Raw genomic sequence first — 288,358 nt, forward strand, 5'->3', positions numbered from 1 at the left:
GTTGTGGCTGTGGTTAAGAGTTGCTAGAGATGTCCTATCATGTTGATGATGTAGCCAGAGCCATGGCCATGTCCGGATTGGCAACTTGGGCTGTTGCTAAGAGTTGCTAGAGATGTCCTGTCATGTTGATGATGTAGCCAGAGCCATGGCTATGTCCGGATTGGCAACTGGGGCTGTTTCTAAGAGTTGCTAGAGATGTCCTATCATGTTGATGATGTAGCCAGAGCCATGGCCATGTCCGGATTGGTAACTGGGGCTGTTGCTAAGAGTTGCTAGAGTTGTCCTATCATGTTGATGATGTAGCCAGAGCCATGGCCATGTCCGGATTGGCAACTGGGGCTGTTGCTAAGAGTGGCTAGAGATGTCCTTTTCATGTTGATGATGTAGCCAGAGCCATGGCCATGTCCGGATTGGCAGTTGTAGCTGTTGGTAAGAGTTGCTTAAGATGTCCTTTTCATGTTGATGATGTAGCCAGAGCCATGGCCATGTCCGGATTGGCAACTGGGGCTGTTGCTAAGAGTTGCTAGAGATGTCCTGTCATGTTGATGATGTAGCCAGAGCCATGGCCATGTCCGGATTGGTAACTGGGGCTGTTGCTAAGAGTTGCTAGAGATGTCCTATCATGTTGATGATGTAGCCAGAGCCATTGCCATGTCCGGATTGGCAACTGGGCTGTTGCTAAGAGTTGCTAGAGATGTCCTATCATGTTTATGATGTAGCCAGAGCCATGGCCATGTCCGGATTGGCAACTGGGGCTGTTGCTAAGAGTTGCTAGAGATGTCCTATCATGTTGATGATGTAGCCAGAGCCATGGTCATGTCCGGATTGGCAGTTGTGGCTGTGGTTAAGAGTTGCTAGAGATGTCCTATCATGTTGATGATGTAGCCAGAGCCATGGCCATGTCCGGATTGGCAACTGGGGCTGTTGCTAAGAGTTGCTAGAGATGTCCTATCATGTTGATGATGTAGCCAGAGCCATGGCCATGTCCGGATTGGCAGTTGTGGCTGTGGTTAAGAGTTGCTAGAGATGTCCTATCATGTTGATGATGTAGCCAGAGCCATGGCCATGTCCGGATTGGCAACTGGGGCTGTTGCTAAGAGTTGCTAGAGATGTCCTGTCATGTTGATGATGTAGCCAGAGCCATGGCCATGTCCGGAATGGCAACTGGGGCTGTTTCTAAGAGTTGCTAGAGATGTCCTTTTCATGTTGATGATATAGCCAGAGCCATGGCCATGTCCGGATTGGCAACTGGGGCTGTTGCTAAGAGTTGCTAGAGATGTCCTGTCATGTTGATGATGTAGCCAGAGCCATGGTCTTGTCTGGACTGGCAATTTGGGCTGTTGCTAAGAGTTGCTAGAGTTGTCCTATCATGTTGATGATGTAGCCAGAGCCATGGCCATGTCTGGATTGGCAACTGGTGCTGTTGCTAAGAGTTGCTAGAGTTGTCCTATCATGTTGATGATGTAGCCAGAGCCATGGCCATGTCCGGATTGGCAACTGGGGCTGTTGCTAAGAGTTGCTAGAGATGTCCTGTCATGTTGATGATGTAGCCAGAGCCATGGCCATGTCCGGATTGGCAGTTGTGGCTGTGGTTAAGAGTTGCTAGAGATGTCCTATCATGTTGATGATGTAGCCAGAGCCATGGCCATGTCCGGATTGGCAACTGGGGCTGTTGCTAAGAGTTGCTAGAGATGTCCTGTCATGTTGATGATGTAGCCAGAGCCATGGCCATGTCTGGATTGGCAACTGGGGCTGTTGCTAAGAGTTGCTAGAGTTGTCCTATCATGTTGATGATGTAGCCAGAGCCATGGCCATGTCCGGATTGGCAACTGGGGCTGTTGCTAAGAGTTGCTAGAGATGTCCTTTTCATGTTGATGATGTAGCCAGAGCCATGGCCATGTCCGGATTGGCAGTTGTAGCTGTTGTTAAGAGTTGCTAGAGATGTCCTATCATGTTGATGATGTAGCCAGAGCCATGGCCATGTCCGGATTGGCAACTGGGGCTGTTGCTAAGAGTTGCTAGAGATGTCCTATCATGTTGATGATGCAGCCAGAGCCATGGCCATGTCCGGATTGGCAGTTGTGGCTGTGGTTAAGAGTTGCTAGAGATGTCCTATCATGTTGATGATGTAGCCAGAGCCATGGCCATGTCCGGATTGGCAACTGGGGCTGTTGCTAAGAGTTGCTAGAGATGTCCTGTCATGTTGATGATGTAGCCAGAGCCATGGCCATGTCCGGATTGGCAACTGGGGCTGTTTCTAAGAGTTGCTAGAGATGTCCTTTTCATGTTGATGATGTAGCCAGAGCCATGGCCATGTCCGGATTGGCAACTGGGGCTGTTGCTAAGAGTTGCTAGAGATGTCCTGTCATGTTGATGATATAGCCAGAGCCAAGGCCTTGTCTGGACTGGCAATTTGGGCTGTTGCTAAGAGTTGCTAGAGTTGTCCTATCATGTTGATGATGTAGCCAGAGCCATGGCCATGTCTGGATTGGCAACTGGGGATGTTGCTAAGAGTTGCTAGAGATGTCCTGTCATGTTGATGATGTAGCCAGAGCCATGGCCATGTCTGGATTGGCAACTATGGCTGTTGCTAAGAGTTGCTAGAGTTGTCCTATCATGTTGATGATGTAGCCAGAGCCATGGCCATGTCCGGATTGGCAACTGGGGCTGTTGCTAAGAGTTGCTAGAGTTGTCCTTTTCATGTTGATGATGTAGCCAGAGCCATGGCCATGTCCGGATTGGCAGTTGTAGCTGTTGTTAAGAGTTGCTAGAGATGTCCTATCATGTTTATGATGTAGCCAGAGCCATGGCCATGTCCGGATTGGCAACTACGGCTGTTGCTAAGAGTTGCTAGAGATGTCCTATCATGTTGATGATGTAGCCAGAGCCATGGCCATGTCCGGATTGGCAGTTGTGGCTGTGGTTAAGAGTTGCTAGAGTTGTCCTATCATGTTGATGTTGTGGCCAGAGCCATGGCCATGTCCGGATTGGCAACTGGTGCTGTTGCTAAGAGTTGCTAGAGATGTCCTATCATGTTGATGATGTAGCCAGAGCCATGGCCATGTCCGGATTGGCAACTGGGGCTGTTGCTAAGAGTTGCTAGAGATGTCCTTTTCATGTTCATGATGTAGCCAGAGCCATGGTCATGTCCGGATTGACAGTTGTAGCTGTTGTTAAGAGTTGCTAGAGGTGTCCTATCATGTTGATGATGTAGCCAGAGCCACGGCCATGTCCGGATTGGAGACTAGGGCTGTTGCTAAGAGTTGCTAGAGATGTCCTATCATGTTGATGATGTAGCCAGAGCCATGGCCATGTCTGGATTGGCAACTGGGGCTGTTGCTAAGAGTTGCTAGAGTTGTCCTATCATTTGATGATGTAGCCAGAGCCATGGCCATGTCCGGATTGGCAACTGGGGCTGTTGCTAAGAGTTGCTAGAGATGTCCTTTTCATGTTGATGATGTAGCCAGAGCCATGGCCATGTCCGGATTGGCAGTTGTAGCTGTTGGTAAGAGTTGCTAAAGATGTCCTTTTCATGTTGATGATGTAGCCAGAGCCATGGCCATGTCTGGATTGGCAACTGGGGCTGTTGCTAAGAGTTGCTAGAGATGTCCTATCATGTTGATGATGTAGCCAGAGCCATGGCCATGTCCGGATTGGTAACTGGGGCTGTTGCTAAGAGTTGCTAGAGATGTCCTATCATGTTGATGATGTAGCCAGAGCCATTGCCATGTCCGGATTGGCAACTGGGGCTGTTGCTAAGAGTTGCTAGAGATGTCCTGTCATGTTGATGATGTAGCCAGAGCCATGGCCATGTCTGGATTGGCAACTGGGGATGTTGCTAAGAGTTGCTAGAGATGTCCTGTCATGTTGATGATGTAGCCAGAGCCATGGTCATGTCCGGATTGGCAGTTGTGGCTGTGGTTAAGAGTTGCTAGAGATGTCCTATCATGTTGATGATGTAGCCAGAGCCATGGCCATGTCCGGATTGGCAACTGGGGCTGTTGCTAAGAGTTGCTAGAGATGTCCTGTCATGTTGATGATGTAGCCAGAGCCATGGCCATGTCTGGATTGGCAACTGGGGCTGTTGCTAAGAGTTGCTAGAGTTGTCCTATCATGTTGATGATGTAGCCAGAGCCATGGCCATGTCCGGATTGGCAACTGGGGCTGTTGCTAAGAGTTGCTAGAGATGTCCTTTTCATGTTGATGATGTAGCCAGAGCCATGGCCATGTCCGGATTGGCAGTTGTAGCTGTTGTTAAGAGTTGCTAGAGATGTCCTATCATGTTTATGATGTAGCCAGAGCCATGGCCATGTCCGGATTGGCAACTGGGGCTGTTGCTAAGAGTTGCTAGAGATGTCCTATCATGTTGATGATGTAGCCAGAGCCATGGCCATGTCCGGATTGGCAGTTGTGGCTGTTGTTAAGAGTTGCTAGAGTTGTCCTATCATGTTGATGTTGTGGCCAGAGCCATGGCCATGTCCGGATTGGCAACTGGTGCTGTTGCTAAGAGTTGCTAGAGATGTCCTATCATGTTGATGATGTAGCCAGAGCCATGGCCATGTCCGGATTGGCAACTGGGGCTGTTGCTAAGAGTTGCTAGAGATGTCCTTTTCATGTTCATGATGTAGCCAGAGCCATGGTCATGTCCGGATTGACAGTTGTAGCTGTTGTTAAGAGTTGCTAGAGGTGTCCTATCATGTTGATGATGTAGCCAGAGCCACGGCCATGTCCGGATTGGAGACTAGGGCTGTTGCTAAGAGTTGCTAGAGATGTCCTATCATGTTGATGATGTAGCCAGAGCCATGGCCATGTCTGGATTGGCAACTGGGGCTGTTGCTAAGAGTTGCTAGAGTTGTCCTATCATTTGATGATGTAGCCAGAGCCATGGCCATGTCCGGATTGGCAACTGGGGCTGTTGCTAAGAGTTGCTAGAGATGTCCTTTTCATGTTGATGATGTAGCCAGAGCCATGGCCATGTCCGGATTGGCAGTTGTAGCTGTTGGTAAGAGTTGCTAAAGATGTCCTTTTCATGTGATGATGTAGCCAGAGCCATGGCCAGTCCGGATTGGCAACTGGGGCTGTTGCTAAGAGTTGCTAGAGATGTCCTATCATGTTGATGATGTAGCCAGAGCCATGGCCATGTCCGGATTGGTAACTGGGGCTGTTGCTAAGAGTTGCTAGAGATGTCCTATCATGTTGATGATGTAGCCAGAGCCATTGCCATGTCCGGATTGGCAACTGGGGCTGTTGCTAAGAGTTGCTAGAGATGTCCTGTCATGTTGATGATGTAGCCAGAGCCATGGCCATGTCCGGATTGGCAACTGGGGCTGTTTCTAAGAGTTGCTAGAGATGTCCTTTTCATGTTGATGATGTAGCCAGAGCCATGGCCATGTCCGGATTGGCAACTGGGGCTGTTGCTAAGAGTTGCTAGAGATGTCCTATCATGTTGATGATATAGCCAGAGCCATGGCCATGTCCGGATTGGCAACTGGGGCTGTTGCTAAGAGTTGCTAGAGATGTCCTGTCAGTCTGATGATGTAGCCAGAGCCATGGCCATGTCCGGATCGGCAACTGGGGCTGTTTCTAAGAGTTGCTAGAGATGTCCTTTTCATGTTGATGATGTAGCCAGAGCCATGGCCATGTCCGGATTGGCAACTGGGGCTGTTGCTAAGAGTTGCTAGAGATGTCCTATCATGTTGATGATATAGCCAGAGCCATGGCCATGTCCGGATTGGCAACTGGGGCTGTTGCTAAAAGTTGCTAGAGATGTCCTGTCATGTTAATGATGTAGCCAGAGCCATGGCCTTGTCTGGACTGGCAATTTGGGCTGTTGCTAAGAGTTGCTAGAGTTGTCCTATCATGTTGATGATGTAGCCAGAGCCATGGCCTTGTCTGGACTGGCAATTTGGGCTGTTGCTAAGAGTTGCTAGAGTTGTCCTATCATGTTGATGATGAAGCCAGAGCCATGGCCATGTCCGGATTGGCAACTGGGGATGTTGCTAAGAGTTGCTAAAGATGTCCTTTTCATGTTGATGATGTAGCCAGAGCCATGGCCATGTCCGGATTGGCAACTGGGGCTGTTGCTAAGAGTTGCTAGAGATGTCCTATCATGTTGATGATGTAGCCAGAGCCATGGCCATGTCCGGATTGGTAACTGGGGCTGTTGCTAAGAGTTGCTAGAGATGTCCTATCATGTTGATGATGTAGCCAGAGCCATGGCCATGTCCGGATTGGCAACTGGGGCTGTTGCTAAGAGTTGCTAGAGTTGTCCTATCATTTGATGATGTAGCCAGAGCCATGGCCATGTCCGGATTGGCAACTGGGGCTGTTGCTAAGAGTTGCTAGAGATGTCCTTTTCATGTTGATGATGTAGCCAGAGCCATGGCCATGTCCGGATTGGCAGTTGTAGCTGTTGGTAAGAGTTGCTAAAGATGTCCTTTTCATGTTGATGATGTAGCCAGAGCCATGGCCATGTCTGGATTGGCAACTGGGGCTGTTGCTAAGAGTTGCTAGAGATGTCCTATCATGTTGATGATGTAGCCAGAGCCATGGCCATGTCCGGATTGGTAACTGGGGCTGTTGCTAAGAGTTGCTAGAGATGTCCTATCATGTTGATGATGTAGCCAGAGCCATTGCCATGTCCGGATTGGCAACTGGGGCTGTTGCTAAGAGTTGCTAGAGATGTCCTGTCATGTTGATGATGTAGCCAGAGCCATGGCCATGTCTGGATTGGCAACTGGGGATGTTGCTAAGAGTTGCTAGAGATGTCCTGTCATGTTGATGATGTAGCCAGAGCCATGGCCATGTCCGGATTGGCAGTTGTGGCTGTGGTTAAGAGTTGCTAGAGATGTCCTATCATGTTGATGATGTAGCCAGAGCCATGGCCATGTCCGGATTGGCAACTGGGGCTGTTGCTAAGAGTTGCTAGAGATGTCCTGTCATGTTGATGATGTAGCCAGAGCCATGGCCATGTCTGGATTGGCAACTGGGGCTGTTGCTAAGAGTTGCTAGAGTTGTCCTATCATGTTGATGATGTAGCCAGAGCCATGGCCATGTCCGGATTGGCAACTGGGGCTGTTGCTAATAGTTGCTAGAGATGTCCTTTTCATGTTGATGATGTAGCCAGAGCCATGGCCATGTCCGGATTGGCAGTTGTAGCTGTTGTTAAGAGTTGCTAGAGACGTCCTATCATGTTTATGATGTAGCCAGAGCCATGGCCATGTCCGGATTGGCAACTGGGGCTGTTGCTAAGAGTTGCTAGAGATGTCCTATCATGTTGATGATGTAGCCAGAGCCATGGCCATGTCCGGATTGGCAGTTGTGGCTGTTGTTAAGAGTTGCTAGAGTTGTCCTATCATGTTGATGTTGTGGCCAGAGCCATGGCCATGTCCGGATTGGCAACTGGTGCTGTTGCTAAGAGTTGCTAGAGATGTCCTATCATGTTGATGATGTAGCCAGAGCCATGGCCATGTCCGGATTGGCAACTGGGGCTGTTGCTAAGAGTTGCTAGAGATGTCCTTTTCATGTTCATGATGTAGCCAGAGCCATGGTCATGTCCGGATTGACAGTTGTAGCTGTTGTTAAGAGTTGCTAGAGGTGTCCTATCATGTTGATGATGTAGCCAGAGCCACGGCCATGTCCGGATTGGAGACTAGGGCTGTTGCTAAGAGTTGCTAGAGATGTCCTATCATGTTGATGATGTAGCCAGAGCCATGGCCATGTCTGGATTGGCAACTGGGGCTGTTGCTAAGAGTTGCTAGAGTTGTCCTATCATTTGATGATGTAGCCAGAGCCATGGCCATGTCCGGATTGGCAACTGGGGCTGTTGCTAAGAGTTGCTAGAGATGTCCTTTTCATGTTGATGATGTAGCCAGAGCCATGGCCATGTCCGGATTGGCAGTTGTAGCTGTTGGTAAGAGTTGCTAAAGATGTCCTTTTCATGTTGATGATGTAGCCAGAGCCATGGCCAGTCCGGATTGGCAACTGGGGCTGTTGCTAAGAGTTGCTAGAGATGTCCTATCATGTTGATGATGTAGCCAGAGCCATGGCCATGTCCGGATTGGTAACTGGGGCTGTTGCTAAGAGTTGCTAGAGATGTCCTATCATGTTGATGATGTAGCCAGAGCCATTGCCATGTCCGGATTGGCAACTGGGGCTGTTGCTAAGAGTTGCTAGAGATGTCCTGTCATGTTGATGATGTAGCCAGAGCCATGGCCATGTCCGGATTGGCAACTGGGGCTGTTTCTAAGAGTTGCTAGAGATGTCCTTTTCATGTTGATGATGTAGCCAGAGCCATGGCCATGTCCGGATTGGCAACTGGGGCTGTTGCTAAGAGTTGCTAGAGATGTCCTATCATGTTGATGATATAGCCAGAGCCATGGCCATGTCCGGATTGGCAACTGGGGCTGTTGCTAAGAGTTGCTAGAGATGTCCTGTCATGTTGATGATGTAGCCAGAGCCATGGCCATGTCCGGATCGGCAACTGGGGCTGTTTCTAAGAGTTGCTAGAGATGTCCTTTTCATGTTGATGATGTAGCCAGAGCCATGGCCATGTCCGGATTGGCAACTGGGGCTGTTGCTAAGAGTTGCTAGAGATGTCCTATCATGTTGATGATATAGCCAGAGCCATGGCCATGTCCGGATTGGCAACTGGGGCTGTTGCTAAAAGTTGCTAGAGATGTCCTGTCATGTTAATGATGTAGCCAGAGCCATGGCCTTGTCTGGACTGGCAATTTGGGCTGTTGCTAAGAGTTGCTAGAGTTGTCCTATCATGTTGATGATGTAGCCAGAGCCATGGCCTTGTCTGGACTGGCAATTTGGGCTGTTGCTAAGAGTTGCTAGAGTTGTCCTATCATGTTGATGATGAAGCCAGAGCCATGGCCATGTCCGGATTGGCAACTGGGGATGTTGCTAAGAGTTGCTAAAGATGTCCTTTTCATGTTGATGATGTAGCCAGAGCCATGGCCATGTCCGGATTGGCAACTGGGGCTGTTGCTAAGAGTTGCTAGAGATGTCCTATCATGTTGATGATGTAGCCAGAGCCATGGCCATGTCCGGATTGGTAACTGGGGCTGTTGCTAAGAGTTGCTAGAGATGTCCTATCATGTTGATGATGTAGCCAGAGCCATGGCCATGTCCGGATTGGCAACTGGGGCTGTTGCTAAGAGTTGCTAGAGATGTCCTATCATGTTGATGATATAGCCAGAGCCATGGCCATGTCCGGATTGGCAACTGGGGCTGTTGCTAAGAGTTGCTAGAGATGTCCTGTCATGTTGATGATGTAGCCAGAGCCATGGCCATGTCCGGATCGGCAACTGGGGCTGTTTCTAAGAGTTGCTAGAGATGTCCTTTTCATGTTGATGATGTAGCCAGAGCCATGGCCTTGTCTGGACTGGCAATTTGGGCTGTTGCTAAGAGTTGCTAGAGTTGTCCTATCATGTTGATGATGAAGCCAGAGCCATGGCCATGTCTGGATTGGCAACTGGGGATGTTGCTAAGAGTTGCTAGCGAGGTCCTATCATGTTGATGATGTAGCCAGAGCCATGGCCATGTCCGGATTGGCAACTGGGGCTGTTGCTAAGAGTTGCTAGAGATGTCCTGTCATGTTGATGATATAGCCAGAGCCATGGCCATGTCCGGATTGGCAGTTGTGGCTGTGGTTAAGAGTTGCTAGAGATGTCCTATCATGTTGATGATGTAGCCAGAGCCATGGCCATGTCCGGATTGGCAACTGGGGCTGTTGCTAAGAGTTGCTAGAGATGTCCTGTCATGTTGATGATGTAGCCAGAGCCATGGCCATGTCCGGATTGGCAACTGGGGCTGTTTCTAAGAGTTGCTAGAGATGTCCTTTTCATGTTGATGATGTAGCCAGAGCCATGGCCATGTCCGGATTGGCAACTGGGGCTGTTGCTAAGAGTTGCTAGAGATGTCCTATCATGTTGATGATATAGCCAGAGCCATGGCCATGTCCGGATTGGCAACTGGGGCTGTTGCTAAGAGTTGCTAGAGATGTCCTGTCATGTTGATGATGTAGCCAGAGCCATGGCCTTGTCTGGACTGGCAATTTGGGCTGTTGCTAAGAGTTGCTAGAGTTGTCCTATCATGTTGATGATGTAGCCAGAGCCATGACCATGTCTGGATTGGCAACTGGGGATGTTGCTAAGAGTTGCTAGAGATGTCCTGTCATGTTGATGATGTAGCCAGAGCCATGGCCATGTCCGGATTGGCAGTTGTGGCTGTGGTTAAGAGTTGCTAGAGATGTCCTATCATGTTGATGATGTAGCCAGAGCCATGGCCATGTCCGGATTGGCAACTGGGGCTGTTGCTAAGAGTTGCTAGAGATGTCCTGTCATGTTGATGATGTAGCCAGAGCCATGGCCATGTCTGGATTGGCAACTGGGGCTGTTGCTAAGAGTTGCTAGAGTTGTCCTATCATGTTGATGATGTAGCCAGAGCCATGGCCATGTCCGGATTGGCAACTGGGGCTGTTGCTAAGAGTTGCTAGAGATGTCCTTTTCATGTTGATGATGTAGCCAGAGCCATGGCCATGTCCGGATTGGCAGTTGTAGCTGTTGTTAAGAGTTGCTAGAGATGTCCTATCATGTTTATGATGTAGCCAGAGCCATGGCCATGTCCGGATTGGCAACTGGGGCTGTTGCTAAGAGTTGCTAGAGATGTCCTATCATGTTGATGATGTAGCCAGAGCCATGGCCATGTCCGGATTGGCAGTTGTGGCTGTGGTTAAGAGTTGCTAGAGTTGTCCTATCACGTTGATAATGTGGCCAGAGCCATGGCCTTGTCCAGATTGGCAACTGGTGCTGTTGCTAAGAGTTGCTAGAGATGTCCTATCATGTTGATGATGTAGCCAGAGCCATGGCCATGTCCGGATTGGCAGTTGTGGCTGTTGTTAAGAGTTGCTAGAGTTGTCCTATCATGTTGATGTTGTGGCCAGAGCCATGGCCATGTCCGGATTGGCAACTGGTGCTGTTGCTAAGAGTTGCTAGAGATGTCCTATCATGTTGATGATGTAGCCAGAGCCATGGCCATGTCCGGATTGGCAACTGGGGCTGTTGCTAAGAGTTGCTAGAGATGTCCTATCATGTTGATAATGTAGCCAGAGCCATGGCCATGTCCGGATTGGCAGTTGTGGCTGTGGTTAAGAGTTGCTAGAGATGTCCTATCATGTTGATGATGTAGCCAGAGCCATGGCCATGTCCGGATTGGCAACTGGGGCTGTTGCTAAGAGTTGCTAGAGATGTCCTGTCATGTTGATGATGTAGCCAGAGCCATGGCCATGTCCGGATTGGCAACTGGGGCTGTTTCTAAGAGTTGCTAGAGATGTCCTATCATGTTGATGATGTAGCCAGAGCCATGGCCATGTCCGGATTGGTAACTGGGGCTGTTGCTAAGAGTTGCTAGAGTTGTCCTATCATGTTGATGATGTAGCCAGAGCCATGGCCATGTCCGGATTGGCAACTGGGGCTGTTGCTAAGAGTGGCTAGAGATGTCCTTTTCATGTTGATGATGTAGCCAGAGCCATGGCCATGTCCGGATTGGCAGTTGTAGCTGTTGGTAAGAGTTGCTTAAGATGTCCTTTTCATGTTGATGATGTAGCCAGAGCCATGGCCATGTCCGGATTGGCAACTGGGGCTGTTGCTAAGAGTTGCTAGAGATGTCCTATCATGTTGATGATGTAGCCAGAGCCATGGCCATGTCCGGATTGGTAACTGGGGCTGTTGCTAAGAGTTGCTAGAGATGTCCTATCATGTTGATGATGTAGCCAGAGCCATTGCCATGTCCGGATTGGCAACTGGGCTGTTGCTAAGAGTTGCTAGAGATGTCCTATCATGCTTATGATGTAGCCAGAGCCATGGCCATGTCCGGATTGGCAACTGGGGCTGTTGCTAAGAGTTGCTAGAGATGTCCTATCATGTTGATGATGTAGCCAGAGCCATGGTCATGTCCGGATTGGCAGTTGTGGCTGTGGTTAAGAGTTGCTAGAGATGTCCTATCATGTTGATGATGTAGCCAGAGCCATGGCCATGTCCGGATTGGCAACTGGGGCTGTTGCTAAGAGTTGCTAGAGATGTCCTATCATGTTGATGATGTAGCCAGAGCCATGGCCATGTCCGGATTGGCAGTTGTGGCTGTGGTTAAGAGTTGCTAGAGATGTCCTATCATGTTGATGATGTAGCCAGAGCCATGGCCATGTCCGGATTGGCAACTGGGGCTGTTGCTAAGAGTTGCTAGAGATGTCCTGTCATGTTGATGATGTAGCCAGAGCCATGGCCATGTCCGGAATGGCAACTGGGGCTGTTTCTAAGAGTTGCTAGAGATGTCCTTTTCATGTTGATGATATAGCCAGAGCCATGGCCATGTCCGGATTGGCAACTGGGGCTGTTGCTAAGAGTTGCTAGAGATGTCCTGTCATGTTGATGATGTAGCCAGAGCCATGGCCTTGTCTGGACTGGCAATTTGGGCTGTTGCTAAGAGTTGCTAGAGTTGTCCTATCATGTTGATGATGTAGCCAGAGCCATGGCCATGTCTGGATTGGCAACTGGTGCTGTTGCTAAGAGTTGCTAGAGTTGTCCTATCATGTTGATGATGTAGCCAGAGCCATGGCCATGTCCGGATTGGCAACTGGGGCTGTTGCTAAGAGTTGCTAGAGATGTCCTGTCATGTTGATGATGTAGCCAGAGCCATGGCCATGTCCATGTCCGGATTGGCAGTTGTGGCTGTGGTTAAGAGTTGCTAGAGATGTCCTATCATGTTGATGATGTAGCCAGAGCCATGGCCATGTCCGGATTGGCAACTGGGGCTGTTGCTAAGAGTTGCTAGAGATGTCCTGTCATGTTGATGATGTAGCCAGAGCCATGGCCATGTCTGGATTGGCAACTGGGGCTGTTGCTAAGAGTTGCTAGAGTTGTCCTATCATGTTGATGATGTAGCCAGAGCCATGGCCATGTCCGGATTGGCAACTGGGGCTGTTGCTAAGAGTTGCTAGAGATGTCCTTTTCATGTTGATGATGTAGCCAGAGCCATGGCCATGTCCGGATTGGCAGTTGTAGCTGTTGTTAAGAGTTGCTAGAGATGTCCTATCATGTTGATGATGTAGCCAGAGCCATGGCCATGTCCGGATTGGCAACTGGGGCTGTTGCTAAGAGTTGCTAGAGATGTCCTATCATGTTGATGATGCAGCCAGAGCCATGGCCATGTCCGGATTGGCAGTTGTGGCTGTGGTTAAGAGTTGCTAGAGATGTCCTATCATGTTGATGATGTAGCCAGAGCCATGGCCATGTCCGGATTGGCAACTGGGGCTGTTGCTAAGAGTTGCTAGAGATGTCCTGTCATGTTGATGATGTAGCCAGAGCCATGGCCATGTCTGGATTGGCAACTGGGGCTGTTGCTAAGAGTTGCTAGAGTTGTCCTATCATGTTGATGATGTAGCCAGAGCCATGGCCATGTCCGGATTGGCAACTGGGGCTGTTGCTAAGAGTTGCTAGAGTTGTCCTATCATGTTGATGATGTAACCAGAGCCATGGCCATGTCCGGATTGGCAACTGGGGTAGCCTTGATCAAGGCTGTTGACGTACTGTTCCCCGGCCCGGTTCGCGGCACACGCATGCAGTGCATACACAAATGTACATTACCATACATTGTACAGCGCGAAAACAGTATAGCGTAGTCGTGAGAACAGTCGTGTCTTTGTATTTTCAACCTCATACACGTGGCTCAAACAACAGCCTTGATGGGTTTGTAAAGCTATCGGAATTCCGATAAAAGGGTATTCATGATGTGGGCGTGTCATTCTAAACATTGGCCAATCACAGGCGCGATTGAGAATGACGTATTACTGCGAGCAATCATGCCACGTCCATGTGTGTGTACGCTGTACGCTAGCTGTATATGTACATGTACTGTACTACGTGCTTTTTATAGCAGTGTCGGGAGCGTGGTTTATATTATTAGCTATGATTGTAAGGGGTCTGAATGCGCTGCCGGACGGGTGAGCCGGACATGACTCACCCGGTCGGTAATGGTGTTGAACAACTTCGAACAACTTCCGTTGTCTCGCGTTTCATTATCACACGAGGACTAGCATCATAATTACAACGTAGCTGGTAGATTTGTCCCTGAATTGGAAGCTGCTGTACTATAGGTGTAACGTTGTAGTGGAGTACTAGTAGTATGGCAAGAGTTAGTTTATGAAATTGAACTTTATTTGTAGTTGTTGTTCAGCCACACGCCATCTTCTACCGTCTGTCGACAACACATATTTTCGATCCCAAACTTTGATTTACCGCGAGAAACGTAATGAATAATATATGTCTACATTAAGACAAAATAAACAGCTGGGTTTCTTATCTCATCTGCTGGTCTGTGCTTGTGCTTCAAGGGGATAGCGTGTGTTGTACTGTCATATGCCCAACATCTAAGAATTCTTACCAAGTAGCCATCTTGCCGGAAACCCATGACACCTGGATACTTTTTTAACCTTTCTCAAACACATTTCACATGGTCTAATTTTCTTCCTTCTATTTCTAAACCCATGATTGATGCATTAAACGCGGTTGTTATATTTTGTTGAAAGTTGCTGTAGTTGTGTTGCAAATTATACACCACTGATTTCCAGCGACTTACAGTTTTGTTTTACTAGTAGGGATTTCTCCCTCGCCCGCCGCCATTATTGCAACTATACTACAGCCACTGCTTGTTTACAATACGTCGACAAGCACATGTGTGCGAGTGCTTGCAGAACAACGTTGTGATTGACATCGCAGCGAGAGTTTATAGGTCAACCAACAACCAATGAGAACGGGTTGTTAGTAAACATTAGAATAATGAGTTCCGCCCTAAATTTTGGCAGATACAAAACCATCAAGGCGCTACTTGGGAGGTACCCATGTACCGTAAGTGTACCGTATACAGATGGTACATGTACATGTACAGTAAGTATGTGTACATACGCTGTAGTACACGTATTATATGCACTGTGTTATGTATGGGGGTGCGCTAGGAATTCAGTGATGGAGACTGGGATTTTGCAGATCGCGGCTGGCTGTAGCGCCTTGATCAAGGCTACAACTGGGGCTGTTGCTAAGAGTTGCTAGAGATGTCCTGTCATGTTGATGATGTAGCCAGAGCCATGGCCATGTCTGGATTGGCAACTGGGGCTGTTGCTAAGAGTTGCTAGAGATGTCCTATCATGTTGATGATGTAGCCAGAGCCATGGCCATGTCCGGATTGGTAACTGGGGCTGTTGCTAAGAGTTGCTAGAGATGTCCTATCATGTTGATGATGTAGCCAGAGCCATTGCCATGTCCGGATTGGCAACTGGGGCTGTTGCTAAGAGTTGCTAGAGATGTCCTGTCATGTTGATGATGTAGCCAGAGCCATGGCCATGTCCGGATTGGCAACTGGGGCTGTTTCTAAGAGTTGCTAGAGATGTCCTTTTCATGTTGATGATGTAGCCAGAGCCATGGCCATGTCCGGATTGGCAACTGGGGCTGTTGCTAAGAGTTGCTAGAGATGTCCTATCATGTTGATGATATAGCCAGAGCCATGGCCATGTCCGATTGGCAACTGGGGCTGTTGCTAAGAGTTGCTAGAGATGTCAAGTCATGTTGATGATGTAGCCAGAGCCATGGCCATGTCCGGATCGGCAACTGGGGCTGTTTCTAAGAGTTGCTAGAGATGTCCTTTTCATGTTGATGATGTAGCCAGAGCCATGGCCATGTCCGGATTGGCAACTGGGGCTGTTGCTAAGAGTTGCTAGAGATGTCCTATCATGTTGATGATATAGCCAGAGCCATGGCCATGTCCGGATTGGCAACTGGGGCTGTTGCTAAGAGTTGCTAGAGATGTCCTGTCATGTTGATGATGTAGCCAGAGCCATGGCCTTGTCTGGACTGGCAATTTGGGCTGTTGCTAAGAGTTGCTAGAGTTGTCCTATCATGTTGATGATGTAGCCAGAGCCATGGCCTTGTCTGGACTGGCAATTTGGGCTGTTGCTAAGAGTTGCTAGAGATGTCCTGTCATGTTGATGATGTAGCCAGAGCCATGGCCATGTCTGGATTGGCAACTGGGGCTGTTGCTAAGAGTTGCTAGAGATGTCCTATCATGTTGATGATGTAGCCAGAGCCATGGCCATGTCCGGATTGGTAACTGGGGCTGTTGCTAAGAGTTGCTAGAGATGTCCTATCATGTTGATGATGTAGCCAGAGCCATTGCCATGTCCGGATTGGCAACTGGGGCTGTTGCTAAGAGTTGCTAGAGATGTCCTGTCATGTTGATGATGTAGCCAGAGCCATGGCCATGTCCGGATTGGCAACTGGGGCTGTTTCTAAGAGTTGCTAGAGATGTCCTTTTCATGTTGATGATGTAGCCAGAGCCATGGCCATGTCCGGATTGGCAACTGGGGCTGTTGCTAAGAGTTGCTAGAGATGTCCTATCATGTTGATGATATAGCCAGAGCCATGGCCATGTCCGATTGGCAACTGGGGCTGTTGCTAAGAGTTGCTAGAGATGTCAAGTCATGTTGATGATGTAGCCAGAGCCATGGCCATGTCCGGATCGGCAACTGGGGCTGTTTCTAAGAGTTGCTAGAGATGTCCTTTTCATGTTGATGATGTAGCCAGAGCCATGGCCATGTCCGGATTGGCAACTGGGGCTGTTGCTAAGAGTTGCTAGAGATGTCCTATCATGTTGATGATATAGCCAGAGCCATGGCCATGTCCGGATTGGCAACTGGGGCTGTTGCTAAGAGTTGCTAGAGATGTCCTGTCATGTTGATGATGTAGCCAGAGCCATGGCCTTGTCTGGACTGGCAATTTGGGCTGTTGCTAAGAGTTGCTAGAGTTGTCCTATCATGTTGATGATGTAGCCAGAGCCATGGCCTTGTCTGGACTGGCAATTTGGGCTGTTGCTAAGAGTTGCTAGAGTTGTCCTATCATGTTGATGATGAAGCCAGAGCCATGGCCATGTCTGGATTGGCAACTGGGGATGTTGCTAAGAGTTGCTAGAGAGGTCCTATCATGTTGATGATGTAGCCAGAGCCATGGCCATGTCCGGATTGGCAACTGGGGCTGTTGCTAAGAGTTGCTAGAGATGTCCTGTCATGTTGATGATATAGCCAGAGCCATGGCCATGTCCGGATTGGCAGTTGTGGCTGTGGTTAAGAGTTGCTAGAGATGTCCTATCATGTTGATGATGTAGCCAGAGCCATGGCCATGTCCGGATTGGCAACTGGGGCTGTTGCTAAGAGTTGCTAGAGATGTCCTGTCATGTTGATGATGTAGCCAGAGCCATGGCCATGTCCGGATTGGCAACTGGGGCTGTTTCTAAGAGTTGCTAGAGATGTCCTTTTCATGTTGATGATGTAGCCAGAGCCATGGCCATGTCCGGATTGGCAACTGGGGCTGTTGCTAAGAGTTGCTAGAGATGTCCTATCATGTTGATGATATAGCCAGAGCCATGGCCATGTCCGGATTGGCAACTGGGGCTGTTGCTAAGAGTTGCTAGAGATGTCCTGTCATGTTGATGATGTAGCCAGAGCCATGGCCTTGTCTGGACTGGCAATTTGGGCTGTTGCTAAGAGTTGCTAGAGTTGTCCTATCATGTTGATGATGTAGCCAGAGCCATGGCCATGTCTGGATTGGCAACTGGGGATGTTGCTAAGAGTTGCTAGAGATGTCCTGTCATGTTGATGATGTAGCCAGAGCCATGGCCATGTCCGGATTGGCAGTTGTGGCTGTGGTTAAGAGTTGCTAGAGATGTCCTATCATGTTGATGATGTAGCCAGAGCCATGGCCATGTCCGGATTGGCAACTTGGGCTGTTGCTAAGAGTTGCTAGAGATGTCCTTTTCATGTTGATGATGTAGCCAGAGCCATGGCCATGTCCGGATTGGCAGTTGTAGCTGTTGTTAAGAGTTGCTAGAGATGTCCTATCATGTTTATGATGTAGCCAGAGCCATGGCCATGTCCGGATTGGCAACTGGGACTGTTGCTAAGAGTTGCTAGAGATGTCCTATCATGTTGATGATGTAGCCAGAGCCATGGCCATGTCCGGATTGGCAACTGGGGCTGTTGCTAAGAGTTGCTAGAGATGTCCTATCATGTTGATGAAGTAGCCAGAGCCATGGCCATGTCCGGATTGGCAACTGGTGCTGTTGCTAAGAGTTGCTAGAGATGTCCTATCATGTTGATGATGTAGCCAGAGCCATGGCCATGTCCGGACTGGCAGTTGTGGCTGTTGTTAAGAGTTGCTAGAGTTGTCCTATCATGTTGATGTTGTGGCCAGAGCCATGGCCATGTCCGGATTGGCAACTGGTGCTGTTGCTAAGAGTTGCTAGAGTTGTCCTATCATGTTGATGATGTAGCCAGAGCCATGGCCATGTCCGGATTGGCAACTGGGGCTGTTGCTAAGAGTTGCTAGAGATGTCCTATCATGTTGATGATGTAGCCAGAGCCATGGCCATGTCCGGATTGACAGTTGTAGCTGTTGTTCAGAGTTGCTAGAGATGTCCTATCATGTTGATGATGTAGCCAGAGCCACGGCCATGTCCGGATTGGAGACTAGGGCTGTTGCTAAGAGTTGCTAGATATGTCCTATCATGTTGATGATGTAGCCAGAGCCATGGCCATGTTTGGATTGGCAACTGGGGCTGTTGCTAAGAGTTGCTAGAGTTGTCGTATCATGTTGATGATGTAGCCAGAGCCATGGCCATGTCCGGATTGGCAACTGGGGCTGTTGCTAAGAGTGGCTAGAGATGTCCTTTTCATGTTGATGATGTAGCCAGAGCCATGGCCATGTCCGGATTGGCAGTTGTAGCTGTTGGTAAGAGTTGCTAAAGATGTCCTTTTCATGTTGATGATGTAGCCAGAGCCATGGCCATGTCCGGATTGGCAACTGGGGCTGTTGCTAAGAGTTGCTAGAGATGTCCTATCATGTTGATGATGTAGCCAGAGCCATGGCCATGTCCGGATTGGTAACTGGGGCTGTTGCTAAGAGTTGCTAGAGTTGTCCTATCATGTTGATGATGTAGCCAGAGCCATGGCCATGTCCGGATTGGCAACTGGGGCTGTTGCTAAGAGTGGCTAGAGATGTCCTTTTCATGTTGATGATGTAGCCAGAGCCATGGCCATGTCCGGATTGGCAGTTGTAGCTGTTGGTAAGAGTTGCTAAAGATGTCCTTTTCATGTTGATGATGTAGCCAGAGCCATGGCCATGTCCGGATTGGCAACTGGGGCTGTTGCTAAGAGTTGCTAGAGATGTCCTATCATGTTGATGATGTAGCCAGAGCCATGGCCATGTCCGGATTGGTAACTGGGGCTGTTGCTAAGAGTTGCTAGAGATGTCCTATCATGTTGATGATGTAGCCAGAGCCATTGCCATGTCCGGATTGGCAACTGGGGCTGTTGCTAAGAGTTGCTAGAGATGTCCTATCATGTTTATGATGTAGCCAGAGCCATGGCCATGTCCGGATTGGCAACTGGGGCTGTTGCTAAGAGTTGCTAGAGATGTCCTATCATGTTGATGATGTAGCCAGAGCCATGGTCATGTCCGGATTGGCAGTTGTGGCTGTGGTTAAGAGTTGCTAGAGATGTCCTATCATGTTGATGATGTAGCCAGAGCCATGGCCATGTCCGGATTGGCAACTGGGGCTGTTGCTAAGAGTTGCTAGAGATGTCCTATCATGTTGATGATGTAGCCAGAGCCATGGCCATGTCCGGATTGGCAGTTGTGGCTGTGGTTAAGAGTTGCTAGAGATGTCCTATCATGTTGATGATGTAGCCAGAGCCATGGCCATGTCCGGATTGGCAACTGGGGCTGTTGCTAAGAGTTGCTAGAGATGTCCTGTCATGTTGATGATGTAGCCAGAGCCATGGCCATGTCCGGATTGGCAGTTGTGGCTGTGGTTAAGAGTTGCTAGAGTTGTCCTATCACGTTGATAATGTGGCCAGAGCCATGGCCTTGTCCAGATTGGCAACTGGTGCTGTTGCTAAGAGTTGCTAGAGAAGTCCTATCATGTTGATGATGTAGCCAGAGCCATGGCCATGTCCGGATTGACAGTTGTGGCTGTTGTTAAGAGTTGCTAGAGTTGTCCTATCATGTTGATGTTGTGGCCAGAGCCATGGCCATGTCCGGATTGGCAACTGGTGCTGTTGCTAAGAGTTGCTAGAGATGTCCTATCATGTTGATGATGTAGCCAGAGCCATGGCCACGTCCGGATTGGCAACTGGGGCTGTTGCTAAGAGTTGCTAGAGATGTCCTTTTCATGTTCATGATGTAGCCAGAGCCATGGCCATGTCCGGATTGACAGTTGTAGCTGTTGCTAAGAGTTGCTAGAGATGTCCTATCATGTTGATGATGTAGCCAGAGCCATGGCCATGTCCGGATTGGTAACTGGGGCTGTTGCTAAGAGTTGCTAGAGATGTCCTATCATGTTGATGATGTAGCCAGAGCCATTGCCATGTCCGGATTGGCAACTGGGGCTGTTGCTAAGAGTTGCTAGAGATGTCCTATCATGTTGATGATGTAGCCAGAGCCATGGCCATGTCCGGATTGGCAACTGGGGCTGTTGCTAAGAGTTGCTAGAGATGTCCTATCATGTTGATGATGTAGCCAGAGCCATGGTCATGTCCGGATTGGCAGTTGTGGCTGTGGTTAAGAGTTGCTAGAGATGTCCTATCATGTTGATGATGTAGCTAGAGCCATGGCCATGTCCGGATTGGCAACTGGGGCTGTTGCTAAGAGTTGCTAGAGATGTCCTGTCATGTTGATGATGTAGCCAGAGCCATGGCCATGTCCGGATTGGCAACTGGGGCTGTTTCTAAGAGTTGCTAGAGATGTCCTTTTCATGTTGATGATGTAGCCAGAGCCATGGCCATGTCCGGATTGGCAACTGGGGCTGTTGCTAAGAGTTGCTAGAGATGTCCTGTCATGTTGATGATATAGCCAGAGCCATGGCCTTGTCTGGACTGGCAATTTGGGCTGTTGCTAAGAGTTGCTAGAGTTGTCCTATCATGTTGATGATGTAGCCAGAGCCAAGGCCATGTCTGGATTGGCAACTGGGGATGTTGCTAAGAGTTGCTAGAGATGTCCTGTCATGTTGATGATGTAGCCAGAGCCATGGCCATGTCTGGATTGGCAACTATGGCTGTTGCTAAGAGTTGCTAGAGTTGTCCTATCATGTTGATGATGTAGCCAGAGCCATGGCCATGTCCGGATTGGCAACTGGGGCTGTTGCTAAGAGTTGCTAGAGTTGTCCTTTTCATGTTGATGATGTAGCCAGAGCCATGGCCATGTCCGGATTGGCAGTTGTAGCTGTTGTTAAGAGTTGCTAGAGATGTCCTATCATGTTTATGATGTAGCCAGAGCCATGGCCATGTCCGGATTGGCAACTACGGCTGTTGCTAAGAGTTGCTAGAGATGTCCTATCATGTTGATGATGTAGCCAGAGCCATGGCCATGTCCGGATTGGCAGTTGTGGCTGTGGTTAAGAGTTGCTAGAGTTGTCCTATCACGTTGATAATGTGGCCAGAGCCATGGCCTTGTCCAGATTGGCAACTGGTGCTGTTGCTAAGAGTTGCTAGAGATGTCCTATCATGTTGATGATGTAGCCAGAGCCATGGCCATGTCCGGATTGACAGTTGTGGCTGTTGTTAAGAGTTGCTAGAGTTGTCCTATCATGTTGATGTTGTGGCCAGAGCCATGGCCATGTCCGGATTGGCAACTGGTGCTGTTGCTAAGAGTTGCTAGAGATGTCCTATCATGTTGATGATGTAGCCAGAGCCATGGCCATGTCCGGATTGGCAACTGGGGCTGTTGCTAAGAGTTGCTAGAGATGTCCTTTTCATGTTCATGATGTAGCCAGAGCCATGGTCATGTCCGGATTGACAGTTGTAGCTGTTGTTAAGAGTTGCTAGAGGTGTCCTATCATGTTGATGATGTAGCCAGAGCCACGGCCATGTCCGGATTGGAGACTAGGGCTGTTGCTAAGAGTTGCTAGAGATGTCCTATCATGTTGATGATGTAGCCAGAGCCATGGCCATGTCTGGATTGGCAACTGGGGCTGTTGCTAAGAGTTGCTAGAGTTGTCCTATCATTTGATGATGTAGCCAGAGCCATGGCCATGTCCGGATTGGCAACTGGGGCTGTTGCTAAGAGTTGCTAGAGATGTCCTTTTCATGTTGATGATGTAGCCAGAGCCATGGCCATGTCCGGATTGGCAGTTGTAGCTGTTGGTAAGAGTTGCTAAAGATGTCCTTTTCATGTTGATGATGTAGCCAGAGCCATGGCCATGTCCGGATTGGCAACTGGGGCTGTTGCTAAGAGTTGCTAGAGATGTCCTATCATGTTGATGATGTAGCCAGAGCCATGGCCATGTCCGGATTGGTAACTGGGGCTGTTGCTAAGAGTTGCTAGAGATGTCCTATCATGTTGATGATGTAGCCAGAGCCATTGCCATGTCCGGATTGGCAACTGGGGCTGTTGCTAAGAGTTGCTAGAGATGTCCTGTCATGTTGATGATGTAGCCAGAGCCATGGCCATGTCTGGATTGGCAACTGGGGATGTTGCTAAGAGTTGCTAGAGTTGTCCTGTCATGTTGATGATGTAGCCAGAGCCATGGCCATGTCCGGATTGGCAGTTGTGGCTGTGGTTAAGAGTTGCTAGAGATGTCCTATCATGTTGATGATGTAGCCAGAGCCATGGCCATGTCCGGATTGGCAACTGGGGCTGTTGCTAAGAGTTGCTAGAGATGTCCTGTCATGTTGATGATGTAGCCAGAGCCATGGCCATGTCTGGATTGGCAACTGGGGCTGTTGCTAAGAGTTGCTAGAGTTGTCCTATCATGTTGATGATGTAGCCAGAGCCATGGCCATGTCCGGATTGGCAACTGGGGCTGTTGCTAAGAGTTGCTAGAGATGTCCTTTTCATGTTGATGATGTAGCCAGAGCCATGGCCATGTCCGGATTGGCAGTTGTAGCTGTTGTTAAGAGTTGCTAGAGATGTCCTATCATGTTCATGATGTAGCCAGAGCCATGGCCATGTCCGGATTGGCAACTGGGGCTGTTGCTAAGAGTTGCTAGAGATGTCCTATCATGTTGATGATGTAGCCAGAGCCATGGCCATGTCCGGATTGGCAGTTGTGGCTGTTGTTAAGAGTTGCTAGAGTTGTCCTATCATGTTGATGTTGTGGCCAGAGCCATGGCCATGTCCGGATTGGCAACTGGTGCTGTTGCTAAGAGTTGCTAGAGATGTCCTATCATGTTGATGATGTAGCCAGAGCCATGGCCATGTCCGGATTGGCAACTGGGGCTGTTGCTAAGAGTTGCTAGAGATGTCCTTTTCATGTTCATGATGTAGCCAGAGCCATGGTCATGTCCGGATTGACAGTTGTAGCTGTTGTTAAGAGTTGCTAGAGGTGTCCTATCATGTTGATGATGTAGCCAGAGCCACGGCCATGTCCGGATTGGAGACTAGGGCTGTTGCTAAGAGTTGCTAGAGATGTCCTATCATGTTGATGATGTAGCCAGAGCCATGGCCATGTCTGGATTGGCAACTGGGGCTGTTGCTAAGAGTTGCTAGAGTTGTCCTATCATTTGATGATGTAGCCAGAGCCATGGCCATGTCCGGATTGGCAACTGGGGCTGTTGCTAAGAGTTGCTAGAGATGTCCTTTTCATGTTGATGATGTAGCCAGAGCCATGGCCATGTCCGGATTGGCAGTTGTAGCTGTTGGTAAGAGTTGCTAAAGATGTCCTTTTCATGTTGATGATGTAGCCAGAGCCATGGCCATGTCCGGATTGGCAACTGGGGCTGTTGCTAAGAGTTGCTAGAGATGTCCTATCATGTTGATGATGTAGCCAGAGCCATGGCCATGTCCGGATTGGTAACTGGGGCTGTTGCTAAGAGTTGCTAGAGATGTCCTATCATGTTGATGATGTAGCCAGAGCCATTGCCATGTCCGGATTGGCAACTGGGGCTGTTGCTAAGAGTTGCTAGAGATGTCCTGTCATGTTGATGATGTAGCCAGAGCCATGGCCATGTCCGGATTGGCAACTGGGGCTGTTTCTAAGAGTTGCTAGAGATGTCCTTTTCATGTTGATGATGTAGCCAGAGCCATGGCCATGTCCGGATTGGCAAATGGGGCTGTTGCTAAGAGTTGCTAGAGATGTCCTATCATGTTGATGATATAGCCAGAGCCATGGCCATGTCCGGATTGGCAACTGGGGCTGTTGCTAAGAGTTGCTAGAGATGTCCTGTCATGTTGATGATGTAGCCAGAGCCATGGCCATGTCCGGATCGGCAACTGGGGCTGTTTCTAAGAGTTGCTAGAGATGTCCTTTTCATGTTGATGATGTAGCCAGAGCCATGGCCATGTCCGGATTGGCAACTGGGGCTGTTGCTAAGAGTTGCTAGAGATGTCCTATCATGTTGATGATATAGCCAGAGCCATGGCCATGTCCGGATTGGCAACTGGGGCTGTTGCTAAAAGTTGCTAGAGATGTCCTGTCATGTTAATGATGTAGCCAGAGCCATGGCCTTGTCTGGACTGGCAATTTGGGCTGTTGCTAAGAGTTGCTAGAGTTGTCCTATCATGTTGATGATGTAGCCAGAGCCATGGCCTTGTCTGGACTGGCAATTTGGGCTGTTGCTAAGAGTTGCTAGAGTTGTCCTATCATGTTGATGATGAAGCCAGAGCCATGGCCATGTCTGGATTGGCAACTGGGGATGTTGCTAAGAGTTGCTAGAGAGGTCCTATCATGTTGATGATGTAGCCAGAGCCATGGCCATGTCCGGATTGGCAACTGGGGCTGTTGCTAAGAGTTGCTAGAGATGTCCTTTTCATGTTGATGATGTAGCCAGAGCCATGGCCATGTCCGGATTGGCAGTTGTAGCTGTTGGTAAGAGTTGCTAAAGATGTCCTTTTCATGTTGATGATGTAGCCAGAGCCATGGCCATGTCCGGATTGGCAACTGGGGCTGTTGCTAAGAGTTGCTAGAGATGTCCTATCATGTTGATGATGTAGCCAGAGCCATGGCCATGTCCGGATTGGTAACTGGGGCTGTTGCTAAGAGTTGCTAGAGATGTCCTATCATGTTGATGATGTAGCCAGAGCCATTGCCATGTCCGGATTGGCAACTGGGGCTGTTGCTAAGAGTTGCTAGAGATGTCCTGTCATGTTGATGATGTAGCCAGAGCCATGGCCATGTCCGGATTGGCAACTGGGGCTGTTTCTAAGAGTTGCTAGAGATGTCCTTTTCATGTTGATGATGTAGCCAGAGCCATGGCCATGTCCGGATTGGCAACTGGGGCTGTTGCTAAGAGTTGCTAGAGATGTCCTATCATGTTGATGATATAGCCAGAGCCATGGCCATGTCCGGATTGGCAACTGGGGCTGTTGCTAAGAGTTGCTAGAGATGTCCTGTCATGTTGATGATGTAGCCAGAGCCATGGCCATGTCCGGATCGGCAACTGGGGCTGTTTCTAAGAGTTGCTAGAGATGTCCTATCATGTTGATGATATAGCCAGAGCCATGGCCATGTCCGGATTGGCAACTGGGGATGTTGCTAAGAGTTGCTAGAGAGGTCCTATCATGTTGATGATGTAGCCAGAGCCATGGCCATGTCCGGATTGGCAACTGGGGCTGTTGCTAAGAGTTGCTAGAGATGTCCTTTTCATGTTGATGATGTAGCCAGAGCCATGGCCATGTCCGGATTGGCAGTTGTAGCTGTTGGTAAGAGTTGCTAAAGATGTCCTTTTCATGTTGATGATGTAGCCAGAGCCATGGCCATGTCCGGATTGGCAACTGGGGCTGTTGCTAAGAGTTGCTAGAGATGTCCTATCATGTTGATGATGTAGCCAGAGCCATGGCCATGTCCGGATTGGTAACTGGGGCTGTTGCTAAGAGTTGCTAGAGATGTCCTATCATGTTGATGATGTAGCCAGAGCCATTGCCATGTCCGGATTGGCAACTGGGGCTGTTGCTAAGAGTTGCTAGAGATGTCCTGTCATGTTGATGATGTAGCCAGAGCCATGGCCATGTCCGGATTGGCAACTGGGGCTGTTTCTAAGAGTTGCTAGAGATGTCCTTTTCATGTTGATGATGTAGCCAGAGCCATGGCCATGTCCGGATTGGCAACTGGGGCTGTTGCTAAGAGTTGCTAGAGATGTCCTATCATGTTGATGATATAGCCAGAGCCATGGCCATGTCCGGATTGGCAACTGGGGCTGTTGCTAAGAGTTGCTAGAGATGTCCTGTCATGTTGATGATGTAGCCAGAGCCATGGCCATGTCCGGATCGGCAACTGGGGCTGTTTCTAAGAGTTGCTAGAGATGTCCTATCATGTTGATGATATAGCCAGAGCCATGGCCATGTCCGGATTGGCAACTGGGGCTGTTGCTAAGAGTTGCTAGAGATGTCCTGTCATGTTGATGATGTAGCCAGAGCCATGGCCTTGTCTGGACTGGCAATTTGGGCTGTTGCTAAGAGTTGCTAGAGTTGTCCTATCATGTTGATGATGTAGCCAGAGCCATGGCCTTGTCTGGACTGGCAATTTGGGCTGTTGCTAAGAGTTGCTAGAGTTGTCCTATCATGTTGATGATGAAGCCAGAGCCATGGCCATGTCTGGATTGGCAACTGGGGATGTTGCTAAGAGTTGCTATAGCGAGGTCCTATCATGTTGATGATGTAGCCAGAGCCATGGCCATGTCCGGATTGGCAACTGGGGCTGTTGCTAAGAGTTGCTAGAGATGTCCTGTCATGTTGATGATATAGCCAGAGCCATGGCCATGTCCGGATTGGCAGTTGTGGCTGTGGTTAAGAGTTGCTAGAGATGTCCTGTCATGTTGATGATGTAGCCAGAGCCATGGCCATGTCTGGATTGGCAACTGGGGCTGTTGCTAAGAGTTGCTAGAGTTGTCCTATCATGTTGATGATGTAGCCAGAGCCATGGCCATGTCCGGATTGGCAACTGGGGCTGTTGCTAAGAGTTGCTAGAGATGTCCTATCATGTTGATGATGTAGCCAGAGCCATGGCCATGTCCGGATTGGCAACTGGGGCTGTTGCTAAGAGTTGCTAGAGTTGTCCTATCATGTTGATGATGTAACCAGAGCCATGGCCATGTCCGGATTGGCAACTGGGGTAGCCTTGATCAAGGCTGTTGACGTACTGTTCCCCGGCCCGGTTCGCGGCACACGCATGCAGTGCATACACAAATGTACATTACCATACATTGTACAGCGCGAAAACAGTATAGCGTAGTCGTGAGAACAGTCGTGTCTTTGTATTTTCAACCTCATACACGTGGCTCAAACAACAGCCTTGATGGGTTTGTAAAGCTATCGGAATTCCGATAAAAGGGTATTCATGATGTGGGCGTGTCATTCTAAACATTGGCCAATCACAGGCGCGATTGAGAATGACGTATTACTGCGAGCAATCATGCCACGTCCATGTGTGTGTACGCTGTACGCTAGCTGTATATGTACATGTACTGTACTACGTGCTTTTTATAGCAGTGTCGGGAGCGTGGTTTATATTATTAGCTATGATTGTAAGGGGTCTGAATGCGCTGCCGGACGGGTGAGCCGGACATGACTCACCCGGTCGGTAATGGTGTTGAACAACTTCGAACAACTTCCGTTGTCTCGCGTTTCATTATCACACGAGGACTAGCATCATAATTACAACGTAGCTGGTAGATTTGTCCCTGAATTGGAAGCTGCTGTACTATAGGTGTAACGTTGTAGTGGAGTACTAGTAGTATGGCAAGAGTTAGTTTATGAAATTGAACTTTATTTGTAGTTGTTGTTCAGCCACACGCCATCTTCTACCGTCTGTCGACAACACATATTTTCGATCCCAAACTTTGATTTACCGCGAGAAACGTAATGAATAATATATGTCTACATTAAGACAAAATAAACAGCTGGGTTTCTTATCTCATCTGCTGGTCTGTGCTTGTGCTTCAAGGGGATAGCGTGTGTTGTACTGTCATATGCCCAACATCTAAGAATTCTTACCAAGTAGCCATCTTGCCGGAAACCCATGACACCTGGATACTTTTTTAACCTTTCTCAAACACATTTCACATGGTCTAATTTTCTTCCTTCTATTTCTAAACCCATGATTGATGCATTAAACGCGGTTGTTATATTTTGTTGAAAGTTGCTGTAGTTGTGTTGCAAATTATACACCACTGATTTCCAGCGACTTACAGTTTTGTTTTACTAGTAGGGATTTCTCCCTCGCCCGCCGCCATTATTGCAACTATACTACAGCCACTGCTTGTTTACAATACGTCGACAAGCACATGTGTGCGAGTGCTTGCAGAACAACGTTGTGATTGACATCGCAGCGAGAGTTTATAGGTCAACCAACAACCAATGAGAACGGGTTGTTAGTAAACATTAGAATAATGAGCTCCGCCCTAAATTTTGGCAGATACAAAACCATCAAGGCGCTACTTGGGAGGTACCCATGTACCGTAAGTGTACCGTATACAGATGGTACATGTACATGTACAGTAAGTATGTGTACATACGCTGTAGTACACGTATTATATGCACTGTGTTATGTATGGGGGTGCGCTAGGAATTCAGTGATGGAGACTGGGATTTTGCAGATCGCGGCTGGCTGTAGCGCCTTGATCAAGGCTACAACTGGGGCTGTTGCTAAGAGTTGCTAGAGATGTCCTGTCATGTTGATGATGTAGCCAGAGCCATGGCCATGTCTGGATTGGCAACTGGGGCTGTTGCTAAGAGTTGCTAGAGATGTCCTATCATGTTGATGATGTAGCCAGAGCCATGGCCATGTCCGGATTGGCAGTTGTGGCTGTTGTTAAGAGTTGCTAGAGATGTCCTATCATGTTGATGATGTAGCCAGAGCCATGGCCATGTCCGGATTGGCAACTGGAGCTGTTGCTAAGAGTTGCTAGAGATGTCCTATCATGTTGATGATGTAGCCAGAGCCATGGCCATGTCCGGATTGGCAACTGGGGCTGTTGCTAAGAGTTGCTAGAGATGTCCTTTTCATGTTGATGATGTAGCCAGAGCCATGGCCATGTCCGGATTGGCAATTGAGGCTGTTGCTAAGAGTTGCTAGAGATGTCCTATCATGTTGATGATGTAGCCAGAGCCATGGCCATGTCCGGATTGGCAACTGGGGCTGTTGTTAAGAGTTGCTAGAGATGTCATATCATGTTGATGATGTAGCCAGAGCCATGGCCATGTCCGGATTGGAGACTGGGGCTGTTGCTAAGAGTTGCTAGAGATGTCCTGTCATGTTGATGATGTAGCCAGAGCCATGGCCATGTCCGGATTGGAGACTGGGGCTGTTGCTAAGAGTTGCTAGAGATGTCCTGTCATGATGATGATGTAGCAAGGGCATGGCCATGTCTGGATTGGCAGTTGTGGCTGTTGTTGAGATCTTGGTATTTCCTATCGTTCAATGCATGTTGTGGGGATGTAGCCAGAGCCAATGGCTATGTCCGGATTGCCAGTTGTGGCTGTTGTTCAGAATATTGCTTGAGATGTCCTCTCCTTCAATGCATGTTGTGGGGATGTAGCCAGAGCCAATGGCTATGTGCGGATTGCCAGTTGTGGCTGTTGTTCAGAATATTGCTTGAGATGTCCTCTCCTTCAATGCATGTTGATGTTGGGATGTAGCCAGAGCCAATGGCCATGTCTGGATTGCCAGTTGTGGCTGTTGTATAGAATATTGCTTGAGATGACCTTTCCTTCAATGCATGTTGTAGGGATGTAGCCAGAGCCAATGGCTATGTCCGGATTGCCAGTTGTGGCTGTTGTATAGAATATTGCTTGAGATGACCTCTCCTTCAATGCATGTTGTGGGGATGTAGCCAGAGCCAATGGCTTTGTCCGGATTGCCAGTTGTGGCTGTTGTATAGAACTGCTTGAGATGACCTCTCCTTCAATGCATGTTGTGGGAATGTAGCCAGAGCCAATGGCTATGTCCGGATTGCCAGTTGTGGCTGTTGTATAGAACTGCTTGAGATGACCTCTCCTTCAATGCATGTTGTGGGGATGTAGCCAGAGCCAATGGCTATGTCCGCATTGCCAGTTGTGGCTGTTGTATAGAATATTGCTCGAGATGTCCTCTCCTTCAATGCATGTTGTGGGGATGTAGCCAGAGCCAATGGCTATGTCCGGATTGCCAGTTGTGGCTGTTGTATAGAACTGCTTGAGATGACCTCTCCTTCAATGCATGTTGTGGGGATGTAGCCAGAGCCAATGGCTATGTCCGCATTGCCAGTTGTGGCTGTTGTATAGAATATTGCTTGAGATGTCCTCTCCTTCAATGTATGTTGTGGGGATGAAGCCAGAGCCAATGGCTATGTCCGCATTGCCAGTTGTGGCTGTTGTTCAGAATATTGCTTGAGATGTCCTCTCCTTCAATGCATGTTGTGGGGATGTAGCCAGAGCCAATGGCTATGTGCGGATTGCCAGTTGTGGCTGTTGTTCAGAATATTGCTTGAGATGTCCTCTCCTTCAATGCATGTTGATGTTGGGATGTAGCCAGAGCCAATGGCCATGTCTGGATTGCCAGTTGTGGCTGTTGTATAGAATATTGCTTGAGATGACCTTTCCTTCAATGCATGTTGTGGGGATGTAGCCAGAGCCAATGGCTATGTCCGGATTGCCAGTTGTGGCTGTTGTATAGAACTGCTTGAGATGACCTCTCCTTCAATGCATGTTGTGGGGATGTAGCCAGAGCCAATGGCTATGTCCGCATTGCCAGTTGTGGCTGTTGTATAGAATATTGCTCGAGATGTCCTCTCCTTCAATGCATGTTGTGGGGATGTAGCCAGAGCCAATGGCTATGTCCGGATTGCCAGTTGTGGCTGTTGTATAGAACTGCTTGAGATGACCTCTCCTTCAATGCATGTTGTGGGGATGTAGCCAGAGCCAATGGCTATGTCCGCATTGCCAGTTGTGGCTGTTGTATAGAATATTGCTTGAGATGTCCTCTCCTTCAATGCATGTTGTGGGGATGTAGCCAGAGCCAATGGCTATGTCCGCATTGCCAGTTGTGGCTGTTGTATAGAATATTGCTTGAGATGTCCTCTCCTTCAATGCATGTTGTGGGGATGTAGCCAGAGCCAATGGCTATGTGCGGATTGGTAGTTGGCTGTTGTTAAGAGTATTGTTAGGGATGTCCATGTTGGTGACCCAGCCATAGCCATGTCAAGATTAGCGTTTGCTACGAGTGTTGCTATATTAAGGCCGTCCTATCATTCAATGCTTGTTGTAGCCTTGCTCAAGGCAGTCGCATTATTCGCTCCGAAAAGACGCAGCTGTAAACCCACCCGCCGTTTACCCTGTGCATGGTGTGTGCGATCACACCGAATGACCCACCCGTATACACACTGTCACATCGCACGAATACTGTTCACACAAGCCATCGCACTCGTACACCACTAACCGCATGCGGAGGCCGTCAGGCCGACAGCCTTGTCGGATCTGTACCTTCCCGTTTTAATGTGTTGTATTGAAAAAATTCCAATAGTGGACGAAATTGGGGGGGGGGCTCTAGGATATGCTAGTATACAGCTCATGAATATTTACATCGTTCGTCAGACCTATCAGACAACACAGGATGTGAGGCAAATGAATTATTCATTTTGACGTCCAATCACGCACTTCCCTTATCACGACCTTTGGACCCTATCATGCGTCCGTGGTGGTGGTGTGTGAAGTAAACATGTCTCGTCTTTCGCGGGCATTATGGTAATGAGCTGACCGTGGGAACTCTTCGCTTATTATAGTAGTGAGGTCAGTGGCTTCAACACAGATCCTACAAGGCTGTCGGCCTGACGGCCTCCGCATGCGGATAGTGTACGGGGGCATCGTGTCGTGCGATGTTACGCACAGTGAATACGGGTGGGTTTTACGCACAGTGAATACGGGTGGGTTTTTACACAGCAGCGGTCTTTTTTCGGAGTGAATATATCGACTGCCTTGAGCAAGGCTATGCATGTTGATGGGGCAATCCAGCCAGAGCCATGATGACATCAATTTGGCTTTGCTGATCGTGGGGGACTGGAAGGGATAGGGGTCAACCTGGGTGGTTGTTTGCTGGGGGTGAGGGCTGGCTGGGATAGGGGCGAGGGCTGGTTTGGGTGGAGGCTAGTTGACTAGGGGTGCATGGGGTGAGGGCTGGCTAAGGGGCTATTGCTAGGAGGGGTAGAGGCAGAATGGGGGCTGGCTGGTACATACAAACTTTCAGAAAGATTATGGCAGCGATGGATTCTGAGACCAAATTATTTACCACCTTACAAGGTGCTACGGTGCATACAGCAGCCACAGCCAGGAACAACGGGGCGAACCCCTTCTCTTTTCGATAAGTGCATTGGGTTTTTTTTTATTAGTTACAAAACACATGGGACCAACGGCCTTACGTCCCATCCTAAGGACGAAGCTATGGCTAAGCGTCTTGCTTAAGGACACAAGTGTCACGGCTGGGGATTCGAACCCACACTCTGCTTATCAGAAACACTAGAATTAGAACTCGGTGCTCTTAACCACTCAAACCGCACACTTCCAAAAGTGTTACACAATAGGTTATGTCATAGATAACGTTATCTATAAACAAATAAAACACTAAAACGAACAGAGTCAAAGACAGCCGATGAGTTAAATTTTCATAAGGTCAAGCGAGGCATTTTTTATTATGAAGCTGCAAGGTGTCGTTTTGAACACTTTCTCGTTACTTACAGGTACACAGGCATTGTATATATTACAAAATACCGAGCATAACATAAGGATAGTTTTCCACAGTACCCCTCAAGTGCTGCATAATTTGTTGTAAATATTTGTACAAATTGTGTGGCTACAGAAAAATCTTATTTGATTGTTTTGTCTCCCCAGGGTGGTGTGCTTTTATGATGAGTGTGAATACACATGAATGCCTGTTAAACGTTGGTGGAAAACACCTTTGGTAGTAGTACAGATATTTGGCTTCATTTAAGGAAATATTTACTGATTTCTAATATAACAGGCTTCATGGAATTCTTCGAAAGAATGAAGTTTTCTACATCTCGAAAAAGAAAAGTGTTTTTTATTTTATATTCCCCCTACCAAGTATGAGAGATTTAAAATGGATACAGTAGTTCCTATGTGATTTTGTGCACACATAAATATTTGGGATAGGAGTTCCCGAATTCAACACATCTTGCAGCAGCTTTTAATGTCTTAATATATATTTTAGTATTAATATATTATATAATTATATTTAATGTTGCTTCTATGGGCTGCACAAAAATATTATGAATTACTGAATTCATTCCATTTCATTACAATTTCGCACAAGAATTAAACTTTTGTTTTCTTAAACCAGCAGGCAGGCACAAAGTCCCCTAAAATCATTTCTACAATTCAACATATACTTAAATATCAATTTTTTAATAATATTAAAAGTTGTTCATACACAACTTCTTCTGTTCTTCCACCAATAAAGAGAGAAGTCGTCACTGGAACATAATTTATTTTAACGCCAGAAAATATTATTTTCTGTTTCAGAAAAATACAGCAAAACTGTTTTGACTGTTTGGTCCTACACACAACAGCTATCTACAACTTCCTCAAAAAAGTCTGGTGACAAGACTTCACAAAACACGGAATACCTAGCATCATGGTGGCCGATTCTTATGAGGTTGTATTTAGAGGTAGAACGACTATTGATCATCTTGAAACTTTTATCTTAGTCATGTTTCCCGTATGTAATGGCTAAAATGAATACGGTTTTACATTATGAAAATAAGGAGCCCGACTATTATACAACACTCCCAGCCTCAGTTCGGGGTCAATGGTTTGACTTGGAGAAAAGCAAGATGGCCAACCACCTGAAAGGAGTACATGTATCTATTTTCTTTTTTTAACTGACATTCTGAAAAGTTATACAGACTTTGTTCCCCACCCCTGCGGTTATATCCCACTGCTACCACCAAAAAATGTTCTTTGTTTTTACTTTCACTAAGCCAATAGTCTTGGTTACATTCAAGTACATAACAGCAGAGGTAACTCAGTGTGCTTGATAAATGTGGGCAGTTTTAATATTTGGTTTTAGACTAACCAATAGGAGTTGTCTAAGACCATGTGAACCTTGTTTACAATAAGTGTGACCTTGTACATTCTTTCAGTATTCTTGCAGGCAAGATACTACACTGGTCCTATGGGAAAGTTGACAATTTGTGTCATTATTTCCACATAAAACCAAGAGTTTTGAAAGTAAAGCCGGTCAAGTTTTGATATGTGCCACCTTTCATCATATCAAAAGCTGATCAGAATTAGACAGTGCAGTCTCCATAAAATATAAGTTTTTATGTTTTCTTCCATTGAGCTGTGTACAAATCATGCCTGCAGAAAGTCCAGGCTCTGTGGCTCTTTTGTAAGCATGTGATGTCACAGGTCACACCGTCTATATCTAAAGAGACTATCGTAGACTTTGAAGGGTGTATCTTTCTTTGACATAAGTGATTTTGCTGTTTTCTCTTCCAAATCAAATGCAAGGGCTCAATTGAAATCAGGATTTTGTATCGTCTCTTTACTATGAGCAGACAAAAGGCCAAAGAAAAGGATTTACTGTATTTTTTATATTTACAGTAACTTTTTCTCAGCCAATAGATATAACTGTCATTTTGAGTTTGATACTACATGTAAGTTGCTGGTACAACTCATTCTAAACTTTGAGAGAATTCACAGATGTTCTGGAATCAATCGCAATCTATGACAGTTTCACCATAGGTGTTAACTACACAGGCAGGCCCATCTCAAAAATCAGGAATTCCTTTTCACGCTCCAGATTTCTGTGACTTGTTTTCGTGGACTTTTCCTCACTTAAGTACTTTTCTATAACTTGAGGTCTGGAATTTGTTTGTAAAGAATTGTATGTGGCTCTCTTAATTGAGGGGGGGGGGGAGGCGGTTGAGGCTTGAGGTGGATAGTCGTTAAGTTGAGCTTTAACCCAAAAAACGGAATTCTGTTAAGCAATACATTTAAAGTTTCAATCAATTCAAAATCCAATACAGGATATTCTCTAAAACATTTCACAATATGAATTTAAAACATATATATTTTGTTGTAAATGTTTCAGCAAGTAGATAAAATAAAATTTTAATGAACCTTACAGGAGTTTACATAATAATATCATGTTAAACAAAAACAAAAAAAACGAAAAAGAATTATTTTTAAGAAACAAGAACACAATTGTTAATAATTATAGGAATACTGGAGAGAGATAGAGAAAAAAGCAAGACTGAGAAACTAGGGACATTTTTTGGTCCTATGCTATCTTCCACAAAATTTGAAAGTAAAGCCACCTACACGTTCATCTGTCTATGCTACCAAACTATCAATTAAACGCTGCCACAATATTTTTACTTTAAAAAATTGAAAACTGAAGTGGAAAGAACATGCGGGAATGTTATTATTGTACGCAGAGAAGCTGAAGAGCGAATGAATGAATCAATGAACCCGGCCGATGAGCCCCCATTTATAGTGTTTTTATAACAATCCTGCAAAATCAATGCAGCATAGGTGTTTGCTGAATCTCAAAGCGCATGAAAACCACAAGTGGCTGCCAAATGTGGCCCCAAAAGGAAGCTACCAGAAGTGGCTGCAAAAAGTGGTCCCCAAAGGTAGCTACCAGAATGGCTGCTAAATGTGGCTCCAAAAGGTAGCTACTAAAGGTGGCTATCAAATATGGCCCCCTAAGGTAGCTTCCCAAAATGACTACCAAATGTAGCCCCCAAAGGTAGCTACCGAAAATGGCTGCCAAATGTGGCCCCAAAAGTAGCTACCAGAAATGGCTGCAAAATGTGGCCCCAAAAGGTAGCTACCAAAAATGGCTATCAAATCCGGCCCCCTAAGGTAGCTTTCAAAAATGGCTGCCAAATGTAGCCACCAAAGGTAGCTATCGAAAATGGCTGCCAAATGTGGCCCCCACAGGTAGCTACCAAAAGTGGCTACTACCAGAAGCTAGCCCCCAAAGTTAGCTACCAAACTTTCAATGGATTCTTTGAGGTTCAGCTTGGAGAAGAATCATTTGGGATGACTGTAAAAAAATAGAATAAAAATAAATAAATAATTAAATCCTTTCTCACCCGTACAATTTTGGTTTGCAGTATCCTTTTGAATATTCATTGGAATATTCCATTACAGAATAAGGGGGTGTCTCAATCCCGGTTATATGCCCCAAACTCCGAGTGTGCTTCGCAGTTTCTTCCAAGTTATGGCTCGTTAAAAATTAAAAAATAAATTTTTAGAATAGAATACATACGTTCTAAATGTCACACCACAAAACTGTATGTGTGAAAAACACACCTTCTCTACACATACAACAAAGTACTATATAACATAGATGGAGTAGGGTACAATAATTGTGTCATAGTTTTTAGCTGATCTATTACATAATACACAATGGCAGCTAATTATTCAAGTTCATTAATTAATTAATCAATTTAAGAGCGGGCGCTCTCTCAAAACTACATGTACCTCTGCTTCTTTTTTAAACTTTTTTTTTCCATCAATTTTTTTTTCTTCAATATTATTATTTTTTTTCTTTTGTTACGGTTTTTCTCCTTTTCATTCAAATATAATACTAGCACATACCGATGAAACGTAATACTCTTTTTCAAAAAAATATAATTCCGGATTTGACGTCCGGATTTTTAAGGTAAATATAATTATGTTAAAAGTCGACAATCAACTGTACTCCTGCTACTGTTTTATCAAGTTTTTTTTTAATTTATGTACAATACAGACAATGTTCAATTTGTAGTCGGTTCCTCCCTTCCTCACCTTCTTCATTGTTTAAGCCACTTACCACGGATGCATTATAATTGTGTCATATATATATTTATATATATTTTGTTTTCTTTTGCTTTAGTATGATGAAAGATAACAACCTACCCTTCCCCCCAAAACACCAAAGTAACAACAACGACAACAACAACTTTTTTAAAAATAAATAAAAACAACAAGTTGTAGAAACAAGTTGTTGGATCTATTATAAGTTTGATTTTACGTAACAATCAAATAAGGCCAGTTTAATAGAAGGGCCTAATTTAATAGAGCTGCATCCAAAAGTAGCTAAGCAAAAACAAATTTGCTTAACAGAATAAGGTTACCAGCTAAGCTACCATATCACAAATATGTCATTGACTGGTTTCCCTGTTTAGTTTTGCTTATAGAACAAATTTGTTTAGCAAACATTTCTGCTTCAAGTAAGTTTTATGAGTTTGGGCTCACCTGGCTAACTTTGCTTGGTTCAAGATAAGGAACAATTTCACAAAGCTGCTCAACCGTATTCTGCTAAAGATGTGCAGGAAACCGGTTGCAAACCGTATATATGACATGGTAGTTTGGATGGTAACCTTATTCTGGTAAGCACAGTTGTGTTTTTAAGCACGTAAGAAAAGCAGCTCTAAAAATTGGGCCCTGCTTACGTTTGGGTTAATCACATTTTCATTTGTACACATATTAAAAAAGAAAAATTAAGGACATAACATTTTACCCAAAAATTACTCTCTCAAGTTATACGTTACTTTACTGTTAATTGAAGTATTCATCACCGATGGATTTGTCAAACACAGAGAGATAATAAATAAAAAAGAGTTGTGATTTAATATCACAGCCAGCTGTTAATTCTGCAGTGATCTCCACAATAAATATAATAAAGTTTTATTTTGAGAATATCAAGTCATCCTTCAAGACGCTTCTTGGTTTTCTGCTTGAAAACAAAGAAACTTTTTAACAAATAAATAACAAGTTTCAAATAAAACTGTTGCAGAATAAAGCTTTGTAGGAAAGGTTTCAGACAGTGGTCCTTTCTCAATGGTTTCTGACAGCTACATGTACCGACCCTTTTTGGCACGCAATTCAGAGTTGTTGTTAATTACGTTTAAGCATCACCTCCGCATGGACTTCTTCATTCCTCCCTTTATAAAAACAAAAATCTCAATAGTACAATAAATTAACAATGTAACAAGAATTACTCATAAATCTTTAAACTTGTGACTCTTAATGAAACTGGCAGTGCGTTTACATAACATTTGCGCTAAAGTGATAACTATAATAATCTGACTACGAATCGGGAAACTTAACTCAAACATCATCAAAAAACGATTTTGAATAAATCCTATCCATGAAGCTCCGCCCCTTAAATGTATCAACCAATCACAGGAGTGAGCATAAGCCCCGAAGTACAACAGACGTCCGACACAATACAATTACATTCAAACATGTTTAATAAAGCCATTCAAATTTCTGCATCTTGTCAGGGCCCAAGTTTCATAAAGCCTGCAAGCACAAAAACTTGCCAAGTAGAAAATACTACTGCTTAGCAGAAACGGGTTACCAGCCAACATGGCATTAAGTTTGCATTGCCAAGCTGGTGCCCCACTCAATTTTCCGCTTAGCAAAGAAATTGGAGGAGCAGTGTTTTCTGCTTAACAGCTTTATGAAATTAGTCCCTGCCAGCGCAAGATGCATGTAACATAATGCACTACCCCACCAGGCCAACAGACGGTTGCTTTGGTGGGTGGGTCTGGCCCCAACTTCATACAGTTGCTTAAGCACATAAACAGCTAAGCACGAAACAGATTACCAGAATAAGGTAACCAGCTAAACACACCATGTCATGTGTGGCATCTGTGACTGGTATCCAGCTCATTTGCGCTTAGCAGCAAACTGTTTAGCGATGATTTGTGCTTAAGCAGAGCTACATGTATGAGGCAGCCGTCAATTTCACCAAACTCTTCCTATCTTAGGATTAGTCTCAGGACTTAGGTTGAGTTAAGTTCCGTATCCACGAGTTAACTCGTCCTAACTCGAGATGTGATTAATCCTAGCGTTTTGTGAAATCGGCTGCAGGGCCCCACAATGGATGCATCTATTCGGCTATTTTCGTCTACAGATCTTGAAATAATCCCTTATGGGGGAAGGGCACTTTTTCGTTGTCATTCAGTTATAAGGACACTTCCATTTGGTATACAGCTATTAGGGAAGATTTGGAAAGGGTACAAAGACCAAATACCTCAGTTTTATTTTTTCAAATAAACGATCGTTTCAAAAAGCCATGTTTAGAAACAAGACCTGTGAAGTCAGCAACTAATTGTGCTAAAGTATGTGGACAACATTGGTTATTGTCAAAGACCAGAGACACTTCATGTGAAACAACATCAACATGAAATAACAAACCTGTGAAAAGCCATTAGAGTTGCAAGAAAATAGTGAGGACAAATTTGTTTCTGTTTTCATAACATCAGGTTTTGGACTTGCAAGCTCAAAACTTAATGTTTTGAACTCACAGGATCAAAACTGCTTGTTTTACTCATCCATCAAAAACTATATTTCACGGCAAGGTTAGTTGCGTGCAATTCTTTAAATGTTCATTCTTTCTTACCAATGTTGTACACACCCTTTGACAGTTTACAATCAATCATTACACATTTCAAAATTGATTTAGGATTGAACAAAGAAAAAATTGACTAGAGTGTGACTCAAACCAATCACCTTTGGATTTACAGGCAGGCAGAGCTATCTAGCCCTCTGTTGGCCGTCTCAATGAATTGTCAATATATTTGTTCGGGGGTGCCATTGAAAATTAAAATGAAAAAAAAAAAAAAAAAGATGTGTGAATCATTCTACAGCTACAAAGGAATCTAACAAAATAATAAAAATTAAAAATTTCCCGAAGATAACATTTAAACAAAAACAAAACATTTAATGACCCGATTAAAAAGCCTCCCCCAATGCTGTTGACTGTTTGAAATAAATAAGTATTACTTTTCAGGAGAAATTTTCCCACCATGGCCGTGGTTTTCATCCCTGATGATACGTACAGAGACTTTATTTTTACTACTTCAAGTAATAAAAATTTATTTTCTGTGACTAAAAAATCAAGTGTATCTACTTTCAAATTAAATATAGGGGGAAAATGCCACTAAGGATTGTTGAAAAATTTGTGAATAACATCTCTTCCGTCTGGCGTCTTGACTCACTATGTGGTATCATTCTCATTTTGATTTACATTTCATTCTCATCTTGGTTTGCAACCAGTCTTAGAGTGCAGCAGTTCTCAATTTTTAATAAATAATATTGATTGTTGACTTGCAAGCTTTTCACTAAAGAAGAAGAAGAAAAAAAACATGCAATGACTTGTACTTTAATAAATCCACAGTGAATGACATTTTGTACATGAATATTTCCTCGTATTGTACAGCTTAAAATGAATGACCGCTTCCAAGTAACTCCTACTCGATTCCTGATGCCTTGGGGGGAGAGGGGAACATTCAAGACAGAAAGGACCCCCTCCCCAACCCTGCAAGAAGATTCTGAGTAAGAAAAACTGTAAAGGAAGTTGGGGGTGAGTTCCGTGCATGGATTCAGGGCCAATATTCCCAAACATTTGGGACTCCAAGCCTGCCGTCGATTTCACCAAACTCTTTCTGATTAATCTTAGGATTAATCTTAGGACTGAGGATGAGTTAAGTTCCGTATCCAAAGATGTTAAGATGCATTGAACCCATCCTAAGTTAGGACGAGTTACTTGTACTAACGCTTTGTGAAATTGGCTGCAGGACTCTAAGTTAAAAGTTCCGAACCCAGTGCATGTCTTTCCTAACCTACAAAGAGAAGTAAGAATTGTCTTTCTAGGAAAAACTTTTGGGCCCAATTTCATAAGGCCTGCAAGTACAAAAACTTGCTTTACACAGATAAGTATAATAATAACAGGAACAGGTTACTAGCCAGAATTCCCAAGAATTAATATTGTGGCAATTGGTGCCCCACTCAATGTTTACTTAGCATGGAAATTTGCAGTATTTTCTGCTTAAGCAGCTTCATGGACTGGGTTTCCGGCAAGAGGTTTGATAAAAAATCCCAAATCCATGCACAAACTTCAGCTTGGCCCCCCAGACAGACATTAGAAATCAACAAATCCAAGCCTGGATACGATACGTTTCCCTCTTCAGTGTTCATCAAGCCATGAACCACGCCGACAAGATGGCAAGGAGGAAGAAAGCTACCAGGCAGATGGCGATGAAGGTCTGATCCTCCAGAGACTTGGGTTCAGCCGTGGGTTCATCAGCTTGGGCGTCTTCCTTAATGATGGGTGTCGCGGGGACTAGACTCGCCGTGAGGAAGCTCTCCCATGGACTGTAGGTTCCGACGAGCTCCGGCCCGCCGTCTTCCAGTAGACGAATAGCACAGGTGCGGACTCTGTACTCGGTTCCTGGCATTAGGTCGGGTACGATGACGCTACTGCCGGGCCCTCGGTATACCTGCGACAAAATGGGAAAGATAAAGAATGTCAACACTAGGGTTTAGTCAACACGGGTGGCGGTGTCAGATTAGAGGAGGGGACCAGGGGTCGATTTCACAAAGTCCTTAGGACTAGGACTAGTCCTAATAGATATACAAATTGCATGGATAGTCCTAAGACGAGTCCTTAGGACGAGTAACTGGTCCTAACTCGAGATAAGACTTGTGAAATCCACCCCAGGGGTCTATTTCACAAAGAAAGTCCTAAGTTGGGACTGGTCCTAGGACTCTTGAAAAGTTATTAAATAAACTTAAGGCTAGTCTTAAGTAAGGTCAAGTAACTCATCCCGTCTGGAGATAAGACTAGTCTTAATTCTTTGTGAAATCCAACCCTTAGGTTAAAATCATAGAGCTGCTCAAGCACAAAACAGAACTACATGTCTGGACAACAAAATAATGCTAACCAGTTTTGTTTTTTGCTTCTTCTTTTTTTCTCCGTTTTTATTTTTGCTTTGATTTGGGGGGGGGGGGTTCTTTTTCAAAGCTCTGGGTTAAAATCGTGTCAAAAAGGGTTTCTCACCAGTTTTATTTCACTGTCTCGGACTCTCTGACATTGGCAATGGTAGATGACAACGTCATTCTGAATATTTCCCAGTGCTTGCCACTCTACAACGCAGCAGTCTTCACTGATCAGGCTTACTTTGGGAGCTGTCGAAAAAAAAAGAGAAAAACAAAGTTGTCATCAAATAGTACTTATTTGTAATACACCACGAGGGAAACAGGACTCAACTGGACATCCAAGTTACGAGAGAAATGGCAGAAAAACACCCTTGTTGCACAAACTTGTGTGCTTTCAGATTTCAACAAAAGGCTTTATTCAGGCCTGAAGTCTTTTACTATGCAAGTGATAAATGTACTCTTTTTCAAAGAGTGTTACTTCAGAGGGAGCTGTTTCTCACAATGTTGTACTATAAACAGCTCTCCATTGCTTATTACCAAGTAAGTTTTTATGATAACAATTATCCTGAGTACCAATAGTGTCCAGTGCTTTTAAGACATCAAACAAAGCTATAATGTACAGTGTGGGGGCAAAGAGAGGGATCTATAGCTCACTTTTTAGACATGGAGGTGGGGCTTTGGTCGTTGTAAATGTGTAACTCTCCGAGTACGGGCCATCCCCGGCATCGTTACTGGCAAAGATGCGGAATCGGTACGAGGTCTGTTCGCTCAACTTGGACACCTTGTGCGAGACGTTAGCACCGCAATACGCAACGCAGTACCTGTAGGTTAAGAATTGAAAAAGAATAAGGTTCTAGTAATTTGCATCAGGGATGAAGAATATTGTCTGCATTTTACTGAAAAATGATGTGTGTTACTTTTTGTAGGACAAAAAACACAATGTCCACAGAATTACGCTAAATTACACAGGTTGAAGATAATGATAGTAGAAAGCTTCCCTGAAAATATTACTTGCTGAGGTGCTGCAGTTTTTGAGAAATGAGTAGAACAATGTCATGAAAATAATTTTCGTCTCAGTGATCATGAGACGAAAATTATTTTAACATGTAAAAACGTATTTTTATGACATTGTTTTACTCATTTCTCAAAAACTACAGCACCTCAGCAACTAATATTTTATGGTATGCTTTCTACTATCATTATCTTCAAACGGTGTAAGTTTAATGTAAATCTGTGGACATTTTGTTTTGTGTTACAAAAAGTACCCTTTGGGTAATTACTCAAAAAAATGTTAGCATAAAAAAGTACTTGGTAACAGGCATCACCCTTGTTGCACAAATTTGTGTGCTTTAATAAAAGGCTTCAGGCCCAGAAGTCTTTTAAAATTTGAGTGAGAAATAATCTCTCAAAAACTATGTTACTTCAGAGGGAGCCGTTTCTCGCAATGTTTTATACTATCAACAGCTCTCCATTGCTTGTTTCCAAGTAAGTTTTTATGCTAACAACTATTTTGAGTAATTACCAATAGTGCCCAGTGCCTTTAAAAAAAAAAAATCTGAAATCAGAATAACTAATGAGGAAGAAAATTATATTGTAAGAACCGACCTTCCTTTCCTGTCCTCCATCTCAACGGTGTAATTCTGGATGCGAGCATCGACAGGCGACTTGGCATTGTCGCCCCATTTGAGCTTGAGACTCTGATGACTGTAGAGGGTGCACTCCAGGCGTGGTGGATCGGGAGGAAGCGCTTTGGTGGTGACTTTGAGCGAGGCACTGTACGGCCCCACACCTATACTGTTGACTGCTTGGATGCGTATTCTGAAAAGGGATTAAATAAACATAATTATAGTAATAATAATTATTTTGGTTTTGTGAGAGAGATTGGCTGTTGCCAGCTTGGTGTTTACATCCCCTTGTGGGAGTTTGCCGAGTTCCCTTGATGGGAAGATCATTCAAATAAACAAACAAATCTCACCTGTACTTGGTGTTTGGTTGTAGCATCTCTAGACAGTGCTCCGTGACGTTCCCCTGAACACTGATAATCGGCTTCTCGCCGATGTCGATATTATACGACAGGATCTCCGAGCCGCAGCAGTTGGGCTCCGTCCACCGGATCAGCAGAGACTCCGAGGTGGATGAGAGGAGACGGAGGGAAGCGACGGCTTCCGGGGAGGAGGGAGGCGACTCGTAGGTAGCCACGTCGCTGAAGGGTCCTGGACCGGCTGAGTTGATGGCCTGGACACGGAGATAGTAGAAGGTGGCGGGCTGGAGTGACTTCAGCTCACAGAATGATGAGAAGCCGTTGTAGACCTGGTAGAAGGGGATAAAATTGGGGGGGGGGGGGGGGAAATGAAATAGACTTACATACAATACATACATACATACAACTAAATATTTATAAAGCACCTTCACATCAACATCAAAGCGCAGAAAAGAGCAAAACCAATGGAACTATAAATACAACAAGTTACATCTGATACAAGTGGGTTTGAGAGATTTTTGAACAAAGGCAAAGAGTTTCAATTTTCAATGCGCACTGGGAGGTTGTTCCATATTCGCGGAGCAATAGAGAAGAAAGTCCCGTTGTGAGCAGATGAGAGTGTTCTGATGGTTGGGTGTTCGGTTAGGCATGTGTTATCAGAAGCTGATCGCAATCTTGAGCGTGGCGGTTGGTAGAGAGCAAGGCAAGATGATAAGTAGCCCGGTGCTAGTCCTAGGAGACCTTTAAACACACTCTCTTAAGAGGATTTAACCAAAATGTTGCAAGGTTGGGAATTTCAAGCAAACTGCCGAGTTGCGAGTGGAGTCCTTTGTTTTAGAAACTGCCTCTCCAGAGAAGACTTTAAAGCGATAACTGTATTGCAAATCACCCGTATTGAAAAGTTGTATTGATTTGAAACCTTGCATAGTGGGAGTACAATCAAGGCCCAATTTCATGGCTCTGCTTACGGCCGAATTCTACACTTCTGATCACTATTCTTCGCTTCTGTGCAAGCACTGAATATCTGCGCTAGCTGTCTAAGCAAAGAATGCCTAGTAATATGGAGTAATGATACGCCACGCTAAAATAATCTGCTAACCCATAAATCACGATTGAAGAAAGCATTGAATTTCATGCTTCTGTAAGCGCCAATTCTTTGCTTATGGTGAGCAGAGCAATAAAACTAGGCCCAGGTGAGGTTTGTGGTAGCACCATGTGTAAATCTCTTTTGGGTAGTGTTGGTTCTGAGAAGAACCGGAGATTGATGAGAATACTTACTGTTGAGAAGGAGCCGTTCTCAGATGCTCTTTCCACGCGATACTCGTTCACCTCAGCGCCGTTACAGCATGGCTTCTCCCACGCCACGTACGCCACGCTGGTTGAGCGGCTATTAACAGCGAGGTCTGTGGGTGCGTCTGGTGGGCCGGCTGCCGTGTTGACCTGGAGGGGATCCGAGAAGGGTCCACCCTAGCCATACAAAAGAAAAGAGACAAGTGTAAATCAACTGAAAATGCTAGCAAGACAAAGGCCGAGTTATAGTCGGCCGCACGATGGTCAGGCGATGGAAATCTTGACGTGCGATCATAAAAATACACAGTTTTTAGGCCTCAGCGATGACTATAAACTGTGTCGCGCATCAGATTTCCATCGTGCGACCTTCGAGCAACCGACTATAAACCGGTCTTTAAGAAGTACCCTATCAATGGATTTCAGGCATGATATTTTGGTCCTTGGAATTTGTTTTATTGAGTACAAGGGCTAACTTAAATGTACACGGGCTTTAAAAGACCTTTCAAGCTATTTAATCACAATATTTCTGATTTTTCCAAAGGAAAAACAACAAATTGGAAATCAGACTAAAGTAGGAACATTATCATGCCTGTGGTTTTTACATCTTGTGGTGAAGACATCCACTGTATTATGCAGGGGTCTCGGTGTCCCATTCCTGCCCCCACACTTTCGAATAACACCTCATAAAGGCCTATAAGGTAATTAGATAAATATTTCACAAGGCATTGAAAGTTTCAGACATCAAATATCTTTGAGATTTCTGGACGATGTTTCAATTGTCTTTACTTTTGATGCACATTTATTGCAAAGAACTTCCTGATTTGTTTGTGGGGTGGCACTTAAATTGTCAACAGCTTGTTGACTTCTCAAAATACCTGAATGTTAAAAAAGTTCCAGAAAACATTTCAAATGGTGGGAAAGTTAATAAAATCTCTGACACAATCAGAATAACCTAAGAGTTTGATGTTTTAACTAAATTTTTAAAATAGCAGTTTTTAATATAAAAATGGTTTGATTAGATATACTTGAAGACCCAAAAAAAAAAATTGCTTAAAACAACAACAAAGATTTAACTGTATAGATTTATAATAAAATAAAAAATAAATAAATAAAAATTTAAAAAAATAAGTTATGGCCTTACCCCAATTCTATTGAATGCCCTAAGCCGGAAGCTGTATGGTCTCCCGGGTAGCAAGGCATTAACAGTACACTCTGTGATGCAGGCACCAGCCCGGTGAACTTCTTTGGGTGTGTCGTCAGCTGCTGTCAATTCTACGGCGTACTCCTGCAGGGATGTGCCACCGTGGTACTCTGGTGTGCCTTATAGTGGGGAGGAGGGAGGGATCATTAGTCAAGTTTATTTGAGAGCGAGGTTGAAACATTGATCTTGAATACTGTAACCCATTGGCCAAGTGCGTGCGAGACCTATCGGTGACTACAGTTCGACCAAGGTAGCCTGAATTCTGTATAGTCGACGATGGTTTGACTACACCAGTTGACTCTAAGGAACCAGCCTACCGGCATGGTCGCATCGCTGGTTATTAACAGCCGTTTTCATACATGTAGCACGGTGAAGAGTGGACCAGTTATCAGATAATGATAACATAGGTGAGCCGCCTGGGGGGGGGGGGGGGAGACATACTCAGGGGACATCCTTGAGGATCAAGCAATGTAGGATTATTCTTTGTTTACTATTAACAAATAAAAACAAGACGTTCAACTGAAATTTAATTTTAAACTTACTCCATCTAAGATTGACGGAAGTTGCCCGTGGTTTCCCATGTAACCTCGGAGGTATACACTGCCCTGGACAAACTGGCAACGTTGTCACACTACAAACGTCAGAAAACTGCAGAAAAGAGAAATGTATCGATTCATTAGCCTGGTCGAATAGAAAAGTTAATAAGAATTTTGTGGAGTACAAAGCGGGGAGGGGAGCCAGTCAGAATTTTAACAGTGAGTAAAATATCGGAAACTTTGGGGCCTATTGTGATAGTTAGACAGAAATTATTGTACAGGGGGTTAACAATGCTACAACAATAATATGTCTGCCCAGAACTATAAGGTCCTTAAGGGAATTTGTTTGGATTACGTAAAACTGCTTTTGCACTCTAATAGAGCCCCTGGTTGGGTTTATTGATCAAGAGTAAATTTCAAAGTATTTGATTGGCAAAAAGAAATGAACTTTTCTAAGTGCAACATTCATTTTTTGATTTGGATCAATTTTTTTCAAATTTATCCGCGTTTTTCATTTTAAGGACCCTTTGTTTATTACATTTATGAAACTACCTCTAAGGACCTTCCGATAGTTCTGAGCTTACGAACATTTCCTTTTAAATAAAGAGAACTTACAGGGCTACAACCCCCTCTACTTGAGCATTGGACTCGTAGCTTGTAGGTATGACCCGGCTCAAGATTTTCCAAGTTGTGCTCTTTCTCTAAGCCTTCATATGTCGATACAAATGGATCATCTGATGAAGAAGAAAAAACACCAACAAAATATTTCAGTGAAACTTACATTCAAATCTTCCACTTTTTCGACACAAAATGGAAATTCAACTTGGAAACTTTGCATAACACACTCTATCAAGGAATCTTCAATCAAGTTCTATGCTTCTCCTCATTGAACCCAAGTCTCGACACTCATGGGGTGACAAGTCTTTTTCTTCAGCCACACCACGCATCTGGAACTCTTTACCACTTAATCTTCGATCTTGTCTTTGTACCGCAAAATTCAAGTCACTTCTCAAAACTTATCTTATGTCACAGGTTTTCAATGACTAATTTTGTTATGTCTGTTTTTCTTTGTGCTGTGTTTTGTTTTGTTATTGGTTTTTACTGCGCCTTGAACACCCAGCAGGGTGGATATGTGCTCATTACAAGTCTTATTATTAATATTATTATTATTATTAGGTTTGGCTTATTGCAGATATTTGAAACCAAGGAGCACCAGAGTCGTACCGAATGACTAAAGCAGTTGATCTTTACACTTCTAGTGCGTCCAGTCACTCCTGACTGCTTAAAGGGTGTATGAACTTTTTGTAAGACAAAAAAACACAATGTCCACAGATTTACACTAAACTTACACAGTTTGAAGCTAATAATAGTAGAAGCTTCCCTGCAAATATTACGTGCTGAGGTGCTGTAGTTTTTGGGAAATGAGTAAAACAATGGCATAAAAAAATTTTTCGTCTCATGAGACCAAAATTATTTTAAGCATTTACAAACGTATTTTCATGATATTGTTTTACTAATTTCTCAACAACTACAGCACCTCAGTAAGTAATATTTGAAGGGAAGCTTTCCACTATCATTATCTTCAAACCCTGTAAGTTTAATGTAAATCTATGGACATTTTGAAAAAAGTACCCAATTCCTTTAAGATGTCAAACTTTTCATGAAGTTAATTTAGAATTTGATTCGGTGCGACTCTGGAGTGCCTGTCTAAAACGACTGTAACAAGCATGTTGTCTTGAACAACAAAACCCCCAAACAATAATTGTGACAATTCCTGAACTTACTTGTTCCATTGTTGCTCATTTCTAAACTGTACGACATTATATCCGAACCCCCAGTGTCTTTTGGCGGATCTGTTGGTAGAGAAAAATCAAGAGTGAAAATCAGAGTCAGGTTAAAGAAGATGAACCAATGGTAGACTGGTTGAGCATCTTGCACGACCCCTCTTCATAGAGAAGCATAAAGAAGCATAAACATAAAAAGTAGCATTAAAAGCACATAATAAATTTGCTTACCAGAGGTAAGGTTACCAGCCTAAAAGTACCTTATCAAACATACTGACTGGTTTCCTGCTTAGTTTTGCTAAGCAGAGGTTTCGTAAGCAAATTTTTGTGCTTAGCAGCTCTATGAAATTGGGCCCAGGTCAAATCGTCCGAAGCCCGTTTGTGTGAAGCCTAAAGAGAATACAGAACTAAAAGTCGAGGAGACTTACCCCATGACACTTTGAAGCCTGTGGAGTGAACCTTGCCTTTGAGTGACAGCTTGCAAGGCGCTCTTGGCGTGTCAGGCAGCGTACGAAAGGCCACTACTCCACTCCATATACTCTTTCCCTCTTCATTGAAGGCACTTAACTAAAAGAACAAACAAATCAAACAGTTACAAAGTTGTTCCGTTGTCGAGACAAATAGAACTAGCTGTTGCAAACTGCTTACCAACCAAAAGGACCTATGGTATAAATGCAAGAAATAGTAAATGACCTGCAGCCGATTTCACGAAACGCTAGGATCCTAATCCTATTTCGAGTTATGACAAGTAACTCGTCCTAAATAAGGATTGGTTAAATGCATCCTAATGTCTTCCGATTCGGAACTTAACTCGTCCTTAAGTCCTAAGATTAATCCCCAAAGTTAGGAAGAGTTTGTTGAAATCGACGGCTGATTTTTTTAAAGGGTAATTTGACAACACAGCACCCATGAACAGGTATTGTCATCTCTGAAGCTTGTGTGCTCCTTTTGAAGCCATTATACACTTTCGGAACAGAAAAAAAAGTAAAACTTCACAGATTTACAAATAACTTACAGGGTTTACAGAAGGTAATGGTGAAAGACTTCTCTTGAAATATTATTCCATGAAATGCTTTGCTTTTTGAGAAAACATTAAAACAATTATCAATTCTAGATGTCGAGAATTACGGATTTATTTTAAACACATGTCAGGACACGGCGAAACGTGCAGAAACAAGGGTGGGTTTTCCCGTTATTTTCTCCCGACTCCGATGACCGATTGAGCCTAAATTTTCACAGGTTTGTCATTTTATATGTAAGTTGTGATACAAGAAGTGTGGGCCTTTTGACAATACTGTTTACCAAAAGTGTCCAATGGCTTTAACAGCAATATTATTAGAAGGGGGAAAAACAGGATTGTGGCTCCACTAAAATTAACAATCTGAAACGAACCTTATCCACAAACTTTATAAGCACAGTCCTCAGTCAAATATAGATAGTTGTGTGCATTCCACTAATTGGGCTCAGCGATTGAGAACTAAACAAGGATATCCAGGCCTGATACTTCACAGAGGCAACGGTCGCCTCCGTTGCCCCTTGCCATTGCCTTGGTGCCCTTGAAATGCTCCAGTAGAAATTTACAATTTCCTCATAGGGTGCCCTTTGCCAAAGAGAAAATAGCTTGGTTCCCTTGCCCTTTCAAAAACGAAGCATACAGGCCTGGATATCTATAACAGCCAAACCAACCCCCCCCCCCCCTCCCCTCCCCCATCCCCCTTTCCGATACCCCAAACTTACTCTGAATTTATACTCTGAATTCCTGGCAAGGTTTTTGCATTGGTGATTAGTGTCTTCCCCTCGGTTTACAACTTGGAAGTCATTCCACTAATTGGGCTCAGCGATTGAGAACTAAACAAGGATATCTATAACAGCCTACCCCCCCCCCCCATTACCCCAAACTTACCCTGAATTTATACTCTGAATTCCTGGCAAGGTTTTTGCATTGGTGATCAGTCTCTTCCCCTCGGTATACAACTTGGAAGCCATACCTCTGTCAACAAAACCAGTCAAAAAAGAAATACAATTGTACAAAATCATCAACATAGATAATAGAATATGCTGTTGCAAAGTGCTTACCAACCAAAAGGACCGTTGGTTTAAATGGAAAAACAGTTAGTCGAGTTGGTCATTGAAAAGCATTTGTAACCGTTTGTTGTAAAATGTATATGGTTAGAAAGATGTTTTAAAAGTAGAATACAATGATCCACACACATTTGCCTCGAAATTGCGTGGTTTTCCTTTTACTTTGCGATCAAACACGGTCGGCCATTGACTCCCATAGATGGCTGACCGTGTTTGTCAACGAGGTAAAAAGAAAACCACGCAATTTCGAGTGATACTTGTGTGGCTCATTATATTCTACTTTTAAAATATCTTTCCAATCCAATGCATTTTATAACAAACGGTTACAAACGCTTTTCAAAGACCAACTCGACCGATCCAAGACAACGTGTTCCTTTAATGGCATGAAATTTTGACTTAATGGGCACTTGGAAGTTTGAAGGTTTAAACTTGAGTTTACATTTTCCGAAAAGAGTAAAGCCTGGTTCATACTTCCAGCGAATGCGGTAAGAATTTTGACGTCACAAATTCGCAAAGAACAATTCACATTAGTCGGCTTGTGTTGAAATCCTGCGAAACATTCCCAGCGAAAAAAAACAGCCATGCGACACCACATTCGAGTCGCATCTGAATTCGCGTTCGCATAAGTATAAAATATTTAAGAAAAATTTAAAAAATTCATTCATGAAGTTATTTCACCGGTTCCTACCTTCATCTCATCATCCATCTCCAATGTATACCCATTGATATCCCCGGTACTCTTGTCCCATTCTATGTGTAAGCTGTGGGCTGTAGCTTCCCGTAGCGACGGCAGATCGGGCTGGTTGGGGGCGCTGCCAGACGTAGTGAAACTAGCCTCTGGACTGTAGTCACTGTAAACATAGAAAAGCAGGAAGTTTTGAAGCAGGAAGGCTTGAGATCTTTTCTCCCACCATTAAAATACCGCCCCCTGATAAGCCCACCTGGTGTTCACTGCCCACTTTACTATCAATTTCACGCAGTAAAGGCCCGGTCACACAGGCCCCGATAACGAGAACAAAAACGAGAGCGATAAAAATGCACGCCCTCGATTAGTTTAATTGCTCCACGCAGAATACGCCCAAGCTTATTCAACCAATCGAGGGCATTCATTCTAATCGTTGTCGTTTTCGTTCTTGTATCGGGGCCTGTGTGACCGGGACTATAGTTCAGACCAGGGCCCAATTTCATAGAGCTGCTTAAGCAAAAAATTTCTTAAGCAAAAAAATCTTTGCTTTGTAAAATCAGATTACCGGCTAAGACTCCACTCAATTGTTATGCTAAGTAAACAACAACTAAGTATTAGTCACAAGCAATGTACATGGCATGAAATTTTTGCCAGTACAATAAGCAAGCTATTTTCGTGCTTAAGCAAATTTTTTGCTAAAGCAGTTATATGAAATGAGGCCCAGGTTTCTGTCCAATCTGGAGCTGATAGTATAAAGTTATTGAAGCGGTTAGGAATAATACCTTACTGAGCCATCTACCTGACAATACTTCCAGGGGAGTATAATGGGCGGTTGTTAAAGGATTATAGACTCTGCAGGATTAATCCCAGCTTAAGGTTGTGTCTGTCATTTGGTTGGGGGAGGGTAGATGCAGTTGTGGACTAGATCACTGCAACTGTCTATGGCTAGATTACTTTAACTGTCTATGGCTGAACACTGGCACCTGGATATCATTGCAAGAAGCTGTGGCTAGATCACTGCAACTGGCTATGGCTAGATTACCTCAACTTTCTATGGCTAGATCACTGGCAACTGGATATCATTGCAAGTAGCTGTGGCTAGATCACTGCAATTGGCTATGGCTTGATTACTTTAACTGTCTTGGGCTTAACACTGGCACCTGGATATAATTACAAGTAGCTGTGGCTAGATCACTACAAGTAACTAGATCACTGCAACTGTCTATGGCTAGGTCACTGGCAACTGGATATCATTGCAAGGAGCTTTGGCTAGATCACTGCAATTGGCTATGGCTAGATTATTTCAACTGTCTTTGCCTGAACACTGGCACCTGGATATCATTACAAGTAACTGTGGCTAGTTCACTGCAACTGGCCATGGCTAGATTACTCTTAACTGTGTATGGCTAAATCACTGGCAACTGGATATCGTTGCAAGAAGCTGTGGCTAGATCACTGCAACTGGCTATGGCTAGATTATTTTAACTGTCTATGGCTGAACACTGGCACCTGTATATCATTACAAGTAACTGTGGCTAGATCACTGCAAGAACTAGATCACTGCAACTGGCTATGGCTAGATTACTTTAACTGTCTATGGCTGAACACTGGCACCTGGATATCATTACAAGTAGCTGTGGCTAGATCACTGTAAGAACTAGACCACTGCAACTGACTACTTCTAGATCACTGCAACTGGCTATGACTTGATCACTGCAACTGGCTATGGCTAGATCACTGGCACCTGGATATCATTGCAAGAAGCTGTGGGTAGATCACTGCAAGAACCAGATCACTGCAACTGGCTATGACTTTATCACTGCAACTGGCTATTGCTGAACACTGGCACCTGGATATCATTGCAAGAAGCTGTGGGTAGATCACTGCAAGAACCAGATCACTGCAACTGACTACTGCTAGATCACTGCAACTGGCTATGACTTTATCACTGCAACTGGCTATTGCTGAACACTGGCACCTGGATATCATTGCAAGAAGCTGTGGCTAGATCACTGTAAGAACTAGACCACTGCAACTGACTACTTCTAGATCACTGCAACTGGCTATGACTTGATCACTGCAACTGGCTATGGCTAGATCACTGGCACCATGATATCATTGCAAGAAGCTGTGGGTAGATCACTGCAAGAACCAGATCACTGCAACTGACTACTGCTAGATCACTGCAACTGGCTATGATTTTATCACTGCAACTGGCTATTGCTGAACACTGGCACCTGGATATCATTGCAAGAAGCTGTGGCTAGATCACTGAAAGAACTAGATCACTGCAACTGGCTATGACTTTATCACTGCAACTGGCTATTGCTGAACACTGGCACCTGGATATCATTGCAAGAAGCTGTGGGTAGATCACTGCAAGAACCAGATCACTGCAACTGACTACTGCTAGATCACTGCAACTGGCTATGACTTTATCACTGCAACTTGGCTATTGCTGAACACTGGCACCTGGATATCATTGCAAGAAGCTGTGGCTAGATCACTGCAAGAACTAGATCACTGCAACTGACTACTGCTAGATCACTGCAACTGGCTATGACTTGATCACTGCAATTGGCTATGGTTATATCAGCACAGGTGATTTGTATAGATCATTGCATGTGGCTATGGATAGATCACTGCAACTGGCTATGGCTAGATCACTACAGGTGATTTGGCTAGATCATTGCAAGTGGCTATTGCAGTTTTGCTTGATCACTGCAACTGGCTATGGCTAGATCACTACAGGTGGTTTGTAACTGGGCCAGAAGTGCTTACCTTGCCCCAAAGTCATTGATGGCTTGTAAGCGGAATCTGTACAAGGTCTCCGGCTGTAATTTGGTTACTCTGTAAGTCTTCTCCGGCCCCTCGTAGACGTCAACAAAACTTCCTGAGCCACTCCCCTGAAAAAATAACAAACATGGTTTGTTTATTAGACACCCAGGCCCGATACTTCACAGAGGCAACTGGGTTTAATGGACTTCATGCCCCCTTGTCATTGCCTTGAAATGCTCCGGCAGATATTTACAATGTCCTCATGGGTGCCCTTTAACAAGAGAAAATGCCTTGGTGCCCTTGCCCTTTCAAAAACGAAGCATATAGGCTTGCAAATCCAACAGCATAATTAGGAAGAATTAGAAACAAGAAGAAATGTTCAATTTTAGATGTTGGAGGACAACCCCAAATAGAAAAAAAAAAAAAGCTATCAGGCAGGGACTGAAAACCCAATCCCGTCTGAGGATGGATTCGAACCGGGGTCCACAGAGGTGAAAGTCAGGGAAAGAAACCACTGACCCGACCTGATCACCAATAAAAACAAACATGTCAAATTTATGTGTGAATTAGATACTTTCAGATTTTCGCTGAGAAGGCTTAAATGGCACATCATTTCCGTGGATGACTTTTAATTCCATGAACTTCAGCACTGCATATATATTCTATATTGGCAACTATTCATGTCCACTGCATGTTAATTCACCACAGAGTCGCAATTACACCTGCTCTCCAGTAAATCACATAGGGGGTGTTCGTCATCAAGTATTCCAGAGAGAAAAAAAATGTTTTTAATGGGGTTGAATAACACCCCTATTAACCGCAAAGAATTCCCGGCACTCTGGAACTTTCACAGTTCACTGGTAGCCCCGGACTCCAAGAATGGCCGGAATGTCAGAGTCTGGGTTCAACATGGATGTGATAAGAGACGGTACAGAGAGGTGAGAGAGGGAGCGATGAATGTAGTTTTTAGGTCGAGTGGTTGTCACGGAGAATCTTAGAGTGTTGCTACATGTATGAGCAGACCTACATAAGACCTTGACGTCTCATAACTCCAAGCATTTAACTCATTCATGAAGAAAAGTTATTTCTTGAAAGTGACTTGACTAAATGAGAAGCTTAGAGTGTTGCTATGAGCAGACATACATAAGACCTTGACGTCTTATAACTCCAAGCATTTAACTCGTTCATGAAAACAAAAGGTGTTTCTTGAAAGTGACTTGACTAAATGATCTGCTTTGAGCAGACCTACATAAGACCTTGGCGTCTTATAACCCCCAACTTGTTCATGAAGAAAAGTTATTTCTTGAAAGTGACTTGACTAAATGATCCATTGACATCAAATTAATTTGTGCTTCCTCTTTGGTTAACACCACCCTTTCCACCTTTCAAATTTTGTCGACCCCTACTCTACTTTTCATCGACTTCACCCTCCATAAAGGGTTTGGGCACTTTCTGTATGTGTTAGTGTTAGAAAAACTTACATAGTTGAACAACAGTGATGGTAAACAGATTTTACTTTCTGAGGTGCTGTAGTTTTTGAGAAATGAGTTTTTAAAAAAATCACAAAAATAATTTTTGTCTCAGTGAGACAGAATTTTGTTTAGCTTGACAACGGATTTAAAACTTGACTCTCCTGTAAACATTGTTCTGTGATTTTCACATTTTTCTCTCAAAAAGTTGATAACTACAGAGGCTGAAACTTCTGCAGGTAAATTGTATTAAAAATATCTGCATTCACAGTGAGTAGGGATTCATGTCATGGCGAATAACTTGGTCTACAAAAGGTATCACTCCCCCCTCCCCCCTATAATTAATCACCCGTCCTCGTTACCTTGTCACACTGTAGGAGGAAGCTATGGATCCTGGCCCCGTTGGGAAGGGGAGAATTCCACCTCAAGTACAGAAGGTTCTTGGTGCGATTAGTCAGCCGGGGTACGAATGGGGCGTCCGGCGGGCAGCCCCTCGTCTCAAATATGGCAGGCTGAGAGAGGGCACCCTTTACATTGTCCAATATTGCACACACACTGCAAAGATGAAGACATAAAGATATATTATCAGTTTATTCAAAATAATCATCTGAAAGGTCGTGTTCATTGAACTGGAACCGAAGAACATAGTCCAAGTACATGTATCTTTTACGCTCTTCATCGTGTACCTGATGAGGGCGCACTTTACATTGTCCAATATTGCACACACACTAAAAAGATGAAGACATAATATCAGTTAACTAAAATAATCATCAGAAAAGGTTGTATTCATTGAACTGGAACTGTGGAACATCATCCAAGTGTCTTTAACCGTCTGTTGCTCATGTAAGTGATAAACCAACGGGCTGAGAGAGGGAGCCCTTTACATTGTCCAATATTGCAAACACACCGTAAAAAAGAAGGCATGATGAAGATAATATCAGTTAAGTAAAGCGATCATCAAAGGTCGTGTTCGTTGAACTGGAACCAAAGAACATAGTACAAGTAGTCTGTTCATCATGTACGTGATGAACCAACAGGCTGAGAGAGGGCGCCCTTTACATTGTCCAATATTGCACACACACTGTAAGATGAAGAGATAATATCAGTTCATTAAAATGATCATCGAAAAGGTCATGTTCGTTGAACTGGAACCAAAGAACATAGTACAAGTAGTCTGTTCATCATGTACGTGATGAACCAACAGGCTGAGAGAGGGCGCCCTTTACATTGTCCAATATTGCACACCTTGTAAGATGAAGAGATAATATCAGTTAATTAAAATGATCATCGGAAAGGTCATGTTCACTGTGGTGGAACTGAAGAACATAATCCCCGTGTACTTGACGAACGGACGGTATAAATTATTCAAAGTGTCATGTAATTCTAATCATAATCTGTTTCGGGGCTGCTCTATGCCTGGCGGGAAAGTGAACACAGTGTATGGTAAAATGACGTCAAGGATTTGCACCAATGATTCAAAAACACCATTTGTTTTTCTCCTTAATCCATCCGATGACGCTTAACTTTGAATTGTATTCATATAAACCGGCAAACACGTCAGCACTGCTGGGTTTGCCCTTAACTTGTTCAGTGACTTGCCAGCGGGACTAGTTTAGAAAGTCATTTCACCGGTCCGCTTGTTTTTTTTCAAAGGGCCGTATTTTGGATTTCCTTTCCATACATGTATATACTAGCATGGGACTATATGATTTGTAAACAATCCGTGGTTCACGTGTAGCAGTGGCCAGCAATCAACTACCATGTCAGACTAGTTCGGTAGAATTTCGACTGGTCCCTGAGTGTTTGAACTGGCATTTGGCCAGTGAACAGGGGGAACACTGCACCAATATCTTTTTTACAACACACGTCCCTTAAAGGCAGTGGACACTATTGGTAATTACTCAAAATAATTACTAGCATAAAACCTTACTTGGTAACGAGTAATGGGGAGAGGTGGATGGTATAAAACATTGTGAGAAACGGCTCCCTCTGAAAGTACGTAGTCTTCGAGCAAGAAGTAATTCTCTACGAATTTGATTTCGAGACCTCAGATTTAGAATATGACTCAGGGGCAAATTTGTCGACCAATTGAGCTCAAATTTTCACAGGTTTGATCTTTGATATATATGTTGAGATACACCAAGTGAGAAGACTGGACCAATAGTGTCCAGTGTCTTTAACACAAGCCCATGTTCACATTACATAGCTTTTTCCCAGGATATGAAAACCCTGGCAAATACCTGTGAAATGTCCATTCAAACTTAAAAACATTTTTCACAGGAACAGGTGAACGTTTCTGTAAACTAAATCACACGGTTCATTCGTCACACTAGCTACTGTAATTGGCATCCTACATGTGGATTAACAATTACTGATATCAAATTAATTGTGAACAACAATCGGTTCATATGCATTTGTAAGAACCACTTAAATACTGTGGATCAACAATCAGAATAAAATGAATAGCGGCAGAAATAACTGAAAACAAAGTCAGTCAGCTCTTTTGAAGAATTAATTTTTAAAGACACTGGACACTGTTGGTAATTACAAATCAAAATCGTGGAACGTTACCTCTTTCTCGAAGACTACGTCACTTCAAAGGGATCTGTTTCTCACAATGATTTATACTATCAACCTCTCCCCATTACTCGTTACCAAGTAAGGTTTTATGCTAATAATTATTTTGAGTAATTACCAATAGTGTCCACTGCCTTTAACCCTCGAGTCAAAAGATTGCATTACCTGAGTTGATATTCTGAAGCTGGTTTTAAATCTGTTACTTCGTATTCATTCTCGGTTCCATGACTGCAAAAGAATAAAAACAAAACAAATACAGAAACTATTAATGTCAGAGAAATGGATACATTTATTTCACATCATATTTGATATCAGGGCCCAGTTCATGGCTCTGCTTACACGTGCCTCACGCTAAGAATCAGCGCTTACAAGTTGGCAAGGAATTTTGGTTTGTGAGCGTGCGTACCTAACACGTTACTAGGCATTCTTTGCTTACACAGCTAGAGCAGAAATCCAGCACTTGGCCTGCAAGCTGAGAATGGTGATTGTAAGCGTAGAGTTTGGCGGTAAGCAGACCCATGAATTTGGGCCCCTGGGTGCAAGTTCGGTTCCTGCCCAGGTAAAACACCCAAGGAATTTTGTTCATGGGACTTGAGAGGGTACTAAGAATGTAGAGCTACACACTTGTGTATGAGTACAAACAAATAATATGCTCTAGGTTGTAAGTTTGTGTCTCATAACAAGAAATGGAGGCAAATTTCATTTTAAAAACCCTGAAACCAGGATTAAAAAATACCGATTTATAACTTGTAGACATTTACTCAGAAATGTTTGATGAACACCAGAAGTCCCATGTAAAAATAAATTAGGACATCCACACAATACATGTATACACGTACCATCCATCCTGCTGCCATATCAAAAAACTGCCAATCTTACAAACTGTTTCCGCTCCAAAACTTAATTACCAAAGACATTTCACTTGTGGAACCCAAATAAACCACAAACCACAAAACCAAACAATACCAGGGGCCATAGAGGAAGTTAAAAACTTTCACATGATTCTATAGTTGCTCCCTGCAGGAAATCATTCCAGTGGTTATTAAAAGTTTGCCCCGCAGTTTGCTGAGAATAATGGTGCATTGTGCCAGCTCAGTGGAAGCTCCCTGTTTGACACCGGAGCTTATAATAATTTCCTGGTCTTATTTCCCAACACATTTCAGTACGACTTCCTACCACCAGTCTGCATTGTGTGTATAATATCTGTGGGTATAAAGATCCTCCATGTATAGATTAAAGTAAGGGTACATCAATGTTACACCTGTGGATAAGTTATTAAATGATTCTGACGTTAAAGCATCGCTGTCACGCGTTTCGAGATGCTGCTGCTGTTAACGTGAGACTGCTACTGTTTTTGCCAGACTGCTGCTGTTAACGAGAGACTACTACTGTTATTGCCAGATTGCTGCTGTTTTCCCCAGACTGCTGCTGTTATTACAAGACCGCTGCTGTTATCACAAGATTGCTGTGAAACCCCCATGAACTTTATTATCAGTGAGATATCAGATTGAAGCTGATCAAAATCTTGTCCAGAACATTTTGTGAGATAAGCCGACTGGTTAATAGAGGTTTGGTTCTCCTTCAAACTGATGCAATTTAATATTAATAGTTAATCTGTTGTGCTGTCGCTGCCAGTTACATGATTCGAACTAAGCATCTTGTCAAAGAACACACTCAGTAGTCTAGTGGTAAATATTGAAAGACATCTGTCTGTTGAAGACCAGCTCCAATCCCTGGTTTATAGGCCACGGAGAACATGCCGCTGTGGCCTTGTTCTTGGCCTTAGTGCCCCCTTCAAATGTTTTCCCATATACTTTAACATTAATTTTCCAATGGAAGTGCCCTTTGCAAACTGAAAATGGCCTTGCCCTCTCAAAGGGGGAAAACAAAGGTGAAAATCTTGGCCTGCAATTCCACCTCGTAAGCCTAAAGTATACAGTGCTTGTAAATCACAAACCTTGGTGGAAGTGTAAAACCAAAACATTATTCTTTATCCCTGCAATTATTATTGGATAGTTATCAATCCAGTACTGTGTCTTTAAGCCGACCCACTTTGTCTCAATAAACTATTGAACCTGGCCAGACCAGTTGACACAAAAGTTGAAGACAAGGAAGCGTTCTTCCTCATGCAAGCGTTCTTCCTCATACAGGCAGCCAAAAAGCTCCTACCCATAGTTTGAAGAACTTCCTCCAATGATCCTGACTTTGTCTGATGACTCATAACACACAAAAATAGTTAATGGCCTGACATTTCAACCCTAGCAGAGTTTTTCTTGAAGGCTTAAGACTCTGCTAGGGTCAAAACGTCAGACCGTAAATTATGTTATTTGCGTTTGTACACCATACAATGTAGGTCCTTTTGGTCCAAGTACTCACAGGGCACAAACAAAAACTCCATGCTAACCCAGGAAATATGCTTAGGTAAGCGCGGAATTCCCTGCTTCTGTAAGCGCTGATACTTTGCTTACTGTAAGCAGAGCCATGAAATTGGGCCTTGTACATGAATGTGTAACTCACAAACCACAAACTAGCTGTGTCAACAGAGTAGGAACTGAACAATCCAAAAACTTTTCCCTGAAAATGTTCGGTTTGTCCAGCTGTCATTTTCTTTGAAAGCAAAATCCCATCCTATTCGGAACTACACACAAGAAAAAACATACGAAATTGTTGTTTATTACCTGTCTGTATGTACTGTTTAGAAGACTGAATTTTGGCAAGATTCAGTGTTCAAGTGTTACTGAAAACTTGAAAACATTGACTGACTAATCCTCAGTTCTGCCATTTTCAATTGTATGGTGTGTTGTGTCGTCATTTACACTTTGAGAAAGACTCTGCTATGGTCGCATTGTCAATCCTCAGATATTTCAAACCAGAAAAAAACATTAACCTATGTGACAATAACGAGGCTTGACTGACAACCAGTCTCGCCCCCCTTATATATTCCTGCTGTAATATTAAGAAAGTACACATGGAGCTGCCCAACCAGTCCGCCCCTCTTCATGTATCCCTGTTGTAATATTAAGAAAGTACACAGGGAGCCGCCGTCACGGTATGCCATAGTACACTGGAGGTCCATGACCCTATTCTTCAAAGACACCTCTAATTTCCAGCCCTGGGGCATAATGAGGGGTAACCGAAAACAAGCCAGGGGTTCCCACCACACCTACCCCAGTTTCCACTGACCCCTCTCTGACCCTTTTTTGACTCCCATCAACCTTGATCTTAAGGCATTGGACACTATTTGGTAATTTTCAAAGACAAGTCTTCACAGTTGGTGTATCTCAACATATGCATAAAATAACAAACCTGTGAAAATTTGAGCTCAATTGGTCCTCGAAGTTGCGAGATATAAATGAAAGGGAAAAAACACCCTTGTCGCACCATGGTCACATGAAGTTATGTGCTTTCAGATGCTGAATTTTGAGACCTCAAATTCTAAATCTGAGGTCTTGATATCAAATTTGTGGAGAACGTATTTCTCGAGAACTACGTCCGTCACTTCAGAGGGAGCTGTTTCTCGCAATATTTTAAACTATCAACCTCTTCCAATTACTCGTAATAAAGAAAGGTTTTAAGACAATAATTATTTTGAGTAATTACCAATAGTGTCCACTGCCTTTAAGCTACCTACCGCCCACATTAATACATGTTATCTATTTCTCACAAAAAACATTTCAGATAAGCATGTGTAATTTGATAAATTTACAGTCATTTGTTGAACACTTTAGACCAAGATGACATTCCTCCTTATCATGCAGTACAACTTCTGCAGTTTTAGTTGGTTTGATTTCTGGATCAAAGATAAATGGTCCTACCACCCTAAAAAAAAAAATATGGGTGTGTTTCAGCTTAGATTAGTTTCAACATAGGGCAAGGTTATTGCTCTCTGGTTTCAAGAAGGTGGAATATAAGAAATTGAACCAAAAAAGTCCACTGAAATATTTGTAGACAAAAACTAACCCTGAAAACCTGGCAAACCGTAAATTTCAACCCAATAAATTTTTTAAGTTGAGGTTTGTACAAGTACAAGGGGAATCAAGCCTCATTACATGTAGACTATTTTAGTAGGTCAAGCTGAGATAACATAAAGCAGTCCTTATGGGGACCTAAAGGTAAGCTTAGGTAGGTACCAGTGGGTAAAAACTGACTGTCTCAGCATAGAGAAATAGTCCCAAGAGCATGTAGGGGGGAGCATGTAGGGGGGGGGAGCATGTAGGGGGGGGCCTCTGGGGGGCACCTAATTTTGACCCCTTGAACCAGTTTTGTTATAGAGCTGCTTTAAAGGCGCTGGACTTTTGGTCATTGTCAAAGACCAGTAACCTCACTTGTTGTAGCGCAATATATGCATAAAATAACAAATCTGTGAAATTGTTTACTCAATTGGTCATTAAAGTTGCAAGAGTAGATTTGAATGATAAGCAAACCAGTTCATCAACTTAGCTGCCAGTGCTGCACTCTAAATGATGGGAAAGAAACAGTGGGTGATTTTATATAATGCCGAAAAATGCTTAATGCTTAAAAATGCGTATAAATATATATACAGGTTATGAGTGAGCAAGGCATGCCAGCAAAAAACGGTGCGGCAAGATCAATTTCCCCTGGGAACGAGGTTGCCTTACAAGCTTTTGCATTCTTAGTGGCTTCTATGCCAGTATCACCCATTTTCCTAATCCTTGGTTTATCTCCATAAAAAGAAATTCCAAGAAATTATTCTCCCATTAAATAGTAATTGATATATGATACTGTGAAAAAGAAGCTTAAATTAAATGGAAATTATTTATAGTATTAATTTCATGAAGCTTGAACCGCAAATCGTTCACAGAGTCTTCTATGAAACACAACTCTAACAGTAATTTGTTTGCAGGCACACAGGGATGCACCGTTTTCTCTAAGGGGATACCTCTGGCAAACTAAAACTGAAATTGGCATTTGAATATTTATAAAGAAGTATCTGGATCTTTGCAATGACTTGTTTCCCCCTTTTCAGTGATATTGTTACGGGTCGTATAATAGTTCTTTTCAAGTAATGTGATGTTGAGGTACATTGAGTAATACTTTGAGAAGCCCGTAGATAGTAGATAAAGTGCTAATTTAAAACGTTTCGCATGTCTGAACTCGGCGATTCAAAACGGAAAGTGAATGATTTCCCTTACAAAGTAGAGCAATATGCTACGCAAAATGTGTCAGTTGCTACTCAAATATCATCATTTGCTAACTCAATATTACCATTCACTGTTCACAAAATCTGTTCCGTCATAATATTTTGCTATGCAAAAGTGCCGGATCGGATGATATTGTTCCCTGACAGGAATGGCTTGATCCCTGTTGTTTCAAAGGCGGGTTCATGGCGATTTCATCACACAGATTCATTTCACACAACGCAATTTTGCGATTTTATTACAGTTGCAATTTCATTCCCAACGAGAAACCTTGTGTGAAATGGGCTATTGCCTCTGTTAAAAGCAGTGGACACTATTGGTAATTACTCAAAATAATTATTAGCATAAAACCTTACTTCGTAACTAGTAATAATGAGAGGTTGATAGCATAAAACATTGTGAGAAACAGCTCCCTCTGAAGTGACATAGTTTTTTGAGTAAGAAGAAATTTTCCACGAATTTGATTTTGAGACCTCAGATTTAGAATTTGAGGTCTCAAAATCAAGCATCTGAAAGCAGACGACTTTGTGTAACAAGGGTGTTTTTTCTTTTATTATTATCTCGCAACTTCGACGACCAATTGAGCTCAAATGTTCACAGGTTTGTTGTTTTATGCAAATGTTGAGATACACCAAGTGAGAAGACTTGTCTTTGACAATTACCGAAGGTGTCCAGTGTCTCTAAGTATCAGGCCTGTGTACTGATCTCCAATATTTTCATACACTACACTGAACACAACAAATTGATCCCTTCCAGTACACTCGCAATGGTCACCGATCCCGTCCCCATCCTCCACTCCACGCAAACACCTAAAGCTAGAGAGGGAGAGAGAGGGCCACCAGCCCACGGTCTCTAATCCCCTCCTATTTATCACCACCAAAACCTGGCACCCACCAACTCACAAAAATAACCCCAGGTACATGTAAACCCTAATCTAGTTGTATACAATAACAGTCCTCAAGTTGGCGATGTTAAAAGCCAACTTCTGACCTTTTGCAGTCAACTGGACGGCTGAGTGTACTTCCCGAACAACTTTTATATCTATGATTTGAGGCATTGCTTGGTGAAGTATCAATATATTTGGTTTGCGATAACACCATGTGTGTACATGTATCTACTTGCCAGGTAGAGTTTGTCTTGCTATATATTCTAATACCGCGGAGTAGATTTATCAGATTTTTCAGTTAATGAAACTACTAGTGCTGCTTTAGCTTATAGGATCGTTATTAACTGCACTACCGCGGAGTGTGCTCTTTAACTGGTCTCAACGTTTCAACTAGCTTGCTCCAGTCATCGTCGGGAGACTGTTAAACTTTTATATCTATATCAAACAGGAATATAGTTGAGAAAATCTACATTGTCATTTAGCCTTTACAAAGACTCTGCTAGGGTCGAAACGTCAGGCCTTTAACTTTTTTTTGGCAGGAATGTAATTGATGTATCAGTTGGCATTACTAACGCCTTCGTCCAAAGAACTGAATATTTCATTTCACTTTGGCCCCGCTATCACTGTGCATTATTTATACCGTTCATCAGGACATCAGGGTAAACTCTGACAACCCTCGTGGTTATTTACCGAGTTGATGGATTTGAACACAAAGAAGAAAGAAAGAAGTTGTATAATATCTTATTCTAATATGTAAAACAACCATCTAAATTAAAAATGTATGAAAATGAGAGAATGAATAACCAAACATGCTATAACTAACTAAAAATACATACATATAAATAAATCAATCAATAAAAGGAAAAAACAAAGACAATTTAATCATCTAGCTACTATTCTATTTCCTAAATATAACCCTTAAAGGCACTGGGCACGTTTGGCAATGGTCAAAGACGTAGTGTTCTCACTTGATGTATCCCAACATAGGCATAAAATAAAAAATCTGTGAAAATTTGAACCCAATTGGTCATTGAAGTTGCAAGAGAATAATGAAAGAAAAAACACCCTTGTTGCACAACTCCGTGTGCTTTCAGATGCATAAAAAAGGCTTCAGGCCTGAAGTCTTTTATTATTTGGGTGAGAAATTACCTGTTTCTCAAAAACTATGTTACTTCAGAGGGAGCCGTTTCTCACAATATTTAATACTATCAACAGCTCTCCATTGCTCGTTACAAAATAAATGTTTAGGCTAACCATTATTTTAAGCACTTACCAATAGTGTCCAGTGCCTTTAACTATATTTGCAACTGACAGATTGTTCAAAAGGCGTAACCTCGCCCCTCCCCCCTTTAAGCTGCAAGCCATCAACCCGATAGCACCTGCTAATCACATTCCCCATTACACCGATCCTCCAGCCCAGTTATGTCCCAATTATTCCGTATCAATAATGTCCAATCAAACATCACAGGCATTACTCAGGGAGGAATTCCCCCAAAACATTAATGGGTTTTGTGCCAGTCAGTTTACCTTAGTTCAGCAAGCGACAACACTGTTTGAGAAATTGTTTGAACACTGAAAGGGGCAATGGGTCTTCATTCACATTGTTCTTTGAGCACTTTTCGGTGAGATTCTCAGAAGCCACTCCTAAACAACAACAAGACAACTCGGAAAACATTCCTGCGAAACATTATTGGGTTTCATGCCAGACAGTTTAACATAGCTCAGCCCGCGTGCGACAACACTGTTTGAGAAATGTTTTGAATACTGAAAGGGACAATAGGTCTTCATTCGCATTGTTCTTTGAGCACTTTTCTGTGAGATTCTCAGAACCACTCTGAAATAACAAAACGCCTTAAAGACCCTGGACATTATTGGTAATCGTCAAAGACTTAAAGACTAGTCTTCACAGTTGGTGTATTTCAACATATGCATAAAATAACCTGTGAAAATTTGAGCTCAATCGGCCCTCGAAGTTGCGAGATATTAATGAAAGAAAAAACACCCTTGTCGCACCATGGTCACACAAAGTTGTGTGCTTTCAGATGCTTAATTTTGAGACCTCAAATTCTAAATCCGAGGTCTCGAAATCAAATTTGTAGAAAAGTACTTCTTTCTCGAAAACTATGTCACTTCAGAGGGAGCTGTTTCTCACAATGTTTTATACTATCAACCTCTCCCCATTACTCGTAATCAGTCATGAAAGATTTTATGCTAACAATTATTTTGAGTAATTACCAATAGTGTCCACTGTCTTTAAACAAAACATCTGACATGAGGCATCCTGTGTTCTCTCACCTCTGATGCTATACAGAGCAGTGTTGTCAAATGCTACATGTATGTTCTACTGAAAAGGCTTGCTACAATATACATGTAGAGCTGGCTCCTGAGCTCTCTGGCATACATGTAATTCACGAGCTTCAATGTGTGACGTCAAATGTTCAGGCTATTGCACCCACAGTATGACAGAGACTCAGCTAGCTGGGTCTCCCTGGTATGCCAGACCTTCCTTATGGTTATCCCCTTGACCCAATGTTATGATTACTCAAGTACTTTATTTGAATACAAAGGATCCCCGTCATACTGTGATTCCAGTTTGCTGTCATTGCTATCATAACCCAACATCAAGTTAAAGGGTATGCACAACATTGGTAAAATTAATAAATGTTCAGATTTGCAAACCAGACCGGCCTTGAACTTCGCTCTTGAAGGGGCGCAGCAATTTTCCCATGGCAAGGGGCACTTTTGTTAGGAAAATATAAATTTGTATTGAAACCTTGCAAGGCGCAACCATAGCAAAAGCACAGGCAATTGCTGTGGGTGTGGCTGGTTAATTCGAAGCATGCAGGATTGTTTGTAGATGGTAACATGCCAGTAAAAATTTCCCTTGAAATGTTATAGTTTATCAGAAGTGAGTATAAAACAATTAGTTTGATCTCACAGGTCCAAAACTTACTTGAAATCAGTGTTGACCAATAAGTCTATGTTGTTTTTCAGTTATTGTACTGAAGACTTAAATGACATCAATTTTGCTTTTAAAACGCACATGTTTCATCACATAAAGTGAAGTTACTTGTTTTGGACAACTGCAAATTATGGCTCATATTGGCTCTGGCTAACATTGGCTCTGGCTAACATTGGCTACGGCTAACATTGGCTACGGCTAACATTGGCTACGGCTAACATTGGCTACGGCTAACATTGGCTACGGCTTACATTGGCTACGGCTTACATTGGCTACGGCTAACATTGGCTACGGCTTACATTGGCTACGGCTAACATTGGCTACGGCTAACATTGGCTACGGCTAACATTGGCTACGGCTAACATTGGCTACGGCTAACATTGGCTACGGCTAACATTGGCTACGGCTTACATTGGCTACGGCTAACATTGGCTACGGCTAACATTGGCTACGGCTAACATTGGCTACGGCTAACATTGGCTACGGCTTACATTGGCTACGGCTTACATTGGCTACGGCTTACAATGGCTACGGCTAACATTGGCTACGGCTAACATTGGCTACGGCTTACATTGGCTACGGCTAACATTGGCTACGGCTAACTTTGGCTACGGCTAACTTTGGCTACGGCTAACATTGGCTACGGCTTACATTGGCTACGGCTAACATTGGCTACGGCTAACATTGGCTACGGCTTACATTGGCTACGGCTTACATTGGCTACGGCTAACATTGGCTACGGCTAACATTGGCTACGGCTAACATTGGCTACGGCTTACATTGGCTGTGACTAAATCTGGCTGTGGCTAACTTTGACTGTGACTAACTTTGGCTGAGGCGTATATAGGCTATAGCTAATGATTGTGTCTGGCAAGGAAATTATGTTCATGTGCGTACTGTGTGATATCATAGTGCAGGCTGCGTACTTTATCTATCATTTCAAACCACATTGAAAGATGACTGGTCAGACTAGGGTTGACTGTGTAATGTGTAGAAGCATTCACCACAAAATATATAACAGGGTGGCATAGTTTATCAATAATTCGAAACCCCAGTGGATCTTGAGTGGTCAGACAGTGGGAGTGTTAATTTTTACTCCAGAGCCAAATTGATGGAGCCATTCTAAGCTGCCAACTTGTTTTTACAGTTTAGTTTTCATGTCATACCGCTGCTATCGCTAAAGCACTGGACAAGTGCAAATCCCTGGTAAATACACAATCTTGCTGCCTTATGATCTTGCTAACCTGTTGAATAGGCTTGCATTCAAGCAATTTCGTCTGCCACAGTAAGCAGACAAATGTCTGTAACCTCAAACAGCTATATGAAATTGGCCTGAGAACATCAAGATCAAATTGAGTTTAGGTTTGGAATATTAAGTACATGTCAGAGACTAATGACCGTTTCTCAACACCCCCCCCCCCCCACCTCGAGTAGTCAAGAGGAATGACGAAGTACTTCATTGGGAGCTAAGTCAGATATGAACAAGCTTTGTGCACCTTCAGTGCTGTCTAGACGAGTCTGCTGCACAATGAATTAATTATCATACATGCATGCTGAATGAAGAATGGCTCTTTTTTGTACTCTCAGTGAAAAATGTCCAGCCGTTCAATTTGGGTTCGTGAAGAGGCGGAAGGTTTTTACAATTAAACAGTCGTGGACGATGATGATGGATGCTGTATTTCATTGTGTGACGGTGTTTGCAGGGTTTTGTTCATGTGTGTACGTGTAACCCGGCGCATCACAATGGATGTGTAATGGATTCAGAATGATGGAAAGGTTTAGAATCGTCAGGGTTATTTTCCTTCGCACCAGCAGGTTTAGCTTTGATTCAATTGGTCATCAAAGTTGCAAGAGAATAATGAAAGAAAAACACCCCTTGTACAATCTCGTATGCTTTCCCAGATGCCTGTTAAAATCCAAGTTGTTAAAATATTTGAGTAAGAAACTACCTCTTTCTCAAAAACACTGTTGCTTCAGAGTGAGCCGTTTCTCACAATGTTTTATACTATCAACAGCTCACCATTGCTCGTTACCAAGTAATTTTGTATGCTAACAATTTGTTTTAATAATTACCAAGAGTATATAGTGCCTTTAAAGTTTATGATTATAATTATAACTTGCAAAAATAAAAACAATTGTGATTCAATAACTAGCCGACAATACTTAAATTTAGTCATTGCAAAATCAGTGGTTAGCTTGAGGCATTTAAACCCACAACCTGATGATTACGAGTCCCGCAGTCTAACCACTGGACCACGGTAACCTGCCTTCTGTATAAACAACTCTTCCTTTAACATGTATTCGGAAGAGGCTACTGTAAGAATGGCCAAATCAAAGGAAGAGAGAATGATCAGTGCCATGTGAGGCTTAGTCACTGTCTATTTCTGCTCCGATGTTGTCCAAATAAAATGACATAATGTTCACATGTCGTGCGTCAGGACGTAGTAAAAGGGGCTTCCCATGCAGATTCCCTCAATCTACATAGAGCCTGGCAGGAAACCGTGCAATATGGCTTGTCCTGTTTTGACTCTCTTTTTTTTTACCCTCTTCATGGAAGAAACCCTTTGCTCTAGTAAGTTGTGCGAAAATTACTTGGTAGCGGTCCAAATCGAAGAGAAGCTTTAATTTTCATTACCGGGAAAAATTTTAAATAAATTCAAATTCAATGCACCACAAACCTCAAAATATTATTTTCATAAAAAGAACAAACAAATTCAACACGCACTGTTGGTTCAAAATCTTTTGGTAAACATCAGATTCTGTAAACCAGGTACAAATGCAACACCATAAACACTATACATGCATGACTCAACCCTCCTACTATGTTACCATTAAACATCTTCTTTAGTTGTTAAAGATAGCTAAACTACATATATACAAGTGCATGCCATGCCGCAATATGATGTGGTGAATGAATATCTACACAGTTCACAGTCAACCCTCCTACTGTCTCATCATTTAATATCATCCACTGTGGTTTTTAAAGATATGTGCACTATGACAGCCTGCAATATGATACCATTTGGTAAACACATAAATCTACACAGTCCACAATCAACCCTCCTACTGTCTGACCGTTCAATATCATTAAAGTTCTGTGTTTTGTAAAGATAGATGCACTATGCCAAACTGCAATATGATATCATGTGGTGAACGCATAGGATCTACACATACACAAGCCACAATCAACCCTCCTACTGTCTGATCATTCAATATCATCCACCATGGTTTTTGAAAGATGCCAGCCTGCAATATGGTATCGTGTGGTAGAGGCATTGACCTACACAGTTCACAATCAACCCTCCTACTGTCTGACCATTCAATATCATCCAATGTGATTTTTGAAAGATTGATACACTATGCCAGACTGCAATATGATATCGTGTGATGAATGCATAGATCTACATAGTAATGTACATAGTCAACCCTCCTACTGCCTGATCATTCAGTATCATACACTGTGGTTTTTAAAGATAAATGCACCACATGTATCATGCGGTGAATGAATAGATCTACATAGGTCTTAATGTATGCAGTACACAGTTAACTCTTCTACTGCATAAGATAAAACCAAATCTGCCTTTAATATGACATCATGTGGTGAATGCATCTACACAATAGTACACCCAAGAACAAAGTGAGTTCACTGCAGTTCTCTGTACCATTATACACAATCAGTGCAGCTGAGGAAATTTCAAACGGTTGAGAGGAACTTGCTGGAAAAATTGCAAACTTCATTGAGATGGGGGAAAAGTCAAGAATCGAAAATCAAGCATGCAGTTACCACGCGCAACACTATTTGTAAGGGCAAGGTCTCCTGGTGATGGCAAGAGCTATGTAGTTCGAAACGTTGAGACCAATTAGAGCTCACTTCATGGTAGTTAACAATGAGGAAGGCTCATCGATTTAGGCAAAAGTAGAAGTCCCTAGCAACACAAACTCTCAATCTACCCAGCAAGTAGATACACACATGGTGTCACCACAAACCAAATATATAAGGGCAAGGTATTTTCCCTCTATTATACCGCCATCACACTGAGCTTGTTCTCACAACATTCTGGAAAATGTAGTCTTGGTGCAAGACGTTGTTGCTATTCACATTCTGGAAAATGTAGTCTTGGTGCAAGACGTTGTTGCTATTCACACTATCACTCGACTGTCGCAATCCCCTGCTCGCTTCCTCCTCAGGCACATTACTATCGTCTTGCACCAAGACTACATGTACATTTATCAGAATGTAGTAAGAACGAGTTCGGTGATGGGTGGGGGGGGGGTGGGGGTGTATAAGGGATTTTCAAAGTCATACTTGAAAGTTTCTAGGGGCACCAAGGCAATGGCTATGCATTTCGGAAACTGCATCCAATGCCTCTGTAACAGTATCAGGCCAGATTAACTTAACGAACCCCCCCCCCCCCACTGCAACTTTTGTTTTTGCTGGCCACTCGCCAGTTTGAACAGCTGCTGACTCGTGTATGCCCACAACAAGTCGTCCAACAGGCTAGTCAAACACTATCAAAGTAAAACAAAAATCAGGACCAAGAACCGCCACAAAATACAGCTTCTAAAGGTCAAGTTTTCAAAACAGGCTTTAAAATTCCTATGAAGCAACAGCGGCCAGGGGGAATTTGAAACATCAAGCTTGGCTATTAATGCCACGCTTTACTCTTCAGCGACGGTGTGCCACATTGAGTCTAACCTTGGCAGTGAATCATCGTCCACTGGGGACCACCGAGCACTGATTTTGTTTACCACGAAACCCGCAGAAAGGAAGTGAAGTTCAAGGGAAAGCACTGTAACTGGAGGTATCACCCTGTTTTGGGTTTTTTTTTTTTTTTTTCCAGATTATTCAAGTTGGTGATACAGGCTGAACCTAGGAACATGGTTTATCACAAAAGCCAAGACTGAAACCAAGTTCAAAACCCGGCTAAAAACCCATCAATGAAAAGATGCTATGTCAGATTTTTGGCCGATTTGACCCACAAATTCTGATTTAAAATTCAATAGATGGGGGTAGAGAAAGTTACAAGCTTTCATTTGAGCCGTTGCTCGAAAAAGTCCGCCAATTATTAGTAGCAGTGAAATAAAGTGCTCAAAATTAGTTTTTGATCCCTACAATATACCACGTGACCAATTCTTATGTGTTTTATAAGAAACGTTTTAAATTTTTTTCATGGTTCCTGACCATTAAAAGTAAAAGTTAATTTTTTTTTTTTTTTTGCGGGTGATACTCTTTGAAATACCATTCACTCAAAATACCCTGTATTATAAAGACAAAAAGAGAATTCTTACCAGTAAAACGTCTTTGATGAACCACTCCTGTTACGCTCTGACAGCACAAGCTCAAACCGGGCCGTCGATAAGTCGATGTCGTCATCGCGGAGACAGTCCACACTCCCAGAATGCACCTGGGGCAGGGACCATTTGACGTTGACCGAGCGGGGCGTTCTGTTGAACACGTCCGGTGGCTGGATGTTCGAGAGGAGATCCCTCAGCTTCTTGGAATGGGGATCTTCTGTGGAGAAGGGTTGAGAGAAAAAGAAGCTGTTAAAAGGATTGTTTAAATTTATATAATTGTTCGAACATGAAGTACATGTGTTGTAGAGACTTTTATGGGGTACGGGTGCAAGAGGGCAGGAGGTTTGAACAACTTAACGGTAGTCAACAAAAACCTTATCAGGTATGATATTTGGCCCTTGGAAAAAAAGAATTGCAAAGTTTATGAAGTACAAAGGCTGACCTACATACCCACAATGTGTAGCCTTAAATAGGCTTTTAAAGACACTGGACACTATTGGTAATTGTCAAAGACCGGTCTTCTCACTTGGTGTATCTCAACATATTATGCATAAAATAACAAACCTGTGAAAATTTGAGCTCAACTGGTCGTCGAAGTTGCGAGAAAGTAATGAAAGAAAAAACACCTTTTTCACAGGAAGTTGTGTTAGTTTAGATGCTTGATTTCGAGACCTCATAGTCTAGTTGTGAGATCTCGAAATCAAATTTGCAGAAAATTACTTCTTTCTCAAAAACTCATTACTTCAGAGGGAGCCGTTTCTCACAATGTTTTATACTATCAACAGCTCTCCATTACTCGTTAACAAGTAAAGATTTTTGCTAATAATTATTTTGAGTAACTACCAATAGTGTCCACTGCCTTTAAGGCATTTCAATCACAAGTTTGCGGATTTTTCTGCTTAAAAAATCAGAAGTCAGACTTAAGAAGGAAGAATATCATGCCAGCCCTATGTAGATCCCAGATTTGTAAAGCTTTCTAACACCAAATTTGATAAGCACTGCTTAGCAAATATGGGTTACCACTCAAAAACACTAAGCAATGTTCACTTCACTTGACTGGTTCCCTTGCTAATCATTTCATTGACCATTGACAAAATCTGGACCAGGTAAGCCTATATGAAAATCACCTAGCAACCCATCATGTACACAACTCAGTTTTTCATTGAACGAAAATAAAAGTCTGACTCAACTGTAAACAAACAAAAAATCAAAACAAAAATCGGAGCATCCTAAGGTCATATTCATTTTGCATTCCAGACAGTCTTCATCCCATGTCAACTCCAATCATCGTGTCATGACTCACAAGGAGAGATGTACGAGCCAAAAAGTCTAGGCAGCCAGGGATATGACCAGTGAGCAATCAGAGAGAGAACAACAACAATACACACATACAACTAAATATTTGTAAAGCGCCTTTCAACAAGATCAAAGCGCTGTAAAGAGCAAAACCAATGGAACATTTATAACTACCAAAAAATTACATCTGATACAAGTGAGTTTTGAGAAATCTTTTGAACAATGTCAAAAAATTACAATTTCTGATGCATACTGGGAGGTTGTTCCAAATTTTCGGAGCATTACAAAGGTGGGGGGGGGGGGGATTTTAATATAATTTTTAATTTTAATTTGTTTTATCGCCCAACTCCAAGTAATCCTGGACGATATTGAACATTGTGAGTGGCGATATATCGTTGGTTAAATATTGTCAAATTAATGATGATATATCATGAAGATTTTTTAAATTTGAAAGTACCCTATAGAATTCGTTGGTCCTGCTTCGGCGATGCCTAAAAAGAGAGACCACCATGGCTAGATGTGAAGACGTAAACAGAGTATATGGGTTAAGCCAAATTTCTACTTCCGAAGTCGGGAAAAACTCAGAGTTTTATGGCATCAGCCCAAATAAATCTGACTTTCCTGTGAGGGTTGTTAGACATCCTCAGCGAAACTAGCGGAGGCGGTCTTAAATAAAAGACGTTTTCTGGAAATAACGGAATATACCGTCTCTATCACGATATTTTCAAAACCAACATCGATATTGACGATGTTGGTTTCAATATCGTATCGTGACGATATTACCGCGATATAGTCCAAGCTTACTCACGTGGCCAGACAGCCACATTTGGGCTATCGACCCAAATAAAATTTCACCAAGGACATGTTGCCACCTACTCCTGGGGCTGATACAGGGGTAACCCCCTTCACAGTCCGTAAGGATGTATAGGCATGAGAATCATCCACTTGTAGGAGCTAGGGCCCAATTTCATAGAGCTGCTAAGCACAAAAATTTGCTAAGCATGAAATTTTTGCCTTCATAAAAACAGGTTTTCCCAACCAAATTTCCATGTGGTTTTCAGGATAAGCCAACATCAGCTGAATACCAGTTAACACGCAATTTCCATCAAATGGAAATTTTGTTGGTAATCCTGTTTTTATCAAGGAAGAAATTTCACGCTAAGCAAATTTTAGTGCTTAGCAGCTCCATGAAATTGGGCCCTGGTTGATAGAGCAGAATGCACTACATTTGCCTTCCCGACTTTTACAAAGCAATTATGACTAAGTGCCTTGCTCAAGGGCACGAGTGTCATGACCGGGATTTGAACCCACACTCTGCTGCCGACAACGCAAGAGCTTAGGTCTGGTGAACTAGATTGTTCAGCCATGATATGCCACTAATAATAAATCACATTGATGGCAATGTTGTTGTATATCACCCATCTTGTTCCAACCACAAACACATGGTTCCATAATGGCATTGACATTCCATGCATAGATGTGGTTTACCAAATTCTCTCTATTTTCGTGACCCACTGTAAACAAAAACAATGCAATATCTTCACCCCATACAGTGGACTAAACATCTTACATTTTTTTCTTGACTGTATGTTTCAGTTTGTCAACACTTTAAAGGACATATTTTAGTGTGTTTTCATGAAGCTGGACAAGGGATTAACAGCGTTCTCCCTTAACAATAGTCCGCTGGCGCGGATGGCCAAATGCCAGTTAAAACACCAGATGCCCACTCCAAGTGGTCCAGCTGGCTATTTCAGCATTGAAAAGCATCCATGTAACGAAGTAGGATTTGAAACTTTGCATGGTGGAAAACCGATATGGAAAGTTTGCAATAACACAATGTAATGACTATCTCCAAATGAGTTGCGGTGGTTCTGAAAAGAACTGTTGGTTTCAACTCGACATTTCGATCAGTATGATCCCCCGAGTTGGGGTGGTTCTGAAAAGAACTGTTGGTTTCAACTCGATGATCGAAACATCGGGTTGAAACCAACGGTTCTAAAAGAAAGAAACAAAAGGGGAAACAAATCTCTGAAGCTCCACATTAACATTCCTGTGGCGAACAGTGAGCATTCCCACTGGGAGCCTATCAAAGTCCCGTCAAAGATTTCAGACACTCCCTTTAGAATAAGTGTCCGAGACCCTCTCTTCACATTCAGATGCGACACGCAAACAAAATAAAGGGGTTGGGTTTGTGGGTTCGAGTCCCACTTGAGTAGCCCATGATTTGTTTTCCAACAGGACTAAGAAAACACTGCGTGTCACACATCAATGTACACAAATGTAAGTGAGTGAAATACCAAGTTGTTAATGTTACCGTCCAAACAGAATGTTTATTTATGGGATAATGAGCATTACAAAAACATTACAAAAAAAACAGAACTTTCAGAAAAGCCACATTAGCATTCCAGTGGAGAACAGCTAGCATTCCCACAGGGAGCCTATCAAAGTCTCGTCAAACATTTTAGACACTCCCTTCAGAATAAGTGTCCGAGACCCTCCCTTCACATTCAGATGTGATTACAGGGTAAACACATTCACTGTGAGGCATTCCGCAGCACACCCCATTCATCTCTGCACAATGAGAGGTCACTGTCTGCTCTCGCTGTAAACCACCAAGTAACCATGGCAACACAGCTTTACATAATTCTCTACAAGGCTTTTTTTTTTTTTTTTTTTTTAACTTGCTGACGATATTTTCCACATAGTTGAGCACAGAGGTGTTTAGAGACGATGCCAGATTACTGGTGTATGTGTGTGTGTGTGTGTGGCATGGCTAGAATTTTCAATCTACACTCTTGTGTTGAGATTCTCTGAGCACAATGACATCAGTGATTCTCCATAGAGTAGCACTTAAATTGACTTCACAGGAGAGACTTCTTAAAGGCACCGGACACGTTTGTTAATTACAGAAAATAGTTATTGGCATAAAAACTTATTTGAAAACAAGCAACAGAGAGCTGTTGATAGTATAAAACATTGTGAGAAACGGCTCCCTCTGAAGTAACGAAGTTTTTGAGAAGGAGGTAAATTTCTACCAAGGGCACCAAGGCAATGACCAGGGGGTACGGAGGCAATCGCCTTCACTGCCCCCGTGAAGTATCAGCCTTGTAAGAGGTGGTCAGTGAAAACAATGAGCAAGGTATTCATTGAGAGTAGTGAGGTGGGTGCATCACTCATATTTGAATAGGTTGGTAAAACACCTAAGTGAAGCACACTCGACACTTGACGAAAGGTTAACAATGCCAGGGGTGAGAGTCATTACGAACGAAAAAGTCTGAAACTCGGCTACAAATTCAAAGGTTTGTTGAAATGATGCCATTTCTACCTGTTGGTAACCCCTTTCGGAAACAGTATCTAAAGCACTAGAAGAGTAGACCGATGAGCGGGATTTCTATAGTCGTGAAAAAAATTTTGTCTGATTTTCTTCACCAGGCCAACATAAAGAATCTGAATTCAGCCAAAAGTCTGAACAATCTCATCCCTGACGTGAAATGACCAATGACTTACAATGTACATGAGCCAAAAGGCAAGTACAATAGCCATGTCAGTCACCCCCTCGTTGTTCATTCATGTGATGGATCATACAAATTCTTTGCATGGTCAGTTTCTGCTTTGCTGTTAAACATCAAGTTACCATGGCAACTGAGTTTTACATAATTAATTCGCATTTATCAGCGAAGGCTTACCATTTTCAGCATGAGTGAACAGAACACACGCTTATTCAATGAGGCATATCCAATACCTTAATAAGGGGGGGTTGGCCTTTTTCGTAAATAAAAAAGGTAAAAATGTCAAACTAATAACAATTTCATGTCTAGACACCCTTCAAGAAAGTGGCAGTCAAATGAACGATGAGAGAGCATCTCATTACACTATGTGAGAGAAATAGAACTTTCTGAACTATGTCAAATCCAGCTTACGTGTAGGCTTACAATGGAAACTGTTTTCTCTCGAGACATTCATAGTACATGTATCTAGGCAAGATAGATGACTCTTTCAGTAGACCAATGCAACTTTCAGGACTTGAAGCAATACCCAACATTCTTTGCTACATTAAAAAAGCACTATAAAATTACAAAGTCTAACCCCATATTCACAGTTGGTGTATCTCAACATAAGCATAAAATAACAAACCTGTGAAAATTTGAGCTCAATCGGTCATCGAACGTGCGAGATAATAATGAAAGAAAAAACACTCATGTCACACGAAGTCGTGTGCGTTTAGATGGTTGATTTCGAGACCTCAAGTTCTAAATCTGAGGTCTCGAAATCAAATTCGTGGAAAATTACTTCTTTCTCGAAAACTATGGCACTTCAGAGGGAGCCGTTTCTCACAATGTTTTATACCATCAACCTCTCCCCATTACTCGTCACCAAGTAAGGTTTTATGCAAATAATTATTTTGAGTAATTGCAAATAGTGTCCACTGCCTTTAAGGTCCTACAGGGAGCACTTTTTAACCCCCCCCCCCCCACAAAAAAAAAGGGAAAAAAAAAAATCTACTGTTTGAGTATCAGCTTTTTAATACACTTTTTGAAGTCGTAAACAACCTCTTGTATATGTGTACTCTGTACTTCCTAGGCAGTCACCACACTATCATTACAGGCTGGCACACTCAATCATTCAAACCACAGTTCTTAACCCAATTGGGACTCAAAAGTGAAAACTAATGAAGCCCCTTTAATTATATGAATATTCATTACTGGCTTTTTTCTCCTTTCTTTTTCCCCTATGCATAAGATTGTCATGGTTGACTGGCGTTATGATAATGGATCTCCTTGTCCCTTAAAGCGATGGACACCTTTGTAAATTGTCAAAGACATGTATTCTCACTTGGTGTATCAAAACATGCATCAAATAACAAATCTGTGAAAATTTGGACTAAACTGTCATCAAAGTTGCACAAGAATAATAAAAGAAAAAACAACCTTGTTGCACAAATTTGTGTGCTTTCAGATGCCTATAAAAGACTCCAGGCCTGACAACTTGTAATACTTGGAGAGAATTCACCTCTTTACTCAGAAACTATATTACTTCAGAGGAAGCCGTTTCTCACAATGTTTTATTTTATCAACAGCTCTCATTGCTCGTTACCAAGTAAGTTTTTATGCTAACAATTATCTTGACTCTTTACCAATAGTGTTCGGTGCCTTTAAAGGAACAGTTGCCTTGGATCAGACGAGTTGATCTTTGAAAAGCGTTTGTAACTGTTTTTTATAAAATGCATATGGGTAGAAAGATGTTGTAAAAGTAAGTTGTAAAAGTAGAATAAAATGGTCCACACAAACATGCCTCGAAATTGCACGGTTTTCTTTTTATCTCGTCGACTAACTCAGTCGGCCATTTATGGGAGTCACATTTTTGACTCCCATAAATGGCCGACCGTGTAAGTTCGTACAGTAAAAGGAAACCACGCAATTTCGAGGCAAACTTGTGTGGATAATTGTATTCTACTTTTAAAACATCTTTCCAACCATATGCATTTTATAAAAACGGTTACAAACGCTCAGTTATAGACCAACTCGTCCGATCCAAGGCAACGTGTTCCTTTAACAGAAGAGCGCTGGCAAGTCATTTGTGATTTGATATAGCAATTTCAAAGAGATTAATATCTGTGAATGATTGATGGGTACTGATATTTAATAATCTGGATGAATACAAGTGATGATGATATCATTTTAAAGGGATGCTGCAGTGAATTAAAATAAAACAGTTAATTTTGCTGTCATTTATTTCTGATATATGTATTGAACATCAATAAAATGTGTTTTGTTTTTTCCCCGTCATATCTCACTTGCGTAATCAGCGAATAAGTCATGCCCCCCCCCTTTTGTGGATTGTTACCGCCCCCCTACCATCGACGTCACGTTGGGAATTCAAACATATCGTCGGCAAAAAGAGTCTGGTTCCTAACTACACGCGCCTAGGTACCAGGCCACACAATGCACACGTCTCTATATGCACACAGCCAGGGGACCCGACGGCTCGGGTTCCCGACATGACGTCACATGAAGGCTCCCTTTTAGGGGCGGGGTGGGTTCCCCTAATCTCTTGAAAACCACTTTTAAAATACTTGCGCATTAAATATAAAAAAAATAAAAATTATTTCAGGTTTAAAAAGTCATGTTTAATCGTTTAAATTAAAAAAAAAAAAAAAACACTGCAGCCACCCTTTAAAGACTGCACAACATTTGGCAAAGATTGAAAACATGCCTTGACCACACCATAATGCTTTGTCATTAACTCTCTATTCTTGACAAAGCTAAAAAGGGGATGTTTTATAGGGAGGGGTATCGTCTTCTTACACTGGTTCCTTGAATTGTTTGCCTATTTTGCATAAATGTTTTTCCCAATTCTGGGCTTACGATCACCATTCTACATTAAGATCACCTCAGACAGGTCAATGGAAATAAAAAGTTACTTCTTGACCCTGTTTTCTCTCATATTTTGTTCGGAGGGCATCCCCATGTAGTCCCACGTGTTCCCAATCCCCCCTACCCAGAAGTAGTACCAGGGAACAGTTTCATCCAGAATTTTCGCATGGCAAAATATTCAGACTGAACTTGTTTTGTGCACACTTTAAGGCAGTGGACACTATTGGTAATTACTCAAAATAATTATTAGCACAAAACCTTACTTGGTAACGAGTAAAGGGAGCTGTTGATAGTATAAAACATTGTGAGAAACGGCTCCCTCTGAAGTGACGTTGTTATCGCGAAAGAAGTAATTTTCCAGGAATTAGATTTCGAGACCTCAGAATTAGATGTTGAGGTCTCAACATCAAGCATCTGAAAGCACATAACTTCGTTATCTTGCAACTTCGACAACCAACTGAGCTAAAATTTTCACAGGTTTGTTATTTTATGCATATGTTGAGATACACCAAGACAATCACCAATAGTGTCCAGTGCCTTAAAAACCATTATACACTTTCGGAACATAAAACAAAACAAACAAGTTCACAGATTTACAAATAACTTACAGGGTTTGCAAAAGGTAATGGTGAAAGACTTCTCTTGAAATATCATTCCATGAAACGCTTTACTTTTTGAGAAAACGTTAAAAAAATATTATCATTTCTCAATAGCGAGAATTACGGATTTATTTAAAACACACGGCAAAGCGTGCGGAAACAAGGGTGGGTTTTCCCTTTATTTTCACAGATTTTTATTTTATATAGAAGTTGTGATACACGAAGTGTGGGCCTTTGGACAATACTGTTTACCGAAAGTGTCTGATGGCTTTAATGCTTATATAGAGTAGCAATCCAATACTTTTTAGAAGCTACTGATACTTTACCTGTGTAGCATTTTACTCTGCTATACAAGGAAGTACACCTGCAGATTTGACAGTTGAGTACACAATAGTTATGCATCACACATCAGTGTACGTAGTGTAAATGACAATATAATGTTAATAAATCACAACATAAAACATCTTGTGGGTGGGGCATTTGCGTTTAGCTATTGAAATATTCATAAAAAAAATAAATGGGGGTGGGATATTGGGAAGGTCATCACTTTCCTTTCATTTTTTTTTTCTTTCTCCACTCTGTTATGTTATCCATTTTAAAGCCACCCCCTCCAACTGCCCCCACACCTTCAATGTTCCAGTATGATATTTGACCAGTGAGAACAAGTGGTCAAATGTTATTGAGTAGTCTAAGGGCTTATAAGTGTTGAGGTTTTTAGGCTATTAATGATTAATACACAGTCAGTGTACAGCACCCATAGCTCCTTGCCATTCTGGTGTCATGCCATGTTTACTGCCACAATGCTCCAAAATTTAATATAGGAGTCCTATATGGATTATTTTAAAACGCTTCGCAGCGCCTTTTCCAAAACCATCGCTCCCCGATCATTTGACCAAATGAGGTACGGTCATGTCACAATGGAGAGGGACTGTGTCTACATGGAGTCTTCCATGTTGTTTAGAAGATTGGGTTTCTATATTTTTAGAGAACGACATTGGCAAGTGTCCGTGTCAAATTTGTGTTTGTTGTGAAAAAGAATTTCAAATGACCAGGAAATAATATAAAACATGATCGCATTTCAGGCCTCGAATTTCATCTTTGAAAGGGCAAGCCCATTTTCATTTCGCAGAGGGCACTTCCATTGGAAAATCTTAAAGTCTATGGGGAACTTCCGAAGGGGCACCAAGGCCAAGACCAGGGGGCAGCGAAGGCCATGGACTCCATGCCCTACATGTAATTCCAGGCCTGACCCATTTTGATTTTACATTGTTGCAGAATATAATCTGTGCATAAAAACCTGAGCTTTTCCATTTCACTCAGCTTCACCTCGTGAAATGAAAAGTCTAGATTTCACCTCGCTAATGTATAGCCTTACAAAAATCTTACAGATTTTCTGAGAGCTATTCGAAAATCAGAAGAACAAAGGAACGAATATCTATCTTGTCTGCAAGTTATGTCTGCAGGTAGCTCACATCCGTTATCATTGTACATGTACATGTACACCATGTAAAATACGCACCTACAGCGCATGTATGTTAAAAGGTAGTGCACATTATACGCTGCTGATTATTCCGTTTGTATGGCTGATACAGTAGCATCATGGGAGCATACACTACATTAAACGACATCACACAGCAGCTCTGTATTGGAGAAGTGACCATATGGACTCACTCAACCAATTACATGTATGTCTACATGCTATAGAGAACATTTAGAGTGACATATGTAGAGTGGAAAGGGACACAGTGCATGTGAAAATCCATTGGAACAAATTGCGACAGTAACGTCAGCGACAAACACAAGCCTTCGCCTTTTTGTTCAGCGGGCCTACTGTGGACGTGGTGGCCTCTGTTGTCCCTCATCTTGGCCTCGGTTGCGTGTCATCTTGTCCTTAGTTGCCCCCCCCCCCCCCAACATTGTTTTGGCCTTGTTGCTCCTTCAGAACATTCCCATAGAACTGAAGATTTTTCAATTGCCCATTTCAAAAATTATAAACTTGCCTTGCTCTTTCAAAGATTAAAAAAAGTCTTGTATAGTCGTTATGTGCAGTGGGCCAAGAGTTATTATAGCGGGACATGGCCTTTGTTGCCCCTCATCTTGGCCTTTGTTGCCCCCTTGGTGTGGCCTTCAGAACAATGTTTTCAGAAGAGTTGTGTAAATCCGTTTCACCGAGACGAATATTATTTTTGTGAAATTGTTAAATTACTCATTTCTCAAAAACATTACAGTACCTCAGCAAGTAATATTTTAAGGGAAGCTTTCTTCAGTTTAAAGTGGACTTTTATGTTTTGTGTCGTACAAAATGTACCCAAACCATTTAATGTTTATTATGTGGGGGGTATGCATACTGACAGGCTGTCAACTCGCCATCAGATGGAAGGAAGGGGGGGTGTTGTTTGACTTGTAGTACCAGGCATTAATCATTACATCGTACTCATCGAGTACCCTTGACATTCTGCTGCCAAGTAGGAACATGAACAAGTACATTATTATCAGCGTTTGCGCTTATCGCTTATCTCTAATACAAGAACATTTGTTTTAAAGCGATAATACAAGCGAGAGCTGTTGATAGTAGTAAAAAACATTGTGAGAAACGGCTCACTAAAATATTTGAATTGAATTTGAGACCTCAGCAGCTGAGGTCTTGAGTTCAAGCAAAATTTGTGCAACAAGGGTGTTTCTCTTCCATTATTCTCTCGCAACTTTGACGACCAATTGAGTTCAAATTTTCACAGGTTTGTTATTTTATGCATATGTTGAGATACACCAGGTGAGAAGACTGGTCTTTGACAATGACCAAAGGTGTCCAGTGCCTTTAATGGCAATGGACACTATTGGTAACTACTCAAAACAATTATTAGCATAAAACTTCACTTGGTAACGAGTAATGGGGAGAGGTTGATAGTATAACACATTGTGAGGTCATTGTGAGATTTTGAGGTCTCGAAATCAAGCATCTAAACGCACACAGTTTCGTGGAACAAGGGTGTTTCTCTTCCATTATTCTCTCGCAACTTCGATGACCAATTGAGTTCAAATTTTCACAGGTTTGTTATTATTTTATGCATATGTTGAGATACACCAGGTGAGAAGACTGGTCTTTGAAAATAACCAAAGGTGTCCAGTGCCTTTAAAAGAAATGTACCAGGTACAGCGACAGGCCCAACTGCTTTACATCCCGATCTGAAGAATGAAGCTATTACCGTCAAGTGCCTTGCTCAAGGACACACATGCCACAATTGGGATTCAAACCCACACTCTGCCACCGACAAAACCAGAACTTCAGTCCAGTCAACTAGACCGCTCAGCCCCACCCCTCCACCATACACTGAAACAAACTTACTTTTTATAATTTGTCAACTAAATCTTGCAAAATTGTATGTAAAACTTTCATTTTAAATTGGAAACGGATATCATGTTGCTCTGATGTGTACTTGAAGAGCAATTTGTCAAGAAACAAAAAACAAAAACATGTCTGAAGGTCTAATTTATCAGGATGCTTGACACATGTTAAACTTCCATCTGATTACCATGCCGACTGATAGCGTTTCAACACAGTTACAGCCAGATTCATGTAATTACAAACTGCCTAAATATATCCCCTTTAAAGGGACTGTGTTACAGACTGCATCCCCTTTAAAGGGATTGCGTTACAGACTGCCTAAATACATCCCCTTTAAAGAGACTGTGTTTACAGACTGCCTAATACATTCTCTTAAAGGGACTGTACATAGTGCCTAAATACATGCCTTTAAAGGAACTGTACAGAGTGCCTAAATACATGCCGATACTTCGTCTCGGTAAAATTATCAAGAACCAGGCCTCGTTGGGATTAAACCACTAGTTGAAAACCTCTTCACCACACATTGATTCCCTTAATAAAACATCTAGGTTTTCCTCTCATAATAGTGTCCTTTACTAGAGTAGGAAATAACAGCCCCCTCTTTATGACCAGAGTTCAAGGCCTTCTCATGCATTAAAAGAAATATCAAACCAGTTACCCTGAGAAGGGTCCAATTTCATTGAGCTGGTAAACACAAACAATTGTGCTTACCAGAATCAGATTACCACACCAAATACCATTCCACTTGTACCCTCTATGACTGGTTTCCTGCTAAGCAGAAATCTGCTTAAGCACGGCTCAATGGAAATATACACAAAATTTGTCAAAATTTGTCAAATTTTGAAGCAAGAAAATTCGCTTCACTTTTGCATGCAGTATGAACTAGGCCAGATGGACTGACAACATTGGTGCACTGAAAAGACATAACATGCATGAGCTAATGCAAACAGCTCTGGACAGGGAGGCTTTGAGAGAGTTTGTTTCTCGGACCACCATGGGACGGCGGACGCACTAATGGACTTAAGAGAGGGAGAGAAAAGAACCAGGCTTAAAACTGATTTCTGTTGATCAGGTCTCTTGGTTTCAATATATTGAGGGAAGAGAAAAAACACATACACATTTTATATGACAAATTATCAGTTTCATCAATGAACTTTCCGTGGCAAATCTTCGAAGTAAACAACTGCAAAGTTGGTCACCGAGAGTAGGCGGTCTGGAAAGGACAAACAGGAGAAACACTGAATGCCTTCTTCATATTCCTTTAAGACGTCGCCTGTGTACAGCTCAGCAGGGTTCCTGCCTGCCTCAGGTATACAAGGTGCAAAAGGGCACCGAAGATGTTGGGCAGATATTAAAGGATAAGGCACAGTCTCTTCAAAGAAGATTCAAGATTGTGACCTTTTCACTTAGGCCATCTAAAATAAAACGTGTCTAGTGTCCTCCAGCCTGCTTTCTTTTCAATTTTAAGAGGTTTCTTTTTTTTTCTCTCTGATCGCAGATTTAACAATGTAATTTGAGAAAATAGCCCGGCCAGTTGTCTTAAAAATGTTTCTGTAAGCAGTTTTTATATATTTATAACAACATTGATAAAAAAATTAATAATAAAAAAACCTCCTTTTAAAAAAAGGGGGGGCAAGACGCTAAACATAATTTTTTATTCACTTGGCCTTGGCTCGACCTAACCAACAGAAAACCAGAAAGGGATTAGCAGAAACCATGGTAGAACCATGACATTTGGAGTTGCTTAAGTGAGAAATTAAATCAGCTTTATACAAGGACTCCGTTGCTTAAGAGTGTACTGCAAAGCTTAAACACTTGAACTTGTCTTGTCGGCGAGTTCCTTGGATACAGTATGACAAAGATATTGTTATTCCTGGTGAGATAAAACTAAAGTGCTGACAACCTCCTGTCCTAGAAAGTTTATTATTTTGAATTCGAGGAGGATGACTCTTAAAGGCAGTGGACACTATTGGTAACTACTCAAAATGATTATAAGCATAAAACCTTACTTGGTAACGAGTATAAAGTGGGAGCTGTTGATAGTATAAAACACTATGAGAAATGGCTCCCTCTGAAGTAGTGTAACGTAGTTTTCGAGAAACAAGTATTTTTCCACGAATTTGATTTCGAAACCTCAGAATTAGAACTTGAGGTCTCAAAATCAAGCATCTGAAAACACACAACCTTTCATGACAAGGTTTTTTGTTTTTTTCATTGTTTTTTTTTTTTCATTATTATCTCGCAACTTTGACGACCAATTGAGCTCAAGTTTTCACAGGTTTGTTATTTTATGAGTTTTATGAGACGACTGGTTTTTGACAATTACCAATAGCGTCCAGTGTCTTTAAGAGCACTACCATAAGAAACCACAACAAGAGAACAAGACAACAATCTCAGCAATAGATGTATATATATAATCTATTCTACCATACCTTCTAGTGTTTGAACAACTTAGTTATCTTAGACTGTGTCCTAATAAGCCATTTGACAGTTGGATTTAAATAATGTCTGGTACCAGCGTTCTCACTATCTAGAAACCCCAAGCTCCTAAACCACTTTGTTTAATCACACAAAAGACTAGCATGGTCCAGCGAAACCGTACAACCCAAATCAAAACCTTTGCTTAAAAAAACTCCAAAAGTTCCAGCGAGCGTTCACTTTTTGAACTCATGTTATGTTATGTTATGAAGAGAGATTTAAATGACTGAATATTCCATACCACAATTAGTTTCCCAATTAAGATCCAACGTAAATTTTAAAATATATTTCCCCTTACGAGATAACCAATTCCTGACATCCTATAGAGATTGGTAACGTCACAAAAAACTTTCACTCTGAAATTTCTGAAATCCTGCAGGGTAATTACATGATCAGAAGAAATCATTTGGGGGGTGGAAGGGTTTTTGAGGACGCCATGATCTGAATCTTCAGGATTACCTTTCTTACAATCTTACTACATTAAAGGCGCTGTGCACCTTTGATAATTGTCAAAGACCTGTATTCCCACTTAGTGTAGCGCAACATATGCATAAAATCTGTGAAAGGTTGGACTCATTGGTCACCGAAGTTGCGAGAGAAGAATAAACAAAATAAACACCCCTGTTGCATTTATTTGTGTGCGATGCAGATTCCTAATAAAAGGTCGCAGGCCTGAAGTCTTTTAATATGTAGGTAAAAAATTATATATATAAAAAAATAGTAACTTCAGAGGTAGCCGTTTCATACAATGTGTTATACTATCAATATCAACAGCTCTCCATCACTTGTTACCAAGTAAGTTTTTATGCCAAGGATTTCTGTGAGTTATTACCCAGAGTGTCCAGTGCCTTTAAGCCAAAGAATGCCGATCCCCTACCAGGGGGCGTGAACTCTTACTGTCAAATCAGACTGGTTTCAGCCTCTATTTTTATCGAAAGTGACAGACAACGGAAATAGTCTGCTCTCCTGGAGGCAACCGTCTGTATATCCTATGACCCAAACATTTTAACCCAATCTCCCCAAAGACCATCTTGGCTTCTTCACATTTATGATGGTATAGTCTTGGTTAGTGTGTAGCAGGGTTTTTTGGTGTGCATTGATTATAAAGCCAAAATCAACAATTTGTGTTTTGAATACACAAAAGAAATTTGTAAATTTTTGGCAACTTTTCAACGCAACGCAGTGACACAATCTGTTAGTTCTAAAAGTCCAGCAGTAAATCTTCCGAGCGTCTCTACGCCCACCTCTAACAGCTATTCTTCCGTCATCACAGAGTCCTAGTTTCGACATCTCAATCATCTCTTATCTCACACCAGAAAGAAAAAGGAAGAAAAAAAAATCCCGCGTCCAAATGCAAATTTGTATCTCACATGCTGCTTGACATTTGAGTCTTGTTCGGTTTTCTGTAACGGATCGTATTTTCAGAGTAATTCTACTGCTGTTTTGATCTGCTTTGGTGGACATTCAAATTATATTAAGGACGTCATTCAGGAGAGGGTGGTAGGGCGGGGGCGTGGGTAGTAATAATAATAATAAAAACAATAATGGCTTATTATAATAGCGTTCATATACGTCACCCAGTGATTGTCAGGGCGCTTCATCAATCAGTATTTTCCTACAAGCAATGTGGGACAACATGTACGTTTGAACTATGAGACCTACTCCTAATGGTTTTCAAGGGTCTGTGGTTCAATATGCAGCCAATCAAACTAGGAAAACTTGGGCGAACCCCTTCTTATTTCGATAGGTGCACTGGGTTCTTTTAAGTGCGTTACACGACACACGAGACCAACTGCTTTACGTCTCATCCTAAGGACAAAGCACATTGGTTTAGTGTCTTGCTTAAGGGACACAGGTGTCCTGACTGGGACTCACAACCACACTCTGATCTGATGATCAGAAACACTAGAGCCATATCTGTTCGAAACACACTCCTGACGCATAGAAAAAAAACCTCTGCTAATGATGGCACTTAATTAAAGATCGTGGACACTATTGGTAATTGTCAAAGACCAGTCTTCTCACTTGGTGTACATGTATCTCAACATATGCATAAAATAACAAACCTGTGAAAATTTGAGCTCAATCGGTCGTCGAATTTGCGAGATAATAAGGAAAGAAAAAACACCCTTGTCACATGAAGTTGTGTGCTTTCTGATGCTTGATTTCAAGACCTCAAATTCTAAACTTGAGGTCTCGAAATCAAGTTCGTGGAAAATTGCCTCAACTGTGAAGGCTAGTCTTTGACAATTACCAATAGTGTCCACTGCCTTTAAAATGCACTTTTATGATAGACATATAAGTAGGCTCGAATGTCCTGTGTGAAACACAAGCCAGGTCATGCATTACGAACAAGACGGCACGGCAATTCAAAACTTCCGCTGTAGACCGCTTTCGGATCCCCCTCTATGACATTTGGGAACATGACCAGAGGCCGAAATAAGAAAGAAAAGATGAGCAGTAAAAAATGATAATCTACAACCCCCCCCCCCCCCCCCCAAAGAAAAAACAATATCAAACAATATATCACTAAGGAAACTGATTGGGTAAAATTGTATACAATTTGGGGTTGAACAAGAAAATAAATCGACTTGAGAGGGATTTGAACCAACAAACTCCGGATTAACTTGTTGGCGCTCTCTTTAAAGTTGTTTAATGTGTTATGAAGCAAATACCTTTTCACTGAGCATTCTGTTTCAGAGATAAACAAACTTTACAGTTCAAATTTCTCGAGACATCCCTTGAAAGTTTTAGTCGCTGTCAATTTCAAATGGGTAGGGCCTAAACCTTTTAACCTAACATCTCTAGTTCCCCTGTTCAACATTGTGCCTGGCACTTAAATTTGTACGTGATTCGGGGGATTTTCTGGGACCTGGGGTGGATTTCACAAAGGTAGTCCTAACTTAGGACTAGTCCTAGGCAATGCTAAGAGATAGCACTGGTCCTAACTTAGGACCAGTAACTATCCTAACTTAGGACTGGTCCAATCTCTTAGCATTGCCTAGGACTAGTCCTAAGTTAGGACTACCTTTGTGAAATCCACCACTGAAGGGGATTTTTTGCAAACAGATTTGTGTATATAAACCGCTGTCTGGTGACAAAGACATCAGCACGTCTGACTTTTCAGAGCAAAGGCGGAAAATTGTGTATGCTTTACAGTTTAAGGAAACTGTGCAACAGTATTATTACATTATAATAAAAAACTACTTCTGTGTACTTTTCCAGCATTGCTTTGAAACTGACACCAGCCCGGCCGTTTATCCTTCATTTAGTTTCCTCCCTGTCAAACATCAGGCACCCTAAAGGACTCCAAAGGCCCTCCAGATGGTGACCCTATTTGGGGGCATTATGCTGACTCAAGCATGGGGTCTCTCTAGGATAATGCTGTGCGATGTCCATGATGGGGGCATAACAATTAAGTCAAACACAGCTAATGCAGGCCTGATACTTCACAGAGGCAGCAAAGGCGATTGCCTCCATGCCCCCTGGTCATTGCCTTGGTGCCCTTTGAAATGCTCTGGCAGTAGAAATTTACAATTTCCTCAGAGGGGTGCCCTTTACCAAGGAGAAAATGCCCTTGCCCTTTCAAAAACGAAGCCTACAGCCCTACTATTGGTTGGAATGTGCCAAGTTCAGGTAATCGTTGCTTGAACCAACTGCCCTAGGATACATAACATGTCCATTGACAGCCGCTGTGTGGGACATGTTTACATGGCATTAACAGGTGAATGGCCCAAGAAATGCCCTAGGACACGCGCCCATGTATACTGGACAGCAAATGACTGGTATCACAGTGAGTGTTATTCCTAAACAGTGGGTCTTCTGGCCAAATGCCAGTTGACACACCATCAGCGTTTTCCCTAAACAATGGTCCGCTGGCCAAATGCCAGTTAAAAAACCAAAAGGACCAGTCGGAATTCTCAGTAAGTAGTCCGACTGGCTACTTCAGTGAGAAAAGCATACTCTATTTCTTGAAATATGGAATAGTAAAAAAGCTGACCAACCAGTGAAATGACAAGCTGGGTCCCGCTGGTAATCTTGTTTTTATCAAGGAAGAAATTTCATGCCTAGCAAATTATTGTGCTTAGCAGCTCCATGAAATTGGGCCCTGTACACCAGGGTTCTCCCAATGCACAAGCTAGCATATTGGGCCGCTAAGTGCAGACTGCCAGCCAATTTCTCACCAATTTTTACTAACTACGTAAGCATTTGTCTTAGGGGTGGTTATTTTTTATTTATTTTTTTTCACAAAAAAATTCACACAACTTTTCAAGAGAAAACCATAGAATGCTCCACATTGCAAAGTCGGGCTTTTAAAACCAAGATAAAACCAAATACAAAACATTCCAAAGACAATGTTTCAATTCAACGCACTTCTGCCAAATACCCCTAAATGTGGGTACATGTACAGAATCCCTACAGTTAAGGAAAAAAACCTGGGGAGAACCTAGTAAACCAACGATTGTTCATTACTTCAAATTGCAATTTATGTTAACATTAGCAATGTTCCTGGAATTTTTTTTCAAGAGATTGTGAAATTAGTGGTTTGGACTGTCGGCTGTCCGACTACATACAGAACATGTACAGCTGAGTTTTGGGATTGAATTATTCACTCATTACATCAATATGGTATCGATATGAAATTGACACCACCGCTGGCGACACACGCCTGACCTTTGTATACAGGTGGTCAAGGTAACTGGTCCCCCTGAATTGATTTGTGTGTGAATGTTTGGGAAAAGTACCAATGCTGCATACATAGGGGCATCAGCTGGCAGCGAAAACACTCCGATGTGAAAGCACCTTTACTGAATTCAGTGCCCACCGATCATGTTTCAGTTTTATGTCGGGAGCAGGCATGAGTTGAGATCAAAACTGGCAGGAATGTTAATCCGTTTCCGAAAAAAAGGGGGGATGGCGAATCACTCTGAAGACAGGTTGAAATTGTCAAGTACAGTAGTCTGAGTACGTGTGATGCATTACAGACCATCAGATGTGCTGGTTTAGACTGGGTTCTTGAGCAGTAGATTGAGTATGAAGTGAGACAATATTCAGACCATACTGTGCTTGAAAGGTACTGGACACTATTGGTAATTACTCAAAATAATTATGAGCATAAAACCTTACTTGGTAACAAGTAATGGGGAGATGTTAATAGTATAAAACATTATGAGAACGGATCCCTCTGAAGTAACGTAGTTTTCGTGAAAGAAGTAATTTTCTGCAAATTTGATTTCGAGACCTCAGATTTAGAATTTGAGGTCTCTAAATCAAGCATCTGAAAACACACAACTTCGTAAGACAAGGTGTTTTTTTCTTGCATTATTATCTCGCAACTTCAACGACCAATTGAGCTCAAATTTCCACAGGTTTGTTATTTTAGGCATATGTTGAGATACACCAAGTGAGAAGACTGAGTCTTTGACAATTACCAATAGTGTCCAGGGTCTTTAAAGGGTTGGGGTACTTTTTGTAAGATACAAAACACAAACGGACAGAGACTTACCAGGCCTGGAATTTATGGCCTTCGTTGCCCCTTGTCTTGGCCTTGGTGCCCCTTCAAAAGTTCCCCATTGACTTTAAGATTTTCCAATGGAAGTGCCTTTTACAAAATGAAAATGGCCCTGCCCTTTCAAAGATGAAATTCCAGGCCTGATTTACATTAAACTTACACGGTTTAAAGATAATGATGGTAGAATGCTTCCCTTAAAACTAAAAAGGGGGGATTTCAACAATAAAAATGTATTTAGAAAAATTTGGCCAGGCATGATATTTCACCTTTGGGATGGTATTTATTACGAACTACATGTAGGTCAACACCTTTTAGACGCTATCATACAATAATCTCCCCCACCTGCAAAAATTGAAGAAGAACAAAGGGGAAAGTGAAAACTAAAGATTGACTCACCTTCATTCTCATCGATTCTCTGGTTGCCGCCTCCACTATGCCTCTTCTTCCTCCCATTACCCGGCCTCCCATTAGCACCATTCTCCATCTTCAAGACAGAAGGATTATATCCTCCGCTCACATGCACACCCCCTCCTCCACCTCCACCTCCCCCTCCTCCCCCGCGGGGCGAGGTCTGAGGGCTCGGGATGAAGTTGCAGTTCTCCTTTTGCCGCTCCCGTAATTTCTTCTGGAGTTTTTCTCTCTGTTTATCCGTTCGGTCGTCTCTTGACCGGGATCGCATTGTTTGTCTCTGCTGTGGATCTGGAGTTTAAAAAAAAATATTCGTCCATTCTCTCTTCTTTTCTTGGGGGGGGGGAGAGAGAGGGGAGGAGGAGACATGACCTACGAGACCTTTGCATATTTATTCCAGACCAAAGCCCAGTTTTATATCCTGTTAAGAGGAAAATATTGCTGGACAAATTTCTTTCCTCAGACATGCAACTTTCTAATTGCAGAAATAAGAGGAAATGGGCGATCACACAAGGTGTTTTTCAGTTTCCTATGGCACTGTTTTGAAAACAAAGAGAAAATCAGCTGATCAGCTGAAAAGTTGCATGCCTGTTTACTAAGCAAAAAAATTAATCGGGCACCAGCCACAACAATGCAAACTTAACAAAATTGGGCTGCTAAGCTAGACTATTATGTGCTGAGTGGGTGTCTGTGCTTACATGCTTTATGAAATTGGGCACATGGCCCCTATTTGACAGAGTTGCTTAAAGCATTAAAAGTAGTTAAGCACAACCCAATTTATGCTTACCAGAATGTTACCAGCCAAAATACCATGTCAAATGTACCATCTGTGACTGGTATCATTCTTATTTTTGTTTAGCAGAAAGTTTCGAGCACAATTTTTCTGTTTAAGCAACTTTATAAAACGAGTCCCTTGTCTACAATACATGTAGCATTGAGCTGCAAACATTTCAGCAAACATTCTACTTAAAGTTTTCCTGCTAAGCAAAACTGAGCAGGAAACAAGTCCAAAATTGTATGTGTGATACAGTATGTATTTTGGCTGGTAACCTATTACTGGTAAACACAATTGTTATGTGTGTGGCCCAAGGTATTTAATAGGCCAAATAAAGGATAGAGGACACGGCTGTGTTGTTGTTCTTATTATCACGATGTTTATTCTGTAAGTAGAAGACGAAGGAAAGGAAAGCTATTTACGCGTCTTCTACAAGAATATGAATGACTTTTTAATTAATAAAGGCTAATGCATATTTAGGATATATTTAGATTTAATAAACAAATCAATTAAATTAAAAGGTAAAGGTATTGCTTAAGGCAGAAAACAAATAAAACAAGATGGCGCATGGTTCCCGCCAAAAGCTTGCTGGCGGCCGCCATCTTGAATTATGTGACTCAGTCGACGAAAGAGACATCGTAAGTCCAAATAAACAAAATGGACAGACGTTAAAATAATCACGCCTGTGTTGTATATTTACTTAAACATTATTTACAACGAGAGTACGAGATTAAACTGAATTTGGTTGCTTTTCCTGCATATCTCAATACACAGGAAAACATCTCACAAACAATAATTATCTACAAACTAACGATAAATCACAGTAATATGTACAAGGTAACTCTATTATACATTTGCTCTAGTCACATGTTGTATAAATAAATGAAATAAAGTTATAAACATAATATATGAAAATAGAAAATCTTTACCTGTAAGTAGAAGACGAAGGAAAGGAAAGCTGTTTACGCGTCTTCTACAAGAATATGAATGACGGCGAAGTATAGTGCGCCGCCAACGGTGTGAAAGCTGATTTGATTTTGGGGTGATTTGCATATATGAATATTTTTAACCAATGACGTAAGTCTACAATCTATTTTTAGAGGGGGGTATTATTCATACCGGTGACATTCTCCCCTCTGTTGAAAACAAAATGGCGGCCTCGACATTTTACTGATTTATCAAAGCCGAATTTAGATTTCAATAAAAAACATATTATTCTTTAACTACGAAAACAAATACATACACATACAGAGATAAATCGTTCTAAATTCACTCTGCAACCTTAAGATCTTTGTGAATTAGGTAATGACTTTAGCTTTAATTTCTAGCTGTCATTCTATAACACAGCTTGAAAGCTGACCTCAACTGTGGTGTCTTTTTTTGGACACTTGTGGAAAAACATTTACACATTGGGATTAACTTGGCTTGTGCTTTTGGGAAAGCCTTACACAATGTAACAAATTAAACACAGTTTATTTTAAACAATAGAAATAAAACAGCAACATTATGCAATTAATCACTCATGATTTGTGAGAGGAGAAATCTTCTACCGACATTCATTCTCACTTCAGCCATCTCAGGGCTTTTCCACCTCGTCCACAACCTTTTACCAATTTTGAGCTTAGACTCATAGAGCTCTTCCAGTGATTTCTCTGAAGCTCTATGTTGTTTGGTTTGTCCAACGCACTCATATGTTAACCTGTCTGGTGGTTTACGCACTCTTTGCGGTCTTATTGGTAGCCGGTCGAGAGAATTGTTTGAATCGTCATCAGTCGTCTTTGGAGACTTGATGGTAGGTTCTACTTCAGACACGATTTGTGAAGGAGAGTTAGCCTTTGAAGTTGAAGGAAAATTTGGATCAGAGATGCTGTCATCTAATGGGAGGAACATGCACAGTGTAAGCAAGTTTCGATGAAGAGTGCGTTCTTTACCGGTGTCCTGATTGCACACAACATACACTGGGACGTCTGGGTGTTTGGAGACTACAACGTATGGGTGAGTTTCCCATCTGTCTGCCAATTTCTGCATCCCAGTGATATGTTTATGTTGGACCAGCACACGGTCTCCCAGACGAAGAGGTGCATCTCTTGTGCCTCTGTCATACAGACGTTTCTGTTTTGCTTTAGACTTCAGTGCTAGGTCGGTTGCTAGTCTGTATGAGGACTGCAGGTTGTTTCTGAGTTTTTCTACAAACTCGTCGTATGATGCAGCTTCACTGTCTTTGTCTTGGTTAAGCACAAACATGATATCTACTGGCAAGTTAGGCTGTCTGCCAAACATGAGATAAAATGGGGCGTGGCCGGTTGAATCATGACGAGTACAGTTGTATGCATCTGTCAACGCTGATACGTACTGTTTCCAATCTTCTTTGTGATTGTCGTCAAGAGTTCCTAACATGTTTAAAAGCGTGTGGTTGAACCGTTCCGTCAATCCGTTTCCTTGGGGGTGGTAGGGGGTTGTCCTTGATTTCTTTATGCCACATAACTTGCACAGCTCTCTTATGATTTGTCCCTCGAAGTTCCGACCTTGGTCAGAGTGAATCCTGACCGGGAAACCATAGTGGGTGATGAAGTTGTTGAAGAGAACTTTCGCGACTGTGGTTGCTTTCTGGTCTCGGGTAGGATATGCTTGGGAGTACTTCGTGAAATGATCGGTCACCACCAAGATGTTTTCTATTTCACCTTTCGATCACTCAAGTTTGAGAAAGTCGATACCAACTAGTTCAAGGGGTTCACTTGATGAAATGTTGACTAGTGGCACTCTGGTTTTAGTTTGGGGTGTTTTCCGAAGACAGCACCTTTTACATCGTTCACACCAATGTTTGACGTCGTCTGCCATCTTTGGCCAAAAGAAGCGTCGTCGCACCATCTCAACTGTTCGATCGTACCCCAGGTGCCCCAAGTCATCATGGAGGCAAGTCAGAGCGGTTCCTCTGTGCTGTTTCGGTAACACTAGTTGGTATGAGATATCACCAGACTCGGTATTTCTGGACCGAAAGAGAACATCATCCCTGAGATTTAGCTTATTCCATTGACGGAGATACAAGAGAAAGTCAGTTGACTCACACGTCCTGTCAAGGTTGGATGGTTTCTTATTCTGTTCCAAGAACAAAATTACTCTTGCAATGGCAGGATCGTCTCTTTGGGAGGCAGCAACTTCTTCTGAAGAGAGATTTGGCAGTTCTGATGGTTGTCTTTCAGCAGTGTGCGATGATGCTGTGTTGGTTGTTACCCTTTGGCACTGAGCTACTGGTTTCAAGAAGGATTGGGTTGCAACAGAGTGACTGGAACCTACTGCTTTAACAACATCTTCTGAGAGTGTCACTGCCTCTTTCTGGAAGTCTAATATTGCTGTGGACTCTTCTGGATGTGATTTCCTTGAAAGGGCATCAGCAACAGTGTAATCCTTTCCGGGTCGATATTTCACCGTGAAGTCAAATTGCGAAATAGCAGCAATCCATCTCTGGCCAGTTGCATCCAACTTTGCCGTTGTTGTCACGTAGACCAGAGGATTGTTGTCAGTCAAGACGGAGAATTTGTTTCCAAGTAAATACTCCCGGAATTTCTCTGTCGCTGCCCACTGTAGAGCTAAAAACTCCAGCTTATGGGCAGGATAACGCGATTCTGCTGGTTTGAGTCCTCGACTGGCGAAGGAAATGACTCGTTCTTTACCATTCTGCATTTGACTTAGGACTGCACCAAGTCCGACACCAGACGCGTCTGTTTGAAGGAGGAAGGGAATAGTGTAGTCTGCGTACGCAAGAACTGGCAGTGATGTTAAGATGTTTTAACGAGTCCACTGCAATTTGACACTCATCATTCCAGATGAACGGAATTCGTGGTGGGGCTTGTCTCTTTTTTCCTTTCTTTCTGAGTTTGGTGTCTCCTGATATTAGTTTGTAGAGGGGAGCGGCAATCTTTGAGTAGTTCTTTACATATCGTCTGTAGTAACCCGTGAAGCCAAGGAACCTCATCAGCTGTTTTCGATCTGTCGGAGTAGGCCAGTAGTTCACATGTGAAATTTTGTCTGGGTCGGTAGAGATTCCCTGTGATGAGACTACATGGCCAAGGTATTTGACCTCTCTTTGAAGGAGAAAGCATTTGGATGGCTTGAGTTTAAGACCATGCTGACGGAGACATTCAAATACCTTGCCAAGTCGTCGTATGTGCTCATCGAATGTAGAGGAGAAAACAATTATATCATCCAGATACAATAAGACAGTTGAATAATTCTGGTCTCCCAAACATGTCTGCATTAGGCGTTGAAATGTGGCTGGAGCATTCTGCAGTCCAAAAGGCATTCTGTTACATTCAAAGAGACCCATGGGAGTGGTGAAAGCAGTTTTGTGTTTGTCGTCTTCATCTACCTCCACTTGCCAGTAACCTGAAATGAGATCAAGTGTAGAAAAGAGAGTCGCATTCCCGAGAGCATCTAATGCTTCTTCAATTCGAGGGAGAGGGAATGCGTCACGGATCGTCTTAGCATTGAGTTGCCTGTAGTCCATACATATCCTAAGTGAACAATCTTTCTTGTGTACGATGACAATTGGAGATGCGTAGGGGCTAGAACTGCGCCGAATTGCTCCTGTTTCCTCCATCGCTTGTATGTGTTCTCGGACCGCCTGATACCTGGATGGTGGTATTCGTCTATAAGGAAGACGGAAAGGCTGGTTATCAACTAGTGGGATGGTGTGCTTGATAGTAGAGGTTCGGCCGAAGTCGAGTGAAGACGTTGAGAAAACATCAGAGTACTCCTGAAGAAGACCATCGAGCTGTTTTCTCTGAAGGTCGTCATCAATGGCTGCTTCAGACAAATCTATGGACGGAGAACTGTTGGCAACCTCTACTGTTACCTTTTGTAGCTGTGCCGTTACGCCTATATCTTTGTCGGACATCAATTGCGTGTTCGAGCGCTCATCAATTCTGAGTACTGAAGAGAGTTTGGCAAGTCGTGAGTTTCTGGTGATGGTAATCGGCCTTGCAGAAATATTACAGAGTCGAACTGGCACTTGGCGGTTCGAATCAACGTCAGCAACGAGACTTCGACTTCAAGAGAGGACTTACTCTGAAGAAAACCTTCAACAACGGCAGTGTAGTTATCTGGACCATCGGGTGCTTGACAAATGACATCTACTTCTGTCCCTGGTGGTACAACAATTGGAGAACGACCAATATACTTGGCGTAGCCAATGCTATCTTGATGATCACCTGGTTCTGAAACTGTGGTTTTGATGAAAGCAGTATGCCAGGCCGTGTCTTCCTTCTTGACGGATTCCATGAACGAGTTCCCTCTGGATAAGTTCTGGTCTCTTCTAGCTGCTCGAATGACGTTGGTACCAACAAGTACAGGAACACGTCTCTTGTAAGGGTCAGATGGGACCACAAAGGCCGGAACCTCATCGTAAACAACACCCAGAATCGTCAGTGAAATTGGAATGACACCTAGGTAGGGTAAAGTCTGTCCGCTGGCGCCTTGAATGATGACAGAAACTGGAGTCAGTTGTTTGCACTGTAGCTGTGGATGCTCTTTCCACAAACTTTCTGAGATTGCAGTTATCTGAGAGCCTGAATCAATCAAAGCAGTAAAACCTTCTCCGTTGACTTCTACCACTGTCTCGTTGTTAGGGCCGAAGAAGAAGATACTAGAGGGCCTTCTTGTTGTCGGGCTCCAACGTCATGCCCTGTGGCCGTGGGCCCTGCTGGTTTGACGGCACGTTGCGTCATCCTCTTGCAATGTGTCCATTTTGCCCACAGCGATGCCAGGTAAACACTCCATCAGTCGGGTAGGTTGTTCTTTGACGAAGAGGTTGTGATGGTTTCGTCGTCATCTTTTCAACTTTCTCTGCAAGTTGCCTGACAGTCAGTACCAGGTCTTGGAGGACGTCAGTGTTGGTTTTTACTTGTTGAGAAGTAAGAGTTGATGGTGGGGCCTCGATTGGAGTCGGACCAAAGCTCTTTTGCTGTGTCGGCTGTGTTTGTGGTTTGGACCGGACAAATTGAGATTGTGCTTGTTCCGATTTGGAGAGTGATGCCGTCTTCGTTTCTCGTTCGACTTGTCTTATCTCCTGTTGAAGTTCTCTGTATGTCATCTCTCTGGGTCTCATGGGAGCAAGACGTTGGGTTACTCTGTCATCTCGGACTCCTCTCATGAACTGTTGTGTCAACATTCGGTTTCGTGTAGGTAGAGGCCGTCCCCTGTTCATTCTTTCCTCTACAGTTCTTAAAGTAGCCTCTAACTCGACAGCGTAGATCGTTGGAGACTCGTTAGCTTGTTTGACACGTTCATAGAAATCTGCCAAAGGATCACCGAAGAGAGAGATTTCTCCATACTGTGCATGCAGCTCTGAAAATGCGTCACTTGGGGTCTGCTGTTCTGGAGGGAGATTTAGCACGAGTTTTCTTGCAGCACCGCCTAAGTATCTCACGATTGTTGGGAACTGCATGTAGGCAGGCATTGACGTAGAACTGATGAGGTACTTTGTGTCTCTTATCCAATCATCGATGCAGACTGCCGAACCTTCACGGCCTGTGAACATTGGAAGAGTTTTCACTTGGTGGTATTGCGGTGATGGAGAAGGACCATTGGTAGGCTGCAAACTCTGAGGATTCATGATGGGCTGGCTATGTGTCAGTACCGGTGTGTTTGGAGTGAGAATCGGTGGTGAAGGTGAACCGATCGGGTGTCGTGGTAGTGAAGAAGAACCGTGCTTCTGGTTTGTAGAGTGCATGTGTCGTGGTTGGGAAAGTCTATTCTCGAGATCTTTCAACTCTGATAGGAACTGCTCCGGTAGTGTTCAAAAATTTTGTAGCTCTTCGGATGTTGGCATCGAAGGAGACTGAATAACTGACTTCCTTCTATACCCACTCTGTCGTGGAGGAGTTACCATTGCAGGATTTACGTGTTGTGGTCTGAAGGAGAGCGGATTGGTAGTTTGTTTGGTGTCAGGAGGCGAGAGTAGATCGTCGTCAAAACGTGATCGTTTTTTGGAGGTTGCCATGATAATAAATTAGCTAGATGGAAGTTGATGGCAAAGTGACAGCAACCGCGTATTGAAGGAGATAGTAGAAGGTAAGCTGGTGGTGGTTGTGGACGAGATGGATAAGCTAAAACATACAAGTTGATAATCGAAACAAAAGAAACAAGCAGCAATGCAGTAACAAGTGATAATGCATATATGTTTCAGGCTAAGACTATCAGCAGGCTAATCAGTGTGATCAATTAGGACAAAAATGGCAAATACCTACCAGAACGTTTGATACAAACTCAATTGTGAAGAGAGTGTCCCGAAAGAGCAATGTTATCAGTTCTATTGGCGCATCAAAAAAAAGCTACCACACTTTCAGTGAGGGAAAAGCATAAAAGTAACGTCATGCGACGTCATGCTTAGCTTCATACTGACTTCAACATGGCATCAATAAGTGCAAGTCACCTTCAGTCAAATATTAAACAACAAAAATAAAATCCACTTGCTATGGGAACAAAATAGCTCAAGAGTAAACAAAAATAGTAACTCTCGGGTGAAATGTGATGTGAAAGCACAAACAATCAACGCCAACTTTATCAACAGTAGCAAACCTGAGCTACCAAGTCGGTCATTGTTGTCAATCACAATACACAGTAGTAGAACCAGTAGCGGACGAACAATGCCAATTTACAATGCACAGTAGCAAACCTGTGCTACCAAATCGGTCATTGTTGTCAATCACAATACACAGTAGCAGATAAACGGCTTAACTCTAACGGTGTTAAAACTGAACAATAGTACAACACTCAATTTGACATCTCAAATACAATAGTTCAATTAGGATCAATAGGGGAACTCCTGGCTGGACAGTAGCAGTTAGACAGTTCTGGAATGTCGCAAATTCCGAGCCGAAAGTCACTGATGCATTTAGCTTACTGTTTACAAATGTCTATTGCTGCAACTTGGCAACAAAAATATGGCTGACTGCTAAAAAATGTTTCTACAACCGACGACGATCAAAATGGTTTTTGGATGTCTACGTCGATTTGATGACTAAGAGTCCAAACTTTTCTCGCAAGAGTTAGGTTAACACAGAAAAAAAAATCTGCAAAATTGTCAATGTTCACAAAATCAGCAGATGACAACACATTATACCGAATGGTTGTGGATCTTTACGAGTGTTCTTGTTGTTCCGCGGTCACTTCTCAATGTAGCTTGGATTTGGCGAATGGGGGGCTCTGTAAGACGGGTCTGTGAAGGGCTCCAAGACGGGGTCCGTGGAGTGCTCCAAGACGGGTCCATGGAGGGGTCTGTAAGACGGTCCGTTCCCGGTCTCCGGATGCCTCTGCAGCGGCCTCAGGATACAGGATCAGATTGTGGCCCTCAGGGTAGTTCCTTTGGTTGAATGCCAGTAGGTAAAGAAGTGGCCGTTAGGCTGGGATACTGTAGATCTACGATGGTTTGCCCAAACGGAACAAGCCGATGATGGTCCTCTACCCGGATTCTCCACTATTTGTGGCCCACGGTATTTAATAGGCCAAATAAAGGATAGAGGACATGGCTGTGTTGTTCTTATTATCACGATGTTTATTCTGTAAGTAGAAGACGAAGGAAAGGAAAGCTGTTTACGCGTCTTCTACAAGAATATGAATGACTTTTTAATTAATAAAGGCTAATGCATATTTAGGATATATTTAGATTTAATAAACAAATCAATTAAATTAAAAGGTAAAGGTATTGCTTAAGGCAGAAAACAAATAAAACAAGATGGCGCACGGTTCCCGCCAAAAGCTTGCTGGCGGCCGCCATCTTGAATTATGTGACTCAGTCGACGATAGAGACATCGTAAGTCCAAATAAACAAAATGGACAGACGTTAAAATAATCACGCCTGTGTTGTATATTTACTTAAACATTATTTACAACGAGAGTACGAGATTAAACTGAATTTGGTTGCTTTTCCTGCATATCTCAATATACAGGAAAACATCTCGCAAACAATAATTATCTACAAACTAACGATAAATCATAGTAATATGTACAAGGTAACTCTATTATACATTTGCTCTAGTCACATGTTGTATAAATAAATGAAATAAAGTTATAAACATAATATATGAAAATAGAAAATCTTTACCTGTAAGTAGAAGACGAAGGAAAGGAAAGCTGTTTACGCGTCTTCTACAAGAATATGAATGACGGCGAAGTATAGTGCGCCGCCAACGGTGTGAAAGCTGATTTGATTTTGGGGTGATTTGCATATATGAATATTTTTAACCAATGACGTAAGTCTACAATCTATTTTTAGAGGGGGGTATTATTCATACCGGTGACATGTGCTTAGTTAATTTTGTACTGAAGCAACTCAATTAACCTGGAGCCAGGTTTATTAATATTTACGATTAATGGATGACAAGAGGACTTATATTATGAATGAGCAACCCTCGTTAGTGCAATATGATTATGAAATCAAGTGCATTCAAGAAAAATATGAAGAGTTCCCATTGTATTTAAAGTTTAGGCACATATGTAGGCACATAAGCACACAAGCACCATAGGCACATAAGCCCAAAGGCACATCAGCACAAAGGCGCATAGCACATCATACATGTACGCACAAAGGCGCATAAGCACACATCACATTTAGGCCTATAAGCATAAAGGCATACGCACACAGTGTGAACATAGGCGCATGAGAACATAAGCCCATAGGCACAAAGACATCACATTTAGGCCTATATAAGCATAAAGGCGCATACGCACACAGTATGAACATAGGCGCATGAGAACATAAGCCCATAGGCACAAAGGCACATAGATGCAAATCACAGGAGCTCATTCATGGGCACATAAAACACACAAATAGGCGCACCAGCACATACATGGTAGTCACATTTTAAAAGCTCATCTAAGCACAAAGGCACATATCACACAAGCTCATAGGCACATTGAAACACATAACAAGGCGCATCTAAGCACATATGAACATATAATGCACAATATTATGGGCAACTCGAGACAATAGAATCCACCAATACCTACACATGTATGCTACATGCAGACCAAAATCCAGAGCTGAGCTAGAGTCTTTGCCCTACAGGCCAAGTCACACTGCAGCGATAAGAGAAAACAATAACTATAACGATAAAAAGAGAACGCATTCTATTGCTTGAATTGCTCAACGCAGAATACGCCCACGCATATTCAACCAATAGAGGGCGTGCATTTTTAACGTTCTCGTTTTCGTTCTCGTTATCGGGGCCTGTGTGATTGGGCCTTAAGCCAGACATAGAGTCCTAGCCATAGCCTGGACATCAGCTTTAGACACTATTGGTAATTGTCAAAGACTAGTCTTCACAGTTGGTGTATCTCAACATGCTTTAAGTAACAAACCTGTGAAAATTTGAGCTCAATCGGTCGTCGAAGTTGCCAGATATTAATGGGGGAAAAAACACCCTTGTCGCACCATGGTCACACAAAGTTGTGTGCTTTCAGATGCTTGATTTCGAGACCTCAAATTCTAAAACTGAGGTCTCGAAATCAAATTCGTGGAAAATTACTTCTTTCTCGAAAACTACGTAACTTCAGAGGGAGCTTTTTCTCACACTATTTTATACTATCAACCTCTCCCATTACTTGTAATCAAGAAAGGTTCTATGATCATAATTATTTTGAGTAATTACCATAAGTGTCCACTGCCTTTAACCCTAGTTGAGTCATAACATTGTCCCTTCTGCAGTTATCTTTGTCAATTATGGTTGACATAAACTGACGATGAGTAGGCTTTGAAACCGTCTTTGTCAATGTCTCATCACCTCGTGTTATATTGTCTTGGACTCTATAGGTCATGAACTGTTTTTTTGTCTTGGTCTTGTCTCGTCTCCTACAATCACATGACACCACCACCATGCATGACATGCAATGATAACCAAACCAATGGTCCAGGTGTCCCCTTACCTTGGATATGTGAATGATCGGGCATATTACACTGATGTTGTTGTTGTTGTTGTTGTTGCTGTGAGTTGTGTTGACCATGAGGGGGCGCAGGATTGTATCGAATATGAACATGATGTGGAACAGGATTCGGCGGTACGGCCGTGTGTGTGGGTACGGAGTTCGCCACGTGCTGCTGAACATGAGGGTGAATGATAGGGTTTGGGTAGCCCATCATGTGGGGGTACCCAACACCCCCCATGCCGGCCCCACCCCCTCCCCCGTTGGGGGAATATAACGTGGGGTACATTTGAGGTGACAGCACAGGGGGACCTGTGGTGTACATGCCTTGCTGTGACTGCTGCTGCTGCTGCTGCTGCTGCTGCTGCTGCTGCTGTTGTTGCATGTCGTTGACGACTGTGTCTTGTACTGATGGCTGTATGGCCATACCCTGGACTTGCATTGGTGCTGTGACCACGGGTACGTTAGCAACAGTTGGCATGGATACGGGTCCATGCCCCGTCTGCACGGTGTGCAGGGGTGGGGGTACAGGAGAGCTAGAAACCAGTTGAATAAATGTAGGACCTGCCAAAGAAAAGAGAAGGAACAAAATTATAGTTCAAGGTACAGAAAATGTTAAATTAAAGATACTGAAAAAAAATGAAGGGTGTTGCAGGCCTGTTTTTGAAAGGGCAAGGGCACCAAGGCATGTTTTCCTTGGTAAAGGGCTCCCCATGAGGAAATAGTAAGTTTCTAGCATTTTTAAGGGAATATTTAAGGGCACCAAGGCAATGACCAGGGCACCAAGCCAACTCTGTTGCCTCCGTGAAGTATCAGGACTGGTGTTGCAGGCCTTGAATGCAGGCCTGATACTTCACGGAGGCAACGGAGGCGATTACCTCCGTTGCCCCTTGCCATTGCCTTGGTGCCCTTGAAATGCTCCAGTAGAATTTTACAATTTCCTCATAGGGTGCCTTTTGCCAAAGAGAAAACGCCTTGGTGCCCTTGCCCTTTCAAAAACGAAGCATACAGGCCTGTTGAATGTCATCTTTGAAAGGGCAAGGCCATTTTAATTTTGGAGAGGGGAATTCCATTAGAAAATCTTAAAGTCGATGGAAAACTTGTTGAAGGGCCACCAAGGCTAAGACATGGGGCAACATGGCCTCCGTGGCCTGCATGTTATTCCAGGCTTGGTGTTGAGTTACAGCAATCGTGAGAATTGTGATTGATTTGGGACAGTTTCCAAACCGAATTGGCCTTGAGTTAAATACCTTCTGAACACCAGTGCCATTTCACAAGTCATTCAACAAATCATTCCAAACCACAAAGCCATGATATACGTGTGGACCTAATGATTTTAGATGCAACTTTATCTCGGTACATAATTCACATAGTTCGGCAGAACTGTGGTGGAAGTATTGAGTCGTGACCACAAAACTGAAACTAGATCGCCCTCGCGAGTTAGCTGGATATAAAAACAAGTTTTGAATTCTGCGAAAGTACAAATCAGGATATTGATATCAAAACAAATAACACACCCCCGCTGGAATCAAATTGAAATAATCCAATAAACATCTGACATCACACCAGAGATATTTAAAGACATATGGCACTTTTATATTACCATTTTAAACACTAGATGAGCATTTTGACTGGCGAAATATTGCCGAGTTGAAAAATATTTTAAAGATTTTTGAAAACCTAGAGTACCTTTATAGTTAGTTAGAAAACAACTACTCAATCGAATGCAGGGGAAAAAATGTTATTGCAGGGAGGAAATTAGCAAGACGTGACTGTAAATGGATTTATATTAAACTGAATTAACATCCATATTACATAAAAACACCATACAGTTTTGTGTGCTTTCACTGGTTTCAATTCAATGAATTCATGGTTTCTACTTGGTTCTACCTCCAAGATTGGATATTACGATCTCTACAATCTGGTGCCTCAATTATGTTTCTGATTTGTTCATAGTTGACATCAAATACACATGCATAGAAATAATACACATGTTGTTTTTAGTTCACCCATCATTTCCCGACCACACGGTGATTGCTCACCAGGGGAATTTCCCCTTCAGCTTCTCACCCATGCCAACACATTGTTCGTTCATCCCCTAATAATAAAGTATAGAATACTATGGACAAAAGCGGCGGATACCACATCCGTGGGATTAAGGTTATGGATTCTGCGGGATGGCAGCGCTGTGAAAAGCATTACATCATAAATATTCACACTGATCGAGAGTGTTTCGGCCAATCAGAAAGCGGCCAATTGGAAATCAGCCAATCAACCTGATCCAAGCAAGTTTGTGGATGACACTGATTGGTCAAGCAGGGTTGAATGTGTACTTAATATGTATGCATAAATAGGCTTAATACCATGTATACTGAAATCAAAACAACAGTGGATGGCATTGAATGGTCCCACAGTAGGAGGGTTGACTGTGTATTGTGTAGATGCATTCTTCACAATATAGGCCTACTGTACTGCTGGTTAGCATTAGTTTGTTTATACTATAATTCAACACCACAGTGGATGGCTTTGAATGGTCAGACAATAGGAGGGTTGACTGTGTGCTGGGTAGATGCATTCTCTAAAATATAGGCCTACATGTATACTGCAGGTTAGCATAGTTTGTATAAATCATTTGAAACCACAGTGGATGACAGTGAATGGTCAGATAGTAGGAGGGTTGACTGTGTACTGAATGAATACACTCTACACATCATATACTGCATGTTAGCATATTTTATTTACTTCCTCCAACGTGTATCTTTCATTCAAAACCCTAGTGGATGACTTTGAAATGTCAGACAGTAAGAGGGTTTTTAATTGTGTATAAAAACCCTGAATCCTGCCATTTTGGTTTACAGCATATTCCCCATTGACACAACACTGATAGAACTTTTAGAAAAACCATAAAACAAGACACAAGTGTGATTCCCATACGCCATTCACAGGTGGGTGACCTCAACAAGGACAAATCTATAACACAACATAGGGGGTTTGTCCATGGTAATTAAATTACTCCCCTCTATGAGGGTGAACTGTCACTGGCCAAGGTGCAGGGAGTCGTCAGCTCATTCCATTAAGAACAAAGGGGGGAGTTGATCGAGTAACAGGTCTAGACTGGCTGTACCTGGCACATCATATGCCCTCAAAATCATATGCAAATTGTGTGATTTATCACCATCTATTTACAGGGGGTTTTGTTAGCAAGCAAGCGTTGAAAACTGAAAACTGTGTCAATGGATGTGACCTGTGCATTTAATATATCGCACGGCAATGTATTTGGACACACTACATAATTATTTTCTGAGAAAGCCTGGCTGTCCATCTCCATTAGGGTTTTAAAGGTGCAAAAAAAGACTTGTTTAGCGTCCTCAATTTTTGAAAACAGTAAGGAGGGCCTTTTTTCTCATTTTTGTTTGTTTAAATGGCCGCCCTACACATACTTTAACACAAACGGCTGGGCTATTTTCCAAACTTATTTTCTTTCGTTAAAGGCAGTGGACACTATTGGTAATTGTCAAAGACTAGCCTTCATAGTTGGTGTATCTCAACATATGCATACAACAACAACCCTGTGAAAATTTGAGCTCAATTGGTCATCGAACTTGCGAGATAATAATGAAAGAAAAAAACACCCTTGTCACACGAAGTTTTGTGCGTTTAGATGGTTGATTTCGAGACCTCAAGTTCTAAACCTGAGGTCTCGGATTCAAATTCGTGGAAAACTACTTCTTTCTCGAAAAATATGGCACTTCAGAGTGAGCCGTTTCTCACAATGTTTTGTACCATCAACCTCTCCCCATTACTCGTCACCAAGAAAGGATTTATGCTAATAAATATTTTGAGTAATTACCAATAGTGTCCACTGCCCTTAAAATACTTTTTTTTTTTTTTTTTTTTTTTTTCCCCTTCATACAAAAAAACCTTAACTTTTTTGCAATTTTTTAATTTTGTTATTGCCATTTCATATTATAAATATATATTTAAAAAATAAATTACAAAAGTTGGCGGCCTCTAAACTGGAAGCAGGTGGGGACGCTCCAAGCATGTTTTTATTTTTATTAGGCCTAATGCAGCAAGGTTTGGAAATTCACTGTAATTGTTAACACATCTCAGGACTGTCCCGACATAAACAGGTCCTTGCGGTCTGTATTCAAGGACCTGACTCATCAAACAGGCTGATCAGAGTCAGGCTTGTTGGGGAGAGTGGGGTGGTCACACATATGTTAGTTATATGCAAATGATTCTACAGAAGGATGCATAAATGTTCTTCTGAAATCATTAGGCCGAGTAAAATAAGAAACATGTTTAGCGTCCGGGTTTCTCAAAAAAGGGAAGGAGGAGGGCCATTCTTTTTATAATGTCAAAATATCCATTGTTTCTTCTACTGCTCAAACACACAATACATAAATGAAACATTTTGGTCAAGACATTCAGACAAGACATTCAAATTGTTTTAGCTGAGATCGTTTAAAATAACCTTTTTCATTATTTATATATATAAAAATATAAAAAAAAATTTAAAAAAGTCAACAACGACAAAATGTGCATAAAAAATAAAAATCAAAATAAAAAAGGAGGCGGCCTTTAAAAAGGAAGCGGGCGGGGACACTAAACATGTTTCTTTTCTTCTTTTACTTGGCCTTACTAGAAGCAGAATTGAGGTGGGAAATAACTCCCTTGTGTGCAGCAAAATATGATCAGAAACCAGCAATAATTTACACAACATTAAGCTACAATATGAAGAGACAAAATATCTGTAGTTAAGGCAAACAAAAAATGTGTAAAAGGTTTATCTTTGATTTAAGCCATTTTCATTTTGGCATATCAATTTGAAATCGGTCACTAATATCGATCAGTATATAGGGCACTTTTGAAGGGTCACCAAAGCCAAAATCAGGGGCAACAGATGACACAGATGCCATGGCTTTTGTGTCATTTCAGGCATGTTAGTGTTAACTGATGTAATAATTGAATCAGGGATAAAGAATAATAATAATAATAATAATAATAATAATATCGAAGTCTAATATAGCGCACGTATCTACCAAACAAGGTACTCAAGGCGCTGAGTATAAACAAACTTTCAGAAAGATAGGTTATGCAGTGATGAATTCTGAGACCCAATTATTTAGCACCTTATAAGGGTTTACAAGGTGCTACGGCGCATTAAGCAGCCACAACCAGGAACACCGGGGCGAACCCCTTCTCTTTTCGATAAGTGCACTGGGTTCTTTTACATGCGTTACACAACACATGGGACCAACGGCTTTACGTCCCATCCGAAGGACGAAGCAATGGTTAAGTGTCTTGCTCAAGGACACAGTGTCACGGCTGGGGATTTGAACCCACACTCTGCTGATCAGAAACACCAGAGTTTGAATTCGGTGCTCTTAACCGCTCGGCCACGACACTTCCACAAAATACCATTTTGGATTTATGCGTTGTACACCATGCTAGATGGGTGTTTTTTTTTATTGTAATGAACTTAAATTTACAAAAATGGGGGTAAGTTCCCATAGTTTGGTTTATTAAAGGAGAATACATTGGTCAAAATGCCTCAACAAGTTTTATTAGTTATGAGGAAGGAGGCGATAATACCTGGGAATTCCCTGTCTCATTCTACCTCCCCCCCCCCCCCCCAACAATGATCTGGTATACTCATAGAATATAGTAGAAAGACAAAAACTAGATGTAAGAACTATTCTTGGGTGTAATACTAACACAGTAGCTAAATACTGTAGCATTTGTGAAACATTGTGAAACATTTGTGAAACAATGTGTTTCAAAGTATAACTAAGTGGCAGAATGTTCCTGGAATTACAGCTCAATGTTGTACAGAGTTTACCACCACAGAAAATGCCCAAAGAATGTGTTTCAATGTATTACTAAGTGGCAGAATGTTCCTGGAGTTACAGCTCAATGTTGTACAGAGTTTACCACCACAGAAAATGCCCAAAGAAAACAACGGAGGAAACTGCCTATAAAACCTTGAACTGTTGTGTTATTGATCATGTACTATAAATCTTAATAGAACTCTGGTTTCCTGTCCCACTACCAAGAATAGATACATGTTTTGTATCTTGCGTTGTTTGATTCATTCAACTGTAACTTTTTCTTACAACATGTACTTTTGGCTTTTCCCCTTCAATGCTTCTGATGAAGTAGTTGTTGCTGGGAAAGCTTAAATGCAGTTTTCCATGTAATTGGTTAGTCTAAAAAGGGTTTTGATGCATACCTTTTGTATACTATGTGTATCAGGATTTTGCCATGACATGATTGATTTAATGTACACAGACCTTTTTCAAAAATATCCATTGCACAAGCACCGACTTTTGAATGAAGCGCATGCTGAACTAAGCTAGGGATCAAGGAGCGCTAGCTAGACCAGCATGCACCTCATTCAATGCATACAGCGCGAGTACCGAATATTTGCGGTAAGGTCTATGTTTATGTAATGATTCTTGTACATTACATACATGGCAATTCCCTGTACAATCAGATGGAATCAAGTGTAACTTCACTTGATCAACCAAAACAGGTTCCCCATTTAGGAGTCATGGGGGACCGCAAGCAAGGTCAGATGTTTACTGGGTCCAGTGACCAGCTACAAGACTCAATTCTCTCCATAAGTCTCTTCTCTACTATGTCTATCAAGCAAGGTAAAACTGCTGAGTATGACATTATTATTATGTACATTTTTTTACAGTACTCTTCCAATCCACAGTAGAGATGTACTGTATAGTGATTGATATACATGCTGACCCTCTTTGAATCAATAAAAGTTATGTACAGCATTGATGATGCTGGCAAACTGCTGCTACTGCAGGCCTGTGGCGGATTGCACCAAGCGGTCTTAAGCCGGTCTATGCGCTACATGTATAGCCGGCTAACTTGAGACGCGCTTAGACAATCTTTAATTACAGACCGATTGCAATTGCGCGGTCTATAATTATAGCCAGTCTTAAATCTGAAGTCTGCTATTAGCTGGCTGTAATCTGTCTTAGTTTTGTGTTTTAAAGATGGCGCTGCATTTGTTAGTTGTAGACGAATTGATGCGACGAGCTCTATGACGAGACCGAATATTTAGAGATATAAAACACCCATGAGAGGCATTATGATGATGATACATTGTATCGTAAATATATGTTCCCAAGAGTGAAAATGATTTGATATCCGATGATTTTAACCTAAGCAATAAGAACAATGCCGTAACGCCAGTGCTGCAGATGTGCTAAGTATTATGGGACATTTGTTCGTATTGCATTACTTTTTCGCTAAGACCGGCTTATTGCAACAGGCTTAATGACTGACTACGCTAAGACCGTCTCAGGCAGATAGCCGGCTATAACTGACTGGTCTTAGACTGCTGATTAAGACCGTTTTATTGCAATCCGCCCCTGGAATTGCACAGAGGCCATAGCCTTGGTTGCCCCTGGTCTAAGACTTGGTGCCCCTTTAAAAGTTGCCTATATACTTTAAGATTTTCCAAATGGAAGTGCAATGTGCAAAATGAAAATGGCCTTGCCTCAAACTTGCTCTCAAAATTTAATGTTGTTTTGATTGAGCTCTATAATAAGCTGCTTTAATTCCGTTTTGATGTCAACTGGACATCAATCAATACATTGACGTCATTCTACCACAATCTCATTCTTACATGCGTGCTATGATGAAATAAGGAATAAAAGACACTGGACACTATTGGTAATTGTCAAAAATCACGCATAAAATAACAAACCTCTGAAAACTTGACCTCAATTGGTTGTCGAAGTTGCGAGATAATATTGAAAGAAAAAACACCATTGTCACACAAAGTTTTGTGCTTTCAGATGCTTGATTTCGAGACCTCAAAATCTAAATCTGAGGTCTCTAAATCAAATTCGTGGAAAATAACTTCTTGTTATAAACTGCGTTACTTCAGAGGGAGCCGTTTCTCCCAATGTTTTATCTATCAACAGCTCTCCATTACTTGGTACCATGTAAGTTTTTATGCTCACAATTATTTTGGGTAATTACCAATAGTGTCCACTGTCTTTAAAGTCCACTTGAAGTTAACTATATACAGCCAATGTACACACTATTAATAAATGGACCAAGGAGCACCTTCCTTTCTGACCTCTACATAGGGGCACCCCCACTGCAGTGATGTCATGAGTTATTTAAGGTTTGTTCAAATTCCAGAAAATTCTCTGTCACCCTCGGCTTAGCTTTGATACCCCTTAAGAAATAACCACTTGAAGACGTTTTAGCAGTGGTGCCTAGCCCTAACACTGTACATCCCTCATAAAAATACCACTTCACTCCTGTCACTATGAAATTCCATGCTTAGGGGGCATTAACATGCCTTTTAACAATCAAACTATTGTCGCCAGCCATGCAATCAAATCAGGCTAAGAAAATAATAACAGTGCCCAATTTCATAGAGCTGCTTAAAGGGTCTATGTACTTTTTGTAGAACAAAAAACACAATGTCTACAGATTTACACTAAACTTACACAGTTTGAAGACAGTAATTATAGTAGAAAGCTGCCCTGAAAATATTACTTGCTGAGGTGCTGTAAGTGTAGTTATTGAGAAATGAGTAAAACAATGCCATGAAAATAATTTTTGTCTCAGTGATCATGAGAAGAAAATTATTTAAGCATGTAAAAACATATTTTCATGATATTGTTTTATCATTTCTCAAACACTACAGCACCTCAGCGACTTAGATTTTAAGGTACGCTTTCTACTATCATTATCTTCAAACGGTGTAAGTTTAATGTAAATCTGTGGACATTGTGTTTTGTGTTACAAAAAGTACCAAAATCCTTTAAAGCACAACAACATTTCCAAACACAACAAATTTATGCTCACCTCAAAAGAATAAGCATGGTTTACCAGCCAAATTACCATGTCACATGATGAATTTGTGACTGGTATCCTGCTCATTTCTGCTTAAAATCATTCAGCAATATTTTCTGCTTAAGCAACTCTACGAAAATGGGCCCAGGTCAAATTCTGTGTATTTCTTTTCAGAATCCAACTGGTAGGTGTCTCATCGCTAGGAATCTAGAGGTCATGACTGGAGGTCATGACTGTGAGATCTGCCTCTGAGGTCACAGGGTTAAATTGTCAGATGGAATTTGCACTAGATTAAGCTGAGAGAGTCATACCAGGGTGTAAAAAAACTTGTGAAAAATGAAAGGGCAATTATTGTGAGAGTGTTTGCACAAAGTCTGCAGGTGATCCCCTGCTAGACTTCATTAAAACAAAAAATGGAAAAGGATTTGAGGATTTGAGAGGAGCCTTCAAAATGCAATCTTTCACAGCTGACTTGATCATTAACTACTAGGACACCTGCACTCAGTGTCTGGAGCCAATCCCCTCCCTCAACCTTCACCAGATACAACCCAAATCCAATGTTGAATAAACCCAAATCCAATGTTGAATAAACCATGCAAGCAACTGCAGTTTATCCATTTAAAAAAAAAAAAAGTGTGTTTCTCAATTTTTGATGGCACAGCTGAGAAAGCAAACGTGAGGAAATCAGCCTCTCACCTGAAAACATTGCATGCCTGATGTTTAGTCTTGGCTCAAGACGTCAGCGATCGATAGTGGGTAGTGAAACTGCGTTCGGTTGTAAATTGTTATAGTGTGCCCTCTTTCGGCTTGATTCAACCAACTTGCCTGGAGAACCAGACAAGTTTGTTCAACCATTCTGTAAGAGGGCGCGCTGTAACGATTTCAGCCGAGCGTAGTATACTACTATCCACTAGATCGATCACTGACGTCTTGAGCCAATACCAGCCTGGTATTAAATGCAAATAACACAAACAAGTGATCATGAGCACGGAGGAAAGGAAGTGATCCCCAGAAGTTCTGCTCAGGAATCTATTCACAAGAAACTACTGAATTCTTTTGCATTTCCTTTATGACAAATTGAGGCCTAACACTTCACAGAGGCAAAAAAGGTGATTGCCTCCATTGTTTTGGTGCCCGTGAAATGCTCTCAAGTAGAAATTTACAATTTCCTCATAGGGTGCCCTTTACCCAGGAGAAAATGCCTTGGTGCCCTTGCCTTTTCAAAAACGAAGCATACAGGCCTGCAAGTTCAGCCAGCATCCATCACTGGATAACCACCTTGCAAAGTGAACAAGTCTTTATACTTAAAGGGACACATTGCCTTGGATCGGTCAAGTTGGTCTTTGAAAAGCGTTTGTAACCGTTTTTTATAAAATGCATATGGGTAGAAAGATGTTGTAAAAATAGAATACAATGATCCACACAAACATGCCTCGAAATTGCGTAGTTTTCCTTTTACCTCGACGACTAACACGTCGGCCATTTATGGGGGTCAAAATTTTGACTCCCATAAATGGCTGACCGTGCTAGTTCGCACAGTAGAAGAAAAACGACGCAATTTCGAGGCAAACTTGTGTGGATCACTGTATTCTACTTTTAAAAACATCTTTCCAACCATGCATTATATAAAAAAACGGTTACAAACGCTTTTGTTTTGACCAACTCGTCCGTTCCAAGGCAACGTGTTCCTTTAATGAGCCAAGCCATTTATCCTAATTGACATACAGGCTAATTAGCCAGGGAAATACATACTTTTGGAAAAACATGTCTTGTGGTTGAGATGGCTGCACGCTAACCCTCTTACTTAAAGCAACATTACAGAATTGATAAGAACAGAAATCGTGAAGATCACAGGATTACATTAAACTTTACAGGGTCTATTTATGATGATGATACTAGGAAACGTGTCCTGAAATATTTCTGTCTGAAATGTCATATTTGATGAGAAATAAATAATCTATTTCGTGTTTGGAGTAATTCGCTCAGTAAGCGTTTTATTCGTTTAGAAAACAAAATTTTTGCATTGCGGTCAGGCAAAATGTGTTTTTCTCGTGACCCAGTAGGTCGATCGCTCTCAAACTTCTACAGGTCTGTCAGTTTATGTGTATGATGGATTACTTAAAGTACTTACACTGCTAGCAGCTGTATTTTAGTTAGCAAAAACCAATTCTGTAATGTTCCTTTAACTAACACCCTCTTCCTCATCTTCATTTGGCAAGCTTAACGATCATGTTTTAGAAGAAGAAAAAAATCTCAGCTCTTGATAAAACAGATTAATAGATCTGTAATAAGGATATCCTGCAGTAGGGTTTGATCACAGGGTCATTGCCGAACCCGATACTGATGGCAGACCCAGACGGATGTTATTTCTCATATCCAAACAAATAGTTGGCGACATTTTAAAAGACTATTACAACCGTGTAGTTGGTGAGGTGCGCCTCGCCTGGGCCGACACATCAGCTTCAACTACTCGTTGCAAAATGGTTATTATGTGAAGGTTATGATGTTGACACAGAAACGTACCGTATGGTTGGCTTTTGATGTGGTTTAGCCGGTGACATTATTGTATGTACTTCGACACTCACGTTTTATGAGAGAAATGAGAAATTAGTTTCGAAAAAATTATATTATAAAAACACACAGATGTACGTATCCAAAGACAGCAGGCTTGATACTTCGACAGGGGCAATGAAGTCGGTTGTCTCCATGCCCCCTGGTCATTGCAAATATAACTTCCTCATAGTCATAGGGTGCCCTTCACCAAGGAGAAAACGCATTTGTGCCCTTGCCCTTTCAAAAATGAACGGACAGGCGTAAGATGGTGCTTACTCTAATGCAGGGTTTTTCCTCCTATTGTGGGGGGTGTTGTGTTAAGTACATAATTAGGAAAGGTACGGGTCTGTTAAAGGAACTTCACAGAATCGGTAAGGGAAAAAAATCGTGAAGATCACAGATTTACATAGAACTGTCTGATGATGATGTTTGTAGAAAACATCCCTTGATATATTTCTGTCTGAAATGTCATATTTGATGAGAAATAATTAATCTAGTTTCACGTTTGGAGTTTATCGCTCAATGAGCGTTTTTGGGGTTTTTTTCATCGTCAAACGATGCAATGCAAAATTTGAATCAGATTTCCAAGCAGAATAATTCAATCTGAGCATTCACTTGTGACCAAGCAAGTCATTGTACGAGGTATTATTGCATACTCTGCCAGGCCTTTGTTTTGTGTTTTCATCATATTTTTCATAATGGGTTTTCTATTCTAATGTTTTTAATTATTGTAATTAGTTTTAACGGTTGTGAATTACAGTCGCAATTCTGCCGTACATGTATATGCTGTGATGACATGATGACATTTTTAAATAAATAAACCATAAACCAACTAGCTTTTGTACCAAACACACAATGGTACAGTGAGTGCTCACTGGTACTGGTACAAACTATTGTACTGAAGGTACAATGAAGTTTTATAAATAGTTGAACTTCGTCCCTTATTGGTGTTCACAAAGCATACACAAAGAACACACAAAAGCACTCCATATGAGGGTTTTCTGTGTTATTCTCAAAACATTTTAAATGACAATACCAGGAAATGTACTCACCGTGAATATACTGAACTTGGTCCCCATTGCCAACAGGAAATGCCTCCCCTTGCTTAATCTGCAGGTAGAAGACATACTTCTTATTGGCCTGCCCACTATTCTGACCAGTGTCCGGCACCTGTCCCTGGGGGGATATCTCTTCCCCTACCCCTACCCCCATGCCCTGGTAGTCCCCGACTTGCGTCGGTACCCCTACAGCGTTCGTTTGGTAATCCTGTCCAGACGTCGCCACACCGGGGTAAATTTGTTCCGGGGAGGGGTAGTCCTGGGTATAATCGCCCACAGCTTGTTGACCGTCATACTCCGGGGCGGGGGCGGCATAATCCAAACCGTTCCCGTCCGCCATGTGTCCATCGACATACTCGGTGTAGCCGCCCGGCGCGGCGAGTTGCACGGGGCCGTTGATGTACGAGACGGGCATCGGGTTCTGGTTCTCCACCGAGGACGACCCATCCGATGGGTAGCCGTCGGGTCCGTTTTCTAAGATCCCCGGGGGTGTCTTGACGGCGTTGCTGAGCGCCGACTCCAACTCACTACTGGTGGAGCTGGTCTCGCTGCTCAGCTGAGTCTGAGGAATGTCATGCATGCTGAGGTGATTGTTCATAATGTTATACGTGCCAATCACTGGATCCTGGGCAGACATGGTTCCTGGAATAGAGTCCCCGCAATATTCACAGTGTTGGATGACTCACTACTGTTGTAATCAATGCTCAGTGTCCTCTGTCTGTAGTCTCCTCCGCTTGATCTATAAATCCTAAGCAACAGGCATCAAGCTCAATCACCTACGGAGGAAATAAACAAGACCAGCAGTCAATATCACTCAATGTCGATGTGTGGAAACACCTACAGTGAATTGGAGCAGAACAACATACTTGTTGTTTGTGGCCCAATATCAGTGCAACCATGATACAAACCTGATACTTTGGTATTTTAAAGACATCACAGAGTCTGGACTTCCTGCAGACACAATTTGTACATTATTCAATGGAACACAACTTTTTAATGGAGATGACAACACTGTATAATTGTTATTAGCCTTCGACTGGAAAAAGTTACTTTTACAATGATTGGTGGTAGCAATTACGATTTACAAAAAAACAAAAATCTCGAACACGTATAATCACTAGTGATGTGCGGTATCTTGCCTGCTCAAAAATGCCCTGGAATAAATGCCAGCACTTAGTTTGAAAAACATTTTGACAACACCCAATTTACAAAATGCATATTGAACCTTTCCAGGCAAGTAAAAAAGTACTTAACAAATGCAAAATGTCTACAGTCGTGTATAAGTACATCACATCACTACATAGTGTAAGACAAGATTAAGACATCTTAATTGTATAATCATCGTACACGACAAACTGTAAGATACAAAAGACTCACTGTCAATGAGGAGGAACTTAATTACATCTCAGCTGTGACATGAACTGCGTGCATGTAACTTAAAAAGGCCCCCTCTGGGTTATGTTTTCATTTTTTTTTTTTTTTTTTCATTTTTTTTTTTTTTTTTTTTTTTTTTTTTTGGGGGGGGGGGGGATGTTTCGGAATACACAATCCACCATCATACAGTGTGCACATGAGGCATGCTTTAAACCACCTACAGCCACAGTCAATGTTGTCAAAACCCACTGGCCCTGAGTTTGTTCCCTCCACATCAACAAAAAAACAACCAATCCTGGGAAACAGTTCCTATCCCTCTGCCAAAGGTCTTGACCTCTGACCCAACAGTCCTCCAGGGCTTTTTTTTAGTCAACTAATGGGAACCACAGCTGATGAGACAGGTTTTTAGACAGAGGCAAGATACAAATGTGAAGCAGTGAGTTAAAAATTGAATGATATAGAGCAAGGACAGTCTCAACACTCTATGATTGAACCAGGTACATGTAGCTGAGGTTGTCTGACCATCTATGGCTAGGCTAGTTTTCCAACTTTAGACATGTGTAGACTTACTTAATCCTAAATTTGCAGTTATTGACTGCCTAATTTTGACAGCATTACTGTTACTTGCGTCATAATTTACAACTAGAACTGGAGGTATCGTACACTGGCACAGTACTCTATTCAGTCAATTCTTTGAAACACTGTAACCCATGCAGGTTTACTTGAAATATTCCTAGTCCAAGACCAGTCAGACTCCCTCAGTGTACCAACTCAGGCCTCTAAACCAAAGTCCTCCACTGCTCACATCAGCTGGCAAGTTAGACAAACCACCTGAGAGCCATACAAATTTCTCATCAAGTGGTCCAGCTTAGATGAACTATTCATTGACTAAGTGGTAATCACCAGCTACATGTATCCGGTCTCACTGGCTATTCAAGGAAAAAGACAAAGCCTCGCTTTGCTGAGATGCCCAATCAGAAAAGATCCAACAAAAAAGCCTTTACCAGATGGGGGGGGGGGGGGGGGGGGGGGGGATATGTGCCTCTTCCTTTAAAGACGGGGGGGGGGGGGGGGGGGGGGGGGGGATATGTGCCTCTTCCTTTAAAGACTAAGTCAAATCTACAATAGTAATTGTCATTAATCAAAGCATCCAGATACTATGTAAACATGTACATGTAGTAAATACCAGTTACACAAAAATTATACATTGTTTTTATTGGTCAAGGTTCATAAACCTCTTGCTTCAGGTATAATATCAACACTTTAACTAAAAACTTTACACTTGTTTTCAGTTCCCAACAGCCACTATAAATACGTGTAAACATGAGGTACATATGTACATGTAACACTTGATTGATAATTTATAATTTACCGAGGTCATAAGTTACCATTGTGTTAGGCTTACTTGTGTTGTTTATCAGTGGCTAGCTGGCCAAACGCCAACTTAAAACAGCTGAGAACTTGTCAATAATATCTCTGAGTGGCACAACTCCTGACTGGTAAATAACTTCCAAAAAGTCAAAAAACAAACTACAGGACTGGTTGTTATAGACTCTAGACACTATTGGTAATTGCCAAAGACCAGTCTTCTCACTTGGTATATCTCAACATACTGCATAAAATAACAAGCCTGTGAAAGTTTGAGCTCAATTGGTCATCAAATTGCGACATAAGTGAAAGAAAAAAACACTATTGTCACACAAAGTTGTGTGCTATAGTTTTTTGAGAAAGAAGTATTTTCCACAAATTTGGTTTTGAGACCTCATAATTAGATTTTGAGGTCTCAAAATCAATCATCTAAAAGCACACAGCTTTGTGTGACAAGGGTGTTTTTTCTTTCATAGTTATCTCCCAACTTCGACGAGCAATTGAGCTCAAACTTTCACAGGTTTGTTATTTTATGCATATGTTGAGATACACCAAGTGTTAAGACTGGTCTTTGACAATTACCAATAGTGTCCAGGGTCTTTAAAGAAAAACGACAAAGACCGACGTTCATTCACTTTAAGTGGAGAGCAGCTTCAGAGACTATATTTTTTTTAAATTCATGTGATATGATCTGATGATGTAATGTAAACTGGATGACAACGAAGTCAATCAATACAGGGTGTTGGCCAGGATTAACATGTACACTATAAAACATGGGTGGTGAAAAAAAATTAAAATAAAATTCGAAAGAAAGGGAAGGAGGAAACGTCAAAACGGTTCACCTTTTAGGAGCTGTAAAAATTTTAGTATTTGCACCTCTTTCTCAAAAACAACATTACTTCAGAGGGAGCTGTTTTTCACATTGTTTTATACTATCAACAGCTCTCCATTGCTTGTTACCAAGTACATACACTGTATGTAAGTTTCTATGCTGAGTAATTTTGAGTAATTACCAATAGTGTCCAGTGTCTTTTAAATTGACAACAAAAAATTACTGCTAAATTTTGAAGCAGGAAACCTAGGGGGGGGGGGGGACATCAGTCTTGATGTTTCAGGATCAGACAGGAGGGATCTCCGTAGGTAGTGAGCACTACCATCTGTACTGAAATAACGCTGGCACATGAGAAATTGAATGTGACGTGGTAAGGAGTCCGATGAGCTCTCGTCAGTATGGTGTTACATTACAGTTGATGAATCGCACAGTGATTTAATTACAAATATCCGACAAGCATGTATGTCACGTTAAATGAATCGAGGAATAACATTGTCAATTGCAAATAATTTGAAGGCCTGTGTGTGTTGTGAATGTGTTGTGATGCCAGCATGGTGTATACAAACTTGACGCTGTCTGAAAATTGATGATGTCGCGTTATCAATCCTAATCAATGTACAGACTACCGGCAGACACATCATGCAGCAAGTGGTGTTTGAAGCTTTCTATGGTGTGAAAAGTAAGAACTAACAACCCTGCTACTTCACGGAGGCAACATAGGCGATTGTCTCAATCAACCTTGGTGCCCTTCAAATGCTCCCAGTAGATATTTACAATTTCCTCATAGTCATAGGGTGCCCTTTTACTAAGGGGGAAAATGTCTGAACAGGCCTGAACTGAGAAATTAGCTTGCGGACCATACAACCATAAAATCTCTTTCGTAGGAGTGTTGGCTCTGAAAAGAGCCAGTGTGGTCTGCCAGACATTTCACACAGTGTACTCTGCTCGTCTTCAGCATCATCAACATCAAAGTCTGCCATTTTGGGGTCAAATTACAAAATGATTTAGTCATACTATAACCACTCGTGCGTTGCTTGAGATGCGCACGGATGCTGTAACTTCTTAATGCAGCAGCAATTTGACCTTCCGAGAGGTCATGCTGCAGTCATGTACAGGTATATTGGGACATGATGTACACAATGACATCATTAACTCCGCATCCGTGTACCCATGCATTATAAGAACCCAGCACATTCAACCTGCTTCTAAGTGGTTTATTTGTGGTACCTTGGCCCTCAAGAATGACGTCTTACATAGATCGCCGATGACGTCATTCACAGGGGGGGGGGGAGACACCTTGCTTCATCTTCCATTTATATTGTCAATGAATACGTAACTTACTTGGATTTGGTTTCATTGCACCATGAACTGATTTAAGACGTGTATCAATCTTAAATAATTTTTATTTGTTGCCAAAGTAATATTTCCCTTGTGGTTTATATTGATTTATAAGGTAATATTTCAGTAATTCCCAATTTAGAATGAATGTAAAAAATAAAAAAACTTAAATTTCACTGTATCCTATTAAAATAAAACTGACAAAAATCTCCCTAGCTACATGTACTATTTTCTAATGGAAGACCATTTGCCATAATGTCCAATGCTACCATGTGTACAGCGAGAAACTCTGTGTACACACAATATGGAAATTACATATGGGTTCAGGGTTTGGGTATATTAAAGGTTAGTGTATGATGAGTTTGGATTACGTGGGGGAGATGGGTGGCTCAGTTAGGATCAAGACGTGTGAGTGAGTGGGCGTACGATCATATTAAAACAGTTGTAATCACTAACAAGGTTTTCTTAGTTGATATCCATAAGCCAAGAATTCCAGTATAATTTTCGCGTAAGGGAATGGACACGCTTGGTAATTGTCAAGGATCAGTATTCTCACTTAGTGTATCCCAACATATGCATTAAATAATAAATTTTTGAAAATTTTGACTCATTTGCTCATCAAAATTGCAAAAGAATAATGAAAGACAAAACGCTAATATTGCTGGTACTTTTAGATGCATGATAAAGGCTTCATGCCTGAAGTCTTTTTCATATTCAAATATTTTAGTGAGAAAGTACCTCGTTATCAAAAAAGTTTTACATCTGAGAGAGTCGTTTCTCACTAGGTTTTATACTATCAACAGCTCTCCATTGCTTGTTACCAAGTAGGTTTTGATGCTAAAAATATTTTGAGTAATTACCAAAGGTGTCCAGTGCCTTTAAAATCAAGAAAATGAAATTTTAAGACCCCACAAATCATTGTTTCACAAAAATTTCTAACAAGCAGACAAACCATTTTTTAAAGTATACTTTAAAACCTTAAATTTTGTTAGATGGTGTCTTTAAAATAATTCGCAGGCATTTTCTATCACCGAGCAGAAAGATCAAAAGTCTGAATTTCAATAACAGTCTTTAATTTCTCACCCCCGTGGGAAATCTTGAGTTGAAAACCTGTGCCCATCGAGCCAAACCAATTACAATTTGTGCAATCAAAATCAAGTTACTTAAAAAAAAACACTTTGAAATGGCTGAAGGAAAAGGCATGGGATGGTACATGTACATTGTACGTAACCAAATATTTTAAAAGTTAACATTTGCACAGACTGTCCATCTTTTAATAATTTAATAATAATTATGGACATTTAAAGTGTGAAATACCTACATGAATACACTCCATTACAAAAAATAAAAAAAAGAAACGCAGACGAAAAACCACAAATTGGTCTTACTGCGAAAACAATTAGTTGTAAACAAATGTGTTTTTGACTGGGTCTTAATACATATGGGAACCCATCGATGGAAATAGAAGCAAGGGCAGAAGGCCGCAATGTCACAACAAGAAACAACTGAGCTTAGGACGCTGATGCTGGACCGGGATGTGGGAAGGCGACCATCCGTTTCCCGAGAAGGCATCAACTGAAGACAACCTCTCGCTCAACAACAACTTAAAGGAACACGTTGCCTTGGATCGGTCGAGTTGGTCTTTAAAAAGCGTTTGTAACCGTTTGTTATATAATGCATATGGTTAGAAAGATGTTTTAAAAGTAAAATACAATGATCCACACAAATTTGACTAAAAATTGCGTGGTGTTCCTTTTACTTTTCTTTTTCTTTACGAACTAACACGGTCGGTTATGGCCGACCGTGTTAGTCGACGAGGTAAAAGGAAAACCACGCAATTTTGAATGATACTTGTGTGGATCATTATCTACTTTTAAAACATCTATCTAACCATGCATTTTATAACAAACTGTTTCAAACACTTTTCAAAGACCAACTCGTCCGATCCAGGGCAACGTGTTCCTTTAATACATCAAGAGAAGAGAATGTGTATTATTGCATAGTGTACATAGTGTAGGAGCATCGTACACGATAACCAGATCACTGAGGGCACCCACCCTCTCATGATCTATACAAGGGCAAGTCAACATGTGTGGTCTTGCAAACTCCTGAGACAATGAGATGTTTTTGAGAGAGTCATTTGATGACTGTACATGAAGGCTTCAAACATCACTTGGTTTATCTTGCTTTGCGAGGAAATATAATTTTTTTACAACTTGTTATCTAATGCAGGATGGCATACAGAGAGTGTCATGGCTGAGTGGTTAAGAGCATCGAGTTCAAGTTCTGGTGCGTTTTCACCGGAGTGTGTGTTCGAATCCCGGTCGTGACACTTGTGTCCTTGAGCAAGATACTTTACTATAATTGCTTCTCTTCACCCAGGGGAATAAATGGGTACCTGCAAGGGTAGAGGTTGATATTATGAATGAAAAAGCCTTTGGAGCGATATAAACTGTTGCCCAGGTTGTATACTCCCAAGGGAGCTGAGAAACATTAAAAAGGGATGTTATTGGCCCTATGACCAGGGCACTAATGTAAAGCGCTTAAAGAATTAAGTGTTAGTTATTAGGCGCTATATAAATCGGAAGTTATTTATGTTATACATGAACCTTGTTTAAATCTACAATTCTACATCATTTAAAACTACAGCGGATGATCTTGAATTGTTGTGATGCAGTAGGACGGATAACGAGCAAAAACACTATCACCTTTCAAGACGGTTTTGTCAGACATTGTACACATTTACAAGAACAGGACAGTAGAGCACCGTATCTATTCCATTCACCTACATTTACCCACACTATGCCATTCTCAAAAGGCAATTTTCCACCAGTGACCCGGGGCAAATTTCTTTTCTATTCTGTTCCTGGCATCATAAACAAGCATTAGAAAATGAGCACCCACTCAGTTATACTGCGCTATTTACTCAAAATGCATTGATAAACATGTGTAGGCAGAAAAGGAAAAAAAATGTCTGGCCATATGGTGAAGTCTGGAGTACAATACAACACATGACATGACGCATAATATACGTGGGATACAGGTTAAATTGACAAGAGGACAGGCTGTTGCCATTCCTTTGTTTTTACTCCTTACATTTAGGCCACACAGTGACTTGAAACTTAACCATTTATTATTGAAAATCTTTGTTGTTACATTTTTACAGAAAACAGGCCTGATACTTCATGTAGGCAACTAAGGTGATTGCCTCCATGCCCCCTGGTCGTAATGCCTTGGTGCCCTTGAAATGTTCAAGTAGAAATTTTCAATTTCCTCATACATATGCATAAGTGCTCCTTCCCGGGAAGAAAATGCCTTGGTGCCCTTGTCATTTCAAAAACGAAAATTACAGCACTGCATTTGGACCCCGTGTAGATGACATCATCAGTGGCACAAACAGCATTCACACTGGGTTCAAACAACTTCTCAGTGGTTGACTTACACCCAGGTGTGTTTATACCATTATTTGACCTCAATGATGGCAGCATAAAAGGGACGTTTGGTAGTTTTAAACTTTCTCAACTCGGATAAGACTTGACAGCCCTACTCTGCATGCAATTGTTTGGCCAGGTGCAAACAATCTAACAACATGGGAACATTTCATATACATGTACATTGTTATACGTACAGTGTGTAAGATTTCAGAGTGTTTTGTACAATGTACATTTGTTGTGCAAAAGTTTTAAGTACCGCACCCACACTACTCAAAAGAGATTCACAAAAACTCGCTAAGCACAGAAATAGTATTGCTTAGCAGAATCAGATTACCAGCCCAAAGTACCTTCAGTTTGCATTGTTGCAGCTTAATTGTTGCTTATCAGTATTTTCTGTCCAAACATGAAACTGGGCCCGGGACATTGACTCCCAAAATTATGCAACCAAGATTATTGTGATGATGGCGTCAGGGCCCAATGTTAAGGTCGGTTTAGAGTCGGTCGAAAAAATAGTCGCACGATGGAAATCTCGTAGTTTATAATGTAGTTTATACATGTAGTCATCGCTGAATCCTAAATGTCTTTTTATGATCGCGCATCAAGATGTTCATCGCCCGACCATCACGCGACCGACTTTAACTCTGCCTTTAAGCTGTTAAGCAGAAAATACTGCTTAGCCAATTTTTGAGTGGGGCATTAGTTGCAACACTGTAAACGTTGTGGAATTCTGGCTGAGAAACCAGTTTAAAAAGCAAGATTTTTATGTGCTTAGCACATTTGTGAGCTTATTATAGACTTAATGAAATTGGGCCAGGTGAATTGGTACCAACAACAGGACTCACGTGCTAGACATTTACATAAGATTAACCATGACACTCTGTTTCGAAGACTCTAAAACGGGTCAGGTAATTTCAAACATTGTAGAATCATATGAGCAAGGTTGAATGAACCTGCGTACAAAAAGAAAATCTATATTTCTATGGAAACACTCTTTGAGGCACCGACGCAAAGAAATTGGGTGTGGAAGAAATTGCTTCTATCGGCGTTCACAAAGCAAAGTAAACGGAATGCATGGCGTTGCCATAGGGCGGGTTATAAGTTACATGTAGGATTGGTACTGTAATCATTGAATGTGTAGCTCCATTCTGTAATCGTCTAGGGCTGGGGGGGGGGGGGGGGAATTCCACAAGTATTACTCTAGAAGCTCATAATTTAATATTTATAAAGTAGAGATGCCAATGGCACTACCCCCAGAGAAATATTTCCTTCGGAAATCTTTCTGTCAAACTCATAGAATTGAAATATTTCCTTCGGAAATCTTTCTGTCAAACTCGTAGAAAACCATCTTTTTTTTTATCACCACCCGAATCAGCAAATTGCTAATATGACTATAACGGAAATAAGAAACATCACAGATAAGGTTTGGGGGTTCTTGTATGAAGATATTTATAATAAAAAATAAAATTAAAAATAGAGGTCTGTAATTTCATCTATTGTGAACATGTTAAAAAGGGGCATGCCAATTTCCATTTTGCAAAGGGCACTTCCGTTGGAATATCATTAAAGTCAATGGAACACTTTTGAAGGGCACCAAGGCCAAGACAAGGGGGCAATGAAGGCCATGGCCTCCGTTGCCTATGTGTAATTCCAGGCCTGTGTTATTTTCAAGTATTTCTCCTTTAACCCTCCTACTGATACACCATTCAAAACCATTCAAAATTCACTAACGTTTACAACCCCATCGTTTTTGTACACACATGGCAGTACCATTTGAGCAGGGTTGATGATAAGCTGTACTACCACTTAAAACCATTCAGATGGTTTCGAGCTGTGCATACACTGTACCTATGTGCATTACCATAGCCGAATGGTTTCAGATGGTCAGCAAGCTGTTTAACAAATCCTGTAGTGTCTATGACATAGTGTGTGGTAACCTCGTAGCCAAGGACAGATTGGTCACCCCCACACCACCTGGTATCACTCAGTCATGACAAAGTGGGATCCTTGATGCACCACTTAAAACAATCCTCATAGGATTCTGTACTAGCTGCACCACCATTCAAAACCATTTGGAGAACCAACTGTCTGCACAGCTATCATACCATTCAATACCATTCACTTCAATGGTTTCAAATGGTGTATCAACTTGTTACAAAAAGGCGCCGATTAATGAGAATGTAAAAAGAGTCAGTGGTAGACAGGGCAAGTCTGAGCCTGAAGCATTTCAACAAGTTATGTGACAAATGGGGGTCATGTCCTGATTTCATTTTCCAGAAAGAATGCGGCACGGTTCTACCCACAAGAATGCAGTTATAACCATTATGTACATTGAAACCATCCCAAACCAATGTGTCTAGAGGTGGGAATACTGCTCAAGGCTCTTTCACAGTCGCCCACTCCTCTAAGCTGTGTTCCCATTGGCCTTTTTCTTTTTAAGTACTGCAACTTTTCTGTAAAATGGCTTCATGTTTTCAGATTTTCCTTTTTGCTAATAAAAAAAAAAAAAAAAAAAATTGAAATGAAAATCATTGGGTAAGCCAATTTATCATAGGTTGGATATTGATGTGCTGCAGAATAGGGCTTTCCCTACATTATAGCTAAAAGAATGCAACCAAATGGGGCTTGGCTAAAATAAGCAAAAAGAATGCTATCGAATGGGTGGGGCTTGGACAGATTTAGCCTCTAGAAAGAATGTTAAAAAATGGGGCTTGTCTCGATAGCCAAAAGAATGCTACAGAGCTTGTTGTCTAGACCATTAATGCTCACTAGTTAAGAATGCTACAGAATGGGGCTTGTCTATTAAAGGCAAAAGAAGACTACAGAGCGTGGCTACATTTAACCACTACTTCAGACTTGTACAGAATGGGGCTTGGCTAGGTTTAACCACTAGCTAAGAATGCTACACGCCAGTCACACTTTCTGTTCAAAGATAGGCTTCCTGAGGGCCAGTCCTAAACTAACTCCTTGAAATTATGATGAGATGTGATTTTCTCATTTCGCAAACTAGATGAAAACTTTATTTCATTCAATGGAGAAAACTTAATTTCAACAATAAAAAAGAGAGGTAAAACCAACGGTTCTTTTCAGGCCCACCTGAACTCATTTACAGATAGTCATTAACATGGTGTTACCCCAAACCTTTCCATATCGTATTTCCAACATGCAAAGTTTCAAATCCTACTGATATTATAGATAACCATGACAAAAATTTACAAAATAGTTGGACGGCAAGTTACCATCATTGCTGCAACCACTTACCACTGTACCGCTACCAGACATTGCACAAAAATGAACACCTCAGCACTTTTTTATACTTCCCAAACAGCCATCGTCCATGTTTCCCCCTCCGCTTTATAAATATTTTCCCACAGACTGCTGGAACTGACCTCATACAAACTGACATTCCACGACCCAGTTGTGGTGGGGTTGCGCTGGGAATAGAGTACATGTGTGTGTGCAGAGGAGGGCTAGCCCCACCAGGTTAGTCTGCAGTGCATGGCTGTACCATGTAAAAATACACACAATACACACACCATGTAGTACTTTTCTCTGTTAAGTGTTTATGTACATTATGCACTTGTTGGAACCACTATACCTGGAATTCCTTAGTCGGGTTCAATACCAGGTCAGGCCTTTTATATACAAGATCTATGTACTAGTGCTAGCTGTCAGAGTTATTTACACTGACCAACTTCCATGGTATGCTGACTGAACAAAAACGTATGGTACAACATGATTTCAACAATGGGTTATTCACCCTACATATATTTGTACACATAAAGCTTAGATAAAAATGGATAGCCACCATCGGGAAATCCAGAGCATCAAGTGATCATTTTCAGGCCTTGTCCTTCACAGAGGCAACAAAGGCGATTATGCCCGCTGGTAAAAAAATACAGTTTCCTCTTAGAGGTGCCCTTTACCAAGGAGAAAAATGCCTTGGTGCCCTTGCCCTTTCAAAAAATAAGGTACCAGGGGAAGATAAAGAACATCAAGTGATCATTTTCAGACCTTGTACTTCACATGCAATGAAGGCAATTACCTCCATGCCCGCTGGTAGATATTTACAATTTCCTCAATATGTCCTTTTACCAAGGAGAGAAATGCCTTGGTGCCCTTGCCCTTTCAAAAAATAAGGCACCAGGAGAAGATACAGGATACAGAACATCAAGTGATCATTTTTAGGCCTTGTACTTCACAGAGACAATGAAGGCGATTACCTCTATGCCCGCTGGTAGATATTTACAATTTCCTAATGTATCCTTTACAAAGGAGAGAAATGCCTTGGTTCCCTTGCCCTTTCAAAAAATAAGGCACCAGGGGGAAATACAGAACAATACATCAAGTGATCACTTTGTGGATTAACTTGGTCTCATTGCTGAAAAAGGTGGTATGGATCTACATTTGTGTGTAGGCTTACCCTAAAGTAAAACCTAATGGACTTTTGGCAGCACTACTTTGACAAAGTGGCAGTAGCCAAGCTGTCTGAGGTCTTGTCATACCACATTTCTTACCTAAACTAATTTTTCTCTGGTCTGTTTTCCCTGAAAGCGACCTCGGTAGTGACTAATTTGATTGGCGACATTCAAGCTAATGGATTCAACTCATCAAAATAATGTTCAGTTCTAAAGAATAATGTAAAAATTATCTGTACAGTAATTTGACAAATTGTATACAAATTCTAAGTGTGTTTTACCCATAGAAATAGAACCCGGAGAACGCTGAGTGTCTCATTGTGCGTGCGGATACGTTGTGAGACCATTTTTATGGACGCGCACACGCCATTTTCGTAACGCGTGTATGGCAAAATATTTTGCCATACAATTTTGCCATACAATGACATCATCATTGACCAATGAAAACACTAGAAATGGTCTATGTGCGCTGACATCTTGCCATTTTGCCATACGCGCGTGTCACACGATGATTTTTGCCATACGCGCGTATTGCGCGGTATTGATACGCCGCGTCCACAGACGACACAGAGGGTGGTCGAGCTCAGCATTCTCCGGGTTCTATTTCTATGTGTTTTACCCTTTAGAGGCACTGGACAGCTTTGCTAATTGTTAAAGACAGTATTCTCACTTTGTGTAGCCCCACATATTATTATGCATAAAATAACAAATCTGTGAAAATTTGGACTTAATTGGTCATCGAAGTTGCAAGAGAATAATGAAAGAAACAAACAACCTCGCTGCACAAAGGTGTTTGCTTTTAGATAACTTAAAAAATATTAAAAGACTTCAGGCCTTTTAATATTTGAGTGATTTACCTCTTTATCAAAAACTTGTTCACTTCGGAGGGAACCTTTTCCTGCAATGTTTTATACCATCAACAGCTCTTCGGAGTAACCAATTGTTACCAAGTAAGTTTTTAAGTTAACAATTATTTTGAGTAACTACCGATAGTAACCGCCACGGCCTTAAACTGTGAGTCAGGCAGCATGTTAATGCTCTTGTTAAAGAATGTGTTGTGACATTCGCCAAGTGGAAAAGAGGTGTTGGTGGATTGCTTTTAATGTAACAGTACTCAACACATGAATTTCAAAGCAGACTTGAACTGATTGTGATTTTCAGTTCTCTCTCTCTCCACATCCTACAATGAATGTGTCTGCCCCAGCCAGACGAATAGTGACACATGGCCATTAAGAGATTCTCACACTAATGGGCCATTTCAGCATTTATAACAAATGTATGTATGTGTCATTTAAATGGGGAGGCGGTGGAGTATGTGCTTAACAAAATTAGCTTTTTCTTTTATACAAAATTTATATACATGTTTCATTTTGATAAAGCCATTGGACCGTTTCCGTACAGAAAAAAAAATAAAAGTTCTCAGATATACAAATAACTTACAGGGTTTACAGAAGGTAGTGGTAAAAGACTTCGCTTGAAATATTATTCCATGAAATGCTTTACTTTTTGAGAAAACAGTAAAACAATATCAATTCTCGATAGCGAGAATTACAGATTTATTTTATACACATGTCATGTCACGGCGAAACGCGCGGATACAAGGGTGGGTTTTCCTGTTATTTTCTCCCGACTCCGATGACCGATTGAGCCTAACTTTTCACAGGTTTGTTATTTGATATAGAAGTTGTGATACACGAAGTGTGGGCTTTGGACAATACTGTTTACCGAAAGGGTCCAATGGCTTTAAGTACCAGAATATAGAAACAAAATACTGCACAGGGTTAGTTTACAAATTATTAAAGGCACTGGACACTTCTGGTAATTACTCACACAAATTGTTGGCATAAAAACTTACTTGGTAACGAACAATTGAGAGCTGTTGATAGTGGGAAACTTTTGAAGGGCCACCAAGGCCAAGACCATGACAACAGAGACCATGGCCTGAATGAAAGCTTCATCAAATTAGACCAATTGAATCAATCAGGCAGTCAGGCAGCCTGGAACTTGGAGAAGTCTGTGGAAAACTATTGAAGGGGCACTAAGGCCAAGATAAGGGCAGCAGAGAACTGGGCCCAATTTCATAGAACTGCTAAGCACAAAAATTTGTTTAGCATGAAATTTCTTCCCTGATAAAAACAAGATTACAAACCAAATTTTCACGTGATTTTCAGGATAAGCTATTCACAGCCGAATACCAGTTAGCAAGAAATATGCAATAAATGGAAACTTTGTTGGTAATCCTGTTTTTATCAAGGAATAAATTTCATGCTAAGCAAATTTTTGTGCTTAGCAGCTCTATGAAATTGGGCCCTGGCCGCCGTGGCCTCTATAAAAGTCCAGGCTTGAAAGCTTCATCAAGCTAAATAAACTAATTCAATCCAACAGGCAGTCAGGCAGCCTGGAACTTGGGGGGGGGGGAACTATGAGGTTTCTGAAGCAAACTGAAGTGAGCATCATCTGTTCCCTACATCCCTCTTAGCAAGACCAGTGGCCAGAGCAGTTCACGAAAATCCTATGACTCATGTCATCGGTTGTTGAGATTGAATATGTATCTACATGCATAATGTCCAGATATGTACATGAATGACTTGTGGATAATCAGAACAGTGCATAAATTTTGGAGAGAAAACATTTTCCTAAAGAGGAGCAGAGTGTACTGTTTGAAACGTCAAGACCAAACCGGGCTCTTTTTAGAGCCAACACTCCCTCATAAGAGAATAATTACATGGCTGTACCCCAAAGTTTACTGTTATTAATTACATCTTCATTCTTAGCATATATTTGTGTCCATGTGAAACAGGGAAGAATGGAGGGGAAGAGAAGCAGGGGCAGTCAGTTACGCTCCAATCTTTCAATCCAATTGACCCTTGGCACAACCCAACTACTGTAGCCAATTCCTGTTCAGGTGTTCTAACTTCGCATTGTAATTTTAAAAAATGCGGGGTTTTTTCTTTTTCTTTTTTAATTTTTAAGGGCAAAATAAAACATATAAATTCCGGTTAAAAACGGAGTAATCACATCCCTGGTTATCATAGAAACAGTGCAAAAATACAGGTGTGTCCATTAAAAATGCATTATTCCCTCTGACTAACACACAGGTGGTGCAGTCTGTCTTCTCCTGGTTCGTCAAACAAATTGACCAGTAGAAAGTATCACACATCAGACAGGTGAACCCCAACTTGTCTCAGCAGTCAATTACGCCCCAACCTATCGATCCAATTTACCCATTGGCACAATCTAACCACTGTTGCTAATTCATGTCGAGTAGTTCCAACTACGCATTGTAATTTTTAAGAAACATATTTTGATATATATATATTAAGGGAAAAAAAAAAAAGGAATTCTGATTAAAAGCGAAGAAATCACATCCCTGATTATCAGAGAAACCGTGCATAAATACTAACTGTGTACATATTATGCATTATTCCCTCTGACTAACACACAGGTGGTGCAGTCTGTCTTCTATTGGTTGGTCAAACAAATTGACCAGTAGAACGTATCACACATCAGACAGGTGAACCCCCACTTGTCTCAGCAGTCAATTACACCCCAATCTATCAATCCAATTTACCCATTCGCACAATCCAACCACTGTTGCCAATTCACGTTGAGTAGTTCCAACTTTACTTTTTTTCCCCTTTTTTTTAGGGCAATAAAACAGAATTCCGATTAAAAACGGAGAAATTACACCCCTGATATTAAATCAGACAAAAAGTGCATAAATACTAAGTGTGTCCATATTCATGCATTATTCCCTCTGACTCACACAGCTAAGGTGCAGTCTTGCCTTCTATTGATTGGTCAAACAAATTGACCACAGTAGAAAGTACCACCATCAGACAGGTGAATCCCCACTTGTCCGCAGTCAATTACGCCCCAATCTATCAATCCAATTGACCCTTGGCACAACCCAACCACTGTTGCGAATTCCTGTTCAGGTGTTCCAACCAGCATTGTAATTAATTGAATACATGTCTCCTAAGAGCAATGGACTGTGTTACTTGCATTGACTGCTCCATCTGGCTGGAGATGAAGGGATTCCGAAGTGTAAAACCATAGGTGTGATAATAAGCTAATGAAAATATGAACAACACCTCCTGTACTGGGCCCAATTTCATAGCGCTGCTTAGCACACAAATTTGCTGAGCATGAAATTTCTTCCTAGCTAAAAACAGGATTACCAGCCAAATTTCCATTTGTTGCATATTGCTTCGTACTGGTATTCAGCTATTGTTTGCTTATCCTGAAAATCACGTGAAAATTTGGTCGATAATCCTGTTTTTATCAAGGAAGAAATTTCATGCTTAGCAAATTTTTTTGCCTAGCATCTCTATGAAATTGGGCCCTGGTGTACCACAGAATGACACAAAGTACTATACTTTCCAGGGTAGCATTGTGCATGGAGGTCATAGAGTAATATATAAGAACTAGAGCGCGCACTGGCCTATACACGCGCCCTGGTATGCGAGCAGGCGGCCATTTTCTAAGTTGACAAAACAGCTATCTCACAGCGTGTGTTTGTGCGGCCATTTTGTAAGTTGAACAAACTCATCGCGTGAGCGTTCAATAAAAAAAACCTCAAACATGTATTTCATATTCAACGCGCGTGCATAATGACGCGCTTGTCATCTTGCCGTCCCGTGGCGTTTGTGCAAGAAGCATCACTCGTGCACCCTCTAGTTCTTATATATATCTCTATGATGGAGGTGTGCATGGGTTTCCTTCTGTCTTGTGCTGTGTTTTAATATTTCTGGAAATGAAACAAGGATGCATCAAAAGTGAACTAAACTACTGCAGCTCACAAGCCTGAGAAATAAGGGTGCTTGAAACAAGCTCAGAAACTCCAGGGTTAAAGGCAGTGGACACTATTGGTAATTGTCAAAGACCAGTCTTCTCACTTGGTGTATCTCAACATTTAAGCATAAAATAACAAACCTGTGAAAATTTGAGCTCAATCGGTCATAGAAGTTGCGAGATAATATTGAAAGAAAAAAACACCCTTGTCACACAAAGTTGTGTGCGTTTAGATGGTTGATTTCGAGACCTCAAGTTCTAAATCTGAGGTCTCGAAATCAAATTCGTGGAAAATTACTTCTTTCTCAAAAACTGTGGCACTTCAGAGGGAGCCGTTTCTAACAATGTTTTATACCATCAACCTCTCCTCATTTCTCGTCACCAAGAAAGGTTTTATGCTTATAATTATTTTGAGTAATTACCAATAGTGTCCACTAGTGCTGGGCGAATAGTGAAATTTTGTTATTCGGATACCGCTGTCCAACTATCCGAAATTAACCGGATATTCGAATAGTTTTTTTCGCCGCTAGAGGGCGCTATAAAAAAAATAAAAATAAAAAAATATTTAGAAAAAAAAAATTTTTTGTCGCTAGAGGGCGCTGTTCGTTCGTGAATGAGATCTTCTGGGCGGATTGATATTAGTTTTTGACAGTGTCACTCGGTTCATTCATAAAAATGACCGGATCTAATTTAAAGATGGCGATTGGCTTTTTCTTTTGATCGTGGACGACTCTACGTGAAGGAAAACTTTTGTAATCTTTGAACAAATTACGTCAGAAATGTCATTGTTTTGACTCTTCACGGAGGTGAGCATAGTTAAATACTTAATTTATGCTGTTTTATGCTGTCTTAATAGAAGTTTCATTAGGATTCAGACAAAACATTCATGTCAGTTGTCGCCCGACGTCCGCGGATATTCGGATATTAAAGAATATCCGGTTACTTGGTTGTAATTACAGAACTATCCGGTTTATAAATAGCTATTCGCGCCCTATGCGGATATCCGGTTAAGAAAAAAAAGGCATTCGCGGTTACGGATAGGAAAACCTATTCGCCATTAACCGGATATTCGAATTATTCGCCCAGGCCTAGTGTCCACTGCCTTTAAGCCCTATTCTATAGACGATGTGACCCATGTTTACATTCAAACCGCCCTCTGTGAAAAAAACACTGTAGGCCTATACATCATGTTTCGCCGGGCAAAAAGACGCGTAGTCATGGTAAGATTGCCTACACTTTCTAGGTGGTTGCCAAAACACAAAAGTTTTGCCTGGCGGTGTGCGCGCGAATCATGGTTTTCGAGTGACCTCAGAGTTCACATTGTACTACACACTGCTGATCAGGGGAAACACCAGAGCTCAAGTCTACATGTAGTGCATAAAAACCACTCGGCCACGACTTGCTACAATCAGGAGGGTCTTGGTATTGGAAACCATGTCAGTCTTCTGTGGAATTTTGTGGCAGAGAACAGGGCCCAATTTCATGGCTCTGCTTACCACCGAATTCTGCGCTAACAATCGCGATTCCCCGCTTACGTGCAAGCGCCAAATTTCTGCGCTAGCCTTGTAAGCGTAGAATGCCTAGTAATGTGAAATAGGCACGCGCAGTAGCCCAAATTCGCCGCTAACCCATGAAATATGCTTGCTGTAAGCACAGAATTCCCTGCTTCCGTAAGCGCCGGTTCTGTGCTTACGGTAAGCAGAGCCATGAAATTGGGCCCAGTTGGTCAAGAGCTTTCACCAATAACACTACACCACAAAATGTGCACACAAAATTAAAAGTACAGGCCCATATATGCATTCTTACCATTCAAGCGAAACAACAGCTTCTAGCCAGCAGAAAAGTTTGCGCAACATCAGACTAAATGTATACATTATTTGTATGTCTGTGTACTACTGTAGGCCTACAAAAAATATTGACCATGGCAAGCAGTGTCTTAGCCAGAGATTTGGAAAGTGGGAGTGCAAACTGAAAAAGTGGGAGTGCAACCTAAAATCACTAGAAAAATAGAAACGTGTGCGTAGCCCACAATACGAGCGCGCACTGCCAAGTCTGTCTCACCCCCGCCCCCCCCCCCCCCCCCCCCCCCTCTTAAGGGCCCTGGAAGCTCTGGCTACTGTATGTGCTCTCTGGTGGTTTGATGCATTTCTGGTACCTATTTCTGTGACAAGTAAACTATTTTGGTTTAATTTGTGTATTGTTTTGAACTTGAAAATGAGAGCCTTTAAAGCACAGATATTGTAAAGGTGATCGACGTCTGCTATTTAACTCTATGAAATGTTTCTGGGTCAATATTAGGCCAGTTCAAAGCAGTTACTTGGACCATGGAGCTGTGTTTGGACCCATTTAGCATGAAATGATTCAACAACATATTTTTTGCCATGTGTTACTCTTGATACAAAGTTTTGCTTAAAGACTAAAAAAAAATGAAGAGGTATTGAAGAAGAAATTAAGAGTTATCATTTACTAATGTTAGTTTTGTTTCCATTCTTGTCCATTCGATTTCAGAACTATAGGCCTAAGGTCAAGAAGCTGATAATAGTTTTTGTATTTATTTTAAACAAATCAATTAGTTAATGTAAAATAACGATTCACACAAGTATTTGCAACCATCAATATGCCAAGAGTGATTTACATGTACCATAATTGTTTGCTTAATTTAAACTGACTGATCATGGTAATTAATATTTTCCTTAGTATTTGTTAAGGTTTCATAACGTTTAAGTCTTCCAGTCTGTGGAGAATAAAGAACAAACAGTTACGAAAGACAGTGCCATTTAAGTAGTTCCACTGGGCAAAAAAACGTACCATGCATTGAAAAATAAATTTAGGAGGTCTACAGCAAAACTGACTTGAGATTTGAAAAGAAATATGAACCAGTTTTTGATCCTTTTGAGCGGAAAATAAACATTGTTTTGTCAACTGCATTAACACCCATGAGATGTAAACATTGAAATCCAAAAAAGTTTCGATGTTTCAAACAAACTCTACAACGAACAAACGATGTGCCCTTGAATTTCTAGAAGGAAAAAAGATCGTCATGTTTGCCGCCGTCGAGTTGGGAAAAACTGCGGAACCAATCTACAAAGCAACTGCAGAATGTATGCGGTAAAAGGTGCACTGCACCGCGTGTCACACAGTTACTGATTCTGACGTCATAGTAGAAAACAGAGCGCGATGGTTTGTAGGATCATGGAGATGAGATTGGTACCTAAAATAATTGGAACGAAAACGCGTGTGAATTCGCCTCTATCATACCACGCGTGAATGGAGTTCATGCTGCCTGCTGATGACGGTCGATGACGTGTAATTTGCACGTGCGTTGTGTAATGTGTGTTTTGTGCGTTGTGTTTTTGTCGCAATGTGGTCAGGGTTTTCGAGGCAACTTCGAGTGATTGTTTTATGGTTGCGTCGTTGAAATTTTGATTCAAAAAGCAGGAAATCTGGTAAAGCCAAATCTAATCTTACTCACTGCTGTTTTTAAACTGTTCAACAACAAAAAAATAATAAAAGAAGTTCAGTAATTTTCACTGAAATTATTTAACAGCACGGCTTCACCCAAGCCGTGCATCAAATTTTTGCCCGTGTTTTCAGCCCAACTGACCGTGCTAACACGGCGTGCACGGCTCGCTAGCTAACACGTTGATGGCAAGGTCATGAAGCATTGTAAATGTACCTGTAGAAAGGCCTGCTCTGCTCTTAATTCAGAATTTAAATGCTGCTTCTGCTCTGTGTCCTCTTCATTTGAGTTAATTTGCAATTGGTGAGCTCCAGCTTTTGTGGCTGGTGTATTTATAAACATTTATACATGTAATAATAATTTAATAATAATTTGGGGGGCTAATCGTCCTTACTCGCAGCTAGAGCTGAATTGCGAAGGACGCGGCTACAACGTGTTCGAGAAGCAGGCATGCAAGGGCGCATTCAGCTGCCAGCCACATCAACCCATTATGACCACGGAGCACAGCCACGATCGAAAGTGTTTGATTTTTTCCTGAGGTAGGAAAACCGGATGATGTGGCACAGCAGAGAACCAACGCACAACTCAACTCACATATGGCCCGCACGGGGAATCGAACCAGTGTCACCTTAGTGAGAGGCGAGCGCTTTACACACAAGCCAACCGTGCCACCCAAAACCTGTATGCTAATTGTCAAATATTTCTATTTTTAGGCAAAGACTCCACATTCACAATATTACCAACTGTACAAGTTAGGATAGTGAGCTGTCAACTGTACAAGTTAGGATAGTGAGCTGTCAACTCTACAAGTTAGGATTGTGAGCTGTCAACTCTACAAATTAGGATAGTGAGCTGTGAACTCTACAAGTTAGGATAGTTGGTTGAGAAGCACATTTTACAGGCAGTTCATAAATTAGGCTCACCTTCACAGGCTGGGCTTTTTTTCAAGGGGAAACAATTTCACGCCTGGAATTTCTTGAAAGCCATAAAATTGGAATGTTTATGAGAGTTTTGACCTCTACATTGTGGGAAAGAACCTTGTTCAAGAGGATGGAGAAGGAATGGTACCTACAAATCCTGGCACCACCTGCAGAAATTAAAGACACTGGACACTGAAAATTTCTGTATTTATAACACTATTAAAGATGCTATGTCAGATTTTTGGCCGATTTGACCCCAAAATTTTGATTTAAAATTCAATAGACATATTGATGGGGATCGAGAAAGTTACAAGCTTTCATTTCAGCCATTGCTCGAAAAAGTCCGCCAATTATTAGTAGGAGTGAAATAAAGAGCTCAAAATTAGTTTTTGTCGGGATCCCGACCGGGATCCCGACAATATATCACGTGACCAATTCTTATGTGTTATAAAAGAAACGTTTTAAATTTTTGTCACGGTTCCTGACTATTAAAAGTGAAAGTTAAACTTTTTTTTGTTAGAGCGGGTGATACTCTTTGAAATACTATTCACTCTAAGAAATATATTTTTTAATGTTTGGGACCAAAAATCTGACATAGCATCTTTAAAGACACTAGACACTATTGGTAATTGTCAAAGACTAGTCTTCACAGTTGGTGTATCTCAACATATGCATAAAATAACAAACCTGTGAAAATTAGAGCTCAATCGGTCTTCTAAGTTGCGAGATATTGATCAAAGAAAAAAACACTCTTGTCACACCATGGTCACATAAAGTTGTGTGCTTTCAGATGCTTGATTTCAAGACCGCAAATTCTAAATCTGAGGTCTCAAAATCAAATTCATGGAAAATTACTTCTTTTTCGAAAACTTCAGAGGGAGCTGTTTCTCACAATGTTTTATACTATCAATCTCTGCCCATTACTCATAATCAAGAAAGGTTTTATGAAAATAATTATTTTGAGTAATAACCAATAGTGCCCACTGACTGCCTACGATCCAAGCTGACTTGCACAACCTGAACTTATCACAGATAAAGAACGCATGGTAAGTCCAGCGCCATTGCTGTATGACAATTTTATAAAAATCCAGTAGATATGAATAAATGTGTGAGATCTCTTATTTTCAAAAGCCAATGGGCAAATCCAATACTAATCATTCTTCAGTTTCCACTGGGATTGGAAAATCCAGATTTCTGAAGACAATGTCCCTGTAGATATGAAGACTTTTTATTAAGAACAGAAAATCTCAAAAAATCAAGTCCAAACAAATCTAATCGATTAGATTCTTTGGTCACATTCGTGGCCCATGTACATTAAAAAAGAACACCCCGAAGGAAGTGCGTGTAGATTAATATTTCATGAGTTATAACCCAAACGATGAAGTCTCAACGCACATTATGAATTTCGTCTGAGGCCTGAATTCAACGATTGTTTATACAGTTCACTTTAGGTTACCATGGCAATCCGGCTGCCTTGCTTTCATGATACATTTAGCATGGATGCATGTCCACGTGAATACACAAAAGCGTCGCCTTGTCAAATTGACTTCAAGTTTATAATTACCAACGTATGTACATGTACAGCAGGTAGTTCTGTGAGGTTGCTCTAATAAATGGCTAATTAACCGACTTGTCGGTCCTACTGTAATTCACTTTCCAACTAAGTGGAACTAAATTACCGTTTAAAAATTTTTACTGGATGAAAACGTCAGTGATCAACTCAGATTGCTTAGATTTTAATTTCCAGTTTATAATTAGTGGCACTAGAGAAGTAGCTAAAAAAGCTTTATCTCTATACAATATCTCAAAAAATATCCTTACCAACCAAAAGGACAATAATGCAAACAAAAGTTAATGGCCTGACGTTTGACCCTAGCAGAGTCTTTTCTCGAAAGGCTAAATATTGAAATGAACTGCTGGACAGACAGAATTCAAACTAACCTGGCCACTGGATGATCTCGATGGTCAAGCATTTAAAGCCATTATACACTTTCGGTACAGAAAAAAAAGAAAAAGTTCACAGATTTACAAATAATTTACAGGGTTTACAGAAGGTAATGGGTAAAGACTTCTCTTGAAATATTGTTCCAAGAAATGCTTTACTTTTTGAGAAAACATTAAAACAATGTCAACTCTCGTTAGCGAGAATTACAAATTTATTATAAACATGTCATGACACGGCGAAACGCGCGAAAACAGGAGTGGGTTTTCCCGTTATTTGAGCCTAAATTTTCACAGGTTTGTTATTTTATATATAAGTTGTGATACACGAAGTGTGGGACTTGGACAATACTGTTTACCGAAAGTGTATAATGGCTTTAAAGGGAAGGTACACTATTGGTAATTGTCAAAGACCAGTCTTCTCACTTAGTGTATCTCAACATATATGCATAAAATAACAAACCTGTGAAAATTTGAGCTCAATTGGTCATTGGAGATGGGAGAAAATGATGAATTAAAAAAACACCCTTGTTGGACGAATTTGTGTACTTTCAGATAGGAATAAAAGACTTCTAGCTAGAATCTTTTATTATTTTTAGTGAGAAATTACCTCTTTCTCAAAATCTATGCTACTTTAGAGGGAGCTGTTTCTCACAATGTTTTATACTATCAACAGCTCTCCAATGCTCGTTACCAAGTCAGTTATTAAGTTAATTTTTGTTTTGAGTAATTACCAGACGTGTACCTTCCCTTTTAGGGGCTCTAGAATGTAGGGATTGTGGGTTCAAATCCTACCCGGGTAGCCTGTGGAATGTTCTACATACATGTACTCGGAAAGCACTGTGCTTATCACACATTAGTGAAATGGTTTGAAAACCAAAAAAAACAAGTGTTGAAAAAATGAAAACTTACATCTTGGTATTCTGCTGGTGAATTGTTCAACTTCCTTCAAATGGTACTTGGTTCCAGTACTACCTTAGTCGGTACAAACTTTAAACCAAGAAAGTTTTTAGATAAGAACAGTTTCAGAATTCCTTGAACACAGCAGTACTACATGATCTGTTCTGCAACATAGCTGAACAATGTATGGTGTGTGAATGTTTCAAATTCTGCAAACTCCTTATTTAAAAAAAAAAAACATTGACAAGTCTATTTTGACATTAAGTTGTTATTACACAATACTATTGTGTAATTACAACTTAATGTCAAAATACCCACGAGGGATTCATTACAAATGTTTTGAAGACACAGATGACAAACTGAAACATTACAAATAGAACAGGAAAGACATCCAAGTTCAACCTCTCATAAAAGTAAACAAGTTAAAACATAAATCATATTTATTCCCTTTCCCTTAAAGGCACTGGACACTACTCAAAATAATTATAAGCATAACAAATTACTTGGTAATGAGCAATGGAGATCTGTTGATAGTATAAAACATTGTTTTCTCACTAAATAATTTGGATTGAGTTCAAGACCTCAGCTGAGGTCTCGAAACCAAGCATCTGAAAGCACACAAGGGTATTTTTTCTTCCATTATTTTCTTGCAACTTCGACGACCAATTGAGTTCAAATTTTCACAGGTTTGTCATTTTATGCATGTTGAGATAAACCGAGTGAGAAGACTTGTCTTTGACAATTACCATAGGTGTCCAGTGTCTTTAATAACTGAACGATTGGGTGAATGTACATTTACTTTATCCACAGCAAAAAAAAGTAAACTAATTGTGTTTCCACTTTGTGGTAATTACATGTACAATCGCTGATTGTCCTTGTTTCTCCAGATCCCTATACATTAGGGATTGTTACATCAATCTAAAGGGAAAGTCCTATACTATTGCGAGTCTAGCAGGTAATAAGGAAACAGACTTGAAAGTATTTAGTTACCAGTTAATGTTTGAATGCTGCATAATAAAAATCTCATTCAATCCTTTGTGTTGTAACTTTATTACTGTTTGGTGTATTGTTACAAAATAACCAAATCTAATGTCGAGACATCATTGCTTGGTTTGGTTTTGGTTTTGGTTTTGGGGTTTTTTTTTCCTGCACTATTTTTAAACCTGAAGGAAAAGTTTATATCCACTGATAACAACCAATGATTGATGGGAATTTCTTTGCCTATAAATGTACATTGTAGCTGCGTTCACACGAGAAGCTAACTTCACTGCTTCACATAATTCTTCAAAGAAGCTCTCATTGTGCTTAGAAAAAAAGACACAAAATCCAGTAAATAATACTAATATTGTTCCCTTTTTCACCTTTTGCTATTCAGCTTGAAAATGTACCAAATGCTTACAAAGTAGAGCAAACACGTGAACATAACAACTGTCCATGTATATATATATATAAAATATAAAATAAATAAAAATTAAACAAATTAAAAAAAAAAAAAGCTTGACAGCTAAACTCTGTTAACAAAAACGGTGACATACATGGGTAACAGGGAACTATGCATGTTTTCAAATGAATGCATTCTTTGCGCATACTCTATAATCCGTTGCTGTCAAATTCAATTCCAGACCAGACCCAAAGTTATAAATTCCCAGGCAACATTTATAGTACACTGTACATTATGTTTGGCCAAAACATTCAAGATGCCTTTGCAGGAGCACGCACAGCACCCAACGAAAAACCCACTGTGTGATGTCATGATATGTCGCCCCATCCCTTTTTGATGGGCCACAAAGCTGCTCCACTCTGCACAGTAGGTACCTGGACCCAATCCAACTGCACCACATTCAAATACAATGTGCCGAAACTTATTTACATGCACCAGACTACCTGTGGTGTCCAGATGAATAAATGTATGCCTGGTATTAACCCATACACATCGCAATGTTTTCAGCAAAAAACATTAAACGGTCCCGTTAAAAACCATAGAGCTAATGTACACTTGAAGCGACAGACCTGGCCTGCGTTCAGAAAAAGCCCAGCAGCTCCAGGAAACTAGAACGAGGAGGTCTTGGAGTGACAGGTCTTTCTCTGCAGCAGCCCCACTTTTGAGGAATGCACTTCCCACATACGTCAAAACTAGCAAAACTACAGAATTGTTCCACAAGCATCTGAAAACATACCTCATGAAGGAATTCAGCGATTAACTGTCATTTCCATACTTGTCATTATTTCGCTAATTCTGTTTCTAGTTTTTTTCTTGTGTGCCTTGGGTGCCATTTTAGGCAGATATGTGCGCTTTATAAATCTCTAATTATTATTATTATTATTATTATTATTATTATTATTATTATTATTATTATTATTATTATTATTATTATTACATACAAATCAATAGCACCACTTTTCAAAACGTGGTTTGAAAGTGAAAGGATGGTCTATCTCAAGACATGTTCATTCTTTGCAGGGATTTGGGGTTTTTCCTTGAAGAGAAGGGGTCAGTAGTTTAAAAAATTCCTGAAAAATTCTGAAAATTTTCATGGGACATCGAGAATTCAAAAACAAAGTCAAGAGACACTTTATGAACAAAAGTAGTATATAAAAAGAATGTTAATTAAAAGAAAACAGTTGAATTCCGAAAAAAATATAGATCTTCCTCGGACCTTCTTTCTCTTTCTTCGATACTGTACCAGCAAGACTTGCACAGTCTGTTAAATCTTCTCATCTAAAGAACGCAGTTCATCTAAAGAACGCAGTTCATTTACATTACACACAAGAATTGACATCATAAATGTGTCGTTACACTACAAGTGGTACAAAGTCTGTGCAAGGTGTGAAAGTTCACCTTGTTGGTTTACAACAGAAACAAGGTGGCAACAAATTTATGCATTCATGAGAGTTTAAACTTTACAAAGCTTGAAATTTTAAAGGATAATGTACACAACAATAGAAAGTATGAATTATTCGTTCACAGAATAACGAGATGGTCAGGAGGAAACATGAATCTGGTTTGCCTGGAATGCTATAGAACAAATAGGGGTACAATTTTATGGCTCTGCTTACCGTAAGCATTGAATCAGGCACTTGCAAAAGCAGGGAATTCCACGCTTACGTCAAGCGCATTTCACGGGTAAGCAGTGAATTTTGGCTTGTGCATGTGCATGCGCATACTCTATGTAGGCATTCTTCGCTTACACAGCTAGCGCAGAAATCAGGGCTTGCCCTGCAAGCGGAGAATGGTGTGATCGTAAGCGCAAAATTCGTCGGTAAGCAGGGTTTATATGAAATTGGACCCTGGTGAAATCGGGTTACTCGCTGTTTTCTTGTCACTCTGATGACCAATTGAACTTTATTCACACATTTCAAATGTGGGGAATGTTACAATTGTTAGGTCACACAAAGTCTTTATACTAGTCTTTGACAATACATTGTACCAAGTTGGCCCCTGGGCTTGTTGTCAAGTTTTTCAAAATCATCCAATATAAAGGATTTTATCACATTGAAGGGTAGAGGCACACTTGGCTACAGTACACTGTACCAGCATGTATACTTTACCAGGTGTACATTGATTGCAAACAAATGTCTTTTCATGATATAGTTGAGATGATGGTCACACTACGCAATGCATTCCTTCAACACTACCAGAGTCTTTCCAATCATCTGACATAATGCGCACTACAAATATTCTCTCAGTCTGTACGGAATTCTTCAGTATCATCCTGTTATTTCATGGTATGTTCTGGGAATTTAAGAGTCATCTGGAGTTCAAAGTCATGAATATGAATTCAGTACGCTGTTCATGAATCTTTGTTTTCTTTATAAAGGCACTAGACACCTTCGGTAATTGTCAAAGTCGGGAGAAAATATCGGGAAAACCTACCCTTGCACGTTATGCCTTGTCATGACATGTGTTTAAAATATATCCGTAATTCTCGACATCGAGAATTGATATTGTTTTAATGTTTTCTCAATAAGTAAAGCATTTCGTGGAATAATATTTCAAGAGAAGTCTTTCAGCATTACTTTCTGCAAACCCTGTAAGTTATTTGTAAGTCTGTGAACTTTTAACTTTTTTTCTGTTCCGAAAGTGTCCAATGGCTTTAAACGGCTGGTCATCAGTAAGTAGAGTACATTCATGCTCTCTAATAATATTGATGTTTAGTCTACCACTCAACCCAAGAACAACATACACAGACGCATTCATACGCATTTAAAATGTACGCATCTGTATTGAGCCTAGATGTTCACATTCATTGTGACTATACAATGCATTCCCTACACATGTAAGAAGTAGATTGTGACAACCAGATGGTAGTGGTACATGTAAATGATGCAAATGAGCATGGCATTTACTACACAAGAGATAAAAATGCGATTGACCTTGATAAAGTCTGTCACAAGATGTACGTATTAAGGCTTAGTCAACAACGTAATTAAGATGTGCATCTTCAATCTTATTTGGATCCTTTTGCGGCTTGGAGATTTACATACGTTTAAAATATTTGTTAATGCTGTATTATATAAATTTTTTATATAAGTTTTGCGATAACACCTACTTGCTAGGTAGATTATTTTTATTTTTGAGAACTTGTCTTGCTTTATATTCTACTACGGCGGAGTAGATTTTCGGAATTCGGGAGTCTTCTCAGTTCTTCAAAAAAAGAACTGCCCTGCTTTTAACTACTACCTGGGCATAAGGTAGAAAATCGGCCAGGACGTCTACTTTTATTATATAAATACTTGGAAAGAAGTAAACATTAACGCTTTAAAGGTTTGACACTCAGTTACTAAGTCTTGCAGGGAAAAATAAATGCACACTAATATTGCCCTTAATTTATATTCACAACTGAACTGACTGATGTTTCAGGCAGTACAGGTCATATTTAACCTTAATATTCAAGTTCAAATCAAGTCCAAAATTACTTATTTGGCCTGCAAGGCAAACTGTCCACAAGGTGAAAGGAAGAAAAAACAAGTGCTCGACAATCTGGGAGAGCAATCTCTGACATTCAAAACACACTCTGGGACAGGATTTAATTCCAGTTTGAATGCAGGTTGGCTAATGCATTGTGGTTAACAGCCCACTTATGTAGGTGTTTATGGTGCAAGCAGATCTTTTTCCCCCCGTTATGCGGGCATTTCATCTCAAAAGGCCAGTTTCTATTTCACTGTGGAGGCGGCTAGGCTAGACGCGGGACGAGCCACGATTCATGCGTAGGACCAAGCACCCCCCCCCCAACCCCCGGTGTGTATGCGTACTCGTTGCTCATTTTATACAATGGTCGCGTCCCACTTGGACTTCTCAAATCTGATTATTGTAGAGTAATCGAGTCGTTATCTCAATATTTAACCTTCCTCAGAATCACCTAAATGCTATGGATATGTGTAATCGTAGTAGTCGGCCTATCAGATGAATGAATTCAAGCGAGGATGTGTTGAAGACGAGTTGTTCATATTTTAATATATTACCTGAAAAGCTATAAGTAGACAATAATTGGGTGAATTTTGTTGAGGTAAAATATAATGTGGGAAAAAGTACAGGAAAGCATTTGGACTTACATGTAACATGTCATTTCTCCCTCGGTAATTGACAAAGATGAATTATCAATGTGTAATTATGTTTTGTATTTTAGATTTTAGAACCAATTGCATTTTTAATACTTCTAGATTTCTATTTATCTAGCTTGTTTACTAAGTGGTTAAATGTTTTTAAGAATTTTTACTCCCGTTGCTCTAATTAGTATTTTCTCCTTTTTTAGTTTGTCTATATATCCATGTTCAGCGCCCTAGAGCAAGTTTCTATGAATCTATAGGGCGCAGCCCCCGCTATTTAAGTTTTTGTATTATTATTATTATTATCAATGTTTCTGACTTAGTGAGGTGGGCAAGTACAAGCCTTCCATTACCTTTCAAAATGGCCATTATTACGTAAAAATTGGTGCGACTGGGAACCAGTAATGTTACTACATACTATTTTAGACTGGTCACTTGTCCTGCTACATGTTAAGCAGTGTTTGCTTTTTTAGCTGAGCAACTTTTCTGTGCTTAACAGCTTCATTGAATTGCGTCCTGGCTGATACAAAATATTTCAAGAACACTGACATTGAACCAAGTGCAAACCAACATCAAAACATTTAAACAAAACTTTCCAGACTGCACAGTGGGAGTACATCTTGTGTACTGCTATCATTTGAAGGACACTCTAAAAGACACGCCAACTCTCTAATCTCATTGAGAACCTCTTCCTAGAATTTTCAAATATCATGCCCTTAGGAAGATGATGTAGTGCATACTAGCAGAATGCACAGTGATGCAACAAACAGACACAAGCTCACTGTGGGGGTTGGTTGTGCTTCAGCTGCTCCATTGGGATGTTCAGTGCACAGTTCATTTCAGCAGTTTGACCTTGAGCCTAAGCCTCACACAAGCACTCATTTATCATATTATTGTAACAGCTTTCCATTTCAATTGGTTGACTATTATGAAGAAGTGGCATTACATGTACATGTGTCCGATTCCATCACATCCAACATTTTACACTACACTGAACGTTAGTACACATTTTGTGTGTATCAATGTTAATCCTGTTACGGTTACACGGTTAACCGACCCAACATTCGGTTACACTTTAATCAATATTTGCCACCATCAAAGAAAGTCTGAAGGCCTGATACTTCAAGGAGGGCAACTAAGGCAATTGCTTCCATGACCCCCTGATCATTGCCTAAGTGCCCTTGAAATAAATGTTCAATTTCCTCATAGGGTGCCCTTTACCAACTAAAATTCCTCGCTGCCCTTGCCCTTTCAAAATCGAAGCATCCAGTTTCGGATCCACAATCAGCATCCAGCTGTAATTACACAATGACATGAGGTGCAGCACCACATAGGAGAGGTCATGGACCTGACACACAGGCAGCACTCTGGGGTGCTTCCTGTAGTACAAAAAAAAGTACATCAGGGCCACCCGGTAATACAAAGTAACAGAGTGCGGCCCCTCGACAGGGGTAACATGTACCATGCACATTGATTAGTTCACCTATGGTTCACTGAAAGATTTTAAAATATGTAGTGCTGGTGATCAGGTTCTGGTTTCACAGAATTGTAAGCGCGGAGTTTGGAGAGAGTCGGTGCAGGCTTAAAAAAAACATGCAGGATGTATACGGAAATCCATGGCCTCTGCTGCCCCTAGTCTTGGCCTTGGTGCCCCTTCAAAAGTTTCCCATTGATTTTAAGATTCTCCAACGGAAGTGCCCTTTGCAAAATGAAACTGGACTTGCCCTTTCAAAGATGAAATTCAAGGCCTGTCATTCCTGACAAAAAGGTCTAAAACTAAGATCCAAGTAGTCTCAGGAGGTGGTATTTTTAGTAGCCCCATGAACAATAGATTTCCAGGAGCTTTTAGGAAGTGCATAATGTTTTTCCATCTGTAGTTCTAAATCATTCGTACTAGTTTGGTTTTTTATTTTCAAGGCAGACATAAACATTTCTGAATTCAAATAAATTTCTGAAATTTCTCATCCACGAAAACTGTGATTTACAAATTTCCTGCCACGCAATCAACTCTTTCAGTGCCCCCTTCTTTTTGTATTTTTAACCTATGTCCAACTTTTTGCGAAGTTTTTCGAAATTTTGCACAAACAAAATAAAGATCTCATCAAACATGCCTTGTAATGCCTTGGTACATCTAAAAGTCAATAGTGTTTCTCGTTACAGTGATAATGCCCTCTTGTTATGTATAATGGGTAGTATCTGTATGTACAATAATGACATTTTCGGATACATAGCTACGACCTTGGCAGTGAAACTGAACGATTTAACAGGAAACCAGTCACATTATGAACAGGTGGAATATTTTCTCACGGCAACGGCTGTGTCCGCACTGGCGGGGGTCTGCCCCCCCCCCCCCCAAGATGCCACCCCACAAAAAAGTAGAAAAGAAGAGAGACAAAAAGAGGAAAAATGTGTGTTTGTAAAAAAAAACAATGTAATAAACGATTGCAATCGAGATTGCTCTTGAGGCCCAAAAATTCTCTATGAGGATTTGGCCCCTTCAGCGTTTTAAAACATTTCGCCTGTTAAAAAAAATAATTAAAGTACAACTTACACAAACTTGTATTCTATTTCTACCCACTTATCCTAAAAGGACTGGCAGTATGAGTCACATACCATGCGGTTGTGAACGTACATGTACATAAACCGGTGTGTGCACAATGATTCATCTGAACAAAACAGTTTGCTCTTACGTACATTATCTTTAAGTTTACTTTTCGAGGTCTTATGTTTTAACTTAAAGTTTTAAGCCACTTTTGACCACCTTTTGGGAGCCACCTTTTTTTCTTTTCTTTTATATATTGTCAATTTTGTTTTTTTCCCCAAAAGGCAAAATTATTCAAGTACTTTTCGCTTTATCAGGGCACCATTCTTTTGACAATTGATCTTACATGTATGTACTCATATTCCAGACATCGAAGTTCTAAAAAGTCAGCAAATTTTTTATCCTGGCTCTTTCCTCCTTGATAGAAATAATACAAAATTTTTAAAAAAAAATCCCTCATCCTGCTTTTAAGGAAAACAAAACCAAGACGATCAACTGGTGAATTTTATTACTTCAACGGCCTCATGTCAGCCTCTAAAGGGAAGAGTATGTTTATAGCCAGCCCCCAAGAGGAAACCAAAATGTAACCAAATTATCGTGTGAACATTTCATAGATCATTGGTTTCCTGGGCCCGATTTCATAAAGCTGTGAGGCAGAAAATACTGCTTGAAAATTGAGTGGGGAACCAGTCACAACAGTGTAAACTTTAACAATTTTGGCTGGTAACCTGTCTCTGTTAAGCGATACTTGTCTTTGCTAAGCAAAGTTTTGTGCTTACAGTATGTGCTTACAATATGAAATTGGACTTATTTCTCAAGAAAAAACCTGTATGAGTGTATGAATGTTTTTGTATATTTTGTCAAATTCTCTTGCATTTTGTTGGGGCAACAAAGAAGTGCGTCCAAGTGTAAAATAACAGAGAACGATTTCCCTTGTATAGCAGAGCAAAGTGACACACAAAATGTATCAGTTGCTACTCAAAAATCACAATTTTTCTACTCAGTATCAGCATTCAGTGTGCAGAAAATAAGTTCACTCTAAATTGTTCTGCTACGCAAAAGTGCTGACTGAAATCCTTCCCTGCAAACCTTCATGTACATGTATGTCATTAGTTCTTTGCAGGATTATGTCTTTTTTATAATCCCTTTATTGTATAAACACAATAAAGGCTTGTGTAATTCACAGTCATTCGACTTCATCTTTGAGAGGGCAAGGTCATTTTTAGTTTGAAATGGGCGCTCAGATTGGAAAACATCTTGTATATTTTGTCAATTTCTTTTGCAATTTGTTTGGGGCAACAAAGATGTGTGTCCAAGTGTTACATACATTGTACATTATCTTCATGTCTGTCATTAGTTCTTGCCAGGATTTGGTCTTTTTTTTATAATCCCTTTATTGTATAAACACTGGCTTACAAGTGTAATCCATAGCCATTGAATTCATCTTTGAGAGGGCAAGGTTGCTTTTTATTTTGAATAGAGGCGCTTTCATTTAGAAAATATCTATGGGAAAAGTTTAAAGGGGCATCACTTTCACCAAACTCTTCCTAACTTAGGATTAATCTTAGGACTTAGGACGAGTTCATTTCCATATATCCATAGACGTTAAGACGTATTGAACCCATCCTAAGTTAGGACGAGTAACTCGGCCTTACTTGAGATAGGATTAATCCTAGCGTTTCGTGAAATAGTCTCCAACAGAGGCCACACAGTGTCTGTGTAACTCACAGCCTGTATTCGGACATGATGTTCCCCCAATTAACATCTAACTTTGGAGCAATTCTGTCTACTTAGCTGGAACTTTGCACCCAGACGAGAAATTGACGTTTGTGAGCCTTTAAAAGATTCTCAAGTCATGTCTCGGGGGCAAAGATCACTCTGACGAAATGTTGCCGGTAAAATAAAAAATGAATTCCTAGTTTTTTAAGTGGTTCATCAATCATCCGATCAAACTGTCATTTAAATGGCACCTTCCCCACTAGAATCTTGCAAGAAGGGGATGAGGCTCATCTTTTACTCTGCGACTGTCTAATTACACAGTGGGGATCGGGAAAGCAAAAATTAACAGGGTCGGAAACCAGATTCTTTGATGATCACTTTGATATGGAGGAGGATCGGAAGGCCTGAACATACACACCTTTTTTTTTTTCTTTTTTTTTAAGCAAGTTCGTCCTAAACAAGGCTTAAAAACAACCACTCTTGGTATGGGGCTAGATGCACACGAAGAACAATTATTTAATGTGAAAAGAACTCAAGGCGAAGGTAGGAATTTATATTCCTCTTAAAACAGTCTAAAGATTGTATGTGAACATACGCACCAAGCACAACTCTCAGCCAATGATACTTGGATTGTCCTTTGACTTCAGTGATGAAGGAGCGTCCTTTGACTTCAGTGATGAAGGAGCTTTTTAAGCTTCTAACGTCTTGCAAGGATTTGCCACAGATTTTAGAGTTTTCTCCTAAACTAATGACCATCTGCCATCACAAAGAGCGATGTTTACAATAAGTCTTAAAAAAACACAGCCCTAGGGAAAGGTACACAGTCTTACAAAACCTTTTTTTTTTACATGTTCCATTCATGTATTTTGCGCATATGGTTTGGAACAGCAGTTCAGCCATTCTCAAAGCTACCTACGCAAAGGGGGAAGCAGCAAGTTACATTGTATTTCCTCCCAAAGGCAAATAAAAACCTGTGAATCACTCAAAAGTATGACAGAAATCACTCTGATAATATGCAAACGTTTTGTTGTGAAATTTTGGTCTGGACGCATACATGTACATGCCAAGCCTGGAGTTTCATTTTTGAAAAGGCAAATTGGCCATTTTCATTTTTTAAAGGGAACTTTCATTAGAAAATCTTAAAAGTCAATGGGAAACTTTTGAGGGGCACCAAGGCCAAGACCAGGGGCAATGGAGGCATTGCTTCCATGACCTGCGTGATTCCAGGTCTGCCTATCATGTCTTTGAAGTGCCCATATCAGTACATGGAGGTTGTGTAACACTTTATGATTCAACAAGTGTTTCCTTTTCTCATTTCAATAAAGTATTTTTTTTTAATAAAAACATACCAGAGCCAAGATGTGACTGATTTGCAACTCCAGTGGAAATATCTAATAAAAAAACACAAACTGTCTTGTCTGTACCCAGCAACTCACATTGGATTTGAGAAACAATGTTTAATTTTACACCTAGGAATTCTTTTTTTTTAACAGGGGGGACACCTTGGGTAAGGACACAACATTTTGTTTTCAAATAAATGTGAATCGTGAGACTCTATTCTGTGGCAGGATTTAAAGACACTGGACACCTTTGGTAATTGTCAAAGACCAGTCTTCACACTTGGTGTATCTATAGAGCTAAAGCTAGTCCTAGCTCTATGGTGTATCTCAACATATGCACAAAAACAACAAACCTGTGAAAATTTGAACTTAGTTGGTTGTCGAAGTTGCGAGATAAATAATGAAAGAAAAAACATCCTTGTCACACGAAGTTGTGTTCTTTCAGATGCTTGATTTTGAGACCTCAAAATCTAATTCTGAGGTCTCAAAATCAAATATGGGAAAATTACTTCTTTCTCAAAATCTACGTTACTTCAGAGGGAGCCATCTCACAATGTTTTATACTATCAACAGCTCTCCATTGCTTGTTACCAAGTCAGTTTTTATGCTAACAATTATTTTGAGTAATTACCAAAGTGTCTACTGCCTTTAACCAAGGGTCTGCAATGAATGCTGAAAAAGGCCGAGCCAATCTCAGTAAAATTAGCAAGTAATTTCCCTAATATACACATTCACACACTACTGTACTACTGTACACAACTTTGCCAACACACAGCCCCTTGATTAATTAATTACTAATAACACTCCATTAATCCACTCACTGTGCTATTAATTACCCACAAGTTTCAGTCTGCCTAGCTGTGAACTTTAATTGAACTCTTCCCGGACAGGATTTCCACAACAGCTTAAAAAATGCACACCACAAATGGAGCTTGGAAAATAAACAATGACATAATAGTGAAGACTTTCAAAGCTCCAGTACAAAGGGGCTTTAAAGTGTTTTACTCCGGATAAACTTTCCATTGTGGTCAAATGTCATTGCTGACAATAGCATTCTTTAGGTATTGTGTACCTAAGGGCAGTACCACCAAGTGATAGTCATTTCAATCACTGGTGGGTCTGTGTTTACTTTTGTCTCTGACCTACAGCCCAGGAAGTGGGGACTTCCTCAACAGATGACAGCTCTCCCACTGGCTCCAACCTTGAATGTATTCTGCTAAGCAATAAGCTTGGCAAATAGTAACCAGCTTTGATCAGGCCCGAGTGATACTTCATGGAGGCAATGAAGGCCATTACCTCCACGCCCCCTAGTCATTGCCTTGGTGCCCTTGAAATGCCCTGAAATTAGATTACAACAACAAGCTTGGCAAATAGTTTGGATGAGTGCTTTTAATGGATGTGTATTCTTTCCCCTTTAATTTTCTTCATCCTATTTAAAAATGCTATTTTGTAGTTAATGTGTGCTTGGTTCTAGTGTTTTTTAAATGAATGTGCAATGTTTTACTGCGTAAATTTTTAATCTTTTATCTTAAGTGCACTTCTATAGGTTGTTATTAGCTGGGATCCATGGGAGATCGGTGAGTTTTTCTGACTGAATGGATTTCCCAGGATAAACAAGAAATAAATCAATAAATAAATAGTTACCCGCTTTGATCAGGCCTGATACTTCATCATGGAGGCAATGAAGGCAATTACCTCCATGCCCCCTGGTCATTGCCTTGGTGCCCTTGAAATGCCCTGACAGGAGAAGATTAAAATTTCCTCATAGGGTGCCCTTTACCAAGGAAAAAATGCCATGATGCCCTTGTCCTTTCAAAAACGAAACATACAGGCCTGTTTGAAGCTTTTGTTCCTACTCACAGTCACGAGCGGTGGTAGCCAGTGGGATGTATTGGCGTCTTCTGGACAACCTTTTCTCAATTCAATTTGAACACCCATGTTCTATCTTTCATCTTCAAAAACCTTTTAAACTATGTAGGACTAGTAGTGGCGTGATTTTCAAGAAATATCTACGAGACCACAGGGCAAAACTTTCAAAACCAGATGTGTTTTTACAAGAGAACCACCCCACCCCCCCCCCAAAAAAAATAATAATAAGTATATCATATATGAAATAAATAAATAAATATACATAAATGAAATAAATAAATAAATATGACAATTGCACTGAAGAGTATGAATGTGCATTAAGTAAAACTTAGGCAGCTTCTTTGCTGAAAACGACCGGGAAAACCTACGTAAAATGTGAGTTTAAAATACTGAATCCGATTGAAAACCTTTTAATTATAAAGCAACTTCCATCCATTGTCCTTTAAATCACAACAGATAGGCCTAGACAAACCTCTGTGCTTTTATCATGGCGTTCTATTTTTCCTGATAAATTTTTAAAAAGGCCCTTTGCCGAATGAGATTTCCAGAAACATAAGGATTGGTTTACAGGAAATGCATTAATCTAGATGAGTAAAATATCGGGTTACCACATTATGAGAACCAGTGAGCTTACCAAGTACTTAAATATTACTAGTTCGTTTATTTCAAGCCAGACATAATTGTTTATGTCAAACACAATTTCAGTCTACTTGTTGCTTGGCTCTACTACAGTTTATTGTATATACAATAATGGCACTTTGGAAATGGCTCAGTGCATCATCACAGAAAACAACGTGTCCAACTGCTTCAAATACTGATTTACCAGATTAAAAACCTTCTTCAATCAAAATAAAAAAAATTAAAAAAATTAATTACAAAGCAACTTCCATCCATTGTCCTTTAAATCACAACAAATAGACAAACCTCTGTGCTTTTATCATGGCGTTTTATTTTTCCTGATAAATTTTTAAAAAGGCCCTTTGGCGAATGAGATTTCCAAAACATAAGGATTGGTTTACAGGAAATGCATGAATCTAGATGAGTAAAATATCGGGTTACCACATTATGAGAACCAGTGAGCTTACCATGTACTTAAATATTACTAGTTCGTTTATTTCAAGCCAGACATAATTGTTTATGTCAAACACAATTTCAGTCTACTTGTTGCTTTGCTCTACTACAGTATATAATATATACAATAATAGCACTTTGTAAAAGGCTCAGTACATCATCACAGTAAACAACGTGTCCAACTGCATTATGTATTATACTAAATTTCCCTTTTTTCGCAGACAAAATTGTCAACATATAAGCAGCAAGCAATGAACCATATGGAGCCTGTACGTAGTAGAGTAGTGTAGTCTGTAGGCATAAAGTGTACATGTACATGTGTAAATGTACATTCATAATGCAACCATAAGGTCATACATGCTATACACAATACACTCATCGTACACACACTTCCACAGTATGGTACAAATATTTTCCACTTGCGGTGTGCAATTAAATTCATAGAATCATCTATACTCTACTTTAGTACACCAGCCATATGTTTGAGTTCTGGTTGTTGATGGCAAACTCAACCAGAAATAATTAAAAAATATTATTTGGGCTTTTCATTAGACTGGAAAGTTTGATGTTCGACCTGCCTGTATTTGAAGTCAACTGTATGATAATTGAAAAGACGTGGCTACCCTCATTTCTGTGCACACTCAATTAATTATGTGTGCCAATCTCTTTTTAGAGGGAGCGCTATTGTGTGTGGATGAGGTTTCCTGATAAAATTTATGATGATTTATCCAACATATGGATCTCAAATTGATATCAATATTGAAAAGTGTATAGACAAAACTTGATTGCATTCTACAGGTACAATAAAAAAAAAAATGGGAGTGTCACTGTTTTTTGACCAAAATGAAAAGAAGACTATCCTGATCACAATGACAGGAATTACAATTGTCAGCAGGATAATTACAGCAAAGAAAATAACATTTATAAAGTGTCTTTGTAAAAATAAAAATAAATGTGTTATTTTTCATTGATTTTTCAAATCTAGGTTCACATATGAAAAATTTCTGTTTAATGCGTGTATTTAAAACTGACAAGTCCAAACATGCAGTGCATAATTTCTACTTTCTAGCCTTTTCTCTTTTTCTGAATATAATAAAGAAAAGGGTGGATTTTCGAACTACACTGTTAATTTTTACTTTTGTTAATCCTGGCCATCACATTACGGTTGTTTTGTAAAAAGTTGTTGTGCCTTTATGGTTTGCTATTTGATTACTTAAAAATAATTTTCTATTTGTGTATTTATTAATTTTACTTACAAACTGTAGTGCGTATTTAATGGCCAAATAAAGAATGAGAATGTAGCCTCCTACTGTAAATCATTGTACCCATGCTACAGACCTTCATTACGCTGTCACCATCTTGGTCATGTTCCCCGTTTACATTAAACAGTCATGAACGCTAACATTCATTGCGCAAACATGGCACCAGACTATTATTTCGTCCAGCCTCCAGTTTGGTTACAATGAGTTGGAATGGATCAAAATCAAGATGGCCACACCGACACCGTACTGCATGAAACTGAATCTTTAATCGAACTTGGCCAAAAACTAATTTTGAAGCCAGTGTGGGGATTTCGGCTTACTTTTCACAGGGATTACTAATTCTGTGGTTACAGATTTGTGTTTACACGAAGAAAGTGTGCTTAAACCATATGGGGATAAATCCACAGCTATTAAAGCAAAGTTAGAAAGTGTTTAATCCGTTCGGAACACTTCAAACATGAATTACATGGTAGTTTATTTGTACTTGAGTACATGAACACACAGTGAAGCTCTCTCCTAGAGAATAACACTTGATGTTCAATAAGTACACGTACATGAAAAATGCACGAACCAGGTACATTACAAAAAATGTACAGACACAAACAACATACAAACAATGTGCGTACGTGTGTATGTGTATGTACACACGTACAATGTATGTACACGTAAAATGTACACGTAAAATGTACAATGTACATATGTACACACACACATTACACTGTGCATACATCCAATTCCACATCTGGATCATTTTGACATAGAAAAACAAAGGAGGAAAGAAATCAAAAACTCAAGTTGTTTACAGTAAATTCAGTTTCTATATTGACTTGCTAAAGTGAGGAAATCTGAGCTGAGGAGTTGTGAGACATTGTACATATATTACGATAGTAATTGCTGCTAAAGTGAAAAATCTCCTAAATATACGTTTAGGCCTATAATATGTACAATGTGCATTTAATATAGAAAATTCTGAACTGCAGTGGTTTTGATCTTATGACTTAAAATGTTCCCTTTGAGTACATTCCCTTTGAGGCAATTTGTTTTGTTTTGTTTGGGGTGATTTAAAGTCATAAAATTGCTTATCATATTGCTTGTTGTTGCCAAATGTCTTTAAAAAAAAGGTTTCCTGCTTGCATTTATATTTTGATTAAATACCCGATTGTTTCTTTTAAACACAGGGTCATTGAACCTACGTAGATTGTTGTCGGTTTCGAACAAGCAGCACTGACTGATTTCCCTTGATGTAAAGCACAGGAAAACGATACACAAGTTGTATCAGTATTAACAAACTATCATCCGCTGCTCAATACTAGCATTCAGCGTGCACAAAACAAGTTTAGTCTAAATACTTTCCTTGATGCAAAATTTCTGGGCGAAACTGTTAACTGAGCAGGATCTGCTATCCCATAGCACCACTAAGACCCACTGGTCATGCCCCTTGCACTAAGACCCACCGGTCATCGCCCTTTCCACATTGAATCCGCTTTGGACTTATAGGCTAAGCCCTTTTCATAAATCTTGGTAAACCGGAACTCTCCATAGCTCAAACCTAAACTCTGACAAATGAAATCTCATGCAGTTTCAGTTCCAAAAGTCAATACTGTTTGGATACAATTTCAAAACAATTGAATAATAATATGTTCAGTTTCAAAACCTAAGTTTGGCCAGGCAGTTTTATAATCTTGCATTTTTAATCCTATGAATAAGAACAGGAACCAGTCTAGACACAAATCTATTTGTAAGTAACGAAGATCAGTGTTGTAGCTAGACCAATTTCAGTGGTGGGCTCTAAATCCAATTCAGTCCACCAAGGGCTAACAGTTCAACAACATTATTTATGTTTAGATATGGGGCCATCATTTCTGAAGTGCAGTCTGGGGGAAACCATGCTGGGCAGCACAGTGTATTTTGCTCAGAGTGTTGGGCGAAATGTGTTAGTTTTGACATAGCTATATATGGTTCTGAGAAGGCCCCGCCTGGCACTGCCCACCGTGGCTATTACACTGATGAAGTTATAGTTAGGCCTAATGCATGAAGGACTTAATGTATCCCACGATACTGTCTTTAGGAAAAATCAGTAAAGTTTTGTACACTGATTGGTCCTTATAAAAACCATTCAGCAACTAAAAAAAAATTTATACAAATGAAAAATTTCAAGCCCCCTTCAAAACACCTGTCGCAAAAAAATAAGAAATGTGTGCAGAGGAAATGCCCTGCATGGGATGGTTACATATGGTGACCAGTCTGAAGTCTAAATGGAGGACCCCACTATGGAATCTCCAGCAGACCACTTTAGCAAAACGCAACCTGTGCAACCTGTTCTGTATTTCACAGGGATTCAACAGTTGATTAATTGATTCTGGAGACCTTGAATCTCACTCTCATTGTGCTCTATTTGAAAGATCCTTTTAGATTTGATATAGTCCTTGTCCAGTAGGATCAAACAATGATCATCTTTACTAAATAATTTTACCACCAGTTTGGTTATCAAATGTACTGATGTGCAATGAAAAAGTTAATGAATGCTACATGTACATGTACATGATAGCCCACCTTGTTGAGCTGTTAATGGCTCTGCATTTAACATCGGTCTCATCATCACTGTGGCCATATTGTAATGGCGACAGTGATGAGACCGATGTTGAAAGCGGAGCCATTAACCGCTCAACAAGGTGGGCTAATGTACATGACAGAGCTGATGAAAGGTAGATTTATCAATTTATCAATGTTCTTCAGAAATTCAGGTACTACTGTAAAATGGGGCATCCCCGCCCGCCCCCCCCCCCCCAGCAAAAAAGCAACAAAAACAACATTAACAAACAAACAAATATTTTTTTTTAAACAGAGAGAGAGGGAATTAAAAAGGGTTTCCAAACCACTTAAATGGTGATTCTACTAAAACACACTAAGCCACTTGGTAGGCCCTCATTTGATCACTAACTAATAGATAAGCTATTTCAATTCAATAATAAGAAATCCGAAGTAAAATTGTTTCAACAGTTTTACTTTATTTTATAAATTAAGCCTCACAAATTCACACGACACATTTGTCACAGACTGTTTGATTAGCCCTTGTATCTGATGACAACACCAATCTGGAACTCACTCCCGCCACAAGTTAAATCAGCCCCCCGATGCCATACACCAAGCAATAAGTTTAAGTTGCTCCTTAAAATAAAATAAAATATTAAGTAGGGATAGCTGAGGAGCTTGTTGGAGCCATGACAAGACAATATAGACTGCAAACTCCCGTTCATAAATCATTTTATTTCACTTTCAGGTCCTTTCTTTCATCAGTGTCCAGTGAATCAGTGTTCCCCAAAATGCGATGTTTTTTAAATTAAAATTGTGAAATAAATGATAACCCTAACTAAAAGTTTAGGGAGGCTAAACTCAACGAACTGTCAATGAAATCATAAAAATTATTAACGCTCTTTGAGGGCCAGACATTAGCTTTTATGTCGCTTATGTAAAACAATATAAACACCAGTCAATAATTTATTTATAACATTGCACAAACTAGTCTGTACGAACTTCCGACGGCCACGGCCTGGGGCCAGCTGGAAACAAAATTGGACCGTGTGTGTACTGCTGTGTTTCTGCATTCAGTCTACGTGCAAGACGGGCTGCGTAAAAAGAGCAAAACTGACACGTTTCACTTTTTAAAACTCATGCGTTTGCCTGCATTTAGGGAATAACAACTTCAAGAACATCTGGGATACGTCGAAGTATATCAGAAACTATGCTAAAACAGTGAAAAGCTTACCCTTGTCTTCATCAAAAGTAAAAAATCTGGCCATTTTCTCGACGATCCTCAATGTTTATGCAGGAGGCGACAGCCATTTTCGTCTAAGTACGCATGAGCAATGTTTTTGACGTCTTTAGGAGAAACTGGTCCCGAGTTTTTAGGTGCATCGGAAAACGCGTGTATATCGGATACCAGTGAACTAGCCTGTGGTTGTTTCATAACACAACGTGTACTTGGTGGTGATCTGGATTTGATTAATTTAAAGGGTGATTGCCCCTGAAAAAAAAAATCAATTATTTTCGAAACTTGAGTTGAAGTTCACAAATCACCTTTGTTCAAATAAAATAGAAAATTTGTGGGACATTTTTTTTAATTTCACAACAATACTATGTCGTTGATAGTGGTACATGAAGTGAGGAGGCAAAAGAAGGGATTGGCTGGATGGGAATGAAAGGATTACAGGTGTCAGCTTGGACGGAGGCGGTGTCACTGGGTACGGGCAGAGGGCCTAGGGTAACATGACATGGACATCAGCAGGTTGTGTAATAGTAACTAAGAGATATACTTCAATCTTCATCGGATTTGACACACCACCTTGCATGTTTAGAGCATGAGAGGGAGGTACGGAAAATTATCTTGCTCCTGTACCTTTTCACTACCAGCCTCTCCGATGAAGAACTATAGGCCTACGATGCTCGATCCCCGAATGTTTTTAATTTTAGGGACAATTGATCTGGGGAAAAAAATAGACTAAAAATATGAACCACCCCTATTCAATAAATAAAACAACTTGGTGCAGAACTTTTTATATGGCACATTAGAAATTGTTAGCGCATCTGTCCTTCGTTGCATCTGACATCAGCACACATTCATGCGCCAATCCAAGAGAAGACAAGTGACAGTACACGTATGTACACACGTACACACACCGCATGCGAAGTGTAAACAAAAATAATTTTGGCAAGAGAAAAGGCGCCCTCTATTTCAAAACGATAGATTTATTATACGCGTCGATTTACACACGCACAGAAAGATGGATACCAATTCCAACTTAATTTATTGTTAGCATAAAAACTTACTTTGTAATGAGCAATGGAGAACTAGTGCATAACATAAAACATACTCCAACTTAATTATTGTTAGCATAAAAACTTACTTTGTAATGGCTAGCAATGGAGAACTAGTGAGCATAAAACATTGTTAGAAAGGACTCTCTATAACTGTCTTTGAGAAAACGGTAATTTTCAGACCTGGGCCTCTCTTTTACGGGCTTCTGCTGAGAGCGCACACTGGTCTTGCGCAACATGGATGTTTTTGCAACTCCGTGACCAAACATGAGTAAAACAATTGCAGATTTTTTTTATTTTATGCATGTTGGGATGAAGCTGTTAAAAAATGAAAGATTAATATCACTGCTTTTGCATAACACAACTTTTGCATTATGCAACGGGCAACGCACGAAATACTTTTAAAGCCCTACAAAATAGTTTGCATTTTAAAAAATGCAAACTATTTTGTAGGGCTACAGTAGTCCAACATAGCTAGTGGACGTGACCTAAATACTAGTTTTAGTTGTTGTGCCAAGTATAGAAAGACGGTCTCGAAAGTTGGATTCGGGAGGATTCGAGAGGGTGCTATTAGAAGAAGTTTGTGTACAGTTTGCCGTAGGCCGGGGTGGGGGCGGGGACACTGTGTCTACTTTGGAGGACGATAAGTGACCACAATGCTTTTCTGATTAAAAAAGTAAAATATTTATGGTTTTTTTTTGTTTTTTTTTTCCATTTTCTACTTTTCTGCTTTTCTGTTAACTGAAAAGCAGGTTTTACAATTATCTCCTCTAGTAGTAATAACAATATACCTCTTCTGTTTACTGAAAAGCAGGTTTTACACTTATCTCCTCTAATAGTAATAATACCGTTTTTATATAGCGCTTTTCATGCCCGAGGGGTGTCTCAAAGCGCTTCAGACATGATTACCCCTGGTCACATTCCTTAAACCATGGAGGTGTTTCTACCTCCATGCTTAAACCATCATCATCTCCCTGGGGATTATACAGTCTCAGTGCGCAATATATGCGCTACTTTCTCGGCAAAATCAATCACAAGAACTATCTCTTCCCTCACCGGTACCCATTTACTCCTGGGTGGAGAGAAGCAAATATAAGTGTGTCTTGCTGAGGGACACAAGTGTCACTCTAGCTGGCGGGCGGACGACAAGGCACTTGCTTTTCTGCCCCCTATCACCTCATAGCAGTAAACGGTTGGGAATGCCACCTGACTGAAGCAGATAATTATTGTTTTTCCCGTTGTCTTGCATGTTGCTCAACCACCCCCTCCCTTTCCCCACCCTTTTTCTTCAAACTGCGTTTTGTATTATACATTTTTTTTGTGGTCAATAATAATTATCTTCATTTTGTTTAGTTTCAATTTTGATTTGTTTTCATACTAGTTTTCCTGAATCTGTTTACTTGTAGTATATACTGTATTTGTTGTGAACGTTATTGTCTTGTATCTTGGCCGAATAAATAATAACAATAACAATAATAGATATTACTCTGCCGTTAGGCGGCCGAAAAGTGGTCATTATTAATTTGCTTTTTGCTTTCAAGGACCCGCCGCCCGTGAAAGTTTGTGGATGAATCGGACCTTTCTTTTTACGCGGGTGTGTGTAGCGCGCGCTCAGTCTACCGCCCTCTTTCTTTGAAATTTGACTGGCACGCAATAGCGTGATGATTTTGAATTTCTACATATCCGTCAACCAAATGAATTACATTTTACAGTGTGAAAATCTATAAATCTCATCATGAGTCAGACGAATCGGAAGAAGTTAGAGGCCGATAAACTTCTGGAATCTGTTCGACAGAAGGCGCGAGACAACCCCCGCGAGGTAATTCTGACTTTCAGTGTTGAAAAAAAACTTCGATTCGGGAAGATTGGTTTTGCATTCTAAGTAATCAATACAGCGTGTAATTCCGACACATGACATTCTGCCCGTCTGTCATGTCAGATCATGGTCAGATTGTGTCATTTTTGTTGTGCTTGGATAACTTTCCGTATGGCGCCACCACTTTTTCACTCATTTTTACAAAAAGGGATATATCAATCAGGTAAATTAGATACTATATTATTTTATTTCGAATGAAAAAGTGGTGGCGCCATACGGAAACTTTTCCTTGTGCTTTACCATGTTTACCACCACCATAACTTACTTACCGGTACCTTATATATTAATTTGTGTACCCATGGTCCACTGAAACAAATCTCCCTTTTGTTTGCCAAGGTTTATTGCTCACGATCGAGTTTTGGAAGTTTGCTGAAGCCTTCAGTAAACTGAAGGATTCTCATAATTTTCTCAAATAAATACTATAGACAAAAGACGAAAGGGAAAAGTTTCCGTATAGCCACCACTTTTTCATTCGATATGAAATATTATAGTATCTAATTTACCTCAATGAGATATCCCTTTTTGTAAAAATGTGTGAAAAGGTGGTGGTTGGTGCCATATGGAAAGTTATCCGACAAAAGAGAATAATGATTGAAATTGACGGCAGATCCAAAAATAAAGTATTTATTCCACTAGTGATACAGCACTGCCACTAGTGGAATGTTTGTTAAAAATTAGTAAATACCTAAGTCGTGGCATGGTACATCATACTTGAGAACTCCATTATTCCAGGACAATTCAAAATTAATTTCAGATTTAACATAGGCCTAATTGTTTTTTTACAGTCAAGAGCGGGATTTGAACCTACAGTTTTTAGCTTTACATGCTTGCGCTCTGCCAATGTCATGTTAATCCGAAGGTTCTGGTTCAAATTCCGCTGTAGTTAATTACTTGATAACAAGGTTTATCGCGTATAGCAAAATATCAAGAGAGGGCGCTGTTGAACCCACACAAAGGTATAGGCGTTGCGTGCGCGAGTCGTACAAACTGCATAGTAACCGCCCCATATTCCTTCCAACAATGCAGTGCGTTTCTGAATCACGATAAACCTTATTGAGAGGTAACGGAAAAACATGGCCAGACTTGTCAGGTTTCGAGTTAACTGGCCCAAGGCTAAAATCAATGGCCTTTGGCTGGAAGTCCAGTGTCAAATTTAAGCCAGGAAACAAAATATCTCGTTATACCTCGGTAACAAGTTGTGAAGTTTGATTGGTCGAGAACCAATCATGTGCCATGCAACAAAATCGCATCTACCATGGCTGCACAGCGCGGCGGGTAACATGAGTGATATTAACCGGTGTTACATCAACTTGATTATTCCCACTGTTAGTCGATTTCCAGCGCTTAGTACTGAAACGGCCGCAGGTTCGAGGGAACAGTGAAGAATGGTTTCTTATTTGAACAACTGTTCGTCTGCTTATTAAACTAGATGCATACTCCGTTGTTATAATGTTTGAATTTGAAGATGACAACATAACTTTGAAAAGAGGAATAATCATGTTACCAAGGTATAACAAAACAATTGTTGCACACTGTGATTTGGGGTCCATGGGTTTTGTACACCCTCGGGGGAAAATGGCAACCTCGGCTTCGCCTTGGGTGCCATTTTCCCCCTCGGTGCCATTTTCCCCCTCGGGTGTACAAAATGCCGTGGACCCCGTCACAACGTGCAACAATTGTATAATGTTTTTCGATTCCCACATTTAACAACAGATCCAATTAAAGGGGTTCCACATTGCGAGTGCATTTGTTCAGGCCCAGGAGTACGGAACAGCCCTCCAGCATGCACAAAACTATATAAGCATCAAATCCAGTGATGGAAGAGCTCACAGACTTCTCGGCGAGATCCATGAAGCCCTGAAGAATGTACAGAAAGCCATTGAGAGTTATCGTCGGAGCCTGGAGCTCAATAAGACACAGAAAGATCTTGTTTTAAAAGGTAAACAGTTTCAGAAAGTATGCAGGTTTCACCTCTTGTCTAAGAGAAACACATACCCATTTTCAGGTTTCATCTCTTGGCCAAGAGGAACACCTCTACCCATTTTCTGTTTTCATCTCTCGGCAAGGAAAACACCTAGACCCCTGCCTATTTTTAGGTTTTTTTGAAACTACGTCTTGGTCTCTGGCTATGGCTCCATCAGTTATTTTGAAAATGTATGCTTTCAGCAGTGAGCTTCAAACAGGTGGACGGAGCTTAAACCAGAGCATGAAGCCCGGGTCATACTTCCTGCGAATGCTTCTCGGAAGCGAATTTCTCTGCATCACAAAGAAAAGTGGAGGGAATACCGATTGTTGCGTCACCAAAATTTGCTTCGCATTCGCAGGTAGTATGAACCAGGCTTTAGCCCTGGCTGTGGTTTTGTACATATCTTTGTGAAATTTGCCCATATCTTGCATACATTTCTAATGTCTTCTTGTCCTGTTTGATTTACTTTGTTTACACAGTTGCAGAGTTGTACTGCCACGTGGAGTTTGAGCCCGACAGGCACCGATACTGGGCGGAGCGAGCAGAGAAATTATTCCCCGGACATCCCAAGATTTATAACATCATGGTAATTTTGCTCTAAATTCTTTTGAATTTACTTGGTAGTAATTAACATGTAATACTTGGAATTTGTTTTGTTTGCATTTTGTTCCAAATAATTCAGGGGTCGAAACTAAGTGTATCTTCATGATAGTCAGAAGGGCTAGTAACCAAGAATTGCTAGTAGCCCTGATGAGATTTTCCGTAGCCCGAAAAACACATTACATCTTGAGTCACGGAACAAATTGGTCACCAAAGGTATTTTATTTTCATTATCGTGTGTGATGTTGACTTTTGCATTATTTTTCCACTAGCCTGCCGGGCTATCAAACTGGATAAATCTACTAAGTTGTAAATCTGGTAGTCCTGGGCTAACGGGCAAGAGGCAATTTTGACCCCTGTAGTTGTTGTACCTCTTATATTTTTGTCTGCTTGTTTAACAGGAGTATATATACAGGAAGAGTGGGAAGTTAGCTGAATTTAAAATGTACCTGCGGCAGAAGCTGGTGAGATGTGTTTAATTTCTATACTTATAATGTGATCTCTGTGTCTTGATGTCACATTATAGGGTAGACAAATCAGAGCTCTCTAGCTTGTTGCAAATTTTCTGAAAGTACCCGCTGAATGCAGTTGCTACAACGGGGATGCCAGTTGTCCGGTTATAAACCGTTATCATGGTGTGGCCATCTTGATTTTACTCCAATCCAACTCATTGTAAAGCCCGGTTCATACTTCATGGGAATGCGAATGTGAAGCGAATTTGACGTGAACTTGACGTCACAACCCTCCTTTCGCAGCGATATTCGCAAGTGAGTTGATCAAAGTTGAACTGCTGCGAATTTTTCGTTGCGAATGTGTGACGTCAACATTCGTATCGCATTCGCATTCGCATTCCCAGGAAGTATGAACCGACTTAACCAAACGAAACAATAATCTGGTGCCATGTTTGCGTAATGAACGTTGTTTTGTGTAATTTAATGTTTTTATCCATCCTGTCATTGTCACTGATGTGCTGAAATAAAATAAAAAAAGCACTTTATAAGAAAGCCACTATTTATTATCGTTATCATCAGAAATCCAATCCCAATGACCTTAAGCTGAACCTGCAACTGCTGAAAGTCTTGACCATTCTCGGAAAGCTGAAGGAAGCGCAGGAACTGTGTCTGCAGGTAGAGGGCGCCAGACTGTTCGATCACGAGACCCAGTGGTGGGAGCAAACCGTTGAGTTGTATCAGGTATTTCAAAAACAGCATATAAACAACCACCAATACAAAAATAATATTGTAAACTAAACCAAACTACTGTTATGGAAGAGAGAGCAATTTGAAAGGGCGGATAGGCTACGTATGACTGTGGTTAGCGGCTTACAGTTCCTTATCAAGGCTCTTGAGCAAATGAATGAATTGGTTTCGATCCAAAAGTTAGATGCAGCTAATTATTCAAAGCAGAAGTACCCAAGAGTGGAATCGTCCAAACAAACACACAAACAAACAAACAAACAAACAAACAAACAAACAAACAAACAAACAAACAAACAAACAAACATGGATTTACAGAATGAGTTTATACAAAAGGGAGTTTTGCTCATTTAACCTTCCCACCCCCTCCCCTGTAAGTTAATAATCTTTCTCCCTTTTTTTCCCCCTTTCGGACTTCCGGACACTGTCAGACGTTATTGGGTAATGTGAATGAGGCTGAGCCATCTAACCATCACATCGGTACGTTCAGTCACCTTCTGATCAGTCTCAACAAACTCGTCTCTATCAGCCTGGACACGCCTGCTACACGCGTAGATCACTCAGCTATAATTCTCAAACAGTAAGTTGACATGAGGTGGGGTGCTGGACTGTTACTTGTTTGTTTGTTTGTTTGGATCTGTTTGTTTGTCTTTTTGTCTTGACAAGCTTGTCGCCATCAGCCTGGATACGCCTGCTACACGCGTAGATCACTCAGCTATGATTCTCTTACAGTAAGTGGACATGAGGTGGTGTGCTAGACTGGTACTTAAGTTTGTTTTTTGTTTGTTTTTTTGTTGGAGATCTGTTTGTTTGTCCTTTTTGTCTTAACAAGCTCGTCACTATCGGCCTCGACACGCCTACTACACGTGTTGGTCACTCAGCTATGATTCTTAAAACAGTAAGTGGATATGAGATGGTGCGAGGTCTCTTTTCTTGGTCAGTTGTGGAATGTCATGGCCGAGCGGTTAAGAGTACTAAATTCAAACTCTGGTGTTTCTGATCAACGGAGTGTGGGTTGAATCTCCAGTCGTGACACTTGTGTCCTTAAGCAAGACACTTAACCATTGCTGTGTCCTCAGATGGGGCGTAAAGCCGTTGGTCCCATGTGTTGTGGATTGCATGTAAAAGAACCCAGTGCACTTATCGAAAAGAGAAGGGGGTTCGCCCTGGTGTTCCTGGCTGTGGCTGCTGAATGCATTGTAGCGCCTTGTAAACCTTTATAAGGTGCTACATAATCGGGTCTCAGAATTCATAACTTCAATATCTTAAAAGCGCCTTGAGTACCTTCTTGGTAGATACGTGTGCTTTGTAAGACATCAATAACAATTTATTCACTGTTTTTCTCCTCAGGATGGATGTAGAGATGTTACGAGCGAGTGACTACATCTTAGCCAGTCAGCCAAGCCAGGAGCAGGAGCTCGCTGTCAACGTCATCCAAGAGCTGAAGGCACAACTCTACACCCATCTGGCCACACTGATCACCAAGATGGCTGCTACAGTAAGTGCCATGTCGATGTTTAAAGGGTCTTGATACTTTTTTTGAGATCAATTTTTTTTTTGCCATGACATGAATCCCCACTCACTTTGAATGAAGATGGATAATATGATTTAACTGTAGAAGTTTCAGCGTCATTAGACGTCAAAATTGTGTTGAAAGAAAACAAAAATGAAAATCACAGAGCAATGTTTTCAACAGAGTCGCCTAAAGTCGTTGGATATGAGACAAAATTTTATATTTTCGGGGTTCTCATTTAGAAAAAAACTATAGCACCTCAGCAAGTAATATTTATCTGTAAAGCATGTAAATTTAAAGTAAATCTATGGACGTATGTGTTTTATCTCGTACAAAAAGTACCAAAACCCTACAAGTGCCTTGTTAATATTTCATTTTCACTCTGAAACGGAAGAGTTATTGTCTGTGCCCATTGTAACAGTAATTCATGATAATTACATCTATAGAGTGTTGTCCGTTGGTCCGATGTTGTTGGCATGGTGACAGCATGCTACCTTGTCAGCGCCCACATTCCACCTTGCCGAGAGTCGCCGACGACGACGTCTACCACCAGAGGGCAGAAGGGTAGCCTCAACGGCCGCCTGTTCAGCATGAGTCAGTGTCGCCTCAGTGAAGTTTGTAAGTATCGATCAAATAGTCTTTTTTGGGGGATCTGGGTTCGATGGAAGTGGACCAACTTACCCAGAAGATCTACTCACTCCATACACTGCTACTAGAAACCTCCGTTCTGCTAACAAAGACACCCTTGTTATCCTTACTGTTGCCACCAAAGCGTATGGTCAACGTAGTTATCAGTTTGCTGCATCTCATTTATGGAACAATCTCCCTCTACACATCAAACAAGCCATCACTATCTCAAGTTCCAAGACTCTTCTCAAAACATATCTCTAACATAATTTTTCTTTTGTTCCTCTGAGCGCTTAGAGACTTTCTTTCGGAGGTGTTGGGCGCTGTAGAAATACAGTTGTTGTTATTATTATTACCGGTGTGTCGAAAAGCAACAAAATTCAACATAAGACAAATTTTCAGTATCTCCATAGTGATTTGCATTGTGACATCACACTTTGCTTAGCAACTACGATTGATTTGCAGTTAAGATCATTTTTAGACCTTTGTGGAAGCAGAAAGTATTACTTAACATTTTTCTGCTATTAAGTAAGAGTGAGAAGGGCCCAATTTCATATGTACACAGTAAACCCTCCTCTTGTCCTGCTGTTAGTTTAAAACACAATTTTCAAGTTTTGTTCTCAAAATCTCTTCAGGTCATATTTTGAATAGCATCGTGAAGCAGCAGAAACAGATCAACTGGTTGAAACAGTGTCAAGGCAAATGGTGTTCACAAGAGGTAAGCTATCCGTCTTACGACAACATTATCTGAGTCCAATTTCATGACTCTGCTTACCACCTAAATATGCACCTACGATCATCGCTTACTGTGCAAGCGCCAAATAAGCGAAGAAGCGAACATTTTCACAACTAAAAAAAAACAAAAAAAAAAGGAAAATCCAGGCCTGCTTACTCACAATGGTTTGTTTCAATTTACAAATGTGCAAAATAAGTGTTTTGACCAAACTGATTAAGGACGTTGTTGCACCGACGCGATGAAATGGCATACAGTTTAAATGATGCTAGATCAAACCGCACAGCGATTCAAGAGAAGAAACATCCAATGCGCCACATTTTTGACCGCGTGAGGGCGCTCTCAATCACTTCCAGGGGTATATTCCGTCATACCAAAATGAGTAATTAAAGACTGGAACACATTACCACCACAGACATCATAACCATCACGGACAATAAAGGAGCCCTTATAATCCACCTCTAAAGCAACTTAAAACTATGGCGCAACAAAAGTGACAGAAGGCCTATTAAAACTTTGCAAGACGAATCGTGTACACCCCCGGAAGTGATAAAAAACACTATTGACAGCGCCCTCACGTGTAAGCTTGGGCGATATCACGATATTATCGAATATCGCGATATATCGTCATTCCTCAGTCATACCTCGTCATTCCTCAGCATGGATGATAGTTTGCTTAATGCGCTATATAAAAACTGAATACTGTTATTATTATTATTATTATTATTATTATTATTATTATTATTATTATTATTATTATTATTATTATTATTATTATTATTATTATTATTATTATTATTATTATTATTATTATTATTATTATTATTATTAAGAGAAAAAAACTTCCAATTGTCAATTTGATTTCAGGGCCAGCAGCAGCTTATCAACCAGGCATTTGGGTATCAGGGCATTGACCCAACCTCGTCATTCCTCAACATGGATGATAGTTTGCTGAATGTAAAGCACAGTGAGCTGCCCAGCCTCATCAAGACAGTGTTTACATATGATCAAGGTAAGAGATAGTTATTACATGGTGTTACCGCAAACTCTTCTATATCTTATTTCCACCATGCAAAGTTTCAAATCCTACTTATGATCAAGGTAGGTATACATTTTTTTTAAATTATTTTTTTAAAGATCATATTCCAAATGAAATGGAAATATAACCAAACAATAATACCACAGATTGCTGAGTAGGGTTTTTAAAACCAAAGATAATTGTTAATAATTGGGATTCATGCTCGGAAGTTTTTGAGCTCGCATGCGAGCTCTGGTGTCTTTTTTTGATTAGCAGAGTGTGGGTTCGAGTCCCAGTCATGACACTTGTGTCCATGAGCAAGACACTTGACCATGATGCTTTGTCCTTCAGATGGGATTAAAGCCGTAGGTCTCGTGTATTGTGTAACGTTTGAAAAGAACCCAGTACACTTACCGAAAAGAGAAGGGGCTCGCCCTAGCGTTCCTGGTCTGATCGGCAGCAAATTGCGCCACCGCACCTTGTAAACCATGACATGGCGCTATAAAGGGAATAGGTCTCATATTTCAAAACGTAGCTCCACATACCTTGCAGGAAATAATGCTGAGCGCTTTGATATGATAAAGACTATATAACAACCTAGCATTATTGTTATTGGCTTCCGGTGCTGCACAGACCAAACAATGCTGTGTCAAACATTGGTGTTGTGCAAAAACTTCAGTCGTCTCATACTATTATTACAGCAGCAGAGTGTGGGTTCGAGTCCCAGTCATGACACTTGTGTCCTTGAGCAAGAACTCAACCATGATGCTTTGTCCTTCAGATGGGATAAAAGCCGTAGGTCCCGTGTATTGTGTAAGAATAACACCCTATAACTTGATCGTTTTTACAGAGTCGGTGAAGGCCCAGCCTCAGAGCCTCCAGAGATTGATCTGGCTTGGTCTCCAGTGGGACCTCAGACTGGACGGTGTCTTGCCAGACCTCGGTCAGTTCCTTCAGCCGATCTTCCCTCGCCTCCTATTCAGCACACAGCGTCTTGAGAATACATCGGTAGACAACATCAGGCTGCTGGACATAGAGGTAAGCTGGACTACAGAGGGCGATAGAAGGAAATCACCCACACGATTTTTATGAACTTGCCTTTTGAGTCTTAATGGCACTGGACAGTCAAAATATAATACGATATTTGGGAAATTACTCAAAAAATTTGTAAGCATAAAAACTTACTCGGTAACAAGCAATGGAGAGCATTGTGAGAAATGGCCCCCTCTGAAGTAGCGTAAACTTTGTTACTTCAGAGGGAGAGTTAATTCTTTTGCAACTTTGATGACAAATTGAGTACAAGTTTTCACAGATTTGTTATGTTACGCATATTTTGGGATACACCAAGTGAAAATACTGGTCTTTGACATTTGCCAAAGGTGTCCAGTGCCTTTAACCTCATTTCTGAATTATCATTTTCTGTTCTAAGACATGCATTGGACCGGGAAAAATTAATGATTTCAAGAGAAATTCTACTTGTTTTTTTTAAATACTTATTACTGTAGGCATTTTTGTACTGCTGTGTACATGTGGCCAAGACGCAGCAAGGAGCCAAAGGTCAAGGTTCACAATCCCTGCCCCAGACACTTCCACTGGGACTGTGTCGTGGCCTGTGCAGCCAGCAACAGCTAGACTGGTATAGCGCCCTCTATTGTCTCTATACTGCCAAGGCAAGGTAAATCAGCCGTTCATTCTTTGTATTAATATTGACATTAATAGTAAGAAAGACGGAGGAGGGTACATTATCATAATTATATCAAGCGATTTTCAAAATTATATTTTTGATAAAGATTTTGGCAGGTGCTGTTACCCCCCCCCCAAAAAAAAAACATCCCAAAAACCCAAAAGAGCATCTTATTCAAGGTCTGGTGGTTAAGTTAATCGGAGAGTGGGTTCGCATCCCAGTCGTGACACTTGTGTCCTTGAGCAAGATGCTTTACTCTATTTGCTTCTCTTCACCCAGGGATATTAATGGGTACCTGCGAGGGTAAAGGTTGACATTGTGTTTGAAAAAAGCCTTCTGAGCGCACGGCAGCTCGGGCTGTATGAGTCCAATGACCAGGGGTCGATTTCACAAAGAGTTAGGACTAGTCCTAACTTAGGATTAGTCCTAGGAGATATAAAAACTTGGGTTAGTCCTCAGTTAGGACGAGTAACTCGTCGTAACTCAAGATAAGACAAGACTTAACTCTTTGTGAAATCCACACCGGGGGACTTACGTAAAGTGTATTGATACAGTTTTAAGACTATTATTATTATTATTATTATTATTATTATTATTATTATTATTATTATTATTAATTACCCCTTCATGGTTACTAATGTTTGTTTTTATGTAGTTCCAATGAGAGAGCTAAGCTTCGTCTGACTGTGCAAAGAGGTCTGGAGGTCATTCGCTGCAGGATGAACCACGGCATGGAGACATCAATGCTGATACGTCTGGGCCGTTCATTCAGAGAAAGGGTACGTTGAGACGCTATTTCACATTGTCTGAACACCATTTTGGAGACTGTCTAATCCCTTGCGGCCACGAGCGGCTGCAAGGTTTGGCCTACTTCTGGCCACAGAGAGGTCAAAGTAAAGGTCATATCTAAATTGGTCTCAACGTTTGGACTAGCTTGCTCTAGTTTCCCCTGATGACGACCAGAGTATACTGTTCGAAACGTCGAGACCAAACCGGCTCTTTTCAGAGCCAACACTCCCTCAAAAGAGATATTATACATGGTTGTACCCGCAAGTTTACTATTCGGTATAGATGGGTTAGATAGATGAGCGTAATTGACCGCCATCTTTGATGTATTTTACATTTGAAAAGTGCACGCGCAGAGTCACACGCAGCGCGTACACGCATGCACTTTTCACTTCATCAAAATATGGCGGTTGATGACGCGTTGTGCAATCAATTTAGTTATAGTTTTTTTTCGTCACACCATGCAAAGCTTCAAACATCATTTAGCGTGCTCTAGTCATCGCCAGGATTGCAAGTTTACATTTTGCGCGTAGCAGTGCCCCTTACCAGAGAGCTGTTGCTCCCATGTGTTGTGTAACCATGTGAAAGAACCCAGTGCACTTATTGAAGCGAGAAGGGGTTCGCCCCAGTGTTCCTGGCTGTGGCTGCCGAATGCGCCGTAGCACCTGGTAAAGGCCAATTAATGGTCGGTTGCAAGATGGTCGCGCAATGGTCGGGCGATGGAAATCTTGACGCGCGATAAAAAAAATACACAGTTTTTAGGCCTCAGCGATGACTATAAACTGTGTCGCGTCCACATTTCCATCGTGCGCTCATCGCGCGACCGACTGTAAACCAGCCTTATCTGGTGCTATGTAACTGGGTCTCGGAATTCATCACAGCAATAACCTATCTTTCTGAAAGTTTGTTTATACTCAGCGCCTTGAGTACCTTGTTGGTAGATCTGTGCGCTATTTAAGACTTCACAATTATTATTATTATTATTATTATTATTTTCAAGACTTTCTTGTATTGATCTTTCAGATGCAAGAAGTGAAGAAGATTAGCGCTGGGGATGAGAACAGGGAACAGTGGAATGCCTTCCAGCAGATGAGTGTCATGTACTGGCAGGCAGCCCTGGAGCACCTGCAGCTACTGACCAGGTCAGTACCCTCAGAACAATAACTTGATTTAAAGGCATTGGACACTTTCGGAACAGAAAAAAAAAAAGTTCACAGATTACAAATAACTTACAGGGTTTACAGAAGGTAATGGTGAAAGACTTCTCTTGAAATATTATTCCATGAAATGCTTTACTTTTTGAGAAAACATTCAAACAATATCAATTCTCGATATCGAGATTAACGGATTTATTATAAACACATGTTATGACACGGCGAAATGTGCGGAAACAAGCGTGGGTTTTCCCGTTATTTTCTTCCGACTCTGATGACAGATTCAGCCTAAGTTTTCACAGGATTGTTATTTTATATATAAGTTGTGATACACGAAGTGTGGGACTTGGACAATACTGTTTACCGAAAGTGTATTATGGCTTTAAAGGCACTGGACACTATTGGTAGTTACTCAAAATAATTATAAACATAAAACCTTACTTTGTAACGAGTAATGGGGAAATGTTGATGGTAAATAATTGTTGTCGTTACTTTTCAGGAACCAAGCTGTCCCTACACAGCAGAAGCCATTTTTCCCATACAGCGCTAAACTCATTCAGGTAAGACCACACTTTTAGACCTGAGCCTCTTACCCCAAAACCAGTCCTCGGGGGCAGATTTCACAAAGATCTTAAATAAGTCTTAACTATGTTTCAATCTTGTTCAATCTTAATTGCTAAGCAAAGTGTGATGTCACAACACAAATCACTATGGTGAAATTGACATCTCATCTTAAGATGAATTGGTGGTTTGTGAAATCAAACCCAGATCCACTAATACTACTACATGCTTTAAAGGATTTGGGTACTTTTTGTAACACAAAACACAATGTCCAAAGATTTACATTAAACTTACACCGTTTGAAGATAATGATAGTAGAAAGCTTCCCTGAAAATATTAGTTGCTGAGGTGCTGTAGTTTTTGAGAAATGAGTAAAACAATGTCATGAAAATACGTTTTTACATGCTAAACACTGAGACGAAAATTATTTTCATGACATTGTTTTACTCATTTCGCAAAAACTACAGCACCTCAGCAAGTAATATTTTCAGGGAAGCTTTCTACTATCATTATCTTCAAACTGTGTAAGTTTAGTGTAAATCTGTGGACATTTTGTGTTTTGTCCTACAAAAAGTACATAGACCCTTTGATGACACAGAGACGGGGTTGAGCGCAGGTCATCTTTTGTGGAAATCTGTTTGAACAGTTAATTAAGACATAGCTGGAGCGTGTTTGGTGCGCAACTTCATGTTCAACAATTTACTTCGGCGGAACGCAATATAGTTATCAGTACAAGCATGTCATCTATCTCTACACGCGTATATACTAATAATAATAATAATAAGACATTTGTAAAGCGCCTAATGCAAAAAGCCTCTAAGCGCATAAAGAGAAACAATAAAATAAACACCGAGAGAAAGATACAAGATACAAATAAGCAAATTACAACCCTTTGCGCACCAAACACAATTCATGAAAATGAACAAACTTAACAAATTCGCTAAAGTCACTTATTGTCTTTTATTGTACAAAATGTGTGCCTACGGCTCGGCCTTTATCGCACGACCACGACCCTGCTTGTCGCCACTCTTTTGTTCCCTTCTTAAAATAATCTTTGGTTTACAAAACTCTGGATCTGTATAGATGAGCGAGATCCAGGCGTACCAGGATGACGGTACAGTGGCCGTAGCGGAGTGTAAATTCCAACAGGGTCAGTTCCAGCAAGCTGTCACCATGCTGGACAAAGTGAAATCAGCAGAGGGACTTTTCCTCAAGGCTCAGGTAAATTGGAATTTCCTTGAAAATATTTTAAGGGGCACTTAAAGACACTTGACACTATTGGTGATTGTCAAATACCAGTCTTTTCACTTGGTGTATCTCAACATATGCACAAAATAAAAAATCTGTGAAAATTTGAGCTCAATTGGTCGTTGAAGTTGCGAGATATAATAGTGAAAGAAAAAAACACCCCTGTCACACGTAGTTGTGTGCTTTCAGATGCTAGATTTCAATTCTAAACCTGAGGTCTCAAAATCAAATTTGTGGAAAATTACTTCTTTCTCGAAAACTATGTCACTTCAGAGGGAGCCGTTTCTCACAATGTTTTATACTATCAAGCTCTCCCCATTACTCGTTACCAAGTGAGGTTTTATGCTGATAATTATTTGGAGTAATTACCAATAGTGTCCACTGCCTTTAAAGGGTTTTGACACAAGCTTTATAGATTTGTAGATCAAGCTTTTCGGCCATGACATGAATCCCCACTCACTGTGAATGAAGATGTATGTAATATAATATGATATCAATATCAACCACAAAATAGGGAGACCGCCAACATAGTTCTAGATAGCTCAGTTGGTAGAGCGCCGGCACGTTAATTCGGAGGTCGTTGGTTCAAATTCCACTCTAGTCAATATTTTTTGGCTCAACCCCAAAAATAATTTAGCATGATTTAGAAAAAAAAAGTGAAAATCACAGAGCAATGACTTCAGTCAGGAGAGTTGCGTAAATTCAATGTACATTATGCTAAAATAATTTTTGTCTCACTGAGATAAAACGTTATTTTTTCTCTTTTTTGAGTAGTGTTGGTTTCCAAAAGACCCGGTGGTTTTCAGAACCAACACAATTCAAAAGAGATATTCACATGGTGTTACCACAAACCGCTCGTAGTTATACTTCCACCATGCAAAGTTTCAAATCCTACTTGAATTAAAGGAACATGTTGCCTTGGATCGGTCGAGTTGGTCTTTGAAAATCGTTCTTTAACCGTTTGTTGTAAAATTTATATGGTTAGAAAGATATTGTAAAAGTAGAATACAATAATCTACACAAATATGCCTCGTAATTGCGTGGTTTTCTTTTTACCCTGTCGACTAACACGGTCGGCCATTTATGGGAGTCAAAATATTGACTCCCATAAATGGCCGACCGTGATAGTTCGCGGCGTAAAAGGAAAACCGTGTAGTTTCGAGTGATACTTGTGCGGATCATTATATTCTACTTTTAAAACATCTTTCTAACCATATGCATTTCATAACAAACGGTTTCAAACGCTTTTAATAGACCAACTCATCCGATCCAAGGCAACGTGTTCCTTTAATGCTCTTTATTCTTCTTCAAATGTTGGTGTTTTTAGATGTACCTGATGAAATCTCAAATCTCATCTTTCGGCCACAACATCCCATTGAAACAACCACTAAATTAATACCGGTTTTTTTCTTCTTTCTTTTCTTCAAATGCTGATGTTTTTAGATGTACCCGATGAAATCCAAATGGAGTCCAAGGAATTAGTCCGATGCTCTTATCCGCTCGGACACAACACCCCATTGAGACAATCCACTAAATTGATGCAGTTTTTTCTTCTTTTTGTTTAAATGTTGGTGTTTTTAGATGTACCCGATGAAATCTCAAATGGAGTCCAATGAGTAAGTCCGATGCTCTTATCCGCTCGGACACAACACCCCATTGAAACGATCACTAAATCAATGCAGTTTTTTTCTTCTTCAAATGTTTTTGTTTTAGATGTACCTGACGAAATCTCAAATGGAGTCCAAGGAATTAGACGTGAGCCTGAACTGCAGCTTACTGAGCCGGCAGGGTGACCTACTGGACAGAGCCAAGTGTGCACTGTTTGATACCATGGACAGCATCCAGCACCAACCCGATCATGTAAGTTCCATGGTTTGTTCGTGGCCGAGTGGATAAGAGCACCGAACTCAAGCTCTGCTGTTTCTGTTCAGCAGAGTGTGGGTTTGCTTGTGTCCTTGAGCAAGACACTTAAAGGCAGTGGACACTATTGGTAATTACTCAAAATAATTATCATCATAAAACCTTACTTGGTAACAAGTAATGGGGAGGGATTGATGGTATAAAACATTGTGAGAAACAGCTCCCTCTGAAGTGACTAGTTTTCGAGAAAGAAGTAATCTTTCACGAATTTGATTTCGAGACCTCAAGTTTAGAATTTGAGGTCTCGAAATCAAGCATCAGAAAGCACACAACTTCGTGTGACAAGGGTGTTTTTTCTTTCATTATTTACTCGCAAACTCGACGACTGATTGAGCTCAAATTTTCACAGGTTTGTTATTCTATGCATATGTTGAGATACACCAAGTGAGAAGACTGGTCTTTGACAATTACCAATAGTGTCTAGTGTCTTTAACTTTAATTGCTTCTCTCCACCCACGGGTAACTGGGTACCTGTGAGGGCAGAGATGGGTCTTGTGATTGGTTTAGCTTAGTGTGCTACATATTTGGCAGCACAGGCTGTATACTCCCCAGGAAGCAGAGAAGGTTTAAGGAATGAAAAGGCCCAGTGATCAGGGGTAATAATGTTGGAAGCGCTTTGAGACATGGTATAAAGTGCTATATAAAAAACGATTATTATTATTGTTATTGTTATTTGAGATGTTTTGTCGTGTCATGGCCAAGCAGTATAGCACGTGGAACTAAAGTTCTGGGCCCAATTTTAGCAGAAAAAGTAGCTTAGCACAACAAAAATATGCTTACCAGAATAAGGTTACCAGACAAACTATCATTCCACGTGTAGATTCTATGACTGGTATCCTGCTCATTTCTGCTTAGCAGACAATTGTTGGGGATAATTATTGGGCCCAATTCCATAAAACTGCTTTTAGCACAGAGCATTGCTTAACAAATTTCTGTTTAGATGATATTTTTGTGAAATTGTTTTACTCATTTCTCGAAAAACTACAGCAAACTACAAACTACTTGTTGTTTCTCAAAAACTACAGCACCTCAGCGAGTCCTTTTTTAAGGGAAGCTGTCTAACATCATTATCTTAAGCTGTGTAAGTTCAAAGTTAATCTGTGGATGTTTGTGTTTTTGTGTCGTTACAAAAAGTACCCAAACTCTTTATTCTGATTTGTAAACTTAGCCCCTTCATGAAGAGGTACAGAAAAACCTGAAGGAGATTGACGAACAGCAAGCAGCTCTGGCCGTCAAAATTGCCAACCTCGAAGAGGAGCAAGAGGCAGCTTGTGATAACTCCCTCAACGCACTTGATACCAGTCGCAACATTAGCACCATCAGTGACATTGCTCCGTTGCAGGTAAGGGATGATGTCCAGTGATGCAGTCACGGTGGGCGGGCCTGCCCAGGACTCACAATTTTTGCTCAGTACTCTGAGCAAAATACGTTGTGTCACCCAGCACAGATTTCCCCCTAGAATAAATCAAAATATTGTCCACTGTGCATTGATCTGAGACACAGCTAATGGTCAGGAGTATGAAATGTCACAGAGAAATAACACCGTCTGAAGGCCATTCAACTTTATTGCATGGCCCCCATACACCATAACACAAACAGTTTGGAAACCTTGCATCATGCTTGAAGCTTGCTCTTCAGTATTAAATGGCTCGATAATTAAACATGAATAATTTTGTTGATCCACTCGCACTTGGTGGACTTCGATCAACTTTGATTTATTGCCCACCACTAAAATTGGTCTAGCTACAACCCTGATGATGACTTTTAGACTTTTGTGGAGGTAAGGGTGGGGGGTTGGCGGCAAGCAGTCCTTTCCCACAAGGTCACTGAGCAAGAAGCAACCTCGGGTTTTTACCAAGATTCTTGACTATGATCATTTAACACCCGTTTCAAACACGCACCACAGAGTAGCCCTGAACCAGCCGTCGATTTCACGAAACGCTAGGATTGATCCTATCTCGAGTTAGGACGAGTAACTCGTCCTAACTTAGGATCTATCTTAAGGTCTGCATGCTACAGTGCAGGGTTGGGACTCGTCCTAAGACCTAAGATTAGTCTTAAGCTAGGAAGAGTTTGGTGAAACCGACGGCAGATAGATTAAGAGCGACTCTAGGTCGACCCAAATAAATTTTAGTTTCAGACAGGCGAACTTAACATAACATTTACATAGTTTGGCTCAAGACAAGATCGGCGTCTGAAACAAAGGCGCTGCAGTCTGTTTCAGAGGTCGAATTTCTCAATCAGAATTTGGTTGGGCACGACTCTGGAGCAGTGGACACTATTGGTAATTACTCAAAATAATTATTTGCATAAAACCTTTCTTGGTGAAGAGTAATGGGGAGAGGTTGATGGTATAAATCATTGTTAGAAACGGCTCCCTCTGAAGTGCCACAGTTTTTGAGAAAGAAGTAATTTTCTACGAATTTGATTTCGAGACCTCAGGTTTAGAACTTGAGGTCTCGAAATCAACCATCTAAGTGCACACAACTTCGTGTGACAATGGTGTTTTTTCTTTCATTATTATCTCGCCAGTTCAAAGACCGATTGAGCTCAAATTTTTCACAGGTTTTTTTTTTGAAGGCTAGTCTTTGACAATTACCAATAGTGTCCACTGCCTTTAAGAGAGGTTTGCGGTAATACCATCTCTTTTGAGTAATGTTGGTTCTAAAAAGAACACGTGGTTAACAATGCCTGTCAGAACCAACACTACGCAAAAGATAATATTCACATGGTGTTACCGCAAACCTCTCTTAGTTATACTTCCACCGTGCAAAGTTTCAACTCCTATTGACTGTGATCAAATCGCACCCCATGACATGAAGTCTTTTTCTCTATTTCCCAAGCCTTCTGGGAACGATCCAAGCCCTCGTCGTCTGGCAGCCGAACTCCGTTCCATGAATGTATCCCACGGCCGCCTGATGGAGGAGAACACCCAGCTGAGGGGCCTGGCCTCCACCCACAGTCGCATCCTGGAACAGAACCAGATGCTCATCGAGAAACAGAATCTACTGATGGAATCCAACAACGCCTTGATGAAACAAGTCCTGGATCTTAACGTGAGTTTTTATTTTATTTTTTTTTACCTTCATTGCACAAATACATACAAAATGACATCGGTGCAAAAGGGAAACCCCAAACAGGCACACAGGCCCACTAAATGGGGACCCTTGTTCACACATCAAAACCGAAAGACAAGGGACAAGCACAACTACAGGCAAACAAGCAAAGAAAAAAAATAGAAACAAGCTGATTGAGAAACAGAATCTCCTGAGTTGGTACCGAATCTTATGGTATGGACACTAGACCTTTATCATGCTGCCTCCGTCTTGGTCATGTTCCTCGTATCGAATAACATAAAGAATGCTAATAATCGTTTTGCAAATAGGAACCAGACTATTTTGTTCCTCCAGACTCGGTTTGGCAACATTGATATTCATGGGAGAAATTCAAGATGGCTGCACAATGATAAAGTAAGCTTGGGCGATATCGCGATATTATCGAATATCGCGATATTAACTTGGAAATGATTTCGATATCGAAAGGATTTGGTTTTAATCGCGATATATCGCAATATCGTTTAAATATCGCGATGTATTTGCTAGCTGAGACATCTTGCACCCCATAGGTTTGGAGTAAAACCAGAAGAATAGGTCATTAGAACACCTCTCTTAAGCTATGACTGTCTCTTCTACAACTTTCACTCGGAGTTTGAAGACTGATGATGTCAAATTTCATTAATCGCGATTATATCGAATATCGCGATATATTGTCGGCGATATATCGTGAATAAAATAAATCGATATCGCCCAAGCTTATGATAAAGGTCTATTGGCAATTACTCAAAATAATTGGTGGCATAAAAACTTACTTGGTAACTAGTAAGGGAGAGCTGTTGTGAGAAAGGGCTCCCTCTGAAGTAATGTTGAGAGTTCCCTCTTAAAAGCACTGGACACTATTGGCAATTACTCAAAAAGATTATTTGCATAAAATCTTACTTGGTCATGAGTAGTGGAGAGCTGTTGATAGTATAAAACATTGTGAGAAACGGCTCCCTCTGAATTAACATAGTTTTTGAGGAAGAAGTAATTTCTCACTTATATCACTTATATATCTGAATTGATTTTAAGACCTCAGAATTAGGTTTTGAGGTCTAGAAATCAAGCATCTGAAAGCACACAACTTGTGCAAAAGGGCATTTTTTCTTCCGTTATTCTCTCGCAACTTCAACGACCAAATGAGCTCAAATTTTCACAGGTTTGTTATTTTATGCATGTTTGGATACACCCGGTGAGAATACTGGTCTTTGACAATTTTATTACCAAAGGAAGTTTTGAAGTTTTGCCTTTGAAGTTTTCAAATACCATATGAGCATTATAGCTCAGAACCTAAAGCCAGGCATGCAACTTCTCCTCTTGGTGACTTTCCAACTTCTCTTTCAACTTTTTGGTGAAAACACAGTTGCATGCCTGTAAAGCACAATCAGTTCCTTGTAATTCACTGATATTTAGAATGATAAGTCATTGTTAGTGAATACCTGATAACTTTGAGAGTTGATTTGTGTTCCATTGACGCTACAGTCACTTTAAAATTGCAACTAGTGATTATTATTTTTGTTTCGGTTGCATATAAATCCAGACAAAGTTCTAGGAGCTCAGTGTCGCGCAGTGACAAACAAGAATGAACTGTAACAACACAAAGTGATTAAGGACCCAAGGACATTCTCAAGGACTAGAATATTGTTTTACAAATCAAGTCTCCAAGTTATGAGTATTTACTAACAATGACACATTCTTTGATTAATTTGTTTATCTTGACTATAAATCCAGACAAAGTTCCAGGAGCTAAGCACAGCGCAGGCAAAGACACCTCCTCCACCACCACCACCACCACCTCCGCAAGACCTCCCCGGAACCATCAACTCCAACCGACCGATCATCATCTCGGCAACAGAGTGCAAGTTCGACAGCCCCAATCTCTCCGCTCAGTTGGGGGCGTCCATGCACCCGATGATGTCCCACAGCATGGCGAGCCCCATGCACGCCGGCCCCGTCCAGATGCCCACCACCATGTACCACCCGGCATACGGGTACTACACCATGCCGCCCCAACAGGGGTACGGGATGGGCGCTTACGAGAACGCCGGACTGCACCCCAGCTTGATCACATCCACCCCGGCCATGCATCCGGGTCAGGTTCCCAACGCTCAGCATTACTTGTATGAGGACATTACCTCGCCGACTGAGAATGAGGCACTAGGGATGGCAGGGGGAAGGCTAGTGCAGGGACAAGCCTCAACCATGCCAGAGATGCAGGTAATCAAACTCTTCGTAACTTAAGATCAATCTTAGGACCTACATGTAGGATCCCAACCCTGCACTAAGTTAGGTCGAGTTACTCGTCCTAACTCGAGATAGGATCAATCCTAGCGTTTCGTGAAACCAGCTGCAGTGCCCTTTAAAGGCAGTGGACACTATTGGTAATTGCGCAAAATAATTATTAGCATGAAACCCTACTTGAGAGGTTGATGGTATAAAACAATGTGAGAAACGGCTTCGTCTGAAGTGATGTAGTTTTTGAGAAAGAAGTAATTTTTTCAAATTTGATTTTGAGACCTCAGATTTGGAATTTGAGGTCTTGAAATCAAGCATCTGAAAGCCCACAACTTCGTGTGACAAGGGTGTTTTTTTCTTTCATTATTATCTCGCAACTTCGACGACCAATTGAGCTCAAAATTTCACAGGTTTGTTATTTTGTGCATATGTTGAGATACACCAAGTGAAAAGACTGGTCTTTGACAATTACCAATAGTGTCCCGTGTCTTTTGTCCTTGGGAAAAAATCACAAATTTGTTATCAAGCCCTGAAAAGTCTTTTAGAGCCTACACTTCCGTATTTGTACATGAAGGTCAGCCCTTGTACTTGATAAAATGTGCATACTTTTTTCCCCCATGGACCAAATGTCATACCTGAATTTATGACAATCAAACAAAATTATTCAATAGTAGACTCTTGAAGTGAAGATTTGAAGGAAAAACAGAAATCAGCAGCCCCCCCCCCCATGGCTTTTCATCTAGACAAACAATCTGGTTTCCTTTTGTTTTTCAAAGGTTTTTCTCATAGCCTTCGAGAAAGACTCTGCTAAAGTCATAACGTCGGGCCATTAATTTTTTTTTTTGCGTTTTTCAAAAGCGATAAACTCTTTATCAAATCACTCCCTGGATTTGTTATATCTGTTTTATTTTTGTTTGTCCTCCAGCCCACAACTCCCCAAGCCGCTAACTCCTACCTCCATTCTGAACATGGAATCCAGCCCCTGGCCACCAGAGCCAATGGCAGCATCCAGCCCAGAGAGCCCCTGGCCAATACACTCTTCAAGAACGACGCCTCACCGGCCCAAACGAGAAAGGAGACCCAACAACCCGCCCTAACAGGTGGTCCCCAGCTGCCATTTGGCAGCCTCACCGATACAGCGGGGCAGAAGGTAGCGTCGCCAGCTTCGGGCCAGGACACCAGCAGCAACTCTCCTCTCCTGATGAACATGCTGATGCAACACAACAAAGCCGACGATCCCGGGGCAGGGGTTGGTGGCTCCATCACAGCAGGTACTCCTCCCCACTCAACGGGGGCTCCGCCATCATTGACCTCAAGCCATCATGGACTTTTCTCTGACAAGCAATCGTCTCAACTGGGAGGACCCTTCTATCAGACAACCTCTTCTCAGGATCCAGCAAGTGTATTTGGCACAGCTGCTAATGAAACCAGTGCTTCTTCTAGTGCTCCATTCTCCAAGTTTACTCTCAACCCCAGTCAGTCATCATCTCAAGGATTGTTCAAGGCTACGACGTCGCCGGTCACCCCAGATGTCACAGCAAGCTCTTCGTCGGCGGACGCTCCATTCAGTGGATTCAGCTTTGGTCAGAACAAAGCCACAGAGTCTAAACCCTTCGCAAGCTTTGGGAATATTCCTCAGCAGGTTTCTGACAGCAAAGGCAAGTAATGTATTGATATTGAGTGTCCCTGAGCAAAACCCTTAACTATAATTGCTTCTATCCACCACCGGGGCAAATGGGTACCTGTGAGGGCAGACCACTGGGGTAAATGGGTACCTGTGAGGGCAGACCACTGGGGTAAATGGGTACCTGTGAGGGCAGACCACTGGGGTAAATGGGTACCTGTGAGGGCAGACCACTGGGGTAAATGGGTACCTGTGAGGGCAGACCACTGGGGTAAATGGGTACCTGTGAGGGCAGACCACTGGGGTAAATGGGTACCTGTGAGGGCAGACCACTGGGGTAAATGGGTACCTGTGAGGGCAGACCAATGGGGTAAATGGGTACCTGTGAGGGCAGACCAATGGGGTAAATGGGTACCTGTGAGGGCAGACCACTGGGGTAAATGGGTACCTGTGAGGGCAGACCACTGGGGTAAATGGGTACCTGTGAGGGCAGACCAATGGGGTAAATGGGTACCTGTGAGGGCAGACCAATGGGGTAAATGGGTACCTGTGAGGGCAGAGATGGTTCTTGTGATTGGGTTAGCTGTAGCTATAGTAGCCAGATTTGTTGCACAGGCTGTGTAATCCCCAGCGAGCTAAGATGGTTTAAGGAATGGAGGCCCAGTGACCGGGGGTAATAATGTAGGAAGTGCTTTGAGATGTCCATCGGCCGTGAAAAGTCTTATGTTATTATTGTTAAATGCGCTGTATAAGAATGTGTTATTATTAACTGTATTTGTTTTTTCTTGCGCTGCTCAGATGATGCTGTGGCACCAGTTACCCCAGAGTTCACAGCAAGCTCTTCATCCCCGGCTCCACTCAGTGAGTTCAGCTTCGGTCAGATCAAAGCCCCAGAGTCTAAACCCTTCTCAAGCTTTGGGAGTACTCCTCAGCAGGTTTCTGAGAGCAAAACAGAGGAAGGCAAGTCACATAATGATTCATGATTTCCAAAGTCAGTGTTTGCTCTTTACTTTTTCAGTTACTAGCTAATAGACTGTGTTAGACTGTATTACTATACTTAATACATATTCATGACTGATAGTCAAGCTTGGGCCATATCGATTTATTTTATTCACGATATATCGCCGACAATATATCGCGATATTCGATATTTAAATTTGACATCATCAGTCTTCAAACTCAAAGTGAAAGTTGTAGAAGAGACAGTCATAGCATAAGAGAGGTGTTCTAATGACCTATTCTTCTGGTTTTACTCCAAACCTATGGGGTGCAAGAAGTCTCAGCTAGCAAATACATCGCAATATTTAATCGATATCTGTCTCGATATATTGATATTTCGATTAAAACCAAATCCATCCGATATTGAAATCGTTTCCAAATTAATATCGCGATATTCGATAATATCGTGATATCGCCCAAGCTTAGTCAAGTTCTCACTGGTCTGTTCATCATCACGATCAAGGTGCTATTTTTGGCTATTTACCAAGTGCGCACGCAGTTATTCACGCTCATGGTAAATGCGCATGACAAGTAGACTAGTACTAGTGCTGGGCGAATAGTGAAATTTTGTTATTCGGATAGTGCTGGCCCACTATCCGAAATTAACTGGATATTCGAATAGCTTTTTCGTCGCAAGAGGGCGCTATTTTCAAAAAAAAAAAAAAAATTGTTTTTTTTTTTTTGTTTTTTTTTTGCCGCTAGAGGGCGCTGTTCGTTTGTGAATGAGATCTTATGGGCGGATTGATATTAGTTTTAGACAGTGTCACTCGGTTCATTCATAAAAATGACCGGATCTAATTTAAAGATGGCGATTTGCTTTTTGTTTTGATCGTGATTGACTCTACGTGAAGGAAAACTTTTGTAATCTTTGAACAAATTACGTGTGAAATGTCATTGTTTTAACTCTTCACGGAGGTGAGCATAGTTAAATACTTAATTTATGCTGTTTTATGCTGTCTTTTAATAGAAGTCTCATAAGAATTCAGACAAAACATTCATATCAGTTGTCGCCCGACGTCCGCGGATATTCGGATATTAAAGAATATCCGGTTACTCGGTTGTTATTACAGAATTATCCGGTTTGTAAATAGGTATTCGCGCCCTATGCGGATATCCGGTTAAGAAAAAAAAGGCATTCGCGGTTACGGATAGGAAAACCTATTCGCCATTAACCGGATATTCGAATAATTCGCCCAGGCCTAACTAGTACCCTGGTAGCCCTGTCGATAGTCTACTTGTCATGCGCTTTACGATCGTGGTACTGTTATACACGCGCACGAACATCGCTCTAGCGACATCCATCGCATGAACAAACTTATCATGGTGCATTTTATTTTACAGTTGTAATTTCCCCTTGCTCCACATAACATTGTTCCGGTATTGGAATTTGTATTAAAGGAACACGTTGCCTTGGATCGGACGAGTTGGTCTATAAAAAGCGTTTGTAACATTTTTTTAATAAAATGCATATGGTTGGAAAGATGTTTTAAAAGTAGAATACAATGATCCACACAAGTTTGCCTCGAAATTGCGTGGTTTTCCTTTTACTGTGCGAACTAACACGGTCGGCCATTTATGGGGGTCAAAAATTTGACTCCCATAAAATATGCATTTTATAAAAAACAGTTACAAACGCTTTTCAAAGACCAACTCGACCGATCCAAGGCAACGTGTTCCTTTAAGTATAGTAAAACAAATATAACGTGGTTTATTTCGGGTGAATAACCGATATGAGTTCCCCTCGATATTGGAAGTTTAACAAAACTAGTTTGTCAACTGCCAATACCTCGGGAGGCTGATATCGACTATTCTTCCTGAAACTATTTTATACTTGTATAATATCTTACTGTTTCAAAAGTCAACCAGCTTTTTCACAGGTTTGTATCTTAAGACTTTCTTTTATATAGTTGGAATAAACAAATTATTTTGGTCCTGAACTGTATTTGTGTTTGGTTTCTCTTTTTCTCAGATGATGATGTGATCTTCATCTCCGAGAAGCTTCCTACCGCTGATCAGCGAGTCAGAGCAGAGCGACTTCTCTTGCCTCCGACCTTCTACCTGTATGAAGATGATCCGCCCTGTCCCGGCTGCAGAGGATGTGAGGAGGAAGATCTGGCTGAGCGAGGAATCAAACGTGAGTCAAACTAGTAGGATTTTAAATTTTGCATCATTTCATCCCCAGACGTGACACTTGACACTTGGCCATTGCTTCGTCCTTCAGATGGGGCTTAAAACTGTTGGTCCCATGTGTTGTGTAATGCATGTAAAAGAACCCAGTTCACTTATCGAAAAGAGAAGGGGTCCGCCCCGGTGTTCCTGGCTCTGGCTGCTGTATGCACCGTAGCACCTTGTAAACCCTTATAAGGTGCTTAATAATTGGGTCTCAGAATCCATCACTGCAATAACTTATCTTACTGAAAGTTTGTATATATTCATCGTCTTGAGTACCTTGTTTTTTTTTATTATTATCATTATCAGTCCGCGGTAGTTTTGACCGCGTGAGGGCGCTCTCAATCACCTCCAGGGGTATTTTCCGTCATACCAAAATTAGTAATTAAAGACTGGAACACATTACCACCACAGACTTCATAACCATCACGGACAATAAAGGAGCCCTTATAATCCACCTCTAAAGCAACTTAAAACTACGACACAACAAAAGAGACAGAACGTTGAATAAATATGTTTGTTTATTTGTTTGTCCATTTTAGGATCTATTGAAATTTTACTTTAAACAAAATTTGTATGTCATTTTCCTTGACAGTGCCCAAACTTCCACATTCGATTGATTCCACTTCATAGATTTCCTCATGGTTTTTCAAAAAAAATAATTTTATGTTGATTTTTCCTTACAGTGTCCAAACTTCCAAATAAAAAATCAACGCCGGCCGCTTCTGCGGCAGTTACACCTGCAGCAGTGTTTGGCGGTGGTGCATCAAGTACACCTGCAGCAGTGTTTGGTGGTGTTTCATCGAGTACACCTGCAGCAGTGTTTGGTGGTGTTGCATCGAGTACACCTGCAGGAGTATTTGGCGGTGCTGCATCGAGTACACCTGCAGCAGTATTTGGCGGTGCTGCATCGAGTACACCCGCAGCAGTGTTTGGCGATGCTGCATCGAGTACACCTGCAGCAGTATTTGGCGTTGCTGCATCGAGTACACCTGCAGCAATGTTTGGCGATGCTGCATCGAGTACACCTGCAGCAGTGTTTGGCGGTGCTGCATCGAGTACACCTGCACCAATGTTTGGAAGTGCCGCATCGGGTCAGAAGACATTTGGCTCAATCGCTGTTGACACGCCAAGCACCTTTGGAGCTAAAGGTATAATCCACACTGTGCACATCTTTTCCTTTCAAAGCGTCAAATTCATGTTCTGTTGTTAAAGCTATGGACACTATTGGTAATTGTCAAAGACCAGTCTTCTCACTTGCTCAGCTCAATCCGTCATCGAAGTTGCGAGATAATAATAAAAGAAAAAATACCCTTGTCATACGAAGTTGTGTGCTTTCTGATGCTTGATTTCGAGACCTCAAGTTCTAAATCTGAGGTCTCGAAATCAAATTCGTGGAAAATTACTTCTTTCTCGAAAACTATGGCACTTCAGAGGGAGCCGTTTCTCACAATGTTTCATACTATCAACCTCCCCCCCATTACTCGTTACCAAGAAAGGTTTTATGTTGAAAATTAATTTGAGTTATTACCAATAGTGTCCACTGCCTTAAAGTCAGAGTGTGGGTTCGAATCCCAGTCTTTTTTCCTATGCTTCTCTTTACTCAGGAGTATAAATGGGTACCTAAGAAGTTCATATTCCTCGGACCTGTATACTCCCCAAGGAGCTGAAACAAAATTAAAAGAATGTTATTGACCAGGGCACTAGTGTCAAGTGCATGGAGACTGAGTTATTATTTATTAATATTGTTATTTCAAACTACACTGGAGAATTAAACAAAACAAGTTGTTGATTGTTTGCAGACACTAGCCAGGAAGAACCCTCTATTTTCGGAAACAAAGGCCCGGGTATGAGTTTTGCTTCCATCACCTCCGACAATCAAGGAACTTTTGCTGGGAAAGGTGAGTTATCTTTAAACATTTTTTTATTACAGGGTGAGTCAAAAAGAAGGTGACCGGGATTGGTGATGTTTTTCAAAACAAACAAAGGACACTCACAAGTTCAGTAAAGCATATAATTAACAAGCACTCTCGCCTGCTTATTAGAAGAAGAAAAACCAGTGAAAGGAAAGTGATCCTTAGAAGAGTTACTCATTTTGAAAGCTAACTGATAAATATATCTCAGAATTACTTATTCTTTATAAGCAACCTACGTCTCGTGTTCTCCGATCATCATCTACCGCCCACCTGGAACTCAACTCTGGTCCTATCCCCGCACTCGCTATGGAATACCGCTCCTTCTCAATCGCCACTCCCACTCTTTGGAACAATCTTCCCGTCCACATCCGTGCCTCCACTACACTGGACTCATTTAAAACTGCTCTAAAAACACACTTATTTAAATCCATCTAAACTGTTCAGTTTCTGCTATTTCATCCAACTTTAAATTGTCATTTTTTGTTATCGTACACTTCTTGTTGCAGCGCTTAGTATTGGTATTAAGCACTACGTGTATATAAATGCTTGTTCTTCCTATTATTAGTAGAGAAGAAAAATTAAAACCTTTTAATTGTTTGAATTTTATTTTTTTGCACTCTACCCTCAGGAGCAAAAGGATTTTCGTTTGCCCAGGCTGGTGCTCCGGTCTTTGGTGGTGGAGGTGATGATAACGCTGGGGGAGACGAGGAACATGACCCGCACTATGACGCCATTGTTCCCCTACCTGAGGTACAAAAGATAATCTTTTTCTCTCTGTGTAAAAATTTCTGTAAGCCGCTTTGAAGACATTGATTTTGGGATTAAGGCCATAAAATAATATGATTGGTATCTTGCTTGCTAGTTCGCCTTTTTTTAAGGGCAAGGACACCAAGGCATTTTCTTTTTGGTAAAGGGCACCCTGTGAGGAAATAAATTTTGTAAATTTCTACTGAAGCATTTCAAGGGCACCAAGGCAATGACCGGGGGGGGGGGGGGGGCATGGAGGAAGTATCAGGCCTGCATGTATTTTGTTTTTATGATCATGTTTGCTCAACATGAGCTGTGAGCGGTTTAAAAAAAATCATTAAGGCCGAGTCACCCTGCAGCGATAACGAGAACGATAACGAGAACGACGCAAAGAGAACGCATTGTATCGGTTGATTTGCTCCATGCAGAATACGCACACGCTCATTCAACCAATAGAATGCGTTGTTATCGTTAGTTTCGTTATCGTTGCAGTGGGACCGGGCCTTTACAATAAAAGTGGCTTCTTATGTAGCCCTCTGTCTGGTTATAGAGACGCTCCCACATTTATTTTTCTGCAGGGTATGTGAGACTACTTTTGAACTATGAGACCTACTTCTTTTACATAGCACCATGTAATGGTTTACAAGGTGCTGTGGAGCAATATGCTGCCAATCGCGCCAAGAACACTGGGGCAAACCACTTCTCTTGTTGATAAGTGCACTGGGTTCTTTTTACATGCATTACACAATACACAGGACCAACGGCTTTACGTCCCATCCGTGATGAAGCATCACGGTTAAGTGTCTTGCTTAAGGACACAAGTGTCACGACCGGGACTCGAACCCACACTCTGCTGATCAGAAACACCAGAGTGTGAATTCTATGCTCTTAACTGCTCGGCCACAACACTCCCACCTATGTGATAATGTTTGCCCTGTATGGGCCATGAGCCTTTTTTTGCGATTTTGTGCGCATTATAAATGTTCTGTATTGTTATTTTCAGTTGGTTGATACAAAGACCGGTGAGGAAGATGAAGAGATTATGTACAAGCAGCGAGCCCGTTTGTACCGCTACGCTAAAGAGATGAATGTCTGGAAGGAACGAGGTATAGGAGAGGTTAAACTGATGCGACATAAAGACAGTGGAGGACTAAGACTGCTGATGAGACGGGAACAGGTCAGATCGGGTTCTCCGTTGGAGTTTACTTATAGTTAACCCTCCTACTCTTGTTATTGTCTTTGAGGCTTTTTGAATTTGTCAAAGGGAAGTAGTTCTCCTAGATCTCCTTCTCTGTGTGTTATGCCTCTGTTTTTATAGAGTGATATTTAAAAATAGACCCAGCTCTCTGTTGGGCTTTCTTTTTTTATTAACCCTCCTACTCTTGTTATCATTATCTTTGAGGTTTTTTGAATTTGTCAGAAGCAAAGAAGTTTCTAGATATCCTTTTCCATGCTTGATTATTGAGCAACTGAAGGTTTGGGTCTTTATTTTTCCTCATATAAAAACTAAAATACTTTCTGTATTTATAGAGTACATGTATTCATAAATACAACAGACAATTTTGCAATTCCGATTGGTGGAGAGCATGTCACTTGGTGGTCATGTGTAAACGGCTAATAAAGACATAGCTGGTGCTTTTGAAGGCCGGCTGGCTACGCGTGTTGTGGGCACAAGCTCATGTACGCCAGTTTACTTCTGCAGAACGCAATTTATAGCTATTATTACCAACATGTACTCTATTTGTACACACACGTACACACCACCAAACAGCCACAAACAAATTTTTTACAAAAGTTTTTACAAAATGTACAAACTTCAAAAATTTCAGATGTCTCAGACGGTGTATATAGTTGTAAGATTTTTTACGGCCACAACCCTGTTGGTTTTAAACAGCCGTTTAAGAACTCGTCACAACTCTTTTATTCCCTTAATATTTTCTACCCGTGTAGGTTCTGAAGCTGTGCGCCAATCATCGCATCACAGACGACATCAAGCTTGAATCCCTGAAGTCCTCTGATCGTACCTGGGTGTGGCACGCCCTGGATTACTCCGAGGATGAACCATGCCATGAGCAGTTTGCCATCAAGTTCAAGACTCCCGAGCTGGCTGCTGAGTTCAGACGAAGGTTTGAAGAGCTCCAGGCCGAGAGGAAGAGAGAGGTACTAATAATATTAATAATAAGAGGGGTGTGATTTCTCTGTTTATAAACGGAATTTCGTTTTTCTTTTAAAGATAACATTTTAAAGCCATTGGACACTTTTGGTTAACAGTATTGGCCAAAGGCCCAAACTTTGTGTATCACAACTTATATATAAGAGAACAAACCTGTGAAAATTTAGGCTCAATCGGTCATCAGAGTCTGGAGAAAATAACAGGAAAAACCCATCCTTGTTTCCGCACGTTTCGCCGTGTCAAGACATGTGTTTAAAATAAATCGGTAATTCTCGATGTTGAGAATTGATAATTGATTTAATGTTTTCTCAAAAAGTAAAGCATTTCATGGAACAATATTTCAAGAGAAGTCTTTCACCATTACCTTCTGTAAACCCTGTAAGTTATTTGTAAATCTGTGAACTTTTATTTTTTTTTCTGTTCCGAAAGTGTATGATGGCTTTAAATGAAATGGAGATATAACCATATCATAACGCTCCAGGTTGCAGAGTAGGGGGTTAAAAACCAAAGATAAATGTTAATATTGGGCTTCAAAATCTCAAGACGCAAATGTTGGCAGCTCTGAGATTGGAGTGAGTCGATGAAGCGCCTTAAAAGTGAGAAGGATGATTTTGAACTGAAACTCTGAATTGTACGATTAGCCAGTTCAGTTGATGAAGTATTGGTGTGATGTGGTCGTCTTCCAGGTGGAGGCAGAGAAGGCAGACGAGGCGGTGGTACCGGAAGGGCCGAGGGGAGATCAGCCGGAGGAGAAAGACGATGACGAAGACAAGAAAGACGGGAAAGATGACACCGCTGCCGAAGCTACAGAAACAGAGGTAAGTATACGAGCCCAATTTTCCAAAGTTGGTAACAGGGGTGTGATTTCTCTGTTTTTAGCCGTTTGTTTGTTTAGTTTTTGGTTTTTTTGGGTCACCCCAGACCTGCCAACTGTCCCAATTTTCCCGGGAAAGTCCCGATATCTGGGTTTTTGAAGACCCTAAAAATAGTTCAGGTTTTTTTTCAACAGTCTATCACATCCCTGCTGTAAGCACAACAACTTGCTAAGCACAGAAAAAAGTATTGCTTAACAGAAACAGGTTACCAGCCTGAATTATACATCAAGTTTACATTGGTGTGACCCCACTTAATTTTTGGCTGAGCAGCGACAATTTGTTAACAAGTATTTTCTGCTTGAGGCTTTATGCAGGCATGATAGCCTTCCTACTTAAATGCAGTGGATGCAATTATTAGCATAAAACCTTACTTGGTAACGATTAATGGGGAGGGGTTGTTAGTATAAAATGGTGTGAGAATTGGCTCCCTGTGAAATGACGTAGTTTTTGAGAAAGAAGTAATTTTCCACTAATTTGATTTCAAGACCTCGAATTTAGAATTTGAGGTCTCGAAATCAAGCACCTGAAAGCACACAACTTCGTGTGACAAGGGTGGTTTCATTATTATCTCGCAACTTCGTTGACCAATTGAGCTAAAAGTTTCACAGGTTTGCTATTTTATGCATATGTTGAGATACACCAAGTGGGGAGACTGGTCTTTGACAATTACCAATAGTGTCCAGTGTTTTAAGTCTGTTTTCTGATTTTTTTTTTCCTATGGAAAAACTGTGATTAAATAGCCTGAAATGTCAATTAAAGCCTGCATCATTTGTACATGTAGATCAGCCCCTGTACTAGATTAAAATGTTTCTACCTTTTCTCCAAGAACCAAATACCATGCCTGATTATGTATTTGGGCCCCAGTCAGGGTTTTCACAAAGTGGAAAATCTGTTAATTCTTTGGGTATTTTTCTATTCTCTTTCTAGCCAACAACAGAAGAGCTGATTGCCAAGTATCAACCCAAGCCAGGCTCATGGCAATGCGATGGTTGCTGGTTGAACAATGAGGAGACGGCCTTGACCTGCATCTCATGCACAGCACCGAAACCCGGTGCAGCGGCTCCCTCAGCTACTCAGCAGTTGAGCACCTTGTCAAAACTCGCCGGAGAGTCACGACAAAATGAGTCGTCCGTGACCTCAAGCTCGGGGAGTGAGTTTAAATTTGGCTCCGGTGGGGGTTTCTCGTTCGGTGGCTTGCAGACTTCAGATGGTGCGAGTAAACCCACTGGATTTGGGCCACCGAGCACCTTCTCAACAACACCCTCAGGTACTGGACTGTTTGGAGGAGGACCCGTTCAGTTTGGAACGTCCTCTTCCTCTGATACCGTATTGATGGCTCCTAAAGATAAACAAGTCGCGACCCCTACCAGTAAATTCACCTTCGGAAGTGGATTCCAGAAATATGATCTTGGTGCGGCGGGCGATCAACCAAATCAACCAGTTGTGGCATCAACGTCACCCAGTGCTGGCTTTACATTCGGAGCAACGAAGCTAACACCCCCTAAGAGTGAACCTGTTGCAGCTGCCCCTTCCACAGCTGCCCCTTCCTCAGCTGCCCCTTCCACAGCTGCCCCTTCCACAGCTGCCCCTTCCTCAGATGCCCCTTCCACAGCTACCCTTTCAACAGCAGCTCCCTCTACGAGCCAGCCCCAATCGCTGACTCCAGTTAAACCAAAAGACAAACAAAAAGAGGTCCCTCCGACCAAGGAGGGAACAGGCTTTGTGTTTGGAGCAGCAAGTGGCCTTTTTGCTCAAACTCCCAAGAGCAGTGCAGCACCAGCCTCTTCAAAGCCCGCTGAAGAAAAATCCACGGGCTTCAATTTTGCCGCCATGGCTAAAACAAAGGGATCTCTGTTCTCCTTCCGCATGGACGTCAGTAAAACTCCTCCAGAAGCTCCTGAGAAATCACCGGTGAAACTAAAATCTCCTGGAGTAGTAGTGAAGTCACCCCAGCAGCAGCCACCGTCACCAGGACTGAATAAAAGTGGAGACGACTATTACAATGATGATGACGGGGACCACATCCACTTTGATCCCATTGTTGAGTTGCCGGAATGCATCGAGGCGAGAACCGGCGAAGAAGGCGAGGAGGTGAGATTCAGTCATCGAGCCAAGCTGTTCCGCTACAACAAGGAGTCCGCCCAATGGAAAGAGCGTGGTCTCGGGGACATCAAAGTACTGTACAACCCAGACACCAAGAAGTATCGCATCGTCATGCGCAGAGAGCAAGTCTTGAAGGTCTGTGCCAATCACTTTGTCACTCCGGAACTGAAGTTGCAACCGATGGCCGGATCGACGAAGTCGTGGGTCTGGATGGCGATGGATGCGTCCGAGGATGAAGTCCAGATGGAACAGTTGGCTGTGAGATTCAAAACGGAAGAGTTGGCCCAGCAGTTCAAGGAGGCGGTCGAAGCAGCCCAGGAGGACATGAAGACGGGAGGAGGAGAAGGAGGAGATCCAGTCAAGAAAGAGGCTGAGAAAGAAAACCAAGATGTCGAAGGAGATGTTAAGGAAGATGATGATGGTGAGACTGATGAGGAAGATGATGAGGGTGCTAAAGAAGATGAAGAGGGTTACGAAGATGTAGAAGACGATGATGAAGATGAATATGAAGATGATGGTGAGGAGGAGGAGGAGGAAGAAGGTGGAAACGGTGATGGAGAAGAAGAGCAAGATGCTACAGAACAAGGTGAAGATGAGCAAAATACCCTAACACAAGGTGGAGAAAAGCAGGAAGATGCCACAACACAAGGTAATGTTGAAACTTGATGAAGCTCTATTTCTTGTGTATTACCCATCACTTTTTTAAGGCCCTTTTTTATTTTTCAAAGACCAGTATTCTTGGTGAATCCCAACATATATGCATAAAATAACATATCTGTAAAATTTTGGACTCAAATACTGCCAATATTTAGTACACTTTTTTAGTAAGACAACCAAATGAAGAATCATAAATACAGGAAAACTTACGACTATGCTGGGCTGAGTGATGGCAACTTTAATGTAGAAAGACATCAGAAAAAATAGTATGTTAAAGTAACTTCGCTAAAACTTGCAGCTTATCATGAATTGAACTTGTTTCATGTAGGCCAAATCTCATATCCCTACACCAGCATCAACCAAAATCCTAAAAAAACAAAAGTATTACAAAAGTAAACCACTGAAAATCAATAAATTAATGGGGCCAGCATGAACAACTACACTCACATAATTAATTGTTATAAATCTTTTTAGTCCTACCTTAATTTTTTAAATATTTACACTTGATACTCACTCTTAAGTGTGTCAGTTTAATCCATTTGTTCGTTTGTTGTTCTAAAAATGTTTGTGTCTTTGTCTATGAAGGCCAGTTTAATTTCCCCAGTGTGGGATAATAAATTTCTTATCTTATCTTAACAGGTGACAACGAATCTCCAACTGTCAAATCCTGCGATCCAAACATCTCAAAGGCTTTCTCGGAGCTGTTGCGCAACGCCAATGCCAGCCACGCCCAGAAACAGAAGGAGATGAGTGAGGCTGAATCCTCCCCTAAGGACGAGGAGGCGGCGGGGAGTAGCAAAGATGACAGCGTTACTGAGGAGAGAGACGATATTCACTTTGATCCAATCGTTCAACTCCCTGAACAGGTCAGAAACGAGATTTTACGCAACTCTCTATAGAAGACATTGCTTGGTGTTTTAAAACTTTTTTTTCTCTCTCAAAAACTTGACGACTTATGAAGCTGAAACTTTTCCAGGTAAATCATTTTGCATAGATCTTCATTCACAGTAAGTAGGGATTCATGTCATGGCCAAAAACTTGATCTACAAAAGGTTCAAAAGACCATTTAACAATTAAATAAACTGTGACTCCTTCAAAATTATGCTGCCAGACTTGTAACCCTTGCCCCTTAAATATAACATGTAAATCAGTTAAATCTGTGATTTGTTTGTTAACAGTTGGAGAAGATTACCGGTGAAGAGGACGAGAACCAGCTGTTCTGCTCCCGTGCCAAGCTCTACCGCTACGACAAGACCTCATCCCAGTGGAAGGATAGAGGGGTCGGAGATATCAAAATTCTGCAGAATGTTAAGACGAGACGATATCGCATCCTCATGAGACGAGATCAGGTTTTCAGGGTAAATATGATTTTACTTTTGTTTTTTTTACCCATACACCGATGTGTGTTAGCACTGTTTACTCAGTACCCCCCCCCCCTTTCTGTAGGGGAAATTACAGGCATATTACTCAGGTGTGATTTGAACTTAATAATATTTGTATCATTTCCTGGGGTGTACACAATTCATAAGCACAGTTTATCACTTGCGTTCTGTCACTTCTGTGCGCCATAGTTTTTGGGTTATAACGGCTCCTTTAAAAGTCTTATTGTCCATGATGGATATGGTGTCTGTGGTGGTAATGTGTTCCAGTCTTTACAACTGTTTTGGGTTTGAATGAATATACCTCCAGAAGTGATAACAATATTTTTGAGAGCGCACTCAAGCGGTAACAAATATGGCGGATTCTATAACGCTAGACCGTGGAGATTGCCAGTTTAGCTAGGAGTTTGAATCCTTTATTTTAGCAGCGAGTGACTAATGTACCAGTTTTTGTTATCTTGAATTCGTTATCTCTAGGTATGCGCCAATCACTACATCACCAAGGATATGGCCTTGCTCCCTAACGCAGGGTCAGAGAACTCCCTGGTCTGGCGGGCCATGGATGCGTCGGACGGTGACCCTCAACCTGAGCAGCTGGCAGTCCGCTTCAAGCTGGCGGGAACAACTCAGCGTTTCAAAGTGACGTTTGAAGAATGCCAGGCTGAGCTGAGAAAAGTAGAAGACGATAACAAAGGAACTGAACAAGGTAAACTTTTACAAGAGTATACCCCACATTCATTAGTTTCTGATAAATAATGATAAAAATAACAACGATAATAATCATATTAAAGACTTATAATGCGTACATATCCACCCTGCTGGGTGTTGAAGGTGCAGTAAACTAAAGGCAAACGAAACAAAAAAGACACAACTAAATTAGTCTTTGAAAACCTGTGACGTAAGATAAGTTTTGAGAAGAGATTTGAATTTTGTGAAAATACAAAGACAAGATCTAAGATGAAGTGTAGAGAGTTCCAGATGCATGGTGCAGCTGAAGAAAAAGACCTGTGAGTGTATAGACTTGGGGTTCATTGAGGAGAAGCATGGAACTGGTTCGAAGATCTCTTGACGGAGTGAAAACTTTAAGTAGTTACTAGATTTAGGGGGGAGCCTTGCAGTTAAGTGCTCTTTTGAGAATGAGCATCAGCTTGAAGATGATTCGATGAGGTTGGGGGGCATTGAAGTTGTGTTAGAGTGGTGTGATAGAACAGGATTTCCTACACACTGTCACGATGTGTGCTGATGTGTTTTTGGAGGCGTTGAAGACGAGAAGTCTGGTTGTTAAGATGCCTGATTTGACTGTGTGGAGGAATAGAGAGTGGCATGATTGTTAAATTGACTTGAGATTGTGGTTTTGTTATGTGATTAATGTAGGTGATGAAGTATCATCGACAACTGAAGACTCATCAAAGTCACCTTCAAAAGTGCAGGATGCTGGAGATGTGGATGCAGATAAAAAGGTCAGTTTAACCAATATCTCCTTAACTTTCTGTAGAACACACAAATACTGTAAACCTGCAGCTATGGGAAATACGTTTATCTGTACTCCTGATGTCCTGAATCCCCATAATGACACTTGTGTCCTTCGTGCAAGACATTTGTGTCCTTCGTGCTTCGATACATTTGTATCGCATTCGCATTTGCAGGAAGTATTGACCGGGCTTTATAAGCCTGTGCATTAACTAAGAGAGGTTTGTGGTAAAAACACCATGTGATGATATGTCTTTTTGAGCAGTGTTGGTTCTGAAAAAAACAGTGGTTGCTGACTCAACGTTTCGATCAGTATGCTCTGATCAGCTTCAAGAGAATGGAAGCCTGTGGATGTTGTTTCTCTTGTGGGGTGGGGGGGGGGAACATGAGTAATGCTCAACACACATCTGTTATGGGTAAAACACAAATTGAATTGACCGATATTCCACATAACCGCAAATCTAATCACCAGTTTCTCCTTTATGTTTTAAAGTAATAATTTGTTTGTGTTCTCATCGTCAGCCCTCTACAGCAACATCCTCAGCCAAAGAGACGGACACAACTCCCTCCTCCTCTACAGCTGCAGGCACCACCGACCAGGGAAGCAATTGACTGCAATAAACACCATCTGGGCAAAATTTTATAAAGCCTGTACGCGCAAAAAACTTGCTAAGCACAGAAAAATTATTGCTTAAAGGGAAGGTACGCAATTGGTAATTACTCACAACAAATATTTAATTAAAAACTGACTTGGTTACGAGCATTGGAGTGCTGTTGATAGTATAAAACATTGTGAGAAGCGGCTCCCTCTGAAGAAGCATAGATTTTGAGAAAGAGGTAATTTCTCACTAAAATAATAAAAGACTTCTGGCCAGAAGTATTTCATTCCTATCTGAAAGCACACAAGTTCGTCAAACAAGGGTGTTTTTTTTCCCCATAATTTTCTCGCAACTTCAATGACCAATTGAGCTCAAATTTTCACAGGTTTGTTATTTTATGCTTATGTTGGGATCAGCTGGTTGGGATACACCAAGTGAGAAGACTGGTCTTTGACAATTACCAAACGTTTTCAGTGTCTTTAAAGGCACTGGACACTATTAGTAATAACTTTAAAAAAAAAATTAGCATAAAAACTTTATACTTGGTTACTTGGTAACGAGCAATGGAGAGCTGTTAATAGACATTACACACAGAACCAGGATTTAAAGTACCTTTCTTGAAACAATGTAAATGTTGTGATGCTTTATTATTCATCAGATATTGAATATTCTAAGAGAGTAGTACTTCATCAACCCTCCCCCAAGATGAATGGACTAATCCATAAGCCTCCTCCCATGATCCACATTTCAGTTTTGAAATATGACAACAAGCCACATTGACATTTTGATTTTTGACAAAGTTGTAATCAAGTTTGGGAAGTAAGCTTTGAACTTGGAGATGCTGTGACTTCAATCAAGAGTTACTAGACAATCATATTTTGATTCCTGACAACAAATGTTGTAATTTCCAGCTCAAAATGAGTGGAATGCCCTGACTTAAACTAGGGAAACTGAGAAAAATATTGGATGTTTTGTCAAATTATGTATACTTAAAAGTTTGAAATAGTCTGCATAAAAATATGTAAAAAGAAGAAGAAGAAGAAGAGGAATGAATTATGAATTCTGATTATTATACCCAACAAAAAGGCAGGCACCTTTGATTCAAATTTGTAAAACGTTCCAATTTTTGTTTGAAGTCACGTCCCTGTAAATTAAAAGTCTCTGACAGAAAATAAATGTCAATAGTTCCTTATGTTTGAAGAGGTTATTGTAATAGTTCTCTTCTTTGCCATTTATTTGATTGTAAAGAAGTCCATTTTCTCTAAAGATTAGGAAAATTGTATCACTGACCATAAACTTTTGTTTTCTAATAAAGGAAGTAAAAGTGTTTTGTAATTGGTCACGTTGTTTTTGTTAATGATTTATTGGTTTTTGTCCGTCTGTATGGAGCTCTGCTGGCAATGGCCGGCAGTGTGGGTTCGAGTCCCGGTCGTGACACTTGTGTCCTTGAGCAAGACATTTGCCTATATTGCTTCTCTCCACCCAGGGGTAAATGGGTACCTGTGAGGGCAGAGATGGTTCTTGTGATTGGTTTAGCCGAGTAGCGCATATATTGCCCACAGGCTGTATACTCCCCAGGGAGCTGAGATGGTTTAAGGAACGATTTATGGCCCAGTGACCAGTGGTAATAATGTCGGAAGCGCTTTGAGACACCCCTAGGGCGTGAAAAGCGCTATATAAAAACGAGTTATCATTATAATTATCTTAAAGTGGGACTGTCATGGGCTCAATTTTAGAAAGTCTGTAAGCATGAAGACTTGCTAAGCACGAAAAATATTGCTTGGCAAAATCAGGTTACCAGCCAACATTCAATTAAGTTTACTTGTTTAAGGAAGTGGACACTATAAAAACTTATTTGGTAACGAGCAATGGAGAGCTGTTGATAGTATAAAACTTTGTGAGAAATGGCTCCCTCTGAAGTAGCATATTATTTGAGAAAGAAGTAATTTCTCAGTGAAATATTTGAATTGATTTGAGGTCTCGAAATCAAGCATATGAAAGCACACAACTTCGTGTGACAGGGGTATTTTTTCTTCCATTATTACCGTGCAACTTTGATGACAAATTGAGTTAAAATTTTCACAGGTTTGTTATTTTATGCATATGTTGAGATACACCAGGTACATTTGTCTTCTACAATTACCACAGGGGTCGAAATTGCCACTAGCCCGCTAGCCCGGGACTACCAGATTTACAGCCGGGCTACTGATTTTTCCAGTTTGATAGCCCGACGGGCTAGTGGAAAAACAATGCAAAAAATCATCATTACAAACAACAAAGAACTGTTCTATGGTGTATTGTAAAGTTTAAGCCGTGACTCGAGACATAATGTGTCTTTCGGGCTACCAAAATCTCATCAGGGCTACTAAAAATGATTGGTTACTAGCCCTGCTGACTACCATGAAAATACACTTAATTTCGACCCCTGTACCAATAGAGTCCAATGTCTTTAAGTCTGGTTTCAGATTTTGTTTTGCCCTTGGAAAAAAAAAAAAGTTTACAGTTATGATAAATAAGGTCTGAAAACAACACCGTCTGTACATACAGGTCAGTCTTTGTACTCCATAAATTATATATATAATTTTTTCCAAAGACCCAATATCTTGTCTGAATATTACACACAATGCCAAGTACCCCCCCCCACAACAAGGCACACAATACACTTCATCAGCTAGCTCTGTCCATGGCTCTATAATAAGTCTATACCCTGATCATGAACCCCAACCACGTCTTTCATCAGCTCCAAGCTACTCCACAATAAAGGCTATGTAAATTGACTGTATGGGATAGCCACACCAGGCGTTTTTAAAGTAATTAACAGATGCAGGAATGCAGACAGCTATAAACAAATCTAACTGATTAATTAAACAAACGAATGAGCATGTATGCTTATTTTGTATTATTTCTCCCTCCTACCCCCATGCTGCAAGTGCCATGCCCTGTACTTTATGCCCACTAAGATCATATCTCTTGTTCCTTCTTCATTGTTTAGCTCACAATTTTTCTTTCCTTTAACATTTTGGTGCATCCCCCTGTGGAAAACGCCCCCCTTCCCACCCACGATTATCCCCCGCCCCCTCCTCTTGTTGAAGTCCCCTGTAAAATAAAAAGTCCACTGACCCTTTTTTGTTACTAAATTACGCTGGTGAGCAGCGATATGTTATTAGGTTTTTCACGCACACATCGTATGGATACCAGTACATAGCTCAGCTGTGTATTTTTGGTTTATGTGATCGCCATTTTTGTTATGTAGCGCAAGCAGTGAAAATTGAAAACAAAAACATTAGGTGAAATGTCTTGATGAAATTGGATGTAACGGGTAAAACTGGCTGAGCTTACCCCCTGAAGACGGGAAACTTATTAGAGTAATCGTCCTTGCCTGACAGGGAAGGAAGGAGGTATCGAGTGGATTTGTTGCAAAAGAGAAGGTTGACGTCGTAAAGAAGTTAAGAATAATTTATGGTGGGTAGTTTTTCTTTTTCTGCATTCCTTTTTTGTTATTCAATGAACCAAAACAATCAACATGTCAAACAAACTACAAAGGGTGCACAAACGGGTGAGCTGTTTGTTGGGTGCACACACGGTGGCGCACGGACACCACGTACCATTTCTTTATGATCAAATGAAACGTTATTCTTGATTTGTCATTCTTGCATTATTTGTTGCTTGAAAATTCTTGCTTGTTATTATTATACATGTAATATAAATATTATTTTGGTGTTTTGTCTTCCCTTGCTTGTTTTTTATCCCTTCCTAAACTATTTTTGTTTGTTATGAAACTGATGTTTGCGTTTCAAAAGTCTAAGGATACAGATATGTTGGTTGCAATCTTTGGAAAAGTTTCTGTATCCTGCCACCACTTTTTCATTCGATATGAAGTAAAATAGCATCTTATCAGTTATCACTCAGATACAATTACAATACATTCATAGACATAGTTGCGATAACGTAACCCTCCTGCCGTCGGTAGGAGGGTTACATTATCGCAACTAGTACATTCACTCAGATACATTAAGTGCAGTAATCTTCAATCAAATTTTCTGAAGCAGCACTTTAAAGGAAGAAGAAGAAGAAATGAGGGAATGAGATATTCCTTTTTGTAAAAACAAGTGAAAAAGTGGTGGCAGGGTAGGCCCTACAGAAAGTTTCTGAAAGTTTTTCACTGTCATCACATCAGATTAGAAATAAATAAAAACAATATACATTTGTCTTTCAAACCCACGGTAAATTTTTGTTTCTATGATAGGAAAGTTTATCGTGAGCAAACCTGTTTCTAAACATTTTTCCTAAGTGTTGAACAAAATGTTCACTTCAGACAGTAGTTGCGATAATGCAACCCTCCTGCCGACGGCAGGAGGGTTATGTTATCGCAACTATTCAGACAGAAGTTATATGATTCTTTCGGCAGAGCTTACCCTCTTTAATAACCTCGGAAATTTAGTTCCCATCATACAGCATATTTGTTTCACATCTGGAGAGAATTTAGGTTAAAATTACCAAGATTTCAGGGTGTGCAAAGTTTGCACCTGAGCTATCCTGCACACATTTTAAAAATCATGCGAACATTTTAAAAATCATGGACATGGGGACACTTGTTAATTTTTTTTTGTCTGTATGAATTAAAGACATTGGACACTATTGTTAATTGTCAAAGACCAGTCTTCTCACTTGGTGTATCTTAACATATAATGCATAAAATTACAAACCTGTGAAAATTTGAGCTTGTTTGGTCGTCGGAGTTGCGAGAATAATGAAAGTAAAAACCACCTTGTCACACGAGGTAATGTGCTTTCAGATGCTTGAGTTCGAGACAAATTCTGAATCTGGGGTCTCAATATCAAATGCATGGAAAATTACTTTCTCGAAAACTACGTCACTTCAGAGGGAGCTGTTTCTCACAAAGTTGTATACTATCAACCTCTCTCCAGTACTTGTTACGTAAAGGTTTTATGCTAATAATTATTTTGAGTAATTACCAATAGTGTTCACTGCCTTTAAAACTCTTCCATACTTTTTAATTTTAGTGGTTGCACAACCTACACATTTGTGCATTGAAGTCAGTGTGACACCAATCAGGAAATATAGGGCCCTTCCTTGTTTTCATTGTCACTTGATCGGTTACTCATACGCCACACTTGTCACATGACTAGTCATTTCCTTTTTGAAGGCACTGGAAACTATTGATAGATACTCTAAATTATTTTTAGCCTAAAACCTTACTTGGTAACGAGCAATGGACGGATATTGATAGTATAGAACATTGTGAGAAACGGCTCCCTCTGAAGTAACGTAGTTTTTTAGTAAGGTAAATTTCTCACTCAAATACTGAAAGACTCAGCTGAAGCCTTTAATTTTAAAATGCATCTGAAAGCACATAAAGTAATGCAACAAGGGTAATTTTTCTTTCATTATTCTCTTGCAAATTCGATGACCAATCGGGCCAACATTTTCACAGTTCTTTTTTTTTTATGCCTATGTTTGGATGCCAAGGGAGAATACTGGTCTTTGGCATTTACCAAAAGAGTCCAGTGCCTTCTAAGTTTATATTTTTTTGCTATTGCTTCAACTCAAGACAAAAAGTTAAGTCCTGAAAGCCATACAATGAATGCCAGTACTAGGACTTCCCTCCTGTTGTATTTCCATTCAACTCATTCACTGCAGTTTTGAGAAAGGGAATTCAATGTGTGGTGAAGAGGTATTCAGCTAGTGGTTTAAACCCAACGAGGCCTGGTTCTTGATAGTTTTACCGAGACGAAACTGTATGAGGTATTTATAAATGATGGATTAACCCATTGCTCTACAGATAAACTATAGTCTGTAAAATAGAATCATGTGACGATTACAATTCTCAACGGTACACATTGAACCTGAGATAAATCAGTAATTTATGACTCTGTCTATTTGTTTGTAAAAGCTTTTGAGTCCTGCAATATAAAATGGGAAAAAACCTGGGGATTTGTAGGCAGCGGATGTTTCTGTTCTTGGTTGTTATTGCATCATAGATGATACATTGTTTAGTACTGCGCCTCTGAGCATTTTGTATGTAAGGGGCGCAATATAAAGTTTGAAAATTATTATTATTATTATTAATATTATTATTATAACTACATCTAGTACTTTTTAAAAGTAAGATCAGGTGCAAGTTTTCTGTTTTCACCCCCCCCCCCCCCCAAAAAAAAGAAAAAAGAAAAATAAGAGTAAATAACAACCTCTCGGTCAAGAATGTACAATTCCGGAAATTCGGTTTTGATCGACGTGTTCAATTATGCTCTCAGTTGCTTTTTTGCACTACCATGTATCTCTTTCAAAGTGTCAAGCACTACAGATGCATCAGTATGCAACTTCTTGCATGATCACAGTTGCCTTTCACTGCAAGCTCAAAGCACATATTGTTTCTTAAAGATCCCCTCTAATCCACAGAGCATCCTCATAGTTTTCCCCTTATTGTGTTCTCTCTACTTAACATTATACTCTGTGTTATTGATAATGGATCCCCTAAGCTTAGTCAATGTATTGTTATAAGTTGCATCCCTCTGAAGCCACTTAAGTTCACATCTGTTGGTTCACATCTGAGATACATATGTTTATGTTCGACCATTTGTGTTTTTGATTTTGTCTGGGCATACTTACCACAAGCTTTGGCTTTTGTGGCTATGCCCCCATTTCCAGGTCTCCTCTTACTGCTTTTTGTCATTGTTATTTTGATTCTCTGTTGTTGTATGGAAGTAAATGTCTTGAAATGAAATGACACATTTAAAAAATAATGTGTTGAGCCAAGCTTTGCCGAGATCATGCAAGTGTATCGTTTAAAAAAACTTTTTAAAAAATTAAGAAAAGAACAAAAGAGGCGGCCTCTAAAAAAAGAGGTTGGCGAGGACAATAATTATGTTTTTTTAGCTTTTCTTAAAATAAAAAAATGTTTTTTCCATGTACTATTATCAAACCAAAATAAAAAACCTTGGAGGTTGGACTTAAAGTTTGTGAAGTTTTAAGTTTTAAGTTATTTCTTCAATTCTTAGGGACAAACCAGTAGCTGAAATAAATTGGTTTTACTTACAATAACTTGTGAATCCCAACCACTAACTCTCATGTCGGACTTTGAACACATAGTTGTACATTAAAATGTTATTAATACAATGTTGACTGTCAGTTGACAGTAAAAGCCATGGGTTTAAAGTCTGCTTGCGAAAAGCACACTGAGTGTGCAATGCTGGTAATCACATCGTTGTAAATCAAAATTGGACACATTCTTATCCTGATGCAATACGTTAACTAACGTTTGGTTTTTGAAAGGGCACGGGCACCAAGGCATTTCCTCCTTGGTAAAGGGCACCCAGTGACCCTATGAGAACGTTGTAAATTTCTACTGGAGCATTTCAAGGGCACCAAGGCAACGACCAGGGGGCTTGGAGGTAATCGCCTTTGTTACCTCTATGAAATAACAGGCTTGAACTAAAGCAATAGCATGAGAAGTTTATAGTTCTAAAGGTTAACAAATTTTTGTATTTTTTTTTCTTGCCCTACAGTTTTAGACAACTCTGGTGACAACACACATCATGGGTACTGGGGCGCATCTAAAGACCGTCCTCTGTTGGCTGGCAAGTCTCGCAGTGATGGCAGTCTCGATGCCAAGTTACGCCTTTGCAGACGTGGTTGCGGTAAGTGATTGACACCAGTTGCTCGTACAGTAGTTATTATTTTTATCTGTCGTGTATTTTTTTCAAATGCTTCTATTTAAATACTCGATAAAAATGTAGGTCTGTTCGCAGAGTTTGTCCTTAAGTTTTTCAGTGATATGGACCAGTGAACAAGATGTAGCTTGTTCACTTGTCTGTATCAGTGTCTCCTGGCTGATAAGCTATAAGCGAAATGGTAAAATTCAAATGTTGATTGAAGCAAAATTTATTTGGTCTAAGGAATGTTGGGGATCTTCTCGTCAACTTTTGGTTCCTACATGTAGCTAGGACACCGAATCTGTTTAAATTCGCAGAGAAATAGTCCTATGAGGGCTTCAGGTCCATGTTCCCCCATCCAGTGCTCCGCCGGCCAGTGCCAGTTCAAACACCGAACAACCAGTCAGAATTTTGTCCAAGTTGCTTGCCACTGCATTGTTCGTATTGCTTCAAATCACATAGTCCCATGCTATAGTAATGTGGAAAGGGATATTAATCATAAAATATGGACCCGCTAAAAAGCTGGCAGGCCAGTGATAGGACAAGCTTACTGGTCTTGCTGGCTAGTCACTTAAACAATTCATGTACTTTTTCAAAATGTTCACAGATAACATTAAACTTACAGGGTTTGAAGATAATGATAGTGGAAAGTTTCCCTTCAAATATTACTAACTAAGGTTGTGTAGTTTTTGAGAAATGAGTAAAACAAGTCACAAAATAATTTTCGTCTCAAAAGACCAAAATTATTTTAGCATGTAAAATCCCCTTGCCCAGTTGTGATAATTATACCAAAACCATAGCATAACTGGTTAATACATTTTGACATGCTAAAACTGACACGAAAATTATTACTTTTACTCATTTCTCAAAAACTACAGCACCTCAGTTAGTAAAATTTTCAAGGGAAGCTTTCTACTATCATAATCTTCAAACTGTGTAAGTTTAATGTAAATCTGTGGACATTGTGTTTTTTGTTCGGAAAAAGTACTATATATAACCCTTAAAACAAACTATTGGCAAACCCTACAGGTTCCCAGTAAAACAAATGTCTATTCCACTAGTTTGTATTCCACCTTATATTCTCACAGATCACTTTGAAGAATGAGACCTTCATATTCCCATCCGTACCATCTACCTTCGGAGGAAGACTTCCATTAAACGGCTTAGAGGTGAGTAGTCACTGCATCTTAAAGGTGCTAGGAAATGTTAATTTATTAAGGTTAACAGGTTCTCAACACAAGAGGGCCTGTAAATTAGGCTCCAGTGATAGCATGGACCTCTCTCGCAAATACCCATTGCGCAAGTGCTAACTGTTGAATGAGGTTCATCCTGGTCTAGCTAGGGATCAAACTTGAGCGATAGCTAGACCAGCATGCACCTCAATCAAGGCCTACATTGCCCGTACTGAGTATTTGCGATTTTTTTTTTTATGGTGGATGGGCTTGAAAAATCTTTGTTGCGCTCTATCATAACAAAAGTAATAATAACGGCTTTCACAATGTGTTAGTTGAAATGCAACACGGCTTTGGTCACTGGTCACCTGTGCGGACTTAAAACCATATGTGGTTGTTTTGATTGCCTCCACACACGCTGCTGAAAGATAAACCTGCAAAGTGTATTGCCGTTAAACCACCCTCGCCGACCAACTTTACTTATTCGATTTTAACTTGATACGGTAAAGTTCAGACGCACAGAGTTAAAACTGAATGTGTTAAGACCAACTTTAGTACTGTGTCTGAACAACCTCTTAATAGCGGGTGTTTGGGTCTCACAGGGTGTTAGTGTAAAATTTTTGTTTGATTTTACATTTGACAGGGAGTGCTCGTTGTAGCTTCTCCAATTGACGCTTGCCAACCGATTCAGCATCCTCCGAAACCCAAGAACGCGTCCGACTACGTCAACTACGTGTACTTTGCCCTGATTAGGAGGGGCATCTGCAACTTCAATGAGAAGGTAAATTGTACATACATGACCTTTGACCTTGACCCCTAGTGTTTCTGACTGGAGACCTGTTTCTCTACTTTAACCCAAATGGTGAGGCCAGGGACCAATTTCATGGCTCTGCTTACCGCCGAACTCTGCACTTACGATCACGATTCCCCGCTCACATGCAAGCGCCGAATTTCTGCGCTAGCCTTGTAAGCGTAGAATGCCTAGTAACGTGAAGTACGCACATGCAGAAGCCAAAATTTACCGCTAACCCGTGAAATACGCTTGCCGTAGGCACAGAATTCCCTGCTTCCCTAAGCGCCGATTCTGTGCTTACGGTAAGCAGAGCCATGAAAGTGGGCCCTGTACATGTAGGTGAAATTGGTACTTGGACTAGCAGTACCACACTGTTCAAAATGGTATTCTTGAAAAAAATAGAACAAAACTTCTTATTTCGAGAATTTATTTTTATGTCAGTCCCTAGAAACCCTAGACAGTTTTTATGAAAATAAGATGTTTTTCTTATTTCAAGAATACCATTTTGAGCAGTGCACATTTCATTTGTTTGCGGTCACCATGGTTCTGTGGTTAGACTTCAGGACTTGCAATCACAAGGTTTTGGGGTTTGAATCCGTATGCCAGCCAGGGCTAGCTGTCAGCCCCCTAGTTCTCCTGGAACCCATCGATGGAAACAGGAGCAAGGGCAGGAGGAGAACTACACTCGTAGATCAGCTGAAGAAGGACGCAACACAGCAGGAAACATCTGAGCTTAGGACGCTGATGCTGGACCGGGATGCGTGGAAAACGACCATCAGAGTTTCCCGAGAAGGCGTTGGCTGAAGACATCCTCTCGCTTAACTGAACAAGCTCTAAATAATTCACTCAACAAAAACAGGGTTCTGCCCAGGCTTTTTATAGGTGTAGGAAAAAAAACGGCTGATGGTGGTTGCCTACTCATGGATCCTTGATTACTAAAACAGACTCAAACCATAGAAAAAGATTCAGTTTCCTCAGGAAATCATGAGTGCCGGTCGGGCTTTCCGGCACTGACCACCATGGGTAGAACCCTGTTTACAGAACCCATTGATTGAGTTATTGACTTAAATAAAAAATAATGTTTGAGTTTATATAGCGCTTTTTCACTTTCGAATGGGTGTCACAAAGTGCTTCAAATTATTACCCCTGGTCACTGGGCCTTAATTTGCTCCTTAAACCATCTCAGCTCCCTGGGTAGTATACAGCCTTGGCAACAAATGTGCTACTCGGCTAAATCAATCACAAGAACTATCTCTGCCCTCACAGGTCCCCATTTACCCCTGGGTGGAGAGAAGCAATAATAGTTAAGTGTCTTGCTCAGGGACACAATTGTCACGACCGGGATTCGAACCCACACACTGCTGAACAGAATCAGCAGAGCTTGAATTCGGTGCTCTTAACCGCTCGGCCACGACACCCCATACTGATCAATCCTTTATCTTTAATTCTCTTTTCTCAAGGTATTGAACGCCCAGAACATGATGTACCAGGGTGTCATTGTGTTTAATGTCGGCTCTGATGAGCTGCTGGATATGGGTGGTGACAAAGGTTAGTGATTACCTGATGTCAGTCTTAATCCCTGGTTTGTAAATGTGTGACAAAGTTCCACAGTAAGCTATGCATCAACCTCGCTACCATGGGCAGTGTGCCAATCTCTACCTCTCACCACTTAAAGGATTCGGGTACTTTTTCAAAATGTTGATACATTAAACTTACAGGGTTTGAAGATAATGATAGTGGGAAGCTTCCCTTTAAATATTACTTACTGAGGTGCTGTAGTTTTTGAGAAATGAGTAAAACAATGTCATGAAAACACATTTGTAAATGCTTAAAATAATTTTCGTCTAATGAGACGAAAATTATTTTCATGACATTGTTTTACACATTTCCCAAAAACTATAGCCCCTCAGCACGTAATATTTTCCTGGAAGCTTTCTACTATCATTATCTTCAAACTGTGTAAGTTTAGTGTAAATCTGTGGACATTCACAGATTTACAAATAACTTACGGGTTTACAGAAGGTAATGGTAAAAGACTTCTCTTGAAATATCATTCCATGAAATGCTTAACTTTTTGAGAAAACATTAAAACAATTATCAGGTCTTGATATTGAGAATAACGGATTTATTTTAAACACATGTCATGACACGGCGAAACGTGCGGAAACAAGAGTGGGTTTTTTCCCGAGTCCGATGACCGATTGAGTCTAAATTTTCACAGGTTTGTTAGTTTATATATAAGTTGTGATACACTCACGAAGTGTGGGCCTTGGACAAAACTGTTTACCAAAAGTGTCCAAAGGCTTTAAGCCCGGTTCATACATCCTGCGAATTGATACAAATTTTCACCTCAAAAAATCGCAACGAATCATTCGCATCAGTTGAAATGTGCTCAATTTGTGCAAAACATTCGCGGCAAAAACAGTGCTATATTTTTCTTTAAATATAGACTTATTTGTATTCTCTCCCTTCCCCAAAATTTTTGTTAAATATTATTTATTGTATTGTAGTATTTGTAGCCCTTGTTGTTCATGTATGGCCTTACTTCTGGCAAACGTGTTCTACACATTTTTAAGCATTAACGTTAGTCTATTTTCCGATGTCTTTACCCTACAGATGCCAAAGAGGTTAGGATACCCTCAGTATTTGTGGGCGCCTCGTCAGGGGCGGCCCTAAAACGAATGAATTACACCTCCGGGTAAGTCACTTAAAATCAATCATTCAAGTCCTAAACCCTCATCCATCATAATCCAACAGCTAGGCCCAATTTCATGGCAAATCTTGCCTTGAAATTATGCGCTTATGACCCTTAGTAGAAAGCACTTGATTTGATGGGTGTTAAGCGCAGAATTTCAGGCTAAATTGGCCATTGGCGTTGCTGGTTTGCTTTCATCAAATGAACAGGCTCCATTTTCATGGCTCTGTTAATATTATATTTTGCGCTTACAATCACCATTCTGTGCAAGCGCGGAATTTTTGTGCTGTCAGTGTAAGCGACGAATGCCTAGTAACTTCAAGTACTCACTCGCACAAGCCAAAAATTCCTGCTTAGCCTTGAAAATTGCTTGCTGCAAGTGCGGACCTCCCTGCTTCCAATTCTTTTTTCACGGTAAGCAGAGCCATGAAATTGGGCCCTTATGTCTCCCTGATGGACCACTCTAGTTTTGTCAGAGAGGCATTCTCTACAATACCTGCCTATTTTGAAAAGTCATAAACCTGAATGCCTGAAGTCCTTGGCTATGGTCAGCGCCGTAGCAGGGTGTAGAAAGTTCACTCTGGGGTCTTTTGGGCCATCTCCTGTGATTCGCAAGTCACACTATCGGACCTTGCAGATGTCAAAGTCGTCCTTTCTTGATTTTGTATTCCTTGTAAACTTCCATCTCAGATTATTTATCTCACATGCAAAGGTTTGTTTTTGCACAAAGTCAAAAAAGAAAACTTCAAGCACTTGAAAAACTATTTTGATTAATTTCAATCCAGTGGTACTAAACAGGAAAATGAAACAAAAAAAATTAACAAGGAATAAAGTCCTTCTGGTTGCCAGACCAGAAACACTATTTTTTTTTTTGATTGGCCTGACATCATGTGCTATTCGGTTTAAAGGCACTGTACCCGTTTGGTAATTGTCAAAGACCAGTGTTCTCACTTGGTGTATCCCATCATAAGCCTAAAATAACAAGCCTGTGAAAATTTGAGCTCAATTGGTCACTGAAAAAACACCCTTGTTGGACGAATTTGTGTGCTTTCAGATAGGAATAAAAGACTTCTAGCTAGAAGTCTTTTATTATTTTAGTGAGAAATCACCTCTTTCTCAAAAACTACGTTACTTCAGAGGGAGTCGTTTCCCACAATGTTTTATACTATCAACAGCTCTTCAATGCTCGTTACCAAGTCAGTTTTTAAAATAATATTTGTTTTGAGTAATTACCAAACGTGTACCATCCCTTTAATACAATTAATACTGATTTATTTTGTTTGAAATTTCCTCCCGTTTCTGTTTTTATACCCAGGAGCAAAATTATTTTGAATTCTGAATTCACCTTCCCCTATAATGTATACATCATCCCATTCATAAGTATTGTAGGCGTTTGCTTCATCATTATGATGTTCTTCTTGGTAAGTTTAGTGGTTTATCAATGAATGTTGGCTGGATTTACGGACATCCCCAAAGGTATCCTAGGATTTTAAATTCACTTAAAGGATTTGGGTACTTTTTGTAGCACAAAACACAATGTCCACAGATTTACGTTAAACTTAAACCGCTAATGACAGTAGAAAACGTATCTTAAAATATTACTCACTGAGGTGCTGTAGTTTTTTAGAAATGAGTAAAACAATGTCACGAAAAAACCTTTAACATGCTAAGATAATTTTCCTCTTCAGAGAAAAAAATTACTTTTGTAACTTCTTTTACTCATTTTTCAAAAACGGCAGCAAATACAGGGGAAGCTTTCTACCATCATTATTTTCAAGCTGTGTGAGTTTAATGTAAATCTGTGGAGTTTTTTTTTTTTTGTCCAAAGAAAAGTACCCAGACCCTTTAATTGGTAGATGCGAAAGCTCACTGAATTTTAAATTAGTGCAAAGTGCAAATGATCAACATTTGTTTGCAGTACCATCATCTCTGACTCCGATATCGTTATCTTTAAAAATAAGGTTTTTATTTAAAAAGGGTATGTGCCGTACCACCTTGTCCATATGTAAAAAATTATCATTAGTAAAAAAAAAAAAAAAAAAGAGAAAATAGAATTAGCTGTTGCACACTGCTTACCAACCAAAAGTACCTATGGTATAAATGCAAAAAAACAGTTAAAGACAGTGGACACTATTGGTAATTGTCAAAGACCAGTCTTCTCACTTGGTGTATCTCAACATATAATATGCATAAAATAACAAACATGTGAGAATTTGAGTTTAATTGGTCTTCGAAGTTGGGAGATAATAATAAAGAAAAAAAACACCCTTGTCACACAAAGTTTTGGCTTTCAGATGCTTGATTTCGAGACCTCAGAATTTAATTCTGAGGTCTCGAAATCAAACTCGGTGAAAATTACTTCTTTCTCAAAAACTACGTGACTTCAGAGGAAGCCGTTTCTCACAATGTTTTATACTATCAACAGCTCTCCATTACTCGTTACCAAGTAAGATTTAGTGCTAATAATTATTTTGAGTAATTACCAATAGTGTCCACTGCCTTAAATGGCCTGCAGTTGACCCTAGCACATGTAGCACTAGAGGAATCTTTCTCAAAGGCTAATTAAACACAACTAGTTTACTACTATACTTGTGTTGTGTTGTCGTTTAGCCTTTGAGAAAGCCTCTGCTAGGGTCAGATTGTGAGGCCATTTATACCATCCAGGGGTCGATTTCACAAAGAGTTAGGACTAGTCCTAACTTAGGACTAGTCCTAGGAGATATACAAATTGCATGGATAGTCCTAAGTTAGAACAAGTAACTGGTCCTAACTCGATATAAGACTAGTCCTAACTCTTTGTGAAATCCACCCCTGGTCCAATTTTATAAAGCATGTAAGCTAAAGACTTGCTAAGCACAGAAAAGTATCGCTCGGCAGAAACAAATTACGAGCCAAATCACATAAAGTTTGCATTGTTGGGCATTTTTTGCTAACAGCATAGAAATTTGTTAAGCATTATTTTCTGCTTTATAGCTTTTTGAAATAAGGAACTGGTCATTTCTGTAAGTAAGCAGTTTGCAACAGCCCATTCTATTTTCTGGATTTGTTATTTTGGTCGAGGCAGTACGACACACATCCTTGAAAGTAATTTGATTTTTCTGAGGTTTTTGTGATTGGATATTTGTTTCGTGATATTCCAAAGATACCTTCCAACATGTCCATAATTCAGCCACTGTTGTGTTTGTTGTGGCAAGGCATGTTAGTTTGAAGTGGATGCTAAATGTTGATATTTTTAACACATCATTCCCCAATCCTCCCCACTCCCCGCCCTCTTCCTTCCTAACCTTTCCTTTGTTTTGCTTCCTTGCTTTGTTTTTTCCCTAAATGCATGAAGTTCTTGATCTTTGCATGATATGAGTTTTTGTAGCCCTCTTACTCTTGGTACAATTATTCCAGTGAGTTTGCGAACCATTTGAAACGATTTACTGCTGGGGTATTTTTCGGTGGCACAACTGACAACAGAACTAACTTATGTGTACTGTGTAGATGGTATCTTATTTTAGAATGGTACAGTTTATCTATTAAATTTCCCTAACACTGATTTTTTGTTTGCATCCTCTATTCTGCATTTAACACAGCGTGCAGCAAACCTGAACATCGGTTTGTAATTTCTCTCGTCCCCATATATCCTCCTTTGCCGATGACTCACAACCTAAAACAGCACCCTCGCTGAGGTCAGAGGATGACTTTCATTGGCTAAGGGTTGTGCATGGTTTTTAGATAATTGGGTAGTTGTTTACCCTCAGCGATAGAGGGCCTGTGCAAGGAAATTCGCAAGACGTTTGCAACCCACTTCCATCCTATGAAAAGAAAATTCTCAAGACACTTGCATTCCACTTCCATCCTATGCAAAGAAAATTCACAAGACATTTTGCTATCCACTTCCATCCTATGCTTTGCCACAGCATCACACCGCCATCAAACAATGCCGTCGATTACTTTGTTTTTTTATCGTGATGTTTTGTGTTTTATTCCTCTTGACGTGCGGTTCGGTATAGGACGGAGGTGAAACTGACCCCTTATATCAACTTCCCCGCCGGCTTTTTCCTCTTTCCTTTTGTCATTGTTTCGTCAACGTGCATTGTCTTCTTTGGTATTTACATGGTAAGTCAAGTCTTTCACTAACCAACCGTACCTGCATCATGTGTCCCCTTCTCCCCCCCCCCCCCCCCAACAGTGGCTTATCCCAAATGCTCCGGCCCCCTTCCTCACTTGTAAGGTGTGTTTTCTCTTCAATATGAACTTTGCCGTCTCCTTGGTTCCTTGGTTCTGGTCGTTACACTTGTTTCTTGATGAAAGGGCATTTCCTGAATTGCCATTTTTCAAATTTCAACACCAAAACCAATTTCTGCCTCGAAATTCGACTTCCAGAAGTTATTTTATAAAAAACATTGTTTTAGACGAAAATCACCACTGGGTAGGTGTTATAATGTTATTATTATACAGACATTAAAGCCATTAGACACTTTCTGTAAACAGTTTTGTCCAAGGCCCACACTTTGTGTATCACAACTTCTATATAAAACAACAAACCTGTGAAAATTTAAGCTTAATCGGTCATCAGAGGTGGACGAAGGTAACGGGAAAACCAACCCTTGTTTCTGTACGTTTTGCTGCGTCAAGACATGTGTTTAAAATAAATCTGTAATTCTTGATTCCAAGAATTGATATTGTTTTAATGTTTTCTCAAAAAGTAAAGCATTTCATGGAATAATATTTCAAGAGAAGTCTTTCACCATTACTTTCTGTAAACCCTGTAAGTTATTTGTAAATCTGTGAACTTATAATTTTTTTTCTGTACCGAAAGTGTCCAATGGCTTTAATAGACTTTAAATGGATTAATGTCACACAGCAAACATCATCCACTGTAAATTTGCATCAACTATGAGTGTCATTCTTAGTAACAGGCAGGCATGGTATTCTTCCTAATTTGATTTCTGATAACTTGAAAATGTTTAAATTGTATATGCACATGTAGGTCAGCCATTGCACTTAATAAGAGAATCAATGTGTGGTGAAGAGGTTTTCAACTAGTGGTTTAATCCCAACGAGGCCTGATTCTTGATAGTTTTCCCGAGAAAAAGTTGAGGTAAAGTATCAAGAACCAGGCCTTGGCGGGTTTAAACCACTAGTTGAAAACCGATTCAACACACTTTGATTCCCATTCATAAATACCTTTTCGGTCAAAAAACATCAACACTTTTGGTCAAAAAGTAAAATAAATGCAAAAAATATAATTATTCAATGATTTCTTTCAACACAACACCCCTCCAGCTATGAAATGGTTAAGGCCCTCCGGTAAGGGAGTGCTAATGGCGTTGCGCGTATCGCGTGATGTTGCACAACTGTTTCAGCCGTTGCTCTCAACCAATAGGAATGAAGCAAATGTCTTATATTCACAGGTGCAAGCTAGCACGTCACGCCCATGTTTCAAAACTTTTTACTGGTGTTTTATCATCTGTTCAAACAAGCCCTCGTGATGCCCTATCAACCAATCAGAATGGATAAACTGTGTTTGGTATTTACGAATACAAATTTAAACTAATTTGTTTATAAGCTGACTGATTCAGCATTTCCATGGCAATATATTTCCTTGGCATAACAAATTCATCATCATCATTCGGCATAGACTTGCGTCCGTGGCCACCACGTCCTCAGGTTGTAATGGTGGCGCACTCCTGGAGTTGCCGCCATCACCTGGTGTCTTTCAATTGCTTTCATGTAGATCAAAATTATTAATAACTGCATCAATGATTTAAAGTGTTTTTTATTTCTTTCCCTCTAGGCTGCCAAGTATGTCCGTGAACGACAACAAATCAAACGGGCCAGACTATCCCGTACAAATCTAAAAAAGATACCCACCAAGAAATTTGTGAAAGGTGAGAGTCTGTCGGACTAGAAAAAGATGATTCGGGTGTGAACAAAGAAAAATTTGACTAAAGTGGGATTTGAACCAACGGCCTCCCGATTAACGTGCCGGTGCTCTACCAACTGAGCTATCTAGCCCTATGTTGGCGATCACCCTAAAAATGTTTGTGACTCATTGTAGAAAACAGCGTGAACTGATTCCTTGGATCAAATATTTCTCTTCACTTTTGCTCTTTTTTGAAGGTGGCTTAATTGTACGTTATGTTATATAAACCTATTATACTAGCTGCAACGAGCTTAAACAGGGTTTAAAGGAACACGTTGCCTTGGATCGGTCGAGTTGGTCTTTGAAAAGCGTTTGTAACTGTTTGGTATAAAATGCATATGGTTAGATAGATATTATTATTATTATTATTATTATTATTATTATTGTTGTTGTTGTTGTTGTTGTTGTTGTTGTTGTTGTTGTTGTTGCTGCTGCTGCTGCTGCTGCTGCTGCTGCTGCTGCTGCTGCTGCTGCTGCTGCTGCTGCTGCCGCCGCCGCCGCCGCCGCCGCCGCCGCCGACGACAAGGTAACAGGAAAACCACGCAATTTCGGGTAATACTTGTGTGGATCATTATATTCTACTTTTAAAATATCTTTCTAATCATATGCATTTTATAACAAACGGTTACAAACCCCTTTCAAAGACCAACTCGACCGATCCAAGGCAACTTGTTCCTTTAAACAAGGTTTAATTATCAAGCGAATGAGATATGTTTGAAACGGGGTACTCGTTCTATAGTTTCCTTAGAGAATGACAACGAAATTTGGATAGATTTTCGCTAAAATAATGTTTGTAAACAGTTAAAAATTGCAAGAGGCTTTTGAAGTATATATTTTGACCACTGTACTATAGTTGTACCATACATTCACTTCCAATAGAAGTGTAGATTTTATTTGTTTCCTTTGTTTCTGACTATAAACAGGTGATGCGTATGATGTCTGTGCAATCTGCCTGGATGATTATGAAGAGGGCGACAAACTGCGCATCCTCCCCTGCAATCACGGTAAGAAAAACCTCAAATCGTCACTTAACAGCAAATGCAATAACATAAGCCCTGGACTACTATATGTATACTTGATGCTTCCCACTGCCCCACAACAACCCCGTCCTCCCACAATCCTATTTAGCATCTCCATCTGACAGCTTTACGGTCCCAACAAAATTGAGACACTCGGCCATGCCAATGTGTTTGAACCATTATATCTGTTTACTACACATACAGCACTCCCCCAAAAACCCATCAAGAGTGAAAGCGTAGTTTGCTTTATACATGTCTTCACCTATGCAATGATAAGTATAGCAGTAGTGCAGTAATTTTTACTTGTATTTTGTCCAATCCACAGCATTTCACTGCAAGTGCGTTGACCCTTGGCTGACCAATAATCGCCGCACCTGTCCAGTCTGCAAACGCAAAGTGGTACCGGCCGGAGAAGCAGACTCTGACGAGAGCGATTCCGACGAAAGCTCTGGGGGTCCCACAGAGCACACCCCTCTGCTCTCCCCCTCTAGCAATCACGCCGGGCCGGGCACCGCAGACACCTCGGCCGCCTCGTCCCCAGGTATGGACGGAGCATGGGGCGGAGTCGAACACAGGAATGTCAATCAAAAGGACGCATCCACCGCCATGACCGAGAACGACTCAGATTCAGATATCATCATCAACGACGACAACAAGAACTTGCTGTCGCGGTCGCCGATCAACGAGCAGACCATTCCCACCTTACACAACGTCGCGGGATTAGTTGAAGATGACGTCCCTGCTGTTGTAGTCATCGACGATGAGCAACTTGTCCAGGTTGACATGGAGTCCAAGGAAAATCTAGCTTGAACTTTGAGTTAGTAAGATGCTGCTGTCAACGTGAACACATCTCTAGACAGAAAATGTACATTAATAGTGAAATTTTGATGCACTAACCACTTGTAAGGTCTCACACAATGTATGTAATGGCTGGTACAACAACAACCATGGCCTAACAGGCCTGTATGCTTCGCAGGGCAGGTTCTCCTTGTCAAAGGGCACCCTATGAGGAAACTGATAATTTCTACTGGAGCATTTCAAGGGCACCAAATCAATGAATGACCAGGGGGGCATGGAGGCAATCACATTCATTGTCTCCGTGAAGTGCCAGGCCTGGCCTAATTGCCTCTAACGTCGTTACCATGCCCTAAACTACAGCTGAGCATGGTTTAAAATTACTCTTGTGGATTTTGAACTCTTGTTACAGAAAACAAAGAAGTATACAGAGACATTAAGAAAGCCATACAAAGAAAAACAAAAAATCTCAGACGCTTTATCCTTTACTGCCCCAACTACTTCTGATTTCTTACCTGATCTGAACCAACTTGCATGCAATGGTTTCGGGCATTCCAATCTTACACAGTCCACAATGTTCGAGTGTTAAAGGCAGTGGACACACTATTGGTAATTACTCAAAATAATTATTAGCATAAAACCTTACTTGATGACGAGTAATGGGGAGAGGTTGATAGTATAAAACATTGTGAGAAACGGCTCCCTCTGAAGTGACATAGTTTTCGAGAAAGAAGTAATTTTCGACGAATTTGATTTCAAGACCTCAAGTTTAGAATTTGAGGTCTCGAAATCAACCATCTAAACACACACAACTTCGTGAGACAAGGGTGTTTTTTCTTCCATTATTATCTCGCGAGTTCGATGACCGACTGAGCTCAAATTTTCACAGGTTTGTTATTTTATGTGTATTATGTGATACGCCAACTGTGAAGGCTAGTCTTTGACAATAACCAATAGTGTCCACTGCCTTTAAACCAGCTTGAGTTCGGTGCTCTTATCCACTCGGCCAGGACACCCCATGGACAAAGGACCAGTCTATCCTATTATTGGCTGAGAGGTGCTCTTTTCAATTGTTTGACCTCGATAATGGTGGCTAATGCAAGGGTTAACCGGAACTTTCAAAAAGTTACACATAGAAACTGATATGGACACCCTTTTTAACTCGTTTAACAAACAAACCTTGATTCTTTGATTTGCTTTTTGATAAAATGCGAAGAAGAAATAGAAAGTATGTATGATATGTATACATGTCATGTAATCTTTATTTAGACATTATAAACATCAAACAATTGATTTGTTTATAATGTTATAAACTTTAAACAATTGATTTGTTTATAATGTAAGTTTCCTGCAATCAGTATAATCCCAATCTCTATTTTTCCTTCTGCGAGTGGCACTTCGTGTAAATTTGTAAATCATAATCCAACTTTTTGGGACAATTTATCGTTTGTTTACAATTTCAAATTACTTTATTTCAAAGTTTGTAGGGTAGAGACACAACCTAGCAAGGTGTTTTGTAACGGCATCTAATATCTCTTCTTTCTTCTGATTGAAATGTGTTATTACACCGCCTGGGCCCAATTTCATGGCTCTGCTTACCCTAAGCACAGAATCGGCGCTTACGGAAGCAGTGAACTCTGTGCTTACGGCAAGCGTATTTCATGGGTTAGTGGCAAATTTTGGCTTCTGCACGTGCGTACTCTGCGTTACTAGGCATTCTACGCTTACAACAATAGCGCAGAAATTCGGCGCTTGCACGTAAGGAGGGAATCTTGATCGTAAGCGCAGAATTCGGCGGTAAGCAGAGCCATGAATTTGGCCCTGTTGTTTTACAGAACCAAATTTCTCTTGAAGACGATCGGAGCTTACTGATCGAAAGGTTGCATTTCCAGTTGTTACACCACTGGATCTGTTCAGAACCATCACAGCTCAAAGAGAGATTTTAATTTTATGGCAAACTTGCAATGTTTCAAAGTATGCCAGTCTTCTATCTAAGTAGGAATTCTTTTATGGGACTTATTTCATAGAGCACAAAAATCAACGGTGCTTATCAGAAAAATATTACCTGCAAAAATACCATATCCTGTACTGTTTCCTGACTCGCCTAACAGAAATTTTTAAAGCAATTTGTTTCAGCTTATGTGGTTTCATGAACTCTGGCTGTGTTTTAACCCTAAACAAATGCTCAATGTTCATCTTTGTCTCAAATCTTACTTTAATTTCCTCTAATATTTTGACAAATTTCCCTTTTTTAAATTTGTGTGTGTGTGTCTCAAATCTTACACTAACTTTAATCTTGTCTAATATTTTGACAATTTGTTTTCTTCAAATTTGTGTGTGTGTGACAGAGGCACATTCTAATTCTTATAATTGTTTGTTCTCATATTTTTCTGTATTGTTTTTAACCGAAGAGTGATTTTGGAGATTGGACTTAGACATTAATATATTTACCTCGAAGTTACACAAATCTTGATTGTTTTTATCAAGTTTGTTTGTTTGATACTGTGACATGGTTGCCATGTTAGCATGCGTTGATGTATGGGACGCCCAGAGCAACTCTTTTGACAACAGCTGCAGCATATTAACATGCATTAATAATTTAAAATAATATTAATAATAACAACAACAGTAAACATGCATCAACACACCTAGGTTTATCCCCAGCCACCAATTTAGACATAAACTAAGGAATTTCACAAGAAAATAGTTTAATCATGTGCGAGCGAAGGCAATTCAGCATTAACCTATTCACAATTGCAACAGGGAACATAACTATCAGGGGTGAGAGGCAGTGCTAATAAAAATGTCTGAAACTGGGATACAAATTCTAAGGTATTTTGAAATGATATAGAAGAGTTTGCGGTAACACCATGTAATAACAATCTCTAAATGAGTTGGGGTAGTCCTGAAAAGAACCGTTGGGTTAACTCGACGTTTCGATCAGTATGCTCTGATCGTCTTCTGGAAAATGCTGGACTCTGATGCTGCATGCTGCTTAAGTACTAGGCGGTGGATCAGCGCTGATCCACCGCCTAGTACTTAAGCAGCATGCAGCATCAGAGTCCAGCATTTTCCAGAAGACGATCAGAGCATACTGATCGAAACGTCGAGTTAACCCAACGGTTCTTTTCAGAACCACCCCAACTCATTTAGAGATTGTTATTACATGGTGTTACCGCAAACTCTTCTATATCTTATCTCCACCATGCAAAGTTTCAAATCCTACTTATTTTGAAATGACGGTAGTTCCCACCTTTTGGTAATCCCTGGAGTTAAAGAACACAAAAAGCTTTTTTAACAGTTTCTGCAAGTAGACACAAGAGCGGATTACTTTATACATGTAGAAAAAATGATTTTCCTCACACGTCCGACATAAACAGTCTGAATTCAGATACAAGTTTAAAAAAAAACTTATCTTTGATTTTGCTTCTTACACCAGGCATGATATTCTTGCTACTTAAGTCTGATTATCTCTTTTTTTGGTACTTGGGGGAATGATCAGCAAAATTGTTGTAAAATATCCTGAAATGTCTATAAAGCCTATACTATACATGTATATACATGTAGGCAAGCCCTTGCATCATGCCTGCTTGAGCCCAATTTCATAGAGCTGCTTAAGCACAAAAAGGTAGCTCGGCACAATAAAATGTTGCTTACCAGAATAAGGTTAACCAGCCAAACTGCAATGTCACATGTACAATTTGTAACTGGTATCCTACGCATTTCTGCTTAGCAGACAATTGTAAAGCAATATTTTCTGCTTCAGCAGCTCTGTGAACTTCAGCCCTGGTGCCCAACACAGATATTTGAGCATGAGTACCAGTTAATTGACTTATAGTAATATAAGATTCTGTTTGATAAAATCATGTTGTAAACAGTCAGCTAATTATGTTTCACTTTCAAGATTTAATTCAATTTCTTTTTGGTGTTTTTAATAATTATGTATTAAAGGAACACATTGCATTGGATCGGATGAGTTGGTCATTAAAAAGCATTTGAACCCGTTTGTTATAAAATGCAAATGGTTAGATAGATCAAAAGTAGAATATAAGATCCACACACACATGCCTCAAAATTGCACTGTTTACGTCGCGAAGAAACACGATCGGCCATTTTGTGTACCGGTAGTCAAAATTTTGACTCCACAAAATGGCCGACTAATAGTTCACGACATAGAAGAAACACCCTGCAATTTCGACTGATACTTGTGTGGATCATTCTACTTTTAAAATATCTTTCTAACCATACAACAAACGGTTTCAAACGTTTTTCAACGACCAACTCGTCCGATCCAAGGCAACGTTTATTCCTTTAAAAAAGAATACTGAATGCAGCAATGTCAAGAATCGTTGTGAGGTAGGCCTACTCTGTCTGAGGCACTCTTGTTTAAGGACAATATTTTATAAAGGATTAATTAACAAACTTGTTGTAAATATAAAATAAATAAAAAATTATATTGTTTTGATTGTAAGCTAATTAATATGCGTACATGTATTTGGTAAAATTTAAATAAAGTTTTAAGATATCAATGGTAAACTTGTTGTGTGGCAGTTTGAGTATGTAAAAAAAAATTAATAGTGTGAAAATTGCAAAACAAGAGCGCCCCAACCTACTAGGGCTCAATTTCATAGAGCTGCTTAAGCACAAAATAAGCTAAGCAAAAGATGTTTCTTACCAGAATAAGGTTAACATTCCAAGTACCATGTCACATGTAGAATTTGTGACTGGTATCCTGCTCATTTTTGCTGAGCAGAATTGTTAAGCAATAATTTAGGAGCAATTATGCCCCATCAGTTTGGCAAATTGATTCTAAGTAAACAATTCAGCGGGGCACCAGTTGCAATAATGTAAACTTCTTGAAATTTTGGCTGGTAACCAGTTTCTGTTAAGCAAGAGTTTGTGTGCTTACAGGCTTTTTGAAATTCGGCCCTCACCTCCAATGAAGTTATAGTAGTACCAGCTCACCTCACCACCTACCCATTCCATCCAACAGAGCTCTACCCATCCAGTGCCTCGGGGAACCTAGCTTGCTTCTCCCCCCCCCCCCCCCCCCCGGCCAGGTTTGAAGAAAAATATTGTTTTAACAACCCCCCTTACAACGCCGCCTACCCCGCCCCTCCCCCCCCCCAATTAGACCAAGCCCCGCCCACATGATACCTTAGAATAGTGGGCGTTTACTGTAAACCACTTTTTTAGGTCTGAAACCAGACTACATTACAATCTTCCTATATCATTGTGGGGCCTGCTCCAGACTAATTTCGGCACGCGCGCGCGCGCGTGGGGTCGATCGATCGTGATACAATTTTGTGTTTCATTTGAGTTGGTCGTCTGCATGCTGCATGCGAGTCCTCGATCGAGTTGAGTGCTCAACAAAAGGCTGTCTTAAGTGACCAAATTGTGCTGTAAATTTCAACAATAAATACAGTACACAATGGCTTGGGATGCATACAAGGACTCCCTGGACGGCTACTATGTTGCAGAAATCCAGAAACGTGGGGAGAAGGGACCAAGTCAGCTCACAAAGGTGGGGATTTTTGGATTAAGCGATGGAAATCCGTGGATGTCGACGAACAAACCTTGGTCGTTGCAGGTAGGTGAAATAAATTGCCACACTGAAGCAAATTCGTGAAACTTTGTCAATTCCCCGCCAAAACTCTTCGACTGCGGCGAGAGGCGAGAAGAAAATAAGGGGTTCTGTTTTACATTCCTTCCTTGTCCCCTAGTCCAGTAATATTTTGTTAAACTCATAAAGGGCACAATTGCAGAAAAACTGAAAACCCCAAATGTTGTAATTTTTGCTTATAATAAACCGATTTGAACTTGTGACTTGTGCCTTGTGGGGTTGTGTTGTTACTGTCGCGGAGTCAGTGGTTGACTGATTTTCCTGTGCAAATATTTTTCTCTGTATTTATTTTAATTTACAGTTTGAAGAAAATAAATTAGTTAATCCATACTTTATATTATAGCAGATACTCCTGAGCAGAGCCTGGTATTTTCTTCCAGCTAGTTGCAATAACGTAACCCTCCTGCCGACTTCGCCGTCGGGAGGAGAGTTTCGTTATTAATTAGACGTTTTATTATCGCAACTAAAAAAGAACTACCAACAAGCTACCAATCCATTTCTGATTTAAATTTTGAAAATTTTCCGTATGGCGCCATACGGAAAGTTATCCCATTATTATTTTCTAGTTGGTAGGCCTATATATCATTAAAATTTAATATTAATAGGCTAATGTTTTTTTATTTTTTATGCAGAAATTTATGATTTGCATAAAATTATGATTTTCTTTATTTTTTTCAGCCTTGAAAACGCTTAGCCTAGTTACATATGATGAGTCTTTGTATGTTGACTGTCAGTCACAGAAAATGGCTGGAGTGGATGCTTTGAAAATGAAACCATCATGCCCAATTGAATTTGGTTGTTACTCCTAACCTAAGCAAAAAAAACAAATTTTTTGTTACCTTTTGTCTTAAAATACTGATTGTCATATTCATTGGTTCAGGGTATATCTACTGTTGTATGAATATGATGACATGGCATCCTTCCCTTAATCCCTTTCCCCTCTTTCTGCTATAAATGGATATGTATTTCTTGTTTGTACTTGTGTATGCCTCTGAAGAAGGTCCGGTTTGGATCGAAAGCTAAGGCCACCCTACTCAAATGACATGGCATGGCAATTATTAATGTTGTCGAGTTTCTAATTTCCCCACTGAAAACCAGAAAACTGAATGCAAGATGAAAATATTGATGATAATACTAGTGAGAATAGCCCTTTCATTTGTTTTTTAATATGTTGTGATTTACCTATTAAGGGCAATTCCAAGGTTACTCATCGTTACGATTTTGAGGTACTTTTGAGTTTCCTTGTGCTGTAATTGCTTCACTTGTAAGTGGCACTTTGGTAGCTTATTTATTTGACTTTGATTTGTTAACAGGCTGCACCTGGTGAGATAACAGCGATCGCATCGTCCTACACACAAAATCCCAGTCCACTAGGTGGCACAGGCATCAAACTAGGCTCTTTGAAATTCATGTACTTGAGGAATGATGAGACGACGATATTCGGAAAGAAGAAAGGCGTTGGAGCTCTCTGCATTTATAAATCAAAAACAGGTGAGGTCAAAATGGAAGGGTTAATCAAGAAAAAAAAATCATTTAAATATTAAAATGAGTTATCAAGATTCTTCTATTGACCCATTTTTATGACATGCCCTCCCCTTCCCTTCCTGTCTGCCATTTTGTAAGCCCTGTAAGGAATTGACTCAAAAATGGTTGAAATGGTAGCATTTTATTGTGTGAAGGTGTGTTTTACATTGTGTAAGGGGTCAATAGTAGTGTCAGAGAGTAACACAGACTTCGTTTCGACTGGTCTTGGCCTTTGTGCCACTTCCCTTCAGACTTTAAAGATTTGATTTTCCAATGAAAGTGCCCTTCGCAAAATGAAAATGGCTTTGCCAACTCAATGATGACTTTGGCCTTTAGTAATGTACATGTAAAGCCAAATGGGCCTGCTACTTCAGTTTTGTATAAGGGCAAGGCAGTTCTTTCCTGTGTGCAGTAGCTCTGTCGTCTATGAGAGAAATGTAAATTCCTGCGGAACTTTTCAAGGCAATCCAAAGGGCATGTAGGCAAATTCCTCTATAAAGTATCGAGCCTGGTAAATTTGAGTGTATAATTGGATTTCAAGACTTGATATTCAATTATTTATTTAAACATTATGAAACTGCTGATCAAAGTCATTGTCAGGGACTTATTCTTGGCTTGAAATAACCATTGGACCACTGGTAATGAGAGTGAGCAAGTTAAGCCGGGCGATGATAGGCGAGACAGAAACACACTTAATTATATGTCCTTTAGAGACACTGGTAACTATTGGTCAAAGACCAATCTTCTCACTTGGTGTATCTCAACATATGCATAAAATAACAAACCTGTGAAAATTTGAGCTCAATTCGTCATCGAAGTTGAGAGGTAATAGTGAAAGGAAAAACACCCTTGTCACACGAAGTTGTGTGCTTTTAGATGGTTGATTTCGAGACCTCAAATTCTAAATCTGATGTCTCGAAATTCGTGGAAAATTACTTCTTTCTCAAAAACTATGTCACTTCAGAGGGAGCCGTTACTCACAATGTTTTATACTATCAACCTCTCCCCATTACTCGCCACCAAGTAAGGTTTTCTGCTAATAATTATTTTTAGTAATAAACCAATAGTGTCCACTGCCTTTAAAGAAAATGGATACTTACTACTGACTGTGATTTTATCTTCTTTTTTAAATAGGGCAAGCTGATGTGAATTTAGTTATTTTATTTGTTTATTCTTTTTCTCCAAATGAATTTTGACTGGAAAGAAAAATTGAATAAAAAGAAAAACAAAAGTTAAGATAGTTTCAATTTAACTTCTAAACTTGCTGTTGAAGCATTGAGGATTAAAAGAATGCAAAGATTATGCAAGAAGAAAATTTAATACCAAAACCATGTTTTACTCCTTGTACTATAGTACATGTACAGTACTTACTGTACGTATCACTTTTATCAAATGGTTATAATTTGCACCCCAAAAACATTTAGTTTTAAAACGAAATGTTCATGAATGATTTGGAACATTTTCTTGTTTTGGAAGCAGTGCCCTTGAGACAAACAAAAATGCAAATTGCAGAATTAAACCCCGGTACGCTTGTCAAATTGCCATCTCTCGAAACACTCTCTCAAACAGTTTCATCAATGCTTACTGAACCCTCACCACGGTTCCCCGCCGCGACGCGACACACTTAGCGTATTAATGTCAACTTAACCCAATTGAAAGCCGATACCGAACGGCTCGGTCCATAGCCAGGTTAATAACCAGTGATCCCGGACTCCCCATACAGGGGTAAAATATGCATAGTACAAATATTAAGACTGCGGCGTGCTTGTTTAGAAATGTAGCCTAAAGGGCAATGTGGAGTGTGGCAGTTTCCGAACGCCTGAAGCCCCCAACAAACACCCCGCTGGTTTGGATAACAGCTTAAACTGTGTCTGTGTTTGTGTTGAAATGAACAGCTCTGTGATAAACACATTAGACAAAAACATTGCTCTACGGGATTACGACGAATTTTGACGAAGACAAAAATAATGGCTGGGGAGGGTTCTCTGCAAAATGTTTGCACAGTGACTCTCAGCACCACCACCCCCCTCCCCCTGACCCCTCCACACACATACTCACAAACAACCCCCCCCCCCCCTTCCTACTTATCTGCTTATTTTGATTGCAGCAATAAAAAAAAAGAATATCTTTCATGAATTGCCATAAAATGGATCCTTAACAAAACACTAAAATGTGACCACTGACATGCAAGTATCATTCGTTGAAATTTTCCTGTTTAGATTGTACATTAGATTATATTTCTTTATTACATGAATGGCAAAAAAATTGATTATTGTATTCCATTGGCAACTGAAACATTAAAAATCAGAAAATAGCTCTTAAAAGCAACAAAATTTAACCAATGAACAGAAAATACAGTGAGGCATACTATAGGAGACTTTTTGATGGTCCTTTTCACAGATCTCGACAGTAGTGCGCATGCTCAGACCTACACGTACAATACTGAGCATGTGCACACAGGCTCAGAGCCGCAACAAAGGACCAGTATTTCTGCTGCCGCCAGCATCTCAAAAGTCTTAAAAGTATAAAATGTCAAAAAGGCAAACAATTTGAAACTATAAAAACGTTGGCTGTATGGTGTGTTTTTAAAAGTTTTAATAAAGCCTTTTTGAGATATGGGGGACACAATGCTACAACACTATGGTTTGGGTAAATTTGTGTGTATACACCCAAACCAAACATTACACTCCTATCACGTACGCCATACTTTCGAAAGGCTTATTGAAGGATGGGTACGAATTTCTCCTTCCAAAAACCAAAGATATATTCACCCGTAAAAAAACGTATGCTGTAGCATTTAATAAATCTAGAGAGAAGAATATTTAAAAGAAGGTAACTTAAAGTGTATAGCGTAATATGGCACCATTCCTTTAGTTTGTGAATGGAAACGTGTGTGGAGCACATTCTTGTTATGTGCACACATTCATGGCCTGATTCCAACATTTGTAGTAGTCCAACCCCTCCATTAGCCTTGAAGTTGAACCCACTGACATACTAATTAGTCTCATGTAGACTAGAAGTAGGTCATTAAAGATCATTGTATTGTAAATGACTGTTGGATCACATGAAGATATGTTGGTAGCCAGGCAGGAGGATGCATATGTTTGATATTGTATCAGCACATAAACACAGTGCATGCAGGCCTAATACTTGGAGGCCACAAAGGTCAAATTGCCTTGGTGCCCTTGAAATGCTCCAGTAGAAATCTACAATTTTCTTATAGAGTACCCTCTACCAAGGAGAAAATGTTGTGCCCTTTCGCTTACAAAACATAAAGCATACAGGGCTGTGCGTGTTTGTGTAGATTTTCAGTACAAGTGTAAGTGTCTGTCACTCATCTTCAGATGAGTTGTCAACAACACCATGGGTATTTGTATCGTGACATCACACTTTTCGTAGCAGTTAAAGGATTTGGATACTTTTTCAAAATGTCCATAGATTTACTTTAAACTTACAGGGTTTGATGATAATGATAGTGGAAAGTTTCCCTTCAAATCTTACTTACTGAGGTGCTGTAGTTTTTGAGAAATGAGTAAAACAATGTCATGAAAATACGTTTGTAAATGATTGAAATAATTTTCGTCTCATGAGACGAAAATTATTTTCATGACATTGTTTTACTCATTTCCCCAAAACTACAGCACCTCAGCACATAGTATTTTCAGGGAAGCTTTCTACTATCATTATCTTCAAACTGTGTAAGTTTAGTGTAAATCTGTGGACATTGTGTTTTTTGTCCTACAAAAGTTACATAGACCCTTTAAGAATGATTTACAGTTTTAGATTAATCTTAGGTTTTTTGTGAAATCAGCCCCTGGTCAGGCAGCCACTGCCTGTCAATTCACGTACAGGTACAACCCACAATAATTGTCAAGAAAAAAAACTTCTTCCATTTTGGTCAATGAATTGATAACCTTTTCTTTTAGCCCTTTTTTTTTAAAAGATCAATCTTAGGTCTTTATAAAATGAGCTTCGGGCTCAGTTTCAAAAAGAGCTGAGATCATTCTTAACTCTGAATCAATCTTAATTGCCATGCAAAGTGTGATCCCAAAATACAAATCACTATGGCAATACTGACAACTGTCTCATAAGACCAATCTTATCTCTTTGTGAAATCCGCCCCCAGGTCAGGTAGCGTTCCAATTAACTTGCAACCCTCAAATTGCTCAAGTGGTTCAGTATTGCCCAGAACGAAAAAATTTGCCTAGCAAAATACACTGTGCTGCCCAGCACAGATTTTCCCAAGATTTCACTTTAGTAGTGATGGCCCCCATATCTACATGTAAACATGAATAATGTTGATGAACTGTTCGCCCTTGGTGGTCTTATTGGATTTAGAGCCCACACTAAAATTTGTCTAATGTAGCTACAATACTGTTTTGGTCACTGAATTCAAGACAGTGGACACCTTTGGTTATTGTCAAAGACCAGTCTTCTCACTTGCTGTATCTCAACATATATGCACAAAATAACAAACCTGTGAAAATTTGAACTCAATTGGTCGTTGAAGTTATGAGATAATAACGGAAGAAAAACACCCTTGTCACACAAAGTTGTGTGCTTTGATAATGCTTGATGTCGAGACCTCAAAATCTAATTCTGTGGTCTCAAAATCAAATTCGTGGAAATTTCTTCTTTCTCGAAAAACTACGTTACTTCAGAGGCAGCCGTTTCTCACAATATTTTGTACTCTCCATTGCTTGTTACTAAGTAAATTTTTATTCTAACAATTATTTTGAGTGTTTACCAATACTGTCTAGTGCTTTTAATAGTGTTGTCTTTTTCTCCTTTGCTGTCTCCTATTCAGCTCTTCTGGTCGTCATTGCCGGTGAAGCTGCCCAAGCCGGAGATCTAAACAGTGCCACCATCAAGCTAGGAGATTACCTCTCATCTACTGGCATGTAACTGTAAGACTAGATCACGAACATAAGGAAACCATTCCTACCCCTTTATAATCTCACATTTTTATTCATCCTCGATTTATTCAATCTGGCATCAGTAAAGTGGCTTCACATCAAATTTGGACCGTGTACAAATTATTTCTCGTGAATGAAATACATTCAAACATCCAGTGTAGCAATGGGAGACTTTTTGGACGCTTGGTGGCAGCAGACTTACCAGGTAAAATCCATTGTTCTCGGTCATGTGCGCACGCTCAGAACTACGTAAACAATGGAAATATACCTGGTAAGTTTGCTGCCACCTAGCGTCACAAAGTCTCCCATTGATTGGTGTTTTTTTTTTCTCTATTTGGATTTTGGACTACAGGTGTAGAATGTTGATAGTTTTTAAGATTTGAGCATATAAACACAGATTTGAGCATATAAACACGTTCTCTGCCATTTTTTATGTATTGGTACAAACTTCATGGTTTGTATAACAACTCTTTAGCCTAACTGCAGATAGTTTGTTCATAAAGTCAATGCAACTGTGCAGAGCAGCGTGTTGTACTGCTGTTTGTGAATGTGTGACTCCTGTCAGACACCCATGCAGTGTATCTCATAACAGCAATAGCGTCTCACAACTCGACAAAAAACAGAAATTTACAGCTGACACATTTTTAATATTAAAGTGATTTTTGTTTTACTGAAATAAAACCCATTGCCAGATATTGCCGCTAAATTGACAGATTTTCAAATATTATTTTTCGTTGTGATAACATTTATACACAAATCCTTGCTGATATAGCTCATAGTCATTGCCAAGGAAATATTTTTAAGGAAATATTTTTACAAATAATTTCGCAGAAGTATCAACTGAATTTTTTAATTTTTGTCAATAAAAATTCATTATCGAGACTGTATTCATTTGAAAAGTGATGTGACTGAAACAAGAATCAGGGAAAACAATGCGTATTTCCTGATTTTTAAAAGAAAAACTGAAATGAAATGGTGTGACGGAATAGTGCAAGTGAAATATGCATTGGTTCATAATGATATAATTTTCAGTGCTTTTGTTGTTGAGTTGTTACTTTGTTTACACATTAGTGTTGAAAGATTATCAGAGAAATTTTATAGCAAATCTATTGTTTTTTATTATTTTACAGTTTAATTTGTATAATTTATTTGTTAGTGATAAAAAAAAAACGTGGCTCGCACGTTGCTGCCTGTAAGTCAAGGTCAATTTCAAGATTGATTATTAATAGTTTTACAACTTATTTTATGGCTAAAGAAAATATGAGTTTTCCACAACAGATGCTTCCTTGGACTTGTTATAAAAAAACTTTTAGCAAAGGTGAATATATGCAAATATCTTTTGTTCATTTATGAACAACAATTAAATGTCGTATTCAAACACTGGTTTTAAATTTTACGTCACTGACGAAATGATACGTTATAAGTTCAGACGTAAATATTTCAATGGAGAAAAAGGGCATCATGGTATTTGATGTTGCGCTTCCGGTATTTTATAAACTGAGAATTATTCATTTAAGTATTCACTGTATATGGGATTGGAAGCTGAGAGCACAAATTTACTGAAATTCATTTTTATTGCATTGTATCAAAATAGTCACAGATCACAGGCTACAGACAAAGAAATGTGTCTAAACATCATCTTAAGGTTTAGCATAATTATTATGTCTGGACTGTGGGGGGGGGATAGAGTCCATGGTAGGCAGTCTGTCATATCTGGCACACAGCCAAGCGTGTGGATTTTTCTCCCCGTTTATTTAGGGGGATTTTTAAGTCAATGAATATTTACATTTCTGCGGGTTTTTTTCAGCGCCAGATGGTGGAATGATTTGGTCAGCGTCAGGGTTGAAATCTAACACATGACCCTGGCCTCCCGCTTCCCTAGTGTTGGGATTGATTGCCTATGTGTTAAGCATCCAATAGGTGTGTTAGATTCATAATACAGGCTGACAGGTTTCATCCCTAAAAGCAAGGAGTTTGTAAGATTTTTGCGGGAAATGAAACTTGTTTTTGTTTTCTTTCTTTTTTCCTAAGTTTCTTGGCCCAATTTCATAGAGATGCTTTAATACAAGAAATAGCAGGGCTTAGCAAAATTAAGGTTGCCGGAATAAGGTTGACAGTAAAAAATACACAATTACCATCATGACGACCTCATTTTTGCTTATGAAGCAATTCTCCTGACCTATCTCAGTTTTTGCTAAAGCAATTCTCCTGACCTATCTCATTTTTTTGCTGAGCAAAAAAATTAAGTATTTTCTGCTTTCAAGCAACTCTCAATAAACGTTTCTGCTGAAGGGTGCGATCTGCTAATGGATAATTACCATTTTTGACTCTGGAAGTACAGTGCTTAATAATCGCACAGCGGTGATAAACAATCGGATTACTGGGCAGAATTTCCATTTATAATTTACAATGTCTGACTGCAGTGAGGTTTGCAGGCTTGCTACACCCATTTTAACAGTAAAAGTAAAGTGGCCCTAATGCATGACTCACTCGATTCATTAGCTTGTGACCGTCCGTTGGGAAAGAAAAAGGGGGGAAATACAGTTTCCTTATTCAAGGACAAATAATCACCTTGGTTTGGTTAAATCAGAGGCTTCGTATACAGCTGATAAAATAATTTAAAGGGATGCAGTGTTTTCTAAGGACACCCGATATTCACAAAATCAACCCAAAATATTGATGCCTTATACTCTCACAATTCATTAGTTTGTGGCCATCAATGGAAAGAGTTGGAAAAAAGACAGTTTCCGTATTCAAGAGCTGCTGAAGCTGACAATATTGCTTGTTAACTGTTTGCTTAGAAGAGATGAGCAGGACACCAGTCACAAACTGTACATGAGACATGGCATTGTGGTTGGCAACCTTATTCTGGTAAAAGCATATTTTTGTTGTGCTTAGCTATTTTTTGTGCTGAAGCATCTCTATGAAATTGGGCCCAGATAGTCACAAAATCAACACAAAAAATTGATGGGTGTTTCTCTCCAGCTTCTTTTACTTTATCTGTTAGTTAAATCAGATACTAGTTCAAAGTAATCGACACTGATTATTTGATATTTCATGGTCTGGGTATTTGCCGTGTAAGCAATGCATACTATCACACCCGGTTTGTTATCGGGATCAGAGAAGCTGCGTTCAGTACATTATGCAAAAAGAAAACTCCCACCTCAAATTGCAAACACGAGCCCATGGCTTTAATCAAAAACCACACTTCAACAAAAAATTCTCAAGTGTTTTTTATATCTTGTTGGGATTTTGCAGAACTATTGAATTCCTATCATTTGCCCTACTTCAGAGCTACTTCAGCAGAAAGTATTGACTATTTTAAGGGGGTGGAAATGGTTGTACCTTTTCTTTCAAATAACTGAACACATCCTGTGCTTACGTGTAATGATGTTTTGTTTGTAACTGCTAGGACTTTAAAATAATTGAATTTTCATCTTGTTAATCAATTGTTCAATGTTTTGTAGCTTAAAGGAGTTATCTTGTCACGATTTTACTGAACAGTTGAGGGCCATGGGATTGTGTCACCTTTGACCTTTCCCATACTGCATGTCACTGTAACCAATCAAAGGTACTCAATTCGGACCGAGTGGTGCGCTTCCCCATTGGTGGCTTAGATTTTGTGGGCTACAGAGGACAAGCACGAAAGCCGTTCATAAAAGTACAAAATTGTGCAGAGAACAGACAAGTTTGGCTTAAGAGAATTTGGTTACCATCCGAGGTACTGTGTAATGTTCATTGCTCTTTGAGGGTTCCCTGCCATGTTTGTGACATTGTGGGCCAGGGTCAATGGTATCAATTGGTTTTCACTGTATTTAGGCCGGGAATTTCATGGAGACTATGGCCCCTGTTGCCCTGGTCTTGGCCTTGGTGCCCCTTCAAAAGTTTCCCATAGATTTTTCAAAGAAGGTGCCCTTTTCAAAATGAAAATGGCCTTGCCCTCTCAAAGATGAAATTCCAGGCCTGTGAGTTGTCAAAAAAAATCATGACAAGACTTCTCCTTTAAGCAACCTTGTTTTAACTTGTAAAGGCCGGTTTATAGTCGGTCGCGCGATGGTCGCGCGACAGAAATCTTGTGCGCAATCCTAAGACTGAGGCCTAAAAACTGGTCTTTTTATGATTGCGCGTCAAGATTTCCGACGCCCGACCATCGCGCGACAGACTATAACTCGGCCTTAAGAGTTAGTTTTGCAAAGTATTCTAATTGTTGTTCAATGTATTAAAAGAAGTTTTAAAATGTTCATTAACCGTTCAAGTATTAACTGTTTTGAGGCTAATGTTTTAAAAGTGTATGAATATACACAGTGCTGCAATATGCATTTAAGAAATCAGTTTTGTAAAAAAGAACAAATTTGTTGAACAAATTTCCTAGAAATTTAAAGCTCATAATAGAAAGGCTAAATTGTTGTTTCATTCAAGAATGTAGACAGTATTGTAAGCATAGCCATATTCAGTTTGAAATATGCACGTATGGTTTCTTGCACTGCATGTAAACAATTTACCTATGAAACATTATTCAGTGTCTACCAAGACAGCCCATTCATCATAATTTGAGACATTCTTCACATTTTCTTTTTTTTTATTAGTGGGGGGAAAATTATACAAAGTTACAGGGCCAGTGTACACTGTAGCCATACATATTTCTTTTGCTCAGTATGTATCTTTCATGCATGTACATGTATAACCAACTGGTTGATAACAGAAGCGAATGAATAAAAATATGAATGCAATACTTATATGAAGTCTATTTGAAACTCATTGCTGAGTCACATTTTCATTATGCCTGTGTCTTTTGTCTGTCATCGTTAGGTTGATATCGGAGGTCCGGATCACAGGTCGAGTTTGATACGACCAGAGTTAAAAAGAAATAGATCGACCATAACTAATGCAATGCCAATTCAATCAAGTGCATAAATTATTTGTAATTTTCTTTTCAAGGAAAACTTCAAGGTAATTAATTTTTTCATTTAGAATGCAATGCCTGAGAATATCCTTCCGTTGGCTCACATGTATACCATGTACACTGTATTAGATATGTGACCAATTGTACAGGGCCTAATTTCATGGTACTGTTTACCACAGCATTCTGCTCTTATCTTCATCATTTGGGCTGTATTCATCATTTCTATTTCTTGCAGTTCTGGTTTATGTTGTTATAATAATAATGAATAGGGTAGATGGCCTTAGCTTTCGATCCAATCCGGACCTTCTTCAGAGACATAAAACAAGTACAAACAAATACATATCCATTTATAGAAAAAAAGAGGGGGAAAGGGATTAAGGGAAGGATCGAGAAAGAAGCGGGAAAATAACAGCCAATCAAAGTTTCTCTTTCAGAGACAATATTGGTGGCTATGAACCAATAGGAGTGAAGTGGCGAGGACAAAGGATGTTTAGAATGAAAGGATGGGTTACTGGACCATAAAAGTGGTAAATGTATTGTTGGAAAAATGTTAAAAATGTTCTGAGAAGAAAAGGTAGGAAATGGGAAAAGATAAAATGGATATGGTTATGACAATTAAAAACAAAATACAAGCAAATCAAGGGGATCACCCCCAAAGGGATACAACAACAGAGAAATAAAAGTTTCTTACTACGACTTGTGGAGGGTCTGTTGAAACCGTTGAGTTGCAGACAGGAAAATCCTGGTGACCGGGAATATATATAATGAATAGGGTAGATGGCCTTAGCTTATAGCCTTGTTATAATAATAATGATATATTATAAAGTCTAATACAGCGCACGTTTCTACCAACAGGCTTGCAAACTCAAACTCCCCATCTCAACCCCCCGATAGTCATACTCGTTAGCGAGCGACACTTCCACACTTCTTTATGTTGTTCCTGCATATACCATGATGTCATCTCTCCATCTTCTTCTCTGTCATGGCCGAGCGGTTAAGATCACCGAATTCAAACTGGTGTTTCTGATCAGCAGAGTGTGGGTTCGAATCCCAAGCCGTAACACTTGTGTCCCTAAGCAAGACACTTAACCATTGCTTCGTCCTTCGGATGGGACGTAAAGCCCCTGGTCCCGTGTGTTGTGTAACGCATGTAAAAGAACCCAGTGCACTTATCGAAAAGAGAAGGGGTTCGCCCCGGTGTTCCTGGCTGTGGCTGCTGTATGCGCCATAGCACCTTGTAAACCATTATAAGGTGCTAACTAATTGGGTCTCAAAATTCATCACTGCAATAACCTATCTTTCTGAAAGTTTGTATACACTCGGCACCTTGGCTTGTGTGGTAGATACGTGCGCTTATGTAAGACTTTGTTATTATTATTATTACTTCTTTTTCCTGTTTTTCCTGTCCTTGGTTGCAAATCCATTATTTGTGTTGTCCATCCATGCTCATTTCAGTAGTTTTTGTTTTTAATTAAAAATATATTCCTTTAAAAAAAATGAAATCATCAGAACATTAAACCAAGCGAATAGGAAATCGAGTACTCTTTGATCTCAAAATTCGTTGGTTTTTAATTGGCACTATAACAATACAGTGTGTTCAACTGTAGAAAATAACGATTTAACAACACATAATCTAGTCTAGTTACACACATCACCGAGTGACATTTTTAGGGGGCAATCTAAGCCTGTGTTAAAGGCACTGGACACATTTGGTAATGTTGTCAAAGACCAGTATCCTTACTTGGTGTATCCCAACATGTGCATAAAATACCAAATCTGTGGTATCCCAACATGTGCATAAAATACCAAATCTGTGAAATTTTTTACTCAATTGGTCATCGAAAGTTGCAAGAAAATAATGAAAGAAAAACACCCTTGTTGCAGAAATTGTGTGCTTTCAGATCGGATACCCTTCTTGATACTTGAATGAGAAGTTACCTCTTTTTTCAAAAACTTCTATACTTCAGCGGGAGCTGTTTCTCACAATGTATTCTACTTATACAACAGCTCTCCAATGCTCGTTCGCCATTTAAATTATTTTAACAATTATTTTGAGTAATTACCAATAGTGTCCAGTGCCTTTAAGGTCATCCCCTCGTCTCAGGGGATGGACCATCCTCAGACCAAGCATAATAAATTCTCACATTATTGCAGTGTCAACGTCTTGAACGATTACAAGCAGATGGTTCGTGTGAAATTGAGAATGGACGATAATTTCACCGGGGTTAAAGTTACACTTTTTGATGCAATCGGAGATGGCTCGTTGAAACAGAGTTTAGATTGAGGACAGTCTGTCCCCATATATAGGCCACTCATCACAGACCGTGACAAGATAAGCCACATCAACGAAACCGCATCTTCAAAATATGCTCAGAAACATTCTTTGAATCCAGATAAACATTCAATCTGTGAACATTTTCAGAAGTGAGGGCAGAGTGCAGTACCGAGTTAAAATGCAAAATATGTCGTCGGTATACACAAAGTTTCTGGCAAAACATTTGGTTGTGGTAGAAAAAAAGTCTACTCCAGACAGTGACTCGTTTTAATCAAATAATAGCTATAATTCATTTTGAGGCGAGTTAAATCATTATGGCCGCCGTGATTCCTATTTTATTTAGTAATTCCTTTAGTAATGTCACATCACAGTTTGCAAAGAAGAAAGATTTATCGACCAACTCAAAATTTTCCCTTTACTCCGGAGAAGGTCAGGGATGATAAGGCCGTGTCCGAAACGACTTCGGCTACAGCTACGTCTCGATCAGGCGTAGCAGTGTTGAAGAACAGCAGACGCGCGCGATCTAGCCGTGGCTGTAGCCGAAGTCGCCGTTTCGGACACGGCCTAAGTTTCAGAAATGTTTAGGCCTGTCTGGTGAAAATAATGTTATTTTCTTCAGCTAAAAATAAATAAATAATTATGCTCATGGACAACTTCTCTAGCACTGAGGATACCATACCTAAAAGCTCCTTGAAATTGAATTCTATAACTCGCAGGATCCCAAAGAGTTGAAATTCCTTCATTTCAACATACCTCCCCAAATTTGAAATCTTAAGTTTTTAGACCTTTTTATCAACAATGACTCTCACCCCTAAAAGCCACTCTACTCCAGAAAAACACCTTAACTTGTAAATAAAATTCATACATAGTTTCAACTTGACCTCGGAGAATTTGATTAGCATATTTTACAAAAATCCTTCCAAAATAACAGGTCTAGAATTCAGGTTTTGTTTTAGCATGGCAGTTACTATCTATCACAACCTTTCAAATTAGGCCACTCTCTTCCAGAAATACGTACCTTTATAAACTGTAAAATCATTCTTAATAGGTTTCAACTTGACCTCGGAAAAATTTGATTAGTGAGAAAAATATAATTTTATAAAAATCCTTCCAAAGAAATAAGAAATGTCTAGAATTTAGGATTTAGTTCAGCATGGCAGTTGCTATCTCAAACACAACCTCCAATTTAAACTTGATTACCATTTACGGCAGTGTAGTTTTAGTCCAGGTAAAATCAGTAATTGAATTGAAGTTGATTTTGTAACCATATTACTTTTAAACAGTCTCGCAGTCTGCCATGGTCTGTGAAGATGTTTGCTTAAGACAGCCCAAAGTAAATTGACTAATAATATCACATCCCAATTTTGGATTGCGGTGCGGGGAGCAATTACTTCATAATTGCAGATTTCTTTACTACCGATCCTCATTTATTTGCTAAAAGCACACTGGTGGCTCTTGATTAACGATTTCAAGGTAAGGCTTGAAGCTGGGAGCGGGTAGGGGAGATTTCAGTTGAGCCCAATTGTTCATGAAGAAATTTTAGCAAAGATGCGCTTTAATAGATTGCGTAAAATAAGGGATAATTTTTTTTTAACCCTACACTGATGTGTAATAAGCACTTAAAGGGAAGGTACACGTTTGGTAATTTTCTAAGGCCAGTGTTCTCACTTGGTGCATCCCATCATAACCATAACATAACAAGCCTGTGAAAATTTGAGCTCAATTGGTCATTGTAGTTGTGAGAAAATGATGAAAGAAAAAACACACTTGTTGGACGAATTGGTGTGCTTTCAGATGAGAATAAAAGACTTCTAGCTAGTGAGAAATTTTCCCTTTCTCAAAAACTACGTTACTTCAGAGGGAGTGGTTTCCCACAATGTTTTATACTACCAACAGCTCTCTAATGCTCGTTACCAAGTTAGTTTTTAAGTTAATATTTGTTTTGAGTAATTACCAAACGTGTACCTTCCCTTTAATAGGAAATTTCAGCAAAGAAGTTTGTTTGGCAGGAAAGTAGGGCTTAAAAACTGGTTACCGACTAAAATGACATTTTATATACAGTGATTGTAACTGGAGCCTTTGCTCGGGAAGAACTTGTCTCAGCGACATTTCTACAAAACAGCTCGATAGACATAGACCCAAACTGCAATCCAAAGTAGTCACAAACCCTGTTTTATCTAGACTTGTGGACAAGTCGTTAAAGGTCCAACGCGGTGAGATAGTCGAGTTGTGGCGGTGCTCTCGCGAGACCACTGCTCTCGCGCGAACTGCTGGTTGCCAGTCTTCTACTCCCCATTAAGTGGGGCCGAGCCGTAGTCGTGAGAGCAGTAGTCTTGCAGGGCCAGCAGTCTCGCAAGAATACCCAGGAAGCGCGGAGAGAGTCAGAACGCTATCACCGGGACATTAAACAACTTGTCTACAAGTCTATGTTTTATCTAGTAATAGAAGAAATAGGTATTAACTATGTCCGTTATCACTTGCCAATTTGATGCATCCGATTTCAACCACTGACCAACAGGGCCTTATTTCATAAAGCCTGTAGGTAGGTAAGGAAGCATTCCACAAAGTTAACATTGTTGTGACTGGTGCCCTTCTCAGTATTTTGCCCTGTGGGTCCAATGTCATGAAGCTGTTAAGCAGGAAAACTGGGTTAACAAATCTATCTGCTATTGCTAAGCATGATTAAAGACAGTGGACACTATTGGTAATTGTCAAAGACCAGTCTTCCCACTTGGTGTATCTCAACATATGCCTAAAATAACAAACCTGTGAAAATTTGAGCTTGTCACACGAAGTTGTGTGCTTTCAGATGCTTGATTTCAAGACCTCAAATTCTAAACTTGAGGTCTCGAAATCAAATTCGTGGAAAATTACTTCTTTCTCGAAAACTACGTCACTTCAGGGGGAGCTGTTTTCTCACAATGTTTTATACCATCAACCTCTCCCTATTACTCGTAATCAATTAAGGTAATGTGATGAAAATTATTATGAGTAATTACCAATAGTGTCCACTGCCTTTAAGCAGAATAGCCTACTTGATCACATTACATGTTTTGGTTCGTATATTAAAGCAGGATTTTTGTGCTCAGCCAATATTTCATTCATGTTTATTTACTTTGAACATGATACAGAAATTTTAGAAATTGATCACAAAAAATTCCTCAGTAGAATGCAATATTATACAAATAAAACATGGTTTGAGGGTGACTAGTCGATATTAGCTCCCCGCGGTATTGGAAGTTGGTTCGCCTCGGGAGAACTAGTTTGTCAATTTCCAATACCGAGGGAGCTCATCGACTAGTCACCCGAAATAAACTATGTTATATTGGTTTTGCTATACTTCATACATATTCAATTACCGGAACATGAGTTTTGAGCAAGAGAAAATGATGACTGTGAAACAAAATGCACATGGTAAGGTTGATTCATGTGTTGGATGTCGCTAAGAGAGCGCTGTTCGTGCGTGTATACAAAACAGTACCACGGTCGTAAATCGCATGACAAGTAGAATAGCGCCCGGGGATGACGTCGCGCAATGGTAGTGCGCATGACAAGTAGAATAGCTCCCAGGGAGCTATTACTTGTCATGCAGGGAGCTATTACTTGTCATGCGCACTTACCACTTGCGTGAATACTCACAAGCACGCTTGGTAATTAGCAAAATTAACACCTGGCACATGGTGATGAATAGACCAATGAGAACTCGACTCTCGGTCATGAATATGTATGAGGTATAGTACTAAATTGCAATATTATACTCTGTGCAAGTACTTTACAACCTAGGCTCAATTTCATATAAAATGTTCAGAAAATACTGCTTGACAATTTTCTTTTTGCTAAACAAAAACCGAGTCGGCCCATAGGTAATTTGGGCTGATAACCTGTTTCTGCTAAGCAATACTATTCTGTGCTTAGTGAGTTTTTGTGCTTACACAGGCTTTAAGGCCTGTTTATAGTCGGTCGCGCGATGGAAATCTTGAAGCGCGACACAGTTTATAGTCATCGCTGAGGCCTAAAAACTGTGTTGTTTTTTTGGGTCGTGCGTCAAGATTTCCATCGCCCGACCATCGTGCGACGGACTATAAACCGGCCTTAATGAAATTGGGCCCAGCCACTCTTACAATTTGGCCAGAAATACAAATCCTAACCGAGTCACAACCTTTTGGGTTTTGAAATTCATGTAGTATTTTGAAGGATATTGCCAAGAACTAATAAGCCAAATAACCTTAAAGGAACATGTTGCCTTGGATCGGACGGGTTGGTCAATAAAAAGCGTTTGTAACCGTTGGTTATGAAATGCATATGAGTAGAAAGATGTTGTAAAAGTAGAATACAATGATCTACACAAATATGCCTTGAAATTGCGTGGTTTTCCTTTTACCTCGTCGACTAACACGGTCGGCCATTTATGTTTTGACTCCCATAAATGGCCGACTGTGTTATTTCGCAAAGTAAAAGTAAAACCACACAATTAACCACGAGATAAACTTGTGTGGATCATTGTATTGTACTTTTAAAACATCTTTCTAACCATATGCATTTCATAACAAACGGTTACAAACGCATTTTTATATACCAACTCGTCCGATCTAAGGCAACGTATTCCTTTAACATTGTCCCTGTCCATTCTGCATATCAGCGGAAATAATTTTTATACAAAAAAAATAATCGTGTCCCGGGAAACTTCCAGACCAGTTAATTCATGCTCAAGCTCATGTTATCTTTGAAATTATCCGTTCTCCATGTAGTCATCTATCAGACCAAGGCTGAAATTACACAGAGGCCACAGAGGCCATGGCCTGTTGCCCCTGGTCTTGGCCTTGGTGCCCCTTCAAAAGTTGCCCTTTGCAAAATGAAAATGGCCTTGCCCTTTCAACATGTTCAAAGATGAAATTCCCAGCCTGTCGGACATGTCCAATTTGCTCCGTCAAGAGTTTGTAGAGAGTTTGTTTGCACCGTAGGCAAGGCACCAGACTACTACCTAGTGTCCTCCTTCTTATCCCCCTCTGTATAGTGCCTGTACTCCGGCTTCAGCTCCCACATTTGTTTGTGCGGCGCCCTCATGTTGTAGATGCCAATTTCTTTAAGGATTTCTTTCAGATAGGGCTGTAAAAAAAAATATATATAAGAATAAGTTGCGGGATAAAAACAGTTTCATAGCAAAAAGAACTCAGTCAAACCATAGAGCCTCCTACTGTTTAACCATTCAGTATTATCCATTTTGGTATTAAATAAGGGAATCAATGTGTAGTGAAGAGGTTTTCAACTAGTGGTTTAATCCCAACGAGGCCTGGTTCTTGATAATTTAACCGAGACGAAATTGAGGTAAATTATAACGAACCAGGCCTCGGCGGGTTTAAACCACTAGTTGAAAACCGATTCAACATACTTTGATTCCCCTTCATAAATACCTTTTCTGTCAAAAACATCATCACTTTTTGGTCAAAAAGTAAAATAAATGCAAAAATTATAATTGTTAAATGATTTCTTTTAACACAACACCCCTCCAGCTATGAAATGGTAAAGCCCTCCGCCTCCCTTGAGTAAACAACTCCTTATAAGGAAATGCTGTGCGCGTCGCGCGTATTGCGTGATGTGGCACAACTGTTTCAGCTGTTGCTCTCGACCAATAGGAATGAAGAAACTGTCTTTTAAGAACAGGTGCAAGGTCGCGTGTCACGCCCATGAATTAACACTTTTTACCAGTCATAAACAAAGGTTTATACACACCCACATGACGCGCTCTCCACCAATAGGAATAGCGAAACTGTCTGAGGTATTTATGAATGATGGATAAACTTTGCCAGCAACAGGATCATGTGGTGATTGTCACCATGTTTACACTTGTTTCAGAAAGGTGGATCGAGATCCAGTATTTTTTTGATGATGGCAGATCAAGATCCGGTGTCGCGTATACACCAGTACTTGATCCGGCTCCCATTTGTTATGACGTCATCGCTCCTTGCAAGGAGCTCATGGGTTACGTGACGAAGATCGCAGATTACGATTACAGCGCGCCATGTTTTGCTCGAGGTACATCATCAAACATAAACGATGGAACGATCTGTATTGTGATTGTTAATTTCGATATTATTGGCGAAGAAAAAAAGGTAATGTCAAGACTGATTTACTCGGAGTCAATCAGTCTGGTACCAATTCAATTGCGACAATGGACGTACAATTGTTGTTAAGTTGTTGAGGGAACCCGACAAAACCCTGAAAAAGATATGTCTTCTCCAATTTGTTATTGTACAAATCCATGATGATAAGTTTATTTTGATTCTACTTACACTTGGCTGTTGTGTGAGTCCCACCAGATCTTTGAAAGCATAATACTGATGTTTCTCAAACGCATTGAAGAGAATATCCTGGACTTTATCTTTGTCCATCCTCGACCTCTTGCCCTCCTCCTTCTTCCTTTTATCATATTCAATCTAATTCAATGGAATCATACAATCAGATAATGGGGTTTGGGTACGTCTTGTACGACACAAAACACAAACTTCCACAGTTTTTTTAAAAACTTACACCGTTTAAAGATAATGATGGTAGAAAAGATTCCCTTTAAATATAACTTGCTGAGGTGCTGTGGTTTTTGAGAAATGAGTTAAACAAATTCATGGGGAAAAAAAATTGTCTCAGTGAGACAAAAATTATTTAGCATGTACAACAGACTTACAAGACTCTCCTAAAAATATTGCTCTGTGATTTTAACTGTATGAAGCTGAAATTTCTACAGGTAAATTAAATTACATAAATCTTCATTCACAGTGAGTCCGGATTCATGTCATGGTCAAAAACTTGATTTACAAAAGGTATGAAAACCCTTTAAGAAACTTACGTTGCCAATGTGGTTCTTGATAGGTTTGAACGTCTGCACTCTGTCCTCAAGCTTGGTCATCCTGGTGGGTTTATGGGCATTCTCAAAATGGGTTCTGTAAGGACAACATAACTAAATAATAAAGACTTGTAATATCCATCCTGGTTGGTGTTCAAGGCGCAGTAAAACCAAAAACAAACGCAAGAAAATAGACCCAATTAAATATGTCTGGGCATTGATCCAGGCTTAAGGCCAAGTCATACTGCAGCGATAATGAAAACGATAATGATCACGACGCAAAGAGGACGCATTCTATTGGTTGAATTGCTCCACGCAGAATACACCCAAGCTTATTCAACCAATCGAAGGCGTGCATTTTCAACGTTCTAGTTATCGAGGCCAGTGTGACGGGGCCTTTAGAGATGCTTTTGTTTCCTTCATGAAGTAATTTACCTCTTCATTTTCATGTAAAGGTCGTCAGCTAGCGGTCTACACTCCAATCTTGACGCCACTTTTCCCTCTATAGCAATATCTGTGAATAAACCATAATACTAATAATCTTAATATTCCCAGAGTCTCATAGCACATGGGTCTACCAATCAGAAACAGGGTTATGGCCAAGTGGTTTAGAGCATCGAATTCAAGTTCTGGTGAATCCGTTCTGAATCTGAGAGTTGGGTAACCCATACAAGAGACCATTGCAAGCTCTGGTGTTTGATCAGCAGAGTGTGGGTTCGAATCTCAGTCGTGACACTTACTACGTAAAATTGGGGAGGTAGTGCTTTCTGCTCTGCCGGCCAGGCTTCGGACTGATGATACCCAAGACTACATCCGTGTGGACTGTAAAAGGGGGTAACCCTGTTTCAGCCCTAGGAGTAGGTGGCAACGGCCTCTGGAAATACTAATTGTAGCCCACACCTTGAAGTGGCCTTTAGACATTGTGTGTCTGGCGACTTGCATAAAAAAAAAAACTGCAGTTATTAATCTGCAGGCAAAGCATTTTAAGAAGGTTAATGCCAATATAAACAAACCTGATTTTGATGATGAGTCCCCTTGCTCGGACATTTCTACAACAGAAAAGACAAGTAGGATTTGAAACTTTGCATGGTGGAATTACAATCTTGTGACGTATGCAGTAACACCATGTAATGATAATCTCTAAATGAGTTGGGGTGGTTCTGAAGAGAACCCACGGTTTCAACTCACTGTTTCAATCAGAATGCTCTGATCGTCTTCTGGAGAATACCGAGTTGGTTCATATTGCGCTATCTAGCCATAAGGGTCATGTCACAGGAAAACGGCAATTTACAGGCAACCAGCGTTCCATGCGATCTCAAAGATCTTCACATTTCAATGAAATTGAAAAGATGGACCATTTATTATTTGTAATAAACCACAATAGAAACGGACCCAGTTAGTTGCCATTGTGGTTTATAACTTGATAGATCTATTTATCTATCTATCTCAGGGAAAGGCACTGGACACTATTGGTAATTTCTCAAAATAATTGTTAGCATAAAGACTTACTTGGTAACAAGCAATGGAGAGCTGTTGATAGTATAAAACATTGTGAGAAACGGCTCCCTCTGAAATAACATAGTTTTCAAGAAAGTAGTAATTTCTCACTAAAATATTTGAATTTGATAAGCACACAACTTTGTGTGACAAGGGTGTTTTTTCTTCCAATTGTTATTTCGTGCAGATGTTGAGATACACCAAGTGGGAAGACTAGTCTTTGACAATTACCAAAGGTGTCCAGTGCCTTTAATATGATAAGACTGTAGAGATTTCCTCACCACTGTCATTTCTTTCTGAGAAGACCATAAGAGTCCTATCTGAAGCGCTGAGGATGTGGAATTTATTCTCAGCCGGTATGCCTGTGTCGTCTTCTTTCATCTTCAGATCAGCCAGCTTCCCCTTCATTGAGAACGCTATATCTGGCTTTCCAAACCGCCTAAAAGGGAATGGCATAAGATACAATTTAATTAATAGGTAACTAAACTGATGTGAAGCTAAGCCAAACCATTAATATAATAAGTGATTGTAAAAATATTACATGTCCGTCTGCTTAGAACTATAGTCTTTAGTGCAATGTGTATGGATTTCGTATAGCTGCTTTTGCATAAAAATATGTTGGAGCTCCTTGTCTTTGAAGTATTTTTTGAACAAAATGGAACACTTGTTTTCCAAGTAAAAATGTTTTTTTTTTGTTATTTTGATTTAATTTATTTTCATTTGTTATGTATTTTGAAATTGCCATTAATGACCTTAAAGTTCTGAGCAGGTGATATGCATGAAACCACAACCATACATAGTCGAGTCGTGAATGGGTTTGAGGGTAGGGGTCAATAGATTGTGTTTAAAAAAGGGCACCAAGGACCAAGACCAAGACCAGGGCAACAGATGCTATGCATATATGGCCTCCTTGAAATTCCAGAAATAATAAATAATAATTTTAATGAACAGCACTTATAAAGCGCACAGTATCTGACCAAAAACGCCATTCAAGGGCGCCCGTTTGCAAAGTTAAAGATTTAAATGCTCGTTTGGAGAGGCAAGTTTTGAGCTGTCCTTTGAAGGCAGTGTTCTGAGGTCAAGAGCCGTCTGGCAGCAGTGATTTATACAAACAAGGTGCGATGTTTAGTTTAGAGAAAGTTCGGTCTCCATAGCCTCAACACAAACAACTAAAAATCACAACTGTTTTGCTTACTGTCCGATTTTCAGGTGACCAATTTCTCTTGAGCTGTCTGCTTTTTCCCATCGTTCTGATATATATTTTGGGACCTAGCAACAATTAAGAGAACAAAGAGTAAGGAAACATGAATGATGTTAATTACGCTTAATATGAAGCACAATATAAACAGTTTGAAAATTTGAGTGAGTTCATTCATGGTTAAACGAACAAGGCAGTGTCACAGTTTAGTAAACGATTTACGGCCGGAATGGCACTGACCATGCGCAGTGGCTGGTTTTGGTAACAGTTATCAATTTTACTGTGAGTTGTGAAACTTATTTTGGTTAAATAACCATCCAACATTGTATTCATTTCAAATGAAAAACATACTTTATTTTCCTTCTTAAAAAAATTAGAATCCCCAGTATCCACAAATCGAAAGGTAATTTGTTTTATAATAAACTATAAAGAAGACTATTCTTAATTTAGGGGTGGATGAGGGAAACAAAGGCAAGGGTACTCTAAAAAGAGCCTATGGCTTAACTTAGCTAAATTAAGTAAATATTGGCTTTGGTTGGTAAAAACCAAACAACAATATGTGAGAAAAATGGCAGTCAGATACGGAAATTTTTCAAGCCTCAGTAAAGACAGTAGAATTTGGGAATTTGGTCCAATGATTGGGATTCTACCTCTTGGTCTATAAACCACCACCACCAGGTAGAGGACAACAATTTCCAGTTAATCAATCTAAAGCCTGGTTCATACTTCATGCGAATGCAAAGCAAATTTGACGTCACAACCCTCTTTTCGCAGCGAAATATTCAGAAGTGAGTTGAGCAGAGTTCAACTGCTGCAAATTTTTCGTTGTGAATTTGTGACGTCAACATTCGTTATCGTATTCGCATTCGCAGGAAGTATGAACCGGGCTTAACCTAAATTGGCCAAGTTCTTGTACACATCAATCAAAGAGGGCGCTGTACGATCCGCTGGCTTACAAATACAAAAGTTAAAGTTAAAATAAATAAAACTAGCAAAGTAAACCGGTATACTAGGCCTAAGAATAGTCTACCTACCCTAGTCCTACAGTACAAACAAACAAACAAACACAACAACCATTAAGCAATGACAGAGAACATAGTCATGAATTTGAACCGGCCCCACACAATACACATTTTATGATTTGTGACTTCAGTGTTGCACATTATTTGACAGTTGATCACTAAATACAGACGTGCGTGTGATGAAGGAAATGTTGAAATCAAAATAAAAAATAAATACAAATTTGCGGTACCTTTACGAGCCAAAGACCATTGTTACATCCACTAAGATCTAATGTTGACTTCCCGTCTCCCATTATTGTTAAAAACCAAAGCCAAAGTTAACAAACAAACTATTTAGAATAATATTTGAGACAGCCAGATTGATGGTGCGTCGGTTTATTATCAATCACAGTATGGCAATTTAATCGGTGGGTTCCCGTCCGATAACACTGTATTTACCATATAACGGGTCAAGTGACAAGACTTATTGAAAATCACCGGTGAAAGTAAATAGCGCCACCATTCATCCATTCTAAAGAAATTAATTCCAAGGCTTTGACTGTGGCGCTCTAGAGGTCTATACACAATCGGTCTAATGGGACACAAGACAGGTGGACCGAACAAAAGGCAAAACGGATCCGAACTTCGATTGTTTGCATTTTCCCCTCAAAACCATGCTATCTAAAATAAAAATGCAACAAATCCGTTTTGCACAGTCGTCAACATTGTTTTCACAGAGTAATAGTATTAGTATAGAATATCATTATATTTTTATGCCTACTTGGGTTTTTCTCGGTCATCATGCGGTCATGCATTTTCGGCAAAATAATTAGAGGCCAATGGTTATAATCATTATATATTTCGCGTGAAATCGAAAGCTTCTTAAAACATTGATGACATTTATCTCAATGTGTCAGCAATTGGTCTTTTGGGATCATGCAATTGAAAAAAAATAACAATGGAACCCTTTCGGTACGAAAAAAATGGAAGTTCACAGATTTACAAATAACTTACAGGGTTTACAGAAGGTAGTGGTATAAGACTTCTCTTGAAATATTATTCCATGAAATGCTTTACTTTTTGACGAAACATTAAAACAATTGAAATTCTTGTTAGCGAGAATTACGGATATGTCATGACACGGCGAAACGCGCGGAAACAAGAATGGGTTTTCCCGTTATTTTCTCCCGACTCCGATGACCGATTGAACCTAATTTTTTACAGGTTTGTTATTTTATATATTAGTTGTGATACACGAAGTGTGGGACTGAGGGGGGGGGGGGGGCCTTGAGCGAAGCGGTGAATGACGATTGGCTAGAACTTTTAGGTATGAGACAAACTTGTTACTGAATTTGTCAACGCTATTGCAAGACTCACCGGGAAATTATTTCAAGAAATTTGTATATTTTAGTTTTGTGAATGCCTTATACGCTATTTTGTTGATGGTAAAATAACCTCCTTCGAAAACAATTATTGTTAGAAAAAAAATACAGGCTCACGTTATCGGTGGTAAACAAGTAAGCTCGTCGTACAATCATTAGGCCTACCAATGACACATTCCTCATTCAGTGCATATAAAGTCTATAGACAAACCAAACCAATTTCATACCAACCGTTCTTATAGGCATCTCAAGTAGACCTCAGCACTTCAAACGAGTTCTGGATGTGCCTGGATTTCTCAAACGCTCTTATCAGAGCCAAACGAGAAGAGAAAAGACAATAACACATCAGTTTTAGATGTGCATGTGCTATTAACTTCAACATGAAAAACATCAAAATTCACACAAAAGTAAAAACAATCTGAGGTTTTACAAACTTGATGTAACTCGGCGAGGTGCGTTGTCTTGCCTCGCCTTCCACCTCGGGACCCCGGTTCGAATCTCATCGGGGTTCATTTTGTGGACTGGGTTTTTCAGTCCCCCTATAGCTGAAATACGGTGGGTTTTCCCTGAAGCGGGTTTCCTCCCCGGATGCCTAACTGACGTAAACCTTTCCATGCACCTCGCAAGGCAACGTCTCCTCTAGCGCCCCGCCCCTTCTCGTATCGGTCATCCAAAGCCCTTCAGATTGACTGCATTATAATTCATAGAACATCAATCACTGTAGTGGGAGGAGGGATGCAGAATCCACGTGACAGGCTCCAGATGATTGCTGTCGACAAGTAAAGGCTCCCCCGTCAAACGGCGCTAAGTTCCCCATCAACATTACGATCCGATACTCGCTGCGCTGCAGGCACATCCCGTGAATCATACTCGTGGAATTCGAACCATCTAAATAATAAAGCTCCACACACACATTTTGTCCGGCCGTCTTGAGGGTGCTGGAAGCATCCAGGAATCATCATTTTAGATACAATCTCAATTTTTTAAGCGGATTCAACCCCCAAATCGGTTTCCCATTATTTTAGAAATTGCTGCATTCGACAATCTTTTAATTTTTCCGGCTATAGAAGAAGTTTAACGAAACACATCTCGAAAGCCCAATTTCACATAGCTGCTCAACGAAAAGTAGCTATACTGTTAAGCACAATAAAAATATGCTAACCAGGTAATAAGGTAGCTAGTAAAAAAAAAGCATTCCACATGTACCAATTTCATAGAGCTGCTAAGCACGAAAAAAAAAAGCTTAGCCGCTAAATTTCTTCCTTGATATAAACAGGATTACCAACCAATTTTTCCAAGTGATTTTCGGGATAAGCAAACAACATCAGAATACCAGTAACAAGCAATATGCAACACATGGAAATTTGGTTGGTAATCCTATTTTTATCAAGGAAGAAATTTCATGCTAAGCAAATTTTTGTGCTTAGCAGGGGCCAATTTCATATTTCGGAAATAGCTTGCTTATTTTACACATGTTACTGGCAAAAATGTCATGCCATATGCATTGCTTGTGACTGGTATTTAGCTGTTGTTCACTTGGAGTCTTGGCCAGTAATCTGATTTTACTAAGCAAGGATTTGTTTGGTTAAGCAAAATTTTGTTCCTAAGCAGCTCTATGAAATTTGGCCCTGGTCCATGAAATTCGGCCCGCCGGGTCTCATGCTTATTAATTTTGTTCAGAAGAATTTCTAACTGTGAAAATTGGGCCCATTTATTTTGTTCATGTTTTGTGTGTTGCACATAGGGGCTCCTGCATTGATCTCCACCATTTAATGTATAGAATGTTTTGTTGAATTATTTCATTTTTATCTGAAAACTTCCGCATCCTCGCCTGCAGCTCAATGACCTTGGACGAAATAAAAGAGCAGAGAGAATGGAGAAAACCAACACGCAATCCACACTAAGAGAGTACGCATGTGTAGCAAGTGTGAATGAAACGCAAAATCCCATTTACCCATAATGCCATTCGAAACTTCAGTCCAAAATGGAGGAGCTATCTGTCGAAGTGCTTGACGCGAACGGTGCATATTACAAGGTAAATTTCATCATTTTACAGTGGGGCGTTTTTGTTTCAGGATGCAGTTTTAGAAGCGTGAATAATGTGGAATCTGTATGCAGTTATATTTATGTTCTAACGGTGAATGTAAAGTTGGAGAATTAGCGGGAAAAATCGACGTGCCTTGCCCGATCATCATGAGTTTGGTTGCCCATCTCTTCTGCATGCAGTTCACGTGAAATATTTTGCAATGAAAAATAAAACATGGGTGAATAGGCCTATTTGTTGGTTAGTATTTTGGACAGCTCGTCGGACATAATGTACGCGAACGTCACCCATGGATTTATTGCACATGAAATGATGTTAACAGCCAGTGAAGTTTGATGTGCTTTTGACTTTTTTGTTAGGTAAAAAATGCAAAATTTGAGATGCCGAGTCTGACCTCCACTGCACTGCACTGCAATGCAATCACTTTCTCCGTCTCATTCTGCAGTCCTAATTGTCTCTGTCTGCTGAGTGACAATGTCACTGTCACAGTCATGTCAGTGATGTCAGTGTGTCTGTTTATGTCACTATGTCAGGGTCTTTTAGTCATTATTGTACTCGGATGTCGGACAACTTTAGGAAAAGTTTCCCTATTATGGCGCCACCACTTTTTAATTCGATATGAAATATTATATTATTTTATTTACCTCAATGAGATATCCCTTTTTGTAAAAATTTGCGAAAAAGTGGTGGCGCCATACGGAAAGTTATCCCAACTTTACAACAGGTCAGATAACTCGACTGCCTGTCATGCTTGTCCGTTAAAAAAAGAGACAACTTGAACATGGAATGGAAGTACTTTTTTTCAAATTAGCAACCATCCCCATGGATTTGTGATTTGAGGGTCATTTGTATAATAGAACTTCTTTTGCAATGAAATTGTTGTGATTCAACGATCAGTCATCAATGCACGTTAGGAACAAATTTAATAAACTTTACCCTGCATCACCCTGAGGCTGTATCGGCAAAACTTGTCGATGTAGTGTGTATAAAAATAGCCTTATTAATTAAGGCTTAAACCCAAGTTTGTATATTGTGAACAGAATCCACAGGCTTGGTGCATCAAGTTTTTCGCAATGAATATGTACCAAGTTGAAGTTTAGCCAAGCCTACTTTTGGCTATGGGAATTAACAACGGCCAATCACAGGCAGAGTGCAGAATGTTGCTTAGCGTGGACTTGTGATCTGTGTTGTGTTCTGACTTCTGCAAAAATCAAGACTTGTCAAACCATTTTTAACTTTAAAATAATCTCTCCTAAGGATTTTGCCTCCGTACCCTGCATTTTGTTGTAAAAAGGACCAATTTTCTTTTGTCACCCGGCAGACTAGTAAAGGAAAGGAATTGACTTGCTCGCCGCTGTTTTCACTCGCATTTGGCGACCGCTACCATTGAACCCTGGGAATAGCGTGCATCATGCGCACATTTCACAAAACGCATCACACAATTGTTGGAGAACAATCATTTAAGTGCTTAAAGGGAAGGTACACGTTTGGTAATTACTCAAAACAAATATCAACTTAAAACTGACTTGGTAACGAGCATTGGAGAGCTGTTGATAGTATAAAACATTGTGGGAAACCACTCCCTCTGAAGTAACGTAGTTTTTGAGAAAGAGGTAATTTCTCACTAAAATAATAAAAGACTTCTAGCTAGAAGTCTTTTATTCTTATCTGAAAGCACACAAATTCGTCCAACAAGGGTGTTTTTTCTTTCATAATTTTCTCGCAACTTTGATGACCAATTGAGCCCAAATTTTCACAGGCTTGTTATTTTATGGTTATGATGGGATACACCAAGTGAAAAGACTGGTCTATGACATTTACCAAACGTGTACCTTCCCTTTAATGTGCCTGCAAGTCAAAATGCAATTTGTCCATTAATAAGATGGCATTGCAACCTATCTACAGGAAAATCATGGCCAGCTGACTGAAAATCAGTTTTAATTTTCTCTCCAACTTAACACATTACAGGCATGATATTTTTTTGTTCAACCCTAATCTTTTTAGTTGTTGCCCTTAGAAGAATCAGCAAATTAGATATCAAACAGCCTGGAAAGATCTACAAAAGCCCATACATGTACATGCACCATGTACATAGTGTGGACAGCCCTGTAGATTTATAACCGAATTTCCTACTTTGTTCATGCCAGTTAATTGGACTACTGCATCATTGTATTTCATGCTGAAAACATTTCACCATGAACAGTGTTTAAAACTCTTTTGTGTTGCTTGAACTGTTGTCATGTTTGCAAACTGGAAAGTACACATTGCATTTCCATTGTATGCAAGCTTTCATGCATCATTAAGTCCCAAACTATATTCCAGTATACTGTATGTACATTATGTACACAAATGAGTGTACAAGGTATGGCAAGGCATGGGGAATTCCCACTGATGAGCAATCTGATAAACATGTACATGTATGACTGTTGGCAATGACAGCCATCTTGGAAATCATTTCAGAATGTCTACCTTAAAAGAATGCTTTATGGAGTATCAGTCTAAAATAGTGAATGTCTATTTATAAATATTAATTATTGGACAACCACAATCTAGCAGAAGGAACAATGCATTGGATGTAAATCTATGCGCACACAAACATGTTTGGGTGCTTGATATATATACACAATGAGTGTATTTTTCATGTACTTAATCAGATTTAACAGTCAACATGTATAATGTGTGTATTCATTCCTGTGGTTGAGACCCATGTGAATCTAATCTCAAAATCATAACTGTTTTAGGTTTGTTCTGATCAGCAGAACAAAAACCTGATGTTGACCCATGGAGGTAATTGCGTTCATTTGTCAACTGTTAACCCATGTACATGTAGCTTGACCAAAAATTTCATACTAAAAAATATGTCATGTTATTTTTTCTCTAAAATACCGTTGTTTTATAATAGTAAAAAAGACAAAATGTCTGATTGGAAATACCAGGAAGAATTTTTAAAACAACTGTGTTTTAAAAATAAACATAATCATCGCACACCGAAATGAATAAACTTTTTCTGAGAAACTGTGAAGGTACTTGAAGAATGACTTGAGAGTTACATGTACCTACATGTACAGTTACCATGGTACATGTACCAGGCCTGATACTTCATGGAGGCATCAAAGCCGATTGCCTCCATGTTCCTTGGTCATGCTCTCCAGTAGAAATTTACAATTTTCTCATAAGGGTTTCCTTTACCAAGGGAAAAATGCCTTGGTGCCCTTGCCCTTTCAAAAAGAAGCATCATACCTGTGGCAGGCCTGATACTTTATGGAGGCAACAAAGGCGATTGCCTTCGTGCCCCCGGTCAATGCCTTGGTGCCCTTGAAATGCTTCAGTAGAAATTTACAATTTTCTCATAAGGGTGCCCTTTACCAAGGAGAAAATGCCTTGGTGCCCTTGCACTTTCAAAAACGAAGCATCATGCCTGTGGTACAACATACCTTTGCTCTGCATAGGAGTCCCTAGTGTGCTTCCCTGAGACCGCTTGTAAATTATGTAAACTTTCAGTGTGTTTTGGGGGAACACAAAAGATTTACTTTGTGTAGGTTTTGGGTGTGCCCCCAAATTAGAGATCTTCAGTCAATAGCCTACTGTAGGGGTTCTCTCTATGAATGCTCCTTGTGCAGGCCTTATACCAGTTAAAACACTGGATCGAGGACCAAACTCATGGGCTCAATTTAAAAAAGCAAGTAAGCACAGGATAATAATTGCTTAGCAGAATCAGGTTACCACCCCAAATTACATTAAGTTTGCATTGTTGTGGCTGGTGCCCGATTCATTTGTTGCTTAGCAAAGAATCTGGTCAAAAGCAGTATTTTCTGCTAAACAGCTTTGTGAAATTGGGCTCTCTGGTTAGTTCATTGCTGACATGTACCTGCAGACTAGGGGTAGTGGGGAATTGTTGCTTGTTCGCGTGAGTACTTCATGTTACTAGACGTGGTTCACTTACACAGCTTCATGTACATTTGTAGTGCAGAAATTTTGGACTTGCACAGTAAGTGGAGAATGGCGATTATAAGCGCAGAATTAGGCGGTAAGCAGAGCCTTGAAATTGGGCCCTGGTTTTTTCTTCTAGGCACCTGGCTCAATGCATCTTATTGCTGTAAAGAGTGGAAATATAAACCCTGCTAGTGCTAGTGTACAACAACAACATGCAACACAGTTGAAATAAAAACACTGAGCCTGTATGTACATGCAGCAAAATGAAACACAGTCGAAATGAAAACACTGCTGTACAAGCAGCAAAATGCAACACAGTTGAATTGAAAATATGTGCTACATGCTGAAAAATGTGCAGTGTGAAATGAGCTGGTTTACTCCAGCCTTGGCCAGGTTGGTGACACTAGTACGCATTGAAAATTGCTAGGGACTAGGATTGCACATAAACGTGCCAAGGACATAGTACACTAATGCAGCTCACAGTGCAATAGAATATATGGGATTTGAGTTGACTAAAAAGCCTGGTCCACATTTTTGCAATATGAATATTGAAGACGATGTCACAACTAATTTGCAGCGATTGAAATGTGCTCAACTCCTGCGGAACACTGGCTGCGAAAACAGCCCTGTGATGTAAAAATTCGCTTTCTCAGGAAGTACCCATGTACACTCAAAATGAGGGAACCTGGCTTTAAGTACGACGTAATTGCAATTTAAATACAACAACTTTTACCGTTTGGCGTATTTTGTTTTATAAGTAAGGGATAGGGTTTTAATGGTTTGTTTGGTATTGACTTAAAATCAAACGCAATCCATGATCTGCAAGTACTAAGTATGTACAATAGACTATTCTACACCGAACATGTTGCAGTAGAAAATGTTTCTCATTGTTTTATTATTATTCCATTGTTCAAATTCTAGTTTTATGAAAAACAAATTTCAAAATTTATACTGCCAGCTGCATGGATGCGCTATCTGTGAACAACAACGCTACTGTCGTAACCTTGAATATCTTGTAGTTTGTTTAATAAACCAGAACCATTCATTAAACTTAGCCATTGATGTCTGAAGCATAGTTTCAAGAGGCCTTGTTTCAAGTGTTGCTTTAATGGAGTCCAAACCCAGTTCACAATAATAGATTGCTTTTGTATGCTCCTGTCTGGTGTTGGTTGCATGCATTCGTGTAGCAGTGATTGGGGTTCACCATAGTTTTTTTGCAACCGCAGAATTTGTGCTCACTGTGAAAGGGTCATACAAGAGTGGTGCATGTCTGTACAGTACATGCAAGTACTTAATGCAGTATTGTAAAAACATTGTATGCCTACATCATAAGGTTTTGGAATTGTACATACGTGATGAAATGTACAATGTAAGCCTACGTTATTCATTGTGATCCCTTTGAAAACTTTTTATATGAGAATAAATGTAAAAAAAAAAAAAAAAAAAAAAAAATGGAAATCCTTGTGAGAGAATTTGTTTATGAGAATTTGTGTTTTTGGATTATAGATTTCATTTTTAAAGGATTGGACACTTTTGGTAATTTCTCAAAAAAATTATTAGCATAAAAAAACCCTACTTGGTTACGGATACGAGGAATGGGGAGCTGTTGATAGTATAAAACATTGTGAGAAACTGCTCCCTCTGAAGTAACATAGTTTTTGAGAAATTGAAGTAATTTTCCACGCATTTGATTTTGAGACCTCAGATTTAGAATTTGAGGTCTCGAAATCAAGCATCTGGAAGCACACAACTTCGTGTGACAGGGGTGTTTTTTCTTTCATTATTATCTCTCAACTTCGATGACCGATTGAGCTCAAATTTTCACATTTTGTTATTTTATGTATATGTTGAGTTACAGCAAGTGAGAAGACTTGTCTTCGACAATTACCAATAGTGTCCAGTGTCTTTAAGCTTAAATAATGTGAAAATGAGAATTCTGTGCATTGAAGCCTTTTTGTGTGTACGCTGCTTAACAATGTAGTGCTTGTTGAATGAAAACTTTTTAAAAAGGGGATTACTGGCAAGCTCAGAACTGCACAATTCGTCCTAGATTTCTGACCGTTTTCTAATAATATCCCCAGTCACATGATAGCTGGATGCATTGCAATCACAGAGTGTTGCGTTTTAATCACCATTGTTTGTGCAGAAAACCGGGGAATCCCTTCTATAATAAAAAACATCAGTTCGCTGAGGTTTGCAGTTTTCATTTGTCTCTGGTGCATTTAAAGAATCAATATTTTGGCACCAAACCATCGTGACAGGTGTTCCATTTTGACAGGAACAATAATGAAGTGCACTACACTAAGCTGTCACAGGTGACTAGGGATAGAGAATAATAACTGCAGTCATGCGCTTCGGATAATAAAGGAGCACAAAAGGAGAGCAAGGCTAAATCAAGCACGATTCTGCATGTTGATAATACCTCATGATCAGAGTATTATGACAATAAATATTGTAAAGATGCACCCCCCTCGAAAAATTGATAGAAACTACTGAAAAATTGTAGCCAGGTTTTGGTAATGATGCATTATGAAAATTGGTCGTTAAAATTTGTTAAAGCCTTTGGACACTTTCAATAAACAGTATTGTCCCAGGCCCACACTTCGTGTATCACAACTGCTGTATAAATTAACAAACCTGTGAAAATTTAGGCTCAATCGGTCATCGGAGTCGGGAGAAAATAACGGGAAAACCCACCCTTGTTTCCGCACGTTTCGCCGTGTCATGACAGGTGTTTAAAATAAATCCGTAATTCTCGATATCGAGAATTGATATTGTTTTGATGTTTACTCAAAAAGTAAAGCATTTCGTGGAATAATATTTCAAGAGAAGTCTTTCACCATTACCTTCTGTAATCCCTGTAAGTTATTTGTAAACCTGTGAACTTTTAATTTTCTTTTCTGTACCGAAAGTGTCCAATGGCTTTAATACGGAAGTTCCCATACATAATATTTGGCCTGACACTGGGGTTAATGGTGTGAAACAAGATAACTGCATGTTTTCGCAAAAGAATTGTTTCAGGTGAAGTTAATTGCACAGTTTATAACCAATGAAAGCAGTTAGAACTGCTGAGTCATTTTGTAGTAACTCGCTTTGATATTATGATATTGTTTTGCATTCACAAACCTTTAGTGTTTAAACCTTTATTTTGTGCATTTCTCACTGTATGTGTGGAATACATTCTTAGAAGTAACTATACTAAATCGTAAAACTTGAGGGTACAACCATGTTATCTTATTTGAGGGAGTGTTGGCGAGCCTGTGTGGTCTTGACGTTTTGAACAGTATACTCTACTGGTCTTCAGGAGTAGTGTTGTAGCTAGACCAGTTTTAGTGGTGGGCAATAAATCAAATTTTGTTGGAAGTCTACCAAGGGCAAGGGGATCAACAAAATTATTCATGTTAAATTATGCGGCCATTATTGCTGTTTGTGTTATGGGGCCACGCAATAAGTTGAATGGCCTTTTGATTGTGTTCTTTCTCTGTGACATTTGATACTCCTTATCATCAGCTGTCTCAAATCAATGCAAAGAGGAATTTTTTTTTAAGTCTGTGCTGGGCGGCACATTGTATTTTGCTCAGAGTGCTGGGCAAAAAATGTGAGTCCTGGGCAGGCCCGCCCAGCACCGCCCACCGTGGCTACAACATTGTTCAGGAGAGTGTTATCTCTTTTGAGGGAGTGTTGGCTCTTTAAAAGCCTGTGTGGTCTTGACGTTTCGAACAGTACACTCTACTCGTCTTCAGGAGAGGCTCGTCTTCACATTCTATGTGAATGTACAGTACATGACGTACATGTCCACGAATTGTGTTATAGTAGTAGAGTTAGACGCGTGTTATGAAGTGTAATGTACAATGTACAGTCAGTACATTGTAGGGTTGTACACATTTGTACGGCATGTACGGAGAGTTTACTGTACATGTGTAGGCCTATAGTATGAAGTGTGGTAGGTTGTACATGCATGCTGTGTACTGATTGTACATTCCTATGTTATGAATCTGCTCATCACGGTACAACTGTAGACAACCAGTCAGACAGTGTGTATGTAGATCATGTTCAAAACAGACTTTAGTATCAGGCTTGGAATGTACCTCACGGAGACCACAGAGGCCATGTCTTCTGTTGCCCTGGTCTTGGCCATGCTGCTGCTTCAAACTTTCATGTAGACGTTAAGATTTCCCAATAGAAGAGCCCTTTACGAAATGATAATGGCCTTGCCCTCTCAAAAATTAACATCATGGGCTGATGTACAATGTGTACATCTTGTATTTAGTAGGAAAAAGGGGATTTTTGTTTTCATTTCCGTGGGAATTTGAGTCTACAATTTGTTTTCTTCATGCACGGGCACAAAGGCCAAGAGCAGGGCAACCAATGCAATGACCCCCACAACTCTGAGATGAGGAATAATCATGTTACCAGAGGTCAGGCCTGTATGCTTCGTTTTTGAAAGGGCAAGGGCACCAAGGCGTTTCTCTTTGGCAAAGGGCACCCTATGTGGAATTTGTAAATTTCTATTGGAGCATTTCAAGGGCACCAAGGCAATGGCAAGGGGCAACGGAGGCAATCGCCTCCGTTGCCTCCGTGAAGTATCAGGCCTGAGAGGTATAACAAAACAATTGTTGCACGCTGTGATTTGGGGTCCATGGGTTTTGTACACCCTCGGGGGGGCAAAATGGCACCCTCGGCTTCGCCTCGGGTGCCACTTTCCCCCTTGGTTGTACACAACGCCATGGACCCCGTCACAGCGTGCAACAATTGTATACTATACTACAAGGAGGTCATTGACATACATTGTACAATGTACAATCTCAAGTAATAGTTCGCTAATGTTATCACAGATCCGAATTAAAGTTTGGGCCTACATGATCATGAGCCTTTTTGAGGTATGGCGGACGTGATACGCGCGTCACCAAGGCGACTGATGCCACGCTTACCATGAACGTTGGTGGTCAATAGGTTTACGTGTAAATGCTGCGTCGCCTAAAATAATGCGCACTTCACTGAATAACACACGTTCTATTTATATGGTCAATATGCACAAATTTACCCAAACCTTAAGTGTTGTAGCATTGTGTCTGCCATATCTCAAAAAGGCTTATGTATGTGACGTGAAAACTTTAGTAACGTCAGGAACAAAGCACAAGTATAGTAGCATCTGGATATTATTCACTAACAAGGGATTTGAAGAGAATGTCACCATAAACATTACAAGGCCTACTGTGATGTCAACTCATACCAAAGCACTTACTCCTACTCCCTTTAGTTATACCCTGATGTAATATGCGCTAAATATAGACGAATTACAGTATACAGTACATGTATGTTATGTATGCATACATGTACACAAGACACGATCATGGTTCATGACCACATTTTGTAGAGACAATTTTGCAAACTGTGTATGGTTTTTCATGCAAAATTTCATTATGTTTATTGAAAGATTGATGAATGAAAATTAATGTCAATGACGTAAGGGGGTAAATAAGGACACAACGAGACGAGGTGTGCAAGAGGTTTTTCCATTTTGGACCCTTCAGATGGTAGATACATGTATCTAACGGAAGGTTGACAGGCTGAAATAGCTGACATAGCTCGGGTCTTGTGTCAAGTTGATTGAGTTAAGTGTACTACAGCCCTGTTGTGACTGGTAGTACACAGAATAGGGCCTCCTAGTTTCACACATGCCTGTGGGGAGAAATGCACCAGGGGTGCACACGTGTGTACCACCAGGTCAAGACATCTCTGTCCTTAATGTTTGGGATGGTCTGGGCTGCCCCTCTGTGTTTTCACATTTTTTCTTTTCGTCTGTGCGGCAGACAAAGAATTTTCCACAGTGCGGTTTGAATGAAATGTGTGCTGTGGGAATTGAAGAAGAGCTAAAGAAAGAATAATGGATTGTAAAGACTTGCACTGGCATAGTTATCATGAGAGGGCAAGGCTGTTTCATTTTGTAAAGGGCACTCCCATTGGAAAATCTTAAAGACTGGGAATTTTTTTTTCCTTTTGTTTGTGCAGCAGACAAACAATTCTTCACATTGCAATGGCATAAAGCCCGGTTCACACTTCCTGCGAATACGAATGCAATACAAATGTTGACGTCACAAATGCAATACAAATGTTGACGTCACAAATGTTGACGTCACAAATTCGCAACAAATAATGCGGACAAGTAGAAATGTGCTCAACTTCTTTGCAGCGATAATAGCCCTGTGATGTAAAAATTCGCTCACTTGTTATTTGATTATTTGATGGCACTTCACTTTTGAGGGGGCAACGCCGTTTTCATTTAGTAGAGGGCACTCTCAATCCCTTAAATCTTAAAGACTCAAAACACTGGGAAACCCAACTTATGCAGCGATTAGCACCAAGGCCAAGAACAGGGAAAAACAAGGCCAGATACTTCACGGAGTCAATGGAGGCTATTGTCTCCATGCCCCCTGATCATTGCCTTGGTGCCCTTGAAATGCTCCAGGAGAAATTTACAATTTCCTCGTAGGGTGCCCTTTTACCAAGGAGAAGATGCCTTGGTGCCCTTTCCCTGTCAAACACGAAGCATACAGGCCTGCAACAGCACAGAGACAGTGGACTATTTAAATGTGTGCAGAGAGAAACCTCTATTCAGATTTTGATAATTGAGTCACATGCGTTGAGAGCTCTTTTAGGTCTTGGAGATACATAAGTTCACGAGAAAGGTTGCATATTTGTCTTGCCACTCATGCTTGTACTATGTACTTGCCTCCCAAGTCTGCTGTGGAGTCTGTTTGTTGTTTCCAAAGTGTACTTACATGTACTTATAAAGGTACATTTACAAGAACACTCATTTACCTCGTCCAGTTTCATTTAGATTCATTAAGATTTAAACATTCTTATTTTTGATCTGCATGTAATCTTGGAGAAAGAATTCTGTCCTTTATTGTTACTTAAAGGTACATTTACAAGAACACCCGATTATCTTGTCCAGTTTCATTGAAGATTTAAAACATTCTTATTTTTGATCTGCATGTCATCTTGGAGAAAGAATTTTGTCTTTTATTGTTACATGTATGTACATGTACAATGAAGCTCAAAATTTTGTAGTCAGAGGTAAGCCCGGTTCATACTTAATGCAAATGACGTGAATTTGACGTCACAAGCCTCCTTTCGCAGCGATATTCGCAAGTGAGTAGAGCAGAGGGCAACTGCTGCGAATTATTCGTTGCGAATTTGTGACGTCAACATTCGCTTCGCATTCACATTCGCAGGAAGTGTGAACCAGGCTGTAGTCTGAGAATACTTGTACCTCGCCTACTAGTAATGTTGATGTTTATGAAACTCAGTGTCCAACAATGTCTAATATTTGACAACGTGCCAAGGAGAATATTCTAGGCGCAAACTCTTGCTGTGTTCGTTTAGGCCCTTTCTGTTTATTTTTAGGACCTGAAATTTGTCACACAATTTTAGGGAAACTCTATGTGATTTTTTTTCCAACCGATATTTTTCAAATTCAAGTTTCGATCGGTAAAGACCCTTGCAAAGTTGCAATCCCACATAAAACATCCAATTGCCAAAGTGAATGATTGAGCTGAAGACCTTGGGGGGGGGGGGGAGGACAGTAGACCCAACTAAGTGCTATCACAGGGTCATATCTTACGTGTAAGTTCAAACAATTTGGTGTGGAGTGATGTTGAAGAAGTAGGATATTCAAGTAGCATGGCCACACGCATGCCAAACTGCTAACATGTACGTAGTCTGTTATGATTAAAAAAAACTTTCTTGAAAAAAATGCTTGCAAGTAGTCCTACTTGTATAAATTTCTAACTTAAAATCAAGCTAGGCAATGATGAGATGACACTGTAAATATTTACAACTTAATGTTTGAGATGTTTTGGGCATGAAAACTTGACCTTTAAAGACCTTATTTCATTCAAAGTAATATTGTTATTGCACTTTTGCAAATGTAGTGTTGGACAATAGTATGTTGTGTTTGGGATTTCGAAACAAAATGCCAGGTTAAAGGATAAGTGGTGGGTAAAAAGGATTAAGCGAGTCTATTTTTAGTTTAGAAACTAATAATAAACTATAGATTAGTTGTTAAATGCAGACCCTTTTGGTCTGTAACATCTCAGAAGAATACATTGCATGTGTAGAAAAGATAAAGCTTTGATGTGGAGTGATGTTGAAGAAGGAGGATATTCGAGGAGTATGTTGTGGTGTTTGTATTGTTTGTTGGGGTGGTGGTTGGTTTCTTTGAGGTGTAAGTTTGAGGTGTTTGCTTGTTTGTTTGTTTGTTTGTTTGTCAGTTTGTCAGCTTGTTTGTTTGTCTGTCTCGTTGGGGTGTTTGTTTTTGCGTTTCGTTTATCCGTCTCGTTTTGATGTTTATGTTGTTAATACGCATTGTTTTATAATTTAAATGATCTCATTATTATCTTCCATTGTTTTGTTAAGGCATCCCAGCCTACAAGCTTTGCTTTAATGGGCCTTGCCTCCATACCGTTTTCAATCTTGTAACATCCTATCGCTTGTATTTGTATATTGTGTTTGTATGGAAATAAATGTTTTTCATTTGATTGAATTAATTGGCATATACAAGTGGTATGTAAAACCCTAAAACATTTTCAAGACTACAGCTTGTTATGTTGTTAGACAGTTGTGCAAACCTTGCAGCGAGCTGATCCAGCTGTCTTATGTACATGTACATATATGACATACTTTTCACACGTACATGTACATATTTCCAATACATGAAATGAGAATATGGCCAACTTTTTACATGCATAATTTCACACCCAGCGTGGGACTGGCAAAGATCAGCAGGACCCCAGTATCTTAGTGTGTATAATGAGTCCCCTATACACAGAGACTGTCTTACAAATTAAATGCATGGATTCATGTTTTTGACCTTGGCTAATATTGAAGCGTACAATTTATGAGTGTATTTGGGTTTTAATACAGTGTAGATCATTGCCCTGGCACATGCATGAAGGAATGTGCTTGTCTGGTTGGATTTAGCTCCACATCATTAACTGTCTTTACTCCCATCCAATACTTAAAGGGAATACTGCAGTCCTGAAATTTCATCTTTAAAAAAGGGCAAGGCCATTTTGCTCTTTGCAAAGGGTATTTCCATTGGAAAATCTTAAGGTGCGTGCGATAAGCTTCCCTGTGTCGACCCCGTAGTGCTCACTCGGGTGAGCCCCTGACAAGAGCTAATCGAACGATCACACTCGCCCTCTCGTGGTGATGTCATGCACCCCAGGCCACACCCAAGTGACCCACTCCACAAGCAGGGCACTTGGGGCTGACCCGAGTGAGCCCCGTCAAAGCCATTTGAACGTAGCGGGCAGACCGGGGTCGACCCTGGGTAGCGAAACGAACGCACCCTTGAAGTCAATTGAAAACGTTTGAAGAGGCACCAAGGCCAAGACCAGGGGCAACGGAGGCTTGTGGCCTGCGTGTAGATCTTCCAGTATCCCACTCATCTACATTATGCACTTCACATAAACTTGTTTGGTCTTGCGTATGCTTTACCCAGTGATTATTGTTATTTTGGCTTACTAACCCTACCCTATCTCCTTCGGAACCCTTTTTTTTTTTGGCAAAGTGGGATGAATGATTTGTGAGGGGTAGGGTGTATAATGGATAGCTCTAATTAGTATTCAAATTGCAATTTTATGTCGGTACAAAGATGGATTTACTTTTATTATGTGCACAGTTTTTGCAGATTTATGTTTAATTTGTTTGTGTACAATAGTCCTTACTGTTAACGGTGTCCATACACTGTAGACCATGTTTACTGTCGTGATAGATTATCGTATTTTAGTACAACCAGACAACTCAAGTTAAAGGATTCAAGTACTTTTTCAAAATGTCCATAGATTTACATTAAACTTACAGGGTTTGAAGATAATAGTAGTGGAAAGCTTCTCTTCAAATATTACTTACTGAGTTGCTGTAGTCTTTGATAAATGAGTAAAACAATGCCATGAAAACAGGTTTGTAAATGCTTAAAATAATTTTCATGACATTGTTTTACTCATTTCCCAAAAACTACAGCGCCTCAGCACGTAATATTTTCAGGGAACCTTTCTACTATCATTATCTTCAAACTGTGTAAGTTTAGTGTAAATCTGTGGACATTCTGTTTTTTGCCCCACAAAAAGTACATGCTCCCTTTAACTGAACAAATCATTAGTAGGATTTGAAACTTTGTATTTTGAGTGGAATGTGGTGATAATCTCTAAATGAATTGGGGTGGTTCTGAAACGAATGGTGGTTCTGAAAGGAACAAGAAAACTTGCACTTGAGATTCATCCAATCTTGAAAATTAAGCAAGGTGTATTCTACATGTATCTAAAATGTGTAATAATATGTTTTTGTCTCATTCCATTGCAGGCGTTTATCAAGAACATCCACGATAAAGAGGTCACTGTAGGTTTTGAAAACAAGTAAGTCATCATGGACAATGTATGTATGGCACACTTATTTAAAACCACATGACACATGTACACATGTTTGTTTAAACAGTGTTATGTTTCATGTTCTGTGAAGAAAACGAAGTGCATCACTGCCATAACAAACAAAGAATTTATCTGCTCAGTGTTGGTCGTAAACAGTGAATCACGACTACATCACGACTGCATCACGACTGCATCACAAGAGCAGGCTAGCAGCGTTGTAGCCACGGTGGGCGGCGGTGGGCGGGCCTGCCCAGCACTGACAATTTCCGCCCGGCACTTCAGCTGTAAAATAGACTGCCGCCCACCACAAAATCCCCCCCCCCAAAAAAAAAAAAAAAGTTCTGCCGATATTGATTACATTGCAAGACTAAAATGTCATGTTTTTCGTGTCTTGTAATTTTAAATGTAGTTAGTAATTTTGGTGAGCTGGAATTCGAGCAATAAAAACCTCTAACGTGTTCCACACGTAGCTTGCCTCTTTTGCATCAGTTTTCTTCAAGAAATGTGCCCTGACGTTTTTATTGAACGAACTATAGTACAGTGTAGAAGGCGTACTGTCTATATTCTGACATACAGATGCAGTATGCTAGTACCTTGTACATGTATTTGTGTACGTGTGTGCACCAGCGCTCGCTGTGGTGGACTGTAGAGTGCACTACAAGTCTAGTCGTGGGTTTTTTGCGGGGAATAGACTGTGCAAGTCTCACGCGGTTGTGAATTTTGTGGACCAAGTTGGTCCAATCCATTTTGAGTTTACTTGTGCGCAATTCTCTTTCTTCAAATACTTAGATTTCTTGTTTTTAGAAGTTAAAAAACCCCATTATTTATGGGAATCAATAGCTAACATGCAGCAATTTATTGAACTAATTCTAACTTTATGTTTGATTTGTAGTTGGAACCCGGAGAAACGTGTTCCGTTTTCTGATGTCCGTCTTCCCCCTCCTCCATCAGTGGAAGAGCCCAAGGATCTAAAAGCTGGAGATGAAGTCGAGGTACATGTCAGATTAATAAAACAGTTAAAGAAATTGGGTAATTTTTGTACGACACAAAACACAAACGTCCACAGATTTACATTAAACTTACTCGGTTGAAAGATAATGATGGTAGAAAGCTTCACATAAAACATTACTTGTTGAGGTGCTGTAGTTTTTAGAAATGAGTAAAACTATTTAAACAAATTTTTTTTGTCTCAGTGAGATGAATGTAAGTTTAGCATGTACATGTAATCGGATTTTGTGTCACTCCTAAAAACATTGCGTTGTGATTTTGACTTCTTTTTTCAAAAACGTGACAACTACTTATCTGAAACCACTCAAAAGTGTTTCAACATGTGTGGACATGCAGGGTTTCATGCTGGCTTTTACTATCAATATTTTGAATTAATAACTCTCAAATTTCAATCAAGAGTTTTATAAAAAAGGGAGGCAACCTTTTCTCATCCATTTTTAACACTAACATTTTAGGGTAACACTAACATTTAAGGGTGATAAAAAACACACACAAAAAAAAACAAACCCAATTTTAGCAAGTGAGATTATTTTGAGTATAAGACTTCATGTCCAATCACATGGTGGAAAATGGTTGGGTGGTTTGAGGTGCTTTAAAACATTACAACCATTAAAAAACTGCTAACATGACAGAAGTAAAGTTGTACTCTCACTTGTGTTTGTAGTTATTTAGATCCTATTTTGTGACACAAGGTAAAAAATACTTTGGTAAATATCACCGTGCAGAGATCAATCACTAAAGCAGAACATTGATGTTCGATAAACTAAAACATACACTAAACAGATGGAACAAATACAGGATCCAGACGACATTATGACCCATGGTTTACTAGTATGTCCATGGTATGCAGGCAGCAGTCCAATGTGGGCGTATCAGAATCGCTTCTAATCCCTGCAGGCCTGTATGCTTTGTTTTTGAAAAGGGCAAGGGCAAACAAGGTATTTTCTACTTGTTAAACTGTACATTTTCTACTGGAGAATTTTAAGAGCACCAAGGCAATGACCAGGGGGCATGGATGCAATCGCTCTTGTTGCCTCAGTGAAGTCTCAGGCCTGTCCCTGTGTCATCATTTTTTTTTCTTTTCCTTTTTCTCGTCCGCTATCAGGTATTCTCACGATCTTATGAGGGAGAGCCATGTGGCTGGTGGCATGCCAAGATTCAGCAGATCAAAGGAGAGGTATGGTTAAGGCTCGGTCCCACTGCAGCGACAACGTAAACGATAACGATCACGACGCAAGAAAAACGCATTCTATTGGTCGAATTTCTCCACGCAGAATACGCACATGCTCATTCAACCAATGGAATGCGTTCTCTTTGCGTCGATATCTTTATCGTTATCGTTATCGCTGCATTGGGACCGCACCTTTATGATTGATTTTGCAACTTTGTAAAGGTACGGTCCATCTTGGAACTTTGTTTTCAGTTCTAAACAAAATTGTTTACACGACCACGTATGGGATCAACATAATTGCGTCTTCATCAATGCATTTTTACTTTAATCATCCTTTTAAAAAATAATTATAGAAATATCCCCATTAAAACAAAGGCAATAAGAAGACAATCTTATGCTGTCAACTCATCTTGATCCTTATGCGAGTTTTTCTGCTTCGGTAAGCATACAAACTTGCCTTCCTGTAAATAGCTTAATGAAATTTGGCCCTGCTCTCTACATGTGTATAATAATAGCATGCACTTTGACCTTCATTTATGTTTTTTTTTTTTTTCTTCTTTTTCAGTTCTTTGTAATAGAATACCATGGGTATGATGCAACATATAATGAGATAGTACAGGGAGATAGATTGAGGCAGCCCAACACACAGTAAGTTATCTACCATCTTGGGGAAGAGTTATAAAAACAAATCTTGATCAAGGACTTGGATAGAAAGAGGGATGGTACACGTACATCCAGTGACCTCCAAAGTTTGCTTAAGCCTGGTTCATACTTCCTGCGAATGCGAAACAAAGTCTGACGTGACAGTCCCTGTTTTCGCTGCAAATGTTTCGCAATGTTTCACAGTAAGTTATTTACCATCTTGGGGAAGAGTTATAAGAACTCAAAATCTTCATCAAGGACAGGATAGAAAGAGGGATGGTATAAATACACAACTCAACTGTTGCGAATTATTTGTTGCAAATTTGTGACGTCAAAATTCGTATCGCATAAAAATGAAATGTTGCTATTATTATAATGTCATAATGTTTTTCTTTACTTCCTGCAGACCGTGTCTTAGTGCGGAAACGTTTCACAAGGTGTCCATAACAGTGCCAGCAGACATTCGAGAATAGTGAGTCAAATACGGTCTCTTTTTTCCCTTTTCAGAAGAGAATTTTTTCGTGGGCATATTTTCCCGTTGAAAGAAGCCGAGAGGTCCTATTTTACAACACCTTAAGAAGCATCAAATAAGAATTTTCTTGTGAATTGTGTGTATGCAAATTAAGTAGTAATATGCAAATTGTGTTCTTATTATGCAAATTTTAAATGTAATTATGGAAATTATGTAAATTTCTCTCTTCACCTTCAGTGCTAGGGACACCAAACATCATCAAGACTTTCTCAAGTCAACGGGCGCATTTGCCATCCTCTACAACGAAGACACAAGTTCTCTCCTAGTCTTTGTGAGTTTATTCAAATGATTTGTTATAGTTATGGTGTGTTATCAAAGAATGAAATTCTTCTGCCTTTAGCGACTTTCAAACGTTTTTGTTTTCAGTTCTGACTTTTAAAAAAAGGCTCTGAAGTTGGCAAAATAACTTTTGAAGCGGTAGGCGAGTAATTTTTCTTAACTCTAGAAAAATCAGGATAATATTTGTTCAGTAAGGCCTAAAAAGTCTATTAAAAAGTTTACACCATGTGTGCATGGAGGTCAGCCCTTGTCCTAAATAAAATTGTTCTACTATATTGGCAGAACCAAATATGCCTGGGGTGGATTTCACAAAGAGTTAAGACTAGTCTTATCTTGAGTTAGGACGAGTAGCCATACATTTTTAATATCTCCTAGGATTAGTCTTAAGTGGCGGCTCTCCGCTGTTGGATATCAATAAATAAATAAATAAAATAAATAAATTAAGTTAGGACTAGTCCTACACAAAACTTAGGTAAGTAAGACGTACATGACTGATGGCAATGTATTTTTCGTCTTCAGGGTAACTCTGCATCCTTGGTGCGTCGTGCTGAACTCCTCAGTGACATGCACTTCCGCAGCATCCGAGAGAAGATGCTGATGATGAGCCGTGCAGAAGAGGCAGCCCAGCAGCTTGAGGTCACCAAGTCCCAGATGGAAGGAAGCGTGGAGGAGTTTAGCGTCAGTGAAGATCTGATGGGGTTGGCCATCGGGGCACACGGAGCCAATATCCAGAACGCACGACGGGTCATCGGGGTCAAACGCATTGATTTGGATGAGGATACGTGCACGTTTAGAGTCTTTGGAGAGGTGAGACTAGCAGCCGTTCTCAAACCTCGGCTTGGGCTCCGGATCTGGCTCCAGGCTGATCTGCTGATGTTCTGCTGATCTGCTCATCTGCTGATGTTCAAACCACTGCGTGCGAAATACACGCTGCTGCCTTTGCACTGCGTAGGCAGGGCACGGAGCCCAAGCTGGAGACGGAGCCCAAGCCTGGGTTTAAGAAAGGCCCTTGGTTAATCACACTTAAAAAACGTTGTCTGAGAAAATAACTGAGACATGTCTCACAACCCACCCATCAACTAAGATTTGTTTTCTTATTATATAAGGAAGGTTTGCGTTAACAATATATTTATAACTCATGATATTTTTCTGCACCTGTTTTTGATAGCTGGATGCCATTCGTCAAGCCAGGACTATGCTGGAGTTTGGAGAAGAGGTGTGTGATGTACCACGGAATCTTATAGGTAGGTTTCTACACAGCTCGCAAACTAAGATATTGAAACAAATGGGAGACTGACTGCAAATATAAGGGTTAGATAGCTAAGTTGGTAGAGTGATGGCATGTTAAAACTTAAGGTCGCAGATTCAAATTATGTTCTAGTCATTTTGTCTTTGTTCAGCTCAAGTTGTTTTTATAAAGGGAAAACTTGGGCGAAACAAAAAGGACAGAGAAGGTTTAAAAAGTGCTCTCCAAATCACTTAAAAAGGCATAAACAAACTAACATTTGAAGCTTAATTGATATTTACCATTTTCCAATTGATGGTGACACACAGTCTTTAAAGGGTCTTTGTACTTTTTCCTAACACAAAACACAATGTCCACAGATTTACATTAAACTTACACAGTTTGAGGAATATGGTAATCGAAAGCTTCCCTTGAAATTTTACGTACTGGGCTGCTGTAGTTTTTGAGAAATGAGTAAAACAAATACATTTTGTTTCAGTTTCCATATATGCTATGGTTATGGTAAAATATCATAACTGGTTAATGGGAGGTTACATGCTAAAATAATTTTCAACTTTGTGAGATGAAAATTATTTTCATGACATTGTTTTACTCATTTCTCAAAAACTACAACACCTCTGTAAATAATATTTGAAGGGAAACTTTCCACTATCATTATCTTCAAACCCTGTAAGTTTAATGTAAATCTGTAGACATTTTGAAAAAGTACCCAAATCTTTTAAAAAACATGTTACTATTCAACTCGAGACAAGCAGATGCTTGTTCTCAAGTTATAACTCATCTGTTTCAGCAACCATAGCTTACTTTTGGTTGTCTTTGTATATAGCAGATGTTTTGTTTTTTGCACCATGAGTGTCGTGATAGACAGACATGCTGCAAATATATTCAATGTTATTATTCGACTATTACTGTAGTTATGTTATCATCATGTAATCAATGCTTATTCTTATGCAGGAAAAGTAATTGGCAAAAACGGGCGTGTCATCCAGGAGATTGTGGACAAGTCGGGCGTGGTCAGAGTGAAGATCAAGGGCGACAACGAGCGGGATCAGTCGTCTGATATTAACATCATGGTACCGTTCATGTTTGTGGGCACCAAGGAGAATATCGTCAATGCAAGGATTCTACTGGAGTACCATCTAGCGCATCTTAAGGTGCGTATTTGTATTGCAGGCATGATACTCTTCGTACTAATAGTAAAATAATAAACAGTGCTTATAGCACTATTCCAAAAAGGCACGATCATTGCTCTTTACAATTAAATGATTCCGAAAAGTATACACAAATATTGTGAAATAAACTGAAAGCAGATCAATCATGAATAATTAAGCAAAGCAGACTTTGGTCTGATTTCCTATTTTCCATTTTTTCGCGAAATGGCAAGATGTCAGCACACATAGACCGTTACTAGTATGTTCATTGGTCAATAATGACGTAACAAAAATTGCGTATGGGCGTCCATAAAAATGGTCTAACAACGAAACTGTACGCACAATGAGACACTCGGCGTTCTCAGGGTTCTATTTCTATGCCGCAAACCCAAACATTTACAAAATTTTGTTTTGTTTGTTTACCCTTTAGGATATGGAAGAACTGCGAGTCCAGCGTCTTCAGATTGACCAACAGCTGCGCAACTTCAATGGCGGTTACAATTCTGGACCCTACTTCCCCCCACCCAGAGAACGGGGGGAGAGGGGTTATGGGTCGGATTTCTCGGAGGATGGCGGGAGCGGTAGAGGGCGCAGGGGAAGAGGCAGGGGCAGAGGAGGCTCGAGGGGAGGGGGGCGAGGCGGATTGAGAGGGGGTATGAACAGCGGTTACAGCTCTGGTGAGTTGGTCTTCTTGTGTGAAGCAGTTTTTTTTTGCCAGAGATGAGAGATTTTAAAACCTTTATCTGAATTCAGTTGTTGGTCTGCCTGTTGAGAAAAACTTGCTGTTGTTCTTTTAAAGACACTGGACACCTTTGGTAATTGTCAAAGACCAGTATCCTCACTTGGTGTATCCCAACATATGCATAAAAGAAACAAATCTGTGAAAATTTGGACTCAATTGGTCATCGAAGTTGCAAGAGAACAATGACAGAAAAAACACCACTCTAGCACAAATTTGTGTGTTTTCAGATACTTTTAAAAGGCTGCAGGCCTGAAGTCTTAAAGCAGATTCAAAGATTTGAGTGAGAAATTACCTTTTTCTCAAAAACTACGTTACTTCAGAGAAAGCTGTTTCTTACAATGTTTAATACTAGCCATTTCTTACAATGTTTTATACTATCAACAGCTCTCCATAAGTATCTAAAACATGAAGCCTAACAAATTTATACTCTCCATAAGTATCTAAAACATAAAGCCTAACAAATTTATACATTACGTTGATTTTTCAGGGCGTGGTCGTAGCACACCAGAGGAACTCGCCTCCGGTGAGGACGGGGCACGCTCCAGCGACTGGGCAGAGCAAGTGAGAGAAGAGAGGGAAGGCAACAAGCCCTTTGACCATAAGTATGGTCCTTCATCGTCAAGGGGCATGGCCTCCAGGCCTCCTAGGGGAATGTCCAGAGGAGGGTCCTCCAGAGGGGGGACTTCCAACAGAGGTCGCGGGAGGACGACACAAGGTCGCGGCAGAGGCAGAGGGGGTCATGGTAAGAATCGATGTACAAGGAGTTGTAAAGATGGTAACCTGAACATCAGGGCCCAATTTCATGGCTCTGCTTACCGCTGAATTCTATGGTCACCATTCTCCGCTTGCACGGATAGCGCCAAATTTCTGCGCTAGCTGTGTAAGCGGAGAATGGCTAGTAACGTCTCTGTTTGCACTGCTTTCTTCATTATGTTTTGTTGGCATGTTTATGATGGTAACATGAGGTACAATTAGAGCTCAATTTATGTGTCCGTTAAAAGTAACCTGAACAGCGGAATGTTAGCTCACAGATAAAAAGTTGATAATATTGTTATTGTTTTTATTTGTAGCAGATGCACCCAGTACTGGTACCCCACCGTCAGAAACCGATGAGGAAAGTTACCGTGACAACCGTCGCCGTAGACACGATGAGGAAGACACCCTCCTTGAAGACACTACAGTTGACGAGGATACAAATAATACAGAGAGAGAAGGTAAGAGGGACGTTGACACTGCGGTTTGTTGATGAACTGTATTTCTGACCTTCCTTTAATTAGGAAATTGTTTAAAAATTGTATAGTGTATTTCCTTTTGTTTTGATGTGTTTTTGTCCACAGGCTACAGTATTATGAGTTGCTGCGGACTGCAACATCAACAGGCACGGAGCTTTTCAGCTAATCTGCAGATTTCTTATCTTTGTTCTTTTAATAATATGAAGCATTGTTTGCCCTTTCTTCTTGTGTTTGTAATTACAGAGTTAAGCGTCTTCATTTTCTTTGTACAAACTTGTTTGTTTTGGTTTCTTTTCCTCTCCAGCGCCTTGGACTAGTTTTTCTAGATAGATGGGGCTATATAAATGCTAATTATTATTATTATCATTATTTGGTTTTGTTTAATTGTGAATTTGCCTGTAAGAATCAATGTTTACCTCTGTTTACCTGTAGTGTATATTGTATTATTATTATTTACCAAGTTAAAGTCTATACCTTTTAAGAGTTAGTGTATTATAAATTATCAAGTGTATGTAATGTATGAGTAGTTTGTTTAAGTAACAAATCCTATCCTTTGGTGCATCTACTGGTGTCGAACTTCATGCTCTAAACTTTGATTGTTTTTCTTATCAGATGATTCAAATAGACCGAATAGACGTCGGCCCCGTAGACGCAAGAACAGAGGACGAGGGGGTACGATGAATGGCGAGGGTCTCCATAGTGGAGCGGATAACCACGACGACACCGACACGAGTAAGACAAACTCGCCCATGCCCAGACGACGCTTCGGTGGCGGCACAGGAGACAAGGGTTATTCACAGGGTAACAACGGAGCTAAAGGCAGCTCCAGGCCCGGGGAGTCATCAGACAGCCCAGCGATAAACGGTAACGGTAACGGTAGCAAGTTTGTAAACAATAGCTCGGCACCGAGGGGTCCGTCCAACGGACCCAAGGAACAACGCGGACCACGGAATCGCCGACCAGCGAGTCAGAATGGGCCGATGAAATCGGGCAGCGATGACTCCACTGAGAGCAAGCCTGCTATAAAGGCTGAGGTGAGCCCGGATACCCCCCAGTTGGTTAATGGTACGGCCTGATTGCAGAGTTAGTTCAGTGTTATGTAATATAAAGGTTGGTGATCTTTCTTTGGGTGATACCATTTTATGTGAACACAAAAGGGGAGGTGGCATGCAACTTATCTGTGTTGATTACTGGTGTGTGTTAAAAAGATTTCTAATTGAATAGGATTGTGAGGAAACGTTTAAAAACAATTCAAAAAAAGTATGCCTTATTATTGTACTCCTTGTCATACTGAAGACGTAGAAGACATATTAAGCTCCTTGTAAAAAAATCCCAGGGCCTTAAAACTGCAAACTTTAATGTACATGTAGTGTAAAAAAAACAAAAAAACAAGATTTCAAACTAAAAAAAAAAAAAAAAAAAAAGTAAATGAAAAAATTGCTTGAGCCCCATTATGATGCCAAAGTCAGAATATTTGTTTGTATTCTTAACAACAACAAAAAACTTGTGTGACATCGATGATTAGTTATGACCTTGTTAATAGTAAATAGTTAGAACTCAGAAATGTAGTTGGGGTTGCATAGCGTTATAAAAGGCAGTGTTATGGTCTCGTGCAATACATTCATATAGAAGGTCAAGGTGCTCCATGGAATTTTTTTTTCACCCGACAATAGAGGGCGCTTTCATACCCTAACAACTGCCTAGAGAGGGCGCTGTACTTTGTGTTTGGGACCACTGATCTCTATTATGAGGTCAGTGCTTGGGACTGTGGACTGACCATCTCTCTCAAACGCTTCTTTTTGTAATTAATTTCATGTGAGGCTTTTTTTCATAACAATGCTTGTAAAATAATGCATTTGAAACTTCTTTCAATTGACAATTACAAAAACAGCTTTTTTGATTAAACAAAATTTTACCATAAAAACGAAAAAATGTATAGAAAAGTAATAAAAATCAGTTAAGATTTGCTTGTACATGGACAACTCTTGTTGATGTTTATTCTAATGTTACATAACTAGATTTTATATACAGAGTTAATTTTTCTGTTTGGTTAGTACTGTTTTTCAGGTGTGATTATTAAAAAGACCTGATCGTTTCATAGAAGTTGATGCGTGTAGTATAACAGTACTTGAACATTGACCCTTTACGCAGTGACATTTAAGACTAATTGATATTTCTACATGTACTTGTTAACGGTTGGTGTCATAAATTGCGTAAAAGTAACTTGAAGAGAAGTCTGGTTTAGGCTTTGTTTGTCAACCGTCTGGGCCCAATTTCATGGCCCTGCTTACCGTAAGCAAAGAATTGCCGCTTGTGGAAGCAGGGCCCAATTTCATGGCGCTGCTTACTGTAAGCACAGAATCGGCGCTTATGGAAGCAAGTATTCTGTGCTTACGGCAAGCGTATTTCACAGGTTAGCGGCAAATTTGGGCTTCTGCGCTTGCGTACTTCACGTTACTAGGCATTCTACGCTACAAGGATAGCGCAGAAATTCGGCGCTTGCATGCGGCGAATTTGGGCTTCTGCGCTTGCGTACTTCACGTTACTAGGCATTCTATGCTTACAAGGATAGCGCAGAAATTCGGCGCTTGCACGTTAGCGGGGAATCGCGATCATAGGCGCAGAATTCGGTGGTAAGCACAGCCATGAAATTGGGCCCTGGTAATTCTGTGCTTACGTCAAAGTTAGCAGAGAATTTTGCAAAACTGTCTGCTTAAGCAGCTCTACAGAATCAGGCCCTGGTCAGAAGAAATCAAACACTATCTATCTCTGGCTGTGCTCCATGATCATTCATGGTTGGCTACAAAAAGGCGCCTTTACATGCCTGTGGTTCAACCACGATTTAGCCGTGACTTTTTTGTCCATTCAGCTACTCAGCTGAGAGGGTTTAAGTACGAGTAGTCTCCCAAATTGTTATTTATTATTAAGAAACTCGCATGAAAGTCTGAATACAATAAGTGATATCACTACTGAGGTACATTGACACCACGTTACGTGTCAACTCGCAAACTTAACGACATGTTGTAGACAATTTACAAAGACATGATGTTGTAATTGTTAGTTAGAAGTCAATATTATAATACATACACTGCAACTATTAAAGCAATGTTTCAAATTATAAGCAACGAGTGGTGTGCAAATCTGCAACCCCTTGATTTCTCCGTTTTACTTTATTTTCTTGGATTATTAAGCCTCGTTCATACTTCCTGCGAATGCGAATGCGAATGTGATACACATTTTGACTTTAGTTGAAATATGCTCAACTCCTGCGAAACATTCGCTGCGAAAAACAGCCATGTGACGTAAAAATTTTAACGTATGAACCGGGTGTTATTTTTCACTATCATGTGACTGGTAAAAGTTATTTATGTTACTAAAATAATGAGATAGAAACAAGTGTGTGTACAGTGTACAGAATGATGGGGTGTCATGTCGCCCTGATAAATATATCTATGCAAGCACTTTTTTTTTCCTTTTAAAGTCTTTTTGAAGTAAGAGTCATTTGAAAGATGTTCTAAACTGTGAGTGATTACATGTAGTAGAGAAAAACTGGTTTCACATAGACAGCCATTTTTCAACTCGAGTACTGAACCAGGCCATATTTAACCATGTAATAAAGAAACCGCTGGTGTGTCTTATCTCAAGTAAGAAAAAAAGAAAAAAGAAAAAAGAAAAAAATTGTCTTAAAAAAGTAAATAATGTTACTTAAATGTTATAAAATGACATTGTTGTACTCATTTCTCAAATACTACAGCACCTCAGCAAGTAATATTTTAAGGGAAGCTTTCTACTATCATTATCTTCAAACTGTGTAAAGTTATTGTACATCTGTGGACATCGCGTTTTTTTGTGTTACAAAAAGTACATAGACCCTTTAAAGATTCTCTTAACACTGGTTGGGTTTGCATTTCTGACTTTTAATTTGCATATTAATGTCAGACTTCAGAAGTATAAGAGTTGGTTATACCAAGTTCAGACCCTCTTTTGTTTGCATAAATTTGCATAAGAAAATGCACTAGATATAGTAATCAATGCCTCTGACCCTCAGTCCCTCATTAGCATAAATTTGCATAAAGTTTGAAAGCACTGTATTTATTACTACCCAGACTGATCTGAATCTACTTAGATTAACATTATGGCAAATTTGAGAAGTACTAGATTTGGGTTCTGCAATGATCCTGACGTAATTTTACATTTTTAACGAGTACTATAGTTTGATATATACTACTCATTTGCATAAATTTGCATTTGAGCTCAAAGTACTTTCAATTTATGATGTTGGTGTTGTTTTATGTAGTAAAAAAAGGTTAAAATCAGTACTAGCCAAAACTCTAAAGTAACTTGTTTTGATGTAATTACAACTTCTGTCATGCAAACTTGATCGGACTGAAGATTGTATTTCATTTCTGTTGGATATTGATTGATTTAAAACAAACAAAGCATGTTGTTTAATTTGAACTGATTTTCATGTACTACACTACCACAACTGTAAAAAATAAAATGTGGCAAATCTGTATTCGTATACGTTGAGGTAAATAAAGGCAACCATAGGTCTTTGGTGTCCCCCCCTCTAAAAAAATAAATTAAACAACAAAAACAAGAAAATGAATGAGCAGGAACTAAGAAAAACGGAGTGTATTTAGTAGCCAAACAGCCAGTCAGACTTCTGTGCGAAATCCAATAGAGCTTTGTAAGCTAAACAAATGTCAATGTGAGACTTTTGGGACGCTTGGTGGCAGCAGACTTACCAGGTAAAATCCATTGTTCTCGGTAATGTGCGCATGCTACAGAACTACATTAACAATGAAAATTTACCTGGTAAGTCTGCTGCCACCTAGCGTCCCAAAGTCTCCCATTGTCACTTATTGACTAATTTGCTTACCAGAAGCATTTTGCGAACCAAAATATTGTATCAAGTATACAGTTTCTGACTGGTGCCTCACTTATTTTTCCTCATCAAGACAATTTTTTATTGTAGATTTTCCCCGGAGGTAGCTCTTTTAACTTGGGGCCCAATTTATAGATGTACCCCCTGGCCATGTACCCCTGGTCATTTTTTTGTCACAGTAATTTTTGTACCTCTTTTGTCTATTACCATTTTAAATATTTCATGAATTAATTTTCTCACTTTGTTTTGTAGGGCTTTATCTATCAAGAGTGTAAAAAAAAAAACATGGTGTGAAAACTGCATGCCAGTTGTATTCAGTAAAGTGTAAATAGTAAGGGGGAAAAAACAGTTAATTTTGTTTGTATATAAACAAATGTTACAATGTAAACTAATAGGGGCCTTGAAGCATTTTGTTCCTACACGAGAAAAACGGCTTACATTTATACCCTACTCCTCTGTCTATATCAAAAACCCATTGCATTATGATACCATCAGGGCCCAATTTCATGGCTGCTTAATGTTAACGAAGAAAGAGCGCTTACGGAGGAGGGAATTCTGTGCTTACATCAAGCGTATTTCAGTAGTTAGCAAGAGAAGTTTGGTTTGTGCAAGTTACTAGGCATTTTTGGCTTACACAGCTAGCGTAGAAATTGCAGGGCAAGCGGATTAAGGGCAGAATTCGACAGTGAGCAGAGAGTCGTGCAATGGACCCTTCCCATGAAATATGCTAATCACATTCCGCATGCGTACAGATCCTGTTGGTTGGCAAACGCCATAGAGTTGTGCACTAAGCAGACGCGCAATCGCATCTGCGTCACGCACCCATTAGCCGTGTACGAAACAGTGCGATGTTCCCTCATTTTGCCAACCAAAACGTTTTAGTGCACACGCGCTATGTGCAATTTACATATTTCATGGGAAGGGACTATTGGGTTCAGCTAAGATGTTTGCTAGGCAGTAATTTCTGCTTAAAGGAACACGTTGCCTTGGATCGGTCGAGTTGGTCTTTGAAAAGCGTTTGTAACCGATTTTTATAAAATGCATATGGGTAGAAAGATGTTGTAAAAGTAGAATACAATGATCCACACAAACATGCCTCGAAATTGCGTGGTTTTCCGTTTACCTCGTCGACTAACACGTCGGCCATTTATGGGGGTCAAAATTTTGACTCCCATAAATGGCCGACCGTGTTAGTTCGCACAGTAGAAGGAAAACCACGCAATTTCGAGGCAAACTTGTGTGGATCATTGTATTCTACTTTTACAACATCTTTCTACCCATATGCATTTTATAAAAAACGGTTACAAACGCTTTTGTTTTGACCAACTCGTCCGATCCAAGGCAACGTGTTCCTTTAACTTCTACGAAATAGTCTGTTGGTGAACATAAGAAAGGCAGGAAATCAGGGAGATGTATCACCATAAGAAAATGTATAGTTTGATTGTGGAACCACTGCTCAGAACTTAAAGAAGTGTGCCAATGTGTGTCGCTTAATGAATCGACCATGCTCAATGGATCTTGAATTCAACTCACTCTATCAAGTTAATAATCGTTTACATGTGTTTTGTTAACGAGAGATGTTACAAAAGTAAAAGTACTATAACTAGTTATGGCAAGCGTTTGGTTTTAATTCTATAAAACAAATCGAAAAAATGTTAGAGTGTGTACAGATATAACATATTATTTAACGGCTGTAACACAGCACCTTTTTGTACATTGATTGCTGCATGTCATTGTTAAGCCCTTTTCACACGAGAGCAACTTAGCAAAATGTAGCAGTGTTTGACAAGATTTTGCAAGAGAACTTGGACAGAAGAAAAAATTGTTTTCCTTTCACACGTGACGGGGTACGTTTTGTTAAGTGTTAAAACCAAGCTACATTTTAGCAAGGGACCCTTGCTAAAATGCTCTCGTGTGAAAGGGGCTTTACCTTCTCCTTCTTTAGACCAACTGTGGGTCGGGAAACTTAAAAAGTTGTCTTTTTCGCCGAATGTTTTAAAAGTATGCTGGCTCGCTCCCCATTTGTTATTTTGGGGATAGTGAGAGTTTGTTTACATTTACAGCAAGTTTTGGGGGATTTTTAGTAAACGTACCTTGTGTAGAACGAGGACAAACTGAAAAAATTGCTTGTACTTTAAGATTTCGCTTTAGGCTTTTTGATTTTTACGAAACAATTTGTGCAACTTAAAGAAAGGATTAATCTTTACAAGGAATTATGATTTCAGAATAGACGACTTGTAGAGTAGAACAAATTGGCTTTAATATTTGTTTAGGGTGGTTTTTATTTTCTATAGAGTTTCTTCAATTAATAATAAAAAAATTAAATAAATAAAGTGGGCAACAGAATCAAAAGTTTTTGCTTTTGTGTGAGTTTGATTTATTCGCTCTTCTCAAAATACATAGAGACACACAATGAGGTTATGGAAACAGAATATTTGGAGAATAAATTTGTTTTAATTGTTTCCACAGAAACAAAAACACTTGTTAATAAGGATTTTACAACAAAGTTTTTTCTTTAATTTCCACCCGTTTTCAATGAAAATGTAAACAATAATGAATAAATTTATGCCGGTCAGAGTTGCAACGCAATTTGACTGAAAATGTGACGACTGCCAGTCACTGCACATCGCCAAAAATGACCGCAAATGCGCTTGTAGTGACTGCGGTTTATATGTCGGGCGGTTTATACCGACACCTAAATGTTTGTTTCTATATTTTTGGGGAAGTGCGGTTTATACTCCCGAAATTACGGTACACCAGTCTTGTTATTTTTAGAGAGTCATCTTTTACCATAACTAATTGGTGTTGCTATGCCATTTTTGATTGGGCATAAATACCTTTCCAATATACCTTGCAAATGTTGTAGAAACAACAGCTGGTTGGCATGGACGACCGAATGTTAGTAAAACACTCAAGCGTGCTGACAGGTTTGTGATTTTAAGCGTAAATTTTTATGTCGAGATTCACCAGGTGAGAACACTGGTCTTTGACAATTACCAAAGGTGTCCAGTACCTTTAAAGGAACATTGCAGAATTGGTTTGTGCTAACAAAACACTTGCTGGCAGTGTAAGCACTTAATGTAATCCACTACACACATGTACTGACAAATCTGTTGAAGTTTGAGATCGATCGCCCATCTGGGTCACAAGAAAATAGTGAAAAACTGTTAAAACATTTTGCATGACATCAATTGAAACAAAAAAATGAATAAGCGATAAACTCCAAACGGGAAATTAGTTTTATTTATTTCTCATCACGACATTTCAGACAGAAATATTTCAAGGGATGTTTTCTACTGTCATCATCATTAGATTGTGTTAGTTTTATGTAAGTCTGTGAACTCAAATGAGTTTTTTTGTTACCAATTCTGTAATGTTCCTTTAAGAAAAAGTAACTCACAACAATAAATGTAACAATTTGAATAATGAAGGCTTCAGCTAGGACGCAGCGATAGAAGGTTTTTAGCTCTCTTATATAACTCAAGAATGGCACATTTTAAACACATTTAACATAGAACCGAGGTAACGGTTACTTTTATTACTGTTTTTATTAAAGATAAAAAGCAAAAATTGCTGAGTGACAGATTTGAGCCCTTTCATTTGAAGCCACTATTTTTATTGAAGTCTTTGCATTAAATGTTACTGTTTCTAGAATTATATTATTTGGTTCGCGGTAACGCCCTGTGGGTGTCTACTTGCCACTAATTATAGAATGGTTTGGTATGGTTTACACAAACTACACGAACAGTCACTCATCTGTTTTCGAACAATTACATTCATACTAATAGATGTTAAATTTGCATCAGGAACAGATAAATCAAAAGCTCAGAAAGGGAGGCAATTCCTACGCCTAGTCAAAATTTTGGCAAGGTTTAATTTTGTCACAATCTTTTTCAAATAATAAATATATTTTTTTCCATTAATAGTACATTAGATAATATATACAAAACTCTACAAAAAAGTACAAAAAGACTGATTTTAAGCTCGTCACTTAAAGTCTTCAGTACTGCTTCCGAGGGAACTTGTTAACAAGTTTAAACTTTGTACGCAGGCTTTGAAATGCTAATTCAAAATTTCATATTTTTGTATAGTTTTAGCAAAAAGAAACTACACTCTTCTCCAACCAAGACTCAGGTTGGGATACAAATTGTTCATAGTTTCATACCTTCAGTTTGCTCTGGCTCATCTCATCAAAAATATATTTGAAAATTTTCTTCAGAGCAGGCGACTTTAAGACTCCTCCACAATCTTCCAGCAAGAAAAAGTTGAATTTCTTCCTGGATAAAAAACAGGATTACCAACAAAATTTCCATTTGTTGCTATTTCTTGTTACTGCTATTGATAGCTTATCCTGAAAATCACATCGAAATTTGGTTGGTAATCCTGTTTTTGTCAAGGAAGAAATTTCATGCTAAACAAATTTGTGTGCTTAGCAGCTCTATCAAATTGGGCCCAGGGCAAGAGAGGCAGTGGTCTCAATGTAATTCCAGGCCTATCTACATGTGTGACACCTAACATAAGCATACCAACAAAATAAACCACTGTTTTGCAACTTAACCAGCCCATCTTCTTTTCAAACAAATATTATGTATCAATTTAAGTTTTATAATATTAATTTTTTGAATTAATTAGCAAAAAATGGTAAGGATGGTTCACAAATAGATTTGGAACCATACACTTGTACATAAATTTAATGAAAAAAAGAAGGAAAAAAAAATGTTGTTTGTGAGCAGAACTTTTTTAAAAATCTCTGACAAAATGACTTGCCTGGATAACAAAACAAACAATAGATTTTCCCGCATCTTACTTCGCAAAGGTGCTGATATAAATGGTTTTCATGTTTCAAAACTTTGGAATCCTGTCTTAATCAATCACAATAAGCACTTTAATACGACCATGGAGTGATTTATAACAACTCTTTACTATTATTATTAATGCAGCCCTGTACTATGTCGAGTGAGTAATGCAACTTTAAACCAAGCAAGTCATTGTACATGAGACACAACTTTAACTCACAAAATACCTTTTTAATAGAGGTGCCGTCTGTAGATCCTAATTAATTGCACAAAAAACATCTTAAAATGTCACCGAATATTACAAAAGTGCTAAAATATCCCTTGAAAATGATTTGCTCACATAAAATTATGTACATTAAATTTAAGATAAAGTCTCAATTTTGTTTTGACTAATCCAGATTTAATTTGGTTGTCATCGAATTAACCCCCAAAACCAAACCCCCCTTGCAAGAAACCAAATTGGACTTTTTGCATCGACATCATCATAGACCTTATCGCAAATACCCGGTACGCATGCGTTAGGCATGGAATGAGGTGCATGCTGCTCTAGCTAGCTGATCACTAGCGATTGCTAGCTAGGATGATTGCTAGCTAGACCAGCATAATAATAATAAAAAGACTTGTAATGGGCACATATCCACCCTGCTGGGTGTTCAAGGCGCAGTAAAAGCCAAAAACAAACAAAACAATTGAAACAAAGAAAAACAGACACAACAAAATTAGTCCTTGAAAACCTATGACATAAAATTAGATTTGAGAATAGATTTGAATGTTGTGGTACAAAGACAAGTTCTAAGATTAAGTGGTAGAGAGTTCCAGATGCGTGGCGCAGCTGAAGAAAAAGACCTGTCAACCCATGAGTGACGATACTTCGGTTCAATGAGAAGAAGCATGGAACTTGATCGAAGATTCCTTGATGGAGTGTAAACTTGAAGCAGTTCAGAAACATAGTGGGGAGCCTTACCATTAAGAGCTTTGTGGACAATGAGCATCAGCTTGAAGATGATTCGTTGAGAGATAGGGAGCCAGTGCAGCGTGCACCTCATTCAACAATTAGTGCTTGTGCAATGGGTATTTGCAAAAAGGTCTATGGTCCATTGCCAAGAATATACAGCAACTTTCTCAATTCCTTTATATGAGAACCAACGAAGCTTTTACAAACAAAACTTTTACAAACAAAACGTTAACTATACAACTTTGAATTAATGATAATCGGCAAATGATCAGCTAAATTTTAAACTCAAATTCTTAAAGCCTTTCTAGTACTGGATAACAATTTTAGTAGTATTTTTTGACATAGTTGCATGCCAATGTTTGGCCCTGGGCCTAATGTTCATGAAGCTGTTTACATCAAACAACAATGCTTAGCAAATTTCTTAGCTCAGCGTGAATTGAGTGGAGCAGAATTTGTAACAATGTGAGCCTCGTTGAATTTTTCGACTGGTGTTATAAACCAAGCCCATAGATCTGACAATATTGAACGTATACCTTGAGATTTGTACCAGTGAACAAAATGGGGCCTTGTGAAACTTCAAACCAACTAGGCCCAATGTCATAAAGCCTGTAAGCACAAAAACGTGCTAAGCACAGAATAGTTTTACTTAACAGAAACAAGTTACAAGCCAAAATTACATGAAGTTTCAGGGTTGTGGCTGGTGCCCCACTCAATTTTGGCTTAGCAAAGAAATTTGTGAAGCAGTATTTTCTGCTAAACAGCTTAATGAAATTGGGCCAAGCTAAAAATGCCATGGGATGTGGATTAGTTAAGACTGGTTCCCGCCATTTTGTTCTCAATATGACTGCTTAGCATTACTGCTTAGCAGTTTTAACCCTAGCAGTGCCCTGTATTAAATACATATAAAGCAAGGCATTTTAAGCTAAGTTTAAGTTTAAGTTATTTCTAAGATACCAATGTTGAATTTGTGAGGAATGACTCTGGGCAAATCGAAAACTTCTAAGAAGAAAAAAAACAACGAACCCTTGCAACCTTTGTAGCTTGTTGAAGTGATACGCATTTCTTCCTGTAGTGTTCCTCCATTTACCATGTCAGCTCAAGCACAAGTCAAATACAAATACAAAGCAAATTGTAAAGGCACGGTCCCACTGCAGCGATAACAATAACGATAACCCACTGCAGCAATAACAAGAACGATAACGATAACAACGCAAAGAGAAAGCATTCTATTGGTTTAATGAGCGTGTGTGTGATCTGCGTGGAGCAATTCAACCAATACAATGCGTTCTCTTTGCGTCGTGATCGTTATTGCTTTCTTAATCGCTGCAGTGTGACTCGGCCTTTACACACACCTTCAAAATTGCTTGTCCCTATACTGGGTGCATTCAATAAGCTCCCCTGGGTCGACCCCGCAGTGCTCACTTGGGTGAGCCCCTGACAAGAGCTAATCGAACGATCACACTCGCCCTCTTGTGGTGACGGCATGCACCTCGGGTCACCCCCAAGTGACCCACTCCACAAGCAGGGCACTGGGGGCTGACCCGGGTGAACCCCGTCAAAGCTATTCGAACGTACCGGGACAGACCAGGGTCGACCCAGGGATGCTAAACGGACGCACCCATAGAGACTTATGTA

General features: G+C 40.4%; 7 protein-coding genes across 13 annotated transcripts in view; 4 read left to right on the forward strand and 3 right to left on the reverse strand.

The window, feature by feature from the left end:
- Positions 1 to 32,663: 32,663 nt before the first annotated feature.
- Positions 32,664 to 160,588, reverse strand: LOC139945605 (fibronectin type-III domain-containing protein 3A-like). Of its 3 annotated transcripts, none has more exons than XM_071943015.1 (21): positions 160,482 to 160,588; positions 116,584 to 117,365; positions 104,141 to 104,701; positions 92,434 to 92,736; positions 72,430 to 72,649; positions 58,299 to 58,361; positions 55,919 to 56,111; positions 54,091 to 54,215; positions 51,313 to 51,475; positions 50,446 to 50,532; positions 48,971 to 49,109; positions 48,543 to 48,611; positions 47,374 to 47,492; positions 46,765 to 46,870; positions 46,163 to 46,341; positions 45,010 to 45,198; positions 43,726 to 44,060; positions 43,356 to 43,568; positions 42,405 to 42,571; positions 41,872 to 41,999; positions 32,664 to 41,311 (listed from the first exon to the last, which is right to left on the reverse strand). In XM_071943015.1, the coding sequence occupies exons 2-21, from the start codon at positions 117,224 to 117,226 to the stop codon at positions 41,009 to 41,011; spliced, it is 4,305 nt and encodes a 1,434-aa protein (XP_071799116.1). In that variant the 5' UTR covers positions 117,227 to 117,365; positions 160,482 to 160,588; the 3' UTR covers positions 32,664 to 41,008. The 3 variants fall into 3 exon arrangements, with proteins under 3 accessions (XP_071799116.1, XP_071799114.1, XP_071799115.1); XM_071943013.1 differs by having other exon boundaries at positions 72,430 to 72,652; XM_071943014.1 differs by lacking the exon at positions 160,482 to 160,588 and adding an exon at positions 128,194 to 128,285 and having other exon boundaries at positions 72,430 to 72,652.
- A 2,607-nt stretch (positions 160,589 to 163,195) lies between these two features.
- LOC139944945 (E3 SUMO-protein ligase RanBP2-like) lies at positions 163,196 to 201,778 on the forward strand. Its single transcript, XM_071942140.1, has 35 exons — positions 163,196 to 163,349; positions 165,120 to 165,345; positions 165,852 to 165,958; positions 166,374 to 166,436; positions 167,004 to 167,165; positions 167,600 to 167,748; positions 168,519 to 168,666; positions 169,128 to 169,299; positions 169,944 to 170,026; positions 170,909 to 171,053; positions 171,910 to 172,097; positions 172,565 to 172,734; positions 173,399 to 173,522; positions 174,553 to 174,671; positions 175,183 to 175,243; positions 176,328 to 176,465; positions 178,206 to 178,352; positions 179,581 to 179,754; positions 181,256 to 181,468; positions 183,239 to 183,724; positions 184,668 to 185,400; positions 186,165 to 186,326; positions 188,335 to 188,499; positions 189,221 to 189,685; positions 190,337 to 190,435; positions 191,079 to 191,200; positions 192,201 to 192,374; positions 193,148 to 193,357; positions 194,057 to 194,188; positions 195,173 to 196,997; positions 197,645 to 197,871; positions 198,184 to 198,363; positions 198,862 to 199,090; positions 199,759 to 199,844; positions 200,377 to 201,778. The coding sequence occupies exons 1-35, from the start codon at positions 163,266 to 163,268 to the stop codon at positions 200,464 to 200,466; spliced, it is 8,058 nt and encodes a 2,685-aa protein (XP_071798241.1). The 5' UTR covers positions 163,196 to 163,265; the 3' UTR covers positions 200,467 to 201,778.
- Positions 201,779 to 203,659: 1,881 nt separating this feature from the next.
- Positions 203,660 to 225,050, forward strand: LOC139944912 (E3 ubiquitin-protein ligase RNF13-like). 2 transcript variants are annotated; one of them, XM_071942085.1, is made up of 10 exons: positions 203,660 to 203,915; positions 207,980 to 208,111; positions 209,215 to 209,295; positions 209,942 to 210,079; positions 211,552 to 211,639; positions 212,708 to 212,789; positions 214,102 to 214,207; positions 218,572 to 218,665; positions 219,624 to 219,704; positions 220,045 to 225,050. In XM_071942085.1, the coding sequence occupies exons 2-10, from the start codon at positions 208,010 to 208,012 to the stop codon at positions 220,527 to 220,529; spliced, it is 1,257 nt and encodes a 418-aa protein (XP_071798186.1). In that variant the 5' UTR covers positions 203,660 to 203,915; positions 207,980 to 208,009; the 3' UTR covers positions 220,530 to 225,050. The 2 variants fall into 2 exon arrangements, with proteins under 2 accessions (XP_071798186.1, XP_071798187.1); XM_071942086.1 differs by lacking the exon at positions 214,102 to 214,207 and adding an exon at positions 216,785 to 216,890.
- Positions 225,051 to 225,820: 770 nt separating this feature from the next.
- On the forward strand, positions 225,821 to 237,313 carry LOC139944908 (uncharacterized). Its single transcript, XM_071942077.1, has 3 exons — positions 225,821 to 226,104; positions 227,451 to 227,628; positions 232,469 to 237,313. The coding sequence occupies exons 1-3, from the start codon at positions 225,946 to 225,948 to the stop codon at positions 232,564 to 232,566; spliced, it is 435 nt and encodes a 144-aa protein (XP_071798178.1). The 5' UTR covers positions 225,821 to 225,945; the 3' UTR covers positions 232,567 to 237,313.
- Positions 237,314 to 239,031: 1,718 nt separating this feature from the next.
- On the reverse strand, positions 239,032 to 250,693 carry LOC139945187 (general transcription factor IIF subunit 2-like). Its single transcript, XM_071942480.1, has 8 exons — positions 250,541 to 250,693; positions 249,286 to 249,359; positions 248,372 to 248,529; positions 247,607 to 247,642; positions 247,029 to 247,107; positions 246,597 to 246,690; positions 246,046 to 246,189; positions 239,032 to 244,861 (listed from the first exon to the last, which is right to left on the reverse strand). Exons 1-8 carry the CDS (start codon positions 250,601 to 250,603, stop codon positions 244,733 to 244,735), a joined length of 777 nt encoding a protein of 258 aa, XP_071798581.1. The 5' UTR covers positions 250,604 to 250,693; the 3' UTR covers positions 239,032 to 244,732.
- Positions 250,694 to 253,653: 2,960 nt separating this feature from the next.
- LOC139945590 (RNA-binding protein FXR1-like) lies at positions 253,654 to 281,354 on the forward strand. Of its 4 annotated transcripts, none has more exons than XR_011787091.1 (15): positions 253,654 to 253,706; positions 268,017 to 268,069; positions 268,974 to 269,073; positions 270,195 to 270,266; positions 270,826 to 270,908; positions 271,309 to 271,374; positions 271,612 to 271,705; positions 272,233 to 272,520; positions 272,882 to 272,957; positions 273,914 to 274,113; positions 274,541 to 274,787; positions 275,340 to 275,594; positions 275,923 to 276,066; positions 276,697 to 280,789; positions 280,933 to 281,354. XR_011787091.1 is itself a non-coding variant. In XM_071942997.1 (14 exons), the coding sequence occupies exons 1-14, from the start codon at positions 253,656 to 253,658 to the stop codon at positions 277,158 to 277,160; spliced, it is 2,193 nt and encodes a 730-aa protein (XP_071799098.1). In that variant the 5' UTR covers positions 253,654 to 253,655; the 3' UTR covers positions 277,161 to 281,354. The 4 variants fall into 4 exon arrangements, 2 of the variants coding, with proteins under 2 accessions (XP_071799098.1, XP_071799099.1); XR_011787092.1 differs by having other exon boundaries at positions 276,697 to 278,545; positions 278,634 to 281,354; XM_071942997.1 differs by having other exon boundaries at positions 276,697 to 281,354.
- Positions 281,355 to 282,903: 1,549 nt separating this feature from the next.
- LOC139945591 (growth hormone-regulated TBC protein 1-A-like) overlaps positions 282,904 to 288,358 on the reverse strand; it is a 16,988-nt gene continuing 11,533 nt past the window's right edge. The window contains exon 7 of the mRNA XM_071942999.1: positions 282,904 to 288,358. This exon is cut by the window's right edge and continues 169 nt beyond it. The gene's annotated coding sequence lies outside the window, so the exon portion shown is untranslated.

This window comes from Asterias amurensis, chromosome 12, assembly GCF_032118995.1.
Source record: "Asterias amurensis chromosome 12, ASM3211899v1".
NCBI classification, from domain to species: domain Eukaryota; kingdom Metazoa; phylum Echinodermata; class Asteroidea; order Forcipulatida; family Asteriidae; genus Asterias; species Asterias amurensis.

Bases quoted from the DNA above. Each gene is read 5' to 3' on its own strand.
- LOC139945605 (XM_071943013.1), bottom strand. From the start codon at position 117,226: ATGTCTGCCCAGGATCCAGTGATTGGCACGTATAACATTATGAACAAT. The intron at 54,216-55,918 runs GTAACGAGGACG...TTATTTTTTCAG, and splicing joins TCCTCCTACAGTGTGACAAG to GGGAGTGGCTCAGGAAGTTT. The intron at 43,569-43,725 runs GTGAGATTTGTT...ATCCCTTTTCAG, and splicing joins CAACCAAACACCAAGTACAG to AATACGCATCCAAGCAGTCA.
- LOC139944945 (XM_071942140.1), top strand. From the start codon at position 163,266: ATGAGTCAGACGAATCGGAAGAAGTTAGAGGCCGATAAACTTCTGGAA. The intron at 179,755-181,255 runs GTAAGGGATGAT...CTATTTCCCAAG, and splicing joins GTGACATTGCTCCGTTGCAG to CCTTCTGGGAACGATCCAAG. The intron at 199,091-199,758 runs GTAAACTTTTAC...TGATTAATGTAG, and splicing joins TAACAAAGGAACTGAACAAG to GTGATGAAGTATCATCGACA.
- LOC139944912 (XM_071942085.1), top strand. From the start codon at position 208,010: ATGGGTACTGGGGCGCATCTAAAGACCGTCCTCTGTTGGCTGGCAAGT. The intron at 208,112-209,214 runs GTAAGTGATTGA...ATATTCTCACAG, and splicing joins CCTTTGCAGACGTGGTTGCG to ATCACTTTGAAGAATGAGAC. The intron at 211,640-212,707 runs GTTAGTGATTAC...TTTACCCTACAG, and splicing joins GGATATGGGTGGTGACAAAG to ATGCCAAAGAGGTTAGGATA.
- LOC139944908 (XM_071942077.1), top strand. From the start codon at position 225,946: ATGGCTTGGGATGCATACAAGGACTCCCTGGACGGCTACTATGTTGCA. The intron at 226,105-227,450 runs GTAGGTGAAATA...ATTTGTTAACAG, and splicing joins ACAAACCTTGGTCGTTGCAG to GCTGCACCTGGTGAGATAAC. The intron at 227,629-232,468 runs GTGAGGTCAAAA...TCTCCTATTCAG, and splicing joins CATTTATAAATCAAAAACAG to CTCTTCTGGTCGTCATTGCC.
- LOC139945187 (XM_071942480.1), bottom strand. From the start codon at position 250,603: ATGGGAGACGGGAAGTCAACATTAGATCTTAGTGGATGTAACAATGGT. The intron at 248,530-249,285 runs GTAAGCAAAACA...ATTCCCTTTTAG, and splicing joins GGTCACCTGAAAATCGGACA to GCGGTTTGGAAAGCCAGATA. The intron at 244,862-246,045 runs GTAAGTAGAATC...TTTTTTTTACAG, and splicing joins GACTCACACAACAGCCAAGT to CCCTATCTGAAAGAAATCCT.
- LOC139945590 (XM_071942997.1), top strand. From the start codon at position 253,656: ATGGAGGAGCTATCTGTCGAAGTGCTTGACGCGAACGGTGCATATTAC. The intron at 270,909-271,308 runs GTAAGTTATCTA...TACTTCCTGCAG, and splicing joins TTGAGGCAGCCCAACACACA to ACCGTGTCTTAGTGCGGAAA. The intron at 271,706-272,232 runs GTGAGTTTATTC...TTTCGTCTTCAG, and splicing joins CAAGTTCTCTCCTAGTCTTT to GGTAACTCTGCATCCTTGGT.